We start from the raw sequence: 208503 nt of genomic DNA, 5'->3' as shown, positions 1-208503 counted from the left end.
CTTTATTTACAAGTATGTTTTTTGTCTACCAAGAAAAAGGAAACTTTTTCCTGATTGAAAAGTCACAATGTCAGAAGTTCTCATTTTTACTAGAACAGTGACACTCCCCAATTATTTATGGAAAAAGCACAGTATGGAAGAGGGCCCACCATATTACCGTACTGCACAGTGACATTACTACATGGACAGATGTGGACTATGCAGGGGATGTACATGACCAAGTTTTGAGACAAATATTATATTTTCACACGATCTGTTGCCCCTTGGTTTTTATGTGTGTTTGTCAGATGTTTTTATCACATACAGAAATACAAGTGCAATCATATTATGAGTAACAAAAGCTTTTACTGACAGTTAGAATGAGTTACTGCAGCAAGTCAATATTTGCAGTGTTGACCCTTCTTCAGGACCCCTGCAATTCTCCCTGGCAGCTCTCAGTCAACTTCTGGACCAAATCCTGACTGATAGCCGTCCATTCTTGCACAATCAATGCTTGCATTTTGTCACAATTTGTTGGTTTTTGTTTGTCCACCCGCCTCTTGATGATTGACCACTAGTTCTCAATGGGATTAAGATCTGGGGAGTCTCTATGTTTTGTTCCCTGAGCCATTTAGTTATCACCTTTGCTTCATGGCAAGGTGCTCCATCATGCTGGAAAAGGCATTGTTGATAACCAAACTGCTCTTGGACGGCTAGGAGAAGTTGCTCTTGGAGGACATTCTGGTTCCATTCTTTATTCATGGATGTGTTTTTAGGCAAGCCTGTGAGAGAGCCAATTCCCTTGCGCAATCGGCTCGAGAAAAAAGCGGATTCATCAGAGAAAATGACTTTACCCCAGTCCTCAGCAGTCCACTCCCTGTAGCTTTTGCAGAATATCAGTCTGTCCCTGATGTTTTTTCTGGAGAGAAGTGAATTCTTTGCTGCCCTCCTTGACACCAGGCCTTGCTCCAAGAGTCTCCACCTCACACCTGCCTGCTGCCATTCCTGAGCAAGCTCTGCACTGCTGGGAGCCCCATCCCCAAGCTGAAACACTTCTAAGACACGGTCCTGGCACTTGCTGGTCTTTCTTGGGTGCCCTGGAGCCTTTTTGGCAACAATGGAACCTCTCTCCTTGAATTCCTTGATGATGCGATAGATTGGTGACTGAGGTGCAATCTTTCTAGCTGCGATACTCTTCCCTGTTAGGCCAGTTTTGTGCAGTGCAATGATGGCTGCACATGTTTCTTTAGAGATAACCATGGTGAACAGAAGAGAAACAATGATGCCAAGCATCAGCCTCCTTTTAAAGTGTCCAGTGGTGTGATTCTTACTTAATCATGACAGATTGATCTCCAGCCCTGTCCTCATCAACACCCACACCTGTGTTACTGGAGCAATCACTGAAACGATGTGAGCTGCTACTTTTAAGGCAGGCCTGCAATGAAGTTGAAATGTGTTTTTGGGGAAAAAGTTCATTTTCTAGGCAAATATTGACTTTGCAATTAATTGCTGTTAAGCTGTTCACTCTTTATAACATTCTGGAGTATATGCAAATTGCCATTATAAAACCTGATGCAGTAGACTTTGTAAAAATTACCATTTGTATCATTCTCCAAACTTTTGGCCATGACTCTAGAGTGCGTGATCGCCTCTCCATTCAATTGTAAGAGAATGTCGGAAATGGAAGAGCACAGCACTCTCTTCAGCACTTTCATAGACCGTGAATGGGAGTGCTGCAGATAACCAAGCTCAGTGCTCAGCAATCAACAACACAACCATATAAGTAAATGGAGCGGCAGGACACATGCTACTAGCTCTCCATCAATTAGCAAGAACAGGACCTCCTTAATGCAGAATTGGGGCCCATTTTCATCTTGTTATCCCGCATCCTATGGATAAGGTATTACATAAATATTTGGTATAAGCCCCTTAAAGTCATGTGGTAAGTCACACAAGCCCAAAGAACCAATCTGATGGCTGATGACCTGTGCAACAACCACTGGGTTACATGCTGGAACTGGTGGGACCCCCACCATCAGCGGACGAAGTTCTACTATAAGTTCAACCGTAAGAGGGGTTCATAACAAGACCCTAAGAAGTAAAATACTGCAAAACTCCACCTGCTGACTTCTTCACCATCACATGAGAGCAAAGAAGATCCTGCTGTGGCCACTAATCCATTGCTGCACAAAATTAATTATAATAACAATATAAAAATTGTGATAACAGTGAGAGTACATTATTAAAGTAAGTAAATTAAAGAATAAGTAATTAAATTAGAAAAAAAAAGTAAAAAAAATAGCTTTTATAATAAAGCAATAATATCGAAATAGTAAAGTATAAAATTGGATTAAAAGGATTTATTAAATATTTGCAATTATATCATAATTATATTACAAAAATAGTAGATTTGATCTAGAGTTCTAGAACCTGTAACCTTTGTCCAGAGTCGAGAAGGAATTTTATCCTGTGTCACATGAATGGCCAAGTGTGTCCCGAGTTTCTGCCTTCTTTTGGATCAACAACATTAGGGATCTAACAAACAAACTGAGCCCAGTATAAAAAGAAATAGTAGTACAATAATAGTCATTTAAGTAATAATATTGTCATTGAGATAAAGATAGTACCGTATATACTCGAGTATAAGCCGACCCGAGTATAAGCTGAGACCCCTAATTTTACCACCAAAAACTGGGAAAACCTATTGACTTGAGTATAAGCCGAGGGTGGGAAATGGATTGGTCACAGACCCCCCCCAGTATATAGCCAGCCAGCCCCCTATAGTATACAGCCTGCCCCCAGTAGTATACAGCCATCCCAGCCTGCCTCCAGTAGTATACAGCACTGCCCTGCTTGCCCCCAGTAGTATACAGCACTGCCCAGCTTGCCCCCAGTAGTATACAGCAATGCCCAGCTTGCCTCCAGTAGTATACAGCACAGCCCAGCTTGCCCCCAGTAGTATACAGCACTGCTCAGCCTGCCCCCAGTAGTATACAGCACTTCCCAGCTTGCCCCCAGTAGTATACAGCACTGCCCAGCTTGCCCCCAGTAGTATACAGCACTGCCCAGCTTGCCCCTAGTAGTATACAGCACTCCCCAGCTTGCCCCCAGTAGTATACAGCACTGCCCAGCTTGCCCCCAGTAGTATACAGCAATGCCCAGCTTGCCCCCTGTAGTATACAGCACTGCGCAGCCTGCCCCCAGTAGTATACAGCACTGCCCAGCTTGCCCCCAGTAGTATACAGCACTGCCCAGCTTGCCCCCAGTAGTATACAGCAATGCCCAGCTTGCCCCCAGTAGTATACAGCACAGCCCAGCTTGCCCCCAGTAGTATACAGCACTGCCCAGCCTGCCCCCAGTAGTATACAGCACTGCCCAGCTTGCCCTCCAGTAGTATACAGCACTTCCCAGCTTGCCCCCAGTAGTATACAGCACTGCCCAGCTTGCCCCCAGTAGTATACAGCGCTGCCCAGCCTGCCCCCAGTAGTATACAGCGCTGCCCAGCCTGCCCCCAGTAGTATACAGCCCAGCATTAAAAAAAATAATAAACTTATATTCTCCCCGATCTTCAGCACTGCTCCCCCGATGTCCGCACGGGTCCTCTTCTGGCTTCTGCGCCCGTCCTCTGTACATCGCGCTGGGCGCCACCATTGCTGTTTCCCGGGCGGCGCCTAGTATGACGTCATCAGCGGCGCCCGGGAGACAGCAATGGCAGCGCCCAGCGCGATGTACAGGAGGCGGAAGAGGCGCCGGGAAGCCAGAAGAGGACATCGGGGGAGCAGCGGTGCAGATCGGGGCCACCAGAGGGTGAGTATATAAGTTTATTATTTTTTAAGTATTTTTTAACTCGTTGTGACTCGTGTATAAGCCGAGGGGACGTTTTTCAGCACATTTTTTGTGCTGAAAAACTCGGCTTATACACGAGTATATATACGGATATTAATATTAATCACAATAGTAATATTGTAGCTTTCATCCAGGGTTTCAGAACCAATTGCTTTTTCTCAGGGGGCAGAAGGAATTTTTCCCTTTGTTACCTGATTTGCTGGTTGTGTCTAGGGATTTTGCCTTCTTTTGTAACAATGGGTGGCATTTATTAATTTGAGCACAGAGTGGATTAATGATTTGGCGCGGGAACCACATTCATGAAGGTGAAATAAAACTCCCCAGATCAGCTTTTAGCTGCTCTATTTGTGCACCACAAAACCAGTCGGAAAAATAGAAGCGCCAGAAAATTCTGCGCCCAAAAACAGAACAAGTAGAGAGTTTCAGAAAACCACCAAAATTGTGGCGCTGACAAATCATATATAAGGCGCAAGAGGAAAAAAAAATCGGCCACTTTTCTGTTGATGATGATGATCCACAATAACTTTAGGGTGGTGGATCTTATTTATATTGGTAGCTTAGAAATAAACACTATTAGAGAAGTAATGGTAGAATAGACATTATCATTAGCAATACTTGGACTGATAATAATACTAATAAAATCATAATTATACAAATAAATAACAATCCTCATGTAAAGTTGTCATAATAAAAATAAAATTATAAATTTGCCAATAATGAAAAAACCCTGGACTGTAAGTCCACATATTACACAATGAATCTATTGCCAGTAGTATAACCTGAGGTGGTGCGGTAGTAGGATCCAGAGCTGAGAGCCTGCAGCAGCAACAGCAGACCCTGTGGGTCCTATAGTCAGATGGCATCAGCTCCCATGAAGGGCTGAAACCATTAGTACATGAGGTTTATACAACGTCATCAATGTCATATTCTGTTTTATTGATCTAGCCTAGAGACAGTCATTCTTATATGAGTAGTAGAATTATGTGGTGCCTATATAAACAGGATAAGAGTAGTAGTACGGTGCTGTTCCCATATATGCGGTATAGGAATAATAGTATTGTTCTGTGTCCATGAAAACAGAATAGGAGTTGTAGTGCTGTAAACATGTAGAAAATGTGTTGTAGTACTGTGCCAGGATATTCACAGTAGGACTAGTAGAACCAGGGCGTACATAGAACTGACTGGGCACCATAGCAAACTAGTAACACTGCTCCTATTCACACAGACAAATTATTTTCTAACATAAGACTGCTGCTGCTCCCTAGGTGTAAAGCAGATAATCATATGTGATACTCTACACAGAATTGCAGCAGTGCTATGTAAGTTACAGATTAAGGCTACATGCACACTGCTGTGAGCCCGTCGCGCCTTAGCACGGTGGGCACACGGCAGCGCGGGGAGAGGAGGAGGAGGTGAGCGCAGCTCACCCCCGCCCCTCTCCATAGCGATATATGGACGCAGCGCCGTAATACAGGAAAAAAAATGTCCTATCTTTTCCCGGGCTACGGAGCGGTACGGTGCTGCACGTGTGCTGCACCGTACCGCTCCCGTACAGGGCTGTGAGCCTATAGAAGTGTATGGGGGACGTATATCGGCCGCATATACGTCGGCCGCATATACGTCCCCCATACTGTAGTGTGAATGTAGCCTAAGGGCCGCAAGCTTGTGGCCCTACATATGTCCCCCATAGACAGCAATGGCGCCCAGGCTGGTACCGAGCCGTAGCCGCAAAAAAATAGAGCATGCTACTATTTCCTATGAAAAGATTATCGTAGGGGGCCTGGTACAGAATTTGCACTGTGGCCCGTCAACTTCAAGTTATGCCACTGATGCAACAACTTCAAATATAATATACATATAGTGCCTTAAAATATAATATACATGCAGCAGCTCTACAACATATACACATGCAAAGCCTTCAAATGTAACATACATGCAGCACTTCAAATCATATATAAATGCATTGCTTCAAAATGTAAGATATACATACAGCTGCTCCAAATGATATATACATGGAGTACTTCTAACTGAAATATACATACAGTGACCCCAATGTCATGCTATTAACCCCTCCTGCACAGCACCATGTTTATATAATGGCATGTTGTAGATGAGGGTGTATGTATAGGAACTATGAGCTGAACCCTCTATAACAGGTGGGTAAACGCCAGGCACACTGAGCTGCTATTTGCCATGTGAGGAAAACTGAAATGTTGGGACGACTGTAGAATAGTGAAACTAACTAACATTAGAGGTCTATAGACCTTTCCTTACGCCCCTATACCTATGGCAGTTCTCCATTACGTCCAGACTATACAGGCTGGCACATCTTGAACGAAGAAGTCCACATCCGTTTTTCTTATTTCTGTATAATAAGTTCTTTTTTTGTAGATCACACTAATAAAGTAGCAATTATATATATTTACAAATCTAAAAATAACAGATAATAGACACATTTTGAATGGGTAGTGAACACATGAAACAAAGGGCGTTTCCACTAAAGTAGATGAAGCCATCATACAAGTCAGTATGTCAGAGATATGATGCTACTGTTGCCCCGGAAAGTGTAAAACTTGTAGCGTGCTCCTGTAATAAGTCTCATTAGTGTAATAAGGCAATTTGTAGTCGTGTCCACCAATGTGGTTCAATATGAAGGTTTTCAATAATAAAAAAAAAATATATATATATAATAAGTTGAGAAAAAATCCTTATCAATATGAACTTTTCTTAGAACCAACCGAAACGAGAGTCTCAGCGCCATACAATACATTCCACTTGTCATCAAAACCTTATTAACTCCAGGTTACTCTGAGAATTTCCTATTAAGAGATCATTCACAATGAAAACTGCATTTTATGCTTTGAGATGCTCCTCAAGTATCCTGGAGACGATGGATGGCCAAACTCTAACCTGGTCATTATATTTCTCCCTTCCCTTTGTCCGTTCCTACAATCTCTGCAAATGATGTTGTTCTTTTTGGAAAGTCAGATTGGTAGAGAATGTCAGGAAGAAAAAAAATTGGACATTCAACGTCATTGCCAACAAAGAGCGGGCATGGCGGCCAACGTATATATAATCCGATGGTTTGTGCCTCTCCGATTGCAGAAGATTTTAGAAGGTGTGGGCAGGACACACTGAAGCTCGAAGGTCACAAGATATGGAGACCATCACTAATAAGGTAATCGACAGACACATTGATCAGTTTATCAATATCAACAAAACCAATTGTTTCATATGGACAATGTTTATAGCTAGCTATTGCTGCATCTAGGTGGATAAAGCCTACAATGGGCATGGGGATAGTTTCGATACTTGCAGCAATGACCAGCAAGTCTGTAGTTTTTAATGCAGACACTAATAATACCACCCTTTAGTTCTTATCTTATCTATTCCTTTATCTGAATACAAGACCTAGCTCGCAAACAGCAGAGGGCAATGAAAGTGTTAATAGGCTACGCTCTGAAAGCCAAATGGGATAGGTGATAAGTGTCTGATCACTGTGTATTTCCCATAAAGATTTACTAAGCCATTCCATTCATGCAAACCGATGATTAGCAGATTGCAGGATGTTTCAGTGGTTTTATTCTGATTAAGAAGACACTTATTACATTTCCTTTTACTCGCTGATATGTTTAAGTTGCAAATTTTGGTTGTTTAGTTTACAAAATATTTTCGCCTATATTTGTGTTTAGCAAAAATTTATAGTGAAATCTCTGTCTTTATTGCTGTTTTATGTAATGTTCTGACAATTAAGAAAAGTAAATGGACATAGCAGTGGATATTTATATACATAATTGGGGTATTATGAGAAGAATATGATGGGGCCATAAAATATTAAACATTTTCTTATATTGAGATTATGGGCCCCCAAAACAGACAGAAAATGGTTATAGAATGTAGAAGGATTGAAATACATTCATACAATGCAGGAACAGGGAAGGGGAGTATTGCTGTTGTTGTGTTTCACGGCCAGGTATTGGGCCACGAAGCGGGGGTTGGGGAACACTGCACTACAGTAATAGGATTATAGGGAGATAGAAAATTTTTTAAAGAACCTATCAGAGCGATTTGGGACAGTAAACCACTCACAGATCCTTATGGCCAGGTGGTTTAGTGTTCCAAATGACCCTCTATTATTTCTCTCCATGTCCTCAATAGAAAAACCCAAAGTTTATACCTTAGTCTATAGCTCTCAGCTCCTACAAAGGAGCCAGTGTAGTAAACCCCCACTTCACTTTTCATGTGCCATAAGTAAGGAGCATGTGCAATGAAGCCGGGGTGTACTACCCTGTCTTCATTGTTCTATCACACATGTATCCATATCAGACTCATCTGTAGGCAAGTATATAGGCTTGTTTTTTTACAGTGCCTATAGACAGAAATGTAACAGTGGGATTTGGGACACAAACCACAAGTCTATTATATCCTATAGTTGGTTTAGTCTCTCAAATCGACCTGACCGGTTCCCTTTCAAGTTCACCTCACACAGTGGATTGCCACAGCATCTGACATAAATTTCTGGGGGTTATGGGTACTACCATTGGGACTCTTACCCATCTCTAGAATGTGGTGGGCATTAAAAGGCTGGATTATAGAAAAACCTAAACTATCACTAATAGAAAGTGAAGGAAACTTTGACATCTAATAGAAACGGTCAGAGGGCCCTCATTGCAGTGATAGGTAGAGATCCCTGAGAAGGAGCCTGAATCTATCATTTGAATATTCCATAAATATCTCAGAGCTGGTCGTACACTAAAGATTGAGGTAACGAGGATCAGTCGTCTGACGGATTGTTAGTTAGACCAATCACACCAGCAAAACTCATTGATATACATAGTTCTGTAATTTTGTCATGTCATTTATCATCTATGTCATATGACATTTTTGACAGAAAGAGGTTAAAAAATCATCAAAGGTCATCCAGTAAAATTAGCAAACCGTATTTGACCATAATGCCAGAGTTTGCTCGTATGGTATGGGCAGCCTATAGATAACTTCTAGCCAATCACAGATCATTTTCATTGATCTTAGATCAATCAAAGAAAAGCGGCAGCCTAGGAAGGATTATTCAGCGTCAGACCTTGCCCATTCTCACTGGTTAGCTGTCACTGAAGTGATGTATACTTAGATATTAATATCTCCTCAGACATCAAAACACTGCTATGACAGAGATCAGGAAAAGCCTTAGATGTTGTGCGTCACCCGACGTCCCATCTGCTGGCCCCATGTATATTTTATACAAAGAACCCTAAGATCTTCTTTTTTTTGACTTGAATAAAAGGCAAAGGCTCCACTGACCAAATCTGTGCTGTGCCCGTAGGGAAGGGGGCTCTGTCACCTCAAATCATATCTGCTGCTCTGACATTGAAGAGTCTATAAGTGTTCATAACAGTTTGGCCATGTTAAAACTTGAAATAGTTTCATAGGGTTAAAGTCTTACATATTACATATAATGCAATTCTAGTGCGACAACTGCAGCAATAATATAGTTAGTCCATGCCCCACAATGTAATACTTGTAGGGTAATGTGTATGCATTAGCTTGTGCCATGCTGCTTATGTTTTAAGCCCCCCCCCCTCTTTAATAATACAATGAATGAACTATTAAATATCACAGAATCAGTAATGTACAAGAATGTTGATACAGGCAGTCCTCGACTTTAAAAAAACGACTTACAGATGACCCCTAGTTACAGACGGACCTAAGGATACTGGTAATTTACTCTACTTTAGCCCCAGGCAGCAATGATCAGTTATCAAAGGTTCCTGCAATTAAGGTATATTGATAATCCTTGTCCTCATAAAAACCCCAAAGTTAGAAAATACGATTGTCACATGCACCAAAAAATTTTGTCTAGAATAACACATACAAAATTTACCTGTTCCGACTTACATACAAATGAATAACATACCGGCAAAAAGAATAAGCTGAATTTTTCATGTGGCCTTCTAAAATAATCAGTATTTATTAAAAATATATTCCCCAAATTATTTTTTGGAAAATATATTTTTATGAAACAGCTATGTAAGCAGTCAACAAAGGGATTTGGTTCATGGCCGGTTAATTCTTAATGCAATCATTTGTGACTGCAAGGCCCCTCTAGATCTCAGGGTACTTGCATCAAGGTTTACGCGACTCATAGACAGTAACAACATTGCCCCCTGCTGGCAATGAAAAGGTAACACATGAAGTGAAATGTAGAGCTCGGTCTAATTTCTCACAGCATGCTGTTAGTTGATTTTGATCAGTTTTACCATAAAACCGCAAAAAGCAGTTCAAGAAAATGTCAGCAGATACATAGAGGACACCTAGAGGAGAGGAGGATCTACCATCACCTTAGACAGGGGGCATCCACTACTCCTAGAGGAGAGGAGGTTCTACCATCACCATAGACAGGGGGCTTCCTCTACACCTAGAGGAGAGGTGGTTCTATCTTCACCATAGACAGGGGGCATCCTCTACATCTAGAGGAGAGGAGGTTTTACCATCACCATCTACTCCTAGAGGAGAGGAGGTTCTATCATCACCATAGACAGGGGGCATCCACTACACCTAGAGGAGAGGAGGTTCTACCATCACCATCTACTCCTAGAGGAGAGGAGGTTCTACCATCACCATAGACAGGGGGCATCCTCTACTCCTAGAGGAGAGGAGGTTCTACCATCACCATAGACAGGGGGCATCCTCTACTCCTAGAGGACAGGAGGTTCTACCATCACCATAGACAGGGGGCATCCTCTACACCTAGAGGAGAGGCGGTTCTACCATCACCATCTACTCCTAGAGGAGAGGAGGTTCTACCATCACCATAGACAGGGGGCTTCCTCTACTCCTAGAGGAGAGGAGGTTCTACCATCACCATAGACAGGAGCATCCCCTACACCTAGAGGAGAGGTGCTTCTACCATCACCATAGACAGGGGGCTTCCTCTACTCCTAGAGGAGAGGTGGTTCTACCATCACCATCTACTCCTAGAGGAGAGGAGGTTCTACCATCACCATAGACAGGGGGCATCCTCTACTCCTAGAGGACAGGAGGTTATACCATCACCATAGACAGGGGGCTTCCTCTACACCTAGAGGAGAGGTGGTTCTACCATCACCACAGACAGGGGGCATCCTCTACACCTAGAGGAGAGGTGGTTCTACCATCACCATCTACTCCTAGAGGAGAGGAGGTTCTACCATCACCATAGACAGGGGGCATCCTCTACATCTAGAGGAGAGGAGGTTCTATCATCACCATAGACAGGGGGCATCCTCTACATCTAGAGGAGAGGAGGTTCTACCATCACCATAGACAGGAGGCATCCTCTACACCAGTGATTTTCAACCTTTTTTGAGCCGCGGTACACTTTTTATAATTAGAAAATCCTGGGGCACACCACCAACCAAAATAGCACAAAATGACACTAAAACAGTCATAAAAGGCCTCCCTTTACTAATAAAAAAACCCCCTAGCGCCCTCCCTTTACTAATAAAGACCTCTAGCGGCCTCCCTTTACTAATTAAAAGACCCTAGCGGCCTCCCTTTACTAATCAAGAGCCCCTAGCGGCCTCCCTTTACTAATCAAGAGCCCCTAGCGGCCTCCCTTTACTAATCAAGAGCCCCTAGCGTCAGGTCGCATAAGTCACGTGACATGGGCCGCGCGGTGCAGGAGCTACAGAAGATGGGCGGATCGCCGACGCAGGGCTTGGAGGTAAGTATGGGGGGCAGAAACACGGGGGGCGCGGCGGCAGCGCTACACAGGGGCTCCCCGCGGCACACTCAACCATGTGTTGTGGCACACTAGTGTGCCGCGGCACACAGGTTGAAAATCACTGCTCTACACCTAGAGGAGAGGGGGTTCTACCATCACCATAGACAGGAGGCATCCTCTACACCTAGAGGAGAGGCGGTTCTACCATCACCATAGACAGGGGGCATCCTCTACACCTAGAGGAGAGGAGGTTCTACCATCACCATAGACAGGGGGCTTCCTCTACACCTAGAGGAGAGGTGGTTCTACCATCACCATCTACTCCTAGAGGAGAGGAGGTTCTACCATCACCATAGACAGGGGGCTTCCTCTACACCTAGAGGAGAGGTGGTTCTATCCTCACCATAGACAGGGGGCATCCTCTACATCTAGAGGAGAGGAGGTTTTACCAACACCATCTACTCCTAGAGGAGAGGAGGTTCTATCATCACCATAGACAGGGGGCATCCACTACACCTAGAGGAGAGGAGGTTCTACCATCACCATCTACTCCTAGAGGAGAGGAGGTTCTACCATCACCATAGACAGGGGGCATCCTCTACTCCTAGAGGAGAGGAGGTTCTACCATCACCATAGACAGGGGGCATCCTCTACACCTAGAGGAGAGGCGGTTCTACCATCACCATCTACTCCTAGAGGAGAGGAGGTTCTACCATCACCATAGACAGGGGGCATCCTCTACTCCTAGAGGACAGGAGGTTATACCATCACCATAGACAGGGGGCTTCCTCTACACCTAGAGGAGAGGTGGTTCTACCATCACCACAGACAGGGGGCATCCTCTACACCTAGAGGAGAGGTGGTTCTACCATCACCATCTACTCCTAGAGGAGAGGAGGTTCTACCATCACCATAGACAGGGGGCATCCTCTACACCTAGAGTAGAGGCGGTTCTACCATCACCATAGATAGGGGGCATCCTCTACACCTAGAGGAGAGGGGGTTCTACCATCACCAGAGACAGGGGGCATCCTCTACATCTAGAGGAGAGGAGGTTCTACCATCACCAGAGACAGGGGGCATCCTATACACCTAGAGGAGAGGAGGTTCTACCATCACCATAGACAGGGGCATCCTCTACACCTAGAGGAGAGCCGGTTCTACCATATACAGGGGGCATCAGGGCTGGTTCTAGACAAAGTGGGGCCCTGGGCAAAACTAAAAGTTGGGCCCCAAAATAAAACTATTTTATGACCAGTCACAATCAGCAAGAGGCTCCCTTTAGTATGATAAAACATACTGTAATTTTTGAGAATTTTACAGGAGATAGATCATAGGAAGATTGATGGGCAGCATGGTGGCTCAGTGGTTAGCACTACAGCCTTGCAGCGCTGGTCAACATCTGCAAAGATTTTGTATGTTCTCTCTGTGTCTGCGTGTCTACTGCGGGTCCTCTGGTTTCCTCCCACACTCCAAAAAATGACTGGTAGGTTGATTAAACTGTAAGGCCTATTGGGGAGAGGGACCGATATTTCCTGAAAGCAGACACTTGCCCCATTTTCAAAATTGCATCAAAGAGTTTATAGACATAGGCGCAATTTTGATTCAAACTGAAACATTTTATAAAAAATACTTAAAATTTGACTGATGGCAAAAAATTTGATCCAAACATAAAATATTTACCTTCACATCTCCTAAATGTAATAGATGGACATGTGTAGAGTTCACAAATGTGCCCTGTTGATATGTTCACATAAATAAATCCACATAATATCACTAAAACTGTGATAACTAGATATCTGCTTTTCAGCTATAAACTGACAATCACAACCTGCAAAATATATCAATAAAACAGAATAAAAAGTAAAGGAGCCATAAAACCTATAGAATTTTGAAAGCAGACAACCAGGCGATTCATTTGGCAATTAACATTCAAAATTCAAATCCAGAATACTTATATAAAGAAAATATACTTTCCTAAAACAGTAAGATGTGAGGGGATCATACAGACCCCACATGTGTATATCCACCAAAATATGCAGCAAAGGGAACTGCAGAAAATTCACACAGATCTATCATTGTTTGCTCCTTACACAATGGTCACCCAAATAAATAACTATATAACCATAAACCGAGCTAATGAGATAATAAAAGTCACATTTAGATGTCACGCCCCCCACGCCACGCCCCCCGATTTCTGTCGCGCGAAAGTTGGCGCGATTGCGCCAAAAATCGATCGCGTGCGCCACAATCCCGTGAAATACAGTGCAAAACGGAAATATTCGGGAAAAACCCTTAGTAAATGTGCCCCATAAAGTGAATATTTCCATTATCTGTGAGGTGCAGCAGCTCCTGTGTGCAGCAAATGCTCCCTGCAGCCTGATGGCTAAGAATCTGGAGGGGGCTACACTTCAGGGGGCTGTATCTCTGGCTCTGTGACACTTAGAACCTCACTTCTTTTTTCCTATGAAAGAAGAGAGTCTCCTCTTTTATATGAATCTAAATACATGTTTCTAAGTTTTAGGAAAACGGAGATATTAACTGTTAAACTGACGTCTGGAGTGATTTTTATATATAAAATGGCACCTGATATTCTCACTTTAAACCTGAATATCTCTGGATCCAGGGCACCTAGAAACAAAATTCAAGATTCATTTGAAAGAAGAGATTCTCCCCTTTCAGGGGCCCTGGGCAATTGCCACCTTTGCCTACCCATAGCGCCGGCCCTGGGGGGCATTGTCTACACCTAGAGGAGAGGAGGTTCTACCATCACCATAGACAGGGGGCATCCTCTACACCTAGAGGAGAGGGAGTTATAGCATCACCATAGACAGGGGGCATCCTCTACATCTAGAGGAGAGGCGGTTCTACCATCACCATAGACAGGGGGCATCCTCTACACCTAGAGGAGAGGTGGCTCTACCATCACTATAGACAGAGGATATCCTCTACACCTAGAGGAGAGGTGGTTCTACCATCACCATAGACAGGGGGCATCCTCTACACCTAGAGGAGAGGCAGTACTACCATCACCATAGACAGGGGGCATCCTCTACACCTAGAGGAGAGGTGGTTCTACCATCACCATAGACAGGGGGCATCCTCTACACCTAGAAGAGAGGTGGTTCTACCATCACCATAGACAGGGGGCATCCTCTACACCTAGAGGAGAGGAGGTTCTTCCATCATCATAGACAGGGGGCATTTTGACTGGAAATTTAGATTTTGAGTTCTAGCACAGGAATCCACAATATAATCTGCAACAATACCATTTACTGGATGCCTTTATCATACTGGCTCTTTGATTTCCTTAGGTCAGGAGAACCTGCTGCATTCTCATCCTGGTTCTCCTCTGTTCATTGGCCTTGAGGTCGGACAGTGCGCCAGACTGCTGCAGGCAGAAAACATGTTCCTGTAGATTGTACGATATTCTTCGTGGATCCGGCAATCACGCTGCTGGGATTTTGACCCTGGGGAAGAGGAAGAGCAGTGCTCAGACCCTACAGACACGTCTTCAGAGGTTATTTCAAGGCTCTGGCAATCAGGCGGCAGGCATCCTTACGATGGGGAAGAGAGCTGAAGAGTCTCCAGAAAGACGCTGTAGTGATGATCAGTTGATTAATGGCTTGATCTCCAATACACAGTCTCCATTCTCTTCATGTCCCACATTGATGGACCTAGCTAATGGTAGCAAAGGTTCTGCTTGCCAAAAAAGTCCCAACAAATAGCAGAACTCAGGCCTCAACTCCCATAACCCAAATGTATAAAGTGACCAAGAACCACCACTGATTTGCTCAAAATAACAGATAATATATATTTATTAGTATCCTTATTAAATGACCTTGCTTATTGTAGCATGTGCCTCTATAACATCAATTGTGAGGTATTTCTAGTGGCGTACTAGTTACTAAAATGCTACAGCTACGAGGGTTGAAACAGTGAATGTAAAACAACAGCATCCAACAAAACACAAGTCATTGTAAAGCTGTGCCCTAAAAGAAGTTCCCTTAAAAGACTGAATTGCATTCAAGAGGACAGATGAGGGACACACGGGAAGCCATTGCAATGATGATACAGATATTTGGAATGCTCTTTTTGTAGATAAGTTATAAAGTTTTCCAGAATTCAACGCAAATAAAGTCATAATTGAAAACCGCTCCATATAATTTATTCCTGGCATGTAGCATCCTCTTAGATTGGGGTGGATTCCATAATGTATTCCTGTGTACTGTACAGAGTGAACCTAAACTTTAAGGGTGCAGTCACACATTGCGATTCAATTTAGAAGCGGAATCAAATGGCCTGGGGGCATGTGAAACGCCTGCAATCGGTAACCAGCATCTTGTATTGTTTAAATGCTGGTTACCAATCACATACATTTCGGGCCTTTGCACGCCCCTGCGCTTCTAAACAGAATCAAACCATTACATGTGACCGTAACCTGAGAGTGTAGTAGCAGATTGCTTCTTAGGCCTTGCCTGTTAAAGGGGTTTTCCCATAAAGAAAGTTTAGGCCATATCCACGGGATAGGGCCTAACTTGCTGATCAGTGAGGGTCTCAGTGCTGAGAACCCCACATATCACAAAAACGACCGATCCAATGGGGTCCCACGTAGCTCTGTCGGACCCCTCGTCGCTCCATGAGACTAATGGAGCAGACGGCTGACGCCAAAAGGATCATTCGGGCCGGAGGTTAGGGGTGACAAGTGGACATCTGTCCCTATAGTACCCCAATTGACTCCTGCCCTTACAAGGACAGTCCACAACTGACCCTGTAAAGTCAAAGCATGCCCCCTAAAAAACACCGTATACCCTGACGCGTTTCGTCAAAATAGACTCTTCAGAGGGATTTGTAGATAAATAAAGCAACCTGCCAGATGCTCGGCTTTAGTTGCGGTCGCAAGTGGCATGCATAGGAAAACATGAACGGGCTCGTTGTAAGCTGCTGCCCCGAAGACATTAATAGAAGCTGCTTATCCCTAGTCCCAGTGGTGGACTTAGGAACCTGTTGTGTGCAGCTGGCACAGGAACTTGCACCATACTGAGAGGGTTGCCGGCCTTTTAAACTCTAAGCCCCGCCCAGGCGACAATCCTATTGGGTGCGCAGGAGAAAAAAAAAAAACCTCGGCTCGCTATTGGTCACACAGCGGGCCGCACAAAGGATCATGCGGACCGCAGTGTAAACTCACCCCGTCTGAGAGGCGGAAAGACCGCCAAGTGAACAGCAGGGGGCAGCTCATGGATCGGTGCTGCGCGTGCGCCAGATATGGCGTGTGAGTTTATTTGTCGCGCTGACATAGCAACGCTAAATAGCCCATCCCCTTACTGGGCGTGATTACCACTATGCGTCATGGTGGCTAGAACAAACAGCAGGTAAAGACAAAAAGGAGGGTGTAAACAAAATATCAACAAAAATGTAAACACAATGTAAACAAGCTCTGATAGTGATCAGAGTAAAAGGGCAAGGAGCAAAAATAGAAGGAAGACAAAAGAAAGCGAGGAGAACATTGGGAGGGAGTTAACATTGAGAAACACTGTTAGATAACAAGTAGTTATATAAATGAACAAGGAGGCCACCTAAGATATATCTATGTGAGCCTCAGGGAATAAGGTATGTATAATCATATGGGTCTAGGTCAATGCCGGAGGACGGAGTATGATATACAACATGTCAGAGGGGAACCAGATCCAGAAAAAGTATAATGAACCATCACAACAACCTTGTAGTCTAGATAAGTATCAAGCCGGGATCTCAAAAGGTATAAATTGTGTTATACAAAGTATTATAAAAATGGGGAAAATACAATTTGGTCATTTAAGCCCTTGGGGTCGATGGTGTCTAGAGTGAAAATCCATCTGGCCTCTCTTTGGAGGATAAGTTTGTCCCAATTGCCCCCTCTTTTTGGGTATGGGACACTATCAATCCCCATGAAACGTAAGGCCGTTGCATCGCCGAAGTGATACGTCCATACATGGTTCGCAAGTGGTTTATCTCTCCGGTGTGAGATGTCACCCAGGTGTTCCCCCACTCACCTGCGTAATTCCCTGTAGGTTTTTCCTATGTATTCTAAACCACATTTACAGGTTACCTTGTAAATCACGCCAGTACTCTTACAGTTTATGTATTTGCGGATGTCATAGGTTTTACCTGTAACATTGCTGGTAAAGGTTTGTAATGGGAAGGCCGTCCCGACCTTCAGCGTTGATAAGTTTTGAAACATGGGAGATGTTGCAAATCTGATCGAGCTCTGGTTTTGTCCTTATACTGCATTTGAGGGTACGTTCAGGCATTTTTTGTACAGGTATGCCAGGTTTTCTGTGCCAAAATCCATGAGGAAAAAAATATGATTGTATCCAATGGGAGATTTCCCACCCTTTGGCGACTCCACGCCAGGTGGGCGTGTTGGGGCATTAAGGTGGCAATTCCCGGCAATAGTTGTCTGGGCAATAGTTATGCCTTGCAACAGAAACTCGGCGTAGAATTGACTGCCTAGACACATGACGACCACCAGATATATCAGGAGAGCTGAGCCTCAGATATATCTGGCACAGTGGGAGGGGCAGGATTTACATCATGCGCTGACACACCATACGAGAAATATGTACCATGCGAGAAGTAATATATTGTGCCCATTGGTGCCAATCATCTCTTCAAAATCATCTGGCTTTGATATCAGAATGGTTATGTAGGGGATAATGAACAGCAGAATGATAGAGCCATATACATGGGGGAATCTGGCATACAAGCTGTGGAACAGTTGCCATTCCTTGTACATGGCAAGAAATTGCAACTTTTTATCCCTCAACCACATTTCATGCCAAGTGGGCAGGGAGGGGGCCAGGGCGCTGAGATGGCACCGGCTGTAACAGAATTCTCGCTGGAACCAACATAGAATCGGCCTGTTATACAAACAGACTGAAACATTTTGGGGAAGAAAACATCAGGTTAGTGACATATCATTTACTCTCATTAAATTCCACGGAGACAGCTTAATTACTGCAATATACCAGTGTATGATAATCAGATATATGGATACTCTCTGGGGGTATAAATTACGAAATAAACAAAATTATTTTCAGAGAGAAATCAATACCCACCTTCACAAAAGTTATTGAAAGGAAGCAGATGGCTGGAGAAATCTATGTTATTTTGCACGGCAAAATTTATTACATTTTGCTAAATTACAATGATTAAGTCGACTTTGCTGATAATTTCATGGTTTTCTTTCCTGGAAATGTTCTTATGTAGCAGCTTCCAAGAAATAACGGGTGAATGGAGAAGATGTAGTAAAATAAAGTGACAAGAAGGCAATCTGACAACATTGTAGTCATTTCCTAAAAATCACCAGAAGAAATTCCTATTAACAATAGGTTCAAACCCTTCTCTGGGTAAATTAAAGGCTTCGGGTGAATGTCAACCTATTAAAGGGGCTGTCTGGTTTGATAAAATGTTATGCTATTGGCTCCCGGGGGGGTGTAAAAATAATGAAGAACCTATAGTCACTTCTCTACATTTCTCTGGTTTAGCCTGGCATCTCCCGTCGCCACCAGTTTTTTTTTTTGGAGACTCAACAGTGACGTCATATTTACAGGCCCCACATTTTACAATGCATTGTAAGTGCATCCGGAGTAACTCCTCCCCGAGCGCAGATGATTTTAGACATAAATGCTTTTGTTTGGTACTGAGTAATGTGTTTTGCAGGTATTTCGATCTAAACATGTCTGTGTTCAGGTAGGAGAAACTCCAGATGCATTTGAAATACATTTTAAAACACAATTCAATCTTGGGACCATTAACTCATCTCCCCTTCATATTGTGGCTAATCATCTTCCCCTCATATCATGGCCCCTCTCATCTCCTCCACATAATGTGGCCCCTCTCATCTCCTCCTCATGCTGTGGCCCCTCTTATCTCCTCCTTATATTGTGCCCCTCTTATCTCCTCATATTGTTGCCCCTTATCTCCCCCTCATCTTTTGGCTTCTCATCTCCCCTTCATCTTGTGGCCCGTCATCTCCTCCTTATATTGGGGCTCCCTCATCTTGTGGCCACCCATACCTTCTCATTTTGTGGCGCTTCATCTCCCCCTCTTAATGTTGCCTCTCATCTCACTCTCATTGTTTAAATATGAATTGATTTACTAGGAAAGGGGGAGGAAATTTTTTTTCTCTATTTACTTTTTATTAAAGGGACTGTCCAGTTCCACACAACCCATTTAAGTATTTTATGAAAAAAAATAAATCCTGCCCTTAGCTATTATATATTGAATAAGAGTACAGATAGCAAGTAGCAAGTTGATCAGGAGAACAACGTGCAGATACTGTATACAATTCAGCATTCTTTACATGGTAACAGCTTCTTTCTTAGTAAAAGATACATATAAAGAAACATATAAAGATTGATGTATTATTCCACCGTCTGGATCTACTAAGAGGACCCGGCCTAAGGCATGTGACCTGGCGGAGATTTCAGCTATTGCCTACGCTGGTTTTCTGATGCTGGGGCGTTCACACCCCCTTGCTCGCAACCCTCGCCACCCCGACGCCAATGAAAAGTTCAAAAACATGTGGAGATTTTTTCATGTCTTCTCTGCCAGAAGACTGGAGCGGAGGCATAGTAAATCTCCCCATAATGTCTGCTTCATTAAGAAAGTCACTAGTAAGCAGAAACCAGAGAGTATTCTCAGGAAAAATTCTATATACAGCTGAGAGCTCAGTGATCAGTGTTCATAATGGATTGGTCATGTCACAGGTGGTTGGTGCAGACTGTAAAGAATGGCGGATTTGTGAAGAAATGATCTAAATTCAGCAGATCTGAAATGCAGCTTTAAAACTAGAGCCCCCTAACATGTATCCAAAGCACATAGCGGAAAAGTTTCAGGCTGCGTTTACACATTTAGAAGCGCAATTTAGAGCGACTCCTGAACACTGAGGACCACGTTTACTAAGGGTCCGCAGACCGCATTTCCGTCGGGTTTCCTGACTATTTCCGATTTGCGCCGCATTTAACAGGGGTGTTTGCTGCACAGGATCGGATTTTGGTGCCAATATTTATGCAACACAAATCGGGGGCGTGGCCGCCACACAACCCGACTGATTCGGAATAAGCGCTGGATTAAAAATTCAAATTGTGTCGCAAGACATGCACTTACATGCACTGGGAAGAAGAAGGTGAACTCCGGCGGACCTCAGCGGGGAAGCAACACATGCAGGATATCGGGCGCACGGACAACGCACCTCGGGGAACGTGACAGGACCGGGTAAATAAATGTGCCTCTGATACTCTTAGGCCTAACCAATTGCATTCATTAAGAATAAACAAATGTTTTGAAACATTTACCAGCAAAATATGTGTCACTCATTAAAGTATGTAAGCACATAAATCTCAGCACGACTTTGTCTTCCGAGCCATTCATAAGTGTCATCGCCGTTACAATCACAGCAACTAGTTTTTGACCCAGTCACTTCCTCACTCAAACTTTTGGTCTGTTTTACTGGCACCATCCTTTTTTATTTTATTTTTTTGTTTATTTGTATTGCAAGTATGATTGAAATTGGTCATACTGGCCACAGTGATGAGTGGAATATCAGTGGAATGATATGGACACTTACTCATAGATCCAGGTACTGTGGCTGTAGTCAGTGGCGTAACTAGAAGCTGATGGGCCCCAGTGCAAAGTCTGTGCCAGGCCCCCGACTATAATGTATGGTTTATAGTAATAGTCTTCTCATATGGGAAAGTGACATCATAATGGCCCCCTAAACCTCTTGAGCCCTGGTGGCTTCCTTCCGTCTAAAATTTTTTCTAATGAGCTGTAAGCCTGAGGGGCTTCCCTAGCCCCTCTGTGATCTGGCTTTACAAACTGTTACACTGTCTCACCCTTCCTCCTGTTTGCTCAGCACTTGCTTCCAACCATTCTGGATGTGGCAGGATAGTCCCACTGCCCCACTTTGTCCCCCCTCCTCCTACTCCTGTGCACTACACCTGCAGAGTAGCCGAGGCATCGGGTCAAGAATGAGGCGGGATCAGCATCCATGCTGGATTTATTTCTTCAGCATATGTGTGATGAGGTAGCTCCTCCCCTAGGCTGCCCCTGAGTCATCTTCAGAGCCTCGGCAGAAGGGAAAGCAGGGCTGCTGCGGGGGAAAGGCCACAATATGAGGGGGATGGAGGACATGAGGCCACAGTGTGAGAAAGATGGAGGACAGAACACCACAATATGAGGAGGATGGAGGACAGGAGACCACAATATGAGGAGGATGGAGGTCAGGAGACCACAATATGAGGAGGATGGAGGAAAGGAGGTCACAATATGAGGAGGATAGAGGACAGGAAGCCACAATATGAGGAGCATGGAGGACAGGAGACCACAATATGAGGAGGATGGAGGACAGGAGACCACAATATGAGGAGGATTGAGGACAGGAGACCACAATATGAGGAGGATGTAGGAAAGGAGGCCACAATATGAGGAGGATGGAGGACAGGGGGACACAACAGGAGGAGGATGGAGGACAGGGGGCCACAATATGAGGTGGATGAAGGACAGGGGGCCACAATATGAGGGGGATGGAGGACATGAGGCCACAGTGTGAGAAAGATGGAGGACAGGAGACCACAATATGAGGAGGATGGAGGACAGGAGACCACAATATGAGGAGGATGTAGGAAAGGAGGTCACAATATGAGGAGGATAGAGGACAGGAAGCCACAATATGAGGAGCATGGAGGACAGGAGACCACAATATGAGGAGGATGGAGGACAGGAGACCACAATATGAGGAGGATTGAGGACAGGAGACCACAATATGAGGAGGATGTAGGAAAGGAGGCCACAATATGAGGAGGATGGAGGACAGGGGGACACAACAGGAGGAGGATGGAGGACAGGGGGTCACAATATGAGGTGGATGAAGGACAGGGGGCCACAATATGAGGGGGATGGAGGACATGAGGCCACAGTGTGAGAAAGATGGAGGACAGGAGGCCACAATATGAGGAGGATGGAGGACAGGAGGCAACAATATGAGGAGGATGGAGGACAGGGGGACACAACAGGAGGAGGATGGAGGACAGGGGGACACAACAGGAGGAGGATGGAGGACAGGGGGCCACAATATGAGGTGGATGGAGGACAGGGGGCCACAATATGATGGGGATGGTGGACATGAGGCCACAGTGTGAGAAAGATGGAGGACAGGAGGCCACAATATGAGGAGGATGGAGGACAGGAGGCAACAATATGAGAAGGATGGAGGACAGGGGGACACAACAGGAGGATGGAGGACAGGGGGATACAACAGGAGGAAGATGGAGGACAGGGGGGCACAATACGAGGTGGATGGAGGACAGGGGAGCACAATATGAGGAGGGTGGAGTACAGGGGGACACAATATAAGGATGATGAAGGACAGGGGCCACTATATAAGGAGGATGAAGGACAGGGGGCCACTACATGAGGACAATGTAGGACTGTGGGCCCCAATATGAGGAGGATGAAGGACAGGGGGCCACTTTATAAGGGGAATGGAGTACAGGAGGTCACAATATGAGGGAGATGGAAATCTGGTGAATAGCAGACAGATGAAAACACTGTTCCTGTGCATGAGGGCTTACCTTGTTCACCATTTGATGACAGCAGTGTAGTCACAGTCTTACATGATCTTTTACTAAGATAGCAACCATACCTAAAAGCAAATTACAACTCTACCAGAACTCTGTTCTACCCACTTACCACCATGAATCATCCACTCTGTAACACATGTGAATAAAGAATAATGGCCTCTTCCTCCATCTAGACCCTTGTGAAGAACCACTTCGGAAGATTCACAACTGATGAGGTCCCAATATAACATTTCTTTCTTACATACAAGTAATGGCTTCTATTGTACATTCTTTTTCTCCACATACTGTCATCCAATCACAATTTTGCAGGTGTTTTTCTTGTAAATATCACAGCCAGACACCTTAGAGCCATCAGGTTTCTTTAAAGGAAATCAACCACTGGTAAAATACACTTTTGAGTTGAGCTCAATTACTGGTAATTGTATTCTTACTAATAAAGACACTTATTTTCTACTTACTAGTACCTGTGTAAATGTGGCAAATACCAAAATATCATTATATGTGAACAAGTCCACCATTTGTGCATAAGGGTACCAATTTACCTTTTACACCTCCAACAAGTGTTTAAAGGGAACCTACCACCCCGATTCTACCTATAAAGGTAGAAGGGGTGGTAGGTGGATGGATGGGACGTGGGGATAGCCCTTTTTTGGGCTAATCCTCACGTCCCGGGTGTCTTTTAGGAAACTTTATTGCAGCTATATGCTAATTTTTTTATGCGGCTACTGGGGCATGGAGTAGCCGGACATGAGGCTACTAGTCGCGGCTACAGCACGCCCCAGTAGCCATGTTACTCCGCCTACCAGGTAATCTTCGGCGCGCAGCTCCTGGTAGCTGCGCGCCCTCGTCCGGACCATCCTTCGGCTGCGTGGCCGCGGCTCCGGGGCCGGAACTACTGCGCATGCGCCGTAGCCGGGGAACTCAGACGAGGATTACCTGGTAGGCGGAGTAACGTGGCTACTGGGGCGTGGAGTAGCCGCGACTAGTAGCCTCATGTCCGGCTACTCCACTCCCCAGTAGCTGCATAAAAAAATTTGCATATAGCTGCAATAAAGTTTTCTAAAAGACACCCGGGATGTGAGGATTAGCCCAAAAAAGGGCTATCCTCATGTCCCATCCATCCACCTACCACCCCCTCTACCTTTATAGGTAGAATCGGGGTGGTAGGGGCCCTTTAATGTACCGAAATAAATTTTTTAAAGCGCAAAATGGACAATGGACATTAACAATCCATATATAGTATATACTCTATGAAGCCCCTCCCAGCACACACTGCCCCCCCCAGTAAATAGGTATCCAGCACACACTGCCCCCACAGTATATATATATGTATCCAGCACACACTGACCAGTAGTATACAAGTAACCCAGCACACACTGCCACCCATTAGATAGGTAACCCATCACACACTGTGCCCAGTAATTAGGTAGCTACAGCATAAGCCCCCCAGTAGATAGGTAGCCCAGCACACATTGCCCACCAGTAGAAATATAGCCCAGCACACACTGCCCCTCCAGTGGATAGGTAGCCCAATACACACTACCCCCCCAGTAGTTAGGTAGCCACAGCACACTCTGTCCCCAGTATATAGTCAGGCCAGCACACACTGCCCCTTTAGTGTACAGGTATCCAACCCACACTATCGCCCCAGTAGAAAGGTAGCTCAGAACATACTGCCCACCAGTATATACGTATCCACCACACACTGCCTCCCAGTAGATAGGTAGCCACAGCATATACCACTAGTAGACAGGTAACCCAGCACACACTGCCCCTCAGTAGTTAGGTAGCCACAGCATATACCACTAGTAGACAGGTAACCCAGCACACACTGCATCGCAGTAGTTAGGTAGCCACAGCATATACCACTAGTAGATAGATGGCCCAGCACACACAGCATCCCTCCAGTAGATAGGTAGTTCAGCACATGCTGCCCCCCAGTATATATGAAACCACAGCACATGACCCCCAGTAGAAAGGTAGCCCAGCTCACACTGGCCCTCGAGTGGATAGGTAGCCCAATACACACATAGGTAGCAAAAGCATGTACCCCCTAGGGGATAGGTAGCCCAGCATACTCTGTCCCCAGTATATAGTTAGGCCAGCACACACTGCCTCCCAGTAGATAGGTAGCCCAGCACATTCAGCACCCCTCCAGTAGAAAGGTAGCCCAGCACACACAGACTCTGGCACATAAAGAAACCTGCTGTACTCGCCTTCCGGGGCTCCCCTGCACCTGCTCTTCTCCCTGGGATTCCTGGGAAGTAGTGCGGGCAGAGCCAGTTACACGCTCTCTGCCTGCGCAAACACTAAGACACATGCACACACTTACACACATGTGGACCTGGCGCCGGATGCACTGCGTCTCAGGAATCCCATGGAGAAGAAGAGCTGCAGGGGACCCCCAGAAAGCAAGTAGGGTGAGTACTCAATTAATTTTTGTATGTGGTGTTACCCCCTTGATCAGCGCTGTGGAATCTTAGACAAACAAAGGGAGATTTATAACACGTCTCGTGCCATCCACTCCACCGGCCATGCGTCCCTCTACGCCCCCTCCACCCCCACATGGCGGTTGTCACTATGGAACAGAAGTAAGATACTTCAAGATGATGGACTAAATGACATAAGACACAGACCAAAACAGGTTAGATTTTCAAAAATCTTAAAAACATGATTGCAAGAGATTTGTAAATCCAAGATTATGTTAAACCCATCTATATTGAACACAGTCATTGAACTTAGTTCCTGCAATGCAGTTTGGCATGAAAAGCAATATAAAAGAAATCAGTAGGGGGCAGTAGAAGACAAACTATTGAACTGGGACATGGGTTTTGATCAATCTTTTGTTTAAAAGAAATCTACCACTGGGGTAGAAAAGTTTTCAACCAAATACACATACTTTTCAGTCTGCCGGACCCTGGGACCTATCTTGGATAGTCCTGAAAAGGCTGTATTCCAGAGAAAAATGCTCCTGTGTACGTCACACCCAGCGCTCAGCTTTAGCTACTAATTATGCACACCTAACATTTCCAGCCACTCCCACCCCCTGCCTGAGAAACGGTGATGTCTCGAGTAATCACATTTTAAAACTCGATTTTTTTCCGGAATAATGCTATTTCAGGACTATTCAAGAAATGTCCTGGGGTTCGGCACGGCAGGCCCGCAATTAGGTGTATCTGGTTGAAAACTTGTCTACCCCAGTGGTAGATTTCCTCTAACTCCTGCATTTGGTAATTAAGCTCATTGTTAAAAAGCAATACAAAGCTTTATAAAGTAGCTGCATATGTCAGCATCAAAATTTACATAGGACTGCAGCTACTGGAAATCTAGGGGAATAAGGGTGTTTATACTCAGTGTGGTTTTCTCCATGCATCCATATCAAGCACACTTAGACATTGGTGTCTGTCACCTGAAATAGAATCTGTTCTTCCTTTATCTTTCAATGGCCTAGTTTTGGAGAGAATTGTCTAATAAAATTATGCAAATGAGGCTCAAGGGCTCCTGTCCATGTCACAGAAGCCTCTTCTGGCTCTGTTGTCTGCCAATTATGCACAACTCTGTAGGGCAGTGGTGGCGAACCTATGGCACGGGTGCCAGAGGTGGCACTCAAAGCCATTTCTGCAGGCACTCAGGTCATCGCTCCAGGACAGAGTTCACCAAACACTGAATCTTCCTGCAGTCCCAGGCAACTTAAGAGATGCTGCTCTCAGTGCTATTTTAAAGCGACACTTTATTGGCTGTTTGGAACTGCAGGAAATGTAAGAAGGTGTGGATTGAACTGCATTATCTTTGGAGGACATCCTGCTGGACCCACCCTTCTTCCTGTACAGAGAGACCCTCGAGAGAAGCTTCAATGAGAGTCTGAATATGCTCTCCTGTCAACTGTATTGGTGGCCTCAGGGGGCCGATACAATTGAAAGATGTGGAAGAACAGGTAGCAATAAGTTACTGTATAAAATTCCATGCAGACGCTTCATGGTGAATAATTGATTTTTGTTTGTAGTTTGGGCACTCGGTCTGTAAAAGGTTCGCCATCACTGCTGTAGGGTGTTACTGCTCGTCTCCTGAACTCCCCAGTTAGAGATCCGGTGACATCAGACGGAGCACTGAAGCCAGGAAGAAGAAACTCATCTGTATGTGTCCATAAGCCAAAATGGATTTAGTGAAAAATCACTGATGTGAAAAACACCAGTGTGAAACCACCCTTAGAGAGGAACCCCCGAAACTCATTTGCATAATTTTTAAAAACAAAGGTAGAATGGATACTGTTTCAGGGGGCACACACCAGCTAGTAAGTGTGCTGGGTGTACAATACTGCATCCAGGTGGTAGATCTGCTTTAAAACTGCATCAAAAATCACAATGGAAAAAGTTACATTTAACCGGTGCAGTTGAGTTTAAACATTTAACCTTTTTGCTATAAAATAAAGAAACCAATATCAATGCATTGTATTATATTGTGTATTTAACTTCATCCAGCTGCATAGTGTGAATGAATGCTAATAGCGCCCCATAGAGGAGATGAAGGGGCATCACATGAGCATGATGTGTGACCGGGGGATTTGGGGGATGGCTGGGGGCAGAACTCTTTGTCACTATGGTCATTGCAGCTGTAATATACAGCTGACACCTGCTGCTGATGGGGCGGGCTAAGTGCCAGAGCCCTTGGCATCAGATTGCTAAAAGTTTATAGCAGCTGGAATTAAGTATCTAGCAGTAGTTATATACTGTATACAAGAAAGAAATGAGAGTGTCAAGGCTGAATATGCTCTTAGATGCACTTGCAGCCCCCCTTTACCTTCATTGATGGGGTAGCCAGATTCTCAGACTCTTAAGGCTAGGTGCACACAAATTGTACAATCCTCTGAATCTGTGACCAGGGCCCAATGCATTAAAAAGTAGATCAGGAAACAGAAGAAACTGTAACTTGTGTGCTGGAAACCTTAGGCCAGCGGCACATGATGGTGGTCACCCCATAAATCATGGACCACATGCTTACTGGATCTTCGAAAGTACAACATAGTAATATATGATACAAGGAGTCCCTGCTTCCCTGTAGAACAGCAGCTCCAAAGTGTTTTGAATCCTATAGTAGAATAGTAAAAGAGAATAATTATATATAATTCCTCCACCATTAGCAGCAAGTGTGAATGCAGCTCCATCATACCAAAAAAATAAATGTACAAAGCATCATTTTCAGAGTAATCCACAAAATCATACAGTATATTAATCCATTTAATCTAAAGCTCACAGAGTAACAACCTTGTCCCGCTTCACTTCGAAACCGCAATAATGAGAACTCCGAAACCCTGCAATTGTGACATTTGGGAAGCATTGTTGGAAAGATGTGCACTTCCTACAGTTGCCTGCAGAGGGCACTAAACTTATATCATATACGGGGGGTAGTATCGCCTAATAAAATCAGTGTATCCCACATTATTCAGGGACTCAGCTACAGGTTACACTTGTATATAGATCACAGTTACAGTGTAACATTACTGTGTAATGACCCCCATAGCTGTATCTCACCTCTGTTTATGGAGCAAAGAAAAGTAACTAAAGAATGCTGCATCAAATTTGGTAAAAAGCTCAGTAGGGCTGAAGAGGGATGGAAGTGTCCTGGATTGTGAGACTAGAAAAGCTCATATGGGGCTGCAGGTTGCCGCTTCCTGCTAGGGACATGCTGCGAATATAACCAGTTCCAAAAAACATACTGGTAGGTAGATTAGATTGTGAGCCCCATTGGGGACAGGGACTGATTTGTCAAGTTCTGTGCAGCGCTGTGTAATCTGTGTGCTCTATATAAATAAAGAATTATTATTATTCTGTGATTATTATTATTGCTACAGGTTTTATCTACAGTTTTAACCTTTTTTTTTTACTTTTTAACTGATTTTTCTGTGGCACATTTACGGAAAGCTCAGCAATGTGTCCATCCTGGCTGCCTTGAGTTCCCTGGTGACTCACACATAAAAATATGCTCTATTTTAGTCTGTTTTGCCAAGCAATCACTGTTATTAAAGTCAATAGATCCGTAAAAATCCATAAATCCAGGGGCTCTGATTGGTTGCTATGAGCAACAAAAGCAATTTTTCTTAATAGACAGTTTTTTTTATAAATCTATCACATCACAAGTGTTTGTGGAGTTTGACGTTTCCTGTAAAAACATCTTTGTGTATTTTTGTTTTGTTGAATATAGCACAATGTATTGCAGAATGGGGCTATAAGCCTATATTGACACGACCATATGGGAAATGGGCACACGGCGCCGTACGGGAGCGGTACAGTGCAGCACACGTGCGGCACCTTACCGCTCCGTAGCCGGGAGAAATAAAGGACATGTCCTATCTTTTCCCTGAATACGGGGCCGTGCCCCATGTTTCTCTATGGAGAAGGGCGGGGGTGAGCGGCGCCAACCGTAGTGTGAATGTAGCCTAAGACAGGATCCTCCGAGCAGGAGGTTCAGCTTAACACAGGTGATTATTAATAGAAGATAAGAGGACCTCTATCATCAAGTGGGTACGGCACCAAATGACATCTTGGAGACGTAAATCCTCCGCTTTTGTACATAATATCAAGTTGAGAAACCTCGTCTCAGACTGGAAATTCGTGCTTCAACTGTTCTTTCATATGAACCAGAACGATTAAAAAAATAACAATAACATTATTGACAATTAACTTTGATCCAGGATTTGGAAAATTGGATAAGAGGGGGAAGTGGGGGGTGGGGGGAATGTACTGACCGGCTCTCCTCAACCCACCCTCCAGCATGCCATAGATCCCTTACCAAAAGTAAAGGGCAGTTATCTCATACATGTTGTCATCCGTGATTGCCAGGTAAACCAAATTTTATCACATTTTTCTAACAATCCCACCAATAAATGAGTCAAATCATTTTAGGTCTTTCTATTTTTGCACAGTTAAAGCCATTTCCGGCATTATTACTTTCCAAGATAACATAACTATTTTCATTTTTGTAAATTCTAAGGGCTTGACCGAGTGTTAAAATCTCTGCCTCCTTGACTTTCTACAACCAATTTACATCTCACTTCAAAGTTGGTTTTCTGGATGATGCCACCACACTGGACCATCAAAGAAACAAAACCTAGAAGGTGTTATGCTGCTTGACAATATCCTGCCAGTGGTTTAAGAGACCGTTTGCTGATGACAGGTTCCCTTTAACACTGAAAGCATATACAATGCACAGCTTTATTTGTACAATGTATTATCTGAGTGATCAATTAATCGTATTTCTTTGGCTTTTTGTGAACAGACCTGTACATTTCATTTGTGTTCTCTCATGGTACATAAAACTTTTAGACTTTAGACCACTTTTATGTACCACAAGAGTACATAAAGTGTTTGGCTGCTTTACAACATACTGGTGGTGATATCTGTTGACAGGTTCCCTTTAAATAAAATCTACCAGGATCGTAACGATCGTAAACCAAGCACACTTACATGCAGGTTTCTCTCCACCCCCTCCCCCCCGCCAGGATCGTCTCTTCTCTTAGCTTTTTATGTCCTTGTTAAATTATTTAAAAAAGACTTTAATAATATTCAAATGAGCCTGAAGAATTCCAGGCTCTACGTTAAATCTATGGAGTGTGGAGCCAGTACGGCTTCATAAGAAGCTAAAATAAGAGCAGGTCCTGCCACAGTTGGCACACACCAGCATGTAAGTGTGCTTGGTTTATAATCCTTCATCCTGGTGGTAGATTTCCTATAAGTTCAGTCCACTGTTATATAGATTTGCTTTACCTTAAAGAGGATCTGTCACCTGTAACAGGCACGGCGCCAGCACTCAGCTTACCCGGGCAAGTGCCGTGGCCCCCGGAGAGCTGGAGGGGCCCACTCGGGCCCCCGGATCAATTGTACTAGTGTCGCTTTAAGACACTGGTACAAATGATCCCCTTCTGGCTGATGTTGTTTTCTGGCTCTATGCTGTGCCCAGCATAGAAGCAGAGTCCGAAACTCATCTGTCCTGGTTCTGCTGACGCTGCGCTCTGCACGGTATGCGTTGGCTCTGAAGCCTGCGCACATGATGATGTCATCGGATCATGTCGGCGTGTACAATGGGCGCATGCTGAAGGAACAAGAAAACTGTTCCTGCGCTGCTTCGGGGGAACGAGGAAAGGTGAGATTGTTTTCTTTCCTGGAGGGGGGGCAGTGTAGCTCAAGGGGTGGGGGCAGTAGAGGGGGAGGGGGCAGTGTAGCTGGAGGGGGGATACAGTATGTCTACAGGGGGAGGGGAGCAGTGTAGCTGGAGGGGGGATACTGTGGGGCAGGTTCTCAGTGTAGGATTCGGGTCTTCCGGTCATTCACTAAGATAGTGCGCCCGATGTCCACTAGGTGTCGCTGCTGCGCTGAATTCCGTCGGAGTGCACTGAAGTTCACTGTCCTACCCTGGGTGCAGGTAAGCGCGTGTCAAGCGGCACTTTTTTATTAAAAATACGGCAGTATTTTCTGAATCCGTCGGGTTTTCTTACGGCCTCGCCCCACGGTTTCCGTCGCGTGCATGCCAGCGCCGATGCGCCACAATCCAATCCCGTGTGCCAAAATCCCGGGGCAATTCAGGGAAAATTGGCGCAAATCGTAAATATTCAGGTAACGCGACGGAAAAACACGATTGGGGCCCTTAGTAAATGACCCCCAGTGTGGCTACAGGGTGAGGGAGGCAGTGTAGCTGGAGGGGGGATACAGTGTGTCCACAGGGGGAGGGGGGCAGTGTAGCTGGAGGGGGGATACAGTGTGTCCACAGGGGAGGGGGACAGTGTAGCTGGAAGGGAATGGGGCAGTGTAGCTGGAGGGTGGGGGATACAGTGGGGGTCATTTACTAAGGGCCCAAACCGCGTTTTTCCATCGCGTTACCCGATTTTTTCCGATTTGCGCGATTTTCACTGAATTGCCCCGGGTTTTTGGCGCACGTGATCGGTTTGTGGCGCACCGGTGCCGGCATGCACGCAACGGAACTCAGGAAACCCGACGGATTCAGAAAAACTGCCGTATTTTTAATAAAAAAGTGCCGCTTGACACGCGCTTACCTGCACCCAGGGTAGGACGGTGAACTTCAGTGAACACCTGGTGGACATCGGGCGCACTACCTTAGTGAATCGCCGGAAGACCCGAATCCCCCACTGAGAACGCGCCGCTGGATCCCCACTGGCCCGGGTATGTAAATCTGCCCCAGTGTGTCTACAGGCATGGGGTGCAGTGTAGCTGGAGGGCGGGATACAGTGTGTCTACAGGGGGAGGGGGCAGTGTTGCTATAGGGGTGGAGGGGCAGTGTTGCTACGCGTAGTGGGGGCGGCAGTGTGGCTACTGGAGGGTGGCCCTTGAAGGGGCCCACTGAGGCTTTATCACCAAGGGGCCCACTAAAACCTGGAGCCGGCCCTGACCTGTAAAAACGGCACAAGGAGCTGCTAACTGAAGTAAGCCGCTAATAGTGCTACGGATGTAACTGTGTTACACTGCTAGCGTTATCGGAAACCTCAGATAACGCTAGCAGACACTGCCGCGCTGTACAATAGAAACGCCAGACTGCGCTGCCTCTTCCCTGGGCCGCCCCGCCCACTCCATACGCCGACAGTGACTACCGAGCGTCATGCGGCAGTCCCACTGCCCCTAATCCTGCCCCCTCATGAATACGCTGGATAGCTTACAGTCTTTTAGACCACTTATATGTACCACAAGAGTACATAAGGTGTTTGGCTGCTTTACAACATACTGGTGGTGGTTTATTAGGTTGATATCTATTGACAGGTTCCCTTTCAATAAAATCTATTGTTTCTATTTTGCAGCGTGGCAGTGTCTGCTAGCGTTATCTGAGGTCTCCGTTAACGCTAGCAGTGTAACACTACTGTTGTAGCACTAGGAGCGGCTTACATTATTAAGCTGCTCCTAGTGCCGTTTTTACGGGTGACAGGTCCTCTTTAAGTTTTTACCATAACTTGAAGTAGAAGAATCAATATTAACTGAAATATACAGAACGTAACATCTACTATACATTGATTTGGCTCACAATAACGGAGGAGTGAACTGAACAATTAATGCACAACTTCTTTATTCTTCTTTCTATTACTGATTCAGTTGTCTATTATAAGAGGATACTGGATTAAGTTGTCCACCACAAGACTAACAGAGTGCCTGCTTTCATGTATAGATTCTGTGGGAACTTCATCATAGCAGAGCAGAGAGCACAGATCCCCAACAACTGCACAAGTGTTCCCTAGGACACTTTACAGCATGGTATTACATAGATAGGGGCACATGTACTAAGGCCCTGGGGCCAATCATCTATCTGACTTTGCCCATTTTTTTCAGGTGCAAACTGCTTGTACAGGTATTTAAGAAGTGCCTGCATCACATATGTGGCGCACGCTACCCTTATGTGTCGTGTTTGCACTTTTCTACACATAACACAAATTTCGTCATGGAAATGGGCATTCAAAGTCCAACAGAAGTGTGTCGCCCACCCATGTTAAAGGTACACCAAAAAAAGTGGTGCACTCTGTCGGGGCATCGCAGGGAGCGCCAGATTAATGCACAACGTGCACCATAAATCATGAATCTGGCGCATCCTGCACATTATACATAGTGCACTGTTTTTAGTAAATGTGCCCCATAGTCTCTGTAATCTCTAAGAAGTAGAATACTTTTGACATGACATTTTATGTAGCATGTTGTAAAGGATTATGAAAATGCAGCACTTGTCTACAGAATGCTATGAATGCCATAATACAGTTTTGTAAAAAATAAAATAGCTATAATACTCCTGTGTACATAAGGTGTCATTTCTTTACCAGGTAAATATCACACATGACCATCCACATAGTATAAAGGAAAATGTAGCTCATCAGACCATTCTGCTTTCTTTTATCGGTCTACCGTCTAAATTTGATGTTCACGTGCTTTGCTGTCGACAAGTGTAGGTAGGTGGAGGCCCCTGGGCACAAAATCTGATTGGGGCCACCACTGAATAACAGTGGTATACATTATTATTCTAAATTATCATTGATATTCTGAATATTCTCCTACTTACATTTACATGTTAGCCTAGTTGCTGGTCTAGCTGTCACAGTGGCAGTGTTGTTAGTGTAGCTGCTGGTCTTGCTGGCACAGTGGCAGTGGTGTTAGTGTAGCTGCTGGTCTTGCTGGCACAGTAGCAGTGGTGGTAGCCTAGCTGGCACAGTGGTAATAGTACTGACTACTTCTCCTAGTCACCATGCCAGTTCCACTACTTCCCTGAGAGTTCTCTCTCCTCTTCTCATAGAATGGGCCGGGTGATCTGTGAGGAAAGAACCCAACACTGATTGGCTAGAACTAGTTTAGCCAAACAGTTTTAGGTTGCCAGGTGTCACTCTCCATGCAGCTCCTGAAAAGCACAATGCATGCAAAATGTGATGGAGTACAGCTGGACGGGCACAATCTCACTGATAGAGCCAGTGAGTCAATGTCACAGCTTGGTGGTAGGCGCATGTGCAGTGGGGTGGCAGCACCGCTGGACATCACTCCCAGAGACAGTCATCTCTCAGCTGCTGGGGGCCCCTTATGAGTAAAGTGGTGGGGGATCTGGGGTGCACACCCCTGGAGCTCTCCCTATAATCCGACCCTCACAATGACTAGTCTGTGGCTAGTTACCCAGTTTGTGATATAGTAGCCCTTCTGTGTCATCAGAATGGATGGGTTCACCAGACCATTTCTTGTGTAGGCTGTGGGTAGTATTTGCAAAATGTGATCTAAGGGAAGATCATTTCCATTTGGAGAATCTTTTGCCCATTTGTCTAGTGACCACCTCATAGTTCCTTAGATACTTACACATGTCCATTGTTATGATCCAATCTTATCAACGACAAGAACTCACTGTTCTGTTGCTATCTAATATATTCTCCCCCTTATTCATTGGATTCAAGGTTATATCTGTATACTGTATATTCCATTGGGTTTTATGATGCAATAAGCTCCTATATACAATAATCTTCTCCCATGATGAGTCTATCAGTGTCACCACCACAATGTCCTCATAAAACCCCAGTATCACGCTGCATGAAAAAGAAGGAGTTTAATCTGAGCTTCTATGGAAAATGTGAAATTATTCTCAGTTTCATGTAATTCCCTGTTTCATCTCGGCTAGTAAAGCGACAGCAGGATACAATATAGAGATGGAGATGGAGGTGTGTTGGTAAATAGGAGGAGGGAGTTAGAGTCAGGGGACCATGTGAGTTAGAAGGCAGGTACATGAAGGGGACAGCTCAGTACGGGAGGGGGGAGAGCGAAACACAGATGGGAGGAGAGAGGGATAGAAAGAGAGAGACTCACACAAGGGAGGAGAGGGGAGAGAGACAGGCAGCGGACACAATAAAAGAAAACAATGAATATCAATGTGTGACTCTTCCTGTAATTCATTACAGGCTCCCTAGCAGTACATTAAGGACGGGATGTCTCTGAAGCATCCTCCGCTTAGAGTAGGGTATTAGAGAGAGGAGGACAAGGGTGCCTTGACTACTTTGTAGCATCTTCTCAATGCGTCTCAGAAGGATTATTGACAAGGCGAGAGCATCAAGGTGGTGGAAATATGCCTGTGATGAAAGGTCTGCTTGCTCCGCAGAATACTTTCTTGGATACCATCGCTACAAGATTTGATGGGACTCGTACGTACATGACAATTTTTTTTTCCTACTGATTTATACAGCTGTATAGTATACATGTCTTTCACTATTAGAGAGAAAACATCTGTATATTTGCTATGTGTTCAGACCATTTATTCTGGAATCGCAATATTGTGTTCATATTCACGCAGTTGTTTCCGCACAGTACAATATGTATTTAAAAATTCCACAATTCATTGGAATTTTATAAATATCATTGTATATCTTTTGTCTTTCCTTCTGCTATGTACAAAAAGTTTCAAAAATTTTTAGAAAATGTTATTAGATTTGTGAATCCCTATCGTTCACTGCGAATTGTTAAAAATTGTCTACCTTTGCTGATTTCCCTACATGGGAATGAACCCAATTCAGTGTAAATCTTAAACTTGGTGAATTGATTCTATCTCCTTACTGACCAGTCCTTGACAGAATAGAATACATTTTTTTTTTTATGTCCGATTTCCATACATACATTTTTTGTGTGAGGTCTATGCATTAGGACATGTTTCATACCACAGTCTTGATCTTGTTTGCATGTAATAGTCTTTCACACTTTGGCGCAGGACCATGTGGAGAATCAGTGCATGACTCTACAGCTGCAGTCACCCTCAATATCAAGACTAATGAGACAGAAGTGGGTCAGTTTTGCCATTTTGCATTTCTACTATATTGTATATGGATTCCACTGGTCCAATTTAAAGTCTCGGTAACCAAGGGTTGGCCAGTTTGCCACGTGATGAAGTTGGACCGTATATAATACATCTATTGTAGATGTAAATGCAAACGAGGTCAGATGCCCAAGGTCAGACGATACTGGCAGTGCCCATTTATAGTAGAAAAAGAAATGCTTTAACCTCAGAATCTCCAAAATTTTTCCAAAGGATGATTATAATAATAAAGCATTTGCACATGTCATGCCTAATGTATAGGATGGATATATTACTGAGATATTCCAAATCAAAATCAATCCAATGATATTGGAATTTCGCTTTCTTCATAGCAGGGGTGTGAGGGTTAATTTTAGGGATGGTGTCTAGGTGTGAGCAGGGAAGATGGGTCTTTTGTTCTGCGGGATGGGGACGCCACAGCGTGGTGTGAAGCAGATGGCACAGTGTATGTTTTATGAGGCACGCTTCCTCACATCGCTACAGATCTGCATTACAGCAGCGAATACCTAGTGGCAGTGTACATAAAAATCTGCAAGGACTAATTATTTCTAATTGATGGGATCCTGTGAAATTACTCGGCTGGAATCTATTCATATTAGAGGGGGGTCCAAGTGCCATGAAAGTATGCAGAAATCTGTATCGTTCTCACAGTGTACAATCACTCACTGGGGATATGCTAATACACCAGACCAGGGATGGCATCATAACCCGGATAACCCCCACACTACATGTCCTGCCTATAGCAACGCCGGAAAGAGAAATCCATTTACTTGTCAAGTTCTGTCACTCAATTCCGAGTCATTTATGTTTCCTAGAAAGTTGAGCGAGAAAGAGGGGGATTTATTTGTGTTACAAGGTCCGTTTTTTCAGTCACCCGAACTATGTGGTTTATTACACATGGATTTTATATTGTGGCGCAATTAACTGGCACACAACTAAAAAGTATCTGAAATGACTCCACATTCATGAAGGAGAAATAGAACCTGGTAAACTTGCTTTTTGTGGGTCTAAGTCTATGTTTTTTTGAAAAAAAAAAAATCTATTGGAGCACTTATAAGAGCAGGAAAAGTTCTGGGATTCACAAGTTGCACCCAAAAAAAACCCAGAAGCTAAACGATGCCAACACATAATAAATAAGGCAGACATGGTACAACAGGAAAAAGAAAAAATGGCTGCCAAAATCATATACAGGTGGTCCATTACTTAAGGACACTCGACTTACAGATGGCCCCTAGTTAAAGACGGACCCCTCTGCCCGCTGTGACCTCTGGTGAAGTCTCTGGATGTTACTATAGTCTCAGGCTGCAATGATCAGCTGTAAGGTGTCTGTAATGAAGCTTTATTGATAATCATTGGTCCCATTACATCAAATAATTTTGAAACTCGTATTGTCACTTGGGCAAAAAAATTCAACTTAAGAACAAACCTACGGACCCTATCTTGTACATTCCGGGGACTGCCTGTAGATGGGAATTACATAATAAATGGCCCCCAATATGCCGTCCATTTTCAATTTGGTGTGGTTTGTCACCCAGCTTTCCCAAGAAGCTGCTTGTCTTAAGAGATTTAGATACAGGAAAAGGAAAGAGAACTGAATCTTTGTCTAAGTCTTTGTCTAGTCTAAGGGAACCATCACTGTGAACTGGTCAACACATAAAAAGTTAATATCGTTTTTATATATCAGCAGTGATCAGTAAAATGTAACTTTTTATCCTAAAAATGAAAATTACATGCATGTCAGTAATAGCGAAGAAACCAAAACTGTGGCAGATGTATCAGGCATCTCTCTTGGCGTATTTCACACATCAGATTTATGTGAGTGGTTTCAGGTTGGTAAATGAGATGAAAAGGATTTGTGATTTATGACTAAGAATATGCAAACAATTACAAGCTTTTCTTTTACCACCTGGTGCATCTAAATTGGCAACTTTTTGAAAAGTCACTTCATAAGTCCATCACATCTAATTTTGAGATATTTTGAAGAAAGAACACAGCAATCATCAATCCCTGTTACGACACTGCATAAAATACATTTCTATATAGTCTGGGAATGCTAGGAAAACTCTAGTCAGAGCGTATTTAAAATATCTTCCATAAGTTCATTCTTCTCCGCTGGAAAATTCTTCTAGCCTACGTAATAAGTTCATTTTATTGAACTTCAAATTTGTAGTTTGGGACATGGATAAGGACACTGCCAGGACAGTTAGGATTCATTAGAACTGATGGGGAGCCTGAGCTCTGTCTTTATTTGCACATTTAAACTTTCACACATACACATTTCTGCTACATTCAAACTTTCAAACACCGATAGCTCTGCTACATACCATTCCTGGGAAAGTATGAAGACTCCTGCTTGTTTGTAATTGGATGACCTGACACACATGATCATCCACATGTTTGTGACATCACTCAAGGTCCTGGAGTTTTTTACATGCTGCAGGGACTGATATTCTCCTACACCAAGGTGGCTACTGATCAGGAGCATGCACATCTTCTAGTGCCTCTCTCAACAAGATCCTCCCACCCTCTACTTCTCTCCATCGTCTAGATACAGATTCCCATGGCAACCAAACAGACAAAGACAGCCAGAGGGAAAAGGTAAAAGCCCTGCTAGCAGTGCTGCAGATACCTAATGATAGTACGTTAGAGAAGTTATGCAAAAGTTTTTATGCTTTACAATTGTCCTTTAAGGAATTTTATATGTTTTAAAGGGAACTTGGGACCACCACTAAACCTTTTGAAATGAGGATAAGCCAACAAATGCTTCTCACATATGTCCTCCTTTATGGGAGCTTTGCCAAAACTCAAAAAGGTTGACATAATACAATTTCTCATCCAGTTTCTAAAAAGTTGATGTGAAGTTCCCTGTTTTTGATCAAAGGTTTGCAGTGTGAACAACGAGGTATCTTCAGTCAATCGTAACATTTTCACTTTTTTGAGCAGTTTATCGGAAGCTTGAAATGTTGGAAACGTGTGCTGCGCTGTCGTTTTTCTTCTTGTGATAGTTTACAAACTGAGTACCCTGAGTAGGAAATTATTTGTTCATTGATTTTGGCCACCAAATTGGAACTTGAGGGAGGTAAGAGGAGTCATTTACTTTATTGACTTTCAGAAAAAAAATATCTAACTGCAACCCTGCCCCGATGTAAAATCCCAATCTAATAACTATTTTTGGTAGAGCTACTTCTTGATAGACATTAAAATGCCCTCAATGCCCATGTCTCATGAATTTCATGATTCTTCTGAAAAGAGGTTAGATCACCAGAGACAAATGGGGCTGCATTGTGAACATGTTAAAAAGTTCTGAAACCCCATGACAATTAGTTTAGGACAGTGGTGGCGAACCTATGGCACGGGTGCCAGAGGTGGCACTCAGAGCCCTCTATATGGGTATCTGTGCCATCAGCTCAAGGTAGAGTTTGCCAAACAGGACTCAATGATAATCCAAACTTCTTCTCCTTCTTTCTACTGTAATGGTGTCCTTAGGTGCCTATACAATTTAAAACTGTGACAGAGAAGGGAGTAATAAGTTACTGCTTAAACAGTCGCATTGGCACTTTGCGAAAAAATATGCGGGTTGTGGTTGTAGTTTGGGCACTAGGTGTTTAGGATAACAGATCCACAGATAGGTAGGAAGATGTAGCTGCAATATGCAGCGGAAAAACATGATCACATTCTCCTTGTCTAATATGAGGATTTGAGTTGTACGGACTTCCAAATTCCTTTTTTAGAGATAGATTAGTGACAGGGAGGGTTTCTTAAATAACATGGAATCCCATGGACAAGTCTTCCATGCTGTGCTTAAAGCGCTGTTCTTGCTGCTTCTTGTATGTTTCACACTATTGATTGCTATTAGGAGCTGTGCAATAGCCTTGAGCTCCCCAAAGAATATTCACCATGATCATTATTGTACTACGTAGGTTTGTGGTTTGCTATACATTCTCTATTTTACAGTACAGGCAGTCCCCAGGTTACATACAAGATAGGGTCTGTAGGTTTGTTCTTAAGTTGAATTTGTATGTAAGTCGGAACTGTATATTTTATTATTGTAATCCCAGACAGAATTTTTTTTGTCTCAGTGACAATTGGATTTTAAAAATGTTGGGTTGTCATAAGAATCAATATTAACACTAAAGCTTCATTACAGACACCTGTGATAACTGTTATAGCTGATTATTGTAGCCTAAGGCTAAAGTACAGTAAATTACCAACATTCATCGCCTGTATTTAGGATGACTGGGAAGAAGTTAGCATTTTATCCAACCCAGTGCAGTATGATGATATATAGTGGTCATATAAAGGCTGTCTTGCACACAAAGGTGTGCATTCTGTGGAATCAGACTTGTGTGGGTGGTACTGTGGATGGGAGTAAATGCATAATACAGAAATATGATGCAAGGACTCCCTGCTGGCCAGGCAAACTGTTACAATGTGCATTAGCAACAATAGTGTGACAACTTTTAAAATACCATCACTGCTGCTCTGCCAACAAAAAAGGAATGTAAGGAACAACATTTACTTATCCAGTCCTGCGCATTCCCTGATCCGGAGTGTCCGACGAGAATGAACTCTGCCGCGATTCACTTACATCGTGCGCCTGATATCCTGCATGTGTCGCTCCCCGCTCAGGTCCCCCGGAGTTCACCATAATAATAATAATAATCTTTATTTATATAGCGCCATCAAATTCCGTAGCGCTTTACAACACGCACTGGTCATATCATCCAACAGCCGCCTTCCGATTTCTGTCGCATGAAAGCCGGCGGTGATGCACCAAAAACTGATCGCCTACGACACAATCCCCTTCTAAATCCCTGTCCCAGCGGCGCGATCCCCGAAACCGTCAGAAAAGCAGATGGAAATGTAGCCGTGGGATCCTTAGTAAATAAGCCCCAATATATGAACAACATACTCAGCTCCCGCTGCTCTATAACATGCTGCCTGCAGATAGGGTAATATGTACAACTTGCTCAGATTCTCCTGCTCTACAACATGCTGCCTGCAAATAGTACACGTTAAGGCTTTTTAGCACAAATTTTCTGTGACCATTGTACTTCTTGCAGTTGATGTAGTTATAGTGATTTAAATAAACCCACCTAAAATAAATATTTCATAGAAAACTATAATTAAAAAATGTTGCCCTTTTCCCCTAAATGGTTCCTTTCCATGGCTGCAAAAAGAAATCAGTTTGTAAATTTTTATGCAACTGATGCATATCAAATTTTGCATGCATTGCCCTGCCTCTTTGTTCTTCATTGACAGGGCTCACTACCAGGGTATGCTGCTGTATGGCACTAGTACTTGGGAGATGCTGTTGAATGGAACAAGTACTTCTGCCAATATTCAACTACAGACATATACAGCTCTGTTTCCTTATAATTAGGGGTAGAAAAAGCTGTGTTAAATGTTTGCATGGTGCCTTGCTAAAATGTTGAGAGAGAGCTATGTTACATCACTGGGAATTTCATGCCATGTGAAAAGGGTGATGTCATGTAAGGTCCATTATCCAGTAACATCTACCTCATGTATGTATCTAATCACAGGAAATCACAGCATGCTTCCTTGAAGGCATGGGGAGGAGTAGAAGTCCATAGAGGTATGCTTTGATTTCATGTGATCTGATACATACACGGGGTTGATGTTAATGTTACTGGTCACATGACATGAAGTGCTGAATGATAGTGGTTATATGGCATGGGGAGGAGTATATGGGAGGGGCTAAAGTTGATTTTATGGGGATGTGAGGGAAACCATTTTAAGATAAAAGAAGGGTGGCATTTAGTTAATAGGCCTCTATGGGAACCTGTCACTAGCTGTATTTGTGAAAAATGTTGTGACAGGTTCCCTTTAAAGAAATATAAGTCTTTCATAATAACAATAATTCCTTTATTTATATAACGCCTACAGATTATGCAGAGCTGCACAGAGCTTGCCAGATCAGTCTTTATATAGGGCTGAATAGCCGCAATTTGTTTAAAGTAATTATGCTTAACCCCATCCGCTATCTGAGTCCAATTATATGGGTTCAGAATGGCCACATACAGTAATGAAGGTGACCTGCTCTGTTTAATTACATTTTCTTTTACATCATGTGTATAGTCAGGTATATCACATACATGGCACAATGATTTCTATTGGAAGAGATCATTTACTTAAAGGTTTTTATACCATTTTAGGAAGCTATCCCCTATTCATGGGATAGGGGATAACAAAGAGATCAGTGAGGTTCTGACTGCTGCAATTGCTGAGCGTCCCATTACTGTGATCGCTGGGGGTCTCAGCAGTCGCACTCTCATCAAACAGCTTGTTATCCTCCATCTTGTGGATAGGACTTAACGATCAAACTTTGTACAACCCTTTTAATAAAGGTACCGATTATACATTATATAAATGATAAGTCCTCTTGTAATCAGTTGCAGGAAGTTGTATGATTTTTTTTTCAGAAAGGTAGCATCAGGTCACTCCGTCTTTCAACATTTGGATATTATGGAGCTCTTTCAATGAGCCGGTGCAGTGTGTCACTATGACTGACTAGCCATAGCCATGCATTAGGTGGAAGGCAATTCATTTAAATGGGTGGCATGTATTCCTACACCCCTCCCCTCTATGGCCACTGCAGCAGCCAGAAGACACATCACTAATACACAAGGAAGAGTTGTCTGCACAAGACAACACTTTTAATCACTAACACGATGTGAAGCTTCAAAGGAGCCACTAAGAGGGGGATATTAAGAAACACTAAGCTTAAGCAGTTATATATTCAGGATTTGGTTTATGGCAATCAATCAGACCTTCCGAATTTACCCATCACATTGGCACAATGCCTGCTCAAATGTGACTAGGTGCAGTCTACTTTAATACATTTTATATGCACGTGAATTTTTTGTCCAATAAAAGAGGAAAGGATATCATTCAAGATAGTGTCGTGTTTTACCATCTACATAACAGAATTTATACTGTATCTAATTACACCTGACATCCCCCTTTTGTACATTTGTGTACAAGCCATAATGTTTTTCCTCTTAAATCCTGAAAATAAAATAATTTTGGTGATGTGTAATGGGGACAGTGAACTTTGGAGCAACAGAGAGAACAGTGAACCCTAAAACTTCACCCCCCAACAGCCCTGCCTGTTCTGCCTGTGTGCATCCTAGGTGATATGGGACAGTCCCTCTCAGCGCCAAAGTGTGGACACGTAACAAGACAGACAAACAAATAAGACAAAGGGAAGGTCAACAATTCAGGTCACAATTACGAGAGCATATAAAGTACGGAATCACATACACAAAAGGGTGGTCAAAAACGTAAGGCAAATATAAAAAAAAAACACATGTACAAATGAATAGCAAATGAGTACAGAAGAAAGCTACCAAGACATACTTTAAGCCAGCAATGGAGGATAGAACACAAAGAGGCACATTTACTAGTGGCCGTACGCCAGTGAGACTTTGCATGTTCTTTTTAAATGCAAACTGCTTGCACAGGTATTTAGGAAGTGTCTGCGCCAAATTTGTGTCGTATGTGACCCTTTTGTGGGACAAGACATTGTGCAACACAAATTAGGGGACAATCCGATGCACATTCGAACCATGCACCAGATTTAACATGCAAAGTTTGACAAAATTGTGTTGCGCGCCTTATGTGTCGGGGCAGTGCAGGGGGTGCCAGATTCATGAAGAACGTGCGCCAGAAATCCTAAACCTCTACACACTACACAGGCAAACTGCTTTTAGTACAGTTTGCACTGTTAGTAGTAAATGTGCCCTAAAGTGTTTTTATCAGAGTATGATGTATACTCCAGGTGAGAGGGGCAAAGCTCTGAAAGTGTGAGAACCTCAACCCTTGATGGTTCAGAGCCAAGATTGCAGGGAGCCATCAGTCCAGCAAATAGATCACTGTTCAGACTGCCGACTCATAAGCTCCAGATAGAACTTGGGGTCTTCTCAGCCTGACAGCATGATCTGCAGAAGAGCGAGACACAGATGTAACACCATGCTAAGATTTATGCCCGCATCTTTGGTTTTGCACCAAATAATGTACAAAAAGTTCAACTTGAAGATTGTCTAATTTGTTCATTAGTTCAAACTTTTATTGAAGTAGTTTAAGGCAACTGTTGCTACGTTGCAGGATACCTAGAGTAGGTGATGTAAGGATAGCAGTGAATCATTAATATTTTATGTGATTTATCTATATAGATGGCTACTAAATATAATATCACTAGGTCTTTTACTGACTGCTGCCACCAATCACTTCTTGGACTGAGGATCAGACTAGGACTTTACAGTCTTCTCCCTCCAGACGTGTCCTTTGTTTATCGGTCTCCGTGGAGCCAGCTGCCGGCAGTGCCTTGTTTTTGTGTTCATACAATGTCCTTTGGGTACTGTGACACACCTAGTAAAGAAGGACCTGGGGAATTTTCCACTTCTAACCATCTTTTTTATTTTCATGGCATCATGTGGATGTCAGTTTAATGACTTGATATATTACGGAGAAGAGAAGAGTATAGTTGCCCTTGGAGAGACAGAGCTAGACAAAGTCTGTGAATTGTACTCAGGCACAACGTGCACACCTGGCACATAAGTGCCTGCATGCCAGGGTGCGTCTACAGTTGTTTTTTTAACATAGTTTTATACACTATTCCTTCTAGTGCCAGAAAAAAGGTGCAGAACCACCTCAGGGCAGCAAAAAGGGTAATTTTTATTTATTTTTAATTTTATAGGTTCATTTTCTATCATATGACTTTTTATATTTATCTCAACTAAGCAATAGGTTAGTAACAAGGGAAGAGGGAATTTCATTAGTGCGCATATTAGAATGGAGGTTGTTGGGTAAGCTAACGTCAGTTTCTAATTTTCATTAGTGAGTGGAGACTAGCTGCTATGATGTCTCCCCTAGACAGCAAATGGAGAACACAGGGACACAGGGATGTATGCTACTGTTTCACTTAACTTCTCCTCCCCTCTCCATTGTCTTCACAAAACAGCTGCAAACTGATCCCTCTTTAGGAAAATTGTAAGGAAACTGACCATTTGATTTGATGCATTATGAAGCAAACATACCTTGAGACTGCTGTAGCTACACTGATGCAGGATCATATCTCCCACATAAGGCTATACATAAGGAATCCTTGGGGGGTGAGGGGGGCTGCATCTAATTAACCTATAGGGGATGAGGTGGGCTATATATATAAAATAACTATGAGGGGCTGTTTGGGATGATAAACTAGGGAATATTTTAGGGAACAGGAGATTGTTTTAGTTTCTGAATTTTTAATGTTACCACGTGAGTTCGCTGCAAAGGGGCCCTTGGAGGCTCTGTCACCCAGTGGCCTACTGAAACCTAGAGCCAACCCTGCCTGGAGTGTTCTGTCTGAGAAATGTGGTTACCGCACAGTCCATGTTGCAGGGACCGAACATCTTCATGGGGTTGAGCCCTTAGAGGTGTTTTTTTGTAGCCTCCCTCTTTGGTGAATGCACCAAGTTTCTAAAATGTATCTTCCATACTGGACCAGCCCATTAAACTGGCTGTGTACTATAGGTAAAGTAGTTCTTCTCTTAGATAACAGCACTTGACAAGAGGCCCTGGATGTCCTAACAGAATGAGAGTTCTCAATTCCTAGGGGAGTATATTAAGAAAATAATGTAATAACCTCTCCCTCATCCTTCACTCTGGAGGGATTAAGATGTGAAAGCAATGCATGGAACATTTTTTTTATCCTAATCTCACGGATGGCTCCCCCTTTACTGCACTAATGAAATGACTGAGCACTTATGAGGGCTGCTCTCTCCTAGCCGAATAATCAGTGTCTTGTTACATTATCCCTCTGGCTGTCATCTAAAGGAAACACAGAACAATATTGCATTTCTTTATCCTAAACTGATAGATTCCACTCGGGTTGTGAAGATCATTGGTTTTCTCTGGCAAGAAGACCAAATAATCAGACACAAAAACTGAATTTCTTGTTATCAATTGTGCTTTCTGGAAATGTAATTATCCTCTATGGTGGATTCGCATTCACAAGTGAATTTGGAAGAGTGTGCTGCTTTTCATGATAATACCCTTGACTAAGGGTGAACAAATCGAAATGGACAATGTGGAGTTTGATCTGAAATTCATAAAAAAAACCTTGATTCGTCAAGGAATGGAAGTTCCTGGTGCTTTGTGGCACTAAAGTTTGTCCTAAAATCATAGCTCCCAAACATCCAGATTTGGTGGGACAGTTTGGGTTTTTCCATATTGTCCTGCCATCCCCAGCGTTTGGGAGAATGTCCCATCATGTCCAGCAATTTCCTACCATCCCCACCCACACTAGAGTGCAGAGCAGAGACCAGGAGACGGGATCAGCTCCTGCTGCCTCCACACATCTCACTCTGCTCTACAGCAGAGATATATGGAGGTAGCTCCTCCCCTGACTGGCCCCGCCCCTCCTCCATCATCTCAGAGCCCAGGAGAAGAGAAAGCAAGACTGCCAGAGAACGAGAAAAGGTAGCAAAGTTTTTTTCTTGTTTAAAACCCAGGAACATGGGAGGACAGAGGGCCACATTAAGATGGGAGGGCCTACAATATGATGAGTACAGGGATATGAGCAATATGAGCACAGGGAACCGCAAAATGAGAGAGAACAGGTTGCCACAAAATGAGGTGAAGGGGCCACCATATGAGAAAAGACAGGAGGTCACAATATGAGTAGGGGCCACAATATGAGAGAGAACAGGGTCACAATATGAGGGCAGGGGGCCACAATGTGAGGAAGGGGGCCAAAATGTGAGGGAGGACAGGAGGCGACAGTATTAAGAGGATTGAGGACAGCAGGCCACAATATGAAGGGGATGGAGAACAGGACATCAAGATATGAGCTGGATGGAAGACAGGAGGCCACAGTATGAAGAAAATGGAGACCACAATATGAGGGGGGCACAATATGACAGGGGTGGAGGACAGGAGGCCACAATATGAAGTGGATGGGGGCCATTGTCCCCAATATGAGGGTGATGGAGAACAGTGTCCATAATATGAAGGGGGTGGAGGACAGGAGGCCACAATTTGAGAGGGATGGAGGACAGGGGGCGTAAGAAGTATAAAAAGCTTGGGCTTTGTAAGTATAGGGAGATAAATTAAAGTGGGGAAACAAAAGTAAAGGGAGGATAAATGAAAGAGCGGGTATTATTTGTTGCGAGTTGCATCATGGGGTATTATATGGGTCCTTAGGGGAGTTGGCCACAGGAAGGGGGCATTATACTATGTGGGCTCCATTAAGAATGATATCATACTATGGTTGGGGGTGGGACAGGGGCAAGATAATTGGAATGGTTTAGGAGAAAAGGGTGGGACTTTTTGTCCCTCTTTCTCTATCCCAAAAGTTTGTAGGAATGCTAAAATGGGGCTACATGTGTTTGAAAATAAGAGCAAAAAGCACACTTACTCTATCATCTCCTATTAATGTCTGATCTTATGTGACCTCAGCCATTTACTCGCTTCCTGCATGTGGGACAGCGTGTCAGAAGGATGGATAGGGAGAATGCAGGGATAGGAGACTAGAACTGATAGGGCCAACCACTTGGGGGATATTGTTGATTAAAATCAAAGTTTTAGAGACCCCAAAAACTTCATCAGACAGGTACTAAATATTACTTCTATGTTGCACAAATACCAGAAGCTTATTTAAACCCCAAAAATCAGCAGCAATCAATACAGGGTGTAAGAATCAATACAGGGTGTAATGACCCTCAAATCAATCAGTGGCAGCCTATCCTTTTCCTTTTCCGCCTTGTGAAGCTCCTCCATACACACAGTTAAATCCATCATGTGATATAAGATAAAGAGAGGATTTAACTGGCATTTGAATCTTTTCCATTAAGTTATTGGACCCTACATAGGGGCTTTTCTGCAGGCTGCTGTTTGCTTTTCTCTTGGTCTAGGTAGTCATTATCTAGGACAGCACTCACATCCTTACACTGTATGAGACCTGCCTGCCATACTACTGTAACTCTTTCACTACCAGAAGGGAATAGCTCTGCAAATATAACATTTTTGAGAAATTCATGAAACTGAACCTACAACAATAAAGTTGAATTATGTTCTGCTGACCACTTGGGAATTGGGTGACCGACATGCAGAATTTCTGCTAGTGTCTTCCTAAGCCACATTTTGCGGACAGAATGGGGCTCATTTACTAAGGGTCCGCTGAGTGCATTTTCGTCGGGTCTCCCGACGATTTCCGTTTTGCGCCAAATTGCCCCAGGATTTTGGCGCACATGATCGGATTTTGGTGCATCGGCGCCGCCTTTCAAGTGACAGAAATGGGGGGGGGGTATGGCCGTCGGAAAACCAGAAGGATTCGCAAGATTTAACATTTAGAATTGTGTCACAAGACACGCACTTACAAGCACCGGGAAGAAAAAGGTGAACTCCGGCAGACCTCAGCGGGGAAGCGACGGATGCAGGAACTCGGGAAATCTTTATGAATTGCGCCGGACTTCATCCTCGTCAGACCGTCTGAATCGGGGATCGCGACAGGACCACGTAAGTAAATAAGTGTGAACTGTGATTTATGTTGTTGGCTGCATTGTGACTTATTGCACCACACCCAGGTACCTGCAGCTCTGCTCTGGTCCAGCAACAGTTAACCTTCTGTGATGGACAGACCTCTGCTCCAGTCATATGGGGCTGAGACTCTGTGGCCACCTATATAGATCCCGTTCACAGCTAGTTTTCTGATGGTTATATTTCCAGACTAGCTTTTGAACATGATGCTCTTTCTATACTGTGCTTCTGGTTTACCGAGTTTTGGCTATTGTTCTGAGACTATCCCTCTGAAGTGATTTTGTACCTTATATGCCATCTCTGTTGTGATCCGGAAATCTTGTTATTCTTCTGTGTTACTCGTTTGTGAGTCTTGTTTTGTCTCCTCACTTTGATGTAGGAAGGAAATATCGCCCAGTTAATGTCCACTGGTTAGGGTGGACCCAGTAAGTAGGCAGGTGACAGTTTTGGGAGCTCAATTTAGCCATTTGATTTGTTTCCTTCACTGTCCAGTCTGTCCTTCATTAGTTCAGAATCCTCATTACACCGAGTGGTGTTACCCCCTTTATGCAGGAAAGGTATATGAAAAGGGGAAATATATGGGGAATACTTATCAGATCCTGTACATATAACATATTCTAACATCATAAATTCCAAAGCAAGACATGGAACTTGTTCCTCATATTAAATATCCACATAAAGACACCATGACCATATAAACTACAGAATGGTATGGAACAACTCCTGCATAACACAGCCGACATGTCAAAAACTGGCTATTCCCACAAGGCAGTGTCTCAATGTCTTTACCCCAATTATGTGCTCTTAATGTCTTAGAAAGTGTGATCCAAAGAGACAAGAAAATCATTATATTTTATTTTTAGAGATGGATATAGGTCATATGATTTCCATATCGCTACATGGCCGGAACAGATCCAGGAACACACATGAAGAAAGGATTCCAGTATGACCCGCTCTGAGGGAAGGGCATTATATAGACAGGGGTCTCTTCTAACATAATTTGTGATTCCTCAATAGTTAGGATGTCAGAAACAATTAGTTATGGAAGAGCAAACCGAATGTCATACCTCTTAGTGAAGACATGTCCGTATCGCTACACGTTTGTACACATTTGTTTTGGGCATTTTGATTTGGTAAAAGGTTTGCAGGATTGTGCTTTACTCAAATGTGACATTAATATTACTTATTTATTACATAAAGCACCATAGTTTGGACACCTACCGGACTGTGTAAGACATTAGGCATCATGAAGGGAGTTTATACAGACTTCTGTATACCATGTCAAACAGGTAAAACATGAATTTGGGAGAACCAGAGGTCAAGCTAAACTGGTGAAGGTCAAAGATTGTGCCAACTATTTTTTACTTCATAAAAACCTAAGGTCATTTAATTTTAAGGTGTTCTGGCATGAAATACTCAGAGGTTATACCATAAATACATGAAAGTTGCCTGTCCCATCTTTTGGAACTGCACTTATCTTAAAAATGGAGGTGGACTAAGCCCCTCTCTTTGACTAGGCTGAACAGAAAATATCTGGCGCCCCCATAGACTTTAGCGGAGAACATCCCAAATGCATGGAAATCTCTACATGTGGCACGGATGCAGAAAGGGGTCAAGGGATCCCCATTCTTGAGAAAGGTATGGGTCGGAGATGTAGGAACCACAACTATCATTTATATTCATGACATATCTTGTGGATATATTGTAAATACACTAGATGGGTGAACTTTTTTAAGTTCGGTTTACTAGAACATTAGGGTCTTTGGACATATTACAGCCGGCTATGGGTGTATTTACTTTAGAGCTTTTTGTAAGCTAATATCTAGATTTCATTCCATCACTTTTCGAATTTACCATTTTTTATAGAACCTCATTGGATCTTGTGGTAAGTTTTCTGTGATAAACAGAAGTTATTACATGTTCTCCATGTTGATCCATGAAAATGCATAAAAAAATTGGAAACTTTCCAGAGCTGAAAGAGTCAGCAATATATTTTGTGCGTTGACCTTTAGATTAAGGTTGAAAGGGCCAATGAAACCATGTGAAAAAATTGCAGTAAAACAATAATTTTCTCAATGTTTTTTTTTAACTAAATAACGGTATAATTCAATGAAGCACAAACACTTTTTTTCCATTTGCAATGTGCCCTTGGTGGGTGGAATCACCTTAATCATTCTGTAAAAAATAGCATTCCCTGAAGCTGAAACTGCCAGGCTGTTTGATAAAGTGCCACATCATAGCTCCAAGGATTTCATTTAAGAGGATTATTCTGAAGGCTGCAGTGCCGAATGGTAAATTAGAGTGCTGGGCTGCTCCGTAACATTCTAGGAAAAGGGAGATCTCATTGCCAGCAGTCTCTGGCCCGGCCATTCACTCCGTGATGAGACCTACATTTCATACACAGATTTATATATAGAAACAATATAACTGAGGAAAGGGTTTATCAGAGACGTCATCCTGACCATAGGTAGTATACAGTATGTACTAGACTTACCCAGGCAAATATTGTATATGTGTATAACTAAAGTTGCAAAAACTACACAGAACTTGATTGGGAACTGGGGCACATCCAGTGACTTCATAAAACCTAATATGAACCCGATGAATTTACACTTAAGGAAGCAGATCCTAATGCCAAGGGAAAGATAATTGTGTCCTATTATGATGTCAACAAGGACCCAATGGAGGATCCTCTGATACTCTTATAGAGAAATTGTAGTGCTAATAAAATAGATGAAACTACATACTACAGTAGGTTTTCCTGTTAACACCGTGTCCACAAAAAGTACAACTGCTAGAACAAGGTAAGAACAACATAATGTTGTATCTGCCAAAAAGTCTAGAATGGTGAATAGTTTTTTTTTTTGAGGATAGGTTATGTAAGTAATGATATTGGCTGTAGTCTAAGATGTTTTGGTGAAATGAAAGAAGTTGTCTGGATTCAAAACCCTTCTGGAAGACCTGTCACATTCATGTTCTACCCAGATTTCCCATTGTTTTTGGTGGACTCTGTGTAATACTTCATTTCCCCTGTAGAGGTGCTGCAGGGGATTAAAATCCTTGTCACCAGGTTCCTCCCCACAGATAAGCCGATTGCCAGGGAACAATATGTAATCAGCTTACCGTATTTGAGGGTGTTTTTTAGAAAAAAAAAATCTCCTTCTGGAGGGTCTTTCTGGTGGATTTAATGATAATTTTCCAAATTTTAGTGTTAATGACAGATATAGCCAGGGTTGAAATATGTAATTTTGGAGATATTCATGGTTTGCTGTGGTTTTATGTAGGAAATGATGCGTCTACGTCACATAAACTTTTTCTTTCAATACAAGTCATTCTTTATGTTGGTAGTAAGTGACTTGTATCTCTGTCTTCCCTCTAAAGTGCAGTGACTGCTTCAGTTGGGATCAAGGGCTTTACAGGACTTTACAATGCAAACAAGCTTCCGCCTGTACAGAAAGCACTTCATTCTAGAAAAGCCTTTACAGCATTTAGTTGATGTATCTTGGGATCTTGGGATGAATTGTAGGATCTCCTAGAAACATCTAACCCCTGTACAGACAGACGTTTAGCCTCTTCTTAGTGGTCTGGGAGTTTAGACATCAGAACCAGCTTCACTTCTTCATATACAGGCGGTCCCCTACTTAAGGACACCCGACTTACAGACAACCCATAGTTACAGACAGACCCCTCTGACCTCTGGTGAAGCTCTCTGGATGCTTTACTATAGCCCCAGGCTGCAATGATCAGCTGTAAGGTGTCTGTAATAAAGCTTTATTGATAATCCTTGGTCCCATTAGAGCAAAAAATGTTTAAACTCCAATTGTCACTGGGGCAAAAAAATTTTTGTCTGGATCTACAATTATAAAATATACAGTTTCGACTTACATACAAATTCAACTTAAGAACAAACCTCCAGACCCTATCTTGTACGTAACCCGTACTCAATTCTGGCACATAAACTGTATGTAATGACTATGTAGCACAACTTATAACATTTACTACTTTTATAATATCTATTAACTGGGATCCTTATGTTAACATGTCTTGACGTATACTTGTGTACTTGTGTGTGTAGGTCTTTCCTATTTATTCATTTTGCATATTGGTAATAGGCAAAAATACTTTTGGCTTGGGCTGTCATTAGAAACTTTTGGAAAGTGAGTGTAAATATCCTTTACATTGCAATTTCATGCAGATGTATTGCGTATAGTGATATCCTAAACTCTTTGGCCACATAATGGTTGTTACAGCCAAAGTTGTTGGGTAGCCGCAGGCATAAAGGGGTTTTCTGGAGGTTGAAAAACATGGCTGCTTTCTTCCAAAATCAGCGCCACATCTGACTATGGTTTGTTCTTGTATTGCAGCTCATTTGTATAGAAATGAATGGAGCTAAGTTGCAATACCACACATTACCGTGGTCCTTCGAGGCAATATTTTTGGAAGAAAGCAGTCATGTTTTTCAACCTCTAGATAACTCCTTTAAGGATATTCATCAGATGGCACATATTTTCAGTGATTTCAGATATACAATTAGCGTTGGTTCAATGGATTCCCCTATAGATCCACCTATAGATCTGTCTATAGATGTAAATATCTTCTTCTATCACACACAAAGTAATAAAATATAGGTAATTTGGTTATTTATGACCACAAAAAATAGACCATTGTAGCTAGAATTGATTTCCTAGATTCACTCCAAATTGGGTTTACTGTCAGGGTGCAATAGAGGAAGCTCTGGTCCTGGACAGAGTGGACCTTCTGCATAATGTTTTGGCCTGAATTGCCCTCCTATGGTCTATTCTTATGAGGTTCTTACTTGAGTGTAATGAGTGAAAATATGTGAATATAATGATACTCTATAGCCCTAATCATAATATCATAATCAATATATGAGAAAGATGCATGGTCTCAGCTTCTAGGATAAGCTACAATTACTTGATGTTTATCACTAGCTATGAAATGAACAGAAGACCAATAGAAATCAGATTAATTCTAGAATTTCAAGGCAATCATGGTAATTCCCGCTGAAATGAGCCTAAAAGATTAAAACAACTATCAAGTCACATTTTTAATGCAAACATAAAATTCCCATTACTGACCTTTGGGAAGAAATTAATAGTCCATTTTTAATATGAGCTCAGAGGGAGAGAAAGAGCTTTCTAAGAATTGTTAAGATGTCAAGAGGAGAGATCATCTGGGGATTTATGAGATGTGACTAAATATGATGCTAAGGTAGCGTTGGGAATATTTTGTGTAGGTCCATGTACAATATGTAGCATCAGGTATGGCAATCTCTGGTATTGTTTGGGATTGCACACTAAAACCTGTGTCCTACTCTGAATGTATTGATCTTCAAATAATAAGTTTATTGGGGCTCATTCACTAAGGCTCGCGCTGATCACTTTAGTCAGACTGTTCACCTTTTTCAGGTATTTAACAAGTGTCTGCGCTGCGATTTTAGCGCACACAATCCTTTATGTGGTACAGCTGCGCTGCCATCCATGCGATACAAATTAGGGGACGTGCCAAAGCAAGATCCGACTGATTCGGACTGAGCGCGGGATTTAACTTTCAAATTATGTTGCAAGCCCAAGCAATAACATGCACCAGGAAGAAGAAGGTGAACTCCTTTGGACCTGAGCGGGGAAGCGACACATTCACGATATTGGGTGCACGATCTTAGTGAATCGCGGCACATTGTATTATCATCGGACAATGCACTTTCAGTAAACTACAGCGGGAATGTAAGTAAATGTGCCCCAATATATGCACACGAAAAAAAGCTGTAATTTAAGATTCTTTAATTTATTATTAATCTATGTAACTATCTTAGAAGGGAATAGCCCTCCTAAGTACTATGCTTGGTTGTGATTGGCTTAGCTTAATTTGGTCATATTCCTGAAGTTGCGCAGTAGCAGAAGGAGTATAGTGGCATACAGGGTAAATAATGTATGATTTGATATATATATATACGGTATATATATATATATATATATATATATATATGAATAAATATATACTTTCATGGCACTGGAGCAAGGAATGTTCGTCGGGTTTCCCAGCGATTTCCTTTAGCGCCGAATTTCACCGGGATTTTGGTGCACGCGATTGGATTTTGCCGCATCAGCACCAGCCTGCACGCGACAGAAATCGGGGGGCGGATTCGGACAACGCGCAGGAGTTAACATTTAGAAATGTGTCGCAAGACACGCGCTTACAAGCACTGGGAAGACGCAGGTGACCTCAGGTGGACCTCGGCGCAGAAGCGACGGATGTAGGAGCTCGGGTGCAGGATCTTAGTGAATCGCATCAGACCCGATTCCTCGTCGGACAACGCACCGTGGGATCGCGACAGGACCGGGTAAGTAAATCTGCCCCAATATGTTTCTTCAAGGTCATTGAAGACGTGGTGTTGTTTTTCTGTGGCTGTACAAAAATTAACTCCTTATATAACTTCAATAGAAAATAAAGTCATAACAGTATACAGAGGTAACAGCAAAAAAAATGAATGTAGAATTTAGAATGTAAATACTTGGAGCAGCACAAATTACCAAAAGTGTATTCCTAAATTGTACAAATGATCCGGTGCAGAATGTGGACCCCTCGTGCCTGTCTAGCTACTATGTGGTTTCGTAAGTCTTCAGTATTAAAGTGGATGGAAATAGAACAAATTGTAGCCATGGAGATCACTGGGATTATCATAGCAGCAGGGGATAAGAGTACTGGTATTGTGGGAAGCAGTAACCTGTCTATTTAATCAGTTAAGTAAAGAGTGGTGCTTGAAAGTTTGTGAACCCTTCAGAATTTTCTAAAATATAGGTTATATGAGAAAATGGAGTTTGTTCTCCCACACATGAGGTTGGAAGCTCCTGCAAGGTCTATAGAGGTAACAAAGTTCTGGATAAAGCATAAGAGAGAGAGAGAGAGCTATATTGTCTCTTTAATCTATGCTACTTAATTTTTGGAAGTTACAAAAGCAGTCGTTGAGTTGTTTCAGTTACTTCTAACCAACTAAGAAGGCAGATGCATAGCTATTCCTATTTTAATGATAGGCAGATACAGAACAACAGAATCCATAACTTGTAGAGACTCTTCTTGAAAATGTGCACTACCCAATATACAGAGCTCTCTTTAACAAGGGCAGCACAGTGACTTAGTGGTTAGCATTACAGCCTTGCAGTGCTGGGGACCTGGGTTCAAGTCTCAGGGCCATCATCTCCAAAGAGTTTGTATGTTCTCTCCTGTTTGCGTGGGTTTCCTCCGGTTACTCCAGTTTCCTCCCACACTCCAAAACATACTGGTAGGTTGATTAGATTGGGAGCCCATGGGGACAGGGACCAATTTGGCAAACTCTGTGCAGCGCTGCATAATCTGTAGGCACTATATAAATAAAAGAATTATTATTATTAACATTTTTTATTATAGTTTATAAACATAAACCTGGGTAGCAAAGCTTGAACACAGTTGGTCTCAATTAGTGTAGTAAAATAAATAAATAAATAAATATATATATATATATATATATATATATATATATATATATATACAGTTAAATACCGTGTAAAAAATCAGTACACATAATAGGCATTAGTGTACAATAGTGCAGTGGATTTGTGAACAGTTCTGGTGCTCTTTATTTGTACTGACCTTGGTTCTGGTGCTGTATTTATATATTGGGCTATGTTCTGTTACTGTATCAATGTACTAAACCTGGTTCTTGTGCTGTATTTAAGTACTGAGCTATTCTATTCATTTTTGGGAGCCACTACATTACAATTTGAAGGGCACTGTACTTATTTAATTTAAGGTAACTGTATGCTAAAAGTAAATCATACACATGTATATGACCTAATTAAGGATGATGGCACCGCAATGACTATAATAGATCTGGGGGCAAGGTATTTCATGTTTTTAATTTGAGGGGAGGGAACAGACTTGAGTGATGGAGTAATGCTGTCCTTAGCCATGGAGGAGTCTTTGTCATAGTCTTGAGTTGGATCTCAGCTCTATGTCTCACAACACACTCGGTAGAGATCTCAGCATAGAGAGGAGGTGATGATCCCAGATGAGGGCATAGATAGATATTTGTGATACCCAGAGCCCATATGCTGTTTTCTATTAGGGTGCCTGATATTTTGTCATGTCAGTAGGGATGGTTGTATAAAAAGTTGTGGGTACTTCAACGTTAAAGGAACCCATCGATTGTAATGAAGGCGAAAAACCTCCAAAACAATCCCCTAACATTACCCTTCCACTATATTTTACCATATAAGCACTCACAAATCAAAAATATGTCTATTGGGGACATCTGACTGCAGAGAGGAGGTGTTTACCAGCATTAAATTCTCCCTAATATCACGTGGAACAGCTTCATCAAGATGTGCCACATGTTTTTCAAAAAGTAATCTATCTTTAGGAAGAATTCAAACATAAAAATGGGGCTTTTGCCCATTTATGTAGGACCCTTTTCGATGGGCAAATTGTTTCCGACCCTGTAAAAAGTGAATACATTTATATAAATTTCTAAATAAATAAATTTGTCCCGAAGATCCATCAGCAGATAGAAGACACCAATTAGATTGCTAACTTCATAAAGATAATGCTGGGGTAGTGTAGTGTATTATCTGACAGACTACAAAAAGCTCCCGTCTACCTCCCAGTTACATAGGCTAAACTGCGATGGAATTCTACAGGTTATTTTATTCTTATTTTTACCTGCCATCACTGGCAATCATGAATAAACAGAAGGTTTTTTAATCATGGAGGATATTTGGCTTCGATTAAGGACACAACATTATTTATTTTTATGGATGTAATCACTGGTGGCTGTGGAGAACCAATGATTTAATAGGATAAAAATGATGGAGCTGTCCAACATCTCCTCTGGATCATATACTTACTACTTGTAGTTGTAATGATGGACAAGCACTAGCGTCTGTCCGGTCCACTTGATGTGCATGACGAAAGAAAGTTACCTGAAGTCATGCAGAGCCATCTGCAAGCGTGTGAAAGAGACAAATGAGAGACATCATCACTATGAGACCATTTGGGACAGGCTTAGCAGTGGTGGAACAGATCTGTTGTGAGCATGTATGGCACATCCCCATTGAGGACATCGATTGGCTGCAGTAGTCAACTAGAAAGTAGAATGTAAGTGACAGGACGTGGGTCGCAGGAGCACCCGTGACATGTAGCTTATAGCATTACGCTGTTGTTTGCCGGCAGGAAGTCTTTGTGTGAGCTCATCTTAGAATTTAAGGGTGGAAGCCACTGCAGAGAGGAGCTCAGCTCAGTGCAGCATCAGACAGGACAACAATATGTCTTCCTGACCCTAAAGTCAGAAGATTAACGGTCAGATCCAGGGGCAACCGAAATATTATGTACACTAGGACTGTTATAGACAGTTTGGAATTGTATCTGTGAAATGCTGTATTTTTGTTTATAACAGTGAATAAGAGAATGTGTTATTCTGTTATCCTGAGTATATTTAACAATCTTGTCTTTGAGGGAATACCCCTTTAATAAACTCTACTCTTCTGTCTGAAACCAAAGGCTCAACTTGTCTTATGGTATATACAACACTGCCTGTGTCTTGCTCTGGTCACTAGACCCTGTAGTAGATGTAACTCTGTGAATAATTTTTACCTACATTGTTACTTTAAAGATGTGAAACTAGTAAGAACGGTGTCATTTATAATTCATAAAATAGTTGGATATAGAATTAGGAAACCTATGTACTGCTGGTTTTACAAAATGTACTTTAAAGGGGTTGTTTGGTAAGCCCATTTACAATAAGTAACATCGTTTTAGGGTAGTTTTAGTGCTCAATATGTTAATGAGGATCACCATGTGTGGTCCTGGGCTGAAGTAGATTGGCACTGCCCATCTTACAGTAAAGATCCAAAAATAATGACTGATTGCATGGGGACAGTGGGAAATTAATTTTAACATTTTCTAAACATTGACCTGACTGATTAAGATTAACGATTGCATCCTGTAAAATGACGGCGTGTTATAGTCAGATGCCCTTGGTGTCCATTATGCACTGGATTCGACACCGCTGTTATTTCTGTTCTCCTGCTTCAGTACTGTCAAATAGCAAAGCAGATGTGAACTGAGCCTTAGTAACTGTGACGTGTAAAACTATGAGTAAGTGTATAATTATTAGTACAAAATTAACCATTACATAATGTAAATCTTCTAACTCTGTTAGCAATAAATGATGGGGGTGCAAGACAAAGCACAACCTTTGCTGTTTACAACTATTTGTATAGGTCCATGAGTGACTCCTCAGATACATTATATATTGCGAAGTGTTGTTTTTGGGTATAGTGTATTCTATTTTGGTCTTAGTTTGGCCATGGTGTGAAATTAATGGGATGAAACTCTTGTTATTACAATCTAATTAGACAGAGAAAGGGATGTGACTCATGTGATTAGCAAGAACAAAGTAGCATTATCGCGGAGACTACAATGAGGATCCTGGTAACTGTGGAAACCATACACAAAGAGCAATGTGCTGTCTTGTGGAACAGAGTAAGACAAAGGTAACTTTAATGATACTTGTCTCTTATTCTGCAATATACAATCACAATTCTTCACAAACATCTACATTGGAAGGTTCCTTTAACGTACTATCCTTGTCTCCATCCTAAGCCCATGACCTATAATAAGGTCTGCTAGTACCCAACTGGCCTCCAGGCTTTTGGATAGAAAGTATAGCGGCAGAATGGAAAACAATGCAGATGTGAACAAAGCCTTTACAATAAAACCTAAAACCCTCTCATTACCCCCTCAATTATACCTTTAGATAGATGTCTGATCTGTTCATGTACATGTTCAGGAAGAGCACACATTATCCCAGTGGATGATACAACCTGTCATCAACTGCGTCACTGAGCATTTTATTGTGTTTTTATTCTGACAATTTGGCATTTCTCCTACTGAATCTAAATAAGACCCGTTCCACACTTGCGAGTGTGATGCGATGAACTCGCATCACACTCGCAATGCATGCTGCCGGGAACGCACGGCCCGAACGCTGCACCGCGGGAGTGAACTGACATGCTGAGTTCACTCCCGCTGTGCAGCGTTCGGGCCGTGCGTTCCCAGCAGCTTGCGTTGCGAGTGTGATGCGAGTTCATCGCATCACACTCGCAAGTGTGGAACGGGCCTACGATTTGCACAAATTAACCTCCCTCCCCCTGATCAAATTTATTCACCTTTAAAATTTCCCTCTGCTCTGGCCCTATCTGCTCTGCACGTTCTTTATATGTATGTGATTACTGATCATGTGAATGAAGGATGTAAGGGACATCATCGCATCGGGACCAATAGTGACTGGAGTAGCAGCGCTCAAGCAAAAGGAAATTGTAAAAGTGAAAATAGGCTGCAGGACAATTTGGGACTGGAGTAGCAGTGCTGGAAAAGAGATCTTGTGGGTATTTATGGTACATAACACTGAGGACAGTGATTGACTGCAGAAGTCAGCTGAATTATGAAGGTAAGTGACATCATCACTGTGGGACCATTTGGTTACTGGAGTAGAGTAGCAGTGCTGGAGCAAAGGGTCATTTTAAAAATATATATAGGCTGTGCATAGTCTGCAATTCTCAGAAACATCTCTTAAAGGGGTATTCTCATCTGGGCATTCACATCTACTTTAAATCCTCTGCCATATACATAAATATCTTCAATTTACCTGTGTGAATATAATTTTCCATCAACGTAGTGATTTCTACAATGTGGAAGAGGTAAATGCAGCACACATGCACTACCAGCTGGTAGCCCGACCCATGGCTGTGGGACAGGGCAACTCCCAGATATTTCATATGCAAAAACAATGGGGCCTATTTACTAAGGGTCCCACGGCCGCATTTCCGTCGGGTTTTCCGACGTTTTCGGGGATCATGCCGCTGGGACAGGCATTTAGAAGGGGACTGTGTCACAAGCTAATGGATTTTGGCAAAATCACGGCGGCTTTCATGTGAAACCAGGGGGAGGGCCATCGGACGATCAGACGGATTTGAACTGACCGCAGGCTTTAACTTTAAAATTGTGTCGCAAGACAATGCACTTACATACACAGGAAAGAACTCCGGCAGACCTGATCGGGGAAGCGACACATGAGGAAATCGGACGCATGATCTTAGTGAATCGCGTCGGAGTGCATAATCATTGGACAGTCCGTATTGCGGGAACTCCATCAGCTGGGTAAGTAAATGTGCCCCAATATGTTTCTTTGTGTGATCAATTCAGCAGAAGTGGTCATATCCAAGTCAAAAATTTCTACAAGGAACCATATGGCTACATTAATGGGAAATAAACTTCACACAGGTATATTTTTTTAATAACATTGAAGTGAAGAAATGTATGTACATGGCAGATGGATAAAATTAAATGTAAATGGCGGGATGAGAATACCCCTTCAAAAAAGGAAAAAAATTAGATAGGAAATGCTGTCTCCCATGGATTTTGAATATTTACTTGCATATGGTCAGAGCAAAGTATTCCAAAGTGTGTCCAGGGTCAGAAGGGGTAAACCAATGTTAGTGTTAGTAATGTTAGAAAACATCTAAGCTTTCAGCACCAAGGACAGTTCCTGGTCGCACAACGTGTTCTTCTAGGGGCTCTGATGTGTTCTCTCATTTAGGATCTAACAAAACTGTTGTATTTCTAACAAAACTGTTGTAATTGGACAGTAAACATCTTTCTTCCTGATTCTCCAGTACAGTAGGAAAAAAATTTGTGTTGCTTGTTAGTGGCCACTTTGTAAGGATTGCCAGGATAGGGATGGACGCAGTGATCTTCAAATGCATTATTACCAGTCCAGAAACATCACTAAAAGGGTTAACATAAAGGTAAATGTACAGAAAGACATTCGCTGCACATCACAGATATCAACAATTAGTTGACAAGTGAATTTCTGCAATAAGATATAGTACAATGACCATAGTGCACCGACACAGAAGATACAGGTCACCCTCCATGGATGTAAGATGCCTGCGCGCCGCTCTAAGCACGGCTAACCTGATATATAGCCTGCAGGTCTCTAGGCAACTATTCAGAGGGTTTCTAAGGAAGCCAAAGGCCCGAGTGATAAGAAATTGGTCTGTGCTGGAAAGTTAGAGACTTGTGTCATCTTCATGAATATAACATTCAATTTCCTCTACAAAGAGAGAAGCAGGAGGAGGGGGAAGTGCAGAGGCTATAGAGAGAACAATAAAGTGAATTTGGAACAAGTGCTATTTGGGGAGGTACTGGGAATCCAGTTACCATATCTGTAGTAACCTAAGAGCAGTCCGGCTTATAACATGCACCAGCAGGTCCACAAATATATAGCAGGAGGACGTGTGGCTGTGTCTTATGATCTGCATAAAGGAAAACCTTGCTAAGGGAAATATCATTTCTATGATATTTAGCCAAAAATGGCTAAAGATATTATAAAAAAAATAGCAAATCCAATGCATCTTCAGAAATTCCAAATAACACAGTAGAATTTTTAATAGCAATACTGATTGACTATTTAATTGGAACCTGTCTGATTGAAACTTCAATCCAATCTGCAGGCAGCGCATTATAGAGTGAGGGTGCGTTCAAACGTGCGTTTTCAGAACAGCCGAGAAGAGATTTGCCTGATTATTTAGCTGTTAACAATGTGTTTACAAAACACATGTGTGGATGTACATGTTAATGCAAGATTAACAAACGCATGTGTTTTGTAAACACATTTTTAACAGCTGTCAAGGGGGCTGCCTTACAAGATAGCTAAGAGGTGTGGTTTTCCTTATCCAATACTGCAATACTTATTTGCATATTTCTCAGAATCTCTTAATGGAGCATCAGTAGCTATAAGTCTCCACACGCTTGCAAGGCAGCCTTAATTAGCAAAGTCCTGTAAGGAGAACCCCTGATTAAGCTTTTTACCCGAATTATTTCAGGGGGGGATAAGTGGCTGTAAGTAAAGTTTTATATTTAAATTTTATCTCCATGTAATCCGTACATACATCTTTTCATATGAATAAATTTACTATGGTACCAGGGCAGATTTGGTATTTCTGGAGCCCCAAGCACAGTTATGCCCCCCTCCAGATGCACGCTTTTGCTTTCAGTGGCAGAGAACACAGCCTATAGCTCCTGGTTTTGCCATCTACTATGATATGTGCATCACACTATAGTGTAGGATTGCCTTCATCTTTGGGGAAGTCTCCTCACACTGCTGTGTCCTTTGAGTTCTATATTACACTACTCTCAGCTCCTCCCCTTTGCTGTTATACCTAAACAGAAGCCAGCTACAGCTCTTCAGTAGATGGGCGGGCTGTGTGCTAGTGAGGTATGATATTTAGCTGTACTCGTTGACAGGTCCTATTTAAGTCTCCTGGGCTTCGGCACATTTGTTTCTTCATAGATGATAAATGACTGGATAAATATAAATACCTCTTTTTCTAATCCATCTTTTTTTTTTTTTTCATCCCGGCTATACGTTCTTGTTAATTGTCCTAACATTTAGTATAAATTTCTTTCTTTTACGTCACTTCTCTAAAAATTCTTGATTGCTCCTGGCCCATACATATAATCAAACCTAATTATTTTCCCTACAATTCCCCGTTAACCATTCATCGTCAGGAATGAAAACATTATCACAGAGCAATTGAAGAAGTTTCATTGATAACAATGGTGCCCTGTTCGTTCAAACAGTCTTGTACACTACGGATATAATTGGAAGAATTGTAATGGAAAAATGGAAAACAGGGGTTATTGGTATCCAAGATATTGGTAATGAGCTCGGAAGAGAGAAAGTTTATGAGGATGGTGTGGACGGTATAGATGGGAGGTGAGGAGAAGGCAGCGATGTACAACACACAGGCTAAATGCTGCCATTTAATGAGATACTGCAGCTAATACGGAGGGAGGAACAGATGAACAGAGCGCTGAAGGGTGAGAAGGAGACCCCTGGGTGACTTGTTCTCTAATGGGAAGACATAAAGGCATATGAAGAAGGGCATAAGAGGGGTCACTTTGAGTTGAAGCAGTAGATGCTTAATGAAACGTAGATGGAACACTAGAATGGTCTTGATAGAGACCAGTAATAAGATATATAAAATACACATAATGATCAGTGGCAGCTGCAGCGTCACCCGGCAGATCAACTATAAGAAATTAGTTCTAAGTATAGGAACTCCATGTCCACAAGCATGCAAAAAACTATATTAGAGATGCTAAGACCCTTAAAGCATATAGTTTTCTTTGTAAATTGAGAGTGTGTTGTGCTTAAAGCGGTGGGTCATTTATACCAAACTTTACATTTTTTTCTGTAATGACTGCAGAGCCCCCTCCACCCGCCAGAAGCCAGCAGGACACAGGACACGGGCCAGAAGCCAGCAGGACACGGGAGTCCAGAGTTCTGCTGCCCTGGGTCACGTGACCTGCAGCAAATAGCAAACTTTGCACCAAAGTGTTAGTAAAAATGGGTAAAGGGGAGGAAGCAAACGTTTGGCATCTTTTGCTAGTAAAGATTTTGTTCAAGGCAATGGGACCATAGATCCATTGCACAGAGTAGATGGGTGATTTGATTGTTTGCTTATGAGCAAGGGTGGTTCATATGTCACTTAGCTCGGCCCCAGAGCAAAACTATCTGACTAGTCAAAATGCAGAGATTATATAGGGATGTCACTGTACAAGGACAATACACACAGTACTGTCACAGTACAAGGATAATACAAACAGTGCTGTCAAAGTGCAATGATAATACCCCCAGTGATTTTGAGGTGCAGGGTAAATACACACACAGTGATGTCAGAGTCCAGGGAAAATACATCCAGTGATGTCACAGTACAGAGATAATGCACATGCTGAGGTCACAGCACAGGCATAATACACACAGTGATGTCACCGTACAAGGATAATACACACAGTGATGTCACAGAACAAGGATAATACACAAAGACAGGGGTGTAACTACAGCGGTAACAGCTATAGCAGCCACTATGGGGCCCACAGTGTTATGGGGCCTCGTCATCTGACCTGACACCAAAGAATGGAGCATGTGCCCCATTATATACATATTATGCTACACATTGTACCACATATTATGTGAATGTGATGTGTGTATACTGTATGTATATATGGTGTATGGTGTGTATATACTGTATGTATATGTGTGTGTATATGCTCTTTATGTTTGCGTAAATATGTGTGTATGAGTGAAGAACTGTATCTTTATGTATATAGGCATATTAATGTGTGTGTAAATATAAATTTTATAGGGGTCCCATTCAGAGGTCTGCAATGGGGCCCTGATCTCCTAGTTACGCCCTTGCACAAAGAGCTCTTACAGTACAGGGATAATACACACAGTGATATCACAGTACAAGAATAATACACACAGTGATGTCACAGTACAAGGATAATACACACAGTGATGTCACAGTACAAGGATAATACACAGTTATTTCACAGTCCAGGGATATTGGACACAGTGATGTCACAGTACAAGGATAATACATGCAGTATTGTCACAGTCCAGGGATACTACCCTTGTAGTTACACCCTAGGCAAACCCCATTTCCATACACTTTGCATTACACTATTTAGATAGCGTACCATGGTGCCTTTCTGTATTGCAATTTTTTTTATACTTTTATTATTAGAAAGTTGCATAATGAAAATAGTATAAGGAGACATGGCTGACCTGAGAGTGAAGTTATTACATATAATGGGGCTCATTTACTAAGGGTCACGCTGCTTAATTTAGTCAGACTTTGCACCTTTTTGGGGGATTGCAAGGCTTGCACAGTTATTTAACAAGTGTCGGCACTGGGATTTTGGTGCACGCAATCGTTTTTTCTGCGCGTCAGCGCTGGCTTCCATGCAACACAAATTGGGTGCGATCTGACTGATTCAGACTGAGCGGGGGATTTAACTTTCAAATTGTGTCTCAAGCCTATGCACTTACATGTACCACTTAAAAGTGGTTCCTATAGGGTTAATATCAGCCTGGAGTGATGCTGAGCTCAAACCCTGGAAAGCTATTGGAGGAAAAATAGTCAAGGTTGTTACATGTATCAGTCTTGCACCAGGGAGCAATTGGTTGCCAGGAGACCTGGGGTGCAACATTTAACCAATACTGATACCTAATATGTGTTACAAACCAATACAATGCTGTGCCTCATCCCAGTAAGGCAACCACTAAGTGTTATAACCTCTTAAAGTGATCATAACCAAGAAGCTTTTGTAAGTCTGTATCTGCAGTTTTCACCTAATATATTTGTCTTCTTTTGGAAGGAACCAATTGCCTCCCTACAAATAGGTTTTGTTCCTCCACACTAGGACATACCCCTATGTTAAAGCCAAAATAATTTATGATCAGTAGGATTAGACATTACATTACAGTGTTGGACTGCTGGGTGATAATCACTGTTTCTTTTCGCAGTATCCACCAAATTGAATTTATGACCAATACGACAGACATTTGCTTTCAGTCTGTGCCTATAGAAATGGCTGATTCATCTGCTGATATTTTGGTGCTTAATATCTGTCCAGTCTATCTGAGCCCTTAGATATAGAGTTACTAACCTAAATCTTGGCAATGGGTTTCTGCTGCAGGCTTCATGGCTATGATAGACATCAAATTGCAGCTTAGCTTACAAGTAGAGATGAGCGGACCCGTAGTTTTAGTTCGGGTTTGGCTAGGAATGAACATGTCCTCCTAGCCAATCATAGCCAGGGGTGTTCATTTTCTGGATAGGCTGGTTGACTCCCAATCTGTTTCGGTTGTGTAACCGAACCCAATTGCCGAACTCAAAATCAAACTAAGGGTCCACTCATCTCTATTTAGAAGGACTGCACTTACAATAGCAGTGAATTCATTAGCCCTTGGCCGGAGCACATGGTAGAACATTACCTCATATATCATCAGATAATTTGACCATCCTGAAGCCATCCCTTGTGTCAGTTCCACTCATTGTAATCTTGCTGTGTCTTATTTTTAGATTGTTTACAATGTGTGTGATAAGTATTGGTGTGACAATTCATACTGGCTCTTGGGGGCACTGAATTCATAGCTGGACACAGCTGGATAGCCATTGGCAAAGGCACCATTGAAGAGTCACTTCTGAACACCAGATTTATTTATATTCTCTAGTTTGGTCTTTAGACGTAGGAAATGTAGGGCGAGGACTCCTGGAGAGAGTGTGTGAGGCCAAGTGATAAGAAATCCTATTCTCTAGATAATTACATACTGTGCCAGTTGAGAGGCAACAGATCAGATATATTACATGTACAGAAAATGGATAATGTGTAATGCAAGGCTTGTATGGGCAATCATTACTCTTATAGGAAACTGTTAGATTGACCTCCACAAATTTTCTAAATAAGCCGGGAGCAGGAACAGTGATCAACTAAAAGAGTCAAAAGGGGCATAACGTGCGCTATCAACCGGGCCCAACAGGCTTAGGGGCCCCATAAGGTCTCTTTCCCATATGAGGAGACTAGTACTATAAACCATACATTATAGTCGGGGCTTGGCACAGACTTGGCACTGGGGTCCATCAGCTACAAGTTACGGCACTGGTCAGATTGCATGCAACACTTTGCTTAATGTCCATAATGAACAAAGATTTGGGGTATTAATGTCCTACCCATAACCTCTATGTGCATATGATACTTTACATAGTTCATCTCAATACACAAATCTGATAAACATCAGGGGCTTGAGGAGCTAGTGGACTATTAACAGCAGGGATACCACAGACTACTTACCTACTCTTGCCATATTTCTTCAGTGCCTCTTGGTCTAATAGTGTAGCAGATATATACTTTCAATAAACCTGTCAGGTAAGTTCTACTGCCCTATCTGAGAGCATGATGGGGATGAGAGACAGAAACTGAGCTATATAGGTTTATATGATTTATACCAAAGATTCAGAGGAAATCCTGAAAGGACTCCTCACGAGACACAGAATGAGTCCTGATTACCCCACCCACATACAGTGATTGGCAGCATTCTGTGTATACACACTGATACAGGGAGAACCATCAATCATTTGTGCACATGTATCAAAGGTTTTGCTTGCCTTTGTCTTTATCGTTTGTGACTTTTCATGGTGTATCTGCTCATTTGCGCCTGTCAGTCTCCCTTCAAAGTTCGCCAATGTCTAGTTTTATGCAGTGTTCCCTGAGTTATCACATGAATTCACATCTGAAAGTTTCGACAAAAAGTAAAAAAAAGTAGCACATTTTGGTGCCAAAGTATGGCTGCCCCTGACCAGGCGTAGAAATTAGGCTGGGTTCACCAATCTCACAACGTATGGCACAGATATGGATACGTCACCCGGGGACCCCCCTGAATGAGTGGGGAAGAGTGGACATCGGCAGCAGCCGGTGATTGACTGCTGCCTATAAATGGGGTGTTCCCCCAGTAATATGGGCAGTGACATCACCAGGCTCACCATCGGTGAGCAACATATTTGCTTGTCGGGGATGTAGGGAGAGATGCAATAAGCTGCATCCCCTCCCCCAAATGGTCTATTGCCTCCGCTAAGCGCATACATCGCTTTGGCGAAGGCTGCAGGATGAAAAGATGTAGCTTGCTATGTCTTTCTATCCTGCACTTTTGAACATACAGGATGTTTAGTGGTCAGACAGAGGTAGCAACTATGCCTCCGTCTGCCAGTACTTGTGTAAGCTAAGCGTAAACGTCGGGTACGTAACCCAGCCTTTGCTTAGAGCAGATTGTGACTTTTGGAGACTTTTTGCGACCTCTGTTTTAAAAAGTTGTAAATTCACTAAAGACCAAACACAACATGTATCAATAAGGAAAACCTGATAACATGCATCTGACCAACAGAAAAGCCCAAAATACCAGATGGACAGACAAAGCCAGACTTATAATACAAGTACCCCACTGTGTGTGGGGGTGGGGTAAGCAGGACTCCTACTCTGTTTCCTAGGAGTCAAAATTTACTCTCCATAAATCCTGCTCCAAATCAACTCAGCTTCTATGCCTCTAACCCATATCCTTCTCAGAGATAGGGCAACAAACTTCTCCTGACAGATACATCGTAAATAGGGCAACATGTTGATCTAATCACAAGGGACATCCACTATGCCAAGAGGAAAGACAGCTTCCCCATCATCATAATCAGGGATTCTTTAAGAGCAGTGAGACTACAGATCTCAATGCTACAGGATATTGTGATGGTTAAGACAATGGACAAGTCCTGTAGGAGCTTGGATATCTTTTATGAACAAAGGTTATGGGAACCAGGTTCTTGAGATGGGATTATGATCCTGGTATTTATTCTGGTGGCCATATATGGGGAAATAAGTATTTATTTTCCTTCTATGGGCCAGCTGACATCAGCCTTGTCAATTTTTATGCCTTCTTCTGGTGCCTGTTTTGCTATAATATTCAATATAATTTAAAGGGGTTATCCGAGAGTAGCAATAAATTAGGGATGAGATGGTAATAATTGCATACTCAACTCCTCCATCACTCCTGCATCGTGGTCCATCTGATCCGGGCCCGTTTGCTTACAGGGGCACGGAAGCTGCGATCGGGGAGCTTCCGGCCGGCTGGCCACTCCCATCCATCACCATATCCCGGCACCTACAATGCTGAGAGACAGGGATGGATGGGCACGGCTGGCAACCTCTGCCAGACGGAAACTCCCTGAGTGCAGCATCTGTGCCCCTGTAAATAAACAGGGGCAGGGATCAGACCGAACGTGGCGTGGGACATCAGGAGCTGGAGGTACACGTTTATTTTTTTTTTTTAAGAGCCCAGTCCCAGCCCGTCCCTAATTTATTGCTACTTTCAGATAACCCCTTTAATACTGTATATCTTACTATTTATTAGACATTGGGGTAAATTCATTAAGACTAGTATTTAGAACAGTGATGGGCAACCTTTTGAGCTAGGTGTGTCAAAATTCGCCAAAAAAACGAGCATAACTCGGGTGCTGTGTCACCTTTAGGAAAAACCTAATTTTGTAATAACATGTCCAGCAGCGGCCTCCCCTTATTAATAACATGTCCAGCAGCGGCCTCCCCTTATTAATAACATGTCCAGCAGCGGCCTCCCCTTTATTAATAACATGTCCAGCAGCGGCCTCCCTTTACTACTAAAATACCCCTAGCGGCCTCCCTTTACTACTAAAATACCCCTAGCGGCCTCCCTTTACTACTAAAATACCCCTAGCAGCCTCCCTTTACTACTAAAATACCCCTAGCGGCCTCCCTTTACTACTAAAATACCCCTAGCACCCTCCCTTTACTATTAAAATACCCCTAGCGGCCTCCCTTTACTACTAAAATACCCCTAGCACCCTCCCTTTACTACTAAAATACCCCTAGCACCCTCCCTTTACTACTAAAATACCCCTAGCGGCCTCCCTTTACTATTAAAATACCCCTAGCGGCCTCCCTTTACTACTAAAATACCCCTAGCGCCCTCCCTTTAAATATAATATAATAATAAACTTATATACTTACCCAGTGATGTCTTCTTCCCTGTAGCTTTACTGGCAGGTCAGACGATAATGGCGGCTCGGCTCCTCCAGGTTGCACCGCGCGCCTCGGGTCACGTGACTGACGTGACCTGACGTCAGGTCACCTCAGTCACGTGACGAGCAGCGCGCATTGCAGCCTGGAGGAGCCGGAGGAGTTGCAGAAGGTGGGCGGACCAACGCGGCGCCGGACAGGTAAGCAGAAACACAGGGACGGGGGCGGGACATTACCACAGGGGCAGCACATTACACAGGGACATTAACACAGGGGGAGCATATTGCACAGGGACAGAAACACAAGGACGGGGGCGGGACATTAACATAGGGGTAGCACATTACACTGGGGCAGCACATTACACAGGGAGGGGGGGACAGCGGGCGCTGGGCGGCCGCGTGTCAGCAAAAATGACTACGCGTGTCAGTGCTGACACGCGTGTCATAGGTTCGCCATCACTGATTTAGAACTTAAGAAAATTTGCCAGCCTTCTGGAGCCCATATCAACGAAGAGGCTCAGACCTCTTAGAGAATGTGGGGCAAACTCCACCACTCTTTTGGTGCAGTAAAACTGGAGTAGACTATAGTATATGTGACAGCCTACGCCCGCCCCCTTTCCACCTGTTCTTCAACGCACACATAGATCAGAGGTGATCTTTATTCACCCATGGCAAAATAAGGTGCAACGTTTCAGCTCATCCATAGAGCCATTATCAAGTATGCTTGATAATGGCTCTATGGATGAGCTAAACATTGCACCTTATATTGCCATGGGTGAATAAAGATCACCTTTATACTTACTGGAGTGCTGGCTCATTGCATGTTTTTGGATATCTGACCTTACAAACCGGTGGATCGGGTTTGTTGGAGGCGTGCACCCACCACTGCTCTTGATCCATTACACTCGCTGTGCTGCTCCACAATCGGACTGTTTGCATACATGTCAGAGGAAGCCAGAAACTGATGGGGAGATTCATGTGGTTTCTCCACCATTATGAATCTCTCCTAATGTTTCTTTCTTTAGAGGTCTCCTGCTTGTACGACAATACTGATTTTAATGACCTCTGAGCTGAGTAATGCTTTATTTCTCCTGTAGAAGAAATGAACTGTTGCTGCCAATTCATATGAAAACTACTGCTGAGCACTATGGTAAAATTCTGTAGTTCACGGTTACATAAATTGCGACTGGTATTGTTTTACCCTTGTTTACATTTATGTAACATCTGGAGGCTGCAAAATAATTCAGCGGAAAAACAGCAGTGGAGCACCAGGTGTGATCTCCATAGATAGCAAATCCTTTCATTTGAACAGATTATTACCTTATAGTTAATGAGGTAAACCCTTATCCATATATGCCTCGCTCATCAATATTACCTTAGTTTATGGTTGCCACCTTTATCCCTCTCCTTCAATCTCAATTGCTATGCTTATTTAACCCCAGACAAGTCAGGAGGCGCTTCACAACCTTGGGCTGGCAGGTGCCAGGATGGCAGAAAGTATTTTTTATAAATTGATAAATTTCCCTATGTGACAAGCCCAATGGTATCATTGTAAAAATCTGTATTTGCTTCTGGAGATTGTAACGTATTAATGTTTATTTTGTCAGAATTCACAATAGACCTAGATTTTAGTGATGTCCCAGATCTGTGAGCGTGTTAGATGTGCACTCGAGGGAGGTGATGAGAAATATCCGCTGTGGCATCAATTCTGTCAACACTAACTACTTATTTAGGAAAGGGAGCTGTCAGAGCTAACCGAGTGCAAAGAGAATGAAAAGATAACATCCTGATTCATAAACCATGTCACTTTACAGACGGGGAACGTAACAGTCACATTTTTTGGCATCGGTGTGTAGCTCTAAATGACTGGTCCGGGAAAATCAGCATTGTATAATTTGTGTCTCTGCTAGGAAACTACAACTCCCAGCATACAGCCTGAACGTGTCAGGACACACTGGGAGTTGTTGTTTCCTACAAAATCTGAAAATCCACTGCTGTAACTAGATTATCTATATTCTATTTGTATAAGAGGTTGTTTAGGATTTCCAAAATCAGCACCAAGCACAGAGGCATAATTTTGCTGGATACCATAGTAAAAATGTGTTCAATGCCCCTACAACTATAGTGTAGCTCACACTCACACTTTAATCAAACTAACAGTATGTTTTTGGAAACCGGAGGACCAGGAGGAAACCCATGTAAACATGGAGAGAACATACAAACTATTTGCAGATGTTGACCTATTACCTTACATGCAGTAAAATCAAGACTTAACCAGTGCTAATAAAAAGAGGGTGATCAATGGTTTAGTAGAATTTCTGTAATGGGAAAGGAAATGGAAAGGAATGATTGGTAGATAAAGTAAGTGGACCTTAACACTTAGCTGCCTCGTAAACCCTAGTGGTAAAGGGCAACTGGTCGACAATCTATTACTGTAAAAAAAAGTGCAAAGACAAGATAAGAATAACAGATATGAATACTTGCCAAAGCCAGGTCACAACAAAGAGGGAAAATGCAGTACAAAAACACAGGGCAAAAAAATAATCTGAACACGGGCCAAAACTCAGGTACCTGGAGACAGAGATCACACTGATACGGAGCTTTCTTAGAAACGACTCTGTGATAGCAAGTCCAAGTCCAAAACAATGATCGGGTCAGAACTCTGAAAATAGAGGAGCAAGGCAGTAATGTGGGGGGAGAGTGAACCTCTCAATAACAATGGGTTAACTATCGTTGGGCAGTGGTGTAGCTGCTGGGGACTGTTGGGTGTTCACACTGACAGTGTTCAAGAAAAACACAAAGATACAATCAGCGCCTCTTAGTGAATCTTAGTGAATCGCGGCAGACCTGAATCCTCGTCGGACACCGCACCTTGGGGATTGCGACAGGACCGGGTAAGTAAATGTTCCCCATAGTGAATCACACTATTATTTGAATGGACGTTAACCAGCTTGCTGATGGTTTGTGGGTAACAACACATTTTCTGAATATACACAAGTCATAATCCTGGAGGAGCGTTACTCTAGTGGGGGATGTCGTTGTGGGCTTCATCTATACATAAGAACAAGCATCTATATATACGAATACACAAGCTTTTATTCATTTGGTAACATAAGCATCCCCAGAAATAAACAGCAGTAACCATGGCTACAGAACCTTCTATATCTTCATCAAGTAATAGACAACATCACTGGTCTCATTGTCAGCGTACACGCAATGAGGTAATTCTGAGGCTGTCAGCATTCACATCCTATGTAATTGGTGTTGATTTCCAAGGAAAATAGAGAATTTATTATAACTTTTTATCCTGAAACCGTAGACAAAATTCCCAAAACTACCACAATCGGTGAAGATTCATGTCATATAGCACCCCTAAAATAGTATGTTTGTAACACGTATGCTACCAGTTAATGCAACATCAATCTTAACCCCTTAAAGGACATCTACCACCAGGATGAAGGATTGTAAACCAAGCACACTGACATACTGGTGTGTGCCCCCTCTGGTAGGGTATGTAATTGCAACCAATTACAGCTCAGCTTTCATTTTACCAGTGCTCATAAATATTTTAAAGGGGAGCTGTAATTGGGAAACTAAGCACATTCTTACTCTTAGGCGGCTTGATAAATCTCCATGTTTTGTTAACAAGTTTTCCACTGTAAGAGTCCCAGTTAAAGGGGTGTATGACCCCCTGTTCCCAGCACTCCGGTTAATGCTTTCAGACCCGGCGATCATATGACTGCCTGTTCCCAGTTCCTCTATTCACTGCATTGCTGTTCTCTAATATTCTGCTATTCTCAATCCTTGAATATCTGGAATAAAGCTCTATACCTTTTGGTTATTGTTGTTGCTACTTTTATTCTTTTTGTCTATCTATTTCATATCTATCTATCTATCTATCTATCTATCTATCTATCTATCTATCTATCTATCTATCTATCTATCTCATTTATTACATCTAGAGACATAATTTCCCAGTGTTATATTTCTCATATGTATGTTAAGCATTGGGTAGATTTACACTTTCATACATTTGAGCCAAACCAATAAACTAAACCTTTGACATTACAGAAATATGATATTAGCCTGTTTCATATCTGTGGACTCACAAGGGGACAATATCTAGATATGACCAATGAGAGATGGATGATAGATTTCCTCTATGTGCACCAAGATCCATCTGTGAAGTCATAGCCTGGGGGTAGGCTATTAAAGAAGGGTTATAAAGGGCAGCAGACGATTTTATTAAACTATGATGGGGTGGCTGCCTGACTGGAGATATCTGAATGTAATCTTCAGGCTCACCTTGCTGAGGGGCTATAGATAAAAGTATTATGTATTACCGTACGTTATATTAAGGTGCACATAGCAGATGTACAGTAGGGAAGGAGGCCCATCGGCATCTTCTCATCAGCTTCTTGTTGTCTATCATATCACTTGTTAAGGACTGAAGTAATGAAATCCTGGCTCGCAGTCATTAGGTGATTGCTGTGGGACAGAAATTGTGTGTTATTAAATGTATTATTAGAAAATGACTTATTGAAATCAGATGTAACAGAACCCTCTAGAGATGATGAGGACCACTGGGCTGCTATGAGCTTGGCATTGGGTTAGTCAGGAGATGCAGCGTACAGTCAGCAACGGTGGATGGAAGGAGATCAGGATAAAGTTAGGACTAAGGATGAGACCATTACATAGAAGTACAGATAAGCGGACCTGATGTTTGCATTCAGGTTTGGCTGCACAAACAGGACATATTGGGGCTTATTTACTAGGGTCCGCGGACCGCACTGTCGTCTGAATATCCATTTTCGCATTTTGAAGGTTTTTTTGTCTCACGCGATCAGATTTTGCCGCATCGACGCCGGCTTTCACGCGACACAAATCTGGGGGCCGGCCGTCAGATTCAGACAACGCAAGGGATTTAACATCTCAAATTGTGTCGCAAGACATGCACTCACATACACTGGGAAGAAGATGGTGAACTCCAGCGGACCTGAGCGGTGAAGCGAAACATGCAGGATATTGGTTGCACGATCTTAGTGAATTGCGCTGGACTTCATCCTCGTCAGACAGTCCGGATCAGCAATCGCAACAAGACCGGGTAAGTAAATGTGCCCCATTGCCAGATTGGCAGCCGAAAGCAAACGTTGGGTCCACTCATCTCAACATAGAAGCAAACTCATATAAGACCATTGCTGAGGCCTAATGTTGATCTTGTTTCCTAGGCCTAGAGTTGTCCTCTAAGTACATGACATGGGGATTTGGCCCTACTTGCTGTTCAAAAATTCTGATCTTCCACATGTTCACATTGTGGCATCATGTTATAATTATAAGCATATCTTTTGTGTGACTTTCCATAATAAAATCCAATTTTTACACTAAGCACAACACCCCACAACATAGAAGCAAATTAGAGAGCATGTTCACTTTCCCCTTTAACCTCTTAGCACTCCCTGCATGATCAGCAACCCCCTCCACAAGCATTTTGCGGAGGGCTCCAATAGGCCCTAACCCTGGGGTCTGAGCTAAGACCCCAGGGCTGCCCATAGTAAATGTCTGCAAAGTCCTGTCACAGACAGGACCTTATAGACATCAGCATAGTCTTACAGTTCTATTGCCATGCAGTACATCAGTATTGCTGGGTGTTATAATGAACAAGCAATCAAACGACTGTGGGACAAGTAACAAAAAATTTTCAAATAAATTCATAAATTAATTTTAAAAGCCCCCATAGCCGCGATTCACATAATAGTTACATATAAAATGAAATAAAGTGAAAATCACGATACAAACCTCACATATAAAGTATCGCCGTTTCCATAATGACACATACAATACCAAACGAGTACCAAACAAAATCACTATTAAACCCGCACAGCGTATAAAAATAAAAAAAAAAAACACCAAAAATTATGTTTTTTACTTGTCTTGTGATCAAAGTGATCAAAAAAAGTATCAGTACAAAAATGGTACTGTTGTAAAGTACAACATGTCCCACAAAAAAACCTGCTCTCAACCAGTTACGGTATATAGACCAATAATTAAAAGAGTTGGAAAATGGTGATGTCAAAATTATAAATTTTTTCACCACATTAGGCTCTATTCTACAAAATCAGTAAACCGTGTAAAATATAGATAAGTGGTATCGCCCCATTTGTACTGATCCATATAATAAATCTAGCATGTAACATTTAGGGTATACCCAACAATAAACACCAAAAAACACCAAAAACACCAAAAAATAAAAGGGAAAATTCACTGACAGAATTCATGTTTTTTCTACAATCCCATCCCACAAAAAAAAGTTAATAAATAATCAGCAAAAGGACACCCCAAAATAGTTCCAATTAAAAATTCATTGCATCTCACAAAAAATAAGCCCTTACATGGCAACATTAAAGGAAAAACAAATATTTTATAGCTCACTAAAGTACGCTCATGAACCAACTAAAAGCCACAAAATTCTATAGGGTAAAACTGTTTGCTGCATGACCCTCCTTCCCTACTGCACCTCACTGTGCACCCATACAACAAGTAACGTCCGCATGTGAGCTGTCCCCGTACTCGGGGAAAAAAACTCAAAATTTCAAATCTCATTAAAAACAATAATGATCCCCAAATTAAGTTATTTTTGAAATCACCTTGAAAACACAGAAAACTAATTTTGGATTTGTAAGTCGTGTGACTAAAAAATAAAATATCCAGACATTTTAAAAATGATGAGAACATAAAGGTGACATATGGGAAATGTTATTTAGTTACTAATTTTTCCGGTAAAACTATTTGTTTGAAAAAGAGATCATTTCAAAATTTGAAATGGGAAATATTTCCTAAAAATTATCAACAAAAACTTACCACTAACACGTAGTACAACATGTGACGAAAAACTAAAAATCACTTTGATAAAGACAGATCCCATTAAACTACTAGGTACGGTGTAAAATATCTGTTCTAGAATTATCTATTTAATATGAAATCTCCTTTAAAGTCGTGTGAAAAGGAGCAGAGAAGAGTCATGTTTGAAGTTTACAGTCATGTTTGAAGATGAGTGAAGTTTACAGGCTGCAGGGGTGTTACTTCAGATGCCCCTATCTGCAGTTCTATAGTACCTAGAAATATGTGTTATATTAAATATAAGAATCTAATCTTTCTTCAGGCTTTTGCCTGTATCCAGAACCGGAGAGTCAGTTGGAAATGCAAGCTCCAACTGGAGATGAAATAAAAGATCTAGTTTGTGCCTATTTCTTTTACTGTGTGTATCTCTGATTCTATCGTTTACAGAACCACAAGCCTGATGTGATCTGAAAGATGAGATTCCTATCAATTAAGCAAATTTCGAGGTACTATCGAATCCAAGAAATGAGCCTGCAGCCTCTAAAAGTGACTCTTCCCTGCTCATTTTTCCATGAGTATTGGATGAGATTTTTTTTCTATAGGTTAATGGGTTTGAGCTTTCACATTAAAGAGGGAATTCTAGAAAGGAAATACTGTACGTGAGGGGGCTGGAAGTTTAATAGGGTAAAATCTGCTGACAGGTTCCCTTTAAGAGGTTGCTATGTGTTAAGAATTATAACGTTTTCAAATAGAAGCACTGCATGATGCAGAAATGGGATTATGAATGTGTTATGTGCACCGGGCTCTATATCACCTGTACAGAAAGTAGAATGACTGGAAAGTGAAAGATATTCCTATATTCTTCCTCGCATTGCGCAGTATATTTGGTTTTTAACACCTTGGATTATCAACAACTCGCCATAGGGAAGTGAGGATAAATGATGAGGCTCTAAAATAAATTGCGTATTGCTTCCTGTGTTATGTGCTGGGAGAAAAATAGCAATGTCTAATAATAGACCTGTGTGCTTAATATGTTAAACTAATGAATATCATCCATCCTTCCAGTTGTTACATTGTATAAAGCATTATGTCCCCGTCTCAGATGCTGGAAATGCCTCATCTCTTTCTCCAGGATGAATAAGACTCCCTGGAGCATTGATATAAAGCACATACCTCTCGGATGCTGATTTTCTTGTAAGACAGAAGTTTTCTCAGTGAGAGAATATTCTGTGTCAGTACAGCATTACCTTTGTTTGTAAAAAGTGTATAAACATATAAAGAGAGAAAATCACGTCTGCTTTCTTACTGACCACCTCTCCACAGGTATTGAGGCTCAGATCTGTTTTAAAGTTTACTATCACATTACCCTCAAGCATATGTTGGAAAGGTTTTGGAAGAAATCAGTCTGGTAACGCCCCCCAAAGTCCTTCTTGCATCTTAGCATAATTTTGAAAGTTGATTTTAGAAAGAAGGAGGCCATGCATAACAAATATAAGAAGATTACCACGGTCACAGTGCCACGATCTATGAGTAAGTGTCCCTGGTTTATCATGATGGATTTTTATGGTAGATTTACTTTAATAACACTTTTAACTAACAATTAAAGGGAAATTCCATCTTAAACTCAAATCGACATTATACATTATCAGAACCTATAAAAACAAAATAGCATTCAGTAATAAGTGAATCATTCAAGATTTGCCTAGTTCAAGCTTCACTGAATGTCTCCAAAGTTTTGATTCGACTCCAAATCTATTCGGTCCGAAACAATGTTGCTTTAACCCCTTCCTGCACTATGATGTTTCTAAACGTCATGGAGATTGCACAGGTTCAGAAGCAGAGCCCGTGCCTTCCGTGGAGGAGCGATACCCCTTCTGACTGCCTGTTGGGTTCTGGTGCAGAAGTGCAGGTGTCAGCCTATGCATGTGCAGTATGCAGTGTATTCATTTGAACAAGTAAAAATATGTAAAAAAAAAATTAAATCATGTACTGTGTATATAGTCCATAAATCCCAACAGCACATTTGACCTGGTATTTGACCCAGTAAAAAATCTAGGCCAAATATCACCTGTGAGCCCTCAATGTGGCACATTGGGGCAGATTTAATTACCCGGTCCATTCGCGATCCAGCGGCGCGTTCTCTGCGGTGGATTCGGGTCCGGCCAGGATTCACTAAGGGATTCACCTCCGACGTCCACCAGGTGGCGCTCCTGCGCTGAAGTTCCCCGAGGCCCCCGGAATGCACTGAAGTTCACCGGCCTATACCTGGTGAAGGTAAGTGCGAGTCCCGCGACACTTTTTTTTTTTAATGCGCCGGTTTTTCCGAAACTGTCGGGTTTTCGTTCGGCCACGCCCCCCGATTTCCGTTGCATGCATGCCATGGAATAATACTGAAGGAAATCTGTCATCTGGAAACCACTTACCAAAGTACTTAGAAAGACGAAGATAACTCAGTACTCAGTTGGACACTCCGGGATCTTCTTCTTTTAATCCAACATTAAAAATATACAGAAGACATGGTACAACTTAGATCAATGCCATTCCATGCTCCGCGTCTTATTCATAATTACTCATCGGAGAAGCTCCAGGCATAAGTGAAATTACGGCTTCCTTTTTAAACAAACTGTTTTTTAAATATGTAATGAGGCCTTTTCCAACAGATTCTATATATGATAGACATGTACGGAGACATCACTGCAGCGCCCTGGAGGGCATGTTATAGCCTAGCCCCCAGAGCTCGCAAGGGCTATTGTAACGCACTGCAATTTCAATTCAATTCAAAAACTGGAAGCCCTTATTCCTCTTGAGAAAAATAATTCCTGAATCCCGATGTCCTTAGGAGTCTGCCACTGCTTTGGTAAGTAGTTTCCAGATGGTAGAATTCCTTTAAAGGGAACCTGTCATCAGAAATTGGCCTAATAAGTGTAGTGGCATCATCCAGAAAATCAACTTTGAAGTGAGATGTTAATTGGTTGTATAAAGCCATGGAGGTGGAGAGTTCAGTACTGAAGTCAAGCTCTTCCTGCCTTTGAAAACCTCCTGTGATTGGCATCATGCGCCAGACTTCAGGAGATCTGGCCAATGATGTCCCTGGACGCAGGACCATAATTACAGTGAAGGGGGAGTTCTAAGGGATTTCACAGTTAAACTCCCCGCCTCCTTGACTTCATAGAACCAATTTACATCTCTCTTTGAAGTTGATTCTCTGGATGATGTCACCGCACCATGAAACAGACATGGGGGCACATTTATTTACCCTTCCCGTTGATGCCGCCGATCTCGAATGTCCGACGAGGATTGTGCGCCCAATTTCCTGCATGTGTTGCTTCCACGCTGATGTCCGCCGGAGTTCACCTTCTTCTTCCCGGTGCATAGGAGTGCTGATTTTGCAACACAATTTGCTTTTTAAATTCTGCGGTTTGTCCGAATGAGTCGGGTTGTCCAACGTCCACGGGCCCCGATTTGTGTTGCATGAAAGCCGGCACCAATACGCCAAAAACCCGGGGCAATTCAGCGCAAAACGGTAAAAAGTCGTGAAACCCGACGAAAGTGCGGTGTTAGGGCCATTAGTAAATGTGCCCCATGATCTATAAGCTGCCCAGCTACGTGACAGCATACTGGTAGTAGTTTATTAGGTCAATTTCTGATGACAGGTTCCCTTTAAGGCTGTAAAAGCTCAAGAAAACACTAAATATGTTCATAGGGACAGACTAGTCAAGGAGATTCAATGTCAAAAGGGCTGAAGACTGATTTATACTGATAATACACTTGTATAACAGAGAAATTCAACTTGTCGTTCCAAGATCAATTTTTCATTTCTAATACCAGCTGCAGTTCTTCACTTTCTACTGTGCTCTTCTTGCTTGTAAAACTTCACTGAAAGTTCATCTAGGGACAGGGGCATCACAAAAGAAATCAAAGAGCAGCGTGTGAGACTTGTTCTCTGGATATCTATGTGTCAGTATAATAATATAAAAGTCATATTGACCTTGTTTTTAGGACCTTCATAAATGCCATCCAGAACATGCTGGAGGTCATAATACTGTAGTCACTGGACATTATGTAGACCACAGGCATTCCCAGTTTCCTTCCGTGACTTTTCGGTCCCCCTTTAATGAGCTCCCCCCCTTCTCTCCGCACATTATGTAGGTCACTACCTGGATTTTGTTCTCAGGAAATCCTCAGCTGATGAATCCTGAGGGGTTTTTCTTTCTGGTACCTGCCACGTTCTTTGGTGGGCCTTTTTATTTTTAGCTCATTCACAGCATCGGGAGGTGGTGGGGGGAGTGTTGGTAGAGGTGGAATAAAACACCCCCCCTCCCTCCTGAACATTGCAGATAAAACAAGTAACACAATGATCAGGACAGCCAGGCAAAGCCGCAGATTCTCCTACACTAAAGGGAATGAAGAAAGTCCATGTGCCATTCACAAGAACAAGAATACGGCTCATTGTGGTTGTCCCTGCACATGATGTGTGAATAGATGGGCATAATAATTTATTGATAAGGCTTTGGGGAAGAAATCAGAGTGGGGGGTCTAGTTCTTGTTGGCAGCTGCCATGATTTATACCTGATGCACAGAGCCGAGATATTATTGATGGATGTAGAAGGGACAGGCTCTGTTCAGTGTAGGTTGAAAAATGGCAAATTGCTACGAGCCAATTTCTATAACGGTGAAGCTCTTTCTACTTCGTGATGTGACACGTGCTTTGTTATAGTCATGGCACCAATACACAAGGAACAGTCATGTTTTGTTTGCTTTCCTTTGTTATATTGTGAGTCTAATGCAGTGGTTCTCAACCTTTCTAATGCTGTGACCCCGCAATACAGTTCCTCATGCTGTGGTGACCCCAAACCATGCAACTTGCAGTAAAAACACAGTAAAATTGCGGCTCTGATGGCTTTAAGCGACCCCCGGTTTTGGTCGTTCGACCCCCGCTGGGGTCCCGACCCACAGGTTGAGAACCACTGGTCTAATGGGTTGTTCGCATAAGCTAGTTCTTTGTATTAAAAGGTTGCCCACCAAAAAATGAGCAGAGGGTTCCTCACCATTGGGATGGCAGCAAATGTTCAATGATTAAAAGGGAATTCCCATGTCATAAGCAAATTACAATTGAATATATACCATTGTTTTATGATCAGTGGGGATCCAAGATCTTGAGTCCCTACAGATTGAGAGAATGACAGTGCTAGATCCTCTTCAGAGTCTCTACGGGCCACCCAGATGTGCAGCAGGCCCTATTCATTTAAAAGTCTCTTAGCTCCGGATCTTTACTCTGTAGCTGCTCTTGGGTCTGCCTAATTCATGGACATCTCAAAAGAAGGTTGTCCTTCAAATAATGAAAAACGCCCTAAAGCAGTGTTGGCGAACCTTTAGGAGACCGAGTGCCCAAACTACAACCAAAACCCACTTATTTACCCTGATGTGCCAATTTGCCATTTTAAGCAGTAACTTAGTGCTCCCTGTTCTTCCACTTCTTTAATTGTATCGGCCGCCTGAGGCCACCAATACAGTTGAAAGAAAGAGTACAAATTCATAAATTGCCTAGGACTGCAGGAAGATTTAATGGATTTGTTCCTGTTTGGTGAACTCTATCCTGGGCTGATGGCCTGAGTGCCCACAGAAAGGGCTCTGAGTGCCACCTCTGGCACCCGTGCCATAGGTTCGCCATCACTGCCCTAAAGCAATGCATGTTTTCTCAACAAGGTTTGCGTTTCGACACACAAATTCTTTAGATTTCAAGTACATGGAAACAAGATTTTTTTTGGTGAAAATCCCTGGGTTATTCATCGATTTCTATATTACATCAGGCCTAAGAAAATCAATACATGAAGGGAGATTTATCATATGCTGGCCCTCTGCTCTGCGCTTATGTCTATGCCAGGTCCTACCTCCAATAGAAATATGCGCAACAGGCGTACTTTCACATGTAAAAGTTTGGCTGCTGCAGAGTGTGCAGTTGTTGGTTAGGAACACCCTCTGCCGGGGCAATCCTCCACTGCCCGTAACCCCATGCCCCTTTATGCCCCCATGGCGTGGAGATGGTGTAAAGGAGTAAATAATCGCAATGGCTTTTGTTTCAGGGCTTCTACACCAGTTTTTTGGCATAGACGCCCCTGATATATCTCCCCCATAGTGTTGCTGGATGTAGCAGGGAGCTTCTGCTGCTAGCAAGATGAAATGCAGCAGAGATTTCGGGGTAAAAGGCATATTAGGAGGAAATGAGTAGGAGTACAGGCAATCCCTGGGTCATGTACAAGATAAGGTCTGTAGGTTTGTTCTTAATTTGTATGTAAGTCGGAACAGGTATATTCTTCATGTGTAACCTCAGGCAAAGTATTCTTTCATCTGTGACAACAGGAATTTCATAATTGGGAACAAGATTAACATTAAAGCTTCACTGTAGACAATAATAACTCTAACGTTGACCATCCTGGGGCTAAAGTTCAGCATCCAGAGAGCTTCTCCATTGGTCACAGTGGGCAGAGAGGTCTCTTTGGAAATAGGAGTCGGATGTAAGTCGGATGTTCTTAAGTTGGGGAAGTTGGAGAACGAAGCACTTGACTCTAATAAGATATATTAATTTACAGTTTTTAAGTTTATTGTAATCATTTGTACTATTGATTTATGCAAATATGTTGAAAAGTTATCCTATGCAATATCCCTATATGATGTAAACTTTCTATACACATGCAGGCTGGGTTTGGCTTAGCATGCAAGTGTTCTTAAGAAGGAGAGGAAAGTAAGCTTCTGGACACTTATCTTGCTTGTTAAAAATGTATTAGGGTAAAATTCAACATTCCTTATCCCTCCCATGGTAGGGAAAAAGGAAGAATGCCAGCACTTCAATCTTGAAGTTCTTTAGTAATCCACTTTAGTTCTTTAGCATTACTTAAACCTTAGTATTACAATACTAAGGTTTCGGCTGAAATGTGTCGATCACTATACTATTGTGTTTCCAGATGATGTTTTTAAACTGAGTTACAGTAAAGTGGATCACTAAAGTACTTCGAGAATTAAGTTTTCCTTTTTCCTCCAAATTGTGCTTCTGCCATGGGCTATACCTGCACTGCCTGAAGATTCACATCTAAGGCTGGGACTTAGCGCTACCTACAACTTCAACTCAGATTGCTCTTTGTTTTCAGTAGAGGAATTTTTTACAAGAAGAGTGGAGACTAGATTAAACACTACCGCCCATTCCAGGAATATGAGGTAGAAGGATATGGTCTTATTATAGTTAGCAAATGATAAATGTGATGGTGGAATTGATTTATACTCAATGGTTACACTATCCTATATTTTTGTTTCTCGTGGCACCGGTGATGACCTACCTCAAATGTATCTGCCTTCCGGTATAGAGTTATGCCCTCAGTGCCTATGCAGATGGCACAAATCTTGTACACAAAAGCGTGTTTGCTGGTCCAATCCCAAAGACTGGGCACAGTGTAGTGCAGTGGTGGCGAACCTATGGCACGGGTGCCAGAGGTGACACTCTGAGCCTTCTCTATGGGCACCCGGCCATTGCCCCGGACAGGACAGAATCTTCCTGCAGCCCCAGGAAAATTAAGAGACGCTGCTCTCAGACCACTTTAAAGCCACATATCCTTGGCCCTGCAAGAAGAGTAAAAAGGTGGTGGACAGGGGCCTTCTGCTGGACCCACAATTCTTCCTGTACAGAGGGAAACTGGAAATAATTTACAGTAATTGTCCAAATTTGCCCTCCTTCTTTCAACTATGTTGGTGTCCTCTGAGGGCCGATACGATTAAAGGTTGTCGAAGAACAAGAAGCAAGATGTTACTGCTTAGATTGCTGTGTTGGCACTTTGCGATGAATATGTGGGTTTTGGTTGAAGTTTGGGCACTTGGTCTGTAAAAAGTTTGCCATTACTGGTGAAGCGGAAGGGAGTAATTGCATCATACATAAATACATCTGCAAATAGTTTGTATGTTCTCTCCATGTTTGTGTGGGTTTCCCTCCGGGTCCACCAGTTTCCTCCCACACTCCAATCATACTGGTAAGTTGATTAGATTGTGAGCCCCATTGGGGACAGGGACTGCATACTCTGCGTAATCAGTGTGTATATATATAAAGGATTTATAATTATAATTATTATATATTTACTCGTATATACTCGATTATAAGCCGAACCGAGTATAGGCCGAGACTCCTAATTTTACTACCAAAAACTGGGAAAACCTATTGACTTGAATACAAACCGAGGGTGTGGTATACAGCCAGCCCCATGTAGTATACAGCCAGCCAGCCCACTGTAGTATACAGCCAGCCCGCTGTAGTATACAGCCAGCCAGCCACCTGTAGTATACAGCCAGCACCATGTAGTATACAGCCAGCTAGCCCCCTGTAGTAGACTGCCAACCAGCCCCTGTAGTAGACAGCCTGAGAGCCCCCGCTGATGCTAGGCATGGCTCCCGATTATCGGCGTGGCTCCACTTCTTTCTTCTCTTTGCTGTAATAGCCGGCACATTCGCAGCCATGCGATCTACAGGTTTGTGCACACTATGATGCGGCGGTCTCGCCGCTGATGACGTCATCAGCGGCAAGACCACCGTATGATAGTGTGCGCCAGCCTGCAGATTGCATGGATGTGACTCTGCTGGCTAGAGAGGAAAGAGAAGAAATAGAGAAGAAAGAAGAGAGAACAGGAGCTGCCAGGAGCCGCGCCGAGGATCGGGAGCCGCGCAAAGGATCCAGGCGCCAGAGGGTTAGTATTAAGTTTATTTTATTTACTGACTCACACATTTTTTGTGCTGAAAAACTCGGTTTATACACGAGTATATACGGTATTAAGTACTCGCTGTCTGCCGGACGAACTGCAGTGCTGTTCTGATGTTGGTTAGTTTCTACAAGCCCTTGTGCAGCTGGCCTAATGTATAGAGTCTCTGTGAGGCCGTGTTCTGCACCATAAGCAATATTTCTAGGGAGGAATTCCTCCATTATACCAGCACTTCTATTCCCACAGATTGTGTATGAAACTATAGCCCCCGGATGAAGTATAAAGCAGAAAATACAAAATTAAATTACTCTAAATTAATAACACAAATGGTCTCTTTACTGCTGTTTATTATGAGATGTTAACTATTTATGGAATGTTAAAGGTTAACAGCATGCAATTCTATAACAGGGAAGGAAATATGTTGGGAGTGAGAAAATTAAAATCTAAATTGATATTTCCAGCCACATTGGTCCCATAACACGGGTGATAACCCATTTTCACTGAAACTAAAGTCCTCTTGCAGAAATGAAATGGCTTTTATAATCCCCCAGAGCCCACATCTAGGAACAACCAATCATGTGGCTTCTTTTCCTGCGTCCTATAAATCACTCCGTCCCTCAACACCTTAGCGCTTCAGCTGACTCATCATCTTTCTGCTTGTGCACCTGCCCTAGATATTCTCAATGAGCTGCAGATGCCGCCTCCAATTCTTCTCACCACGGCCTCCCTGTCTCTATTAACCGTATACTATCCCTGGCAAAGATAATCCACAGGCTGAGCACCGCTACACATAAGTTATATAGAAACAAGTGCTGTCAGGTTATACATTGTATTTTTCTTCAATTTTTCTTCAAAAGAAATCAATAGTTCATGTGATTTTTTGGTTTGCCTTAAATCTCATAGCTGTATAACACAGGGTTAACCCAATGTTCCCTGCATCACAGCTGCATTAAGATAATGAGCCAAATCCGTCATAACTATCTTTTGATTTCTAAAATATCAGCAAAGAATCTTTCAAATTGCTTTGCTATATGCCCCCCCCCCCCCAATCACCCTTAACCTATAAACTTAGACAAAGGATTATTGCTATAAAACTACCACCATTGTAACCGTACTTATTCAATGTTTGCTCCTCTCTCTTTAAGAAGTGATCTTTTCTTTTGATTATCTAACACTTAAACTTGATATATACACAATTTGAATGGATAAGTCATTAAAGGGGTTGTCCAGAATGACATCTGTGCATTAGTTGTGTCTGGTATTGCAGCTCGGCCACCTTGACAATAATTGAAAGGAGCTGCAAAACCCTTCACAACCAGTGTCTGACTGGCCTATGCGAGTAGCAGAGGATTCTCTGGTGGCTCAAGTTCTAAACCCAATGATGAGCCCCACAAATTCAGCTGAAGAAGACCCAAATTGGAGGTTAATCTTGGGCTTTATGTAGAGTGACCCCTAGAATAATTTTATTTGGTGCGCCACACATAACCCAAGGACAGCTGTGGTGATACTGGACAACCCTTATATTAAAATTCGACAGAGATCAGTCAATGACCTGTCGATCAGCCGAGATAAGCACAGATTATGCAGTCAGGAGTAGATGACTCAATTGAACCTTCAGTAAATGGGTTATGAGTGAATGAAACGACACAGTGTACAGAACATATGTTAATGCTTCATGCTGATGGGTACAAAGGTAGGGATCTACCCACTTATCTCCAATTAATGGCATTTTCTAATGTCAGACCATTATCTGCCAGTCATGGAGAAGCCCTTTAAGGATCACCCTGGGCAGTGAATTAGCAGTGGTTTACCAGCAGTGGTTTCCTGTAATGGTGACAGTGACACAGATAATACTTCTCAGGTAAGAGGAGTATCTTAAGTTTGGGATTGTCTATTTTGCCCTCAATATTTTTGATGTCATATTCCAAAGTCTACAGCTATGAGAAACCAGTAATGTGGTGGAGGATGACAAGCATCAGCAGGTCTCTTAGCATGGCAAAGCCCTGAGAACAGCATGAAACCATCCAAATTTAATATATATTAACGGAAAGATAAAACTTCATAAATAGTGTCAATGTCAATTCTCTCTTTGCCCAGGAGAGTTATTTCAGGTTGCAGTTGCTAAGCTATATTCTAGTGTAAATTAATTGAAGGCTGAAATCTTTTGGGATCTTCTGAGATAACTAATGTCTGTATTTAGGATCATTACCTCACCTGTATGTGACTCTACTGAGAGTCATATAGTGTCTTGTTGTTGTGACTACTGTAAGTGTATGCAATCTTGTATACTGGCTGTTGTACAAACTAAGGACTCATAAGCAGGGGCGTAACTACAGGGGTAGCAGCCTTAGCAGTTGCTATGGGGCCCACAGTGTCAGGGGGCCCCAGTATCTGTATGTATATGATGTATGTCATCACATGGTATAGTATATATCTATCTATATATGTGATGTGTATACACTGTATGTCTGTGTACATGATGCATTGGTATATATATATGAGGCGTATATACTGTGTGTGATTGTAAGTCCCATGTCAGACTATAAAAATAAGTATATTTTTAGAGGGGAAGGGTGGGCCCCATTTAGAAGTCTGAATGTTCTCAGTTACGCCCCTACTCATAGGGGGTCATTTATCTTTAGTCAGGACATTTATGAGTGTATGTTCTTGGTTTTCCTGGGTTTTGAACTTCTTTGATTTATCTTATAGGATGATATATGAGGCAGCTTTAGTTCCTACGCCTGCTCAGGACTGGATTTTTTTCCAACTTTTAAACCACAATTTGTGCCAAAATTGTTACTTTTTCATAAGTCCACATCTGGATTTTAAAGATATATCATGTGCAATACTGAAAAATTCTTGTGCAGCTAACTTTGCTAGGCAAGTGGAATAGTCGCAAAACTAAACGCAAATACAATCTATCTATCTGTCTATACAGGCGGTCCCCTACTTAAGGACACCCAACTTACAGACAACCCATAGTTACAGACAGACCCCTCAGCTGTAAGATGTCTGTAATGAAGCTTTATTGATAATCCTTGGTCCCATTACAGCAAAAAATGTTTAAACTCCAATTGTCACTGGGGCCAAATTTTTTTTTTGTCTGGAACTACAATTATAAAATATACAGTTTCGACTTACATACAAATTCAACTTAAGAACAAAACTCCGGACCCTATCTTGTACGTTACCCGGGGACTGCCTGTATAAAGTTGCAAATATAAGTGAAAAATAAATAGAAAATCCTAGGATAAATGACTCCCATAGACTGTGGAGCTGAAGACAAGGTGAATGTTCAGATGTGGTTCTTGTGTATAACACCACATTAAGGAGGGATTCTACTCTATACATAATGCTTCTATAATGGCATTCAACCAACTTCAAATACATAATAATAATAATAATAATAATAATAATAATAGCATGAAACTGCAGGCTTACAAGTACACATTATAAGTTTACAGATTTCTATAAAAACGCTGTATTTCAACAAATATAGCACAAGTCATTAGAACTATATGACTTCTCCTTCTCCATGAGTAACTTGCAGGAGTTAAATATGTGCCATGCCCTCGTACTATGACATACTGTATCATATTTACAACAATTGCGTGTTTGCGTGGGTTTCCTGCGGGTCCTCCGGTTTCCTCCCACACTCCAAAACATACTGGTAGGTTGATTACATTGTGAGCCCCATTGGGGACTGGGACCGATTGGGCAAGTTCTGTGCAGCGCTGCGCATTGTGTGTGCGCTATATAAATAAAGGAATTATTATTTAGCATATTTAGTACTAGTCTGTGCATATGGATGGCTTAAAAACTCTAACCGACCTGCAGTGACAAAGCTCATTCTATAGAATCTCATGTAATTTGAGACCTTAGTGACTTTCTGTTTACATTGCTAGAAAGATGGAATTCAGCAACTATTACAGAGTGAAAAGCAGATCAGCAAGGAGGGAGGATGATAAGAGCCAAAGTAAATGGAAGTATTCTGCTCTGATTGGATATATTACAAAGTTTCTTGTATTCACCTGTCTTACTGATATAATCGAAGTTTGGCAAACAATAAGTTACCATTTAAGTCATCAAGATGACTAAAATGATCAAGTATATGTAGCACAGTATTTCATTTAGTAGATGCTATTTGTGAAGCTTTTTTAAATGTATAATTAATGAACTTACCTTCCTCCAAATACTTACCTATTCTAACTATTCATACACATCAGATATATGACAACTGAACTTGTCAATTTTGGTGGGACTGACTGATTTTTTATTTTGTATTTACCCCTGCCCCCAACATTCCCCTCCACAGACAGATAAAGTAAAAATGAAAGAAAATGACTTTAGTTGCCAAAAGCAATTATTTGGGGGGCAGGTTGATCTGTTGCCAGGGTGGTCTGTTCATCTGGCAGAGCATGCATGTGTATGATGGGGGGGTCGGGCATTCAACTCGTAGTTAAAATGTATGTCTAGCTTTCCAAATTGGCCTAACTATTCTGATTCTTGGGTTTAGCTACAGTGGCCAGATGTTAGTGAATGGAATCTCTATCAATCTCTAAAGACTAAATTGTGTTCTAATTATAAAATCATCAAGATTTTAAGCATATGAGTGCTAATGGTGAATCATCTGCTAACTATAATGTAGGAGGAATGGATTATGTCAAAATAACATTTCTTATTACCTGAAATAAATGCTAAGATGCCATATTTGGTGGGGATGCTCTTTGGTGTGACTAATCTTCAGAACTCTTCAGAAAGAAATGTGAACGGCACTTTTTTGAATTTGGTTTCCTTAAAGGGGTATTCATAGGAAGGCAAGATTCTTAAATATACTCAGGATAACAAAATAACACATTCTCTATTTCAATGTGATATAATTCCAACCTGTCCTGATCTAAACAATTTCGTTTGCCCAGAGATCTGACCCTAAATCTACTGACTATGATCTGGCAGGGCAGATTCTTCTCATGAATAGCTTCTCTTATCTGTACACTACAGTTCTCTGCTTCAAGCCCCTCCCCCCTCCATTACAAGACCAGCTCAGACAAAGGCACTTCCTGCTAGCAGGCTGCATGCAGAGTTACAGATAAGATAAGGTCCTTATCCAGGGGAGGGGGGAAATCTGTGTGTGTTATAGCTGAGATGTAGCAAAGCTGAAAGTGTGTGTTATAGCTATGCTAAATACTAACCCCTTCTGCTGTTCCCAATAATTAGCCAGGTACCGATTCGCACATTGTAATGAATGAGGAGGAATATCCTCTTATACTGTAGTATGGCAGTATATGGTAGGATCAATCAGACAACCTTAAGTTAAAGTACACTAGGAGGTCTGAAAAATAGTAATATAAATAAAATTTAAAAAGTTTAAAAAAAAATTATACTAAAAAACCCTAAAATTCAAAATACCCCCTTTCTCTCAGTCATATAAATATAAATAAACAGTTAAAATCATAAACACATTAGGTATCGCCGTGTCCCAAAATGCCTGATCTATTAAAATCTAATAACGTTTTTTCACGGGCGTTTAACCCTGTAACGGAAAATAGCGCCCGATGTCGAAAATGGCACTATTTTGCCATTTAAAAAAATATAAAAAATTCAATAAAAAGTAATCAAAAGGCTGTACGGTCCTAAAAAAAGAAGCAGTAAAACCGGCATCAAAAGTCGCCATAAATGACTTATACGTAACTTATTCACCAGACAAATGACCATTGCATCTAGAACGTGATCTTCTATTCTTCTTTTTGTATCAAAATCCACTGGCAGTCATTATCCGTTGTACATTTATAGGATATAAAGTAATTTACACTATAAGAAGACACTCATGTCTATTTTGTCATTCATGCACAGAAGGCCCATGGGGTTCGCGGCTGAACTTTCTGACAATTTTGGGATTTGTGCCGCTGTGACAGGTATTTAACAGGGGATTATGTTGCACGCGATCATATTTTGGCACAGCTGCAGCGGCTCTTATGCGACAGATATTGGGGAGTGGGCCATTAGATGCGGGACTGAGCACGGGATTTCACTTTCAAATTGTGTCGCAAGATCAAGCACTTACATGCAACCAGAAGAGGTAGGTGAACCGAGCAGTGAAGCAACAGATGCAGGATATCGGGGGCACGATCGTAGTGAATTGGGGCAGAGTGCATTCCGGTTGGACAATCCACTTTTGGGGAACTCGAACGGACGGGTAAGTAAATGGGGCACATTTACTTACCCGGTCCAGTCGCGATCCACCGGCGGGTTCTCCATCGCTGATTCGGGTTCTGCCGGGATTCACTAAGGTCCGTGCGTCGATATTCACCAGGTGTCGCTGCTGCGCCGAGGTCCGCCGGAGTTCACCTGCTTTCTGGTGTATGTGAGTGCTTGATCTTGTGACACAAATGGCTTTTTAAATTCTGCGATTTTTCCGAATCCTTCGGGTTGTCCGGTGGCCACGCCCCCCGATTTCTGTCGCGTGAAAATCGGCGCGATTGCGCCAAAAATCGATCGCGTGGGCCACAATCCAGTGAACTACAGCGCAAAGCGGAAATATTCGGGAAAAACCCGACGGATTCGCGGCTGCGGACCCTTAGTAAATGTGCCCCAATGTGTTCCATGGTGTTAGGAATTAGAATCCATTTAACTTTCTTCTGCAATAGTAACCGGTTTCTGTCACCCCCTTTTGTGTTTTGGGGCACATAGTCAATGGCGGCAAATTCAGAACTGATCATGAATCTTAGTGCTTGAAAAAGTAATTTTTGCTACTTAGTAATTTTCTAAATTATTAGTAATTTTCTAAATACCTAGAACTTTTTTCAACTTTCTGTCAGATATAAAGCAGCAAGTAAATATTTAGGAAACTTGGACTGTCAAAAACTCACTTTATTAAATAATTGCTGTAATTGGACTATATAGTAAATGCTGCCGTTCTGTTTAATACCGCATGTACAAAATGACTGCCAATAGTTACGAATAATGCCTTGTTATATGCTTTGAAGGTCTAATACCGTCTTCCTGGATTGGTGCCTTAGTCCTAGTGGGCTAAAGTAGCTTACAAGCTTTCAAACAGTCCCAAATTTGCAAGGAATAACTCACATTATCAAAGATAACCCTGGAAAATATTATCACCATTGTTCTTTAGTCCACTAAGAAAGTGTATTTTCCTTAGGGGAATCTTAGGTTGTCTATACATGGTCAGTATTGGATCAGGATTATTCATCAGTATTTTGAAGCCAAAACCAGGAATGGTCCAAAACATGTAGCAGATACAGGTCATTCCATTAAACCTTTTCTTTGTGCAGGTTCCACTTTCGGTTTTGAATATACTTTTAGCATGCTCCAGGCGGAATGGAGTGGGGGTGGACACTTTGGGGTGGACACCATCTTCTGGGGTAGAAAAATTGGCAAAAAGTTGGTATTTGTTTAGTTTTCACACATGTGAATTTTTGCAGAGAAGGGATAAAAGTGGCTTTTCCGACTTTATGTATAGGTCAGGGTTTAGTGTTTGGTAATATTAGGCTACGATTTTGTAATGGGGGTGGGTTCCTGGTAAAAAAGATTTTACACCAGGTAGAAAAGATGGTGGCGAGATGCTTCAAAATTTACATATTGGCTTCTGTAAGGGGCTGAGCAAGTTAATGATTGATGATAGTTTCTGGTTTAGAGTTACCCTTGGTTTGCGCCACTTAGCTAGGAGGCTCCGCGGCTTGTGGTTTAGAGGTGTGGCTTACACAATTCAATGTTTCAGATGTATATGCAGAGATACAGTTATGGCCTACATATGGTTTATTTATGCCAAGGACTCTTGGCCACTAAAATGTTGACTAATAATTGACTATTATTGTTGTTATTTTTATGCTTATTTCATTCGATATTTTCCAGATTATATTTTGAAGACTTTTTAAATTAATGTGTGACCATCATCGTTCCAATACATAACTCGTGTTGTCGTATTACTTTACTTAGGTGTTGGTTAGATATCTTTTTATACCTTCCTTTCCCATTTTCCATGGCATAGTCATGGTGCAAAATACTGATCGAATTTTGTCTGCAGATACCCTTAGACTTGCAGCTTTCAAAATTAGGACCTTATGGTTACTATAAATTGGCTATAGATGGTCCTGCCCATAAAATGGCTGCAGATGGAGGGTCATGTGATCTCTATCTGTCCATCAACATTCGCTCTCAAGGTCCTAGCAGGGAAATTCAGCTCATGCTTTATTACAATTGTTGTCAAGTTTTCACCTATCAATAGATGGTCGAAGTAGGAAAAGGATGGAAGGCAGTGTGAGAATAGCACAATGGTGAGGGTCATTGATCACTTTTGGATGTGTATACATTGTTGGTATAGCATGCAATACATCATCCAAGGATAATATCGCTTTCTTAATATGTCCGGCTACTTTGATTCTGTATTAGAGCTTCCACATCCGCATTACATTGAATCCTAGAATGCGCAATATGCTATTCAATTCCATATAACCAATATCCAGTAGCCAAGGATACAATACAATAGAAGATAAATTACCCCTATTTCCACCACCATGGAAACCAGTAATATGGATAATAAGACTTAACCTGTCAGGAGAACTGGGGACAACGTCACTTTAAGAAAATTATGGAAAATGTTCTTTTTAGTAGCATACTATCAGCCTGTAGTCAGTCACGACATCACAGATGTATCTACGTACAGAGCATCTAAACAAGGTTATCCAGGTTAGAAAACATGAAATGCATCACACGCCATTGTCAGCATAGTACATTCTTGTGTGGGTTTAATAAACAGTCTTATATAAAGTACAATTCATACCACAAAGCACACTTGTGGTGTAACAGATTCCACATGCCATGCCGTGCACGGGCATAATTATCACCATTATCGGGTAGCACAATATGCAATCTGTGTGTATTTTACATGTATGCATAATGAGCAATCTGTCAAAAAATATACCAGCACGAAGGAAAACTTCTATGGTGTGACGCATGAAAAGGCTAAAATTGTGTATAAAAATAGTAATGAACTCTACAGCACTGATGCTGCCTGTCCTATGTGCACTGAAGATAAGACTATGTAGTCAGTGTACAGCGTGTAAACTTGGTGTACCCTCAAAATAATGTCCAATGAAAAGATAGAATATAAGCCCCATTCGTGACCCGTGCGTGACAGAGCGGAGAGTAGGACAGGAAGTATTTACTATAGTCCCTTGTTAATAAATTATTACATTCTGTCAGCGTACTACACGTCGAATATACTAAGAGGATGGAGCCTATTATTATGTCTGGCATGCAGTATGCAGGTGGGAGGTAAAATTATTACACCATTCTTAATAAATTCCCCCAACTGTGTCTGTTGTTTTAGAGAAAATTCTGTATTTAAAGGTGTTGGCCACTTTATCTTAGGGGAAATATATTAAATAATTTACCAGTATACCAGTAACATTTCTCCTGTCTTTAACCTCATCAGCGAAATATTCCTGCCCATAAAATGGCAGCAGATGGAAGATCATGTGATCTTTATCTGTCCATGAGCAACTACCCTACGATCATGATCCTGGCAGGGAAATTGTTCATGGAAAGATAGAGATCACATGATCCTCCATCTGCGGCCATTTTATGGACAGGAATGTCTGGCTGATGAGGTAAAAGACAGGAGGCTTATTATTATTGTGGCTTCACTTTACATATCAAGAAAGTGGTGCATTAGATAGATGTTTATTGGTAAATTAGCTTATATCCTACAAACTTACTCGCATGATATAAACATGGGGTAAAGTGGTCCAACCCTTTAATTGCTTACTTTTTTATGTACTAGGGTTATGGTGTTATGTTTGCTGTTACACTTGTTATGTCTTTCTACACCTTCTTGGTGGGACATATACCCAATCCCTACAATCTCCTGCTAGATCCAGGGTAAAAGCTGCGTCATAGACAGGCTGTTACCAGTAGGAGGTGCTCAGCACCTCCTACTAGTAACGCAAGTCTTAAAATTCCCCCCACTGATGGTCTGGCGCTTGTATTCACTAAGAGGCTACGGCTTTTTAGTAGATACCGGAGCAAACTCCAGAGGTTTCCAACTTGTAGACCAGATCGGAAGTGGCAGAGTTTTATGTTATAGTGTCCGATGGTTTTCCGGTGGAGACTATAGTAAATGTGGCGGGCTGGACTTTCATGCCCCTGTTGACCGTCCGCTCTCAGCCCTAATACCCCCAAAGTGGTATGCAGGTCTAAGAATCCAGAAAACTGGCAGGGACAGGGAGATTCTTGTGCCATAATGAATCTTCCCCAATGCGGCAGCCATAATAAATCTCCCTGCTATCTTTGGGCCTTACCCTTCTAACAGAAGATGATTTAAGGAACATGGCCTTAAGTTTCTGTGATGCACTTGCTCTAATATGAAAATTTGACTTCATTCATTTGCTTCAAACCTTTTACCTGTAATGTGAAAAATTTCCCCGGAGAACTCATCTGATAAAATGCGCTGAGGCTCCATTAATTGCTCTCCCTGACACTTGATAGTTAATTGAATAACCCCTGTTATATATTTGCTCTTGATTAATTTGGAGTGTGTGTTTTGAGAGAATGTGCCGTGCACTTCAATGAACCGCACACGGTTTGATGAGCTTTTTATTGAGCAGCGTTTTGCTTGTTTGTTCATTAAGCGACTGGCGGTAGTCTGACAGATAAATGCCATCGTATTCTGAGAGCCTTTAACCTCCATATCCAATGCAATGTTCTCCTCACTTTCCTCTTCATGGCAAGCTACAATGTGGTGACCTCTCCGCTATTAGCACTGACCAAGTCACATTTTATTTTGTCGTCTGGTTGGGTCAAAATATTAGTAACATTCAGGTCAAGCACTTGAGATACAAAGTCATTCTCTCTGCACAGTAGGAGTGGACACAACACTCTCATAAGATGGGTAAAGTGCGCTGTATTTGGAGCATATACTTTAACCTTGACTCTGATCACAAATTACATTTTAGTTGTTGCTTTCTCTGTATTTCATTATTTCATCTAAAGTAGGCATCAATCTTGATGTAGTTTTAGTAAAACATGACATTTTGGCAGCTAAAAGCCAGCCTCTAGACAATAGCATCACAGGAAAATAGTGATTGCAAGACACACATTAAAGATATAGTTGCCTCTTAGGCAAGGAACATAGGGGCCGTATATGAAGTTCGCTACGGCCACATAGCTACAGGTTAAAATAAAAAACTCTATACTTACCTCCTGCTTCTTTTCCCCGGCCATGCAACATCATGGTGTATGCACGGGCTGGAAGAGAATGCAGAGTCGTTGGGCTGGGGAGAAGAAGCCGGAGGTAAGTATAGAGTTTTTTTTTTTCCAGGGGCTCTAATTTGGGCATTTATGTAAAGGGAGTGGCCCTGCTGTGAACATTTTCATTAAAGGTGTGCCCTTCTGTGGAGATTTATGTAAAGAGGGGCACTGCTGTGGACATTTCATTAAAAGGGGGCCCCTGCTATGGAGATTTCTGTAAAGGGGGCTCTGCTGTGACCGTTGCATTAAAAGGGGCGCCCTTCTGTGACCATTTTATTCATGGGGGAAGGGCTCTGCTTTGGACATTTCTGGAAAAGGGGTTTCTGCTATGCACTTTTCATTAAAGGGGGGGCCATTATGGGTTGCGGTGGTGTCGTTGGGCGGAGGAGATTAGGCGTCAGGCACAAGGTTGGTTTGGACTTGGGGGACGGGGGGCTAATCATGTGAACAGTTGAGGACCCATGGGACACTTAAAGGAAATCAATCAATTTAAAAAAAAACTAGAAATACTCCTTTTCATCTTGATCCCGGCGCTGTCCGTCGCTAGTATTGACACGCTGGAATTAGCGTGGTCATATATTTCACCGCTTGGTCATATATTTCACCATTTGCATAGAAAATTGATATGACCTAATTAACAAACCTGCGCTTCCAAAACTAGCTGCAGAGAAGAGATTTGTAGATTGGTTTCTCAATGCTAATTATACTTTTTAAGAAAATATTATAGAGTATAACCATATACTAAAAGATGATATATAATAGATTCTTAAGGGGTTTGGGCTGTGAAAAGAAATGTATTTTAGACAATTAATATTGAATGGCATAAAAATCGGAATTGTCAAGTAAAGTTACACTGATCTCTCACTACTTTTTTACCCGTATAGTGGTCATTTCATACAAGACACAGGCGCATAGGTATAAGCAATGCATTAAAGGTATTCTCCGACCCAATTCTAGAGGTGGGCAGGAGGCCCATTGTAATCAGTGGGTTTTTTCAGACTTGCATTCTTTTTCACGCACACACGCACCATAAAAGTCTATGGAGATGCATCAAAAACACATTGCACTCTGAAACACATGCAAGTCCAATGCAAGTGCAATGCGTTTTCACTGATCAATTGCCATAGAAAACATAGACCTCAGTCCCGTGTCCTTTTCACATGTGTTTTGTGCGTGTGAAAAACACATTGAAATTGCCAAAAGAACGCGCGTGAGAACTGAGACACTATAAAACTCTGAAAACTGATTGAACTCTGATGAAAAATGTCAGTTTTTCGCCGACCAAACCCTGATAACACCCTGATCAGACTCTGACGTGATCTGCAACACAAGTGTGAAAGAGGCCTTACCCTGTCCACCAGCAAAGTTATTGAAATAGTTGGACAACTTTAAAAAAATAAAGCTGTACTGACCTCCGGTCCCGCCATCCCTTAGGTCCCTTCTACACTTGCGTTTTTCACGCGCGTCATCTGCGCGTGCTTTTGACGTGTAGAACTTGCATTGCACTCTGACCCATTGTAATCAATGGGCTTTTTCAGACATGTATTTTTTTCACGCGCACCCGCACATTTTTTTTTAACGCGCGTTTAAATCTCGGCATGCTCTACATTTCTAAGTCCTGTAGAGCTGAGTCCTGAGTCCTTTTAATGCGCGTTATTTGCAAGTGAAAAACGCATTGAAATTGCCCTGAAAAACCGAGACACTGAACAAACTCTGACTAAAAACTGATTGAACGCTGATGAAAAATGTCAGTTTTTCACTGACCAAACCCTGATCGCTCCCTGATCAGACTGATCAGATCAGGGGCCTTAGTGCTGTACGCCTGTTTGTTTACAGGGGCACGGCAGCTCCGCACCGACTGCTTCCTGCATCCTGGACCACAAACCTGTCCCCTGTCCCAATGCTGGATCAGTCAGACAACCCCTTTAAGGTTTTGCTTTTATATGTGGTTCATACTGTTCAGAAGTCGATTGAGTTGTAAAATAAATTACATTAACATACCAAATTTTTGTTGATTTTACTTTATATAGTAAGGGACACGACTATTTTTTTTGGCACGCTAAAAGATTGAATAGTTCCAGTATGATCTATAAACACATTGCAGTACATCTGGCAGAGGGCTGGTTACTGGTGTATCAGGGCAGCATCAGAGTATAACCTCCAGGGACACCATATGTTCTCATACTGCTTCTTACAGCCAATTGAGCTCTCATCGTACAGTATTAAATATGACCTTACAGTTTATCACAAAGACCTGTCACACCACTGCCAGATGAAAGGGATTTATTAAACAGGGACAACTGAGGCTTCGCAGCGCTCTCCAATGAGTCTGACATTCGGATATTTATGAATAATGTACCTGGGATAAAATGTAGAAATTCAAACTTTATACTTCTGCCTCAAGACTGGTTCCTATATACTCCTAAGAAGTTTTTTTTCCCATAAAGACACTGTACATATGCCCTGTTGGGACATATGGTCAACATACATCGGAGTTCTGCAGCCATTTGTCAATTCACATTTAATTAAGAGCAAAGAATAGAGCCAGCACAAATTAAACATTAAAAATAAGATGGCATCCAGACTGGCATTGTTAAAGATATTTCAGTATATTTATATATGTATATATGTTGTTGAAGAAGGTTTTTATACACACTTGCATTCAGGGCCGGTTCTAGGCAAAGTGGGGCCCTGGGCAAAACTAAAAGCGGGGCCCCAAAATAAAACTATTTTATAACCAGTCACAGTCAGCAAGAGGCTCCTTTAGTATGGTAAAACAAACTGTAATATGGGAGAATTTTATAGGAGATAGATAAATGATAGGGAGATTTATGGGCAGCATGGTGTCTCCGTGATTAGCACTACAGCCTTGCAGCGCTGGTCAACATCTGCAAAGATTTTGTATGCGTGTGTCTGCGTGGGTTTCCTCCGGGTCTTCCGGTTTCCTCCCACACTCCAAAAAATTACTGGTAGGTTGATTAGACTGTGAGGCCCATTGGGGAGAGGGACCGATATTTTCTGAAAGCAGACACTTGGCCGATTTTCAAAATTGCATCAAAAATTTTATAGACATAGGCGCCTTCATGCAATTTTGATTCAAATTGAAACATTTTATTAAAAATACTTAAAATTTGACTTTGATGGCAAAAAATTTGATCCAAACAGAAAATGTTTACCTTCACATCTCCTAAATGTAATACATGGACAAGTGTAGAGTTCACAAATGTCCCATATTGATATGTTCACATAAATAAATCCACATAATATCACTAAAACTGTAATAACTAGATATCTGCTTTTCAGCTACACATTTTTAGATAGTCACAACCTGCAAAATATATCAATAAAACAGAATAAAAAGTAAAGGTGCCATAAACCTATATCCTTTTGAAAGCAGACAACCAGGCGATGCATTTGGCAATTAACATTCAAAATTTCCTCTAAAATATGTACAAATCCAGAATACTTATATAAAGAAAATCTACTTTCCTAAAACAATATCACAAAATAAAAGGGAATACTGTTTTCCAGAATTATCACAAGCTACAACCATCTGTTATAAGTTAATTTCCTGCCTCTTATTAATCACTTTACATTAACATAGTTTAGGCGCAATTTTGGCGCAATGTTAGATTCAGGCACTTACATGTCATCCTGCTACAAGCTCCTCTCTGCTTCTCCCACATCCCAGAATGAGAATGACCCTCACAGCAGCACCCAGGTGTGTGACACCCAGCACCCAGTGACCTCCTCAGCAGGGGCTTCTCCTGGAGGGGATCCCCCAGTGCTGATCTCCTGCTGCACCCCTGTAATTCTGCTCAGTATTCCCCTCAGACACACTGGTGACACTGTGTAGAATTACATGGGGGACACTTGTCAGTACTATGTGCAACATTCTGTAACGTTCTCTTCTGCTTTGCTTTGAGCTCAGGATTCTGTAGAATGTTTTGTAAATAGAAGGTGATGAAGTGTAAATAGAGTCTGCAGCTCCTGTCTGCAGAGTATCTAATGACTGTATTATCTGTACTAGTGTCTGCAGAGTATCTCATGTCTGTATGATCTGTTCTAGTGTCTGCAGTGTCTGGCTGATCTTTGCTGCTAGAAATGAGCTGTTCTGCAAAGGGGCTCAGTGCTTTCTTCTCAGTTAACGCCACCTTCGGACTGGAGTGTTTTTGCGCCATTTTTTGCGCCTAAATTAAAAGTCGCAAATGATGAATATCATTAGATACAGCAAAACATCTGAATTGCTAGGATAAATGAGGGAAAGCTGGGTATTTTTGCTGCGCAGCTAGTTTGGCGTTTAGTCGCAAAAATGGCACAAAAACGGTGCGCCTGAATGAAAAGGCGCAAAAACAACAGAAAAAACGATTGATACATGTGGCCCAAAGTGTGTTCTTAGATAGTTCTGCATAGAGAAGGGTTAAAAACATGAATATTAGTTGATATTATTCCTTCTCAAAATGTAGTAACATATAAAGTGAATATTTCCATTATCTGTGAGGTGCAGCAGCTCCTGTGTGCAGCAAATGCTCCCTGCAGACTGATGGCAAAGAATCTGGATTGGGGGAGGTTAATTTCAGAGGGCTGTATCTCTGGCTCTGTGACACATAGAACCTTACTTACTTATGAAAGAAGAGAGTCTCCTCTTTTATATGAATCTAAATTTGTGTTTCTAAAATGTAGGAAAACGGAGATATTAACTGTTAAACTGCCGTTGGGAGTGATTTTTGTATATAAAAATGGCACCTGATATTCTCACTTTAAACCTAAATATCTCTGGATCCATGGCACCTAGAAACAAAATTCAAGATTCATTTGAAAGAAGAGATTCTCCCCTTTCTCCCAGGGGCCCTGGGCAATTGCCACCTTTGCCTACCCATAGCGCCGGCCCTGCTTGCATTCACTCTGCCATGTAGCTGTACGAGAGGTCCCACTCCAGCTGCAGAAAACATTCCCCAAATCACACTTTCTCCACTATCTTTCACTGACTTTGGTCAATGGACATGGGGCAGATTTATCAAAAAGTAAGAATGGTCTTAGTTAACCTATTACAGCTCCCCTTTGAAATATTCATGAGCACAGGTAAAATGAAAGCTGAGCTGTAATTGGTGGCAATGGGCAACTAAGAACATTCTTACTTTTAGACAGCTCTATAAATCTGTCCCAATGTTTCCCATCAGACCCAAATAAATTAAACTTGCTGGCATCACTAAAATAAACTGTGGATTACTTCTCCTCTGTCATTACAACATGCTCCTCAGCAAAGCTGAGTTTAGCCTTTTAATTCTTTCTGCTAATGAAAGGTTTGGTCACTGCAGAGTGCGCTTTCAGTTCAAATGCTCAGAAACATTCTGACAATGACAAGACAGATCTTCACTCTGTTCAGTGGGGAACTGGTGAGCGATTCTAGCTGTAGTGTTCAAATGATTAATGATGGAGATTTTCCACATTATCCTGTCCTCTCTTGCATTTGACTTTCAAGGGCGATCAGTTTTCTTGGGGAACTTGAATGATTTTGTGATGTTGTAAAGATACAATATTCTAGTAATCACAGACTTGGAATGACCAACTTCTCTTGCTATGGCTGAAAGCATCACCGCTTTGGCCTTCGCCCGGACACCCTGCTGCCGGAGGGTTTCAGTCACTTTGGAATAGCAAAACATTTCTGCAGTTAAAAAGAGTTTGTAAGATAATTAAGAAAATTAGCACCATGTGAACACCAATAGCTTACAGGTATCTGAAAGCGCTTTCTAATTTTGATCATTGTTCTTTTTCAATTATCTAATTAACATTTTTATTTTGTGTTTTAATATATATATATATATAGAATTTATGAAATAAGTTAAAAATACGTCAATTTTACACATGTTAAGTTATATTCACATAGGACTAAAATTGTGTTTTGTTTCATCTCCAATGTGTGTATATATATTATTACCGGTATATGTTGTTGTGGTATATATTATGTTACAGACTAAAATTGTCCTCTAGGCTTCTAGACTGAATGCTGAAACACTGCTGTTTTTGCCATCTTGTTGGACATTGATTTTGCTGAAAGAGTTTTTTTTAGTTGGCCTAACACTTGTCCTGATGTTTGAGAAGTGGTCCCACGGGGGTTATTAGTTGGACTGAAAGCTAGCTAGAGAGATAGTAAGCATGAAGTGGGAAAATACTGAAGCAGCACTTGTCTAATTCCTCCATTAACCCTTCTACTTCTAAAAATCATCTACTATCTAATACTTTTTTTATTTTTATTTAAATAACTTCCAACAAAGGTGACTATTTTCTTCAACGAGTCTCTAAATAAATACACTCTTTTCCCTTAAGACCATATTAGGGTCTGTCCCTACTCTTAAAACTATTGACTATAACACTAAGATGCAATACGCCTACATCATTAGCTTTAACCCCTTAAGGACGTAGCCAGTTTATAGCTTAAGGCTCAGCCCCATTTTCTGTAGTCTAACTTGCATCACTTTATATGGTTATAACTTGGTTAACACTGTTTGATTGTTGATTGCTTGTTCATGATAATACCCTGTAATACTGATGTGTTGCAGGGTATAAGCTGTATCAGCCTATGCATGTGCATAAACTGACACTGTGCCTTTAAGATGACATCACGCACGCCATTTTATAGGCACTGCCTGCGGACAGCCCTGGGGTCGTAAGCAGACCATAGGACTGACGTAGGAATGGTTGGCACCGAAGACGGCGCGGGGGGTGATCATGGGGCAGAGACCCCAAGAAGGCATTTTAAATGCCACTGCCGTGCTGATGTTAAACACCTGCTCCGATCGCGGGTGTTACACTGGGGTGTCGGCTGCTAGTAACAGCCGGTACCCCGTGTATTTCAATGCCAGCTCAGCTCAGATCCCAAGCTGAACCGGCATCAGCTCAGCGTCCGATATATCGGATATATAAATCAGTTTACACTGGAGGATCATAGACTGGGGTAGACGTAGTAAAACCGTCCTTAAATTAATCCATGCAAAAATAGACGGACAGTCTCATACTGATCCTAATTTATCAAAGCGTCTGATCCTGGATGACAAATAAGGTGTAGTATAGAGAGAGTCTACCCCCCCACCACCACTTTACAACAGCTGGCACTTCATAACAGAGCCCCTTATAATCCAAAAGTACCAGCATAATGATCCCCAGATGTCCAGTTATCTATAAAAATGGCTGATTAATTATATGTAAATTAGGCTATTTTTGCATCTGGTCACTGGCTTCTCTCCCGCTCTGGCACACCACATCCCATCCTTGCTCAGAGGGTCATGTCCCCTTTTTTCAATGCCATGCATCTTTTGTCATACTAGTATTAGGTACAAATAGGTATTTTAGACTGTTTCAAATTCTGTTGCAAATTGGCACAAATTTCTGTTAGACTAAAAAGTCTATTGACAATATGATGATTATGCTTCCTAAAGTCAGGTGGGCGGTCCCAAGCTCAATCAGACACCCCACTGTACAGAGCCTAATTAGCATATTAGGTGCTGCCACTAACTGCACTGTTTGGCAGCTTTCAGACTTGGCCCTTGAATTGTGTTTATAATCTGTTAACATTGTGTAAACATTGCATTTACATCATGTTTATTCCTTTAAGGATGCAGCCATTTTGTGACATAAGGCTCAGCCCCATTTTTTTATAATCTGACATGGGTTACTTTAAATGGTTAAAACTTTTGAACACTTTAACTTACCAGTTGGATTTTCAGTGGTTTGAGTTTTTGTGCATGTTATACTTCCTGTAAGCAGTAAATTTAGGTTGATATGGTTTGTGTTTATTTATTTTAAAAATATTTTAAAAATTGTAGAAAAATTAGCGATTTTCCGAATTCTTAATAATCTGATTTCCAGACAGAAAGTTTTACTACCCAAATGAGTTATTAAAGGACACCTGTCATCAGGTCTCTGTCACTATTTCTTTCACCTCTACCTGTTGGAGCAGCTCACAAGGATCCTTCCCCAGCCTATTTCATACATTAATCATTAAAAAATCATCTTTACTTTATTATGTAAATGAGGCTGGTCACATGGTCAGAGGCAGTGATGTCACCCCTGTTACCCCTCCCCTCTCCTCCCCCTGCTTATGTCTGTGTGTAATGTATAGTAAAGCATTGCTGGTGTGTGTGCTATTACCTGCTGATATTGATGTGTCCTCCTAATACACATGTGTGTGACACAGACATCAGCTACACAAGTATCTGACATGTTCTGCTATAACATGGCTGCCTGGAGCTGTTGTATCTCTCCTATACACACACACAGGCTGCAGGGGGCGCCAGCACCAGGAAGCTCATCATTATACAGCCTCACGTCATTATACAGGCTGTCAGTCAAGCACTGGGGGTGTGGCTGTGCCTCCCACTCATGAATAAGTCGGACAGCTTGAATATGCTAATGACTCATTGGGCATTTCACAGGTCATTTGCATACAGCTTTAGGACCTCATTGCTTAGGTTTACAGGCATGTAGAGGGACAATGAAGGGATAGAGGCAATGCTTTCTAATGGCAGTGTACGAAAATCTATTTAGTTTAGGGGGGTTATTTTGCCTGACGGGTTCTCTTTAACTAACAATAACAAATACACATGCGCTCACTGAACTAACTCATTGGACTTCTTACTAAAGAACAATACAACATGAACAAAAACAAGAAATCTTTCAAGACACGATTTTGCCAAAGGGCTAAACTGTATCAAACCTTTTAGGAAGATTGTTAACCCTTTGAGATATTTGTAGTAAATGAAACACACTGAAGGGTAAATTTAAAAAGGTCTAATTTTGATGGTAATATGTTCATTTATCCCTCAGCACTTGTGCAGCGAGCACTACCTGCTGTAACACCAGTGCTGAGGAAGCAGGAGGAGGGCAAGTGTAATAGTCTGAAAAGCCAGATCCCAGGGGAGGGTACGTTAGCCCCTCTGACTCATTAGCATAATTTTAAAAGTCGATTTTAGAAGGAAGGAGGCCAGAAATAACAAAAAGGTTACCACAGTCACAGTGCCTGGATCTATGAGTAAGTGTGCCTGGTTTTTCATGCTTAATTTTGATGGTAGATTTCCTTTTACTTAGGCTTGTTAACACAATGTAAATATATATGACACATTATGACAGGGAACATGCCATTTATATTAATCCACCCAAAATAAATACTTAAAAAAAAAATATGATTAAAAAGCACTGCTCTTATCCCTAAATGGTTCCTTTCCAAGGTGTAATATAAAAAAAATCAGTTTGTAAACTTGCCATATGCCACTCAATATGAGCAGTGCAATGATATTAATGGAGTCTTACATATTAAATTTTACCTGCAGTGCCTTATTGACAGGTCTCACTTCTGGGACATGCTGCTATATGGAACTACAACTTAGGGACTGACTGCCAATATTCAACTACAGACATATACAGGCGGTCCCCTACTTAAGGACACCCGACTTACAGACAACCCATAGTTACAGACAGACCCCTCTGACCTCTGGTGAAGCTTTCTGAATGCTTTACTATAGTCCCAGGCTGCAATGATCAGCTGTAAGGTGTCTGTAATGAAGCTTTATTGATAATCCTTGGTCCCATTACAGCAAAAAATGTTTAAACTCCAAATGTCACTGGGGCCAAAAATGTTTTTGTCTGGATCTGCAATTATAAAATATACAGTTTCGACTTACATGCAAATTCAACTTAAGAACAAATCTCCAGACCCTATCTTGTACGTAACCCGGGGACTGCCTGTACCGTCATGTTTGCTTATTATTAGACGTAGAAAATACTGGGGCAGATTTACTTACTCGGTCCAGTTGCGATCCCGCGGAGCGTTCTCCGACGCTGATTCGGGTTCTGCCAGGACTCACTAAGGTCGTGCACCTAGTGTCCACCGGAGTTCACGTCCTCCGTCTCGGTGTTTGTGAGTGCTATTTTTGCGACACAAATCTTTTTTTAAATTCCGCGGTTTTTCGGAATCCGTCAGGTTTCCCCCCATTTCTGTCTTTTGAAAGCCGGCGCCAATGCGCCACAATCCCAGGGCAATTTAGCGCAAATCGGAAAAATTTGGGAAACCCGGCGGAAAAAAAGCGATTCGGACCCTTAGTAAATGTGCCCCACTGTGTCAAATGTTTACACAGTGCCTTGCTGGAACATTGAGAAAGTCTCTGATATAATTGAGCACTTCTTGTAATGTGATCAGGGTGATGTCTTTTATCCAGTTACATTAACATCTACCTCATGTACGTATCTGATCACATGAAATCACAGCAGCCTCCATGAAGAATGGGGAGGAGTAGATGTCCATGGAGGCGGCTGTGATGTCATGTGATCAGATACATACATGAGGTAGATGTTAATGTTACTGGGTAAAAGACCTTAGATGACATCACCCTGATTTCATGGGGATGTGAGGGAAACAGTTTTTAGCTAAAAGAAGTGTGTCATTTATCTAATAGGGTTCTATGGGAACGGGTCACTAGCTGCATTTGTGAAAATGTGGCGACAGGTTCCCCTTAATGGATACTTAACAAAATCCAAATGCCATGTGTGAACGTGGTCTCAGCCCAGGAATGGTGGGAGCTAGAGAAAAAAATCAAGTTGCCAAAAATCTGTGTTTGGCACCAATTACAAAATACATAAAATTTTCTGAGGTGGTGAATGGTCCCCTTTAAGTGTAGTATTCAAAACAATAGTGATCTGATCCCTAAATGCAGCCCAGTAGCTGACTGTGACAGATGAGCTACATTGAATAAACTGCTATGTCGCCTTAGAAATGTGTTAATTCAATTACAAAAAAAAAAAAAAATAGGCACAGAAATTCAATAATCTTATCCTTACAACATCAATTGTACAAAGTGAAAGATTTCAGGAGTTATAATCACTAAGAAGGACATTAACCCCATCTGCTCCACTCTGGCCCAGATATTACCTAAGCATTGTACTGTGCTGGAATTTGTCAGGTGTGCATGGGAGGCTAACACTGCCCACGCTGTGCCAGCTACTTGTAGAAATGAAAGGAAGAAGTTTTCTGATTCAGCCGCATCCCCTTTTCACCTCACAAGCTTTCATCATTAAAGTTACCATAACAACTGTTTACCGCGCTGTTACTTGATGCATTTTTAGAAACATGGCGATAGGTGTTTGATGAACCACAGACTAATTTAACCTCCTGAGATATCTGAAGCCAGAATCGATCACATTAGATGCTAACCTTTCACCTGGCTGATGTAGGGGTCATATTGCTAACAACAGGGTTGTTAGATTAGTATTTTACCTTATAATCATAGTTTACCTCATGTTTACCACTTTACCTCATGTTTTTTGTAAAATTTACCAATAAACAACTAGTAAGAGTTCTGCCTCGCTTTCATGATATATAAAGTGAAGCCTCCTGCCTTTTACTTCATGAGCCAGACATTCCTGTCCATAAAATGGCCGCAGATGGAGGGTCATGTCATGAGGGTCATCTCTAACTGGCGATTGCTCATGGACAGTTACAGATATATATTGGTAAATTACCAAATATCCTCCCCCCCCCCCCCACACTTTTACACACATTACAAAACAACATGAGGTAAAGTGGCCAACCCCTTTTAGGATCCCATGCAAAGAGAAAGGGATCCTAACTTAAAGCTGCATAGATTATAAAGACTGGAACATAAAATCTGCTAACTAGATGGACCAGGAGACTCTAGGGCAGAGGCAAGCAGAGACGCAGTCAAAAAACAAGCCAGGGGAAGGGTTGGGGAAGTTCAAATGAACATGAAAAGGCAGTGGTCAGGGTAGATTAACATGTTTGTACAAAGTTAGGCCTCTCTCACACGAACGCATGCTTTTATAAGTCATGTATTTCAATGTCTTATATACAGTACATGACATGTTTTAACTGTATGTGCACATGTCACTGTATCCATTTGTATAAAATACGGTAGGTTGGCAAATTAGTTTACTACTTTGCTGAACCCCCAAATACCTGGATACGACCCCCAAATCCCCAAATAGTACACAGTATATGGTGCACACATGTATGCAAGATGTAAACGTTCAAACAGATATCTATGGGGCGTATGGAACGGAAATACTGGTGAAAATCGATATGTTCTAAGTCTTGTTCATGGTACATTACGGTGGGAAATACGGCCATTTAAATGGATGTCGTGAATGTAGCCGCGTGCTATCCGTATGAAAACTGTACGGGTAACATATGGCCATTTTAAAACGTTTGTGTGAAAGGAGCCTGAAACAGGCAGAAATAAAAAATCGGGTAGAGGAACTAACTGGCTGGTTGACTGCTGCAAGGAAGATTTTACTTAAAGGAAACCAACCACCACTGATCTAATCTATAGTAGGATAGCCCTTTTTGGGATAATCCTTTAGTGCCCCAACTTTTTTTGAATTTTAAATTGCCCTTATATGCAAATTTACTAATGAGGCTACATGGCGAGACTACTCCACGCCCCAGTAGTCTCTTGCGATCTGTCCTACCAATATAGCTTCAGTCCGCAAACCCAACTTCACAGACGAGTGCGCACAGCTCCTAGTAGCTGCTCTCTGAAGATGTATTGGTAGGCAGATCGCAAGAGGCTACTGGTTCATGGAGTAGCTGCGCCGTGTAGCCTCAGCTCCGGTTACTCCATGCCCCAGTAGTCTCTTTAGTAAATTTGTATAAAAGGATACAAATTAGAGGAACCTGTCCCAGTTCTGCCTTAATAGGCAGATCCATTGTGGTCGGTTTCCTTTAAAGGAAGATTTTACTAGTGATAGGACCCAGGAGCTTCATCTCAGGGTTGAACGTAGGAGAGACCTAATGGTCAGTATACAAAGACAAGTGCTGATGACAGATGGCATAGTCATGTTATAGCAAGGTAGAACTTTCTATACCTTGTTACGTGTTCCCCAAGTCACTATTGGGAATACTTAGGTAGATGTAATGCAAGGTCCATATATTGCACACCATATAATATACTTTTTTATTTTATGGGTTTTGATGACATTATAACATGACACATATATAATAGTGTGAGTCTATTTCTGAAATCAGATGCCGCAATCTTCACACTTATCTCCTGGTAGTGTAGTACACATCTTGAGGTGTAGTAATAACCTACTGAATAGCCATCGATTCTACAAATGTGTGAATGTCTGATGTCAGGTATAAAACTAATGATCTGTATTAATATCGTCATGCATTATGGTCAAATAACATGGTACTCATGGTACATTACAATGAATATATCTTTTTATAGATATCTCTATCAATCTCTGATATCCCAGAATTCACTGGATCAGAATAGTTATAGTAAATCATATTTACCAGATTATAGAATATATAGAAATACAAAAAAAAATCTCAAAATAAATTCTGAATAAAATTCCAGGATACTTACAGCTCAAAAAATCTATGATTTGGCACTTTGTATCTAAAGCGGTTGGCCACTTTATCTCATGTATTTTGCTATAGACAACTCATTTTGTCCAATGCCCTTTGGTACTCCAGAGACACTTAGCGTTATACATGGTGATCTCAGTCTTGCGTGCAGCTGTGCCATGGAAACAGGATCCACTACAGTTTTGTGCCCGTTCACAACACAATAATTTTTCAATAGACAGCAGATTGTTTCTCTTGACTCAATGTTCCAAAACCTTGGTGATCCCAAGGTCAACAAATGACCTTCCCCCTAGAACAAAAGAAAAATTTCATAATCGTTTTACGTTTCTTGAGACAATCTAATTTGCATACTAATTTGGTAAAGAGGCCTTCTCTTCCTTGAAAAAAGTATTTAAATACCCAAAGTCAAATTATTCTTTCTTTTCCAACAATTATTAGTAAGGGTTTATAGCATGCAAGTAATATTCTCTTTGAAGATCTATTCACTCATTTTATCTCTTATTATCTTCTGCAGACAGCAATTTTCTACTGGCCAATGCCCAAGTCCAACATGGTTTTCCGATTGTCTACTGCTCCGATGGCTTCTGTGATCTTACTGGATTTGCTCGCACAGAGGTCATGCAAAAGAACTGTAGCTGCCGTTTCTTATATGGGGTGGAGACTAGCGAGACTGTCCTTCAGGGTATTGAAAGTGCACTGGATGAGAAGCAGGAGTACCAAGCTGAGGTGTGCTTCTACAAAAAAGACGGTGAGATCACAATCTCTTCAGAAGTCATATTTTATTAATCTTTCATGGTGTCATGGACTGTCACGTTAAAGAGTAACTGAACACTTGAAGCTAAAATAAACTTTTTAATTTACTTCATTAAGTAAAACGGCTTCTTGGTGCTTTTTCCTGCTTCTTTCTCCTGCAGTTAGCAGTCTATCTGAAAGCCTTCTGAGGTCTGTCAAATTCAGACAGATAAGGAGGCTAATTAAGTCTATCCATACCTAAAGAATAATTCTCTCGATGATTCATCTCTCTAATGCAAAGAGGACTAACCAGGGACTGTCTGTGCGGAGTGAAGTCATTAGACATTTTATCAGGCTCCTTTGTCTCTCAGCTGTCAGTGGATCCAGGACAGAAAGCTGATTTACACAAAATGCTTAAATAAGGAAGAAAAGCAGAGACAAGGACACAGGAACTATTCATTTACAAAATGTTGGTGAAAGTTTAGTTACACTTTAACAACATTCTCTTTTTTAATAGGAGACCTCTTCTGGTGTCTTTTGGACATTGTGCCCATCAAAAATGAAAAAGGTGAGGTGGTCCTGTTCCTTTTTTCATTTAAGGATGTCACAGAGCACAGGATGAGGGCACCATATGGTGAAAAGAAGGATGGTGAGTATATTAAATATTTTTAAAAAGTATACTTTTCCTTTTATTTCTTGTATTTAATAAGTGTAATTTCATGCTTTTTGTATCAGACAAGCAAAAGAACCGACGTCCTGGTGCATCACATTTCAGCTCAGCAAGAAGACAGAGCCGGACCATGTTATGTCACCTAACGGGTCAAGTCTCAGGACGAAACAAAAGTGACATAAAACTTAACAATGTAAGTACAGGAAGAGAAAAAAGGTTCCTATCTCCCAACCTTGGGTTTTGACTATGCAAAGGATTTGCCTGGTCGGGAGAGACAACCTTTGCCATGATGTCCATTTCGAAACAAATAGACATCAGAAATGAAAGTCCCATGTATAAGAACTATAAAAATGCCTTGGGGACAGATTATTAAATTAGCAAAGTGACCATCACTTGTTATATAATTGCCCACTGATATTGATGCCCTATTTGAAGAGCTTTTTATAAAACTATTAATGAAAAACAATGTGGTAAAATTACCACACTCCAAATTCCAAACACATCGGTGCCTATTTACTAAGGTTCCCACGAGCGCATTTTGGTCAGGTTTTCCAACTTTTCGGGGATCACACCGCCGGGACAGGGATTTAATAGGGCATTGTCGGGTGGGGGGGTGGCGCTGGACGGTCCAACAGATTCGGACAAACCGCGGGATTTGACTTTAAAATTGTGTCGCAAGCTAAGCACTTACATGCACCGGAAAGAAGAAGGTGAACTCCGGTGGACCTGAGCGGGGAAGCGACACATGCAGGATATCAGGCGCACAATCTTTGTGAATTGCGGCAGAGTTCATCCTCGTCGGACATTCCGGATCGGGGATCACACAGGGAACAGGTAGGTAAATGTGCCCCATGATGTTCCTGCCCTCTCTCTTCCCATAATGCAAAACGTATCTGTTCCTTTAAATCCTGCAGTCCAGACCCATCTATTAGTCCAGGCCCATATACCGTTACTTTGTGGGTGCTCAAATTTGGCTCATAGTACACATACTAAAATTAGATTTCAGGATGACAACATCTCAAAATATCTGCAAGGGGAAGAAAGAGACCTGGAACACACACTGGACGATTGAAATCTGCCATAGTCACATGATGCAAATTCCAGTTTGTATGTAGTATATTGATCCAAACAAACCCCAAAACAATTCTTATTTCATTTACGTCTTATTTTAATGACATTTCAGTCAATATGAGATTGCAGTTTCCTTTCTTGTTGTCAAATACATAAGGATGTACTTGTTAATCCTTGGATGCCCCATGGATGCCATCTACAGCAAGGCAGAGAAGCTGGCACACTGCGCCAGACAGATAAAGAATTTTTAGCTAACAGATGTTGCTTTGCTAAATAACCTTCGGCAGATCCTATCAGTCTCTCCATTAACCTCTGTTCTCTAATCTGCTCCCACCAGTCTGCTCTGATAAGGCTGCTCTGCACAGAGTACAGCGCGGGCACATTTGGTGCTTTTGTAGCAGTCAGATGTATCTACTGTAAAAAAAAAAGGGAAAAGTCAGACCTGACCTAATCAGATTAGAAGAGAAAGTGTAAAAGATAAGCGGGATTATGTTACTCAATGCTCAGGATCAAAGGCGCTATGGGATTGGTCACTAGAGGTATTCAGATCAGGCCGCGCTGACAATGTGACAGCGAAATGGGATGGCGAAGTACAAGCAATACAGCTCCTAATTGTGATAGAATGGAGATAGTCAGTGACACTGTGACCCGCATCAGCTAAATGCGACAAGAAAACACACAACATCACGCTCAGAGAGCCATGCCAATTATCTGATAAATCGCTGCCTTTGTTATCCAGATGGATTGTGAATTTCTCTGACTGCCTGTCGCTTAAAGCACATAGAATTTTCCTGTTATCTACTCAGTATAGACCTGAAGCAGTGGATCTTTGTGTTATACATTATTATACATTGCAATCATGGCCTAAGTATCTGTAATTTAATAAGTTTGCTGGTGCGTTAGGCTGAATCCACACAATTGTGCGCTATCTGTGGAAACGGGAGTCCTTGCATTATACAGAAATATGAAATATGATGCAAGCACTCCACGCTGGTCTGCCACACTTCAGCACTGGCACTGTAACAGTTAATACAGTCCCGACACTACAGTACTCTCAGCGGATGGTGAGTGCCTTCATCATATTTCGGCATAATGCAAGGACTGCCCTTCTGTAATAGAAGTCTTTACCATCTGTGGGATTGTGCCAATATAGGGGTCATTTCCATCGATTGCACACAATCATTTGCATTTGGCCTTAGGTCTAAGGATGTAGCAAGTACCCGCCTGTGGTTGGGATGGCACCGCCCGCCTCTGTACAATGACCTCTATATAGATAAAACCACTGACCCCTCATTAGAACCAGTGTGTTTTACTTTGAAGTTTAATTAAAGGAGTTGGTCACTAATAACAAAATTTACTTTGGTAAGTAAAAGACCCTAATAGGGTCTCCCATATTGTACTTAAAGTTTTCCTGTAGTCCACAGAAGCAGGACTCAGGTTTTTCTGTGTCACTCCGTGTCCTAATGCTTCTGGGCGGATAGAGGAGGTTGTGCAATCATTACTGTTTGCACCCCCCTCCATAGTAACCAATCAGATGTTGGTGAAGGGTGCGAAGGACATCCGCAAACCACTTATATGGAAGTAAAAATATATCCACTGAAACATGCCACTGTATAAAATTGTAGGTATATGGAAGTGCAACTTCCCCCACCAGGGCCTAGCCTTTCTTCTGTGACTGTAGACAGCCGGGGCCCAGAATACTGGAGTTGCTGGCTAATGCGGCCTTGGGTACGCTATGGTCATGGTGCTGATCTATACCCTGGCAGGTCTCCAGCAGGTGGTGGGTGCAAGAAATGTAGAGGGAGAGGCTGATGAAGAAGGTTTCTCCATGGGCAACCCCTGAGGTGTATATAGAAATCCCTGGGTGATGGTGGATGGGGAGTCTGTGATGGTAAAGCAGCCTGATCCAGGGATCACATGGAGGTACAAAGTGCAAATCAACTCACAGTTCTTTATCCAAACTGGAACAGCAGACAACGGCCTAACATCAATAGCAGTAGTTTAGCTGGCTGGAAAGCTGGTAGGAGATAGCTGGTCCGCGGGAAGGGTTGCTCACAGCCTGGTAGTAGTTTCAGGCTGGGTTGGTAGATGGAGCTGAGTCCGGACACTGGACCTCTGCTATGGGGCTAAGTCTCCTGACTTACCCAAGGTGTCAGGCAGCAGGCCTGAGGCACCTCTGCTTCCAGGTAGTGTGTCTGGATGGCAGCTCTGCAGCTCCACATCGGACTAGCTTCTCACTCTGCTGACTAAAATCCTAACTGACTATGTGCTCCCACCCACCAGGGGTTGTTATACTCCCCTGGTCAGATGGCAGTACTCTCCAATCAGCTTCCAGCTTGCTTTACAATAGTGCAAAGGATATCATTGGTTAACAACATTTCAACTGTTAACTCTTGCCCTTCCAGATAGTGGTTCCAGCTGCAATTACTAAGTTTACCCGACAGTAGCCTCTGAGTGAGTTGTGCAGGCTCCTGACAAGGAAAGGGTGCTATTCAGAACAATTACCCACTCTGTGCATTGGCAGGGTTGTTGCAGAAGTATGCTGACCATTGTGGCCCCTGATTGGCTGATTAAGCATTTCCTGTATGCTGAAATGGGCCCAGTGATCTTTTAATTTAGGATTGTGTGGCAGGAACTTGTTTTATTATAATGAGTGACTCTGATATGTGCCCCACAATCCTGCGGAGCGTCTGTGTGGTCCATTCAATTTTCTGAATAAAATGAAAGTTGCTGAAGTTTGTGATGGGTGACACACACTCCAGTATGGAGAGTGTCATGGAAGGCAGCTTCCCATTGCTGCTAAGCAACTAACTTAATGTCATATATAGGGATAGAAAATGGATAATTGGAAAATGAACTGCTTTGACTTGTTACATGCCACACATGGACATGTTTCTTGGTTCCTAGGTCTCCCATGTGGTTTGTAAAGATAAATACGTCTATTTTATTGAAAGATTGATTTTCTAATGAATTGTGAACACTTGCATCTCGGCATACACAATGATCTAAACTGTGGCGTAACCTGAATGTATAAGTACAAAGCATTTATTCCATCATTCTCTCTTTCTTCTCTTCACAGAACCTCTTAGATAACAAACCTTCCCTTCCCGAATACAAAGTAGCGTCTGTCCAGAAGCCTCGCTTCATCCTTCTTCATTACAGCATCTTCAAAGCCCTCTGGGACTGGCTTATCCTTTTAGCCACCTTTTACGTGGCTGTCACCGTCCCTTACAATGTTTGCTTCACAGGCCACGATGACAGCGTCTCCGCAGCTCGGAGTACAATTGTCAGTGACATTGCTGTGGAAATGCTTTTTATTTTAGGTAGGTGTAGAAGACCACATCAACGTCCTGTCAGGTAGAGACTAAATATATGTGTAGGTGCACATCTGATACAATAACCTATAAAAGAGGTTAAAGGGCATGTGTCACCCCAATTTATCTATGGAACTAACTACTATGTAACGTAAGGCTATGCCCATGCATGCCACATACCTTTATTTTGTTTTTTTAGCTGGTCCTTCCATGGCAAACATCACCTTTAAAAATATGCAAATGAGGCTAAAGAGTTTGGGGGCATTAGAAGAATATCTTAGGGATCCGGCTGGACAGCAGTAACAGGGTGCACTGCTAGACTTCCACCGCCCAGTACCTTCTCCACATTCAGCTACTTCCCTCCGAAGCACGAAGCACTTCACGAAGCACTTCAACCTCATTTGCATATTTCTAAAGTGAAGTTTTGGCATGAATATAACTGCATTGCAATTAAAATAAATGTATTAGTGACATATGTGGGCAGGGCCATACATAACATACAAGTTAGTCCTGGTCGGTAAATAGTGGTGAAGGACTCTAAGAAGGGGCTGATAATGAATTGTAGAAATGTTTGTGTCATAACGTTTCATGTAAGGCCGTTAACCATAAATGCCTTAGGCTACATTCACACTACAGTATGGGGGACGTATATACGGCCGACGTATATACAGCCGATATACGTCCCCCATACACTTCTATGGGCTCACGGCTCGCGGCACCGTACCGCTCCGTAGCCCGGGAAAAGATAGGACATGTCCTATATTTTCCCATATTACGGCGCCGTTGCCATATATCGCTATGGAGAGGGGCGGGGGTGAGCTCCGCTCACCTCCTCCTCCTCTCCCCGCGCTGACGTGTGCTCGCCGTGCTACGGTGCATCTATCCTTAATTTGTATTAGTCGACAGATTTTTCCTCCTGAAAAACAACAACCCCCTGTCGATAGTAGTTGGGCCACTGGTGATCATAACAAGGGTCTATAAATCTCCTGTGTAAATAAAGGTTTTTCACTCTATTCAGTTTCTATGAAATTTACTTTACACGTTACTTATCAGTTACATAGACGTGAATGGAGTGGTGGCCACAAATGTAATTTGGGGACTCTTGTTGAAATTGCTAAATTTCCTTAGGGTCAGGAACTAAGAGTCCTTATGGAGATTTTTCCAATTAAGAGTGATGCCACACATGGCGTTTTTAGTCCGTTTTTCCCAATTATCTAAATAGATAAACAGGTTTTAAGCAGCCAAATGCATGGTAAACTGCCAAAAACAGCCATGTGTGACATCACCCTAAGGCTTTCTTGTAGGTGTGTGAGACTTAAATCCATTAATCCTCCACAAAGGGATTAAGCTTCTTTTTGCTATCTTGTAAGGCAGCCCACTTACCATCAAGCATGACTTTCAAGAAGCCTATGATTTAGGATTAAAGCCAAATATCCAGTATATCTATTCCAGAAAGAACAGATTCCCATCTGAAGACATCGCTCAAGCCAATTAGGGCTACCTTGTAAGCATATGGAGACTTATAGCTATTTAGGTTCCACTAGGGGATTCTAGAAAATTTGCGAAGTTTTCCAAGATGTGACAAGCAAAACAATGGGGCTCATTTACTAAGGGCTCCGTGGCACTTTCATCGGGTTTCCTAAATCTTTCCGTTTTGCGACGAATTCCGCCGGGATTTTGGTGCACGCGATCGGATTTCGGCACAATCGTGCCGTCTTTCATGCAACACAAATCAGGAGGCGTGGCTGTCGGAAAACCCAACGGATTAAAAAAAACTGCGGAATTTAAAAAACAAAATGTGTCACAAGATCAAGCACTTACACGCACTTGGAAGAAGCAGGTGAACTCCGGCAGACCTCGGCGCAGCAGCGACACCTGCTGGATATCGGGCGCACGACCTTAGTGAATCCCGTCAGAACCCGAATCCACGTCGGAGAACGCGCCGCGAGAATGCGACTAGACCGGGTAAGTACATGGGCCCCAATATCTCTATTTGCATGGTTTATTTTGTTCCATGTTAAAAAACGTATTTGCAGATATTGCTAAATTTCCTTAGGTCAGAAATCCAGACATTAAACTTTCCCCCAGTCCTAGGGAAACCGAATAAATTTGTTCAGGAAAACCCCCTATTAATTCACTGCATTAATGGCAGCAATTAACAGGAACTAAATTTGCATAAAACCCATTAAGCAGATGCTACATCCACGAGTCCTGGTCAGGTCACATTACACATCTATGTGCACCGTGTCCATGTCATACAGACTGTGTAACTCTTCTGGTAATTCACTAGTCCCCAGCAGTGTATTGGGATGTCTAGAAGGCTCTTCCGATAAGCCTTAGCCATGTGCACAGAGTCCCGGTAGTGTTGTCATACCATACTAACTCTAACAATCCATTTCCAAGGGCAAGGGCTTTCAGAGAGACGCTCTCATCCTCAAGTCAGTGCAGCGCTGAAACACATAGATTAGGAAGAATGTAGGAACAAATCTCATCAAGATCTAACTAATCTTAGACACAAGTTAATTAACAAGGAAATTCCTTCCAATTATAAAGACGCAGAGTGAAAGATTTAGCTGTGCCACAGTCAATGCTATATATACTCACAGAAGGGATTTTTCATCTCATGGGTTGCTTGGGTAGATTCACAAACCAAAATAAATTGATTCATGAGTCACAGTGCAGTTTTAGGGTAAGGATGCATTCAATGGCGTGTCTAAAGGACCAGGTTTTATGGCCCCACAGTTTTAACTATAACATCATGGGGGCAGATTTACTTACCCGGCCCATTCGCGATCCAGCGGTGCGTTCTCTGCGGTGGATTCGGGTTCCGCTGGGATTTATTAAGGTAGTTCCTCCGACGTCCACCAGATGGCGCTGCTGCGCTGAAAAGCATCGGAACGCACCGGAGTACACCGAGCCGGGCTGAGTGAAGGTAAGTGCAATTTTCGCAACACTTTTTTTTTTTTTAATGCGGCGGTTTTTCTGAATCCGTTGGGTTTTCGTTTGGCCACGCCCCCCGATTTCCGTTGCGTGCATTCCAGCGCCGATGCACCAAAATCCGATCATGTGCGGCAAAATCCCGGGGCAATTCAGGGAAAATCGGCGCAAATCGGAAATATTCAGGTAACACGTCGAGAAAACGCGAATTGGGCCCTTAGTAAATGACCCCCCATCATGTGTTCATTGGCTGCTGTGGATGGATAGGATCCCAAATGTAGCACCTTTTGTCCTTAAAGGAAACCTACAACTTAAAAGTGGTAGGATTTACACACATATACATATTTTTGTTAGTAGAACGAAGCCCCTATCGCCGATTTATAAGTTATATTAACTTATATCTCGCCGCACCGCACTTAGGCACGGCGCTCCATGCGCATACGCTCTACGGCACACGCGCACCTGCGCAACTTAGCACAGGGAAACAGGTCGTGCTAAGTTGCACAGGCGCGCGTGTGCCGGAGAGCTTGGTGACGTCACCGGCTCTCCAGCACTTCAGAATCCGGCGCACGCCGGAGATGTAAGTTAATATAACTTATAAATCGGCGATAGGGGTTTTGTTCTACTAACAAAAAAGTGCTCTGGCACCAGCTCACCCTGAGCTGGTGCCATGTATATGTGTGTAAAACCTACCACTTTTAAGTGGTAGGTTTCCTTTAACCTTAGACAAACTGTGTGACGGTGTGACATTCAATTATAAGGAAATACTTGGGACTTTTGTCTGCTATGTAGGACCTCACCTATAATTCTAGGGCATACCTACGTTTTCTTTCTCTTTGCTGCCTTCATGTAACTTGTACCCAAGATAAAAAGACTTTTTAGACCCTCCCTGATACCCATTACTTATTACAGTATTGTGCCCTAGGTCATTAGATTGGAGAAGCAAGACCAAAATGTGGTTGCAATAAAATTGTATGGAAGCAGCCTGAACCTGACAGCTGGTACTAGCATGGAAGAGTCAAGTAACTTTAGTGTCAATCCAGCTTACCCCACTGCTGCAATAACACTGTTTTTAGATCACTTAATGGTGTCTAAGATGATATTTCGATTTCAAAGAAATTGGTCAGTAAAAAGAAGCATTATGTCAACACTGTTCTGTTCATTTCTTCTCTTGCAGATATTATTTTAAACTTTCGAACAACTTACGTCAGTCACTCTGGACAAGTGGTGTATAACCCACGTTCAATCTGTATCCACTACCTCGCCACATGGTTCTTTGTGGATCTCATTGCCGCTTTGCCCTTTGATCTTCTCTATGCATTCAATGTCACAGTGGTAAGAAACAGATATTACCCACAACATTGTTAAATGTATTGCATTGAAAACCTTCAAGAGTTTAACAGATATATTGGATGTAACCAAAAAATTGTAAAATGCATAAAAATAACTTATGGAATCAGTAAGGCTTCAAGAACATGTCCCCTTGTATTTTAATGGGCTTTCACACATGGCTGCATGGCTGTGGTTCCACGGTCCTGTGTGTTGGCCACCAAGTGGTCATTTTCCTTAAACACTGATGACACCCAGCCCGCAAATAATGCATAGCCTAAGGGATAGGTCCCTAGAAAAATATTCTGTAGCCCGATGTCCACTGTGCTAAGCATGTCACTTTTGTGAGACTATTTGCACCAAAATTTAGGTACACCTTACATTAAACACAAATATTATTCAGATGTGTGCCCATACTATAGATGTATGGGTATGCTGAACTTGTAAGATCTATCACTTTTGCGGACCGCTATGTCCTATATATATTATATATAAGTTTAATTCATATGCAAGGACAAAAGATGGACATCACGTTTTGGGAGCGGAATGCTTCCTTCATCAGGTCCAAAGCAGAAAGCATGATAAAAAAGGACATGTATATAAAATGTATGTCAATAGATTCATAACAGAATGAAAAACAAGACAAAATAGAGATGTATATAAAAACACCTATAAAATTATCTATTACATCCAATAAATAAATATGAGTGGAGCAGACCTATACGAAATAGTCTGTTTACAACCATTAAATGGCACAGACGTATATAAGTTCCTATAATAGGTAAATGGATCTAAACTAATAATCTAAATAATTATCGTAATAATAAATGGATCTAAACTAATAATCTAAATAATTATCGTAAAAATAAATTGAATTAAATCAGTCCTTGCCAATAACTTAAAAATATATATGGCAAATATGAATGATAAGAATATACCTTCTAAATAAAGAAGGGCCTACTAAATAGGCAGCAAAAGGTCCATTCGGTAATATGAGTGATGGACTTCTATATGACTTATTTTGGCTAATGAGTAGGTGTGTCTTCTTATTTCCAATTATTCCTGCACGCTAACTGCGTCCATGTTTTTTTTTTTTTGTAACTCCAAAGACTTCATTGTTTTTGTTTCTGAATTTTTAATGTTGCCAGATGAGTTCACTACAAGGGGGCCTACTGAGGGTCTGTCACCCTGGGGCCTACTGAAACCTGGAGCCGGCCCTGACTAGGACAGTACTAGCAAAGAAAAATCATGGCATGTGAATCAGCCCCCTGGGTCCCTTGCCCACCAATGTTTTTTTTATATCTGATTGAGTCATATTCATAAAGCACTCAGACAGAGCTTTAACCCAATAAAGTACACTTGTCCCTGCCCATGTCCAGTGTATTTCACAGACCGATTACAGTTACTAATTGGGGTTTTGGGTCAGGGTTTAGAACCCAAACAGACTTATCATCTTTAAGGGGTTTGCTTATCACTATTTGCTAGGAGTTGCTGAAAAAAGAGAGACTCCTAGCTCCGAGCTGAAGAAATCAGATGTAAACAAATCTGACACAACACTTGGACTACAAAGTTAGATTAGACTAGAAAATCCAATATAGCTGACATATTTATCTTCCAGCCTCAACCATTGTGATAAATATGCTCATTTTAAGAAACTCCATATTTACCGTAATCTGTCTATAAAAAAGAGAGGGAAAGTGAAGATGGACCTATATTTTTAGTCACATGAACAGATGAAAAGAGACATGGAAAATTGAGATAATGATAGACTGTGTCTGACAGCTTTCTCCTCTTTCACAAACATGGAAGACGTCACTGGTCCATCTGCTGAAGACCGTTCGGCTGCTGAGGCTCCTGAGGTTGCTGCAGAAGCTGGATCGATATTCCCAGTACAGTGCAATGGTGCTAACTCTACTTATGTCCATGTTTGCTCTCCTCGCTCACTGGATGGCCTGTGTTTGGTACGTGATTGGCCGCAAAGAAATGGAGAGCAACGACCCTGTCACTTGGGACATTGGTGAGCACATCTACCGTAAGAAATAAATATTTATGACTGATTCATTCCTAATAAAAATGGAGGTTCACCCAAAAAGCAAACTAAGTAAAATTTTTGTTTGTAACATTTGTTGAATTTCCTTTTTCATTTACTATACTAATATATATCTATACTATCCTCGCTTTCCTACGTAGAATCCTATACTGTCTATTAAAGACTACATGTTTTTGTCATACAGGGTGGCTTCATGAATTGGGCAAACGACTTGAAGTGCCCTATATAAATAACTCCGTTGGAGGACCCTCTATTCGGAGCGCTTACATAGCATCCCTCTACTTTACGCTCAGCAGCTTGACCAGTGTGGGCTTTGGCAATGTTTGTGCTAATACTGACGCTGAGAAAATCTTCTCCATCTGCACTATGTTAATAGGGGGTGAGTATGGGTACAACTCTACAAGTTCTTTACATTTTAGTGAAATGATTCAAGCATAGTCTAGTTTAAAGAATCTGCAGCCTAGAACAAAAAACACGGACATGTAGGAGCAATCTGTCCTTAACTGCACCAGGTGATATATTTGAACAAGTTTATATTTTTCCACCATCTTTTGAGGAAAAGAAGGATCTGTATTAGTGTATAAGTAAGGTACTTAAAGATTCTATCTAGTAGTGTTGTCTTTTTCATTGCAGCACTAATGCATGCAGTGGTTTTTGGCAACGTGACAGCCATAATTCAACGCATGTACTCCCGTCGATCCCTGTACCATACACGTATGAAGGACCTCAAAGATTTTATTCGTGTTCACCGCTTGCCCCAGCAGCTTAAACAACGTATGTTAGAATACTTTCAGACAACCTGGTCTGTCAACAATGGCATCGATGCCAATGAGGTAAGGAACATAATAGTACTTCATATTATTTTATTTTACCTTTCAGCAGGTTATGTGTGTAGTATGCCTCAGGACGGAGGACTGAAATCCACGTAAAAGCCAATATGATCTAGCATAAAGAGTGATTTTTGCCATTCGATATCATGTCTTAGAAGACATCTTGGCCATTTAGAGTCTATTTCTTTTCTATATGCCCTTGTATGAACAGCCTCTACTGAGAGCCACACGCTGAGGAATACGTTGACTTTCTTTTAACATCTTGCATTTGATGGATTTTATCTCTTCCAGCTGCTTAAAGATTTTCCCGATGAGTTACGTGCTGATATAGCAATGCACCTCAATAAAGACATCTTGCAGTTACCTGTTTTTGAGACTGCCAGCCGAGGATGTCTGCGTGCCCTATCCCTGCACATCAAAACTTCCTTCTGTGCCCCTGGGGAGTACCTTCTACGACAAGGAGATGCTTTGCAAGCCAATTATTTTGTATGTTCAGGATCTCTGGAAGTCCTGAAGGACAATATGGTACTGGCTATTCTTGGTGAGTGTTACTTGTACTTATTCTTGTACTATCACAACTGCAAAAAGGCAAAAGGGCACCAGTATATCCCTTGGAGATGAAGACCTATTCCCTCTACCTAAGTCACATCATTTTCTAAGCCAGAGTATGTTTTTTGAAGTTACCTGCACTACACTATAACAAAGTTTTGTCTACTGACATCCATAACTTTTATCTGGACACTATATCATAATATGTTCTTTTTCTTTCCTTACCTCAGGTAAAGGAGATCTGATTGGTGCCGACATTTCCAACAAGGACCAAGTGATCAAAACAAATGCAGATGTGAAAGCCCTGACCTACTGTGATCTGCAATATCTCAGCCTTCGAGGACTACTAGAGGTGTTGGAACTGTACCCTGAGTATTCAAGTAAATTCATGGCCGACATTCACCATGACCTGACATTTAACTTGCGTGAAGGAAGTGAGACAGATGTAAGAACCATAGAAAAATCAGAATTATTTTAACTAATATATAAAAGTGATTTGGAGCTCCTGTGTTGAATGTCTAAGTTTTTTCCATGTTATCTTATCACTCAGTCACCTTGCATGTGTTTGTTTCTAGGGATGCTACAGGTTCTCACGATCGCCTCGGCTATCACAGGTAATGTATCCATTCTCTCTTAATATTTTCTGCATGCCCACAAGTACTTAACTTACTTATCCGGTAAGTGGACCCCCATTGTTTGGAGTAGGACTGTCTGATATGATGGCCTTTCCTATTTCTTGGAATACCCCTTCGGGCATTAGTTATAATATGGAAGTTTGATGGCACAAAATACAGCTGAAGGTGCAGAGAATTTTAGGATCTCAGCCAATTGTTTCAATAGAGATTGATGTACCAGAAAAATATAGAATATTATTGATTTATTACATATATTACATTTTCCAGCCTCGTCCAGAATCTGGTACCACATCCGATAAAAAGTTATCATCGATCCTTGAAGACAATGATGAAACGGATGACTTTTTCCGTCACTCTCCTGCTACTATGACTCGAAGGAAGCTTCTGCTTCCAAACCTTAACAGCCCAGTGCGCCGTGGTTCTCTTAGTAGTCTTCTTGGGGATGACCTGAGGCAATTTCATGCCTTTCGGCGTAACTGTCGATCTCCAGCACGTAACAGTAGAGGCAGAAGTCCTTCACCTCAATGTCGCAAAACAGAGAAAGTGGCTGAAACGGAAAATGTTGGCTCAAAAAAGCCAGCCAAGCTTCTTATTCCATCTCTCAACACATATGGCCCACCAGATCTTAGCCCTCGGTGAGTTCATTGTACCCATTTGTTCATAATTTAATATGTCTATATTACATATTCAGTCATTATGATTTTATGACTTATGTCTATAATAAATGAGTGAATTATTATACCAGGTCACTTTTTGGATGTTCAAAAAAGTGAATGCAAAACAATAACATTTTGTGGAACTATCCCTTGTTCTCTTCCCTGCATCAATGAAGACAACCAGAGTAACGTTTTTAATATAAAAAAATAAAAGAAGAAAAGTTCCGCTGGTCTGGAACCAAGATACAATGCACCCAGATTATTTCCCGAACTCCATGAAAGAACAGTAATAAAAGTTAAAAAAAATATAGATTTTATTTGTAGATTTTAAAAGCAACTGTGATCACATTAAAAAAGAAAAAAGAAGAAATGGGTGATGCTGATCATCCTGACAGCACATGTGCTCCATACATGCTATATACTGTTGTATTGCAATGTGGGAGTAGATGGGAGGTGGCAACCCCAATTCAGTTGACCGTCCATAGAGGGAGGGAGCTTGGTATTGTCTGATATAAATGAGTAAATAGTCTCAACAGGTAAGTAACTGGTAGATAACTGACAACATTTTCTACTCAACACATATCTGGAAAAACAAATTGATTAAGCAACCTTGCACAAAAATATAAACTAAATAAAAATACATTAGATCCTGCTTGAAGTTTAATCTTTTTGGCAGCCATGTATCTAAAGAAAATAGGCAAAAAGTGCCCTTTTTTGCATGCCTAACGACACATGTAATATCTTGTCCCACCGCAACCGTAACTGCCTGTTTAATGTAACCATGTTTTATACTTATCTCGATCAGAAAATATATTAGGCTGGGTTCACATAATGTTTTTGTCACGGGTGCTCCCGCGATCCCTGTCACGGATCGCGGGCGCATCCGTGCTCCTGCATGTGCCCCCGCTGCTGCCCGGTGTCTCTTACCTCTCCCGGCTCCTGCGCTTCCTCGGACTGCCGTGCGCGCGCGTCCCCGCCTCCTAGGGCGCGCGCGCGGCTCCGGCCGAAAATTTAAAGGGCCAGCGCACCGCTAATTGGTGCACTGGCTGAACACCTCACCTTTAAGAATCTGCCTCTTCCTGTGTTCCTTGCCGGATCTTTGTGCCTCATAGCCTTAGAGAAAGCTTACTAGCGATTATTCCTGCGTTCCTGTGTATTCCTGCGTTCCTGTGTATTCCTGCGTTCCTGTGTATTCCTGTGTGTTCCCGCTCCTGAGTCCTGTGTTGCCGTGTTACCTGAGTTCCTCCGTGTTGCTGTGTTCCGTGTGCCTGTGTTCCCGTTCCCACCTGCCTGGACCTCCTGTTGCTGACCCCGGACTTGGACCTGACGTTGCATCTCTGCCGCCTGCCCTGACCCTGTGCCTGGACCTGTCTACGAGATTGTCATCCGCTAAGGTACCTCGACCTCGGCTGCCACCGTGGGCTAGTCACACCTGGGAACGACCTAGTGGTATCCTGCCGCAGCAAGTCCAACCCGCTTTGCGGCGGGCTCTGGTGAATACCAGGTGCCGCTAGGCTCCGGTTCCGGGTGTTGGCTAGTTACATCTCCCGCGGTGGTCCAGAGGATCCACTGATCCTAACAGTTTTTTTGTATACCCTTAGTGTATACATTGACAAACAGAGGCAAATAGAGGCAACAAGTATTTGTTGCCTCCATCCTCCCACTATAAAAAGCTATGTCTTTTCATACTGCAGCCTTTGCCTGAGGAGGTATGCGCCCAGCTGAGGCAATGGACGGCTTTGGAGAGTGGATGCAGCGTATTGTATCTTTTCTCACATCTCCGCCAAGCACATACGCTGCTCGGCAGGAAGGAAGAACCTGGTGACGTCACTGTCCATATAAGGAAACACCAAATTCATCGTCAGCAGCCAATCGCTGGCTGGTGCCGATGTACACTCCTCTTCCCGCGTTCCTCCACCTCCTCATGTGATGTATCCTACTGTGGGATACGTCTGTGCCATACGTTGTAAGGACAGATTGGAATCCTCCTGACATGTCCTTAAAACATACGGCAAAAAATGAGGTGTGAACCCAGCCTAAGGCTGCATTCACACGACCGTATGGGGGACATAAGTAGGACTGCAAGCTTGCCCATAGCAAGGAATGGCCGCACGGAGCGATACGGGGCCGCACATATGCTGCACCGTACCGCTCCATACACTGGGAAAAGATAGGACATGTCCTATCTTTCCCCGTGTTATGGACCATGTGCAATGGATCACTACAGAGAAGAGAAGGGTCACCCCTCCTCCACTCCATCACGGCTGACGTCAGTGTGCATGTATGCAGTGTGCCTAACTAGAAAGGACACTGCCCAAAAATGAAGCCTGGATAAAGACAGTAAAGATGACTTCTTTTAAGATGGCATTTAACACTGGACCATGAAGTATAGGTAAATAATGGCCTGTTAGCAATGGCCATTTTAATAACCCCTTTGGGGTAGTCTCTTCTGTAGGGAGTAATGTGCATTAGTTTTATAGAAGTCCTGTTAATATACTCTCCAATAGGAAGATTTCTTTTATTCTGTGGGAAAGCTGGCAGCTACTGGCATGCAGAAGAGTATTGCCTGCCGTGGGTATGCAGTAAAGTTGGGTCTGAACTAAGTAGTTTTGTACGTCCCCAACATTTTTTTTTATGGTCAAAGGCAAAAATAAATGAAAAATGTAAAGCATTATCATTAACTGGTTCACGACCGCCCGCCGTGTATTCACTGTGGTGGTCGGGTCCCGCTGCATGGAAAGGGCTCACGGGCTGAGCCCTCTCCATAACCGGTAAGTCTTTGCTGCATATTGCATTTGCGGTTGTTATAACAGCGATTGCTGCCGGCAGCCTCAAAAAGACGGCGGCGCATGGACGGCGCCATCTTGCCTAGGATCGTCGCTCCCCGTGACGTCATCGGGGAGCGGCGATCCGTCTCCATGGTAGTGCAACATCCCCCACCGGGGCCTAGCCCTTGAGGTGAGGCCTGGAGACAGCCGGGGCCCGCGGTACCGGAGTGGCTGGCGGTTGCGGCCTAAGCACGCTATTGTCACGGTGCTTGGTACGGGGGGAACCGGAGGGCTGTCCTACAGCCTGGCAGGTCTCCAGCAGGGTGGTGTTGGCAAGAAATGATGAGGGAGAGGCTGCTATAGCGGATCTCCCTGGGGCAACCCCCTAATGTCCCGAGTGTGAGTCTCTGGGTGATGGACAGGGTGCCCGTGATGAAGGCAGCCGTATTAGCAGGGACCAGACGGAGACAGAAGTTGAAGAAAACAACTTACAGTTCTTTATTTGAACCGGCAGGAACCGCAGCAACGTGCCTTTAACAGGTAGATGGAGTGCTGAGATGTGAGTTGGAGGGAGCCTCAGGAGATAGTTCACCAGCCTGGATGTAGAGAGCAGGCTGGGAGGCAGCTGTGTCCTGGTAGGAAGCTTCAGCTTGTCCTGTAGGGCTTCAGGTATCACCTTTAAAGGTAAGATGATACCCCTTTTCCTCACTACACTAACTCTAGTCTAATGCTCCACTCTTCAGAGGCAGGGGCTAGGCTCTTCCTGCTCTGGTATGGGCCAGACTGAGATTACTCACTCACTAGGATTCTCCTACACTAGAATCTCTCAGAAGATCTGAGAGACTTCTCTCTCTAGAATGACATACTGGAATCCCCCTAGAAAGACCCAGAACATTCCTGGCCAGGGGGTTTTGTTACCTCCCTTTGGTCAGGTGGTGGCTGCTCCTCCAATCACATCTCAGCTTACAGAGCACAGGATGCAACACATATCATTGGACAACAGCATCTTGCATCATACAAAATACTTAACCTCTGCCTTGCCAGGCAGGATTCACCACTGCAATGTCCCCTGTATGATGTGGTGACATGTTATGGGGCTTATTCGCAAGCACTACCTCGCCATTGCATCGGCGAGGGTGTTGCATACCCCGGGGGCAATTGAAAGAGCCGCCCTCGGCTCGACTACAGATGTTTTGGGGCACAGAGGGGGCTAAGGGCACTTCTAGGAAGTGCAGGCTATGTGAGGTGTAGGGAAACACCGCCCATGGTCCTGGAGACAGGCACCTGGGTTGGTGTCGGACTAAGATAAAAATATGTATATCTGTATGACAGTTGGTCGCTGACGCCATTAAACCGAACTGTACAGTAGGAAAGGTGTGGTGTCATGTCCTGTAATCCACTCATTGCACCAAGGCCTGTATATTTGTTTTATCAACGCTTCTTCCCTGGCGGCAATTATATAGTGTGCCTATCTGCATTGCCTTAGCATATGCGACACGAGTACCTCCTGACTGACAACCTTACCCCTGTATGAGTGGCATCCAGGTGCTATCTATGTAACACCCCCGGTCCCCTAAGGACCCGCAGTTTACGGACTACCCCCATGTGCAAACCTCAGTTTGAGGGATCAGGTAGCGGTCAGTGTTTTACACAAAAAGACGGTCCGACACAGCCACACTACAACCTGAAAAGCCTATGAAAGGGTTAATGCAGACTACTGGCATATATGACAGTGTGCAAACAGGTGATAAATTCACATTGGCTTAGGAGCCCAATGGGTACACGTCTTGAACGTTACAACGTTACAGATAGATAGGCTACTCAGGGTAGCAGCATAAAATGTCTCTTTTCCTGCAAAGAAAAGGCATACAAAGTGCAAACAGAATGTCCATACCTAAAAAGGAAGGCATTAAGTGCAAAATAATAAGTCAATAGACATAGCAACTTTTCCCTGGAGTATCTGGCAAAAGTCTCTCAGAAGGTCTCTAGTAACAAAGTCCATCTTCTGGGTACAGCCCTTGATGTGGGGAAAAGTGCAATAAAGTTGCAAAGGGTCTCCTCTATGTGTAGAGGGACAGAGTCCTTTGAAGAAATCTCTGCTGTGGCAGGGGAAGGGGTGCTATCATAGCACAGGACAATATATAATCTCTTGACTGAGATAAATAAGGGTAAGAGTCTCAGGAAAGTCTCTGGCTCTTTGGGGAAAGGACAGAAATATACACAATATGTACAAAGTACCTGGAGCGGGCTACAGCCCTTCAGGGGTTAGTCTGATGCACCTTAGCTGGGTTCAGCAGGGACAGGATCCAAAGGCAATAGGGAATCCTGTGCATCCTCAGCGGGAGTAGGTGCCGGCTGGGGACACCCGGTGGCAGCAGTGGGTACTGCAGGTGCAGCAACATCCTCCGGACCTTCAGGGGGAGGAGCGCTGTCGCTCGGGGTGTCGGCTGTTCCAGCCGGGGGCTCAACTGAGCTAGGGACCACGGAGGGGTCCAGAAAGACATAAATAGGGACCTGCGGCAGCGCCGCGGCTCCTTCCAGCTCCGGTTCTTCCGGGGCCGGGTCATCACCCCATTGGTAACCAGCAAGGGGAGATGCGGGCCTAGATGGAACCTCCGGGCAAGGTTCGCTAGCCGGGATGTCTTCTCCCACAGAAGAGCCGCGGGACCTAGCAATGCTCCCGGCAGGGGAGACGGTGGGGGTGGCGCCCTGGATCATGCCCGGCCCATGGATGGCAATGGGACCCGTACTCACGATTACCGTGGATGGGGCATTCACGTGGGTCACCGCCCGGGGACTCGCAGCCGAGGAAGAAGAGGTGTTCGGAGATTCCGGCCACTCGTCGTCCTCATACCAGTCATCGTGCGGGTAGTAGCGGTCCTCATCGGAATCGGGGATCCGGATCACACCAGCCGCCCAAGGTCCTCGGGGCCCCTCTTGCAGGGAAAACTCAATGCACTCGCCTGGCTTCAGATTGTGCTGGCTCTCCGGCAGATCAGGCCTCTTGACGGACCGGCGGGGTATAAATACTTCCCGTCCGGTGTAGTCTTGGGTGGCGAAGCCATAGCCCCGCTGCTTATCAAAGAACCGGACCATGCCGGTGGTGCGGTTCTTCTCCACCCAGGCTGCAGCTGTAGACCGGCCGGCCATATAACGTTGGGCCTCCTTCTCGCGGCTTCGCTGCTCCAAGACAGCGTCCCGGAGTCGCTGGCGGGCGGCCTCACCTCGGCCTCGAGGCTGCGGAGGTTTCGGTGCTGGGGCTCGTGGCTCCGGTTCAGGCTCGGATCTCCTTGGGCGACAGGTAGGTGCCGGAACAGGAGCAGGAACCACCGGAGGATCAGGAACCACCACCACGGGGCTAGCAGGCCGCGGAGCCGGAGTAGCAGGCCTCGGAGCAGGTGGAGCGGCAACACTAGGCCCAGGCGTTGGCTCGCCAGGAGTCGGGGCCTCCCCACGTGGTGCCTCCACGTGGGCCCGCGGTACCGGGATGGTAGCCGGGATAGGGACGAGGAACCGCCCGGGTGGAATCGGGTACTGTGTCACCGTTTGGTAACATGTCCTGGTGACGAAGGCCCGAGTCAATCCTCGGTGCAGCCGATGTCCAGCGGAGGGTCTTCGGACGGGCTGCGCCGAGACCACCACCATAGTCTCTAGGACCTCGTAAAAATCCGGACGCTCCACAGGAGGGAAAGGCGGAGGACCCCACATGGTGTTGTCCTCACTGTCCAAAGTCCACTCAAGTTCTGGCGCTTCTCTGAGGCGGGACAGGAAGTCCGCCTCTAGCCAGTGGGAGGAGTCCAAGTCCTTCCCGCCAAGAACTGTGGCGGGCTCTAATTTTTCCTGCGCCACAGGAGGCGGGGTTCGCGCCCTTCGCGCGTGGGTGGAGCTTGATGCGTCATCTGGGTTTCCCGCCAGTGAAGGTTTTGGCGGGCTTGAATTATTTGCTGCGCCACAGTTTCTGAGGTAAAAATCTTCGGGCGCGGCAGCGCCGGATGTAGCAGAGCTGGTACAGTTCTTGCCAGGATTAACCTCTGGAGTGCTGGAGCGGCGCTCTATAGCACGTGGCAGCAGTATAACACAGTTCATTCCAGAAACACACAAGTCCTTGGGCCTAAACCCGGATGGCAGCAGGGTTAGGCAGCACAGTCTTTTCAATAAAGGAAAGTCTTTAATGCCGTAATAAGGCACAGAAGTATCAATCCTGTTCGTGACGCCACTTGCAACATCCCCCACCGGGGCCTAGCCCTTGAGGTGAGGCCTGGAGACAGCCGGGGCCCGCGGTACCGGAGTGGCTGGCGGTTGCGGCCTAAGCACGCTATTGTCACGGTGCTTGGTACGGGGGGAACCGGAGGGCTGTCCTACAGCCTGGCAGGTCTCCAGCAGGGTGGTGTTGGCAAGAAATGATGAGGGAGAGGCTGCTATAGCGGATCTCCCTGGGGCAACCCCCTAATGTCCCGAGTGTGAGTCTCTGGGTGATGGACAGGGTGCCCGTGATGAAGGCAGCCGTATTAGCAGGGACCAGACGGAGACAGAAGTTGAAGAAAACAACTTACAGTTCTTTATTTGAACCGGCAGGAACCGCAGCAACGTGCCTTTAACAGGTAGATGGAGTGCTGAGATGTGAGTTGGAGGGAGCCTCAGGAGATAGTTCACCAGCCTGGATGTAGAGAGCAGGCTGGGAGGCAGCTGTGTCCTGGTAGGAAGCTTCAGCTTGTCCTGTAGGGCTTCAGGTATCACCTTTAAAGGTAAGATGATACCCCTTTTCCTCACTACACTAACTCTAGTCTAATGCTCCACTCTTCAGAGGCAGGGGCTAGGCTCTTCCTGCTCTGGTATGGGCCAGACTGAGATTACTCACTCACTAGGATTCTCCTACACTAGAATCTCTCAGAAGATCTGAGAGACTTCTCTCTCTAGAATGACATACTGGAATCCCCCTAGAAAGACCCAGAACATTCCTGGCCAGGGGGTTTTGTTACCTCCCTTTGGTCAGGTGGTGGCTGCTCCTCCAATCACATCTCAGCTTACAGAGCACAGGATGCAACACATATCATTGGACAACAGCATCTTGCATCATACAAAATACTTAACCTCTGCCTTGCCAGGCAGGATTCACCACTGCAATGTCCCCTGTATGATGTGGTGACATGTTATGGGGCTTATTCGCAAGCACTACCTCGCCATTGCATCGGCGAGGGTGTTGCAGTAGCCTCAGGTCTTCCGAAGACCCGAGGCTATTTTGTTTTAGCACATTGTAATGAATGAGGAGGAAAATCCACATATACTACCATACTGCAGTATCCACCCAGAAAGACAGATAAGGTCATCGATATATATGGTTACTTTCATTATACAAATATAGTTCTTCCCACAGGGCCATGTAAAAGTTGTCCAAAGAAGAGGAGAAGCTAGGTCCCATTGGGCAACCAGATGTATAATACAGAAAAAATAATAGAACATTGACAATATATAAATTCTATCATTACTGAAGATAAGATAGAGCTTGTCCTGCTTTGGTGTGGGAAATAGAAGTACAGTCACATCACTGGTTAGACCTGTAAAGTTAGATGACCATTGAAAACGGTTGTTAAGTACAAATTTTCTGTCTTGTAGAAATCCAGGTAGGGGGAGTCACCAAAAGTTTGGACTACATGTTACTTGTCTATACTATGGACTCACTTTTATCACTTGATACCAGGTTCGGTCCTCTCTGGCCGGTCACATGAATTGAGGTTAGCACCTCCTCTCAGCCCGTGTACTCCTACATGGGAATACAACTGTATATAGCAAGTTTTGTGCACATGCGCACTACCTTAGTGAATCCCGGCAGGCTCCAAATCAACGTCAGACAACGCGCCACGGGATTGCGAATGGACCGGGTAAGTAAATGAGCCCAAACATGTTTTAGTCCAAAAATGTTTCATTTCTTTTTTTTCATATAATGTGATGCTTTTAAGATGTATGAATAAACTGTAGTTTTAACTTTTTTTTTTTCCTGGAGTCAAGAACTTTTCTGCCATCTTTTCTAACTTTTTAAATATTTTCATTGAATAATATAACCTTTGAATCATATTATGCTTGGAAAAGCTCAAAGTATAGCCTCCAGGTTAAAATCATAAAGTACACATTATCTCTTTTTTTGCAAGTTAATCCTGCTGAGAGTTCTTTAGGGTCTGTATTCAGGACGGAGAAGATACAGTAACACAGGTTTACATGAGGATGTGTCTGGTACCGCAGAAAGGCCCTTTTTCACTTTATTGGGGCTGAGCTGCAATGCCAGTTACATGTTCAGATGTGCTGCTGTACTTAAATACTGCAGGGGGTTTGTCCAGGATCAATATTTTTTTCATTAATGGCTCCAGGAGGTGTAAAAATACTGGTCCATGATGTCCCCTCCCATTACATCACATCCATACTGTGGCTATACTTCGGGTCCACTGTGATGGAACCCATTACAGCCTGCATTTGATCCCAGATGACCCCTTTACACTGCAATCTATCCCCAGATAACCTCTGTCCACTGTCACCAGTCTTTACAGCACTAAATTACATCACATAAGGTATGAAATATAAAATATCATTTTTAGAATTCCCTCTGAAATGTCAAATCTCGCTTGTTTACCTATGAAAAAAATACTGCCATGGAAATGAGCAGAGAAGATTCACTATTTGCCTTAGATGGGTCACTTTTAGACCATGAAGCAGGAGCATCAATTCAGATGCCAATATCTTGGCTCTATATTAAAAAAAGGTGGAAATAAAATTTTTATCTGCAGCCCACATTCCCAAATATGCCTTTATATCTGATTCTGTAGCTCACAAAAACATTATTGAAGAGATAGAGACACCTGAAATTATACTTCTCATTCAGCTTCTAAAAGTGACTCATCTGAGGTAAAATAAGTCTCTTCTCAATTAATTTGTTTATGACTTTGGAGGTGATTTTTTTAATGATTAAACAGTAAGTTATAACATAAAAGAGGAAACTGTAGAATGGATGTTCCAAAGCTGAGTAAAATTTATCCTGTGCTATGGAGTGGAAAAGGTTAGATTTTTTTCATCACATATTTACTTAATCTGACTGACTCCGATATATTCCCTTTAGGGTGGTAGATGGAATTGAAGACAGTGGAGATGTTTCAGAGAGTCAGACCTTTCAATTCAACATGGACAACTCCCGGACGAGATCTCCCATCCGTCAGTCTCCAGTTGCAGGTAAAGAAGTAAGCATGAAAGACATACATTGGTAGGATATACAGACTAGACGTAGTTATCATAAGCATTGTGTATCTATATATAGAGGGTTATTTATCATTGGTTGTCCTGGGCTTTTTTGGCGTAAAAAAAGTTTCAGAAAAGTCGCATTGAGGTTTTTTTTGGGACTTTTTACTACTAGGCCTCTTCATTCATTTGGCGTAAACATAGAACTGCTGCTAGTGCAACACCGTGCAAAGCCGAGTCATGACTTGTCACATAGTTACTCCAATCCCATATTAGTGTATGTGCTGGGACTTTTTATGCAATTGGAGACTTTTTTGGGGACTTTTTGAAAAAAAAATCCTAGACAAAAATTAGACTATAAGAACATTTATTAAAGGTGCCAAAGCCACTTTAATTAATCTGCTGGCAGCAGAGCACCAAAAATAGACATATAACTGTCCCAAGTAGCCACATAATGATAAATCTCCCCCGATGTATCCATCCATCCATCCATCCATATAGTAGTGCAGTCAGCACACCCCTCTGTTTTCACTCCCTTGAGATTGTGAGGGTCATTTACTAAGGGCCCGATTCGCGTTTTCCCGATGTGTTACCCGAATATTTCCGATTTGCACCGATTTTCCCTGTATTGCCCCGGGATTTTGGCGCACGCGACCGGATTGTGGCGCATAGGCGCTGGCATGCACGCGACGGAAATGGGGGGGCGTGGCCGAACGAAAACCCGACGGATTTGGAAAAAAAACGCCGCATTTAAAACAATAAAAATGTCGCTTGGGACGCGCTTAACTTCACTTGGTCCGGCTCGGTGAACTTGAGTGCGTTCAGATGCTTTTCATCGCAGCAGCGCCACCTGGTGGACGGCGGAGGAACTACCTTAATGAATCCCGGCCGGACCCGAATACACCGCAGAGAACGCGCCGCTGGATCGCGAACGGACCGGGTAAGTAAATCTGCCCCTGTATGTCCTTCCTCACCCATCCATGTGTGATCAGAAGCTGCATTTGTCATTCCAAGACCCTGAAGTCAACATTCCTTCCATGACACCGGTATTACTATTAATATTTATGCCAGTCTTTTTTTTTTTTTTTTTTTTTTTTTAAGGGGCTAAAAATTATCTTTATTGTGTAAATATCACTAGGGGATTACAATTTCAGAACTCTCTATGTCTATGGGCATGAGTTCTTTTTTTTTCATAAATATTTTATTGAAGTTTCATAGTATAACAGATATAACGTCAATACTTGCTACCCTTGGTCTCCTTCTTTATACAGACCTATTAGGGAAAGCAGTAAGATTAAAACAAATGTTCTACAATTCTAGCAAGAAAAATGCCAGTCTTTTTTACTGTGAAGGCTTAGCTGAGACACTTATTTCTTCACCCAAACACATGCTGTTACGTGTGTCTATGTTCTGCAGAATCATAAGTCAAGAAGAAATCCAGGGTCAAAAAGCTTACAATAGCTCCAGGCATCCTTGCATGACTTCTGTCATTTTACTATTTTACTCATCCGTGCAGTGACAACATGATGCATTTCTTAAAGGAAGTTAATCTCCTTATTTTTGACTAATTAAAACCAATTTTGGTGTCTTTTTTGGTTTCATATTGTTTATTTCCTGTACAAAATGATAGGCCTGCTCATCTTTCCTCAACATTCATAGAAATGATTTCTCGAAGATGCCTATTGCAGAGTTCATTGTTGGAAAAGGGAGAAGATAGATGTGTTAGTGCATACTATGTTAGAACCAGTTATTTTGTAAATTGTTTGCGGTTATTGTGATTCAAAACTGCACAGAGCTAAGCAATGATGAGAAAGAAATGACTTCTGAGATGTGATCTTTATGAAGAGGAAGCGTTTACCGTATATACTGAGTAGAAGTCGAATTTTTCTAGCACAATTCTTTTTAAAGGGGGCTCTGCTGGATGTTTTATTGATAAGGGGAGGCTGATACTGGACATTTTATTAGAGAGTAGTTGCTGCATTTTTCACCCTAGGCTTATACTCGAGTCAATACGTTTTTACCAGTTTTTTGTAGCAAAAATAGGTACTTCGGCTTATACTCGGGTCGGCTTATACTCGAGTATATACATAATATATATATATATATATATATATATACATATATATATATATATATATATATATATATACATAATATACATATACATACTTAATGCAAAGCACAGGGGACTTTGTAAAACTGAAAAAATAATTACTAAAACTTCTAGAATAGAAATAAAATACCGTTTACTGTCACAGTAAATTCAGAATTCTGACTTATGAGTATTCCAGTGAAAAAGCTTCGTGAGCTATCCTCCAGACCCCTCCAACACCAGCAATGTCATTTTATTGTTCTACATTTCATAGTTTGAAGTATACCTCCCCTAAACCTACAGGCAACACCCCCACCCCCCTCCCATAGTCTATATGGCTTTTCTATTGGCTTGAGAAAGGCTTCAGATGAAGATGAGACGTAGCACTATGGAAAGTCTGCTGATTTTTTTTCACTATTTTGGAGTGCTGCCATTTCTTTTATTTCTATACTGTGGAATTTCAGGTTCCAGTGGCGTTCACCCTAATGCTTCTGCTTTTTTGCTGTGCTGCTGTGGGTTTTTGTTGTGTGGCTTTTCTATTGGATTTTTTCAGTCTTCGTTGGATCATTTCCTGTTCTTATTCTTTTGGATCAACTTTAACATACTGGCAATATCCAATAAGACATGTGACTTACAGATGACCCATAGTTACAGACGGACCTCTCTGCCCCCTGTGACCTCTGGTGAAGCTCTCTGGATATTACTATAGTCTCAGGCTGCAATGATCAGCTGTAAGGTGTCTGTAATGAAGATTTATTGATAATACTTGTTCCCCACGCCACAAATTGTTGAAAACCTAATTGTCGCACATAAAAAAAATATTATAAAATATACATATTCCAAGTAACATAATAATAATCTTTATTTATAAAGCACCATCAAATTCTGCAGTGCTTTACAAATCACAGTGGACAAATACAAATGTAATACTACATCACAGATTTCAGTTATATGGAACAATAGGAGAGAGGTCCCTGCTCACAAGAGCTTACAGTCTATGAGGATGAGGGGGTGACACAAGAGCTTACAGTCTATGAGGATGAGGGGGTGACACAAGAGCTTACAGTCTATGAGGATGAGGGGGTGACACAAGAGCTTACAGTCTATGAGGATGAGGGGGTGACACAAGAGCTTACAGTCTATGAGGATGAGGGGGTGACACAAGAGCTTACAGTCTATGAGGATGAGGGGTGACACAAGAGCTTACAGTCTATGAGGATGAGGGGGTGACACAAGAGCTTACAGTCTATGAGGATGAGGGGGTGACACAAGAGCTTACAATCTATGAGGATGAGGGAGTGACACAAGAGCTTACAATCTATGAAGATGAGGGAGTGACACAAGAGCTTACAGTCTATTAGGATGAGGGGGTGACACAAGACCTTACAATCTATGAGGATGAGGGAGTGACACAAGAGCTTACAGTCTATGAGGATGAGGGGGTGACACAAGAGCTTACAGTCTATAAGGATGAGGGGGTGACACAAGAGCTTACAGTCTATGAGGATGAGGGGGTGACACAAGAGCTTACAGTCTATGAGGATGAGGGGGTGACACAAGAGCTTACAGTCTATGAGGATGAGGGGGTGACACAAGAGCTTACAGTCTATGAGGATGAGGGGGTGACACAAGCGCTTACAGTGTATGAGGATGAGGGGGTGACACAAGAGCTTTCAGTCTATGAGGATGACGGTGTGACACAAGAGCTTACAGCCTATGAGAATGAGGAGGTGACACAAGAGCTTACAGTCTATGAGGATGAGGGGGTGACACAAGAGCTTACAGTCTATGAGGATGAGGGGGTGACACAAGAGCTTACAGTCTATGAGGATGAGGGGTGACACAAGAGCTTACATTCTATGAGGATGAGGGGGTGACACAAGAGCTTACATTCTATGAGGATGAGGGGGTGACACAAGAGCTTACAGTCTATGAGGATGAGCGGGTGACACAAGAGCTTACAGTCTATGAGGATGAGGGGGTGACACAAGAGCTTACAGTCTATGAAGATGAGGGGGTGACACAAGAGCTTACAGTCTATGAGGATGAGGAGGTGACACAAGAGCTTACAGTCTATGAGGATGAGGGGTGACACAAGAGCTTACAGTCTATGAGGATGAGGGGTGACACAAGAGCTTACAGTCTATGAGGATGAGGGGGTGACACAAAAGCTTACAGTCTATGAGGATGAGGGGTGACACAAGAGTTTACAGTCTATGAGGATGAGGGGTGACACAAGAGCTTACAGTCTATGAGGATGAGAGGGTGACACAAGAGCTTACAGTCTATGAGGATGAGGGGTGACACAAGAGCTTACAGTCTATGAGGATGAGGGGGTGACACAAAAGCTTACAGTCTATGAGGATGAGGGGGTGACACAAGAGTTTACAGTCTATGAGGATGAGGGGTGACACAAGAGCTTACAGTCTATGAGGATGAGGGGGTGACACAAGATTTATAATGGTCCAGCCATTCTTTATTAGGGAACAGTATAAAATAATGTAATAAATAAAAATTCTGTTGCTTGAACCAGCCATCAGCCATACAAATATAACTTAAGAACAAAACTAAAGAACCTATCTTGTACGTAACCCAGGGACTGCCTGCAACTTATAGGGGCACATTTACTTACCTGGTCCCTGCGCGATCCCTGATCAAGAATGCCCACCAGGTCCGCCGGAGTTCACCATCTTCCTCACGGTGTATGTAAGTGCTTGGCTTGTGATACAAATTGAATTGTTATATCCCACGCATAGTCCGAATCAGTCCGATCGTCCGAAGGCCCGCCCCACGATTTGTGTTGCATGAAAGCCGAGTGATTGTGACACAATACGATTGCGTGCGACACTAAAAGTAGAATATATCACCAGAAATATAGAAATATCCTTTCTAGAATCTTTTATCTTTTATTTAAAATCTCTCCCATCATATCAAATCATGTGAAAAGAAGATTTTGTCCGAGTTAAGTTTGAGTCTGAAGAGGGGTTGTCATATTATAAGAATTTTGATTCTGCAACCAACAGAGATACATGGTCTCCTCTATCCTAAAATCAACTTTTAAAATTCTGCTAATGAGCCTGAAGAGCTCCTGGAGTGGTTACAGAAACCCTCTGTTTTCTGGCTTCACAAGTTGTTGTTACACTGAAGCAGTGTATCGCTGTCTCACCCTCCTCCCGACACACCCTGTCATCTCGGCAGCAGTGAGTACATAGTGGTAGGGGGGAAATACTCTTACAGAATATGACAACCTGTGAATCTGCAGCACTAGGGGGCTCTGGTAACGCGGCTATAGCCTTTCTGGTTCATTAGCATAATTTTATAAGTTGATTTTAGAAGAAAGGAGGGCATGGATGACAAATAAAAGAAGAGCCTGGATTTATGAGTGACCCTGGTTTATCCTTGCTTGATTTTGATGGTAGAACTTCTTTAACAACTGATGGTGTGTATTTTCATCCTGAGCAAGGGGCCGTTGGCAGCTCAGAAAACCCCCATCCTGGTGATTGTGGGGGTACTGCCAATGTACTTTTAAAGTGGGCCATTAAACACAGCTGAGGTCCTGATAGGACACAACTCGGATGAGGACTGTTTAACCTCTTAGATGCCACAGTCAATGGTGACTGCTGCCTCTAATAAGACCAGGTTAATATCTATGATCAAGGTAGAGATTTCTTATTGGGTTGTAAATCTTTGCTATATTGTAAGACACTGAATTTCCTGCCTTTTAACCTGATATTGTTTTATCATACAGCCACAGTAAATGAGGTCTCAGGAAAAGTGTCTCAATGTGCACGCTCTATTGTGCTGACCTGGTGCAGAATTTGTTAATAAGAACTATAGTTAGAAAAATTCTAAAACATGATGCCCTGGATTTTCACATTGAACAAACCTTAATAAGCTGTATGAACTGGGACAGCACAATGATCATAAGATGTACTCCATAAAGACCTAGCTCTACCCTTAAATATGCAGATCACTGTAGGTCATTATTCATTTATATTCCATCTTTTCCATATATACGAGATGAAAAACAGTGCCCAAGTGTGGCTTGTAGGTATGAAGAATGTTGATCCAGTTGTAACCAATCTTCCCGCTGCCCCCCCATACCACTAGGGAGACTTTTCTTACTGTGCACCTATACATTGAGATTTGAAACATATGGTCATAAGTATCGCTAATGACTCTCAAATAATATCTAGAGAGATGCTGTCAGTCATCCAGCAGTCACTTATGTCCAAAAAGCAGAGGATATAACCAATTCATTTCTTGCCTTATATTTGCTTCTGAGTTGCATTGGAAAGCCCCTAACACAAATAGATGAATTTAGGAAAAAATCTGCCTTAGGGGGTGAACAGATCCTCTTCATTTGAAAAAAGTTTTGTGGTTTCAGACATGTAGATCTTCAGATCTTCAATTCCTAGTCGATACAAAAAAATAAAATACTTGTGAAAACTAAAAAATTCTTGTGAAACAAACCTTAACAGTGATATCTATTTGGATACAATGGGTAGTATATGTTATAATTCCTGTTTGGTGAGATCTGTATATCCACAGATTTTCCATCACAGTTCATTGCGGTTTAAATGACATTATTGCTATTTGATGAAATGGATTTTTGGCAGACTGGACAGTGGTAGATGTCCCAAACTTTCCCTGTTTACGGACTATTGCAGTGATCAGTTTTACACTCAAAAGCCCTCAGAGAGATCTTGTGCTTTGTCCTTTGATGACGTCTCTTCGAGAAAACCAGATTATTGGGGTGAATATTTGCATAGGCACAAGAATCGTGTTGAGAGTTAAGTGTTCACTAAGTCACCCCCTAGGGGGTTAATCATGAGGGGTCTTTCACAGTGATCTTCTGATATCTTTGAAAAGTTGCCAATGTATATATTACTCCTGCAGTGTGAATATGTTATGTATTAATGGGCTAGGTCTGCCATACAAGGATAGTTTATTTGGTAGTGACAAGTTTGCAAGTTATCCTGTTTCCACAGTATAAGTGATAACAAAGGATAAGGGGCTGACTGGTGGGACCCCCAAGGATCAGCACAATGGACCTTCAGCAATCTGAAGAACAGGAGGGTCTTTCTAACTAATGAGAATTTGAGTCCAGACACTCCATCCAATAGTATGGGAGTGCCTGAATCTCCTATACAAATGAATGGGGCAGGAGGACACATGAATGACCTGCAATTCCATCAATTTGTGATGGATTCTCTGGGTTGTCGGGGTCCGTTCTCATGATCTGTGGGGATCAGACCACCACAAATCAGATTGTTGTCATGCAAACTCATTATAAATGCAAACTCAGTTTACAGTGCTAAAATGTAGTAGCCAGGGTCAGCTCCGGGTTTCAGTAGGCCCCTGGGCGACAGAGCCTCCAAGGGCCCCTTTGCAGTGAACTCATGTGGTGACATTAAAAATTCAGAAACTAAAAAAGTCTCCTGTTGCCTAAAATATTCCCTGGTTTATTACACCAAACAGCTCCCTCATGGTTATTTTATTTAAATCCCCCTCACCTCCTATGGATTCATTAGACACAGCCCCCCATGGATTCCTTATGTGGGTCCCCCCCAGCAGCTCTGGGCCTTGTATGCTCAGTGCTAGCGCCGGCCCTGGTTGTAGTGGGATGTCTTTGTCGTTTGCCACTTAATATTTTTGAATAATATTTTTAAAATCAGAACTGATAATACAGATGAAAGAGGCTTATTGTATATTCTGATGTATAATCTTTTCCTGCATGCTATTATATTCCCTGCCAGTCAATGGTGTGTGCTCTTATGCTTTTTATAGCTCCCCAGCCTCTCACATTTATCTACAATCACTGTGAACAGAGACCATTAGGAATCTCCCGTGTAACGGCTAATTAAATAATGTAAATGGATGTTCTTGTGTTATATGAATGACAGAGATTCTGTCACTGCTGAGATGAAAACGCATGCTTCATCCTCTTCTGCATATAAAAGATCCTGACTGTATTGAATCCTGATTGTATGGAACACTTAATTGGTAAAGAAGATAGATAAAGAAGTATTGAGATCATTTCCGGAAAAAAATATCATTTTCACTTACAATAACATTGTCATAGAAGTCATGTAGCTATGGAGGAGAGGATCAAAGTGGTGCTCCATATTGGCTTGCCTTGGGCTAAACAGGCCCCATCCTTTCACCAAAATGATAGCTATATGGCCCACGATGACCTTTTAACCAATCCACCTATGGAACCAGGCAGCAGCAACAGCTTTAAAGACCTGCAGAGATAGAGGAGAATCACTTCCATCAACAAAAACTACTAGCCCCCTCAGGTAGGGGATGAAATGTCCTTTATAGAATTATCTCTATTATGTAAAATTTCTCTCCAAAATCATGTGAAAATGAGCAGAGATTGCTGTCCCTGAGGATTGATCCCCCCCCACCTCAGACCTCACATCCCCTTTTAATCTCTTTTTTACTGAGCTTACAGGACCCATTCCTGGAACCTCATGGGTTTTGGGTTTAGATAGTACAGGCAGTCCCCTACTTAAAGGGAACCTACCACCACAAATCTACCTATAAAGGTAGATCGGGTGGTAGGTGGATCAATAGGACGTGAGGATAGCCCTTTTAAGGGCTAATCCTCACGTCCCCACACTTTTTTGTTAACTTTTATTATACATTTATGCAAATTTACTTATGCGGCTACTGGGGCGTGGAGTAACCGCATCTGAGATTACACGAGGCGGCTACTCCACGCCCCGGTAGCCTCTTTTCCCCTCCTACTCACCCATCTTCGGCTGCGCGCCCTCGTCCGGCGATCCTGCCGTCTGCGCATGCACAGAAGAGCAGGCCCGCGCCTGTTTCGGAGCAGTGACCGCGCAGGCCTGCTCTTCTGCGCATGCGCAGACGGCAGGATCGCCGGACGAGGGTGCGCAGCTACGCGGAGCTGCGCACCGAAAATGGGTGAGTAGGAGGGGAAAAGAGGCTACCGGGGCGTGGAGTAGCCGCCTCGTGTAATCTCAGATGCGGTTACTCCACGCCCCAGTAGCCGCATAAGTAAATTTGCATAAATGTCTAATAAAAGTTAACAAAAAAGTGTGGGGATGTGAGGATTAGCCCTTAAAAGGGCTATCCTCACGTCCCATTGATCCACCTACCACCCAATCTACCTTTATAGGTTGATTTGTGGTGGTAGGTTCACTTTAAGGACACCCGACTTACAGACAGACCCCTGTGCCCACTGTGACCTCCGGTGAAGCTCTCTGTATGCTTTACTGTAGTCCCAGGCTGCAATGATCAGCTGTAAAGTGTCTGTAATGATGCTTTATTGATAATTCTTGGTCCCATTACAGAAAAAAAATTTGAGACTCTGATTATCACTGTGGAAATAAAAATTTTGTCTGGATCTACAATAATAAAATATACAATTTCGACTTACATACAAATTCAACTTAAGAACAAACTTATGGACCCTATCTTGTATGTAACCCGGGGACTGCCTGTACTAGGTTACTGGGTTACATGATCTGCTTATGTTATTTCTTCCATTTACTGTCCCCACACCTCTATATTATCACATTTTTAATATAACTCTTTTATCCTATTTCACAGTATATTTACAATGTGTACTGACAGGGCCGGCGACAGCACTGAACATATGTGGGCAGGTACAGGGACCCAGGACTGCTGGGGGGCTACATAATGCTGTTCATAAGGAATCCATGGGGATGAGGGGGGCTGTATCTAATGAATCCATAGGGGTGAGGGGGCTGTAGGTAAAATAACCATGAGGAGCTGTTTGGATTGGTAAACTAGGAAAAATTTTAGGGAACAGTTATACTTTCTGAATTTTTAATGCTGCAAAGTGAGTTCGGTGCAAAGGGGCCTAATAAGGGTCTGTCACCCCGGGGGCCAATGAAAACTGGAGCTGACCCTGTGTACTAACTTCACACGCCTTCCAAAGGTTAATTGTTTACATGTTCCAAAGTACAAAGGCCTTGTTAGTGCAAGTAAGTTATGTAATTTTGGCATCTGTAAAAAAAATTCAATAAAAAGATACTTGAAAAGAATAGAAAAGTTTTAAGGGTTCATGAGAAGAGTCAATTCAGACATCACTATTTTCGCTGTTATAGTACCGAGAAACATTATTTTAGTGTCATATTTCATATTGCATAGTAATTCTGTGGGCTATAGAACTAGAGATACAGAGAGTTTTTAAAAAGTGGGAACTGGATTCTTATCTGCAGCATGCATTTCCAGCTATGTCTTTAACTGTCTGCATGTCTGGTTCTGTAGCTCACAGCATGTTTCTAGGTTCTATAGAACTGAAGACAGGGGCATCTGAAGTGACACTCCCATGCAGCCTCTAAGCCCGACTCATCTCAAATATGAATCTTCTATGCTCATATTCATATGACTTTGGAGGAGATTTTTATAGGTAAATGGGTAAGATTTCACATAAAAGGGAGAATTCTAAAAAGGATATTTAATACACTACCTGAAGGGACTAATAGTTTCATGGTGTAAGGCAGGGGTCCCCAAAACTACGCCCCGCGGGCCGGACCGTTTCTATCCGGCCCCCGTTGCATCGAGCCCCCGGGCTGGCGCTCCAATAGCGTCAACGATTAGGCCGCAAACTATGATTAGGCCGCGGCCTCCGGCAGTCGGGCAGGTGCCAACTTCCGTCAGGACAGGAAGCTCCTGTCCGTCACTGTGTAGTGCTCGTTGCGGTCGATGCTGCCGCTCGAGCACTATTATTGCAGGTGGAGTGATGCAGCCGAGCACCCCTTCCTGTCTGGCAGCAGCCAGAAGAAAGAAGAAGCGGGACCCAGAGGCGAGTACATGATTTTTTATTTTTTAAAACAGCAGCAAAAAGATTGTATAAAAAGATTGAATATATGAAGTAAGGAGCAGCATTGGAAATAATTAATGATGAGGGGCAGAATATGAAATAATTAATGGTGGAGGGGTAATACAGGAAATAATTAATTATGGGGGGCACTATATGAAATAATTAATTATGAGGGGCAATATAGGAAATAATTAATTATGAGGGGCAGCATAGGAAATAATTAATGGTGGGGGGCAGCATAGGAAATAATTAATGGAGGGGGCAGCATAGGAAATAATTAATTATGAGGGGCAGCATATGAAATAATTAATGGTGAGGGGCAGCATATGAAATAATTAATGATGGAGGGGCAGCATATGAAATAATTAATGGTGGGGGCAGCATAGGAAATAATTAATGGTGGGGGGCAGCACAGGAAATAATTAATGGAGGGGGCAGCATAGGAAATAATTAATTATGAGGGGCAGCATATGAAATAATTAATGGTGAGGGGCAGCATATGAAATAATTAATGGTGGGGGGCAGCACAGGAAATAATTAATGGTGGGGGCAGCATAGGAAATAATTAATTATGAGGGGCAGTCTAGTAATTAATAGGGGGAGGGCAGCATAGGAAATAATTAATGGAGACGGGTCCCAGTATATTTAATAATTAATTGACTGAATTAATTTATTAATCGGGCCAATATATAAAATAGTGCAGTATATTAAATAATTAATTGAGGGGGGCCCAGTGTATTACAGATGCGGTCACATGTACTGCTAACGCTGTGTTTTCAAGGAATTTCAAATTTTTATTTTATTGGGGAACCCTGGTGTAAGGTCTGGCGACAGGGTCTCTTTAAATTATTGGTACAGGCAGTCCAAGAGTTACAATTATAAAATATAGCTGTTCTGATTTACATAAAAATTAAACTTAAGAACAAACCTACAGAACCTATGTGTGTAACCCGGGAACTGCCTGCATAATAAAATTCAATACATTATTAATTAAAAATTGTCTAAAACTACAGAATAGAATAATGCAATGAGACCCACAAATTGCACTGCTGCTTGTAGTATTTGTAAGCTATTTAACTAACTTCAGAACTCATAACAACTACAACTTCAGCTAGCAAGTTCTTGAAAACAATATGAAACAAAGGTGACGCACTGACGACCTTAACTCCACAATGAATACAGTTATATGCAGTGGCAGCATGGAAACAAGTATGTATTTATTATGGTGTATTGTATCAGAGAATTCCAGAAATAGAGAATGTCCTTATATTTCATATTTTAATTTTGTAGTTAAAATCAGTTTTCCTTATTTCTCTTTGTCCCAGGGATAAGCTTAGTGAACCCAATTTTAGCAGCAGAAGCAGAAGAAATTAAGCAGAATATATGCAGATTAAATCTAGAGGTAAGAAATGTAGTCATCAGATATTGATTTTTTTTCTAGGCCTTAAAGTGTAACTGTAAAACTATAGTGATTTTACCAAATTATTATATGTGATTCCCCCTTTGAAAACAAACAGAAATATGCCTACTTTGTGCTCATTTTTCTTTTCTTTCCAAAGTTCTAGCATTTTCTGTTCTGAAAGTGTTTGACAAAAATCTATCTCACCAGAGGTGAAGTGGGCAGAGACTAATGTCTGTCAGTCTATGCCCTCAGGCTGAGGCCAGTTAGCTTGCCCACAGATCCCATGATGTCTTGTGTTCTCTCACAAAGTGATTTAGCATTAAACTGGCAGCTCTGCCAGTTGGCCCACACAATGGGCTGTGGAAACCAGATCAATGTGTATGAGCCCTTAGAAATGAATTTTTCTGTGTGCCATCTGCTGAACAATCAGAAAGCACACAGACAAAAAATAGCCCTCCTGTGTTTGAAGGCAAATAGAAGACATTAAAAGCTTAAGTCACACTGGTGGTCTGATAGCTAAGACCTTAGCGTATGATCACCAGTACAACCCTTATACTGGTTGAGACTGGGGCAGACTCATTCGACGTTCTAGTTATCCATTGATAAACACACTTTAATAGTCACATTAAAACCACTTTTCTTTATTGCAGATCAACGGTCTGAACCAGGAGGTCTCTCAGCTCAGCAAGGAATTACAACATATGATGCGCCTGTTGCAAGCTTTGCTGGCTGCCCAGCAGTACAACCCTCCAATGCCCTGCCCATACACAGTCCAGGTGGTCTCAGCCCCTTCTGCAAGCCACATGGGTTGCAATGAGCAGCAACCTAGGTCCAGTTACCCAATACCACACTCCCTGCATCTTGTACAAGAACCACCAATGCCCAGAACAATGGGACATGCTTCACTAGCTTCAGATGGTTCTTACAATCAAATGCATTTCACAAGAATCTCTCCAGATGCATGTACGAGGTCTACAGAACCAGAATCTTTCCATCCTGTGAGAGACTGCTGTTATATTCCCTCTAACACTATGTGTTCTCCTGGAACTCCACTTTCACATGTAGAGATGGAAAGAGTGAGGTTACTACAACAGACTGAAGAAGCTACTTCAAGCCCCACCAGCTATGGTTCACCAGTCTCTGGACCTCCATCGATGGGCCGAACAGCTCATACTATGACCTCTATGAGTTCTGTTCAATCTTTTACTACTTGTACGGCCCAGAACAACTCACCTCAGTCAGCTTCCAATAGGGACCCGCAGACTTGAATATGAAGACAAATCCAGAACTATATAGGGGTCAACCGGAATCTAAAGATGCTGCTTATTACGGCTGTGCAAAGTTAAGGAACATATTTATTAAATTATTTGGAGTAAGCACAAGAAGCCAAACCCTCTTACATATGTTATTGTATTTAGGCGCATGCCACATTGCTTGCCAGGACTATGTATTTCGCTTGATAGATGGTTTACATGCACAAGAAACTGTTGTGCACGCTAAGCGGCCTTTAAATATTTAATTTTTTTTTGTTGGAAGTTAATGGATCTAAATATTCAATGCAAGTTTTCAACAGTCTCCATACATGGCCATCAGAAATCCTAATCCAGATATTGACATTCATTATAGATGTTTTCCATGATTTTTATGATTTTAAAGGACGTTTCCAGAATATACTTTTATTATGCAATTCTACAACAGAAACCATGTACAATGATGACTTCATAATTTCACCTAACTATGCCATCTCAGTCAGGGATAGAGTAAGCCATCGATTCTCAATGTTTTTACCACAAGGGAACCCATAAAAATAATTTCCACTTCTACAAACTCCTTACGCCATTCATGTCTATCAGGGGCAGGTAAATCCTTCTATCATACTTACAGTGCTAGCATTTGGCTCAGATAGCTTTATATCAAATTATCCTTGACTTTCTCTACTATAACAGAGACAGGTCTCTTTGTGGTCTGGGGAATCCATGATCGGAGGTCAACAAAATCCAAGGTTCCTCAGCCCCTCTATTAGGCAACTGTGCTTTAAACATCTGTGGCCATGAGAATCCAGATTCGTAGCACAACAAAATCCAGAGTTCTTTAGATTCCGATTGGGAAACATTTGCACACACAACTGTCAGGTTACCAAGATTCTGAAGCGGATTTGGAATAACCAGCTTTTTCTATGCTATTGGGCATCATCCAAGTGCATCCCTCTTCGAATACAGCCAAAAAGATTACAAGGACTAATCCTCGAGTTCTTGTATCTGAGCCAAGAATAGCTCAATTGCAACTGTAGATTACCAGCATGAAGAAAAAAATATCCTAACTTGACCTCAGTTCATAGAGCGGTCAATAAATTTCATTTTCTATTCATTGACCTTCCAATGTACCAGAGATAAACTTCCGCATCATCTAGGCCAGAGGAGGGTTTCACCTGGTTATTGATAATAATTGTCTTATAGTCAAGTGTATGCAAATATATTGCACCTCACTTCTCTCATTTACATATTCATTTTAGTTTTTTTTCACCATTAATTCTAAAAAATACATAGAAACCCTTAACACTTATGTCTAAAGCTGATGGGTTTGGTATCTAGCATCTGGTCTACTGCTCTGCCTTGCATGTTTTACTATAGAACAAATGATATGCTATGAACTGCATGATCCAGGAATTGTAACCTTTGCATCTCTGCACATCTGGAGATTCCTGGTTTGTCACATAATTAGCATTTTCTACCAAAAATATTAATTTAAGGCGTCATTATTTCGTACATTTTCGCAAAGCACTCTCAGTATCAATCAGATTCCAAAACAAATGGTTCATATATTCCAACAGTCACATATTGGACATCATTGGTACTCACATTTGGAAAGTTTATACAACATTTATAGAAACTTATCATCACGATACAATTTACTTTAGACCTCCGAAAAAGCTTTATTGCTATCTTTATGTTTTATAGATTAGATTTATTGAGTATGAGTGAAGTATTCGTTGATAATTAGAGATGAGAGAATTGATGAATATTTAATCTGCTGAAGCTTTTCCAAATTTATGAAAAGGTTCAGTTTGGGTCCGAAACGATTGGACCTATTTAATGTTGCTCCAATTGTTCTGGAAATAAGAATATAAACAACTCTAGTCATCTAAAAAACATCTCATGGTTCGTATTGTTCATTTTCTAAATATGTTTTCATTGGGGTTAAGGTTAACCTAAATCCTAATTCTAGCCGTAACGTTAATGAACACATTTGTAGAAAATGATCTGTGTTTTAGAGGACTAGAGAGGGTCCTGTACTAATTTCCAGGACAATTGGAGAAACATCAGTTTGTCTGAAGTGAAACATAACATTTCTAAATTTCATTTGATGCTGGAAAGTCATCAGATTCCTACCACAAGCAAAAATCGACATATAGATTCACTCATCTCTATTGATAACCAAAGCAAAGGAACTGCTGTGTGTGGACCATCTAAATATAACTTCTTACATGTTAAGTTCCCCCACAGTATCCAGTATAAACCTTTATACTTGGGATGTTCTTAAGAGATATGAATCTATTGTCTAACTTTTATTGTAGTCTTTTTCCAGAATTACATTTTAAAGAGAACTTGTTATAAGGAAAGTGTTCTGCTTACTGCAGGCAGCATGTTATAAAGCAGAAGGAGTGAGCAAGATAATAGATATTTTTGTGGGTAATTATTCAACATAACTTGTATTTAATTGATCTAAATCTTAATCTGGATTTAATAGTCCCACGTAGTGGGCTTACCCACTGATCGACAGATATCTATGTATCCTTACTCATTCAAGCAGAAGGCTGTCAATCACTGAGTAGGACCGCCCAACGGACTCCTAAACCTGATTGTAAATAAATTATAAAAATTAGAGAACCTATTCCTACAAATCCATATATCAGGCTGCTCAGCTCATCCTGCTCTATAACATGTTAGCTTCATGCATTTTCAATTTGATGGGTTCCTTTTAAAAAAAAAAAAAAGGATTGTCATGTCGTTGTGTCCAAGATTTCAAGACCTTTATTTAGATGCAACACATTTTAAGGTACTTTACCAAGAGGATGTTTTCTTTTTATTGGACTTTTGCATTTTTTTTTTTGCTAATTATGCCCAAAATATTGTATGCAAAAGCACTAAAAATATCTGTGCACATAGCTGGATTTAGCACAGGTATGCCTTGTCCTGGGAGACTTTTCCAGGAAAACCTAAGTAAAGCCTTCCTGACAGAAGACTAAGGACATGGACAAAAATATCTGGATTTATTTCTATTGTCCAGCAAATACTAAATATAATCTTAGACCTAATGACCAATCCTCTTTACAACTCTGCTATGTCTGCCAAACCCAGCCCTTAAAATGGGATTTTTGTGGATTATGGGTTCACATACTTTTAGAGGGAAATTATAAGTTTGTGTACGAATCTTGTTCATGGGTCATGTTTGGTTTTGGCCCTTTTATGCAAATTGGACTAGAAAAAGCCCATGGTAGAGCACAGTTTTTTGGCCTTATTTATAATTTCATAAACCTTAAATTAGTGCTCACTTATTATTGTAATTGATTGTTTAGCTTCAGTAACATCCTAAAGGTACTGAAATGGCTCTTGTGTACATGTGTATTGAGAGCGGAAACATATGTATGAGAATTTCATGGGTGAAGGTCCTTCTCAATATAAAATTTGGTGGGTTGTTTGGGTGGCCATCGGCCCTCAAGATGGCTTGGGCCCCAGGCTACTGCCACACTGCCTATATTATAAACCACTACAAGTAGTTGATTTGGTGGCAGTCACAATAGTCTGACCATATACCACCATTGGGGCTCATTTACTAAGGGTCCGCAGAGCGCATTTTTGACGGGTTTCCCAACGATTTCCGTTTTGCGCCGCATTTAACAGGGGATTTTGGCTTACACAATCGGATTTTGGTGCATCGGCGCCAACTTGCACGCATCACAAATCGGGGGGTAGGCCGTCGGACAACCCTACGGATTCGAACTATGAGCGGGATTTAACATTTGAACTGTGTCGCAAGAAACGCACTTACAAGCACCAGGAAGAAGAAGGTGAAGTCCGGCGGACCTTGGCAGGGAAGCGACGGATGCAGGAACACGGGCGTGCGAGCTACGTGAATCGCACCGGACTTCATCTTCGTCGGACCGTCCGAATCGGGGATCGCGACAGGAACAGGTAAGTAAATTTGCCCAATGTCTACAATAACACAACCCTTCTAATTTCTACGTGACCAAATTTTTATTTCAAAACACAAAAGGTATAATTTCCCTATAAAATAGTGCACAGACAGCAGACAACAACTACAGTAATATCCTGGCAATAAAAACACATGGCTATATAAAGTATTTCTGTACACAGGATGGAGGGATTTGCATACAGCTATTTATGTCAGATGGAGGCAGAGAAAGTGTTAATTCTGCCTTGGTTTGGGCAGGGAGAGCTGCCTCTGAGAATGTAACATTAATTACGTGCCTCTTATTCATCCGCATGTGCTTTTATATAAACAGCCTGACGCTGTATATCTCAAGTGAAATAAAAAGTCTATTTTTACACAAAAAAGACGTGGAGAGACTTTTAACTGTCGAACAAATGGATGATGCAGAACCGGGTTGAGTCAGAAAGGGTGAATGCACACCATACGGAATAAGTGAGAGCGATATGTGTGTTCGTGTGTTATGTAAGACAGAAAGAGACTGGGATGCATAAGTTAAAAACCATTTAAGCCTTTATTATTAGGATATTAATGTCTTCTTTTCACTTAAAGGGAACCTGTCATCAGGAGCCCTATTTCTGACTCCCCCTTGTCCCCATAGAGAATAGTGTGCATATTGCCAAAGTGTTTTAGAATAACACTGGCCTTTTCCAATAAAAAGAATATTTAGAAGAAAGTTAAACTTTCACTCTGCAGATCAGTGTCCCATGGGAGTGGCCAGCGAAAAGCAGTTTCCCCCCACCTTTAGGAAACCACTCATCCCTCCTATTTGAAATTGATGCTGGGCAGAGCGGTTTCCCGATGGTGTGTGTGTGTGTGTGGGGGGTGCTTCTCATAGGCCACTCCCATGGGACACAGTGCACAGCTCTGCAGAGAGAAAAGTTGTGATCAGTGTCGGACTGGAGTATCTTGGGCCCTGTCAGGACTGTGAGTCTGTGGACCCTCTGAACCACCGAGGGAAATGCTACTAGCCAACATCTGGGACCGGAGTCTAAGTGGCACCTGCTCTTCACCAAAGCCCGCCACAAAGCGGGATGGTCTTTCTGCAGTGGGATACCACCAGGTCATTCCACAGATGTGACTAAACTGTGGTGGCAGCCAAGGTAGTAATGCAGGAGACTGACCGGGTAAGTCTGTACCCGGGGTGACGGCAGGAGAACAGCACAGGAAGGCACTCTAGGACTCACGTCAGGAATCGCAGGAGCTGGCACAAGGATCAGGAATACAGGAACGGACTGGCACATGGATCAGGAACACAGAAACGGACTGGCACACGGATCAGGAACACAGGAACAGACTGGCACATGGTTCAGGAATGCAGGATACACACGAACACAGGATACAAGGGGGCTTTCTCTTCAGGGGATGACTTGAAGATCCAGCAAGGGTCACAGGAATAGGCAGGCACTTATAGCAGGCCAGCAGGAATTATCGGGAGCGGAGCCAGAGAATTATCGGGAGTGTGCCCCTGGAGCCAGAGAGACCACCGCCGGAGCCAGGAGTGGTAAGTTCCGCTGGGCTCCAGGGGCACACACAGGAACATGGGTGCGCCTGCGATCCGAGACAGGGATCGCGGGAGCACCAGTGACAGGCCCCCTGGAGAAATTCTTTTTGGGGCCCAACCTTCAAGTAACTAGAAAGAATACTATACTACTCTTAAGTAAACTGTTAAAGGTAGCCTGTCATCAGAAATTGGCCTAATAAACCAATACCAGAATGTTGTCAAGCAGATGAACAGCTTCCAGATCATGTTTCTTTCATGGCCTGGTGTGGTTGGATAAAGTCAGGGAGGTGGGTAGTTTAGCGCTGAAGTCAAGCTTTCCTTGCCTATGAACACCTACTCCCGAGTGATTGACATCATGCTGTTCCTGGATGCAGGACCATAATTACAGTGAAGGAATATTCAAGGATTCAAAAGCCTCACTTCAGGGTTTACCTCTCCACTTCCTTGGCTTCATAAATAACTCAGTCACTTATAGTGCTGAGTCACCTGGATAACAATATCCCACACATGTGTTTTAGCCTTTCACATTAGCAATAATTATCAACAATGAAAAACGGCAGGGCCGGATCTACATTGGCACTCCTGGAGCACTTGCGAGAGAGAGAGAGAGGAGTAAATGTATAGTGGACAAGGGAGGGTGTAATTTACATATATAGGAGCCACTGTATAGGCGACAGGGGGTGTAATTTATATATATAGGAGCCACTGTATAGGACACTGGGGAGGTTATATATAGAGGAGTCACTGTATAGGCAATTGGGGTGTTAATTTATATATGATCTGGCTATGGATCCCGCCAAGGTTCCGCTTCTCGGTCGGCCCGATCTTGCCACCATCGTGGTCCAGCAATCCCGGCAGACTGCCGCACAGCGGGAACAGCTGGAACAGGTCACTGCCATGCTGCAACAGCTGCTAGCCGCTCAGCATCAGCAAGAGGTTCCTGAGCCTAGGCTACAACTCTCTATGCCCGGCAAGTATGATGGAGATCCCAAGTTGTGCAGAGGCTTTATAACCCAGTGCTCCCTGCACATAGAACTCATGCCTTCTCAATTTATTACGGAGAGATCCAAGGTGGCATTCTTCATCAGCCTCCTCTCCAGCAAAGCCCTGGCCTGGGCTACTCCTCTTTAGGACAGAGATGACCCGGGCTCGGCTACTCTCACAGCATTTCTGGCAAAGTTCCGGTCCGTGTTTGAAGAACCTGCACGGGCCTCCTCTGCTGAGACTGCGCTGTTGAATCTATGCCAGGGGAGCTCTTCCACGGGGGAATATGCTGTCCAGTTCCATACCCTGGTAGAACTCTCCTAGAATGATGCGGCCCTGTCCACAGCATTCAAAAAGGGACTCTCACGTTAAGGACACTCTGGCCGCTCGTGATCTGCCGTCTACTCTGAGTGGTCTCGTCACCCTAGCCACTCGGATTGACGTGAGGTTTAGGGAGAGTGCCGGAGGGTTACACCTTGAACATCCCCAAGTCTGCCCACGTCGTCTTCCTTGCCTGGCACCTGCTTCCAAAGGCCGCTCCAGCCTTCATTTGTACCATCTGCAGAGGAGCCTATGGAGGTGGACAGGGCCAGACTCTCTTACCAGGAGTGTTTCAGAAGATGTCAGGAAAACCTCTGCCTTTATTGTGCCAGTCCTATGCACTTCATTGGGTCTGGTCCTGTCCGTCCCCAACGTCCAGGAAATGTCAGCACCTAGGGTTCTTGGGAGAAGCATCCCTGGGTGTAAGCAAAGCTTCTTCATGCCTGACTATTCCGGTGCTTCTCAGCATTGCACCCAGATTCAGGTCGCTGCTTTTCTGGACTCTGGTTCTGTGGGGAACTTCGCTGCTCTGATCTCCCAGCATCACATTCCTGTGGTCCGCCTCGAGAAACCTCTGGTCATCTGCTCAGTAAGCGGACAAATCCAAATCTCCCTGTTGGAGGTCTTCATAAAGATAGCTGCCTCGCTCCACCTCGTCTCTCATGCTGAGCCTTACGTGGCTGCAGCTCCATGCACCAGTCATCATTTGGAAGACGGTGGAGATCCTTTGTTGGGGTCCGGAGTGCTAGTCTCGTTGCATGGTGATGCCTCTACCGGTACCTGTACTTGTGTCCTCTGTAGCTCCCAAGCCTCTGAAGGGCCTACTAATGGGTTACCAGGACTTAGCAGATATTTTCTCCTAGAAACAAGCAGACACTTTGCCGGCACACCGTCCTTACGACTGTCCTGTGGATCTCCTGCCAGGTGCCTGCGGTCGGGTGTATCCGCTTTCAGTTCCTGAGACTGCAGCAAGTCGGAGTAAATCCAAGAGAACCTGCGGAGAGGGTTCATATGTAAGTCCTCCTCTCTGGCTGGTGCAGGCTTCTTTTTTCGTGACCAAGAAGAATGGGTCACTTGCATTGACTATCGCGGTCTTAACAAGGTCACGGTTAAGAACCGCTATCCCTTACTGTTGATCAAGGAGCTCTTTGACAGCCTGCATGGCTCCAAGGTTTTCTCCAAGTTGGATCTCCGTGGAGATTACAACCTCATCCAGATCCGCAAGTGTGACAAGTGGAAGACTGCTTTTAAGACTCGTAATGGACATTTCGAGTACTTGGTGAAGCTACTCGGACTGTGTAATCCGCCAGCCGTATTTCAAGAATTTGTCGAAGACATCTTCAGGGATCTGCTCTATACTTGTGTCATAGTCTATCTTGACGACATTCTTGTATTCTCTCCGGACTTCGACTCCCATCAGTCCCACGTACGGCAAGTTCTTGGACACCTCCAGGCCAACCGCCTCTACGCCAAGCTTGAGAAATGTAAATTCTACCAGCAGAGTCTTCCTTTCCTCGGCTATATTATCTCCGACAGGGGTCTCCAGATGGATCCAGCCAAACTGTCTGCTGTTCTACAATGGCCGCGTCCGGAGGGTCTACGTACAGAGGTTTCTGGGCTTTGCGAACCATTACCGCCAGTTTATCCTGCATTTCTCCACTCTTGTGTCCCCCATAGTGGCACTCACCAAGAAGGGCGCCAATCCCCACCTATGGTCTTCGGCGGCTGAAGAAGCCTTCTCAAAGTTGAAAGCCGCCTTTTCTTCAGCCCCAGTTCTCACTAGGCCTGATACTGAAAAGCCCTTCTATATGGAAGTTGACGCATCCTCCATAGGTGCTGGGGCGGTGCTCACCCAGAAAGGGCCCAAAGGCCGAACTATCACTTGCGGCTTTTTCTCAAAAACTTTTTCCCCCGCAGAGAGGAATTACTCCATAGGAGAGAACTTCTGGCCCTCAAACTTGCCCTGCAAGAATGCCGATATCTTCTGCAGGAAGCTCAACCATCCGGTCTGCGTATATACAGATCATAAAAATCTCCTGTACCTCCAGACGTCTCAATCCTAGGCAGGCCCGTTGGTCACTCTTCTTCTCACGTTTCAACCTTCTGATCTACTTCCACCCTGCGGAGAAGAACATCAAGGCTGATGCCCTTTCCCGTGCCACATACGTCATTGGAGAGGAGCCAGCCTCTCGGCATATTATTGCTCCTGAACGACTGGTTGTTGCTGCTCCAGTGGATCTTTTGCACCTTCCCCCAGCAAGACGTATGTCCAACCAGCACTGCGGATATTGTCTTGCATCTGGCTGGGCATCCTGGGGTGCAGCGCTCTGTAGCCCTCATCTCCCATTTCTACTGGTGGCCTGACCTGGTCAAAGATGTTCGGGATTTTGTGGGTTCCTGCACTTCCTGTGCTTGTAATAAGCCATCTCGCCTAAAACCAGCTGGTCTACTATTGCTATCGCCGTTACCCAGTCGCCCGCGGTCTTGATACTTGGTCTAGGAGTTCGATACTTAAGTCCTAACATCCGGGCACATGTCGGTTTGGATGCTAGGGGGCCATAGTGGTGTGAACAACCTGGGGGCCATGGGACACTTAATCCGCCACTGGTTAGCTCTCTACAAGTCTAGTAGTGAATAGGGTATAACTTATTACTAGTAAATGGAGCAAACCACAACTCCTTTCACATTGAAGGAGGAAGAGCTTTTTATGTAGCCTTAAATCAGAAAGAAAGCTTTTCCCACTATGAAGATACAGTATGTTACGAAATGACTCAACACAATAATGAACCTAAAAATGATACAGAGTTTAAAGGTGGAGATTCAATATATAATATTAAGACGAATGGGGATCACAAATTGTGACATGATATATGGCTTGTGTATGATGACATTCTGTGTCATTGAAAATTATGTCTTGGAAAGGTAAAGGACAGTGGATTTATAGTGATGTGGGTCATTTGTTAAAGTTATTCCACCATTCCAAGAGGTCAGATGTCCATTCTACTTATCCACCATACACACAGCATCACTAACCCAATACTAAATAAATGTATTTTTAGTTAGGTCATATCTCCATATGATATATTTTCCCTATTACATGTAAGGAAGTGAAATCAGGAGTTAAAATCCACAGCAAAATATTAACATATTATGAATTTTCTAGTATAGAAATTTGTAAAGTCCTATCCCTTTACTTCTGTATTCTAGAGCATCTTTTCTCTGCACAAATATGCTGCATTTCCAGTCCATGTGCATTTCCCTTAGGAGTATCAGTGTTTGACAGGCACTGAATCAACAATACTGTATTGGGAGAAGCAGAGGCTCATGTGAATTGTACATCCTCCATGTTATCTTGTTTGTACAGGAAGATATCCTGCCTAGCAGTGAGCATTTATATGCCTGTATAAAGATAAGGTCAGCCAACAAATCTGTTTCTTTTCTGGCCACATAGGGTCACACTTGCATGATACGGCCACAGTGTAGATATTGCTACTGGGTCTGAATTTTAGAGACTAGGCTCCTAGTGACATTCTTCACAGGGCAGACAGATATATATGCTATAACAGTAAAGCAAATAGATACAAAATATAAGCCTTAGATACAAACAGTTATATCTTCACATACAGCTTCTATGTGCTGGCTGTAACTTTAACAGTGGGTACATGATGTTATCTGGCACCTAGTAACACAATCCTTATGCAATATTAAAGGGGAGATTCTCCTCTTTAAAATGACACCAGATGTTATGATTCAGAAGTTATAGCTGTTTGAAGCTTAATTCATCCAGCCTGTCAGCTGACAGCAGTATGGATAATGGGTTGGAGGAGGGAGCTTACAGATGCAATGCACTATAAACATCTACATGGACACAAGGGGTTCCTGAAAGAAAGGACAGAAGTCGGGTCTAATAATTCTAAAGGGAAGAAATTTGGAGATATATGAAAATATGTTCATGAAGCAAAAAATACACCCCCTAAAAATAAGCCCTAAGCTATTTTTCACCACAAACAATTGTATGATATTCTGTTTTATTTTTGGAGAAGCACGAATATGCAGATATAGCATTTAGTGATGTGGATGATCTCAAGAATGAAGGTTGACTGACGGTGGAATTTGCTTTACATCTTCCATTCGGTGGAATTAGTTCTGTGTTAAATTTTTAGTAGATGCTACTTTTTAAAGATGTGGTTCAGGACTTACAATTAATAGCCTATCCTTAGAAAATTACATTTTTTGGGAGATTGGTTAGGGTCAGACTGTTGGACACAGAATGGATCAGTTTGTACTTTATAAGTAGAGTTCTAATATCACCTGATCCATGAAGAGACTGGGTGCCTGACCCTCATCGATCTTAAAGTAATGACATATTCTAAGGAAAGGTGATGAATTGTCAGTCCTATACAACCCCTGTAATGGCAGAACTGAAAAGATGACAATGACAAGCCTTTCCTCATTCAACTATATAGCGACCTATGTAGTCTTGAAATTTTAGTAATGTCATATACTTTCCGGTATATGAAGACTCTTATTTTTTTCCATTATATCTACTGCACAAAGATATATTTTTCATCTTCAGTGCGGTACCAGATTTATTAAAGGGGTTGTCTGAAATCTAAAAAAAATGATATGAGGAAGGAAGGGGGCTGCTTAAAATAATAAACATTTACTTACCTCCACAGTCCCTCCCGGTTCCCAACGCTGCCGTTTCTCTGGCCCATGCCCCTTTTTGTTTACAGGGGCATGGAAGCTGCGTCGAGAACGCCTCGCCCCCCGTCCCCATATCCCAGCGCTGTATCCCGGGGCAGGAGAGACGGCGGCGCTAAGTAAAAGTTTTTTTTTAAGCAGCCCAAATATAATATTTTTTAACTCTCGGATAACCCCTTTAAAGCCTATCCACTTCACTGTCTCCATAGACCCCAATGAGTGCCATGCTGCAGTCTGTTTTGGTTCATTCCTGAAACACAACTGGTACTTGAATTATTCACAAGGAAAATTAAAGGCATTTTTCCACTTGATCTCCATCATCTGCCTAATGACCTGAGATGTGGACACGTTTGCTGCCCCTTGAAAATAATGTAGTTTATTGTTAAGATATTTTACAAAAACTTACAAAATGTCCTAGTGTGATGAACAATTATTATTTAGCTGTTTACCTTAAAGGGAACCTGTCACCACATTTGCAAATATACAGCCAGTGACAGGTTCCTATAGAGCCCTATTCACTTACTAACCCTTCTTTTTGCTAAAAATTGTTTGGCTTACATCCACATAAATCACCTTTTATCTTATATTACCTGCATCAGAGGGGGCGTGTCCTGCTCATCCGGCCCCTCCCATCTACTCCTTCCTATGCCTTATGCCTCCTTATTGTCACAGATAATGTCATGTGACCATAGTGACATCATCTCAGGTCCTTTAGCGTCTTAACAATATTAAACTTTTTCCCCCTGCATGTATCTGACCACAGCTCTCCATCCTCCATGGAGGCTGCTGTTATTTCATGTAAGCACATATATGGTGTACAGTCTGCTATTCTAAGAAGGCTGAAGGATCTGCGATGATTTCACTGGTCACATGTCATGAATGTAACACAAGGCACCATGTAAAAAAATGTACACAATGGGGCACATTTACTTACCCGTCCAAATCAGTTGGGTTGTTCAACGGTCACACCCATGATTTGTGTCGCATGAAAGTCGGGGCAATTGCGCTAAAATCTGATTGCGTGCGCCAAAAACCCCAGTTAAATTGGGGGCAAAACGGAAAAAGTCTGGAAGCCCGACAAAAATGCGGTCCGCGGATCCTTAGTAAATGTGCCCCAATATTTCCCATCTGTACATAGAGCTTTATATGTCTGTAGACGGTCCCTAAGTACAAGGAGGCAGAGCAGTGATTTGAAGAGACACAGAGCTGTCAGTCAGAATAAGGGGGCGTGGTTCACTGCCAGCCTGAGAAAGAGAATAGTCACAGGTACCAGACATGAGTCAGAAAAGCTAATTTGCATATCAGAAAACCGTCTGCATTAAGGTGCCCACTGGCAGCTAATTTAAGGTGATATAGGGAGGACTTGTAGCCCTTTATCAGCAGGCATTGTTAGTCAGGAGGGTCAAATCTGGTGACAGGTCCTCTTTACCTATTAACTATTTAACTATTTTTTTGTTATAAACTGCTTTATTGGGGTATTCCGATCTCAGAGATTTATTACATGTCCCTGACACCCCTGTCTCTAGACTCAGCTGAATGGAAAGGTACCATTCTTCAAATTATTTTATTGCTTTCCCATAAACTTGAATATTATGGCACTTTTTGATGTAAATTATTCAGAGATCTCTCCCTAAAAGAACCCACAAATCATTGTGTAATGTCAGTATTTTTATCAGGAAGTGGATAACAATTGTTACAATTTCAATCAATTTATTATTGTAATATCAAGGGGATTCTTCACAGGCAAATTTACACAGAATATATACTGTATACCCTTAAAATGAACCTGTAAGGGTGATTCAGGGCACTAAACCACCCACAGGTCCTTATGTGGTTTAGTGTCCTGAATCTCCCTGTATGAGTTCCAAGGTGGGGACAGTAAAAAAATAAACATTAAGGCTACATTCACACGATGTATGGCATACATCGGCGCTGCGGAGAGGAGCAGGGGATGAGCGCAGCTCACCCCCCCCTCCATAGGTATATACAGCGCACGGCGCCATATCACATAGAAAGCCCATTGACACACATGTATGGGGGACGTATATACGGCCGATATACGTCCCCCATACATGTGTGTGAATGCCGCCTAATACTTACCTGCTCCGGAGCCTTTGATGCCTGCACGGTGCAACAATGATGTAAATAGTGATGTAAATAGTACTAAGACTGGTGCAGTAACGGAACACTGTATGATGCTGTAGAGGCAAATAGTTGTAAGACTCAATCTTTGAGTTATTATATGATGTTGTTAATGTAAAAAGTACTAGGACTGGTGCTGTAACTGAACACTGTATGATGCTGTAAATGCAAATAGTACTAAAACTTTAAGATATAACTAGATAAGGCTGCAATTGCAAATAGTACTAAGACCAGTCATTTAAGGTATTGCTGTATGATTCTAAAATGCAGAGTAATAAGTAGCAACATACAGTTCTTCTGAATGCTCAAAACAGGGAAATTATTTCAGATTTCATAGCAGCCTCCTCTCTCTACCTAACTGCCCTGAGAAGGGCAATTGTTTCTCTTTTTTTAAGTCCCTATCTGCCTGAGTGATCCTATCTCTCTCTAGCTTTGTCTCTTCTCTATAATGGCACTCGGGCATGTGACTCTGCCTCTTATACTGCAGGGTCACATGTCCACCTGGTGAATCACAGCCATGCCATAGGGACATGGTGCTTCTTTGCAATCAATCAACCAGCCTGCCGTGTTTTCCCGAACCCACCATGTTCAGTATAGACCCAAACTTTGTAGTTCTCATCCACTCAACACAACCGATGACATATTGTACAAAGCATTCTGTAAGACATCTTTTTTGAGGAAGAGTGCAATACCACATCAGTATATAGAGGCAACGTACTCCATGGATCCCCCATAAGTTAGAAGCTCCTCGGTAATCAGGTTGTCAAGACGATACAACATTTCCATCTGAAAATTTGTAGAATGATTATCATCACCAAAGATTGCATTGGCTGCTTGCACTTACCCTACTTTACCTATAGAGATAAGTGTACCAACTACATAGGAGCCCAGTGGCCGAGATGGGTGGTGTTGGTAGTAGAAGTCTCAGGGAGACTGGTGGTTTTAATCTATAAAGTATTTCATTATCCAAATTATAGTTGATTGTAGTGAATAGTTGCTAACTGTCTGATATGTATGTGACTAGCCTCATGTGTTGAGTAAATATTATTTCAATTATTGACCCTGTTGGCAGTGAAAGAGTCACCTACAGCCAACGAGCGCCGCTCCGCATACAGAAGTGTTGCACAGCCGATATTTCCCAATCGGGCCTGATTATGTCTCCCATTCTGATGCAAATTCAATGATCTCTCTCACTTTTCATAATAGGAAAAAGTGGGCTGGAATAGGATCCCTTTGTTCTCAGCTTTTATCCCTCTTCTAGCACAGGAAAGAGGACGTTAACCATTTCAAGACCGGCCTTTCATAAAACCTAACCATCTGCTTACACACTGTCTAATGATCCAGATGGTGCATAATGTACAGTAAAAAAGGATAAATATGACAGTATATATAGACCCATATACTCCTACACAGAGTTCCACCAGGAGGCTACGAGTTTGTCATGTGTTCTTGTTATATAATTCTTAAGGCATTCAGGTCCGTGTGACTGAATGTGGGTAAATATATCATATAATAAGTTGTGTTTGTCAGTGCATAAGATAAGAAAGCCCCATAACGTCCTCTGGCTGCTCCTTGACCTTGGACTAACATTAGCAGCTGATATACAATAATGGATGCTCCACATTTCTAGTGAAATAACAAGGAATTATGGAGCTACGGTCAAATCTGAAAAATGGTCCAAGACCTGAAAAAAGCAAGAACCATAACAATGAGGTTATTTACTAACAAAGCAGCGAAACGTGAAGATTCATACTAAAGTAAGGTCACATCTGCTGCTGTTATAGAATATTTAATGATCCCTACAAGGTCTCATGTGTGGGTGTGTCGCTGACCCATAGAATTGTTTCAATGTGCCCTTAAACCTTTTTGGGTGGTACTGAAGTCAATAGAGTAATTGGATTATAAAATAGTCTGTCAGGTATCCAATGCAAACTACCTGATATGACACAGATTTGTGCTGCCATGGATTAACATGTAGATTCACAGCGAAAACTATTTGTTTTTTGGTCAGAAGCACCAAAATATGTGTGAAAAATGGGCAGTAGGAAAAATGTTCTAAAAGTAAAAAGTTTGTCTTTGTGAAGGGAACCCCTAGTGTTGAACCCGCTTTATAAAAGCAGAAGGTTGGGCAGTTTGCTGAATGTGTCCACTTATTTAAAATGTGCATCAGATTTGTTTTCTACTGCAGAATCCAGGACCTTGAAGTTGTAAAACAACTAATGGAGTAGTCCTCTGGTTACATGTTCAGGAAAGAGGACTATGTACAAAGAAGAGTTAAAAGCCACTTTTCTATAAATCTGTTCCATTAGACATGTCTCTGCATGTATATCTACCTGGTTTTTTTTGCCTCCATTGAGAGCTGTTTTAATCTTGCTACCTTCTACATATATACAAAACTTCTTGTTTCTCACTGCTCCAGTCCGTCCTGGCATCTTCCATTATGTCTCTCTCTCTCACAGTCCAGGAAGATGGGGCATGATGAGTCAGGCCCTCCTATTCATCAGAGCTCAGACATGTAATCAAAGAATCAGAGACAGTCTGCAGACAGCACTAAAGTGAGTAGCAGGACTGCTGAATCACTTGATTAAAATTCAGGGATTATTATTAAGGGAGTGAAGGCACATGGGAAACGTATGTAAAAGAGTGACCAGCCCCTTTAACGTTTCAGTGGTAGTTATCAGCTGTCAAGCACAAGGACCCTTTAGAACATTAATGTAATCTTAAAAATACGTCTGGGCTCTAATAGTCTATGAATCCTCTTTTAATACACAATAGCTACTCTGAATGTGAAAGAAAGTTATTAACATTCAGGTCCTTTACTCCAGAGCAGTCATGATGCTGAGGTCCTTTCCCTTCACACATATCATTTTGCACAGCCGTAAAATTTGTAATAATGACTGTCCACATCACAGGTCCCTCTGCTTGGCTTGCCATCTCACATCTCACTCACAAATAATATTTCCCTATAAAAGAACACCAGGGCTGTGGTGATAGATGCTGTCACTGAGTTACTTTCCACTTCTGAGCTGCAAATTAGGGAGCGCAGTCAAGCAATTAGGAGTTATTTTTTCTGCTCAATGTTTGCCAACGAAGCAGCACAGTCATGAATAAAGCACCTCAGACAGTCACTTGTCTGCACATTTGTAATTTGCCAATGTCAAAATGTCACCCTGTGAGACCCAAATTTATAATAGCCTGCACCCACAATTTTCATTACGCCATACACAGGTACATATACCTTGGCTAATTGTATGAAAAAGATTTTGTTACATTTTTGTAGTTTGGTTGGAGAGAATGAGACCCGCTCATGAAGTGAAAATTCATGCTGAGGCTGTCACTGGTATGTTTAAACTCAGGGACTTTGAGTTACCAAACAAAGCATTGATCACTGAGCCAGCTTAGTAGTTAAAATACTGCTGCATAAAATTCTTTAAATTCAGACCAAATAACAAAAAACATAAAATAAAGTGTGAAAAGTACAACCTTACTGCTTCTAAAGAAATCAAGAAAGTAAGTGGCAGCCAGATCCTGCTGATCAAATGTCCTTCCTTGTTTGATCTTCAGCAAGTGTGGCCTCCTCTGTAAAAGCAGAAGTTTTTGCTGGTCTCAACTTGTGAAACCCCTTTAACCAGGCCATGTAAATTAACATGGCTGGTTGTTGTCAATGGGATATGGCATTCTATATGACAGTCTGCTGAAGTTTTAAAATGTGAAAAAAATTTAAAAAAATAAAAAAAAATTAAAATTACCCACCCTTTCCTAGAACGCATATAAAAAACAAAAAAAAAAATCATAAACCTGTTAGGTATCACTGTGTATCAAAATGTCTGATCTATTAAAATATAAAAACGATTATTCACCGCCGTGAACACTGTAATGGAAAAAACAAATATGCAAACTGATACTTTTTTTTACCATTTTGCTTACTATAAAAAGTTAAATGATGAAAAGTCATACAGTTGTCCAAATGTTATCATTAAAAACACCATCATATGCCAAATTACACCTTAACCACCTCCAAATACCACACTATGAAAAAGTTATGGGTGTCATATGGCAACACAAGAGTTTTTTATGCAAAGTTACCGTATTTTTCGGACTATAAGGCGCACAAAAAATCCTTAGATTTTCTCAGAAATCAAAGGTGCGCCTTTATAGTCCAGTGCGCCTTATATATGAACTGTACTTACATATAACAGCTGCCTTGAACTGTGCACAGGTCTGCCACCTACTGGTCATCTAGGTACATGTAAAAATTAAAAGTAGAAAATCAAAATACAAAAGCCCAAGAGCTACACTTCATATTATGCAGGCCTCAGTTGGCATGATAAATGTTCAAGTTCATGACAGTAGAATTAGAAGAAATATGGCTTATTTTAAAGCGCCGCCAGATGGAAGGCTGTTCTTTGATAAAAAAGAACATGACATGAATGTACTGTCCGCCCCACAACTATTCTATATTCTTCACCACATCTAAAGGATAATGGATCAATAAGATAAATCCCAGAATACCCCTATAAAATCTGGATGATAACTCCTAAAGTGGATGGAAAATCCCTAGCGCAGTAACTGAACTCTTGTAACCCAGACAGATATAACAAAGAACCAACTGAGGAGAGTTTATAATGATGTATATTTACTGGCGATTTTTTGTTATTTCAGTAAAAATGGTTTGTACAAAAACCTGCCTAATAAAAGTGCCTTTCACAGCACTTGAAATTCATAAGAACTGCAAGTATTAAGACTTAATCAGGCCAATTTAGAAAAATTGCAGGTCACCTTGGATACGGGAATGGAACACATCCGAACGTCCTTGTCACGAGAATAATAAGCGGCAAGTGATACGGCCTCGCTTTTACAGAGAACCTTCAAACTCTACTTGGCACCTGGAACACAATGTGAGCCTCCAGGGACAATGAAGTCGTGCTGTGTATAATCCTGCGGGCATGGAAAGGGTTACAGTCCTGCAACATCTGCTTGCATCAGCTTTCAATTTTGTCAGCTAATCCCCATTGTACATTGCGTGTTAACTGCTCGCATGCTGGAACCTATTTTAGTGATGTGCGCAATCAGGAACGAAGAAGAGGTGATTACGTCTCAATTAGTCATCTTATGTCCTTGTCTGACAACCCGCGACGTTCGTTCTACTTGTACATCCAGTACATTACCATTTATGTCCATGTATTCAATATTTCACTAGCGTTTTTCTAACCAAGCCTCATATGCATATACTGTATCACATCCACATGACATGATAAATGAACAGACCATAGGGGCTAATATTTACATACCATACCTAGGGGCAAATCAAGTGTTTTATAGGAGGCGGTGGTTCCCACTGGGGTTGTAAAAAGGTGGATTCTTGCAATGCTTTCAATAAAATATGTAAATATGATGCAAACTGTAGAAATAGGGTGACTGGGTGACCCTTTCCTACCGAAACAATGGGGGAGATTTATCACAAGTCTCTTAGAGCAGAACTATTCTAGTTGCCTTTGTTAGATGCCCCACAGGTGTTTATGAAATTAAAGAAGAGCTCTGATTGGTTTGGATTAGCAACTAGAACAGTTTTACCTCAGAAACTTGATGATAAATCTCCCCAAATGTGCTGTGCTGCTCAGTCTATAGTGATGACCTGGACCCGTGCGATAATAAAGACGGCAAATATCGTGCTGCGGGACACACTGCAGGACTAAGTTGCTCAAAAATCCAATGTTCCTCTTGCAGTGACGGCAAACCTTTTAGAGACCGAGTTCCCAAACTACAAACTAAATCCACTTATTTACTGTGAAGTGCCAACATGGCTTTTAAAGAGTAACTTATTGCTACCTGTTCTTCCACATCTTTTAATCGTATCAAGCCCCCGAGGCCACCAATACAGTTGAAAGAAGGAGGGCAAATTCAGATTATCATTATAGCTCCTCTCCAGGGTCTTTCTGTACAGGAAGAATGGTGGGTCCAGCAGTAGGACCTCCAAAGATAATGCAGTTCTGTCAACACCTTCTCACTTTTCCCGCAGTTCCAAACAGTCAATGAAGTGTTGCTTTACAATAGCGCTGAGAGCAGCATCTCTTAAGTTGCCTGCGACTGCAGGAAGATTTGGTGGATTTGGTCATATTTGGTGAACTCGGGCAATGGTCTGAGTGCCCACAGAAATGGCTCCGAGTGCCACTTCTGGCACCCGTGCCATAGGCTCGCCACCACTGCTTTAAGGGATCACCGTCAGTCTGCTCTCTGGAAACACACTGATTTTGACACAAATTCATCAGATGGAGCTAAATTGGTATTCTAAAACTTGTCTCCTGTCCTATCCCATGATTCTGGTATTTTGTATCTGGTGTCTGTGTTCCTGGTTCTGGCATTAGGGAGCCTCATTCTCTATTTATTACTTATATTGGAGTTGACTTTATATTGATGGGGTTCCCCATGCTAGGACTGTGTGTTTTACCCTTGATTTGCATTTAGCACTTTGTATAATTTTCCAGGAATTCTATTGCATACAGCACTTTGTAACTTATCTGTTGGGACAGTCACTTGTGGTTGTACGTGGACCTTAGTTATTAGGTGGGGTCCACATGTGAACTTTTGATGCGTCTTTTGTACACTTTTAATTGGTTTTACTCGATCTGATGCTTGTCATCTATGTGTAAGTATTGTGCTCAATAAACTTGTTTAATACAGGCAGTCCCCGGGTTATGTACAAGATAGGGTCTGTAGGTTTGTTCTTAAGTTGAATTTGTATGTAAGTCGGATCTGTATATTTTACAATTGTAGCCCAAGCCAAATTTTTTTGGGTCTTTGTGACAATTGGATTTTAAAAATGTTGGATTGTTATAAGAACCAGGATTAACAATAAAGCTTCATTACAGACACCTGTTATAACTGTTTATTATAGCCTAGGACTAAAGTACAGTAAATTACCAACATCCATAGGTCCGTTTGTAACTAGGGGTCGTATGTAAGTCAGGTGTTCTTAAGTAGGGGACCGCCTGTAATTTTTTTTTTTAACCTATACACACCGGCTTTTGCTCTCTTTCTCTATCATGTATTGTTTATGTTGTGGTGGTTCTACATAATATTTAGTACCCTAGTGGGATATCTAGCGAATCTCCAATTCTTTTCTTGTTAAATGGAGCTAAATTGTAATACAGGAAAACTAATAAGTAACATAAGATACTGAGATAAGATAATGAGGCTCATTTACTAAGGGTCACGCTGCACTTTTGTCGGACTGTTCACCTTTTTCGGGCTAAAACGGTTTGCACAGGTATTTAAGAAGTGTCTGCTCTGGGATTGTGTCGCACGTGGCACTTATGCGGCATAGCAGCGATGGCTTCAATGCAACACAAAATTGGGGTTGCGCTGTTGGACGGTCCGACTGATTTAGAGTGCGGTATTTAACTTTTAAATTTTGTCACACACCCTACGTAAAAGATGCACCACCAAAAAGATGGTGAAGCAACACATTCATGATTTCTGGGGCACGATCTTGGTGAATCGCCGCACGCAGCATTATAGACGGACAATGCACTTTCAATGAACTCCAGTCACCTTTTAAGTATATGTGCCCCAATCTTTATTATACCAAAGGGGAAAATAATTTGTCACACCGTCACATATAAAAAATAACATATAAAAACAGTTTAACAAAAATCTACCACCAAAATCCATAAAACCAGGGACACTCAGAAATAAAAGCACCACATGACTGTGGGAATCCTCTTATATCTGTTATCCATGGCCTCCTTACTTCTAAAATCAACTTTTAAATTAATGCAACTGAGCCTCAGGGGCCCTTGGGGTGTTTCCAGAGCCCCTCAGTGATATCTTTGCACCTGTTGTTATAATGAGTAGAGCAGGTCTTCCCTCCCTTTGAACTTCCTGCTGCTGATAGATTACACAGGCACAGGGAGGAGGGAGAGAGCCGGGCGAGACATTTTATGCTCAGTGTAACAGCCAGTGAATCTGCAGCACTGAGCAAAAGAACTGCAACATTGTGCTGGAGAACTTGCTCCCTCCCACTGTTTGAGAATACAGCAGGTAGATAGGGGGAAGGGGAGTGCCAGGGGAGCAGGGGGAGACAAGCTCCTGCACAGTGTAACAGCCTGTGAAGCTACAGCAAAGATGGGCTCTGGCAACGTTGATGAGGCCACAGATGAGAAATTATAAGAAGATTACCACAGTCACTGGGGCACATGTATATGCCATTGACCATGTGTAGAAATTAGCTTAGAACTAAGTGCGACTTTTGTTTTAAAAAGTCGCAAATTCAGACCAAAGACCAAACGCCTCATGTCTCAATAAGGAAAACTTAAAATCTAACCAGCAGAAAGGCCAAGGAAATAAAAAACAAACAAACAAGTGACCCACTGGGTGTTGGTCTATGAGTAAGTGCCCCGGGTTTATCATGCTTAATTTTGACAATAGATTTCCTTTAAAATTGGATCAAAACTGCCAAATATGCAAAAATATGTAAAGATTTGATGCAGTTTTTTTAAATTTTGCAGCTAAGAAATACATTGCACATTTACATATAAAACACATACGCTGTACAGTTTTCATGATGTTCCTCATGATTGCGGCAATATAGAGGTATAAAAATGAACAATGTAGTATTATGGAGACCATATAGCAGCACATCTAATATAAAAATCACCACCCGGCCCTCTCCCCTGATGGAGTGTAAGTTCCCTGCTAAAGGGAGCTCCCTGCTGTTCATCTTTCATATGACATACATACAAAACATTCACAATGGTGACATTACACCGGCCCGTCATGACGCAAAGAAGTCAACAATGTAATTAGGGAGATGGGAAAAAATATGATTACAACAGAATTCTTTCGTAATTTGGACCAAAATATGTTTGTGTCACATTTATCAAGGGTTTTTGACAGTTTTCAGACACTTTTACAACTAGTACAACAAAGAGTTGTGGTTTTGCGCCAAAAAGGTCTATGAGACAAAAATAATGCTAATGTAATAAAATTCTGGGACAGCCTTCTGGAGAACTAAGCCAACTAATAGGAGGTGTATAGTACGACTAGACAGTCTTACACAACAGCAGATTTATCAATAATTTATTTATAAATATGAGAATGACGCGTTTTAAGGGAGGACATCCCTCTTCATCAGATCCAGGGAGGCTGCTAGCAGGATTTAGGATTTACTGTATACTGTACAGCTTGGCTACCTATATACTTCAGGCATCTGCTGGGCTACCTATATACTGCAGGCATGTACTGAGAGATATCTATATACTTAGGGCAGTGATGGCGAACCTTTTAGAGACCGAGTGCCCAAACTACAACCAAAACTCACTTATTTACCCTGATGTGCCAACGTGCCATTTTATGCAGCAACTTACTGTTACCTGTTCTTCCACTTCTTTAATTGTATCGGCCCCCTGAGGCCACCAAAAAAGTTGAAAGAAAGAGTACAAATTCAAACTATCATTGTAGCATCTCTCCAGGGTCTCTCTGTTTAGAAATAATGGTGAGTCCAGCAGGATTACCTCCAAAGATAATGCATTCCCTTCCACACCTTCTCACTTCTCAAGCAGTTCCAAACAGTCAATGAAGTGTCGCTGTAAAATAGTTCTGAGCGCAGCATCTCATAAATTGCCTAGGACTACAGGAAGATTTAATGGATTTATTCCTGTTTGGTAAACTCTATCCTGGGCTGATGGCCTGAGTGCCCACAGAAAGGGCTCTGAGTTGAATGCACAGCACTCCTTGTTACAGTAATGGTGCCCCCTTCTATATATCCAAACAGATGATACTTGGCACTTTCAAAAAAATGTTTTTCTTTATTGTTATGTCCTTGTGATTTGACCGCAATCCAACTAGTAACAACAACGAAAGACGTTTCAGTCTGATTCCCAGATTTTCTAAAGTAACTGTAACATATGAAGTGAGACACAAAATAAAATGAAAATTGAGACATAACATGTAAATAATATCACACTGTGGCACTAACAGGTAAACCTTCTTTAGTGAGGAGAGCCATGTATCTACTTATACTCGAAATGTAATGGGAAATATGTAGCTGTCTGATACACATAAAGCTTTACACATCAGATATGAACATGTACAAAAGTCAATTGGAACAAGGAATACATGCGGAATACAGGTACATGGAAAGCTTATATAGTAGTACAACTAACAGAAAATAATGCACTGAGCATAACAGACCAATAGGTATATCATGCATGTATAATATAAAACAAGAGCAACCAATTGCGTAATAATATTCATGAATGATTGATTTATCCCAACAATATATCAGTATAGGGACTAAGTCAAAAATCATACCAAGTTATTTGGGGCATGTGCTGGGCTACCTATATACTGGGGGAATGTTCTGGGCTACATGTACACCAGGGATTGTGTTGGGCCACCTATATACTGGGGGAATGTGCAGAGCCACCTAACTCTGGGGACATAGGTTGGTCCACCTATAAGCTGGAGGCATGTGCTGGGTCACCTATATACTGGGGGCATGTGCTGAACTACATATATAGTAGGTGCATGTGCTAGGCTACAAATATACTGGGGAAAATGTGCTGGGCCACCTATATAATAGGGGCATGTTGTGGGCATATATAATGGAGTTAAGTACTAGGCTACCCATATACTGAGGGAAAATGTGCTGGGCTACCTATATACTGGGGACAAGCTACATATATATTGCAGGCATGTGCTAACCAAATTTAGAATGGGGCATCTACGCTAAATTAATGAGGAGGTGCTGGTGTTAAAGATGAATCAATGACTGGGGAACTATACAGTAATATATATTAAAATAGTGATGGGTCACAGTATTAACTGTACATGTAGGGGAACATTTTAAGGAGCACAAAGCTATTATCATCCACGTGCAGCATATGTCCTTGGTGGCGTAAATCTGTGAGCATCCCTTGTTGAGAAGGATCTGGGTGTACTAGTAGATCTTAGATTAAATAACAGCATGCAATGTCAATCTAAAGCCAGCAAGATCTGGTCATGTATCAAAAGTGTTAAGGACTCTCGGGATAGGGATGTGATATTACCACTGTACAGGGCTGAATTATAGGGGGAGGGCCATGGGGCCCACACCACTTTGCTCTTAAAGGGGCCCCCATCAAATGCGGGCAATTTGGTCAGTCACATGACCGCCAGAATCGCCAACAGTGTATTTGGGTCCGGGATCCTGCCGATGTGTTCCTACTTCAGTCTATGGCAGAGCGAGGAAAAAATAATTTCCCTGCTCTGCCATAGACGATCAGATGTAAACAAAGATGGTGGCGCCATCTTTGTTTACATCCACTTTCCACTAATATCCTGACACCGCGAAGGGAGGGAAGGAGGTTGGCGAGCATCGGGGGAACGAAGGAAGGTGAGTACAATTTTATTATTTTACCTAGGACTTTATATAGGGGCTGTATATAGTGATTACAGCGGGAGCTGTATATAGTGGTTACTGGGGGGAGCTGTATATAGTGGTTACTGGGGGGAGCTGTATATAGTGGTTACTGGGGGGAGCTGTATATAGTGGTTACTGGGGGGAGCTGTATATAGTGGTTACAGGGGGAGCTGTATATAGTGATTGCTGGGGGAGCTGTATACAGTGATTGCTGGGGGAGCTGCATCTAGTGATTGCTGGGGGAGCTGTATCTAGTGATTGCTGGGGGAGCTGTATCTAGTGATTGCTGGGGGAGCTGTATCTAGTGATTGCTGGGAACTGTACATAGTGCTTACTGGGGAGAAGTACACTCACCGGCCACTTTATTAGGTACACCATGCTAGTAACAGGTTGGACCCCCTTTTGCCTTCAGAACTGCCTCAATTCTTCTGGCATAGATTCAACAAGGTGCTGGAAGCTCCTCAGAGATTTTGGTCCATATTGACATGATGGCATCACACAGTTGCCGCAGATTTGTCGGCTGCACATCCATGATGCGAATCTCCCGTCCCACCACATCCCAAAGATGCTCTATTGGATTGAGATCTGGTGACTGTGGAGGCCATTTGAGTACAGTGACCTCATTGTCATGTTCAAGAAACCAGTCTGAGATGATTCCAGCTTTATGACATGGCGCATTATCCTGCTGAAAGTAGCCATCAGATGTTGGGTACATTGTGGTCATAAAGGGATGGACATGGTCAGCAACAATACTCAGGTAGGCTGTGGCATTGCAATGATGCTCAATTGGTACCAAGGGGCCCAAAGAGTGCCAAGAAAATATTCCCCACACCATGGCACCACCACCACCAGCCTGAACCGTTGATACAAGGCAGGATGGATCCATGCTTTCATGTTGTTGACGCCAAATTCTGACCCTACCATCCGAATGTCGCAGCAGAAATTGAGACTCATCAGACCAGGCAACGTTTTTCCAATCTTCTACTGTCCAATTTCGATGAGCTTGTGCAAATTGTAGCCTCAGTTTCCTGTTCTTAGCTGAAAGAAGTGGCACCCGGTGTTGTCTTCTGCTGCTGTAGCCCATATGCCTCAAAGTTTGACGTACTATGCGTTCAGAGATGCTCTTCTGCCTACCTTGGTTGTAACGGGTGGCGATTTGAGTCACTGTTGCCTTTCTATCAGCTCGAACCAGTCTGCCCATTCTCCTCTGACCTCTGGCATCAACAAGGCATTTCCGCCCACAGAACTGCCGCTCACTGGATGTTTTTTCTTTTTCGGACCATTCTCTGTAAACCCTAGAGATGGTTGTGCGTGAAAATCCCAGTAGATCAGCAGTTTCTGAAATACTCAGACCAGCCTTTCTGGCACCAACAACCATGCCACGTTCAAAGGCACTCAAATCACCTTTCTTCCCCATACTGATGCTCGGTTTGAACTGCAGGAGATTGTCTTGACCATGTCTACATGCCTAAATGCACTGAGTTGCCGCCATGTGATTGGCTGATTAGAAATTAAGTGTTAACGAGCAGTTGGACAGGTGTACCTAATAAAGTGGCCGGTGAGTGTATATAGTGATTGCTGTTTCCAGTGTGGACTACATTCAATGGGGGCCCCCACTAGATTTTGCACGCAGGGGCCCCCACCAACCTTGTTCTGGCCCTGCCACTGTACAAGGCATTGGTTTATCCTCCAGTCCATTAAAAGGATGCCATGGAGCAGGAGAGGGTAAAACGAAGATGATAAAGTGTATGGAGAGTCTCAGCTATGAGGAAAGATTAAAACAATTAGATTTATTTAGTCTAGACAAATAAAAGTGGATATAATTAATTTATATAAATATAGGAATGGAAATATGGTGGAAAGTTGCACCAGGTTGAATCAAATCTAAAGACAAGGGGGCATTGTCTGTGTCTGGAGAAATCAAGGTTTAATTACCGGAGGCGACAGGGCTTATTTACTATGAGAACTGTTAATCTGTGGAATAGCCTGCCTCAGGCGCTGGTCACAGCAGGGACAGCAGAGCGCTTCAAGAAGGGCCTAGATGACATCTAAATAACATTGAGGGTTATGTTATAATATAGAATCTTTTCCCTTCCTCATCCATTTCAACTTGATGGACATGTGTCCTTTTTCAGCCATATATGCAGGGAACAAGGGGTGGCGATCATCTCCATGGCAGTCCTGGGGAATCAATGAAGGACTCTAGGGCCACCTTCGGCATATGTCTGTTAGATCTTGTTTTCAGGACGATTAACAGAGGCTAGAACAATGGTCTACACCTTTTGAAGGAAGGGAATACCTTGCTGATTGGTGGGGGTCCCACTGCTGGGTCTCATGAGAATGGGGATCCTGTTTGCTGGATAGAGAACTGCTCTGCATATTTATCATCATGTTATTTTTCCCTTCAAAATGAAGCCTCTGGAAACTTATAAAAAAAAACCTCCAAAAAACAAGCTTATATGCCAATTTAATTGAAAAAAAAAAATCTTGAGGAATTTAAGTATGGAATAACAAAAAAGTGCAAACTGAAACAGGTTGTGTCGTTAAAGAAAATCTGAATCACTCCTAGATCCAGGCGCCGTGACTGTGGCAATCTTCTTATGTTTGTTATCCATGGCCTCTTTTCTTGTCAAAACTAATTTTAAAATTATGTTAATATGCCTGAAGGGCTCTGGGGGCGTTATCACTCAGTGCTGCAGATTCACAAGCTGTAACAATAAACAGAACATGTCTCTCCCAGCCCTCTGTTCTCTCCCTCCTCCCTCTGCCTGTGTAATCTAGCAACAGCAGGAAGTACAGTGGAAGGAGAGACATTCCCTGCTCATTGTAACAGCCTGTGAAGCTGCAGCACTGAAGGGCTGAGGAAACACCCCCAACATAGCTACCACACGCCCTAGATCTAGCGGGACAGTCCGATTTTCCGGGCTCTGTTCCGCCCAGCGGTAAGTATGTGCAGAGACAACAAGTCTGCCGGAATCCTCCAACTACTGAGAACGCACAATAAGAGGAGCTTTAATATTAGGGGTCCATTAGCACAATTTAAGAGGGCAATAACGGGGAAATTATTATTACTGTGCAGAGGTAGAATTAGGAGTTTAGAAAAAGGCTTAGGGACAAAAATGTTGTTCCTCTTTTTCTGCTATGAAAGTTGGGAGGCGTGCAACCAGAGCCCTTCAGGCTCATTAGCATAATTATATGCTATTGATTTTAGAAGGTCATGGATAAATATAAGAAAATTGCCGCAGTCAGGGTGCCTGGATCTATCAGTAAGTTCCCATGATTTATCAGGATGGATTTTGATGGTAGATTTCCTTTAATGAGCTAAAAAAAATAAATTTACTTTCCAGCTCACAGCCCTGCACAAGTTTTCAGAATCCATAATGAAAAAGTTATGTAAAGTTTCTTGCCCGAGGTGATTCATTACAAATAAGTGTCTTTCAAAAAGAGAACAAAGTCGAGATAAAGTAGCAAAAACCGAAGACAGCCAGGCAGCCCTGCCTGCGGCATACTCATCACTCAAGTTCAAGCTCAATCACTAGACTTCCTCTACAGGAAACTACAATTCCCAGCATCTATTTCGGCGCCATTTCCGCATTCCACCACTCCCATGACATCACTTCCGGCGCGAGTGGCGTGACTTTGACAAGTAGAGGCTGTGATTGGCTGTTGCTGTTGTCAGTTCATCCAACACACTAATCAGAGCGGATGACAGTGGGGTGTACCCGGAAGTGGCACAGGAAAGGCGGAAGTTGAGGCCGGAGGAGAAGGAAGAAGAGAAGGATCTCCCGGCGGGAGTGAGGAGGCGGATACTAGCGGACAGGTGAGACCGGGGCGTTAGCTGAGGCCTGCTGGGGCATCGTTTGCTTCTTCTTGACAGAAGGTGTAACGGAGTTTGGTTTTGTGACGCTGACGCCATGGAGCCCTGACTAGAAGAACTCGGGTTTACCGGAAAGTGCGGCGGTTAGATGACGTGAAGTGATAGGACTGCCCTGCGCAGTGTCTTATGATGTATATGTTGTGGTACTACAAGTCCCAGCATGTCCTGCGCGCTGTGACCTCCCCCATGGCCATAGTCGCAACAATTGCCTCGGGCCGGGTGTGATATACAGTGTAATATCTAGTGGCCAGTCATGTGCTGTGTAGTATATGCGGCCACTTCTGTAATAACATGTCCTGTGCACTCACAATGTTATGTACAGCTGTTAAAGGGGATGTTCATTAGTAACATTCCCCCCATAGTGCTCCCCATTACTTCTCTATGGGGTCAGTGTGTTACATATCATCTGTACTTCTACTTCGCTGATAATTTGGGATTCTGTGTCTGATTTTGTCAACGTGTGCAGTTACATCTATTCATTTTGTTGGCACGCCGACACGTTATTTTAATTGGACCCAGGCACATGAATGTGTTTTTCATGGTGTTTGTGCTTTCCCGTGTTAGGCCAAATTCACACACACGTGTGCTCGCCATACTGTAGCGCCGCTCACTCCCCTCCATAGAGAAACAAGGGGCACGGCGCTGTATTCCGGGGAAAGATAGGACATGTCCTATCTTTATCCCGGCTACGGAACGGCTATGGGTGACATATACACCATATATACGCCCCCCCATACGTTCCTGGGAATGCAGCCTTAGTCTGTGGGAATGCGAGAAATACTGAGGACACACAGGCGTCATCCACGCGCCGTTCATATTTGCGCATCACTTGCTAGATAACTCAATTATCTGTCCCTTTGAAGGTTTGTGAAAAGCTGGTAATATCATTTGCCAGCCATACATGATATTTTTTACAAATTCACAAAGACAGTTGACACACGAACCATTTTTGCGAAACACGGCTTACCAACGTGTTACACACTTGGGTCATATGGATCACAAAAACGTATTATGGGTCTATGTTTGCAGCATGAGAGCAGCGCATGATTCTGTCCAGTGAACCTTATACTACCCTGTGCCAGCCTTTAAGCTCTTGTGAGCAGGGCCCTCACTCCTATTGTTTCATATGACTGTTATTACTCTGTAATGTCTTATTTTATTTGTATGTGTTCCCCAGAATCTGTAAAGCGCTATGGAATTTATTGGTGCTATATAAAGGTTATTATATTAGAATTAAGCCGATAACTAGACTTCAGTTTTACATGAAATTTTCATTTTACTACATGTCTGTTGATCAGTATTGTATACAAGTCTCTGTTAACTTTATTTTTCTCAGGGGAAGTAGACACCTTGTAGAACTGAAAGCTATGACTGTTTTATTGGATTCTATGTAAAGTCTTTAGTTTTGAACTAGAAAGGTGATCAGTAGAATGTTCTAGTCATATTGGTAAAGATGGAATGATGAAAGGATGGGGCTGTAACTGTTATTATTACAGGGTTTCCAACCCAAAAGGCCAGGTTCATTTCCAAATATTGCAGATACGCATCCCTGTTTCCCCGGAAGTAAAACTTATGTAAAACTTTTTTTTTACATCCTATAGAAGAGCCAAATTTTTTTTTTTTCAGGGAATGTCTTATTTTTTTTTCCATGAACAAGAAATTTGCATTTATTGAATAAAATAATCAACATTTATTAATAAACCGTAGTCGTACCATCACGGTCATCAGAATAAACAACTGAAAACCATCAAGAAAGTCTTGTGACGCTATTTCCATGTACCACCATCTAAGATATGTTTAATCTTGGTATTTTTGAACAAAATGTTTTTGGGTCTTGTTTTTTTTTTTTCAATCTTAAGACCATTATGTCAACTTCTCTGAGTTTCATGTGACTCAATTTCTATTGGAATTGTTGGCCCCAATCTCTCATGTTCAGCACTTTCCTTCAATAAGCTCTTCTTCATGTGGCTGCTCATTTATTTTATCCCATGAATTCCTCAGTGATGTCACAGCCTCTTGCAGTATCTAAATGATCTACTAATACAGGCAGTCCACGGGTTACGTACAAGATAGGTTCTGCAGGTTTGTTCTTAAGTTGAGTTTGTATGTAAGTCGGAACTGTATACTTTATTATTGTAACCCCAGTCAAACCTTTTTTTGGACTCTGTGACAATTGGATTTTAAAAATGTTGGGTTGTCATAAGAACCAGGATTAACGATAAATCTTAATTACAGACACCATTAATAACTGTTATAGCTGCTCATTGTAGCCTAGGACTAAAGTACAGGAAATTACCAAAATCCAGAGGTCCGTTTGTAGCTAGGGGTTGTATGTAAGTCAGGTGTTCTTAAGTAGGGGACGGCCTGTACTACTGTATGGCGTGGGGGGGGGGGGGGGAGCTGTAGCAATGACTACCGCTAGGTCTTATTTCAGGGGAGGCCTAAGTTTCAAAATAAATTGTGCTAGGTCTTGCTTTCGGGTTAATAGGGGTCTGTCCTTCTACCATTATGCCTCCATTATCTTCCGATGTGTATAATGTTCATCAAATTTTTATGTGTTGCACTCTTCTTACAATAGCTAGGCTTTTTTTTTTTTTTTACTCGGCCGCTCACGATTAATATCTGCAGTACCTGATCAGTATTTTGTGTTAGTATTTGAAAGCCATTAGAAAATAAGGTATGACATTATCTATATCTGTTTTGGACCACACCTGTTTTTTGCATACAGATAATGATGGAAAATCCTGACCCTGAGGCCGCACTCACACATGTTTTGAAACACAATTCAAAGGCTCCATCCCCGATTACACATTGCGTTAACTTGGTGTCTCCTGAACGTTTTCTTATGATTTGAACAGCGAAGTTCTCTAAAAATTTCCAATCATGTGCTGCTTTCAGGTTGTGTATGGATGAAAGGTAGAAAATCTATAAATTAAATTGACATGTCTGTAGTATACATGTGTGTGTTGGGGTATTTTTTTTTATGTTAGGTTTATAGGGCTCAGATTCCCACCAGCAAGTTATTGGTGATGTATTCTGCTTATATGCCATCATTGTCTGCATTACTGTGGGATTCCCTAAGTAGTGACCAGGGTCATGCAGGATCCTGTGCAGTAGCTTCCATGCCGGTATAGTAGTATAGCAATTCATATGTGGCCCGTTTTCTGGTGTATGATTGTATTGTTTTTCGGCAGATGGAGAAGTACTTTAGTAGAACTACCTTTTCTCCCGGCAGGTTGTTGCTGGGCCGTGTAGTAAGTGATATGGTACCCTCTGGCAAGGCACTGTGTGATTGTCTTACAGATAGCTCAGATCTGCTCCTACACATGATCTGCAGGTTGGATAATATGTAGTGTTGTGGGCCAAAACTACATGTGACATTTACACGTGACTATACCCTGTTCTATGTAGGGACTTAAGGGGAGATTTACAAAGCCTTCTTCGTGGAGACTACAGCTGATTTCCAGCCTTTGGCAGAGCTCGGATCTGCATGTACGAAGAGATCGAAGCCTCTTGGTATATTCGGCCAGCAGAGGGGGTGAAATTTAAAAACGTCAGTCTTAACATATTTCCCCCATTGTACTGTTATTTATCTGTCTCAACAGAATTCTGTCATAGTTTGCACTAAAACTGTCTGCACCACATTTATAAAGGGTTTTAGACAGTTTTCTGGTTCACCTACAAGTTGCTCGACTAAAGGGGTGTGGCCTCGCGCCAAAAATCATGCTGACCCGACAGAATTTTGTCCTAATTTTCTGGAGTAAAGTAAGCCAACAAATAGGAGGTGCAGAGTATGACTAGACAGTCTTATACTGCACCAGATTTGTCACCCAGCACCAGACACTTCTATGAATCTGGTGCAGAATAGGACTGTCTAGTCTAACTCTGCACTGTCCAACCATAGGACACTTTTTATTATTCTTCCCCATTGTTTGGACTTTTACCAAGGATAAGGTAATTGTTTACTTTGTATTGGTGTCTTCTTAGGCTACATTCACACTGCCGTACCGTAGCGGGCAACGGCAGTGCACAGGGACAGGAGGAGGTGAGCGCAGATCACCCCCGCCCCTCTCCACAGGGATACTTGGCGCACGGCGCCATATTACGGGTAAAGATAGGACAGGTCCTATCTTTTTCCCGGGTACGGAGCGGTACGGTGCCGCTCCGTGCGCCCATTGCTGTCTATGGCGGACGTATATCGGCCGTATATACGTCCCCCATACTGTAGTGTGAATGTAGCCTTAGTGTTTTCACCTTTTATGGCCTTTATGCATCAATCTATCAGAGGGGATCTTCGGTTGAGTGCTCCCCACTGGTCACCTTTATTGGGGAATTAGTTGCACCCTTTAAATTCAGGGTTTTTTCAGCTTTCTTCCAGCATTTGGGGGGGCGGTTAATAGAAGGTTTTTCAGTATTACGCTGTGTTCTCCATTTAATGTCTCTTTTTGGTTAGTCTGTAGTTTAACCCCTTAACGCTCTGCGCCGTAGCTCTACGGCGCAGAGGTATAAGGGAAGTATGAAGAGGGCTCACGGGCTGAGTCCTCTTCATACAGAGGTGGGGGTTTTTGCATTTTGCACAAAACCCCCACCGCTAATAACCGCGGTCGGTGCTTGCACCGATCGCGGCTATTAACCCTCTAAACGCCGCCCGCAAAGTCGCGGGCGGCGTTTAAAAGACGGCGGCGCGCGGGCGCCGCCATCTTTTTTTCGATCGCCACGCCCCCGAACGTCATCGGGGGGCGGCGATCGGTTACCATGGTAGCCTCAGGTCTTCTCTTGACACGAGGCTACATGGTTTATGCAGGTTCGTTACAATGAGCCAGTGGCTCATTGTAATGTAAGACCTGCAAAAACGCCATATATTGCAATACTGTAGTATTGCAGTATATGGTAGGAGCGATCTGATCATCTAGGGTTATTGTACCCTAGATGGTCTAAAAAATAGTGAAAAAAAAAAGTTTAAAAAATAAAAAAAATTAATAAAATATTAAAAGTTCAAATCACCCCCCTTTCCCTAGAACGGATATAAAACATAACAAACAGTAAAAATCACAGACATATTAGGTATCGCCGCGTCCCAAAATGCCCGATCTATCAAAATATAAAAACGGTTACGGCCGGCGGTGACCTCCGAGGCGGGAAATGGCGCCCAAATGTCCGAAATGCGACTTTTACACCTTTTTACATAACATAAAAAATGAAATAAAAAATGATCAAAATGTCGCACAGACCTCAAAATGGTAGCAATGAAAACGTCGCCTCATTTCGCAAAAAATGACCCCTCACACATTTCCGTGCGCCAAAGTATGAAAAAGTTATTAGCGTCAGAAGATGGCAAAAAAATTTTTTTCTTTTTTGTACACATTCGTTTAATTTTTGAAAATGTATTAAAACACAATAAAACCTATATAAATTTGGTATCACCGCGATCGCACCGAACCAAAGAATAAAGTAGGCGTGCTATTTGGAGCGAAGAGTGAAAGTCGTAAAAACTGAGCCCACAAGAACGTGACGCACGTGCGGTTTTTTTTCAATTTTTCCACATTTGGAATTTTTTTTCAGCTTCGCAGTACACGGCATGTTAAAATAAATAACATTACGGGAAAGTAAAATTTGTTACGCACAAAATAAGCCCTCACACAGGTCTGTACACGGAAAAATGAAAAAGTTATGGATTTTTGAAGTTGGAGAGCGAGAAATGAGCCGGAAAACCCTCCGTCCTTAAGGGGTTAAAGGGGTTGTCGGTTTAAGGCTTGTTGACACAAATGTATTGGATCTTTCAGAAATGAACCTAATATGACCAAATGCTACACCTGGAGCAGGACTCCAAGCATCATCATTTTATATACCTTCACCTCCTATGTGAAATACATGGCCTATACTGGATATCCCATTACAGTATAGATAACCAGGATACTTGGAATCCTGCTCCTGTGAACTATTTCCATGACAGTCGCTATGATCTTCCTAGGATGAGATCTGAACACCTTCCTGTTCCTAGCCTCAGTCTTTGTAGGTATTTACTTGTTAGTTTGCTTGTTTCCAGTGTGATTCTCTATTCACACGGATTGTTGATCTTGTTCTACTTTCTTCCTTGTTACGGTAATTGTACACCTGTCCGCTGTCTGGAGAACCTTTGGACATGGTTGCATGTGTAATCTGCTGGCTAAGTCTTTCCCATCAGCTGACGCAAGAATTTCCTGAGAAAGAGCTTTAGTGAATGAGTCAGGACCTCCAGATGTGGATTACAAGCTCCATGCAGACTCATGACTGGACAGACGACGGCAAAGGCGGATTTCCTTCTTTTTCTTCTGTCTTCTTGACAGTTGTGAAATTTGTATGAAATGTACAATAATCAGTTCTTTGTCCAGTAGTTATGTCACCCGTAGTACGGCGCTGCCTTCAGATCAGTGATGCTGAGGGGCTGCAGAATATCACACGGACGTTTACAGGCCGATCACAAATACAGACGTTTTCTGGCCGGCGCAAAAGCGGGAGTTTGCGTTCTGCTGGCCGTGGTTTGGTAGAAATAAAGCCTATCACAGATCTGGAGATGTGCTACTTACTCACATTTAGGTGCTTTACAGGGTGCAGCATCTAGACTTTCACACTCTATAGTGGGGGGGAGAGAGTGATGGATTGGGATCAAGGCTATAGAGATGAAGATGCCCAAAGCTTCACATTGTGGAATTTTTAACATACAGATTATTTTGAGCTTCTTCACCCTTGTGTCTCCACATGGCTTAAAGGAAATATGTTACCATTTACTTTTGTACTTGGCACACCAAATAACAAACCATGCCATTCCTTTCTAATCTGAGCCTGCAGCAGACTCATTGAGGTCTGTGGAGTGTTATGTAGACTAGCAATGGTCAGGAAGGTAGAGGGGATAGTATGAGACATCATCTATTGTCAGTAGTGATGTAATGATGGGTCAGTGTTATCTATATAGAGGTCATTGTACAGGGAGGGGGAGGGGATAAGCTGTGACATCATCTATTGTCAGTAGTGATGTAATGATGGGTCAGTGTTATCTATATAGAGGTCATTGTACAGGGAGGTGGAGGGGATAAGCTGTGACATCATCTATTGTCAGTAGTGATGTAATGATGGGTCAGTGTTATCTATATAGAGGTCATTGTACAGGGAGGAGGAGGGGATAAGCTGTGACATCATCTATTGTCAGTAGTGATGTAATGATGGGGTCAGTGTTTTCTATATAGAGGTCATTGTACAGGGAGGAGGAGGAGATAAGCTGTGACATCATCTATTGTCAGTAGTGATGTAATGATGGGTCATTGTTATCTATATAGAGGTCATTGTACAGGGAGGTGGAGGAGATAAGCTGTGACATCATCTATTCTCAGTAGTGATGTAATGATGGGTCATTGTTATCTATATAGAGGTCATTGTACAGGGAGGTGGAGGGGATAAGCTGTGACATCATCTATTCTCAGTAGTGATGTAATGATGGGTCATTGTTATCTATATAGAGGTCATTGTACAGGGAGGTGGAGGGGATAAGCTGTGACATCATCTATTCTCAGTAGTGATGTAATGATGGGTCATTGTTATCTATATAGAGGTCATTGTACAGGGAGGTGGAGGGGATAAGCTGTGACATGATCTATTGTCAGTAGTGATGTAATGATGGGTCAGTGTTATCTATATAGAGGTCATTGTACAGGGAGGAGGAGGGGATAAGCTGTGACATCATCTATTGTCAGTAGTGATGTAATGATGGGGTCAGTGTTTTCTATATAGAGGTCATTGTACAGGGAGGAGGAGGAGATAAGATGTGACAAACTATTATAAGTATTGCATGCAAAGTGATATTCTGTTTTAATCCGTGACTTCTGCAAATAAAGCGTTAATTTGGTATTGGCTAGTATCAGTCTAATGTTAAGCCTAGTGGGTAGTGTGAAAGTAGTAACATAAAGTAGTGCTTATTGATCCCTTTCTTGTATGACTGGTTTAAACGTGGTGATGAATCAGTATCTGAATGGGTTTTTTATTATTATTTGAGTGATGCCAATATTTGTCCAGCTGTTGGCTACCTCTGCAGTGACAAGGGAGTTTCCACACGTAGTTATTGGCACTGTCTTACTGCATTGTTTCTTTGAACAGGAGATTTGCATTGGGATCTTATTAAAGGAAATCTACCATTTGCTTTTATGAATTATAAACCAAACATACCTTGAGAATGCTGTAGCAGCACTAATGCAGAAGCATATCTTGTTTGATCCCTGAGTGGTTTTGTTGAAAAAAATGATAAAATTATGAGGCGGCTCTGTCGATCCTGTGGCTGCCTCAGTGCTCTCCTCGCCCTAATTGCGCACTGCTCCAGCCTTGTCCTGTCCGGCATAAGCCGAGAATATGTAATCACTGTGTTGTCCCTGACAGGCAGAAGTAATCGCTGCACCATCCTCCAGCTGCTGTGTAAGAGTCATCCAGCCCTGTCTGGACAGTTCAGGCAGCTCCTGTGTATATGGAAGTATTGGGCTTATGTACGGCAGCCAGGGCACACAGCTTTGCCAAGGTCCTGAATTTTATAAGGATTAAACAAGATTTGTTTCTGCATCAGTGTTGCTACAGCATTCTCAAGGTATGTGTGATTCACAATGCATGAAAACAAATGGAAGATTTCCTTTAAACATTAGATTTTCTTAAAGTGGTTTTCCAGTTTGCCGATAGCGATGATCCGTCTGAATGATAGCCACTACAACATGTACAGAACTGTGCAGGGAAATCATAAGACTACAGGAGCTCTAGGGTCCCCATCATTCATAAATGGGGGATATGCTAGGCTACAGTAGTACTGTGTCCGCAAATGATTTAGATGCGGTTTGCTCAGCTTTACTTCCTTATGGGAAGAGGAAGTAGTGACTGCATTGCTTTCCACAATCCCAGGAAGAAAGCTGCTCATGACCTGTGCTGTAACATTGAAACTCAGGGCTGGAAATGACGTGCCTTTAAGAACCTGCATCTTCCCTATGTGTCTTGTCTGTCTGTCTTAGGATAGAAACACGCGGCACAGAGGTTGCACTACATTTTTTTTTTCCGGCAGAGTAAAAGTATTCCTTCCAGCTTTTTTTGAGGAGTATTTTTAGTTGTGGACCAGTACTCTGTGTGTGAGTTGGAAGGCGATGGTCCTAAGTGGACCATCTACTGGGGGATCGACAGACTCCTGAAATAACCTGTATTTTTTTGGTGGATGGATTTTTAAATAGAATGTGGATGGGATGTGCCCTTGGAAAATACATTTCAAAGTTTCATTGATAACATTCCAATAAACCTTTTTCCTCAGGATAAGCGATAAGAGTATATTGCTGGGGACACGGCAAACTCTGCGGGATGGGGGACCACACCATACCAGAGGGGCTGCAGGGATACACAAGATCTCCAGGTTGGCCAAAATCTGGAACTCCTGCTAGAATGGATCAGGTCATTGCACAAGTTCAACATGTACGCCAGTAAAGCTCCCGGTATGCCTGCTAACCAAGTAAAGGCAGATGAGGACATGCTTTTTGTCTCCGTCTATTCATAATACATGCGTCCAGCAGGAAATACTGGATGAAAAAGTTCAGCAGACTGCTCTATATCATCCTGCTTCTTACTGGATAGACTAGTATGTGCTCAGGGGAGGCCATGATAACCTGTGGCTGACAGATGCATCTGTATGGCATTCATCCCCAGTTTCCGTGGAGCCCTAGGTGTTTTCCCGGTGATGTCACAGTCCATAAAAGGACACCTTAAAGCAGAAGGAGGAGTTTAAGGGGCAGGAGTCGAACAGAGGACCTACACCACTGTAGGAGCCAACAGTGAGATACACTGCTGCCCTCTATTGTAGGGTTATTTCAGCAATCCCTAAATGTGCATGTGCTCCAAAAAAGTTGCAAATAATCAGAGCACCAAACCAAAAATGCACACGTGAGCCATTTAGTCCCTTCTTCCTTGTACTGCTCTTCTGCAGGGATTCCTTCTATCATATATGACTATGATGAGGGGAGTCCCATCCTCTGTGCTTTGATCCATTTAATCCAGCCATAGCCTGGGATTCACAGATTTGCGTGGGTTCATTTTATTACCTTATAGGAGATTTCTATCAATTTGGCAGCGATTTGTTCTGTATTAACAAAAAGGTTGATACGAGCCAAAGTTAAGGGGCATCATTGCTGTGAAGAGTTTTCTATATAAAATGAAGCCTTGTCACACATGGTATCAGCCCTGCCACCTGCTTATCTTGGCTGGTTACTGCACAAGGGACGGTTTGGGGGTGGGCCACGATACCAGGGTGTATTTATGATCCGCATGATGTCTGACTGTGACAGATTTGGTATAGAGAGACTGGAAACTCGATAAAGCACTTGTTACAGAACTTATAAAAGACTTAACATCTCACCATGTCTATGGGATATGTTTGCAGTGCGTTAGCTGCCACATAATAAAGATCCACACTTACAGCATTGGATGGGATGTGAAACATGTTCTGTATAAAAATCCATAGCACCCAATCACTTTGAATAACACATTGAATTTTGTGTATGAAACAGGTATTTAGTTTATTACAACCCCATGTATGTATAATATACACTCACCGGCCACTTTATTAGGTACACCATGCTAGTCACGGGTTGGACCCCCTTTTGCCTTCACAACTGCCTCAAGCAGTGCTGGAAGCTCCTCAGAGATTTTGGTCCATATTGACATGATGGCATCACACAGTTGCCGCAGATTTGTCGGCTGCACATCCATGATGCGAATCTCCCGTTCCATCACATCCCAAAGATGCTCTATTGGATTGAGATCTGGTGACTGTGGAGGCCATTTGAGTCCAGTGACCTCATTGTCATGTTCAAGAAACCAGTCTGAGATGATTCCAGCTTTATGACATGGCGCATTATCCTGCTGAAAGTAGCCATCAGATGTTGGGTACATTGTGGTCATAAAAGGATGGACATGGTCAGCAACAATACTCAGGTAGGCTGTGGCGTCGCAACGATGCTCAATTGGTACCAAGGGGACCAAAGAGTGCCAAGAAAATATTCCCCACACCATGACACCACCACCACCAGCCTGAACCGTTGATACAAGGCAGGATGGATCCATGCTTTCATGTTGTTGACGCCAAATTCTGACCCTACCATCCGAATGTCGCAGCAGAAATCGAGACTCATCAGACAAGGCAACGTTTTTTCAATCTTCTACTGTCCAATTTGGATGAGCTTGTGCAAATTGTAGCCTCAGTTTCCTGTTCTTAGCTGAATGGAGTGGCACCCGGTGTGGTCTTCTGCTGTTGTAGCCCATCTGCCTCAAAGTTCGACGTACTGTGCGTTCAGAGATGCTCTTTTGCCTACCTTGGTTGTAACTGGTGGCGATTTGAGTCACTGTTGCCTTTCTATCAGCTCGAACCTCTGGCATCAACAAGGCATTTCCGCCCACAGAACTGCCGCTCACTGGATGATTTTTCTTTTTCGGACCATTCTCTGTAAACCCTAGAGATGGTTGTGCGTGAAAATCCCAGTAGATCAGCAGTTTCTGAAATACTCAGACCAGCCCTTCTGGCACCAACAACCATGCCATGTTCAGAGGCCCTCAAATCACCTTTCTTCCCCATACTGATGCTCGGTTTGAACTGCAGGGGATTGTCTTGACCATGTCTACATGCCTAAATGCACTGAGTTGCCCCCATGTGATTGGCTGATTAGAAATTAAGTTTTAACGAGCAGTTGGACAGGTGCAACTAATAAAGTGGCCGGTGAGTGTATGTGCTGGGAAAATACTGGAAGAGGGGATCTATGTGCACCCAGGGTTTCTCCTCGCTGCTATTCCTGCCTGGACCAAAACCTTCTATCAGATGGGCAGGATATTCATCTTGTGAGATGCACTGGGAGGAGACAGAATTAATTTAGACAAGAATAGCAGTGCTCCAGACAGAACATTTAATGTTTGCTATAAAATAAGGATCACTGGGTCTTCTGAGGGTAATTGATGGGTACACGCTTTTAGGAGATTTCCGCTACAATTAAATTTACGTGTGTTGTAGTGAAAAATGCAGAGGCAAGTCAATAAAGTAGGTAACAATTGTGTATGATAGTCAGCAGGAAAGCAAGTGAAAGGTCAGTGCTCCGAAGAGAAAGTTGTCAGACAGTAGTAATAATCTGTGGTTCCTCACATGACGGATGTATCTTCGCTTTCAAAGATAAGCGGACCCAAGTCCAAGTCGCATAAGAACAACTGCAATCAATTTCTTTGATCAATTAACAGGTGACAGATCTGTTAGGATGTTGAATCATAGAATAGACTTTTCCATATCGTCCCCCATGACGGCCCACCTGGAGGTTGACCCCTTGACCTCTGTAGGGACAGGAAGCAGAGAGGTTAAATTCCCCCCCCTTGCACTCACATACCAGTGTCTTCCTGTCCCTACACAGGGCAGGTAGTGGAGAGAACTCTCCCCGTCTCCTCCAGGGGGACAGTCAGGGGGGAGTATTGGTGCGGGACATGTCCCTACATCCTACCTGGTCCCGGGCCGCGAGCGGTGCATAGCGCATCCTTCCCCTGCCTGGAAGGGGACCTTCGACCGGCTCTGTTGACGGCTCCGCGAAGCCAACATCACCCGGGCGCGTGCAGGGAAAATGGAACACTTCCGGGTGTTCCAAGATGGCGACTTCCGGCCAAAGTGTGTCGCACCGGAAGTGACGTATCGCGGACACGAGAAGCCGGCGTGCGTATGTTTGAAATATCAAGCGGGCTCTCACGTTGATCTGAGGTCTATACTTCTGTCGCCATCAGCCGTGCACGCTACGTGGAACAGGTACATTACCTTAAGAATTGAGTATGCTTTATTTCAGTAAAATTAATGGAGAAACAATTGTCTTTTTAGAATATAGAGCTGGTGCCTGGATTTCTAGCTGAGCCTTCACGTTTATATACGCTATTAAGGTCAGCCATTGTGAGCACATATATATCTATATGATATTGCGGCTATGTAATTGCACATTCTAACGTTTGTTATGTTTATGCATAGATTACAATTGGCAGCTCCGAGTCCTCAGCAATGGACATCATTGTATCAGACCCCCCGCCTATAACTCCTGTGAGTGGTTTCGGGGTGTCTAGTATGTTTGGGATTTCTTAATTCCACATTACATGTAGCCTGTCTACAAAATCTGGTTTTGTTCTCCTTCTTTTTGGTAGGAATCTAAAGAGAAGGAGAAAACAAAAGAGCTAGAGAAAAAGAAGGCACAATCACGCAGATGCAATATGTGTTTCAATAAGCTCTTAAGTAACTACAAGAAACCTGTATGCAAAGAATGTTTAGACAGTCTACTCAAAGAAGAGAAATACTCCTTTATGGAAGAGATGAGATCATTCATTAAGGGAGAAGTCCAGACATCTGTGGCGGCTTCTGTGGCTTCCATTATTCCCCAGATAGTACCACCTAAAAGGCCCAGGGTGATGGAGTCCTATTCTGAGTCTGAAGCTGAATCAGAGGAAGCTAGTACATCTTTTTCCTTAGATATGGATGTTTCTCAATCTATAGCGGCTACCAAAATGGAGTCGAAATACCTATTCGCATCAGAAAATCTTGATGCATTACTTAAAGCGGTCAGAGATACGTTAAAAATTGAAGACATTGAGGAGGCAAAATCCGTACAGGATGAACTATTTGGCATACTTAAAGCGAAAAAGAAAAGAGTGTTTCCAATAAACAATACACTTAAGGAATTGATATTGGAGGAATGGAGAGAGCCTGAAAATAGAATTTCTGTCTCTAAAGATTTCAAAAATCGTCTGATATTTGATGAAGAGGAAGTAAAGAACTGGAATGCTACACCCAAAGTAGATGTCCAGGTGACTAAAATCACAAAGAAGACTGATCTTCCATTTGAAGACGCCATTCAGCTTAGAGACCCGATGGATAGAAAAGCTGATAGTTTATTGAAAAAAGCATGGGAAGCCGCCATGCTTAATTTAAAGGTGAATATAGCTACGACTTCTGTTTCCCGTACTCTCTTTTTCTGGCTATCTGAATTAGAGAACCACATAAAAACTGGCACCTCAAGAGAAATGCTGCTGGATACTATTCCTATGTTAAAGTCTGCTACAGCCTTTATTGCGGATGCCTCGGCTGAGGGAGTAAGGTTCAGCGCAAAAGAAAGTGCCTTGTCAAACTCAGTAAGACGTGCCATTTGGTTAAGACAGTGGAGTGGTGATTGCAGATCAAAAGCCAAACTATGTAGTCTTCCCTTCCAGGGTGAATATGTATTTGGGGCAGAATTAGACGCCATTCTTGAGAGAGCGGCGGATCGTAAAAAAGGGTTTCCTGAAACAAGAACAGGTCAAAGGAAACAATCCTTTCGTGACCCAAAGGAGAAGAAGTTTCCATACAGAGGTAAAGGCAAACAAGGTAGATGGAGTTATTCCAAAGGTGGAAGAGGAAGAGGATTCCTACTCAGCTCCAGTAACTCATCATCTAACTTTAGAAAGCAATGACGCCAGAGTGGGAGGAAGACTGCTCCATTTCCGTCACCATTGGACCCAAATAACCTCAAACCCATGGGTCTTAGGGATTCTACTAGACGGGTACAAGTTAGAACTGACTTCTCTTCCTCCCAACAACTTCATAGTAACAAAACAGCCGTCGCAATCACTAACCTCCAGCTTATGGCAGGAGGTCCTGAAGCTAAAGACCATGGGTGTGATATCTCCAGTACCCAAACAATCACAAGGGAAAGGTCATTATTCTCCTTTATTCCTCATAACAAAGCCAAATGGAACATTCCGTCTAATCTTCAATCTCAAAAATCTGAACAAGCATATTCTTTACAGGAGATTCAAGATGGAAACTATATGCTCAGCCACCCCATTAATTCCGCCAAATGCGTTCTTATGTACCATCGACCTAAAAGACGCATACTACCATGTGCCGATCTATCCACCATCTCAGAAATTCCTCAGATTTGCAGTAGTCACTCCGGAGGGAAACACAGCTTGTTTTCAGTACAAAGCTCTCCCGTTCGGGATCTCGTCCGCCCCAAGGACCTTTTCAAAAATCATGATAGAAGTAGTGGCATTTTTGAGATCCAAGAAAGTGGTGGTGATTCCATATCTGGACGACCTACTGATAATTGGTCAGACAGAACGGGAACTTATACAGCACAGGAATCTAACGATTACTACCCTGCAACAACTAGGCTGGTGCATAAACTGGGAGAAATCAAAACTGACACCCAGCAAAAACACAATATTCCTAGGCACACTTCTAAACACATCCTTACAGATGTCATTTCTTCCTCCCGAAAAAAGGGACAGACTCATTCAGAAGATACACCACTTCCAACAACAAGACTGTTGCACAATAAGAGAAGCCATGAGAATGTTGGGGCAGATGACGGCTTGCATACAATCTGTTCAATGGAGTCAAAGTCATACTCGAAGATTCCAGTGCTGGATTTTAGAGGTTTGGGACAAGAACTCCCACCATCTAGACCAGAGTATCCAACTACCTCCAAGAGTCAAAATGTTCCTGAATTGGTGGACAGACATGTCACATTTAATGAAAGGAATACCTTGGCATCCATGGCCAATCAAAGTAATCCAAACAGATGCCAGTCGGTCAGGTTGGGGTGCAAATCTAGGAGACAAACTTCTTCAGGGTCGGTGGACTGTCTCCATTCAAAATCGGTCCTCAAATTACCGAGAACTAAGAGCGGTATGGGAGACCTTGAAAAACAGTGTCTCAGAACTCAAAGGACATCATGTGAAAGTCTACTCAGACAATATAACAACAGTGGCTTACTTGAAACACCAAGGGGGCACAAGGAGCAAAGATCTCCTGGAGTTATCGGAAAAGATTTTTTGCTGGGCAGAAAAATATATCCTCTCGTTGAAAGCGATCCATCTAAGAGGAGAAAACAACAAGGTGGCGGATTTCTTAAGCCGGAATCACCTAGATCAAAACAAGTGGTGTCTGAACGACAACGTATTCCAAGAGATAACCAAGGTTTGGGGTCATCCGACGATAGATTTATTTGCTACCAAGACCAATTCCAGAGTAGGAAATTTCTACTCGCTGGACAGCACCGGGTCAGGCCTTCAGATGGACGCATTCAATCAGGTTTGGGACGCTCCTCTTATGTATGCTTTTCCTCCTATTCCACTGATTTCCAGAGTCATACAAAAGATTCGGGCGGACAAGGCCACTGTAATCCTAATAGTGCCATACTGGCCGAAAAAGAACTGGTTCCCAGCCCTAAAAGAAATGGCTCTAGCAGAACCGATAATTCTACCTGTCAGAGAAGATCTCCTGTCCCAAGGTCCCATCTATCACCCAAACCCACGGTCTCTCAGTCTCTCGGCCTGGATCCTGAAAGGTCATTACTAAAGTCCAGAGGTCTTTCAGACAAGGTAATTACCACCATGAAAGCAAGTCGTAAACCAGTCACCTTTGCTATTTATAATAAAATATGGAAAAAGTTTATGTCATTTTGTGGTTCAAGTCAACCTAACCAAACATCTCCGAATATTTCTCAGATCCTAGACTTCCTGCAGTCCGGATTTGACAAAGGGTTGAAGACCAGTACCCTCAAAGTCCAGATTTCAGCTCTAAGCGCTTTCTTTGATCATCCCTTGGCCGATAACAGATGGATCAGCAGGTTTGTAAAAGCCACATCCAGACTGAGACCAAATTATATACAGAAAATCCCATCATGGGACCTTTCTTTAGTTCTGAATTACCTTACTGGGCCACCATTCGAGCCTATGGAAGATGCTAACATAAAGGACTTGACCCAAAAATTGACCTTCCTAATAGCTATAACATCCGCTAGAAGGTTAGGGGAGATTCAGGCATTGTCGATTAGAGAGCCATACTTGAGAATCTCTGAGGATAGAGTTACTTTAAGGCTTGATAAAACCTTTGTTCCTAAAGTTTCTTCAGAGTTTCATCGAAATCAAGAAATTTTCCTTCCATCGTTTTTTCAGGATCCAAAATCTCCAAAAGAAGCTACTTGGCATTCCTTGGATGTCAGAAGAATCTTGCTACATTATATAAAAAACACGGAATCATGGCGCCAAGATTCCAATATTCTCCTTCAGTTCGGCAACAAGAACAAAGGGAAGAAAGCATCTAAAGCCTCTATAGCCAGATGGATTCAGCTGATCATCAAAGGAGCATATGAGTCCCAGAATCTGACTATTCCTGAGCGAGTTAGAGCCCATTCAACCAGAGCTATGGCTACCACATGGGCAGAAAAGAGGGGCGCTTCCATCGAGGAAATATGCAGGGCTGCCACCTGGTCGAACCAATTGACCTTTGCCAAACATTACAGACTGAATATCCAGAATACCAAAGAATTAGCCTTTGGTAGAAAAGTCTTGCAAACTGTAGTCCCTCCCTAAGGAATTATTTGATAAATCTCCAGGTGGGCCGTCATGGGGGACGATATGGAAAATGGGAATTATTCTCACCGTTAATTCGGTTTCCATTAGTCCACCATGACGGCCCATGTATTTTTTCCCACCCCTAGAAATATATGTATATATATTTGTTATGCTATAATGATATATTACTGTATATAGTGTATGTGAAATTAACATGCAATAAAGGGGTTGCATCCACTGCCGGTGTTATTATTTGGAAGACACTGGTATGTGAGTGCAAGGGGGGGGAATTTAACCTCTCTGCTTCCTGTCCCTACAGAGGTCAAGGGGTCAACCTCCAGGTGGGCCGTCATGGTGGACTAATGGAAACCGAATTAACGGTGAGAATAATTCCCATTTTTAATGCTAGAAAAAGATGGCATATAAAGGGTCATGTACCCAAATCTCCAGAGTACAAATAAGTTTTTTTTTTTTTTTTTTTTTTCCAATACTTCTCTTCTAGGATCTGTCTGCTCGCAGTCGTGCTAATTAGTCTTGCACCGATACCAGACTTTTAAATGTGATATGATATAGTCTAGTGCAGTGGTGGCGAACCTATGGCACTGGTGCCAGAGGTGGCACTCAGAGCCCTTTCAGTGGGCACTCAGGCCATTACTGCAGGACAGAGTTCACCAAACAGGACCAAATCCACCAGAACTTAAGAGATGCTGCTCTCAGCGCTATTTTAAGGTGATACTTCATTGGCTGTTTGGAACTGCGTAAAAAATGAGAAGGTGTTGACAGAAGTGCATTATCTTTGGAGGTCCTCCTGCTAGACCCACCATTCGTCCCGTACAGAGAGACCCGCGAGAGAAGCCATCTGCCCTCTTTCTTTCAACTGTATTGGTAGACTTAGGCAGCCGATACAATTGAAAGATGTGGAAGAACAGGTAGCAATAAGTTACTGCTTAAAATGCCATGTTGGCACTTCATGGTAAATAAGTGGATTTTGGTTGTAGTTTGGGCACTCGGTCTCTAAAAGGTTCGCCATCACTGGTCTAGTGGATAGAGGCTCTGTCCTGTATCTCTATGGCAGGTGGTGTGTGGAGGTAGTGATTTCAAACCCCCTGTTGGGCAAAAAGTTATTTAATTGAATAATATAGAGATCTTGTGTCTGGGGAGGCCCTGGGAGATGTAGACACCATATATGGAAATAAGGTGATATGTGGTCCTTGCTCTGCCACCAAACCTGCCCGTCTATGCGGTGGGTTCCCTGCCCGTCCTGCACATACATTGTACAACTCTAGTGCTACACCATGAATGGAGTGGTAATATACATGTATGACAACCTGATCATTAACTTCCATGGGACTCCCGGATGTTACGGTCAGTTCTTAAGAAGTTTGCGGATCATTGATCTTGTGCTCTGGGGGGAAAAAGGTTGACGGGGAGGATAGAGTGTGATAAGTAGTGAGGGGAGAAATGGCAGTGGACCAGTCCTCTAAATGGCGATCAATCCACAAAATCTTGAATGACCAGAGACCACATGTGTCAACTTGGAATGTGTCCAAATTAACCATATTGCCAAGTTTTAGGACCAAGGAGACGTTGGGTGACTTAATGGGTGCAAAGTTTTGCAGATAGGATTTTGCATTGCAGAGATTAAAGGAAATCTACCATCAAAATCCAGTACTCATAAACCTGAGACACTTACAGAGATCCAGGCTCCATGACTGTGGTAATCTGCTTATATTTGTTATTCATGACCAACTTCTTTCTAAAATCAACTCCATGCTATAGCTTCACAGGCTGTTAAACTGTGTTCCCCACTTCCGCTCTGCTTGATCTCATTGCAGCAGAAGTGAGATGGGGAAGTGTAACAGCCTGTAAATCTGCAGCATGGAAGGGCTCTGGTAACTCGGAGCCCTTCTCTCTCATTAAAATAAGAGTTGATTTTAGAGAGTAGTTCATGGATAACAAATATAAGATTACCACAGTCACAGTGCCCGGATCTATGAGTTTGCGGATGATGGATTTAGATGGTAGATTTCCTTTAAAATTTGCTTACAAGACTTCTCCTTGGGTGTAAGTATGTGGATACATACTGTGACCACAGTGCAGTGATTTGTACTGGAGCTGGAGTAAGGACGGAGTTGGTGGCACTTTTCCAGGTTTTCCTTCTCATTTGCAGTCTGATCACTACATATTACTTACAGCCCGTGTATCGCTGCATCTTCTGCTCCGCTTCTGATAAAGGACATGTTTTCCGGTAATTACACTTATTGGAGAAGTGGAAGTGTCTGCACTTCAGTTTTCACTCTGATTTGTTATGAATGCGTAGAGTTTGGCTTATTCTAATAATGTAACTTGCTACTTATAGTTTCCTCCATAAGATATTGCTGTTTGCTGTGAGTGTATTGCATGTGCCTCTCAGCACTCGGTGGATTCTTAAATATCGGGCATCTCCTTTTATTTTTTTTATTTATTTTTTTTTAATTTTACTTTTCTTTGCTATTTGACGGTGGATTTGTCATGGATTGGTGGGTTAATGCCCCCATGTGCAGAATTGCTGCATGGTCCATATTACTGCTCCATGATGTCGCCTGCAGGGCTGTGGCTGCGTTCTTGCGCAGTAAAGTGAGCGATCTGCCGTTTCTAGGCCAGAGTTCCTTTACATCTCAGCTCCTGGCAGCTTGTTCTGTCACTTGACTATTGTTTCATCAGCTTTTATATAATGTTTGCCGTTTCCAGCAGGATTTTGGCAACTGTTAAAATCTCAGCCTTATTCACTGCTGTGAAGAGTCTAAACAGCAATTTGTTTAAGGACTTGCTGAGAGCAGAGCTACAGGTCTTTATTCTTTTTGTATTTCAGCTTTTCTAGTAGAGGTTGTATGATGAAGCTGTTCGGTGCGCATGCGCCCTATTGTGTGTGCGCCCCTGCATGGCGCCCCTGCTCTTCCTCAGAATAGAGAGCTGCAGCAGAACCGCTCAGTGTGAGCATTTTTTGCATGGCCGGCTATTTATTGGCTATGAATGGCTGGCGGTTAGTTGCAATTTTTTTAGCACTTGCCATCACGAGGGGTCAGAGGTGGGTGACTTTCAGGAATAACTCAGATCAGAGTAGTGGGTGGAACTATGCACACATGTCATAAGTTTTTCCACAATCTATTGATCCAGTTAATGTGTTACGGTTGTACCCTGTGCTATCAGAATAGTTTGTGAGGAAAAGACCATACCCTTCAATTCTGGCACCACCTTAGCAGTCCTTAATACAGCAACGTCTGGGTTGCGATGCAAAAGCTGTGAACTTGGCCACTCCTTTGCCCTAGTGCAACGCTTCGTGTATGCCTTTTTTATTCTTTGTTACCATGTGTCTGGTCACAGGTTTGCTCCAGGTCACCTACCTTGGTTCCGATGTTGTAATGGTATCCTGGCAATAGCTCTATTTGCTATGCTGATTTTTACAAATACCTTCGTCCGCTTTCTGAATCATTTCAGTAGTCTTATACTATCTTAATTCACATTACCTGGCATATCGCTGGCAGGGAGTAATGTGAACTAAACTTGTATAAATTCCTGGAATGATCAACATGGCATAGGCCAGTGATGGCAAACCTTTTAGAAACAGAGTGCCCAAACTCCAACCAAAACCCACTTTTATGTCCCAAAGTGCCAACATGACAATTTGAGCAGTAACCTATTGATCTCTGCTGTATCACAAGTTTTAATCATATTGGCGTCCTGAGGAAGCAGGAGACATTTGGATTGTACCTTATTTCCCGGGGTCCCCTGAATAGGAAGAATCAAGGCACCTAGAGCAGGAGCTCCAACAATAATCCATCTCTGTCTGCACCTTATCGCTCCTCCTGTAGTCCTGGTAGCTAAGTAGGTGTCAATATAAAATAGCACTGAGTGTGGCGCGTCCTGAGCGAGGAAACCTTTAGTCCTATCTGATAAATTCTGTGCTGGGTGCCCACAAAAAGGGCTCCGAGTGCCACCTCTGGCACCTGTGCCATAGGTTCGCCACCACTGGCATAGGCTATTGGAACCTGTCATCAGTCTTGTCCACAAGCGATGGATCCCCCGTAATAGGTTTTAGTAATAATCTTTTGACGTAAAGCAAACCTTTCCTTACTTAATAACCATATTTACTTGCCATACTGCTGGTGACTGGATTGTGGATCTGAAAACTAGACGATCTGACACATGAGACATATCCTAAATTGTCTGTCTGCTTTAAGGACCAGTTCATACATTCATGTGCACTCCAAGACATCACATTATCACTGACTAAACTCATCCATCCGGACCCTGGCACTAGTTTCCATACATATGATACACAGTACTGCATTGAGTTCCCTACTAAAATGACTTTTTCTTTTAAAGTTCTTAAAAGATACCTTTTTCTTATTATTAATATTACTTGTATTTATAAACCTTTATGATCTCTAATGCTCTTGCTTTTCTCTCTCCAGGGCCCCACGTGCCTTTCCCACGACGGTCATCCATCAGAAAAGCGCCCTCGTCTCCTGTGCCTTCATTGCCTCCTCCACTCTTGTGTTACAGCTTTGTGACATTCCGGGGAAATGGCCGGTCGAGGCGGAAACGCGCGGCCAAACGGGCCGGCTGCCGGCAACAAAATCTGCCAGTTCAAGCTGGTTTTACTAGGGGAGTCAGCCGTGGGGAAGTCTAGTCTTGTCCTGCGTTTTGTCAAGGGCCAGTTCCATGAATACCAAGAGAGCACTATTGGAGGTTGGTTAATCTGTAAACCTGTCGTGTCTTACAAGCTATATTAATAACCAGGCCAGTGTACTTTCATCATGTGCTGTGCGATAGTGCTGGAGTTTGCTCTGTTATTATATTTCATCAATATTTCTTGTGCAAATTCGCTTCAGACCGTGTTCACACACTGATTTAAAAATAACCTATCAGCAGAAATTGATCGAATAAACGCTACCAATTTATTGTCAAGCAGGTTAACGCCTTCTACATCATTCAACCTGATGGTTTCCTCAAGAAAATCAACTTTGAAGTGAGAAATAAATTGGTTGCCATAGTGCTTTACAAATCATAGGGGACATGTACTAATAAAATAAGACATTACAAACAGTCATAAATCTTGTATTTCCCTCTCATCATCATAGACTGTAAGCTATCATGCCATTGTTCCATATAAGAGCTTGTATGGAGAGTTCAGGACTGAAGTCAAGCTCTCCCCCCAACCCTGCAACATCACTTACCGGCTCTCCTGATGTCTGGTGCATGATGGCAGTCACAGCAGAGGGGGGGTTATGAGGAGAGCTTGACTGTAGATGGCTCTTCTGTATATTTGCTTTGTCTATGTAAATCAAATAAAAAGCCATGTAACTAAACAAAATGCAACTAATGCAAAATGTATATATATATTTTAATTGAAGAAATGAATAGTGTAAATGATGATGGTAGTCTTTGTAATACACTTCACTAAGTAAAGCAGTGATACACTGCAGGGGCAAGAAGGAGCATCTGTAGTCCTGTACATGGCATGTAGTTAAAGGAAGCAGGCTAATGATTAACTCTTTCTATACCTAGAGAATATTACCCTTGATTTAGCTCTCTGAGAAGATGGGACTATCTCTGAGCTGATTCACATAATCTGCTTAAAGATTTTTTTTTTTTTTTTTTTACTGTGGACCTCTGTCTAAAAGTGTATACTTGCCTTGCCCTGCTGCAGCATGCTGGCACCTGCCAACATCTGTATATAGATACTTATTGGTGATGCAGCCTGGGGCTCTAGCAGGTGCATGGACATTTAGTCTCTGTATACAGAGGTGGACTGTTTGAGCTAAGTATACACAGTTTCTTCTCATACCCACTGGGGACAACATTAAAGATAATGCAAAAATCCTCCTGGGCAACCACTTCAAACTAAGGATAAATAATATTGCATTACTTAATGTTCTACATTATAATAAATATTACATTATTCTCACCGGCAGCATTGATTTGAGCAATATTGTTCAGTTTGGTTGCACTTTAAAAATGTAGATATGGCCCATCATGTAGAGACCCCTGATGTTTAGGAGCTAGAGCTATAAACCCATCACCTTCTCTGGGCAAGATGTAAAATTTTGCAGCTATTTCGAGATTGTGTGGATGAAATCTCAATAGATGTGTGTTACATGGAACCGGAACATGGCCTCATCCCATTGTAAATGGAGATCTCTGCTCATGTGTTTGATGTAATAAAGTCTGTTTATTGTCTCTGATCTACTATGGAGCGTAAGATTCCTTTGCATCTTTCCTCCTCTTAGAGAAAACAGTGGGGACCACAGCTATAAGCTTACTACATTTACACGTGAACAATTAGCTTTCAGTGTAGCCTGAGAATAATTCCGGATTCGGCAGTCCCGGGTATTAAATATACATGATTGTGGAGTGGTGGGGGGGTCTCTAAACCCTCCTCCCTCCGCACTTTACATAATTCCTTTATTCCTATGGAGTTGGAGGCAGGAAACGCTGAGCGCTGATCAGGACGGGAAGGGAGAGTCAGCAGGTTTTCAGTCTATCTAGTGGTGTCAGCTGATAAGTCCACAAGTACATATCAGTGCCAGGTCATTTCACTTTAACCCCTGCTGGCAAGGATCACACGGTTTGAGATTCTTGGTAAACCACACTTTTAATGTATTACCTTGTGCTTAAAGTGCAGTTACATATTCTCTAGCCTGCGCCCATCTCCCAATATACACTGAATACCTACATGTACTTTGTTCCCTCTTTGAGTCTCCGCCAAGAACACCAAGGGGGAAGGGGTTATCGTCCTTAACAGAAGTGGTATGGCAACCCCACCGGCCAGTCTAATGTTATCCAGTGGATAGCTGATGATGATTGGTACAAGGGGGACAGCAGTCATGGACCAGAGCAGAGACCCTGGCACCACCTAGAGCCTAATTGGCATATTGGGTGTCAAAGCTCTTTGTAGAGGAACTGTAACTTAAGTAAGAAAGCAGATTAGAGATTAGGAGTCATCTCCCAATTCTCTCTTGGAGATTAGGTGAGTTGCTAGGATTTCATTATCCGCCGTGATGCTGGTTTCTGTTGATTGACAGCGATGTATAGGAAGTTGTCTGGTCAAGAAGCTGTATCCCTCAGCATTTTCTTTTGTGGCTTTTGTACTCCTTTTTCCACTGTGTTTTGGCTTTTCAATCTGTAATATCAGATAAGCAGATAATCAAGGGGCTTCCTTTGTTCAGAATAATTAAGCGTAAAATGTTTCAAAATAACGTCACCAGTAGAGCCCAGTAGATCATATTGATTATAATTGTGTAATTTGGGCTTCTATTCAGGTGTATTGTAACATTTAGATGTGATCTTGGTTTTTTAAAGATTGTTTGCATATTCCCCGGGGAGCTGCGGCCAGGTCGTGGAAAAACGCATGCTTGCCAGCAACGGGTACTAGTAATTTTCAGGTCTGCATTGAATAGCCTTGGTTTGCAGATACTGATAGTAAGCAATATAGGGATATTGTTGCCACTTTTTTCACAAATACAGCTAGTGGCAGATTCCGATAGAGCCCCATCATCTGCCACCTTCCTCCTCCCATCTTTTAGTTAAAAATTGTTTCCCTCAGATCCACATATAAACAACTTCATAATTTTCCCTGGAATCCAGGGATATCTATAGTGAGTTGAGGCGGGGGGCATGGCCTCCTCTCGTTGACATCATTACAGGTCCTTTCGTCTCTTAACATTAACAAACTGTAATGTTATATCTGAACAATGAAAGCATGTCTCCATGGAGAGGAGTAGAAGTCCCTGCAGGCAAGCTGTGATTTTATTGATCAGATGTGCATGGGGTACAGTTTGCTAATGTGAAGAGGCTAAAAGACCTGAGATGATGTCACCCTGGTCACATGACATTATTGTTGAATGCTGAGAAAGGCATGAGCTGCTAGATTCGGCCCAAAGAGGCAACGTCCACCTTGACTCGCCATAGATATCCATAGAAACCAGGTAAAATTATCAAATTGATTTTATGCGGATTTAAGGGAAAAAAATGTAGCTAAAAGAAGGGGGTCGTTTAGTTACTAGAGCTCTATAGGAACCTGTCATTAGCTGTATTTGTGAAAAATGTGGTGACGGGTTCCCTTTAAAAAAAAAAAATGTTTTATTAAAAATAACATGTTTGATATGTTTCTTTTGCTGCTTTTAAAGTAACTTTATGTTTTGTCCCCAGCTGCTTTTCTTACACAGACAGTATGCCTGGATGACACAACAGTCAAGTTTGAGATTTGGGACACTGCAGGGCAGGAGAGGTACCACAGCTTGGCCCCCATGTACTACAGAGGAGCCCAAGCAGCCATTGTGGTCTATGACATCACTAACACCGTATGTATTTTACACTACCTACATTAGGCCTTATGCACACTAATATGTTTTTGTCATGTGTGCTAGACGTTGTTTCGGCAACTAGCACTCATCCCCACTTCTATCTATGGGTTCATGCACACAGCTGTATATTCCGTGGTCCCATACATTAGCTGACAGCTGGGGCTGAAAATTATAGCCCCAGTATTTGAGCCTGCCATCCACATGTTGGTGGATGACACACGGGCCACAAACAAGGAACCAAAGGTCCTTTGTTTGCGTCTCATGATCTGCATGTTGGTATGAAAGTAGCATTGCTTTGTAAGGCCTCATGCACACAAACGTCTTCATATCACAGGCCTATAAACAATGGACCTACTTTTTCCTGTTAAACGTTATTTTTGGTCATTTTTTGATGAGAACTCTCCTTAAGCCTCAATGAGGTTTCAGTCTTGAAGCTTTCACTGAATGTTACTAGAGATCAGGAGAGATGCCCGCCTCCAATATCACCTACAAAAATTAAAATAGAAAATAATCTGGTTGGAAAAACGGGCTCCTAAAAACACATGGTTCTGTTCATTTGAGATGTCAAATGTGCACAGTGTTTTATTGAACTAGCCTCTATTGAAGAGACTTGCTGTGAATTCCATCCCGAGTTCCTTCATGTACTATAGATTGATCTCTAGGGGATGAAGCTAATTCTATATGTTCCCCCTTCTAGGAAACATTCGCCAGAGCAAAGAATTGGGTGAAGGAACTTCAGAGACAGGCAAGTCCAAATATTGTAATTGCCTTGTCTGGAAATAAGGCCGATCTTTCCAGTAAAAGAGCCGTAGACTTCCAGGTGAGCATGTTACCCTAGTGTTCGGAGGTCCGTGTAGTAAAACTATGAATTGTTACTTCCCCAACTAAGTCACCCACTCTTATCCGTCCCAACAGGAAGCGCAAGCATATGCGGAAGACAATAGCCTGCTCTTCATGGAGACGTCAGCTAAAACAGCGATGAATGTGAATGAAATCTTTATGGCCATAGGTATGGTGCTGCTTCTCACTGAACATCCATAGCACTTGTGTGTGTAGTAGCTTCTATGCCCTGGACGTATCTCACATGGCATCCAGATCTGTTTGCTTTGATCCATATAAGGGGTCGTGCCATGACAAACGCTTCTTTCGTTAGGTGCTAGTTAGTCTCCACTGACCATAGTTTTCACTTACAGTATATGTGCTAGCCATTCAGTTGAGTGACCAACCATGTAGTAATATATTAAGCATAAGACGGGCTTAGCAAAAAGGAAGAGCAGTGCTCAAGATGGGGGACCTTAGAGCAATGTCATTGGGCCAAAATTAAGTATTTTGAAATGGAAGTTACCATGACTAAATCTAGTTAAGAAATTGCACTTACAGCCCTAAAAAAGGATAAGAGATGAAGATTCCACTGGACTACGTGTTTAATGTACACAAGAATGAGTTGCTGGGACGAAATAAAACTTAAAGGAAATCTACCATTTGTTTTTATGCATTGTGAACCAAACATACTTCGAGAATGCTGTAGCTACACTGATGCAGAAACTTATTTTGTTTAACCCCTGATCTGAGTGGTTTTGCTCAAAAAATAATAAAATTCAGGAGCTTGGGAAAGCTGGGTGCAGGCTGGCTGCGTACATTAAAGGGCTAGCTGAACTGTCCAGACAGGACTAATCAACCTGAGCAGAATGACTTGTACACAGCAGCTGGGGGATGGTGCAGTGACTGATTACTTCTGCCTCTCGGGGACAACATATTCTTGGCTTGTGCTGGACAGGATAAGGCTGAAGCAGAGTATAATTGGGGTAAGAGGAGAAGCGCCGGGGCAGCCACAGGAGCCACAGAGCCTCATTGTCATAATGTTATAATTGTTTTTCCGCAAAATCACTCTTCTCCGGGATTAAACAAGATATGTTTCTGCATCAGTGTCGCTACAGCATTCTCATGGCAGGTTTGGTTCATAATGTATAAAATCAAATGGTAGATTTACTTTAAGGGGGTTATCCCAACTTATGACGTTACAAGGTAGTCAGTTATGGTCTGACAGAGGGATCTGTTCTGATCACAAGAATGGGACCACCAGTTCTCTAAAGAATGGGCATCTCATTTTCTTGGATTGTCGGAGCGGCAGGATTAGCATGTGTCCAGCTGCTTCATTCACCGTCTACAGGAGTGGGCGCCATAGAGGCACTTTTAGCGTGCAGGTTTTTTATTTATTTTTCTTTCACCTCAATTCTTTCTAATTTTTTTTGTTGTTTTTTTTTTTTTTAAAAAACCTCCAGCCAAGAAACTGCCGAAGAATGAGCCACAAAGTGCACAAGGCGCCCCTGGAAGAAATCGGGGTGTGGACCTCCAAGAAAATAGTCCCCCTGCTAGGAGCCAGTGCTGCAGCAACTGAGTTGTGTGCCCATTTCCACCGCCGTGTACTTCCTCGTCTCTCATCACCTGGTGGTGGGCAGAAGGGAACCAAAAACCTAGAGATTTACAATAAAATGAAAAAAAAAAAAAAACAAAAACAAAAAAAAATGTCAAATTGAGAAACCAACAATAAAACCAACAAAGAGATGAGACTGAAAAATCCGCTCTAAGCCTATTGAATCCTTGGCTCCCTGCGGAATCAGAATGACCACCCTGGTTCTGGAGGGGTTAAGGTGGGCGCTGTGACCTGTATGTTATCATCCGTACCACCACTCCAGCTTCTGATTGATCAGGGTCCCAATGGATATCTCATTCCACCTGCACTTTTTTTTTTTCTCCTTTGTATAAATACTAATTCAATTTTTAAGTCTTAAGTCACTTTTAATATATATATATATATATTATAAATATATAAATATGAACTATGATCCGATTAACCTCCTATTTCCCTCCTCCTCTCCCTCCTCTGGTTGTTGTGGGGCTTGGTGGCGGCAGTGAGAAGGGAAGGGGAAGCTTCATTTTCTAAGCTCTGGGAAATGTGTGACGCTTCTAATCAAATTCTGATGAGCTCCTTGTTCATGAAATCATTCTTAAGCCGTATATTGTAAGGACAGAACGCTGTGTACATTGACATGCATACATGTATGGAGTGTATATGAATATATATATATATTTTTTTTTTTTTCTTCAACTGTTTTGATCCCCTTAATACAGGATGCCTTTCTTAAATTATGTGTTAATCCAAAGACCTCCCCTACTGCAGCCCCTTCTATCCATAGCAGACGCATAGCTCTTATTCCCTTCTTATTTGTCTGTGTCGGAGTACTGAGGGGCGGTCCGTGCCTAAATTAGGAAATGGCCTATGTCTTGGTATACTGGGGTTCAGGTAATGTTGACACTTCACAATCAGATCCTGAACGCTAGTCTTTTTGTCCATTCTCTCGATTACTAGTATGTGGCCATTTCTGGATTTGGGGGGTGGGGGTTATGTTCTTTGGCACTTTTGAAAGCCTGCTTTCTGATTACCTTTGCTAAAGGGCCCTATTCACATGAGCTCCTATGGTCTAGTATAAGTTGATGCCACTTTATCCTGTTCTTCCAGATTTTATTTCAGTTTTGCTATGTAAACTTGCTATCGCACTGCTAACCCTGTTAAAGTGAGGGTGCGGTGGTGACAACAGCGAACTTTACATAGTAAGTTATGATGCGTTAGTCTGATCACCATACAAAGCGGATGAAATGGGAATGGCAAAGGATGTAATTGGCATCAGTAATGGACAGTCTCTGGATTATATACCCACACTTTACGTTGTATCAATCTCATTCACTATACTGATAAAATAAATTGTTGTCCCCACCCTACAGAGCACCTGTAGCCGACCTGTGCACACATGAATGCTCCCCTATGAACACAACCTGAACGTGTCTGAGATGACTTGTGCCATAGTCATGCTCAATCTATAGAGCATTACTTGAAGGTGCAGTTTTCTTTTACATAAACTTTCTGTCAAGTGTATTTTATATAAATCATAAGACAACATATCATATAATGATTATTTCTGTACTCGAAGGCCCACGTGGCAGCAATCCACGTGGCTATAATTTGCACAAAGACAGAAAGATGTCCAGCTTGGGGTCAGACTGCAGATATGTTCTTGCCTTCAATAATAATCTGTATGAGAATCCATAGAGCATTATATGATATATCTGGGCTGACCCAACAGTGGGTGATTTTAGGGTCACCCATTAATTTTTTGTGAACGCTATCATAGAATCATTTTATTTGGGGGGAGCTGTGAAACAGATTTGTGAAGTAATAAGGCACCTGAAGAATTTTTATGCCCCCAGCCCAATCTTTTGACCAAATAACAGTTATGAGTATTAAGGGGACGGGAACTTCTGTATTTTTTTTTTCTTTTCTGTATTTTGTATTGTATGTTCTCTGCAATATGTACTCAATCAGTATCTTGATAATACAGTGCGTACCCAACATGTACATGGTTTCCTCATTCTCTCTTTGTGCTTTTAGTCTGTTTTAAATGAAATTTTAATTTTATTCTAGGATTTGAAAGTTTTGGATTAATTTAAAGGCACTTCTTGTCATGAGTATAGGCTGGTGGATGTAACGGCCATTCACATTTCTTATGTCTGGTATTTCTGTACTGAATGGATGGATCTGCTGGGCTACATCCTCTGTGCAGAGAACCAACAGCACTTCAGCTTTTATGGCACTTGCTGGAGCGATATCCACAGCGATCCTGTATTTTTTGGTTTATAAAATGCAGACTTGGTTTATAAAATTGCAGACTAGGTCATGCAAAATAAAGGAAAATTTAGTTCTGTTGCTTCTGATCTGGCCCCTTCCCCTGGCAGCATGAAAAGGT

General features: G+C 42.5%; 3 protein-coding genes and 1 long non-coding RNA gene across 6 annotated transcripts; 3 read left to right on the top strand and 1 right to left on the bottom strand.

Annotated features, from left to right (window-relative positions):
- The first annotated feature begins 35424 nt into the window (after window positions 1–35424).
- Window positions 35425–153354, top strand: KCNH4 (potassium voltage-gated channel subfamily H member 4). 2 transcript variants are annotated; one of them, XM_072111704.1, is made up of 16 exons: window positions 35425–35797; window positions 111238–111471; window positions 111973–112104; window positions 112191–112318; window positions 116276–116519; window positions 120625–120782; window positions 122586–122793; window positions 123011–123205; window positions 123460–123659; window positions 123948–124197; window positions 124436–124650; window positions 124781–124819; window positions 125108–125475; window positions 135370–135479; window positions 147727–147803; window positions 148454–153354. In XM_072111704.1, exons 1-16 carry the CDS (start codon window positions 35722–35724, stop codon window positions 149069–149071), a joined length of 3252 nt encoding a protein of 1083 aa, XP_071967805.1. In that variant the 5' UTR covers window positions 35425–35721; the 3' UTR covers window positions 149072–153354. The 2 variants fall into 2 exon arrangements, with proteins under 2 accessions (XP_071967805.1, XP_071967806.1); XM_072111705.1 differs by lacking the exon at window positions 148454–153354 and having other exon boundaries at window positions 135370–135487; window positions 147727–147790.
- Window positions 74911–167513, bottom strand: LOC140064630 (uncharacterized). The gene is made up of 3 exons (XR_011847784.1): window positions 167467–167513; window positions 166878–166926; window positions 74911–74993 (listed from the first exon to the last, which is right to left on the bottom strand). It is a non-coding gene; the product is annotated as an uncharacterized lncRNA (long non-coding RNA).
- Window positions 167514–177753: 10240 nt separating this feature from the next.
- On the top strand, window positions 177754–208115 carry RAB5C (RAB5C, member RAS oncogene family). The gene is made up of 6 exons (XM_072111702.1): window positions 177754–177908; window positions 199808–200084; window positions 203547–203698; window positions 204399–204521; window positions 204617–204710; window positions 205984–208115. The coding sequence occupies exons 2-6, from the start codon at window positions 199919–199921 to the stop codon at window positions 206097–206099; spliced, it is 651 nt and encodes a 216-aa protein (XP_071967803.1). The 5' UTR covers window positions 177754–177908; window positions 199808–199918; the 3' UTR covers window positions 206100–208115.
- Window positions 189316–195727, top strand: LOC140064624 (uncharacterized). 2 transcript variants are annotated; one of them, XM_072111700.1, is made up of 2 exons: window positions 189316–191064; window positions 191166–192530. In XM_072111700.1, the coding sequence occupies exons 1-2, from the start codon at window positions 191026–191028 to the stop codon at window positions 192462–192464; spliced, it is 1338 nt and encodes a 445-aa protein (XP_071967801.1). In that variant the 5' UTR covers window positions 189316–191025; the 3' UTR covers window positions 192465–192530. The 2 variants fall into 2 exon arrangements, with proteins under 2 accessions (XP_071967801.1, XP_071967800.1); XM_072111699.1 differs by having other exon boundaries at window positions 189325–191064; window positions 191166–195727.
- Window positions 208116–208503: the final 388 nt, after the last annotated feature.

This window comes from Engystomops pustulosus, chromosome 6, assembly GCF_040894005.1.
Source record: "Engystomops pustulosus chromosome 6, aEngPut4.maternal, whole genome shotgun sequence".
NCBI lineage: Eukaryota > Metazoa > Chordata > Amphibia > Anura > Leptodactylidae > Engystomops > Engystomops pustulosus.
This window is presented reverse-complemented; position numbering and strand designations above follow the sequence as displayed.

Coding starts and splice junctions, on each gene's coding strand:
- LOC140064624 (XM_072111699.1), top strand. CDS start 192,528: ATGGGTCTTAGGGATTCTACTAGACGGGTACAAGTTAGAACTGACTTC.
- RAB5C (XM_072111702.1), top strand. CDS start 199,919: ATGGCCGGTCGAGGCGGAAACGCGCGGCCAAACGGGCCGGCTGCCGGC. Junction 200,085..203,546: donor CCAAGAGAGCACTATTGGAG/GTTGGTTAATCT, acceptor TTTTGTCCCCAG/CTGCTTTTCTTACACAGACA. Junction 204,522..204,616: donor AAAGAGCCGTAGACTTCCAG/GTGAGCATGTTA, acceptor CCGTCCCAACAG/GAAGCGCAAGCATATGCGGA.
- KCNH4 (XM_072111704.1), top strand. CDS start 35,722: ATGCCTGTGATGAAAGGTCTGCTTGCTCCGCAGAATACTTTCTTGGAT. Junction 122,794..123,010: donor CCCTGTCACTTGGGACATTG/GTGAGCACATCT, acceptor TTTGTCATACAG/GGTGGCTTCATGAATTGGGC. Junction 135,480..147,726: donor CCGTCAGTCTCCAGTTGCAG/GTAAAGAAGTAA, acceptor TCTTTGTCCCAG/GGATAAGCTTAGTGAACCCA.